Source organism: Ranitomeya imitator, chromosome 1 (assembly GCF_032444005.1).
Source record: "Ranitomeya imitator isolate aRanImi1 chromosome 1, aRanImi1.pri, whole genome shotgun sequence".
Taxonomy (NCBI): Eukaryota; Metazoa; Chordata; class Amphibia; order Anura; family Dendrobatidae; genus Ranitomeya; species Ranitomeya imitator.
Window position 1 is genome coordinate 240345527 of NC_091282.1, and position 288358 is coordinate 240633884.

The following is a 288358-nucleotide window of genomic DNA, read 5'->3' on the forward strand; positions in this document are numbered from 1 at the left end:
TGCTAATTCTTTGTTCGTGAAGGGATCAAAGTGTCTCTTCGGTGTGCAGAAAGTTTCATTTTTGGGGTTCATCTTTTCCCCTTCTACTATCGAGATGGATCCGGTTAAGGTCCAAGCCATCCAGGATTGGACTCAGCCGACATCTCTGAAAAGTCTGCAAAAGTTCCTGGGCTTTGCTAATTTTTATCGTCGCTTCATCTGTAATTTTTCTAGCATTGCCAAACCATTGACCGATTTGACCAAGAAGGGTGCTGATTTGGTTAATTGGTCTTCTGCTGCCGTGGAAGCTTTTCAGGAGTTGAAGCGTCGTTTTTGTTCTGCCCCTGTGTTGTGTCAACCAGATGTTTCTCTTCCGTTCCAGGTCGAGGTTGATGCTTCTGAGATTGGAGCAGGGGCGGTTTTGTCACAGAGATGTTCTGGTTGCTCAGTGTTGAAACCATGTGCTTTCTTTTCCAGGAAGTTTTCTGCTTCTGAGCGTAATTATGATGTGGGCAACCGAGAGTTGCTGGCCATGAAGTGGGCATTCGAGGAGTGGCGTCATTGGCTTGAAGGAGCTAAGCATCGCGTGGTGGTATTGACTGATCATAAGAACCTTACTTATCTCGAGTCTGCCAAGCGCTTGAATCCTAGACAGGCCCGTTGGTCGTTATTTTTTGCTCGCTTCGATTTTGTGATTTCGTACCTTCCGGGCTCTAAAAATGTGAAGGCGGATGCTCTGTCTAGGAGTTTTGTGCCCGACTCTCCGGGTTTATCTGAGCCGGCGAGTATCCTCAAGGAAGGAGTCATTGTGTCTGCCATCTCCCCTGATTTGCGGCGAGTGTTGCAAAAATTTCAGGCTAATAAACCTGATCGTTGTCCGGCCGAGAAACTGTTCGTCCCTGATAGGTGGACTAGTAAAGTTATCTCTGAACTTCATTGTTCGGTGTTGGCTGGTCATCCAGGAATCTTTGGTACCAGAGAGTTAGTGGCTAGATCCTTCTGGTGGCCATCTCTGTCACGGGATGTACGTACTTTTGTGCAGTCCTGTGGGATTTGTGCTAGGGCTAAGCCCTGCTGTTCACGTGCCAGTGGGTTGCTTTTGCCCTTGCCGGTCCCGAAGAGGCCTTGGACACATATTTCGATGGATTTCATTTCTGACCTTCCCGTTTCTCAAAAGATGTCAGTCATTTGGGTGGTCTGTGATCGCTTTTCTAAAATGGTCCATCTGGTGCCCTTGGTTAAATTGCCTTCCTCCTCTGATTTGGTGCCTTTGTTCTTCCAGCATGTGGTTCGTTTGCATGGCATTCCTGAGAATATTGTTTCTGACAGAGGTTCCCAGTTTGTTTCAAGGTTCTGGCGAGCCTTTTGTGGTAGGATGGGCATTGACCTATCTTTTTCCTCGGCTTTCCATCCTCAGACTAATGGCCAGACCGAACGAACCAATCAGACCTTGGAAACATATCTGAGATGTTTTGTTTCTGCAGACCAGGATGATTGGGTGTCCTTTTTGCCGTTGGCTGAGTTCGCCCTTAATAATCGGGCCAGCTCGGCTACCTTTGTCTCTCCATTTTTCTGCAATTCTGGGTTCCATCCTCGTTTCTCTTCAGGACAGGTTGAGTCTTCGGACTGTCCTGGTGTGGATTCTGTGGTGGACAGGTTGCAGCAGATCTGGACTCAGGTAGTGGACAATTTGACCTTGTCCCAGGAGAAGGCTCAACTTTTCGCTAATCGCAGATGCCGTGTGGGTCCCCGACTTCGTGTTGGGGATCTGGTTTGGTTATCTTCTCGTCATATTCCTATGAAGGTTTCCTCTCCTAAATTTAAACCTCGTTTTATTGGTCCATATAGGATTTCTGAGATTCTCAATCCTGTGTCCTTTCGTCTGACCCTCCCGGACTCCTTTTCCATACATAATGTATTCCATAGGTCGTTGTTGCGGAGATACGTGGCACCTATGGTTCCATCTGTTGAGCCTCCTGCCCCTGTTTTGGTGGAGGGGGAATTGGAGTATATTGTTGAGAAAATTTTGGATTCTCGTGTCTCTAGACGGAAACTCCAGTATCTGGTTAAATGGAAGGGTTACGCTCAGGAAGATAATTCCTGGGTTTTTGCCTCTGATGTCCATGCTCCAGATCTTGTTCGTGCCTTTCATGTGGCTCATCTTGGTCGGCCTGGGGGCTCTGGTGAGGGTTCGGTGACCCCTCCTCAAGGGGGGGGTACTGTTGTGAATTCTGTGGCTGAATTCACTCCTGTGGTCACAAGTGGTACTGCAGCTTCTGGGCTTCCTCCCTCAGGTGTTCTGGTGAGCTCGTTGGCTGCCTTGTTATTTAACTCCACCTGATTCTGTCTTCCTTGCTCCTTATCAATGTTCCAGTGTTGGATCTGAGCTTCTGGATCTTTCCTGTGGCCTGCTGCTCTGCTTAGATAAGTGCTTCTTTGCTTTTGTTGCTGTTTTTTCTGTCCAGCTTGTCTATTCGTTTTTGCTGGAAGCTCTGAGACGCAAAGGGTGTACCGCCGTGCCGTTAGTTCGGCACGGTGGGTCTTTTTGCCCCCTTTGCGTGGTTTTTTGCTTTAGGGTTTTTTGTAGACTGCAAAGTTCTCTTTGCTATCCTCGCTCTATCTAGAATATCGGGCCTCACTTTGCTGAATCTATTTCATCCCTACGTTTTGTCTTTTCATCTTGCTAACAGTCATTATATGTGGGGGGCTGCCTTTTCCTTTGGGGTATTTCTCTGAGGCAAGTCAGGCTTGTATTTCTATCTTCAGGCTAGTCAGTTCCTCAGGCTGTGCCGAGTTGCATAGGTAGTGTCAGGCGCAATCCACAGCTGCCTTTAGTTGTGTTTAGGATAGGTTCAGGTATTGCGGTCTACAGAGATTCCACGTCTCAGAGCTCGTTCTATTGTTTTTGGGTTATTGTCAGATCACAGTATGTGCTCTGATTACTGCACACTGTGTTACTGGATTGCCTTCATAACAGAAACCATGCGCCTTCTTTTCCAGGAAGTTTTTGCCTGCTGAGCGTAATTATGATGTTGGCAATCGAGAGTTGCTGGCCATGAAGTGGGCATTCGAGGAGTGGCGTCATTGGCTTGAAGGAGCTAAGCATCACGTGGTGGTCTTGACTGATCACAAGAACTTGACTTATCTCGAGTCTGCCAAACGGTTGAATCCTAGACAGGCTCGTTGGTCGCTGTTTTTCTCCCGTTTTGACTTTGTGGTTTCGGACCTTCCAGGCTCTAAAAATGTGAAGGCGGATGCCCTGTCTAGGAGTTTTGTGCCCAACTCTCCGGGTTTGTCTGAGCCGGCGGGTATTCTCAAAGAGGGGGTAATTTTGTCTGCCATCTCCCCTGATTTGCGGCGGGTGCTGCAAAAATTTCAGGCTAATAGACCTGACCGTTGCCCAGCGGAGAAACTGTTTGTCCCTGATAAATGGACGAGTAGAGTTATCTCTGAGGTTCATTGTTCGGTGTTGGCTGGTCATCCTGGAATCTTTGGTACCAGAGATTTGGTGGCTAGATCCTTTTGGTGGCCGGGATGTGTGTTCGTTTGTGCAGTCCTGTGGGATTTGTGCTCGGGCTAAGCCCTGTTGTTCTCGTGCCAGTGGGTTGCTTTTGCCCTTGCCAGTCCCGAAGAGGCCCTGGACACATATCTCTATGGATTTTATTTCGGATCTCTCCGTCTCTCAAAAAATGTCGGTCATTTGGTTTGTTTGTGATCGCTTCTCTAAGATGGTCCATTTGGTACCCTTGTCTAAATTGCCTTCCTCCTCTGATTTGGTGCCATTGTTCTTCCAGCATGTGGTTCGTTTACATGGCATTCTGGAGAACATCGTTTCTGACAGAGGTTCCCAGTTTGTTTCGAGGTTTTGGCGAGCCTTTTGTGCTAGGATGGGCATTGATTTGTCTTTTTGCTCGGCTTTCCATCCTCAGACAAATGGCCAGACTGAACGAACCAATCAGACCTTGGAAACATATCTGAGATGTTTTGTTTCTGCCGATCAGGATGATTGGGTGTCCTTTTTGCCTTTAGCTGAGTTCGCCCTTAATAATCGGGCCAGCTCGGCTACTTTGGTTTCGCCGTTTTTCTGCAATTCTGGTTTCCATCCTCGTTTCTCTTCAGGGCAGGATGAGTCTTCTGACTGTCCTGGTGTGGATACTGAGGTGGATAGGTTGCAGCAGATTTGGACTCATGTGGTGGACAATTTGACATTGTCTCAGGAGAAGGCTCAACGTTTCGCTAACCGCAGGCGCTGTGTGGGTCCCCGACTTCGTGTTGGGGATTTGGTTTGGTTGTCATCTCGTTATATTCCTATGAAAGTTTCCTCTCCTAAGTTTAAGCCTCGTTTCATTGGTCCGTATAGGATTTCTGAGGTTCTTAATCCTGTGACTTTTCGTTTGACCCTTCCAGCTTCTTTTTCCATCCATAACGTATTCCATAGGTCATTGTTGCGGAGATACGTGGCACCTGTGGTTCCATCCGTTGATCCTCCTGCCCCGGTTTTGGTTGAGGGGGAGTTGGAGTATATAGTGGAGAATATTTTGGATTCTCGTATTTCGAGACGGAAACTCCAGTACCTGTTTAAGTGGAAGGGTTATGGTCAGGAAGATAATTCCTGGGTCTTTGCCTCTGATGTTCATGCTGCCGATCTGGTTTGTGCCTTTCATTTGGCTCATCCTGGTCGGCCTGGGGGCTCTGGTGAGGGTTCGGTGACCCCTCCTCAAGGGGGGGGTACTGTTGTGAATTCTGTGGTCAAGCTCCCTCCTGTGGTCATGAGTGGTACTTCGGCTGGTTCTGTCTATGAGCTTCCTCTGGTGGATGTGAGTGGGGCTGCGGCTTCTGAGTTTCCTTCCTCAGGTGACGAGGTTAAGTCTTTAGGTGCTGCTCTATTTAACTCCACCTAGTTCTTTGTTCCTGGCCTCCAGTCAATGTTCCAGTATTGGTCTTGCTTTCTCCTGGATCGTTCTTGTGGCCTGTCTGCCCTGCATAAGCTAAGTTTTGCTTGTGTTACTTTTGTTTGCTATATTTTCTGTCCAGCTTGCTATATTGGTTTTTCTTGCTTGCTGGAAGCTCTGAGACGCAGAGGGAGCACCTCTGTACCGTTAGTCGGTGCGGAGGGTCTTTTTGCCCCCTCTGCGTGGTTGTTTGTAGGTTTTTGTGCTGACCGCAAAGCTATCTTTCCTATCCTCGGTCTATTCAGTAAGTCGGGCCTCACTTTGCTAAAATCTATTTCATCTCTGTGTTTGTATTTTCATCTTAACTCACAGTCATTATATGTGGGGGGCTGCCTTTTCCTTTGGGGAATTTCTCTGAGGCAAGGTAGGCTTATTTTTCTATCTTCAGGGCTAGCTAGTTTCTCAGGCTGTGCCGAGTTGCATAGAGAGCGTTAGGCGCAATCCACGGCTACCTCTAGTATGGTATGATAGGATTAGGGATTGCGGTCAGCAGAGTTCCCACGTCTCAGAGCTCGTCCTATGTTAGTAACTATCAGATCACTTTGTGTGCTCTTAACCACTAGGTCCATTGTGGTTCTGAATCACCTGTTCATAACACTGATGTACCTAAACAGTAGAAACCCCTCACAAGTGACCCCATATTGGAAACTAGACCCCCAAGGAACTTATGTAGATGTGTTGTGAGAACTTTGAACACCCAAGTGTTTCACTACAGTTTATAACGCAGAGCCGTGAAAATAAAAAATCCGTTTTTTTCCCCAAAAATTATTTTTTAGCCCCCAGTTTTGTATTTTCCCAAGGGTAACAGGAGAAATTGGACCCCAAAACTTGTTGTCCAATTTGTCCTGCATACACTGATACTCCATATGTTGGGGTAAACCCCTGTTTGGGCGCACGGGAGAGCTCAGAAGGGAAGGAGCACTGTTTTAGTTTTTCAACGCAGAATTGGCTGGAATTGAAATCAGATGCCATGTCAAGTTTGGAGAGCCCCTGATGTGCCTAAACAGTGGAAACCATCCAATTTTAACTGAAACCCTAACCCAAACACACCCCTAACTCTAATCCCAACCATAACCCTAACCACACCCCTAACCCTAATCCCAACCCTAATCCCAACCGTACATGTAATACAAACCCTAACTTTAGCCCCAAACCTAACCCCAACCCTAACCCTATCCCCAACCCTAACTTTAGCCCCAACCCTAACCCCAAACCTAACCGTAACCCCAACCCTAACCCTAACTTTAACCCCAACCCTAACCCCAACCCTAACCCTAACTTTAGCCCCAACCCTAACCCTAACCCCAACCCTAACCCCAACCCTAACTTTAGCCCCAACCCTAAAATGGAAATACATTTTTCAAAATTTTATCATTTTTCCCTAACTAAGGGGGTGATGAAGTGGGGTTTGATTTACTTTTATAGCTTTTTTTGACGGATTTTTATGATTGGCAGCAGTCACACACTAAAAGACGCTTCTTACTGCAAAAAATAGTTTTTGCATCACCACATTCTGAGAGCTATAATTTATCCATATTTTGGCCCACAGAGTCATGTGAGGTCTTGTTTTTTGCAGGACAAGTTGACTTTTTTTTATACCATTTTCGGGCACATGACATTTTTTGGTCGCTTTTTATTCCAATTTTTGGGAGGCCGAAATGAACAAAAACCAGCAATTCCTGAATTTCTTTTAGGGGGGGCGTTTATACCATTCCACGTGTGGTAAAATTGATAAAGCAGCTTTATTCTTCAGGTCAGTATGATTACAGCGATACCTCATTTACATTTTTTTATGTTTTGGTGCTTTTACACAATAAAAACTATTTTATATAAAAAGTAATTGTTTTTGCATCGCTTTATTCTGAAAGCTATAACTTTTTAATTTTTTTTTATTTTTCTGCTGATGATGCTGTACGGTGAGTTTTTTTTTGCAGGACAAGGTGACGTTTTCAGCGGTAACATACATAGTAACATAGTAACATAGTTAGTAAGGCCGAAAAAAGAAATTTGTCCATCCAGTTCAGCCTATATTCCATCATAATAAATCCCCAGATCTATGTCCTTCTACAGAACCTAATTGTATAATACAATATTGTTCTGCTCCAGGAAGACATCCAGGCCTCTCTTGAACCCCTCGAGTGAGTTCGCCATCACCACCTCCTCAGGCAAGCAATTCCAGATTCTCACTGCCCTAACAGTAAAGAATCCTCTTCTATGTTGGTGGAAAAACCTTCTCTCCTCCAGACGCAAAGAATGCCCCCTTGTGCCCGTCACCTTCCTTGATATAAACAGATCCTCAGCGAGATATTTGTATTGTCCCCTTATATACTTATACATGGTTATTAGATCGCCCCTCAGTCGTCTTTTTTCTAGACTAAATAATCCTAATTTCGCTAATCTATCTGGGTATTGTAGTTCTCCCATCCCCTTTATTAATTTTGTTGCCCTCCTTTGTACTCTCTCTAGTTCCATTATATCCTTCCTGAGCACCGGTGCCCAAAACTGGACACAGTACTCCATGTGCGGTCTAACTAGGGATTTGTACAGAGGCAGTATAATGCTCTCATCATGTGTATCCAGACCTCTTTTAATGCACCCCATGATCCTGTTTGCCTTGGCAGCTGCTGCCTGGCACTGGCTGCTCCAGGTAAGTTTATCATTAACTAGGATCCCCAAGTCCTTCTCCCTGTCAGATTTACCCAGTGGTTTCCCATTCAGTGTGTAATGGTGACATTGATTCCTTCTTCCCATGTGTATAACCTTACATTTATCATTGTTAAACCTCATCTGCCACCTTTCAGCCCAAGTTTCCAACTTATCCAGATCCATCTGTAGCAGAATACTATCTTCTCTTGTATTAACTGCTTTACATAGTTTTGTATCATCTGCAAATATCGATATTTTACTGTGTAAACCTTCTACCAGATCATTAATGAATATGTTGAAGAGAACAGGTCCCAATACTGACCCCTGCGGTACCCCACTGGTCACAGCGACCCAGTTAGAGACTATACCATTTATAACCACCCTCTGCTTTCTATCACTAAGCCAGTTACTAACCCATTTACACACAATTTCCCCCAGACCAAGCATTCTCATTTTGTGTACCAACCTCTTGTGCGGCACGGTATCAAACGCTTTGGAAAAATCGAGATATACCACGTCCAATGACTCACCGTGGTCCAGCCTATAGCTTACCTCTTCATAAAAACTGATTAGATTGGTTTGACAGGAGCGATTTCTCATAAACCCTTGCTGATATGGAGTTAAACAGTTATTCTCATTGAGATAATCCAGAATAACATCCCTCAGAAACCCTTCAAATATTTTACCAACAATAGAGGTTAGACTTACTGGCCTATAATTTCCAGGTTCACTTTTAGAGCCCTTTTTGAATATTGGCACCACATTTGCTATGCGCCAATCCTGCGGAACAGACCCTGTCGCTATAGAGTCCCTAAAAATAAGAAATAATGGTTTATCTATTACATTACTTAGTTCTCTTAGTACTCGTGAGTGTATGCCATCCGGACCCGGAGATTTATCTATTTTAATCTTATTTAGCCGGTTTCGCACCTCTTCTTGGGTTAGATTGGTGACCCTTAATATAGGGTTTTCATTGTTTCTTGGGATTTCACCTAGCATTTCATTTTCCACCGTGAATACCGTGGAGAAGAAGGTGTTTAATATGTTAGCCTTTTCCTCGTCATCTACAACCATTCTTTCCTCACTATTTTTTAAGGGGCCTACATTTTCAGTTTTTATTCTTTTACTATTGATATAGTTGAAGAACAGTTTGGGATTAGTTTTACTCTCCTTAGCAATGTGCTTCTCTGTTTCCTTTTTGGCAGCTTTAATTAGTTTTTTAGATAAAGTATTTTTCTCCCTATAGTTTTTTAGAACTTCAATGGTGCCATCCTGCTTTAGTAGTGCAAATGCTTTCTTTTTACTGTTAATTGCCTGTCTTACTTCTTTGTTTAGCCACATTGGGTTTTTCCTATTTCTAGTCCTTTTATTCCCACAAGGTATAAACTGCTTACACTGCCTATTTAGGATGTTCTTAAACATTTCCCATTTATTATCTGTATTCTTATTTCTGAGGATATTGTCCCAGTCTACCAGATTAAGGGCATCTCTAAGCTGGTCAAACTTTGCCTTCCTAAAGTTCAGTGTTTTTGTGACTCCCTGACAAGTTCCCCTAGTGAAAGACAGGTGAAACTGTACAATATTGTGGTCGCTATTTCCTAGATGCCCGACCACCTGCAGATTTGTTATTCTGTCAGGTCTATTAGATAGTATTAGGTCTAAAAGTGCTGCTCCTCTGGTTGGATTCTGCACCAATTGTGAAAGATAATTTTTCTTGGTTATTAGCAGAAACCTGTTGCCTTTATGGGTTTCACAGGTTTCTGTTTCCCAGTTAATATCCGGGTAGTTAAAGTCCCCCATAACCAGGACCTCATTATGGGTTGCAGCTTCATCTATCTGCTTTAGAAGTAGACTTTCCATGGTTTCTGTTATATTTGGGGGTTTGTAACAGACCCCAATGAGAATTTTGTTACCATTTTTCCCTCCATGAATTTCGACCCATATGGACTCGACATGCTCATTTCCTTCGCTAATATCCTCCCTTAAAGTGGACTTTAGACAAGACTTTACATAGAGACAAACCCCTCCTCCTCTCCGATTTTTACGATCCTTTCTAAACAGACTGTAACCCTGTAAGTTAACTGCCCAGTCATAGCTTTCATCTAACCATGTCTCGGTTATTCCCACTATGTCAAAGTTACCTGTAGACATTTCTGCTTCTAGTTCTTCCATCTTGTTTGTCAGGCTTCTGGCGTTTGCGAGCATGTAGTTTAGAGGATTTTGTTTTGTTCCAATCTCCTCGCTGTGGATTGTTTTAGAAATGTTCTTACCTCCCTTCTGAGTATGTTTTCCTGGATCTTCTTTGTTCAAGTCTAATGTTTTTCTTCCTGTCCCCTCTTCTTCTAGTTTAACGCCCTCCTGATGAGTGTAGCGAGTCTTCTGGCGAATGTGTGTTTCCCAGGTTTGTTGAGGTGTAGTCCGTCTCTGGCGAGGAGTCCATCGTACAAGTAATTCACACCGTGGTCCAGGAATCCGAATCCTTGTTGTCTGCACCATCGTCTTAGCCAGTTGTTTGCATCAAGGATCCTGTTCCATCTCCTGGTGCCATGCCCGTCTACTGGAAGGATAGAAGAAAAAACTACCTGTGCATCCAGTTCCTTTACTTTCTTCCCCAACTCTTCAAAGTCTTTGCAGATTGTCGGTAGGTCCTTCCTTGCCGTGTCATTGGTGCCAACATGTATCAGAAGAAATGGGTGGACGTCCTTGGAGTTGAAGAGCTTTGGTATCCTATCGGTCACATCCTTGATCATCGCACCTGGAAGGCAGCATACTTCTCTTGCAGTTATGTCCGGTCTGCAGATGGCTGCTTCTGTGCCTCTCAGTAGTGAGTCTCCCACCACCACCACTCTTCGTTGCTTCTTGGCTGTACTTTTTGCTGTCACTTGTTGCTGTGTGCCCTTTTCTTTTTTGCTTGCTGGTATTGCTTCATCCTTAGGTGTGCCATCTTCATCCTCTACAAAGATTTGATATCGGTTCTTCAGTTGTGTGGTTGGTGATTTCTCCATGGTCTTCTTGCTTCTTTTGGTCACATGCTTCCACTCATCTGCTTTTGGAGGTTCTCTGACACTTTTTTCACCTTCTGTGACCAGTAGAGATGCTTCTGTTCTGTCTAGAAAGTCTTCATTCTCTTTGATGAGTTTCAAAGTTGCTATTCTTTCTTCCAGACCCCGCACCTTTTCTTCTAAAAGGGCCACTAGTCTACACTTCTGACAGGTGAAATTTAATTCTTCTTCTGGTCGATCTGTGAACATGTAGCACATGCTGCAGCTCACCATGTAGGTTGTCACATCTGCCATGTTGCTCCTAGATCCTGCTGACTTGCTGTGTGTTTTCCTTCTTGTGTAATCTACTCAGCCAAGCTCTCTTGCAATAATGTCCTACAGGCAAAAATTCCCTCAAGCTTGAATCCCAGGTTTGGTGATTCTTTCCAAGCAGCTGGTCCCGGCTGTACCCAACGATCTTCTAGCTTAGGGAGACTCTTCGCTTTTCCCAGAAGGCACCTGGAATATGCAAATTAGCCTCCTCAAGCTTGAATCCCTGGTTTGGTGATTCTTTCCAAGCAGCTGGTCCCGGCTGTACCCAACGATCTTCTAGCTTAGGGAGACTCTTCGCTTTTCCCAGAAGGCACCTGGAATATGCAAATTAGCCTCCTCAAGCTTGAATCCCTGGTTTGGTGATTCTTTCCAAGCAGCTGGTCCCGGCTGTACCCAACGATCTTCTAGCTTAGGGAGACTCTTCGCTTTTCCCAGAAGGCACCTGGAATATGCAAATTAGCCTCCTCAAGCTTGAATCCCTGGTTTGGTGATTCTTTCCAAGCAGCTGGTCCCGGCTGTACCCAACGATCTTCTAGCTTAGGGAGACTCTTCGCTTTTCCCAGAAGGCACCTGGAATATGCAAATTAGCCTCCTCAAGCTTGAATCCCTGGTTTGGTGATTCTTTCCAAGCAGCTGGTCCCGGCTGTACCCAACGATCTTCTAGCTTAGGGAGACTCTTCGCTTTTCCCAGAAGGCACCTGGAATATGCAAATTAGCCTCCTCAAGCTTAAATCCCTGGTTTGGTGATTCTTTCCAAGCAGCTGGTCCCGGCTGTACCCAACGATCTTCTAGCTTAGGGAGACTCTTCGCTTTTCCCAGAAGGCACCTGGAATATGCAAATTAGCCACCTCAAGCTTGAATCCCTGGTTTGGTGATTCTTTCCAAGCAGTTGGTCCCGGCTGTACCCAACGATCTTCTAGCTTAGGGAGACTCTTCGCTTTCCCAGAAGGCACCTGGAATATGCAAATTAGCCTCCTCAAGCTTGAATCCCTGGTTTGGTGATTCTTTCCAAGCAGCTGGTCCCGGCTGTACCCAACGATCTTCTAGCTTAGGGAGACTCTTCGCTTTTCCCAGAAGGCACCTGGAATATGCAAATTAGCCTCCTCAAGCTTGTATCCCTGGTTTGGTGATTCTTTCCAAGCAGCTGGTCCCGGCTGTACCCAACGATCTTCTAGCTTAGGGAGACTCTTCGCTTTTCCCAGAAGGCACCTGGAATATGCAAATTAGCCTCCTCAAGCTTGAATCCCTGGTTTGGTGATTCTTTCCAAGCAGCTGGTCCCGGCTGTACCCAACGATCTTCTAGCTTAGGGAGACTCTTCGCTTTTCCCAGAAGGTACCATGTTTATTTATATCCGTCTTTTTGATTGCGTGTTTTTCCTCTTTTTGTTCGCCGGTATGATAATAAAGTGTTGTTTTTTGCCTCGTTTTTTATTTTTTATTTTTTGTGGTGTTCACTGAAGGGGTTAACTAGTGGGATAGTTTTATAGAGTGGGTCGTTACGGACACGGCAATACCAAATATGTGTACTTTTATTGTTTTTTTTTTATTTACATAAATAAATGGATTTATTGGTAAATATTTTTTTTCTTTATTTTGGGATTATTATTTTTTTTTTTACTTTCTATCATTGTCCCAGGGCAGGACATTACTATTTTAGATCTAATCGTTGATCTGACACTTTGCATAGCTGTGTGTCAGATCAATCAGCGATCTGACAGGCAGTGCTGGAGGCTTTCTGGAGCCTGCTCTGAGCAGGCGCCGGCAAGCCACCTCACTTCAGGACCTGGAAGGAACCCCGTGGCCATTTTGGATCCAGGGACTCCTTCAAGAACACCGGAACAACGCGGTGGGAGATCGCAGGGAGCCCTCGTCCCTGCGCGATGCCCCTCTATGTCGCTGTCACTAATGACAGCGGCATCAGAGGGGTTAAATGCCCATGATCAGCGCCAGCGCCGATCATGAGCATTGCTGCGGGGTGTCAGCTGTCATATACAGCTGACACCCGCACGCGATCAACCAGGCGCTCAACATGAGGCCGCACGATCGTGCCGCCATACTAGTACTGCGGTTTGCGGAAACTCAGTTCCCGCAGAGCTGTACTTGTTCGGCGCATGTCGGGAAGTGGTTAACTAAGTTATTCCTCTCTCCTTCACAAACCCGACATGATATGAGACATGGTTTACATACAGTAAACCATCTCATATCCCCTTTTTTTTGCATATTCCACACTACTTATGTTAGTAGTGTGTATGTGCAAAATTTGGGCGCTCTAGCTATTAAATTTAAGGGTTAAATCGCGGAAAAAATTTCATACAATTGGATTAATAATGGATAGGTGTCATAACTGACGCCTCTCCATTATTAATCTGGCTTAATGTCTGTTAGGGGTCGAGTTCCCGCTTCTGCACAGGGGGAATCTCGAGCCACTTCCGCTGCGGTCTCCCATTCTTGTCCAGCCGCAGTGGAGCCTGCTCAGCAAGGACGTCGGTCCCAGCGTCTTGCTCATTCTCACTCTGTTCTGAGAGTTAGTGCTGCTTCTCCAGTCTCTGCCATTAAAGTCAGTGCTGGTCAGCAGCGAGCGGACTTCTCTGGGACTAAGTCCTTGTCTGCATGTACTGAGCATGCCCAGCGTAAGGTCTCCCGTTGGAGATCGAGGGTCATGTGCTCAGGCTCTGCAGCACATTCCATTGGTCCTCTTGGCAGGTCCTAGAAGGGCAAAAGTGCTGTGGCCACTTCCTGTGCTGCTGTTATATAAACTGCGCATGACCGCACGGCCATGCGCTAGTATTGTCAAACAATTGTTGATGTGTGTATGTTGTGAGTGCAAGTCGTCCTTGGAATCCCCTTCCCTATTGAATGTCTGTTCGCGGAAGGTGTATGGCTGCTACCTAGCGCCCGACTTAGCCTACAGCACTAAAAACACATCTCAGCGTCCTGTAGCTGTGCCTGCCAGTACGGCGCCGTGCGCCTGTCTTGCGCTTTCCATACCCGAGTCTGGGTGGTTAGTGGCGTCCGTTAGTGCGGCATCGCTCGCACTCTTGTGCACTTATATTCCTTAAGGTTCTCTACACACCCAGTTGCGGTGTTACGCCAGCAAGGGTCTAATCGGGCTCTAATCCCTTCTGGGGTTAAGTCCGCTGACCACTTGCTCGCGCACTAGTGCGGTACTGCGGTCCTGTGGATTAACAGGATCGCTTTCTTCACGCTGGGTGAGGTTTAACCCACGCGTGTATCCTTTAGTGTACCGCCATATTGTCCGTCTTGCTAGCTGCAGGGTCTTTTACCTGCACGGTGGACCTCGGACTGCGAACGCACCTAGTTTCTTACCATCTATACATGGTGCGTTCCGCCAGTCCCTAACAGAATACTAGCGCCAAGGTCTTGCTAGTATGGCGGACATTCAGCAATCTTTGCGGTATATCCAGCAGTTGGAGGGTAGGTTGAAGGTTCTTGAGAACTCAACCTCAGCTGTGGATGTTACCGCAGTTGCTGTAAAGGCTGCTGGCGTGGCGGCAGCAACCTTGTCCACTGCCACCCCTGTTCCGACATTATCCCGCCTCCCGTTGCCAGAAAAATTTTCTGGAGATTGCAAAACTTGTAGGGGATTCGTGAGTCAGTGCTCTATCCACCTCGAGCTCCTGGCTGCACTTTTTTCCTACAGAGCGGGCTAAGGTGGGATTTATTGTCTCGCTGTTGTCGGACAGGGCGTTGGAGTGGGCTACGCCGCTGTGGGAGCGTGATGATCATGTGGTGCAGAGTGCTCCGTTGTTTCTGGGCACGCTGAAAAAGGTCTTTCTAGGACCTCAACTCACCCATGATACAGCGCTCCAACTACTGGCATTAACTCAGGGTGAGTCCTTGGTCAGCCATTTTTCTGTCCGATTCCGTACTTTAGCTTCCGAGCTGGAGTGGTCGGACAAAGCCCTTATCCCCATATTCTGGAGGGGCCTGGCTGACCATGTTAAGGACGCTCTGGCCACTAGGGAGATTCCTGCCACACTGGAGGAGTTAATATCTATTTCTACTCGTATAGACCTCCGTTTTAACGAGCGGAGGTTGGAACGAGCCCAGTGTAGGCAGAGGTTTCGGCTGGCTCCTAACTTCGCCAAACCTTTGGAATTCCCAGTCTAGGCATCTGAGTCACATGAGACCTTGGAGGTGACACGAGCGGGATCTAAGTCTCAGTCCGCTCGTGCACATAAGGTCCGTCATGTTTGCCAGCAGTCAGGACGTCTTGTCTCCAAGAGTCCTCAGCGGTCGGGGAAACGTCAGCGTCTAGTGGCAGTTGGAGGAGGTACACTGGACACGGCGACGTTTGCCTCAAAGTTGTCCTTCAAGGGGACAATTACCATAGGCCCATCCACTCTTACGGTCGAGCTTTGCTTGGATTCTGGGGCAGAGGGTAACTTTATGTCCTCCGCCTTTGCCCAGCGTCACGCAATACCCTTGGTGATGCTCGCCCAGCCAGTGACCGTTCGAGTGGTAAATGGGTCAACACTACCTTCACAGATTACCCACCAAACCATTCCTTTCATGCTGTCTGTGTCTCCATCACATCAGGAGATAATCTCCCTATTAGTCATTCCTGAGGGAATTGATGAGGTCCTGTTGGGGATGCCATGGCTTCGCTACCATTCTCCTCATATTGAGTGGTCCTCTGGGAGAATTTTGGGATGGAGTAAATCCTGTGAGGGTAGATGTCAGAGGGAGTGCGTTCAGGTTGCTACTACACAGGTACCCGCAGATCTTTCCTCTCTCCCCAAGCACTATTGGTCCCATGCAGACGTGTTCTCCAAAAGAGCTGCGGAGACTCTTCCGCCTCACCGTCCCTATGACTGTCCTATTGACCTCTTGCCTGGTGCTGAGCCTCCCCGGGGTCGAGTCTACCCGTTATCTCTCCCGGAGACGGAGGCAATGTCCCAGTATATTCAGGAGAATCTGGCAAGAGGATTCATTAGGAAGTCAGTGTCACCGGCAGGGGCTGGGTTCTTCTTCGTACAGAAGAAGACTGGAGACTTACGTCCATGCATAGACTACAGGGGTCTTAACGCCATTACCGTTAAGAACAAGTACCCATTACCCCTGATATCTGAGCTCTTTGATAGGCTACGGGGAGCAAAGGTATTTACAAAGTTAGATCTGCGGGGTGCTTACAACCTGATTCGCATCCGTGAGGGGGATGAATGGAAGACGGCTTTTAACACCAGGGATGGGCACTATGAATATCTAGTGATGCCCTTTGGGCTCTGTAATGCCCCAGCCGTTTTCCAAGACTTTGTGAACGACATCTTTCGGGATATGCTCACCACCTCGGTCGTAGTCTATCTGGATGACATTCTCATCTACTCTCCAGATATAGACTCCCATCGGAGAGATGTTCGCAAAGTCTTCGACCTCTTATGGGCAAACTCCCTCTACGCTAAGTTGGAGAAGTGTGTGTTTGAGCAGGAGTCCTTGCCTTTCCTTGGTTATATCATTTCTGCCCAGGGTTTGGCTATGGATCCTGCCAAGCTACAGGCAGTAATGGACTGGCAGGAACCCCATTCTCTTAAAGCGGTGCAGCGCTTTATGGGGTTCATTAATTACTATCGCCAGTTCATTCCACACTTCTCAACTTTGGTAGCTCCATTGGTCGCCCTCACCAAGAAGGGAGCAAATCCCAAGTTGTGGTCAGAGGAGGTCTCCAAGGCTTTTCTCTCGATTAAGTCACACTTCGCTAGCGCTCCCATCCTACATCGCCCCGATGTAGATAAACCGTTCATCTTGGAGGTGGATGCCTCATCCGTTGGTGCTGGAGCAGTCCTTTTCCAAAAGGATGCTCAAGGTCGGAAGCATCCTTGCTTCTTCTTCTCCAAAACTTTCACACCAGCGGAGAGGAATTATTCCATCGGGGACAGGGAGTTGCTAGCCATGAAGTTGGCTTTTTCAGAGTGGAGACACCTCTTGGAGGGAGCTCGCTTTCCTTTCCAAGTCTTCACTGATCACAAGAACTTGGTGTATATACAGACGGCCCAGCGGCTAAATTCTCGCCAGGCTAGATGGTCCCTGTTTTTCTCCCGATTCCATTTTACCCTCCATTTTCTCTCCGGGGAGAAGAACGTTCGTGCCGACGCTCTCTCCCGCTCCGTAGTGTCATCTGAGGAGGAGGAGCCTCGGCTTATTGTCCCGCCTGAGAGCTTGAGAACTGTAGCTCCGGTTTCGCTGGAGTCTGTGCCCCCGGGCAAGACTTTCGTGCCAGCTAACTTGCGACCGGAGGTTCTCTCTTGGGCTCACTCCTCCAGAGTGGGTGGGCATTTTGGGACCAAGAGGACATCTGAGCTTTTGGCGAGAACATATTGGTGGCCGCATATGGTCCGAGATGTCAAGGACTATATTCAGGCGTGCGTTTCTTGCGCCCAGAATCGGTCTCCTCGGCAACGGCCTGCTGGGTTGCTTTACCCTCTACCGGTGGCAGACAGGCCCTGGGAGATGGTCGGAATGGACTTTGTGGTGGGCTTACCCAAGTCGCGTGGCTGCTCCATTATTTGGGTAGTCACCGACCATTTCTCTAAGATGGTACATTTGGTACCGCTTCCTCGGTTACCCTCAGCACGGGCCTTGGCGGTGTTGTTCATGAAGCATGTTTTTCGATTGCATGGTATGCCTGATAAGATTGTCAGCGATCGGGGTCCCCAGTTCGCGTCTCGGTTTTGGAGAGAGCTCTGCCGTTTGCTCAGCATAGAGTTAAACCTCTCCTCTGCATATCATCCCGAGACGAATGGGTTGGTGGAGAGAACCAACCAGACTCTGGTGACGTATTTGCGACATTTCGTCTCCGCTAGGCAGGATGACTGGGCATCTTTGCTACCTTGGGCGGAATTTGCCTTGAACAACGCCGTAGCCGATTCCACTGGCCAAACTCCTTTTCTCCTTAATTACGGCCAGCATCCGCGTGTTCCTGTGCCCATGCCCGTGTCATCCACCGATTCTAGGGTGGCAGACTGGGCGGTGGAGGCACGGGACATCTGGGACCGCACACAGGATGCCATTCGGGCCTCCAAGGAGAGAATGAGGGTTTCGGCTGATACACACCGGCGTCCCGCTCCGGTCTTTGCTCCCGGCGACTTAGTGTGGCTCTCCGCCCGTAACATCAGGCTGCGAGTTGAGTCCACTAAGTTTGCTCCTCGCTACATTGGCCCGTTTAAAGTTCTGGAACAGGTCAACCCTGTGGTTTACCGTTTGGCCATTCCTCCACGCCTTGGTATCACCGATACCTTTCACGTTTCCCTCTTAAAGCCCGTTCGTTTGTCTCGGTTTTCTGAGTTATCTGCTGGGACATCGGGTTCATCCACGGATGAGTTTGAGGTGAATGCTATTGTGGGAAGCAAGGTGGTACGTGGCAAAAAATTTTATTTGGTGGATTGGAAGGGTCATGGTCCGGAGGATAGAACCTGGGAGCCTGTGGAGCACATTCGGGCTCCGCAGCTCATTGCTGCCTTCGAACGTAGTGAGGCCCAAGGAGGGGGGGGGCCCTAGGAGGGGGGGTAATGTTAGGGGTCGAGTTCCCGCTTCTGCACAGGGGGAATCTCGAGCCACTTCCGCTGCGGTCTCCCATTCTTGTCCAGCCGCAGTGGAGCCTGCTCAGCAAGGACGTCGGTCCCAGCGTCTTGCTCATTCTCACTCTGTTCTGAGAGTTAGTGCTGCTTCTCCAGTCTCTGCCATTAAAGTCAGTGCTGGTCAGCAGCGAGCGGACTTCTCTGGGACTAAGTCCTTGTCTGCATGTACTGAGCATGCCCAGCGTAAGGTCTCCCGTTGGAGATCGAGGGTCATGTGCTCAGGCTCTGCAGCACATTCCATTGGTCCTCTTGGCAGGTCCTAGAAGGGCAAAAGTGCTGTGGCCACTTCCTGTGCTGCTGTTATATAAACTGCGCATGACCGCACGGCCATGCGCTAGTATTGTCAAACAATTGTTGATGTGTGTATGTTGTGAGTGCAAGTCGTCCTTGGAATCCCCTTCCCTATTGAATGTCTGTTCGCGGAAGGTGTATGGCTGCTACCTAGCGCCCGACTTAGCCTACAGCACTAAAAACACATCTCAGCGTCCTGTAGCTGTGCCTGCCAGTACGGCGCCGTGCGCCTGTCTTGCGCTTTCCATACCCGAGTCTGGGTGGTTAGTGGCGTCCGTTAGTGCGGCATCGCTCGCACTCTTGTGCACTTATATTCCTTAAGGTTCTCTACACACCCAGTTGCGGTGTTACGCCAGCAAGGGTCTAATCGGGCTCTAATCCCTTCTGGGGTTAAGTCCGCTGACCACTTGCTCGCGCACTAGTGCGGTACTGCGGTCCTGTGGATTAACAGGATCGCTTTCTTCACGCTGGGTGAGGTTTAACCCACGCGTGTATCCTTTAGTGTACCGCCATATTGTCCGTCTTGCTAGCTGCAGGGTCTTTTACCTGCACGGTGGACCTCGGACTGCGAACGCACCTAGTTTCTTACCATCTATACATGGTGCGTTCCGCCAGTCCCTAACAATGTCACCTTACAATAGCAAGGTGACATTAACCCTTCATTACCCCATATCCCACTGCTACATGGGAATGGGAAGAGAGTGGTCAAGTGCCAGAATAGGCGCATCTTCCAGATGTGCCTTTTCTGGGGAGGCTGGGGGCAGATGTTTTTAGCCAGGGGGGGGGCAATAACCGTGGACCCTCTCCAGGCTATTAATATCTGCCCTCAGTCACTGGCTTTACTACTCTGGTGGAGAAAATTGCACGGGAGCCCACGCAAATTTTTTCCGCGATTTAACTGTTAAATATTATAGCTAGAGCGCCCAAATTTTGCACATACACACTACTAACATTAGTAGTGTGGAATATGAAAAAAAGGGACATGACATGGTTTACTGTATGTAAACCATGTCTCATATCATGTCGGGTTTGTGAAGGAGATAGCAAAAGCTGGCAATTGAATTACCAGCTTTTAAGCTATCTAGCGCTGCATTAAATATATATATATATATATATATATATATATATATATAGGTGTCTCCCTGACATATATATATGTATATATACCTATTCTATGTGTATATATCTACTCTAATCTAACCTGTCAGTGTGATTTTACTGTACACCGCGCTGAATTTCTGGCTTTTCAAAGGACACTGGTGCATAAAAATCGGTCAGCACTCGCACCCATTGACTTGCATTGGCGAGTCTCATCCGAGAATCGCAGCAATACGCAGCTTGCTGTGATTTTTTTCTCAGTCCGATTTCGGCTGAGAAAAAAATCGCAAATGGAATGTCACCTATTGAATAACATTGGTCCGAGTGCAATCCGATTTTTTATCGGAATGCACTCGTCCATTTTCCTCGCAAGTGGAAAAGAGGCCTTAACGGTGTAATATGTTAGCAATAGTTTTCTTGATGACTGTGGTCCCAGCTGCTTTGAGATCATTAACAAGTTTCCCCTGTGTAGTTTTAGGCTGATCTCTCACCTTCCTCATGATCAGGGATACCCCACAAGGTGAGAATTTGCATGATGCCCCAGATGAATGTCGAATGACAGTCTCACATAGCATCTTACTTATGGTTTAGTAGCCCATTCCAGCTTTGTGCAGGTCTATGATCTTGTCCCTGACATCCTTATAAAGGTCTTTGGTCTTTCCCATGTTGTAGAGGTTAGAGTCTGACTGAATAATTGAGTCTGCGGACAGGAGTCTTTTATAAAGGTGACTATGTAAGACAGCTGTCTTTATTGCAGGTAACGAGTTGATTAGAAGCGTCTAAATGGTCTGTAGGAGACAGAACTCTTAATTAGGGTTGAGCGACCTTGACCTTTTTAGAGTCGAGTCGTGTTTCGCGAAACCCGACTATCTTAGAAGTCGAGTCGAGTGGAATCGGCCGATTATGGCGAAAAGTCGGGTATCGCCCGAAACACGAAACCCAATGCAAGTCAATGGGGGAGCATAGTCGGCAGTGAGTGGAGGCCAGGAAAACACCTACACTGCCCATTTTAATGGCAAAAACATCCATTCTTGTTACAGAAGCTTGTCAATCGTAATTTAGCTTATAATAATTGGAAGGCATTTGAAATTGGGGGTCATTTGGCTAAAGTTGTGGGGGGTAGGGCTGGTTCAAGTAATTAGTGGGCCCAGTAAATCTGGACCACGTCACGGCAGTGGAGCAGGGAGAGGTAAGTATTTCAACTTTGCAAGTGCTGTGATCCTGAGCAAGCAGGGGGGGCCCACTCGTTGGCATTGGCACTGGGACAGGGCCTCTCAAAGTACAGCGGTGTGTTTGCACGGCGGGGGCGCCTCCCACCGGCAGCAACACTTTTGCGTACTATGAGAGGCCCTGTGCCAGTGACGTCGCCAACTAGTATTCCTCCCCCCACCTGATGAAGGAACCTGCACTTTCATCTGCACCTTCCTCTTTGTCCCCGTGTAAGGTGGTATGGTATGCGGGAAGAGGAACCTGACTTTCAGCAGGGTCACAATCTTGCTGTGTAGGGTGCACGGGGAATTTTGCGTTATGGGTCAATGTACCAGCAGACTCATCTATCACTGGCTGGGCAATGGGCAGGATGAGGAGGAAACACAGATATAGGCCCAAAGAATAAAGTTGGCTAAATGCAGTTCAAAATTGGTAACACAGGACTAACCAGGGGGCATTGCAGTGGAGGACAACTGGAATGAGAGGCTGACACAGAGAGTAGGCCCAAATCAGTAAGTAGTCGAAATGCAGTTCAAAATTGGCAACCGTAGTAAACAGGCGGCACAGCTTTGTTCAGTGGAGGAGAACAGCAAGGAGTGGCAGACACCGATAGTAGGCCCCAACCCAACTAGTAGGCCAAATGCAGTCTAACATTAACAACTACTTAACGAGAGCCTGAAAATGGAATTTCAGGACAGGAAACCAGGAGAACAGCAAGGAGTGGCAGACACCGATAGTAGGCCCCAACCCAACTAGTAGGCCAAATGCAGTCTAACATTAACAACTACTTAACGAGAGCCTGAAAATGGAATTTCAGGACAGGAAACCAGGAGAACAGCAAGGAGTGGCAGACACCGATAGTAGACCCCAAACCAACTAGTACGCCAAATGCAGTTGTTCCATTTAACCACAATTTAATGAGAGCCTGAAGATAGAAGTTCAGGAAAGGCAACCTGGAGAACACCTTGGAGTGTAACACACCATCTCTCTACACCCTATACCCAATTTGTAGGCCTAATGCAGCGTAGTTTCCAACAACTACTAAACGAGAGCCGGAAGATCGAAGCTCAGGAAAGGCAATCTGGAGAACACCTTGAAGTGGAACACACCATCTCTCTACACCCCATACCCAATTTGTAGGCCTAATGCAGTGTAGTTTCCAACAACTACTAAACGAGAGCATTAAGATTGAAGCATTGGCGAGGAAACCTGGGGAACACCTTGGAGTGGAACACACCATCTCTCTACACCCCATACCCAATTTGTAGGCCTAATGCAGTGTAGTTTCCAACAACTACTAAACGAGAGCATGAAGATCGAAGCATTGGCGAGGAAACCTGGGGAACACCTTGGAGTGGAACACACCATCTCTCTACACCCCATACCCAATTTGTAGGCCTAATGCAGCGTAGTTTCCAACAACTACTAAACGAGAGCCAGAAGATTGAAGCTCAGGAAAGGCAACCTGGAGAACACCTTGGAGTGGAACACACCATCTCTCTACACCCCATACCCAATTTGTAGGCCTAATGCAGTGTAGTTTCCAAGAACTACTAAACGAGAGCCGGAAGATCGAAGCTCAGGAAAGGCAACCTGGAGAATACCTTGGAGTGGAACACACCATCTCTCTACACCCCATACCCAATTTGTAGGCCTAATGCAGTGTAGTTTCCAACAACTACTAAACGAGAGCATGAAGATCGAAGCATTGGCGAGGAAACCTGGGGAACACCTTGGAGTGGAACACACCATCTCTCTACACCCCATACCCAATTTGTAGGCCTAATGCAGTGTAGTTTCCAACAACTACTAAACGAGAGCATGAAGATCGAAGCATTGGCGAGGAAACCAGGGGAACACCTTGGAGTGGAACACACCATCTCTCTACACCCCATACCCAATTTGTAGGCCTAATGCAGCGTAGTTTCCAACAACTACTAAACGAGAGCCAGAAGATTGAAGCTCAGGAAAGGCAACCTGGAGAACACCTTGGAGTGGAACACACCATCTCTCTACACCCCATACCCAATTTGTAGGCCTAATGCAGTGTAGTTTCCAAGAACTACTAAACGAGAGCCGGAAGATCGAAGCTCAGGAAAGGCAACCTGGAGAACACCTTGGAGTGGAACACACCATCTCTCTACACCCCATACCCAATTTGTAGGCCTAATGCAGCTTTGTTTCCAACAACTACTAAACGAGAGCCAGAAGATTGAAGCTCAGGAAAGGCAACCTGGAGAACACCTTGGAGTGGAACACACCATCTCTCTACACATCATACCCAATTTGTAGGCCTAATGCAGTGTAGTTTCCAAGAACAACTAAACGAGAGCCGGAAGATCGAAGCTCAGGAAAGGCAACCTGGAGAACACCTTGGAGTGGAACACACCATCTCTCTACACCCAATACCCAATTTGTAGGCCTAATGCAGTGTAGTTTCCAAGAACTACTAAACGAGAGCCGGAAGATCGAATCTCAGGAAAGGCAACCTGGAGAACACCTTGGAGTGGAACACACCATCTCTCTACACCCCATACCCAATTTGTAGGCCTAATGCAGCGTAGTTTCCAACAACTACTAAATGAGAGCCAGAAGATTGAAGCTCAGGAAAGGCAACCTGGAGAACACCTTGGAGTGGAACACACCATCTCTCTTCACCCCATACCCAATTTGTAGGCCTAATGCAGTGTAGTTTCCAAGAACTACTAAACGAGAGCCGGAAGATCGAAGCTCAGGAAAGGCAACCTGGAGAACACCTTGGAGTGGAACACACCATCTCTCTACACCCAATACCCAATTTGTAGGCCTAATGCAGTGTAGTTTCCAAGAACTACTAAACGAGAGCTGGAAGATCGATGCTCAGGAAAGGCAACCTGGAGTACACCTTGGAGTGGAACACACCATCTCTCTACACCCAATACCCAATTTGTAGGCCTAATGCAGTGTAGTTTCCAAGAACTACTAAACGAGAGCCGGAAGCTCGAAGCTCAGGAAAGGCAACCTGGAGAACACCTTGGAATGGAACACACCATCTCTCTACACCCAATACCCAATTTATAGGCCTAATGCAGTGTAGTTTCCAAGAACTACTAAACGAGAGCCGGAAGATCGAAGCTCAGGAAAGGCAACCTGGAGAACACCTTGGAGTGGAACACACCATCTCTCTACACCCCATACCCAATTTGTAGGCCTAATGCAGCGTAGTTTCCAACAACTACTAAACGAGAGCATGAAGATCGAAGCATTGGCGAGGAAACCTGGGGAACACCTTGGAGTGGAACACACCATCTCTCTACACCCCATACCCAATTTGTAGGCCTAATGCAGCGTAGTTTCCAACAACTACTAAACGAGAGCCAGAAGATTGAAGCTCAGGAAAGGCAACCTGGAGAACACCTTGGAGTGGAACACACCATCTCTCTACACCCCATACCCAATTTGTAGGCCTAATGCAGTGTAGTTTCCAAGAACTACTAAACGAGAGCCGGAAGATCGAAGCTCAGGAAAGGCAACCTCGAGAACACCTTGGAGTGGAACACACCATCTCTCTACACCCCATACCCAATTTGTAGGCCTAATGCAGTGTAGTTTCCAACAACTACTAAACGAGAGCATGAAGATCGAAGCATTGGCGAGGAAACCTGGGGAACACCTTGGAGTGGAACACACCATCTCTCTACACCCCATACCCAATTTGTAGGCCTAATGCAGTGTAGTTTCCAACAACTACTAAACGAGAGCATGAAGATCGAAGCATTGGCGAGGAAACCTGGGGAACACCTTGGAGTGGAACACACCATCTCTCTACACCCCATACCCAATTTGTAGGCCTAATGCAGCGTAGTTTCCAACAACTACTAAACGAGAGCCAGAAGATTGAAGCTCAGGAAAGGCAACCTGGAGAACACCTTGGAGTGGAACACACCATCTCTCTACACCCCATACCCAATTTGTAGGCCTAATGCAGTGTAGTTTCCAAGAACTACTAAACGAGAGCCGGAAGATCGAAGCTCAGGAAAGGCAACCTGGAGAACACCTTGGAGTGGAACACACCATCTCTCTACACCCCATACCCAATTTGTAGGCCTAATGCAGTGTAGTTTCCAACAACTACTAAACGAGAGCATGAAGATCGAAGCATTGGCGAGGAAACCTGGGGAACACCTTGGAGTGGAACACACCATCTCTCTACACCCCATACCCAATTTGTAGGCCTAATGCAGTGTAGTTTCCAACAACTACTAAACGAGAGCATGAAGATCGAAGCATTGGCGAGGAAACCAGGGGAACACCTTGGAGTGGAACACACCATCTCTCTACACCCCATACCCAATTTGTAGGCCTAATGCAGCGTAGTTTCCAACAACTACTAAACGAGAGCCAGAAGATTGAAGCTCAGGAAAGGCAACCTGGAGAACACCTTGGAGTGGAACACACCATCTCTCTACACCCCATACCCAATTTATAGGCCTAATGCAGTGTAGTTTCCAAGAACTACTAAACGAGAGCCGGAAGATCGAAGCTCAGGAAAGGCAACCTGGAGAACACCTTGGAGTGGAACACACCATCTCTCTACACCCCATACCCAATTTGTAGGCCTAATGCAGCTTTGTTTCCAACAACTACTAAACGAGAGCCAGAAGATTGAAGCTCAGGAAAGGCAACCTGGAGAACACCTTGGAGTGGAACACACCATCTCTCTACACATCATACCCAATTTGTAGGCCTAATGCAGTGTAGTTTCCAAGAACAACTAAACGAGAGCCGGAAGATCGAAGCTCAGGAAAGGCAACCTGGAGAACACCTTGGAGTGGAACACACCATCTCTCTACACCCAATACCCAATTTGTAGGCCTAATGCAGTGTAGTTTCCAAGAACTACTAAACGAGAGCCGGAAGATCGAATCTCAGGAAAGGCAACCTGGAGAACACCTTGGAGTGGAACACACCATCTCTCTACACCCCATACCCAATTTGTAGGCCTAATGCAGCGTAGTTTCCAACAACTACTAAATGAGAGCCAGAAGATTGAAGCTCAGGAAAGGCAACCTGGAGAACACCTTGGAGTGGAACACACCATCTCTCTTCACCCCATACCCAATTTGTAGGCCTAATGCAGTGTAGTTTCCAAGAACTACTAAACGAGAGCCGGAAGATCGAAGCTCAGGAAAGGCAACCTGGAGAACACCTTGGAGTGGAACACACCATCTCTCTACACCCCATACCCAATTTGTAGGCCTAATGCAGTGTAGTTTCCAAGAACTACTAAACGAGAGCCGGAAGATCGATGCTCAGGAAAGGCAACCTGGAGTACACCTTGGAGTGGAACACACCATCTCTCTACACCCAATACCCAATTTGTAGGCCTAATGCAGTGTAGTTTCCAAGAACTACTAAACGAGAGCCGGAAACTCGAAGCTCAGGAAAGGCAACCTGGAGAACACCTTGGAATGGAACACACCATCTCTCTACACCCAATACCCAATTTATAGGCCTAATGCAGTGTAGTTTCCAAGAACTACTAAACGAGAGCCGGAAGATCGAAGCTCAGGAAAGGCAACCTGGAGAACACCTTGGAGTGGAACACACCATCTCTCTACACCCCATACCCAATTTGTAGGCCTAATGCAGCGTAGTTTCCAACAACTACTAAACGAGAGCATGAAGATCGAAGCATTGGCGAGGAAACCTGGGGAACACCTTGGAGTGGAACACACCATCTCTCTACACCCCATACCCAATTTGTAGGCCTAATGCAGCGTAGTTTCCAACAACTACTAAACGAGAGCCAGAAGATTGAAGCTCAGGAAAGGCAACCTGGAGAACACCTTGGAGTGGAACACACCATCTCTCTACACCCCATACCCAATTTGTAGGCCTAATGCAGTGTAGTTTCCAAGAACTACTAAACGAGAGCCGGAAGATCGAAGCTCAGGAAAGGCAACCTGGAGAACACCTTGGAGTGGAACACACCATCTCTCTACACCCAATACCCAATTTGTAGGCCTAATGCAGTGTAGTTTCCAAGAACTACTAAACGAGAGCATTAAGATCGAAGCAATGGCGAGGAAACCTGGGGCACACCTTGGGGAGGCACACACCGTTAGTAGGCCCTACCAAAGTTGTACCCCCAATGCAGTTTTAAAATTCCTTGAGGCTGAAAACAAGACTATTGACGCTCAACTTTTTTCAAAGGAACACAGCTGAATTGAGTGGCACAGACAGACACAGGTAGTAGGACTTAACCCAAAAATGTGGCTCACTGCAGCTTAAAAAAGTTACAGGGGTACACAAGCAGCAGTGCTCTGGGCAGTGGAGGACAATTTCAATAGTGGACCGCAGACAGACTTTGTACGCCTACTATTATAAAAAGGATGCTCTATGCAATTAAAAATAGGTTCCAGGGGTCCACGGGCAGCAGTGGTGTGGTCAGTGGACGAGTATTGGAAGGAGGGACCGCAGACAGGCGTAGTAGGCCTAACATAACAAAATTAGGCTGTAGACACTGTAAAATTGGTTCCAGGGGTACACGGGCATCAGTGGTGTGGTCAGCGGAGGAAAATTGGAATTAGGGACTGCAGACAGACTTTGTAGGCTGTCCCCTGTGGACCATGCATCCAACACATTAACCCAGTGCGCCGTAATGGACACGTAACTTTTTGTGGACATGCCTACTGGTCCATGCGTCTCTTGTCAGGTGCACCTTTCTACTGTTTGATTGCCTGAGTGCTATGACAATGCAGACTTTTTCATGCCGGTGGAGGGCTGGGATGGCTTTTCTCGCAAAAGAAATGTCGACTGGGTAGCTTAAACCGTTGCACAGCGTAGTTCATCTGGGCTTTCTAAATATAAAACAAAGAAAAAAAGGAGGCTACATGCACTTTCAGCTGGGTTCCAGGGGTACACGGCCAGCATTGGTCTGGTCAGTGGAGAACTATTGGAAGGAAGGACCGCAGACACGCTTCGAAGGCCTAACATAATAACAGATGGCTGTAGGCAATTTTTAATTGGTTCCAGGGGTACACGGGCAGCAGTGGCCTGGTCAGTGTAGTAGTAGTAGTAGAAAGAACGGACTGCAGACAGGCATCGAAGGCCTAAAATAAAAAAATTGGGCTGGCTGTAGGCAATTTTAAATTGGTTCCAGGGGTACACGGCCAGCAGTGGTGTGGTCAGTGGAGGCCTAGTGGAAGGAGGGACCGCAGACAGGCATCGAAGGCCTAACATAATAACACATTGCTGTCGGCAATTTTAAATTGGTTCCAGGGGAACACGGGCAGCAGTGGCCTGGTCAGTGTAGTAGTAGTAGTAGAAAGAACGGACTGCAGACAGGCATCGAAGGCCTAAAATAAAAAAATTGGGCTGGCTGTAGGCAATTTTAAATTGGTTCCAGGGGTACACGGGCAGCAGTGGTGTGGTCAGTGGAGGCCTAGTGGAAGGAGTGACCGCAGACAGGCATCGAAGGCCTAACATAATAACACATGGCTGTAGGCAATTTAAAATTGTTTCCGTGGGTACACGGGCAGCAGTGGTGTGGTCAGTGGAGGCCTAGTGGAAGGAGTGACCGCAAACAGGCATCGAAGGCCTAACATAATAACACATTGCTGTTGGCAATTTTAAATTGGTTCCAGGGGAACACGGGCAGCAGTGGCCTGGTCAGTGTATTAGTAGTAGAAAGAACGGACCGCAGACAGGCATCGAAGGCCTAAAATAAAAAAATTGGGCTGGCTGTAGGCAATTTTAATTTGGTTCCAGGGGTACACGGGCAGCAGTGGTATGGTCAGTGGAGGCCTAGTGGAAGGAGTGACCGCAGACAGGCATCGAAGGCCTAACATAATGACACATTGCTGTTGGCAATTTTAAATTGGTTCCAGGGGAACACGGGCAGCAGTGGCCTGGTCAGTGTAGTAGTAGTAGAAAGAAGGGACCGCAGACAGGCTTCGAAGGCCTAAAATAAAAAAAATTGGGCTGGCTGTAGGCAATTTTAACTTGGTTCCAGGGGTACACGGGCAGCAGTGGTGTGGTCAGTGGAGGCCTAGTGGAAGGAGTGACCGCAGACAGGCATCGAAGGCCTAACATAATAACACATTGCTGTTGGCAATTTTAAATTGGTTCCAGGGGAACATGGGCAGCAGTGGCCTGGTCAGTGTATTAGTAGTAGAAAGAACGGACCGCAGACAGGCATCGAAGGCCTAAAATAAAAAAATTGGGCTGGCTGTAGGCAATTTTAACTTGGTTCCAGGGGTACACGGGCAGCAGTGGTGTGGTCAGTGGAGGCCTAGTGGAAGGAGTGACCGCAGACAGGCATCAAAGGCCTAACATAATAACACATGGCTGTAGGCAATTTTAAATTGGTTCCGTGGGTACACGGGCAGCAGTGGTGTGGTCAGTGGAGGCCTAGTGGAAGGAGGGACCGCAGACAGGCTTCGAAGGCCTAACATAAAAAATAGGGGTGTTGGCAATTTAAAATTGGTTCCAGGGGTACACGGGCAGCAGTGGTCTGGTCAGTGTAGTAGTAGTAGAAAGAAGGGACTGCAGACAGGCTTCGAAGGCCTAACATAACAAAATTGGGCTGTTGGCAATTTAAAATTGGTTCCAGGGGTACACGGGCAGCAGTACAATGGTCAGTGGAGGCCTAGTGAAAGGAGGGACCGCAGACAGGCTTCGAAGGCCTAACATAACAAAAATGTCAATACAATGGTATTGTCAGTGCCAGGCATTGAAGGATGTCAGCGCATAGACTAAACATTGGTGGAGCTGTGAGAGATAATTTTGCAAGTGGTAGAGCACTGTTTGAGCTGGGGGGGGGGGAACTGTCTTGTTGCCGGCGGTACAGGCCCAGGGCCCCTCATATTACAACGGTGTGTCTGACGTTGGGTGCGCACCACCACCGCCAGAGACACTTTATTGTACTATGAGGGACCCAGTGGCAGTGCCGTCGACCAAAAGCGGGCACACCCACCTCTTCAGAAAAAAAACAGCACTCTCACGGGCGCTGGCGCCAAGTGGCGATACCACGGCCCCGTGTGGGGAGTTTGGCCATTTAGGGAGGTGTAAACATGTCGTATGCTGGACAATCAGGTGCAGCAAATTACGATATTGGAAAAGTCATTCATAATAGTCCACAGGCAAGACCTTTTCATAGGAAAGCTAGGTGTCAGCCGGGCAAGGTGGGGCAAAAGATTTCGAAATCCAGTTGTGGTTCATTTTAATGAAGGTTAGATCATCTACATTTTGGGTAGCCAGACGAGTCCTTTTTTCTGTTAGTATTGAACCTGCAGCACTGAATACTCTTTCTGATAGGACACTAGCTGCCGGGCAAGCAAGCTCCTGCAATGCATATTCTGCCAATTCTGGCCAGGTGTCTAATTTGGATGCCCAGTAATCAAATGGGAATGACGGTTGAGGGAGAACGTCGATAAGGGATGAAAAATAGTTTGTAACCATACTGGACAAATGTTGTCTCCTGTCACTTTGAATTGATGCTGCAGTACCTGTCCTGTCTGCGGTCATAGCAAAATCACTCCACAACCTGGTCAGAAAACCCCTCTGGCCAACGCCACTTCTGATTTCTGCCCCTCTAACACCTCTGGTCTGCTGGCCCCTGCAGCTCGTGTGAGAACGATCACGGGCGCTGTGTGCAGGGAATGCCAGAAGCAAACGGTCAACAAGAGTTGATTGTTTGGTTGCTAATATTATTTCCAAGTTCTCATGTGGCTATATATTTTGCAATTTGCCTTTATAGCGAGGATCAAGGAGGCAGGCCAACCAGTAATCTCCATCGTTCATCATTTTAGTAATGCGTGTGTCCCTTTTGAGGATACGTAAGGCATAATCTGCCATGTGGGCCAAAGTTCCAGTTCTCAAATCTGCGGTTGTGATTGGTTGAGGGTCAGTTTCAGGCAAATCTACGTCACTTGTGTCCCTCCAAAAACCAGAACCCGGCCTTGCCGCGCCAACAATTTCCAGTGGCCCCGGAAAAGCTTCCTCATTAAAAATATAATCATCCCCATCATCCTCCTCGTCCTCTTCGCCCGCTACCTCGTCCTGTACACTGCCCTGGCCAGACAATGGCTGACTATCATCAAGGCTTTCCTCTTCCTCAGCTGCAGACGCCTGATCCTTTATGTGCGTCAAACTTTGCATCAGCAGACGCATTAGGGGGATGCTCATGCTTATTATGGCGTTGTCTGCACTAACCAGCCGTGTGCATTCCTCAAAATAATAATAATAATCTTTATTTTTATATAGCGCTAACATATTCCGCAGCGCTTTACATTTTGCACACATTATCATCACTGTCCCCGATGGGGCTCACAATCTAAATTCCCTATCAGTATGTCTTTGGAATGTGGGAGGAAACCGGAGTGCCCGGAGGAAACCCACGCAAACACGGAGAGAACATACAAACTCTTTGCAGATGGTTTCCTGGGTGGGGTTTGAACCCAGGACTCCAGCGCTGCAAGGCTGCAGTGCTAACCACTGTGCCACCGTGCCGCCCTGAAAACACTGAAGGACTTGACACATGTCTTGAATCTTCGACCACTGCACACCTGACAACTCCATGTCTGCCATCCTACTGCCTGCCCGTGTATGTGTATCCTCCCACAAAAACATAACAGCCCGCCTCTGTTCGCACAGTCTCTGAAGCATGTGCAGTGTTGAGTTCCACCTTGTTGCAACGTCTATGATTAGGCGATGCTGGGGAAGGTTCAAAGAACGCTGATAGGTCTGCATACGGCTGGAGTGTACGGGCGAACGGCGGATATGTGAGCAAAGTCCACGCACTTTGAGGAGCAGGTCGGATAACCCCGGATAACTTTTCAGGAAGCACTGCACCACCAGGTTTAAGGTGTGAGCCAGGCAAGGAATGTGTTTCAGTTGGGAAAGGGAGATGGCAGCCATGAAATTCCTTCCGTTATCACTCACTACCTTGCCTGCCTCAAGATCTACAGTGCCCAGCCACGACTGCGTTTCTTTCTGCAAGAACTCGGACAGAACTTCTGCGGTGTGTCTGTTGTCGCCCAAACACTTCATAGCCAATACAGCCTGCTGACGTTTGCCAGTAGCTGCCCCATAATGGGAGACCTGGTGTGCAACAGTGGCAGCTGCGGATGGAGTGGTTGTGCGACTGCGGTCTGTGGACGAGCTCTCGCTTCTGCAGGAGGACGAGGAGGAGGAGGAGGGGGTGGGAACGGCTACAGCCAACTGTTTCCTAGACCGTGGGCTAGGCAGAACTGTCCCAAAATTGCTGTCCCCTGTGGACCCTGCATTCACAACATTCACCCAGTGTGCCGTGATGGACACGTAACGTCCCTGGCCATGCCTACTGGTCCATGCATCTGTTGTCAGGTGCACCTTTGTGCTCACAGATTGCCTGAGTGCATGGACGATGCACTCTTTAACATGCTGGTGGAGGGCTGGTGGAGGGCTGGGATGGCTTTTCTGGAAAAAAAGTGTCGACTGGGTAGCTCGTAGCGTGGTACAGCGTAGTCCATCAGGGCTTTGAAAGCTTTGCTTTCAACTAACCGGTAGGGCATCATCTCTAACGAGATTAGTCTAGCTATGTGGGCGTTCAAACCCTGTGTACGCGGATGCGAGGCTAAGTACTTCCTTTTTCTAACCATAGTCTCATGTAGGGTGAGCTGGACTGGAGAGCTGGAGATCGTGGAACTAGCGGGGGTGCCGGTGGACATGGCAGACTGAGAGACGGTGGGAGATGGTATTGTTGCCGCCAGTGCCCTAGATGCAGTGTTTCCTACTACGAAACTGGTGATTCCCTGACCCTGACTGCTTTGGCCTGGCAAAGAAACCTGCACAGATACTGCAGGTGGTGCCGAAAATGGTGGCCCTACACTGCCGGAAGGGATGTTGCGTTGATGACTAGCTACATTGGCCGAGGGTGCTACAACCTTAAGGGACGTTTGGTAGTTAGTCCAAGCTTGCAAATGCATGGTGGTTAAATGTCTATGCATGCAACTTGTATTGAGACTTTTCAGATTCTGCCCTCTGCTTAAGGTAGTTGAACATTTTTGACAGATGACTTTGCGCTGATCAATTGGATGTTGTTTAAAAAAATGCCAGACTGCACTCTTTCTCGCATCGGATACCTTTTCAGGCATTGCAGACTGAGCTTTAACCGGATGGCCACGCTGACCTCCAACAGGTTTTGGCTTTGCCACGTGTTTTGGGCAAGATACGGGCCCGGCAGATGGAACCTGTTGCGATGTTGATGCCTGCTGCGGCCCCTCCTCCTCCGCTTCAGAACTGCTGCCGCCTGCACCCTGTTCCCCCAATGGCTGCCAATCGGGGTCAAGAACTGGGTCATCTATTACCTCTTCTTGTAGCTCGTGTGCAACTTCGTCTGTGTCACCGTGTCGGTCGGTGGTATAGCGTTCGTGATGGGGCAACATAGTCTCATCAGGGTCTGATTCTTGATTATTACCCTGCGAGGGCAATGTTGTGGTCTGAGTCAAAGGACCAGCATAGTAGTCTGGCTGTGGCTGTGCATCAGTGCACTCCATGTCAGATTCAACTTGTAATGGGCATGGACTGTTAACTGCTTCACTTTCTAAGCCAGGGACGGTATGTGTAAAGAGCTCCATGGAGTAACCCATTGTGTCGCCTGCTGCATTCTTCTCTGTTGTTGTTTTTGCTGAAGAGGACAAGGAAGCGACTTGTCCCTGACCGTGAACATCCACTAACGACGCGCTGCTTTTACATTTACCAGTTTCACGAGAGGAGGCAAAAGAGCTAGAGGCTGAGTCAGCAAGATAAGCCAAAACTTGCTCTTGCTGCTCCGGCTTTAAAAGCGGTTTTCCTACTCCCAGAAAAGGGAACGTTCGAGGCCTTGTGTAGCCAGACGATGAACCTGGCTCCACAGCTCCAGACTTAGGTGCAATAATTTTTTTCCCATGACCAGCTGATGCTCCACCACTACCACTACCCTCATTACCAGCTGACAATGAACGCCCCCGGCCACGACCTCTTCCACCAGACTTCCTCATTGTTTTAAAAACGTAAACAAACTAACGGTATTTGTTGCTGTCACACAACTTACACGGTGAGCTATAACTTCAGTATGATTTAGCTACCCCTTTACAGGTGGGTGAGACCGCAAGGAAAATCAGGCACAATGTTACACACTCTGTTTTTGGTGGCAACAAATGAGAGAGATGCCACACACGCAGGACTGTCACTGAAGCACAAATGTAAATATTAATCTCCCACTGATTTGTTTTTTTTTTTTTGTTTTTCAGGGAGACTTTAGAAAAAAAAAAAATAGAATAAAATGATTTTTTAAGGAAGAATTTAGAAACCAAATAAAATAAAATGATTTCTTCAGGGAGAATTTAGAAAACAAATAAAACAAAAAATAGGCTTTCTATGGCCCACTGAGTGAGAGATGACGCACACAGGAGTCAGGAGTGGCACACAAGCCCAGAGGCCAATATTGTTCTCCCAATGATTGATGTAGTGATTTTTTTCAGGTAGATTTTGGAACCCAAATCAAGCTAAAAAAATAATAGGCTTTCTATCCACAATTGGAGAGAGAGAGAGAGAGATGGCACACCCAGGAGTCAAGACTAGCACACAAGCAGAAAGGGCAATATTAATCTCCCACTGATTTGATTTTTTTTTTTTTTCAGGGAGACTTTAGAAAAAAAAAAATAATGAAAAAAAATGATTTTTTCCGGAAGAATTTAGAAACCAAATAAAATAAAATGATTTTTTCAGGGAGAATTTAGAAAACAAATAAAGCAAAAAATAGGCTTTCTATGGCCCACTGAGTGAGAGATGACGCACACAGGAGTCAGGAGTGGCACACAAGCCCAGAGGCCAATATTGTTCTCCCAATGATTGATGTAGTGATTTTTTCATGTAGATTTTGGAACCCAAATCAAGCAAAAAAATAAATAGGCTTTCTATGGCCCACTGAGTGAGAGATGACACACACAGGAGTCAGGAGTGGCACACAAGCCCTGAGGCCAATATTTTTCTTCCACTGATTAATGTAGTGATTTTTTCAGGTAGATTTTAGAACCCAAATCAAGCAAAAAAATAAATAGGCTTTCTATGGCCCACTGAGTGAGAGATGGCACAGACAGGGATGGCACTCTAGCAGAAAAGTCAATCTTAATCTCCCACAAAAAAAACTGTCCTTCAATTACTATCTCCCTGCAGTAATCTCAGCCAGGTATGGCAGGCAGCAATAAGGAGTGGACTGATGCACAAATTAAATAAAAAGTGTGGACAAACAAACAAGATAGCTGTGTAGAAAGGAAGGAACAAGAGGATTTGTGCTTTGAAAAAAGCAGTTGGTTTGCACAGCGGCGTACACACAGCAATGCAGCTATCAGGGAGCCTTCTAGGGCAGCCCAATGAGCTACAGCGCTGAGGAAAAAAAAAAAATGTAGCTTCCACTGTCCCTGCACACCGAAGGTGGTGTTGGACAGTGGAAATCGCTACAGCACAAGCGGTTTGGTGGTTAATGGACCCTGCCTAACGCTATCCCTGCTTCTGACGAAGCGGCAGCAACCTCTCCCTAAGCTCAGATCAGCAGCAGTAACATGGCGGTCGGCGGGAACGCCCCTTTATAGCCCCTGTGACGCCGCAGACAGCAAGCCAATCACTGCAATGCCCTTCTCTAAGATGGTGGGGACCAGGACCTATGTCATCACGCTGCCCACACTCTGCGTTTACCTTCATTGGCTGAGAAATGGCGCTTTTCGCGTCATTGAAACGCGACTTTGGCGCGAAAGTCGCGTACCGCATGGCCGACCCCGCACAGGGGTCGGATCGGGTTTCATGAAACCCGACTTTGCCAAAAGTCGGCGACTTTTGAAAATGAACGACCCGTTTCGCTCAACCCTACTCTTAATAGTTGGCAGGAGATCAAATTCTTATATCTCACTGCAAAATGCAAAGACATTTATATAATTTATACAATGTGATTTTCTGGATTATATTTTTGATATTCTATCTCTCAATGTTAAAATTAACCTACGCTTAAAATTATAGACTGTTCATGTTTTGGTCAGTGGGCAAACTTACAAAATCAGCAGGGGATCACATACTTCTTTCCCCCACTGTATGTATAGGATAGCGTCCTAAGAGACCTTGTAGTGTTCCTTTCAGAGCACTTGGTGGCATAGTAGTATTTGCGATTCATAGTAAATTGACCACAAATCAAATTTAAAAAAATATGGCAAAGTTAGTGAATTGAATTTCAAAAGATTTGCACATTTCTGTTCTCACTTATAAAACAGGTATGACAGATTAATTTTTCTCAATTATATTTTCTCATAAGTGATGCAGTGTGTTTATTTACTTTTCCATTGATACAGTATCTGGCATTTATATGAAGATCTAGCACATATTTCCTTCCTTGTTTCTGCTTGGATGGTGCTGAACTGGAAATCCTCACCAAATGCATATACTGATATTAATGAGGCTGTGTCTCTACTGACTGAAAATAGTGGCTCTACTGATAATGGATTTGGCAGTTCATTATTTTCTGCAGAAGATATGTTAGAAGATATGTTTGTTTTACTATTTGTAGTTCTTGTGATGTTCAATTTTCTTGACTGGTATAACAGTGTGGCATATTGTCAAGTAGATGAAATGTAATTGTGAAAATTAGATATTGTTTATTTAGAATAATTGTGTGATTCTGTGACATTTGTTATTTAATCTCTAAGAAGCTCATTTACCAAGCACAGGATTTCTTCGTTCCTTGTCAAAGTAGTATCTTCTTTTCACAAGGTCAGATTATCATCACTGATAACACCAACTTATTAACCAAACAACTTGCTATAACATTCTCATTGGAAGCAGAAGAACTAATCTACTGTATAACTGTCTAAGGGTCACTTCCGTCTGTCTGTCTGTCCTTCTGTCTGTCACGGATATTCATTGGTCGCGGCCTCTGTCTGTCATGGAAATCCAAGTCGCTGATTGGTCGCGGCAAAACAGCCACGACCAATCAGCGACGGGCACAGTCTGGAAGAAAATGGCTGCTCCTTCCTCCCCGCAGTCAGTGCCCGGAGTCCGCATACTCCCCTCCGGTCAGCGCTCACACAGGGTTAATGGCAGCGTTGACTGTGGTGTAACGCACTCGGTTAACGCTGTTATTAACCCTGTGTGATCAACTTTTTACTATTCATGCTGCCTATGCAGCATGAATAGTAAAAATATCTAATGTTAAAAATAATTAAAAAAAATTAAAAAGAGTTACATACTCACCATCCGGAGCCCCCGGATCGAAGCGGCTGGTTACTGATGCTCCTCGCGACGCCCCAGTGACCGCTCCATGCATTAGTGCATACTACGTGACTGGCCAATATACTACGTGACTGGGCAGTATACTACGTGTCTGTGCTGTATACTACGTGGCTCTGTGCTGTATACTATGTGGCTGGGCAATATACTATGTGGCTGGGCAATATACTACGTAGCTGGGCAATATACTACGTGTCTATGCTGTATACTACGTGACTGGGCAATATACTACGTGGCTGGGCAATATACTACGTAACTGGGTAATATACTACGTAACTGGGCAATATACTACGTGGCTGGGCAATATACTACATGACTGGGCAATATACTACGTGTCTGTGCTCTATACTACGTGACTGAGCAATATACTACGTGGCTGGGCAATATACTACGTAACTGGGCAATATACTACGTGTCTGTGCTCTATACTACATGACTGAGCAATATACTACGTGGCTGGGCAATATACTACGTAACTGGGCAATATACTACGTCACTGGGCAATATACTATGTGTCTGTGCTCTATACTACGTTACTGAGCAATATACTACGTGGCTGGGCAATATACTACGTAACTGGGCAATATACTACGTGGCTGGGCAATATACTACGTGACTGGGCAGTATACTATGTGTCTGTGCTCTATACTACGTGACTGAGCAATATTCTACGTGGCTGGGCAATATACTACGTAACTGGGCAATATACTACGTCACTGGGCAATATACTACGTGTCTGTGCTCTATACTACGTGACTGAGCAATATACTACATGGCTGGGCAATATACTACGTGACTGGGCAATATACTACGTGTCGGTGCTCTATACTACATGACTGAGCAATATACTACGTGACTGAGCAATATACTACGTGACTGGGCAATTTACTACGTGTCTGTGCTCTATACTACGTGACTGAGCAATATACTACGTGGCTGGGCACTATACTACGTGGCTCTGTGCTGTATACTATGTCACTGGGCAATATACTATGTGACTGGGCAATATACTACGTGGCTCTGTGCTGTATAGTATGTCACTGCGCAATATACTATGTGGCTGGGCAATATACTATGTGGCTGGGCAATATACTACGTGGCTGCGCAATATACTACATGGCTGGGCATTATACTACGTGAACATGCATATTCTAGAATACCCGATGCGTTAGAATCGGACCACCATCTAGTGTTTAATAATGATACAGCTGATGTGACTAAGAGTGCTGCTTAGTGTTGAGCATTCCGATACCGCAAGTATCGGGTATCGGCCGATATTTGCGGTATCGGAATTCCGATACCGAGTTCCGATATTTTTGTGATATCGGGAATCAGTATCGGGATTAAGATTCATGTGTAAAATAAAGAATAAAAATAAAAAATATTGATATACTTACCCTGGTTGTCACCACTGCAACCGCCATGCTTCCGTTCCTAAGAATGAGCGCGTTAAGGACCTTCGATGACGTTGCGGCTTGTGATTGGTCGCTGAGCAGTCATGTGACCGCTCAGGTGACCAATCACAAGCCGCGACGTCATCGAAGGTCATTAACGCGCTCATTCCTAAGAATCATTCCTTAACGCGCTCATTCCTAAGAATCATTCCTTAACGTGCTCATTCTTAGGAACGGAAGCATGGCGGTTGCAGCGGTGACAACCAGGGCGCGTCCGAGGGTAAGTATATCAATATTTTTTATTTTTATTCTTCATTTTACACATGAATATGGATCCCAGGGCCTGAAGGAGAGTTTCCTCTCCTTCAGACCCTGGTAACCATAGAGGATGCCTTCCGATATTTGTGTCCCATTGACTTGTATTGGTATCGGATATCGGTATCGGCGATATCCGATATTTTTCGGATATCGGCCGATACCATCCGATACCGATACTTTCAAATATCGGACAGAATCGCTCAACACTAGCGCTGCTATTCAAATAGAATTTTGTGTCACCATTGGATATAAAAAAGGAGTTGTCTGTTTCTGATGACCGCTTTATTGGTAAAATGGTTCCATATCATTAAATGATCACAAGAAGGTTTACTGCTTGTACTTTTACTAATCAGCTGTAATCTGTTGGCACCTAAATGAGAAATTTCTTCTACAGTGCCACCACAGCAGAGATTAGGCATTACATCAAGCCCACTGAAATCAGTAGTCTTTTCATGCATTGTACAGACATGCTGGGTCTTCCGAAGGCAGAGTAACGTTTCTGTTCTGGCTTCTACATAGTTGTTCATGAAGCTTTTGGACCACTAACATAAAAAATAAACATTTATTATAGATGAGCAATATGCAGATGGTATCGGGAGGTAACCAGCAGCCTTTTTAAATAAACACTGCAGTTTCAGACTTTGCAGGCTTCTTATATTGTTTAAATGGTACATACATTTTCCCTTTTTTGGGGAAAATTACTTCCTTGCTGGTTTTTATACATAAACAGTAGAAATGGAAGTAGCTGTATCTTTTTCACATTGGAAGTGCAAAAATTATTCCTGTTTAGAGAATACATAGAGTTTTGTTCTTTTCTAAACTAAGTAATGATTAGAGATGAGTGAACTTGTTCAGAAAACGTTTGCCAATCTCAAATTCGGCACGGACATTGAGCATTTAGATTCGTGTTTGGATTCCCTAGCTTTTTTCCTTAAAATAGGTAAAAGTTGGCCAAACTTCGCTAAATGACTGATTTCACTAAGGGCTTTTACAGACGTCAGTGTTTCCGGTAGCAGCATGAGCAGCAAAACGTCCTGCATACATGCACACTGATGACACACAGATGACATCCTTGTGTCATCTGTGACACGTACTGACAAAATAGATGCTTCTTTTCTGAGACTGCAGTGGGCTCCTATTTTTAGGCTGGGGGCCGATATCCATGGCCCATTTTCATCCTGATAAAAAACCAGTCCCCCCACTGTCAACTTTAGCTTGGCTGGTTGTCAAAAATGAAGGAACCCCATGTCATTTTATTTATTAGTTATTAAAATAGTTAAAAAATACAGTGTGGGAACCCCTCTATTCTTGATAACCAGCCTTGTTAACTCTGACAGCTGAGGATTGTTAACTCTGACAGCTGAGGATTGCAGCCCACAGTTGTCACTTTTGCCTGGCTGGCAATTAAAAATACAGGGGTACTCACGTCAATTTTTTTAAAACTATTTAATTATAGCACAATTGATGGGTCAATTTATGCCACTTTTCCTAGTGTGTGCCCCTAATTTTAGCTGTTTTGGCAGCTCTTTAGTCCCACTGAAGGTGTTGTCAATGCGTTTGATTTTGCCTCCCATTGAAGTTAATGGGGTTCAGGTATGTTCGGCGAACCGTTCGGTGAACATGTTCGATGATCATCGGTACATTAGCCGAACCGAACCTTGAAAGGTTCGCTAATCTCTAGTAACAATATCTTTTTCACAAATCACCCACTCATTATCCATTTATTTATAGAAACAAAACAGGTCCATTGTTTTTTATGTAAATTAGTAATGGCTTCTCTACATGGATTTGAAAATGTTTGGGATTAACAACAGGTTTGCTAATCAGAAAATGATTAAGAACTTGCAGGGGCTTTTTATCAAGCCATCCAACTGAAGGAGCAACAGCTTCTCATCAAAATTCCAAAAATTAGCCCTATTTGTGGGGCTGTTTCAGGTTTGTGTACTCTCAAAAGAGTACATTTCACATTAGCAGTTCAGGATACACTATACACTATAGTCTGGCAGGAGCAGAAGCCACAGTCACAGCCTCCAAGTCCTGTACACAGAGCGGTGACTGAACCAGAGCCGGTGACGCCCCCGTGACTGAAACCCAAAAGCTGTCGGGGGATTAATGTTCATTTTCTCCCCACAATGTCTAGCTAAATGCTGATGCCTTGCAGGTTAATAGTGTTTTTCTGCAGACAGGTTCCTTTTTAAAGATCAAAGAGCAGCAGACATTTTTGGAGAAAAGAACAATTATCATCCTTTTGCATAAAGCCACATATGTTGAGGTTGCTTTGATGTTGCCAAAGATATTTTTATGTTAAAGAGTTTGAAATTACTGAGATACATTCCTAGCAGATAACAGAGTGTTATACATGACTTTTCAGTGCAATTTGACTACTTGTGACTTGTAAATCAATTTGTCGCAAATTGGAGAAAATTGTTGAATTCAAATTTTAAAAGATTCACTCATCTCTAATTTTCTGTTAAATTATTTTAATTGTATATTTTTTGTGTATTTGTGGTGCACTAGTCTAACATACAGAAGACAAAATCATGCTACCCTTTTAAAAAACTTAGCTCATAGCTGTTTTGGGTGATAAAGTTACAGTGGACTTCTTGTTTACTCCTTTTTTTGTATTTACCTTGTGTTGCATCTCTTCTAATTAAGTCACACCCATGCAGTGTCAGCCCACATACAAATGACCCCTTTAAAATGTAGTCTTAAAGGGATTGTCCATTCACAAGATGCCGTTGACCTACACTACAGTTCAAAAGTTTAGGGTCACTTAGAAATTTCCTTATTTTTGAAAGAAAAGCACAGTTTTCTCCAATGACTCTAACATTAAATGATTCAGAAATACACTCTACATTGTTAATGTGGTGAATGACTATTCTAGCTGCAAACGTCTGATTTGTAATGCAATATCTTCATAGTTGTATAGAGGCCCATTTCCAGCAACCATCACTCAAGTGGTCTTATGGTACTTTGTGTTTGCTAACTGTGTAATGCTGGTGTCACATTTTCAGTTGTGTCTGCAGCGTTTCGGACGCATACATCTGCATGCATCTTGATTTCCTGTCTTTTACATTGTAGACGTAGGTGCATGCGTTTGCATGCGTTCGCCCACGTTTGCTTATGCATGCGAATTTTGGCTGTGTGCGGCTGGGCGTGGCTGACGCACCATGTTAGAATTTTTGTGGCAGCAAATTTCCGCCGCCATTTGCATGGGGACGCTTGTGTAAGGAGTGCATCAAATAAACTCATTACAGTCTATGGGAACGCATGCATACGTAATGACTTGCATTTGCTTGCGTTTGCGTGCGCATGCATTCTTCTGAGTAAACATGAAGAAGATCAACACAATGGAAGACCATAGAAAATCCCAGGCAGGGGAAGTATTAATCAAAATGTCTTTATTGATATAAGTGACAATGATATAAAAAGTAATTGATTAAAAGTGTGCACACAAAAAAAAATATTTTATGCCTCCCTTTATTTATTTGTCACTTTGGTTATTTATCCACCTTTGCCGTCTTAATTTGGCATTTTTTCATCCCTCCAGAATTATCCCCTTCTAATGATATGTACACATATCAACATTGAACCTTTTCTGAATCACTCACTTATTCGGTATAGCCTGTTTCTGTATCTTCTTACCGCTACTTTGCCCATGCTGCACTCAGGTAGTGCGCACGCGCGGTCATCTCCCTTATGTCTCTGTCTTCTGTGTTCATGTAACCTAGGTTACGCCGGGTACTCAGTCCCGGTCTGCGGACTGCGCGTGCGCCGCTCACACTGGAGGCGCATTCATCAGTAAATGAGAGCCAGTATAAATATAACCTCAACGGCGCATAATTTACTACCCCCTGACGAAGGAAAACATTTCCGAAATGCGCGTCGGTGTGCGCACACTTGAAAGACCGGACGGACCTTAAAGGTATATTCCTCTTATCAGATCATTCACTTTGATTTAACCCAGAACATCTATTGGTATATTTACCCCTATTGTGCACTAGGATATGCAACTTTTTCCCCCCTTTTTCCCCTCTTTCCTCCTGCATTTACTTCTATGGCATTGTTATATCTCACATTGCACTTTATTCCTATATGGAAATAATTAAATATTGCTGCACTTTTTTGCATTTTTGCACAATTATTTGGCATCTTAGTTTTCTACCCTATTTTTATACGGATAGAATTGTTTTTATTGGAGGCAATTTATTCCCTATTATATATTTAGCTTGGGTCTAGTCAATTATCTCTGGTCTTGAAATATATTATATTTGTTTTATCTTTTTATTCTCTGTCTGGCATAAAATATTTTTTTTTGTGTGCACACTTTTAATCAATTACTTTTTCTATCATTGTCACTTATATCAATAAATTATTACTTACACCGGGTGTGTTTATAAAATACTATACTTCATATATTCACCCCTATATATATATATATATATACCCCTTCATATTGTATAACTCTACCCCAGAAGGTGTTACTATTGTGTTCTGAGTAAACATGTCTAGAACCTTGTTTTGACTCCTTTACTCCCAAGGGTGGTTTGCACGTTAATGACTGGGCCAATTTTTACAATTCTGACCACTGTCCCTTTATGAGGTTATAACTCTGGAATGCTTGAACGGATCCTGATGATTCTGACATTGTTTTTTCATGACATATTGTACTTCATGACAGTGGTAAAATTTCTTTGATATTACCTGCATTTATTTGTGAAAAAAACAGAAATTTGGTGAAAATTTTGCAATTTTCCAAATTTGAATTTTTATGCCCTTAAATCACAGAGATATGTCACACAAAATACTTAATAAGTAACATTTCCCACATGTCTACTTTACATCAGCACAATTTTGGAACCAAAATTTTTTTTTATTAGGAAGTTATAAGGGTTAAAAGTTGACCAGCAATTTCTCATTTTTACAACACCATTTTTTTTTAGAGACAACACATGTCTATCTATCTAAATGATAGAAAATACCCAAGTGTGACACCATTCTAAAAACTGCACATCTGAAGGTGCTCAAAACCACATTCAAGAAATTTATTAACCCTTCAGGTGTTTTACAGGAATTTTTGGAATGTTTAAAAAAAATGAACTTTTAACTTTTTTTCACAAAAAATTTACTTCAGCTCCAATTTGTTTTATTTTACCAAGGGTAACAGGAGAAATTGGAAGTTGTTGTGCAATTTGTCCTGAGTATGCTGATACCCCATATGTGGTGGTAAACCACTGTTTGGGCACATGACAGAGCTCTGAAGGGAAGGAGCGGCGTTTGACTTTTCAATGCAAAATTGACTGGAATTGACATGGTACGCCATGTCACGTTTGAGAGCCCCTGATGTGCCTAAACATTGAAACCCCCCACAAGTGACACCATTTTGGAATGTAGACCCCCTAAGGAACTTATCTAGATGTGTGGTGAGCACTTTGACCCACCAAGTGCTTCACAGAAGTTTATAATGTAGAGCCGTAAGAATAAAAAATCATATTTTTTCACAAAAATGATCTTTTTGCCCCCAATTTTTTATTTTCCCAAGGGTAACAGAAGAAATTGGACCACAAAAGTTGTTGTGCAATTTGTCCTGAGTACGCTTATACTCCATATGTGGGGGTAAACCACTGTTTGGGCGCATAGCAGAGCTCGGAAGGGAAGGAGCGTCATTTGGCTTCAATGCAAAATTGACTGGAATTGAGATGGGAAGCCATATCGCGTTTGGAGAGCCCCTGATGTGCCTAAACATTGAAATCCCTCACAAGTGACACCATTTTGGAAAGGATCCCCCCTAAGGAACATATCTAGATATGTGGTGAGCACTTTGACCCACCAAGTGCTTCACAGAAATTTATAATGTAGAGCCGTAAAAATAAAAAATCATATTTTTTCACAAAATTGATCCTTTCGCCCCTAATTTTTTATTTTCCCAAGGGTAACAGAAGAAATTGGACCCCAAAAGTTGTTGGAAAATTTGTCCTGAGTATGCTGATACCCCATATGTGGGGATAAACCACTGTTTCGGCGCATGGCGGAGCTAGGAAGGAAAGGAGTGCCGTTTCACTTTTCAATGCAAAATTGACTGGAATTGATATAGGACACCATGTCGCATTTGGTGAGCCCCTGATGCGCCTAAACATTGAAACCCCCCACAAGTGACACCATTTTGGAAAGAAGACCCCCTAAGTAACTAATCTAGATGTGTTGTGAAAGCTTAGAACCTCCAAGTGTTTCACTACAGTTCAAAAAATGCAGAGCCGTGAAAATAAAAATTATTTTTTAGCCCACAGTTTTGTATTTTCTCAAGGGTAACAGGAGAAATTGGACCCAAAAAGTTGTTGTCCAATTTGTCCCGAGTACGCTGATACCACATATATGGGGGGAACCACCGTCTGGGCGCATTAGCTCGGAAGGAAAGGCGCGCCGTTAGATAGATTTGTCTGCTGGCATCATGTTGCATTTGGAGAGCCCCTGAAGTACCTAAACAGTAGAAACACCCCACAAGTGACCAATATTTGAAACTAGACCCCCCAAGGAACTTATCTAGATGTGTTGTGAGAACTTTGAACATCCAAGTGTTTCACTACAGTTTATAAAACAGAGCCGTGAAAATAAAAAATCTTTTTTTTTTCCACAAAAAAAATTTTTTAGTCCCCGGTTTTGCATTATCCCAAGGATAACCAGAGAAATTGGACGCCAAAACTTGTCCAATTTGTCCTGAGTACGCTGATACCCCATATGTTGGGGTAAACCCATGTTTGTGCGCACAGGAGAACTCGGAAAGGAAGGAGCACTGTTTTACTTTTTCAACGTAGAATTGGCTGGAATTGAGATCTGACGCCATGTCACGTTTGGAGAGCCCCTGATGTGCCTAAACAGTGGAAACCCCCCAATTCTAACTGAAACCATAACCCAAACAGACCCCTATCCCTAATCCCAACCATAACCCTAACCACACCCCTAACACTTTTTCCATATTTTGGTCCACAGAGTTATTTGAGGTCTTGTTTTTTGCAGTATGAGTTGACGTTTTTATTGGTACCATTTTCGGGCAAGTGACGTTTTTTGATCCCCTTTTATTCCAATTTTTGTGAGGTAGAATGAACAAAAAACAGCTATTCATGAATTTCTTTTGGATGGGGCGTTTATACTGTTCCACCTTTGGTAAAATTGATAAAGCAGTTTTTTTCTTCGGGTCAGAACGATTGCAGCGAAACCTCATTTATATAATTTTTTTATGTTTTGGCGCTTTTATACGATAAAAACTATTTTATATAAAAAATAATTATTTTTGCATCGCTTTATTCTGAGGACTATAACTTTTTTATTTTTTTGTTGATGACACTGTATGGCAGCTCTTTTCTTGCGGGACAAGATGATGTTTTCAGCGGTACCATGGTTATTATATCCGTCTTTTGATCGCGTGTTATTCCACTTTTTGTTTGGCGGTATGATAATAAAGCGCCGTTTTTTGCCTCGTTTTTTTTTACAGTATTCACTGAAGGGGTTAACTAGTGGGACAGTTTTATAGGTCGGGTTGTTACGGACGCGGCGATACTAAATATGTATACTTTTATTTTTTTTTTTATTTAGATAAAGAAATGTATTTATTGGAACAATGTTTTTTTTTCTTTATTTAGGTTTTCTTTTTGTTTTTTACACATGTAAATATTATTTTTGTAAACTTTTTTACATTGCCCCAGGGGGGACATCACATTATAGTGACAGAACGCTGATCTGACACTTTGCAGTGCACTGTGTCAGATCAGCGATCACACAGGCACTGCAGGGAGGCTTCCCGGCACCTGCTCTGAGGAGGTGCATGAAAGCCACCTCCCTGCAGGACCCGGAAGGCCCCCGTGGCCATTTTGGATCCGGGTCTGCAGGAAGGAGGAGGTAGGAGACCCTCGGAGAAATGCGATCCCTGCGAGATGCTTCCCTATGCCGCTAGAACACTGCGATCATGTTTTATCGCAGTGTTCTGGGGGTTAATGTGCCAGGAGCCATCCGTGACCACTCCTGGCACATAGTGCTGGATGTCAGCTGTGATAGTCAGCTGACACCCGGCCGCGATCGGCCGCGCTCCCCCGTGAGCGCGGCTGATCGCGTTAGATGTACTATCCTGTCAGTGGTCATACGGACCCATACCACCTCGATGGGATAGTATGTCTAATGTCAGAAAGGGGTTAAGCCACCCCCCCATCAAACCTTATAAAAGTAGATGTGGGCAGTGGAAGTCCATTACTCTCAAGACTCTGGAAGCGAGAAAAGCATTGCAGCACCTCAAGTTTGGAAGACTCTATCAAAATATAAGTATACAAGCTATATGTCTGCCTGTCTGTTATTCTCCCTGCAGTCTGTAATCATTTCTTTGTCTCTTGCAGCATTCCTCATCATGTCCTCCACGGAAGATCAGAGCTCACACAGTGGACAGGAGACTGAAGTGAGTACATTTGCTGCTGATTGGTAAGTATTCACTGTCACTATTACACATGTGGCAAAATATTTATTTTTATTTTTACAGAACCCTTCCAGTGCAGATGAACAGGATCAGCAGACTCAGGCCCAAGCTCCAGTGGCAAGATGGCATGTAAGTATTCTTGACCGGTTTTATTTATTCTTGACTGTTGTTGGTACTCTTGCCTTTTTTAATTTATTCTTGACTGTTTTTAGGATGCTTGACTTTTTATTTTTTATTTTTGACTGTTTTTGCTTTAAGGGCAGAGACTCACTGCCGTATTTCTTGTGCGATAATTACATCCACTGCATGGACTGGCCAACACCTCTCCTGACCCAAGCATGACAGCATGATGGATTACTATGCAGCTGTCAAGATCAGGTCAGGAGAGCCCACAGCCAGTGCGAGTTTACAATTCGATTCTCGCACGAGAAATATGGCAGTGTGTCTCTGCCCTAGTGTTTTATCTTTCCAACATTAATGTCTTTTTTCATTTCTAGGTCCCACAACAGGAGGAGGATTTCATTGGTAATGACCTACTCATCACCCTGCTGCAGGAGCAAGTTCCGTTGTCGTACACCCGGGAGCAGCAGCACTCGGACATTGTGGTGATTCGGCAGCTGTGGAATGAAGTGGCCCAAGCGCTGATGGATGAGTGGGACAATGCCATGTCATGTGTTTGAAAGGCTTTTCGTAAGTATTGCAGTGTGGTCTGATGCAGCAGTGAACCTGAAGGCTGGGATCACACAACCGTGTGTGATACGATAAACTCTTGCGAGTTTCTCGCATCACACATGGTTGTGTGATCCCGGCCTAAAGTGCATTGTTTAACAATTTTTCTTTTTCCTATTCACAGCGATCAAAGTCAAAACCTGTTGGCGTTCGATGAAGGATCGCTTCAACAAGGACCTGAGACAGGAGATCCAAGCTCACAGTGGTGCTGCAGCAAGGATAGGAAATTACAACTACCTCCGGCTGCTGGCTTTCCTTAGGCCTGTCCTTGCTCAGAGAACGTAAGTATTTTTGTGTTGTATTCATTGTGTTGTATTCACTAATCTAAATTTTTGTATTCCACAGGAGTTGACACTTTTACAATTGTTATTTTTTGGTAGTAATGTTTTACCTTTGTTTTCACAGAACCTGTAGCAGCACCCTCAAACCTGTATCGTCCTCTGGAGCGGTCCTTCATTGAACTGCCACGGACCAGTCCCAGCCATCCACCAGCGAAGCAGCAAGTGGGCCTGCATCACAGGCTGGAGATCAGGCAACTGGTCCTTAAGGTGTTCCCCTGTCCCAGTCCTCTGCCTCTTTTTTGGGGGGCTCTTCGCGCCAGTGGCAGAAGGCCTCGCACAGGTCACTCATGCCTGATTTTATTCACTTGAACTAGGTCTTCCAGAATGGCTTAAAGGCACTGGGAGAAAGACTGGAATGTGGTCTGACCCATATTAACACACTTTTCCAGGATGTCAACCAGCCCCTTAACCGTCTGGAAGATGACCTCCAGAGACCAGGACACCATTTTTTAACAAGATAGAGCAGGGCATGTCGGAAATCCTTACGCCTGAACTCCAGCTCAACGTGATGCAGGCCTGCAACTCTGCTTACGTTCAGGCTATGCAGCAGACCCAGTACTTCCACCAGGCACAGGTGGTATTTCCACCTGTGCCACCAATTACACACTTAACAGCAATACCAAGTTCTGCTCCACACCAATGTACGGCCACCACCATGCCCAGTCCTGCCGCATACCTCTACATTGCCACCACAATGCCGGGTGCTGCTACAATCCACTTCACCCCAACTATGCCGAGTCCTACTCCTGCAAAGCTGACCACCGCCAACATCGCTAGGTTGCCTGAAGTACATGCACAGCTGCCCACCACCACCACCAGTAGGTCGCCTGTAGTACCTGTGCGGCTGCCCACTGCCACCACCAGCAGGCCGCATGAAATACCTGCATGGCTGTCCACTGCCACCACCAAGATGGGTCGAGTTTATACACACCCTGCCAACCCCACCACTCCCACCCTCCCAAGGAGAAACAAAAAAGGAGGACGTCACAGAAAAGTGGACATAAATGAAAAAGGACTAAAGGCAGCAGAAGTGTTGTTCTACCTCCACCCTCCCCTCCCAATGTGTCTGTGTTGTCCAGTTTTTCTCTCCCTTCCAATGTGTCTCTCCCATCCCATGCTTCCACTTCTAATGTGTCTACTTCCATCCTTGACCTCCCAGACCCAACAACATTAGTTACCCCTTCCCCTGAAACCCCTTCATTGTCCACCCATAGCCAATCCTCCCAGCTCCACACCCCAAGGTCCATAACATTTCCCCCTCATCGGTTCGTAAAAGTAATTTTTTTTTTTGGAAATAAATTTTTGTTGTTTTCCCCCAATCACTACTTGATCTTTGTCTCTTTCATCGCCGGCAACACACACCATGCGCCGTCAACACACATGTCGTGAATGTATGTGAACTATATAAAAACTGTAGTTGTGAACCGGTGATCACCTTATTAAACTTTAAAAATTATTATTCTAATATAGAGTACACTTGAAACAGATGTTTAAATATACAGTAAGTGTTTTATTGACAGCAAACATTAAAGTAAATTTAAATAATTACAGGTACATAACATTGCAGAACATTATAAGAACACTAAACCATGTCATCTTGCAAGGACAGACGTCCACTCTCAGAAACAAAGTGGAACGCAAATGTATCCCTCAATTGGGCAACTTCAATGGTTGTCCTGTAAGAGTGATGATGGTAATCTGGCAATGGGTTAGAAACAGGTTCATCAAGTTCAATATTGGGTCACTCTTTTGTCATTATGTAGTTGTGCAGAACCACACACGACTTGGCCACCTCATCAACTGTCTCAATTTTGAGATTAATGGCTGTCTCTATAATGCGCCATTTTGAGGCAAGGATACCAATGGCACACTCAACAGTTCTTCTTGCCCTGATCAGTCTGTAATTAAAAATCCATTTTGTGTGGTTCAAGTCCCAACTGGAGTATGGTTTCAGGAGGTTTCCACACATCTGAAAGGCCTAATTCCCAACCACAACAAATGGCATTGGCGGGCCTTGAGTGTTGGGAAGAGGTTGTGGCAGGGGAAAATTAAGATGATTTCCATATAACCTTTGGCCCATGTCCGAGTTTTTAAATGTCTGGGAGTCATTACCACAACCAAAAGATCTAATGTCCACAGAGACAAACATACAGTCCACAGTTGCAATCGCCATGTGCACTATGGAAAAATATTTTTTATAATTAAAGTACTCGGACCTAGTTCCAGCCGGTTTGGTAATCCTAATATGTTTTCCATCCACTGCTCCCAAACAGTTGATGAAATCACAAACTTCAAAAAATTGATCTGCAGTTTGCTGCCAGATTTCCGTGGTGGGTAGGGGGATAAATTCCACACGGAGAACATCCCACAAAGCCCAGCAGGTGTTGGTGATAATCTCAGAGAGTGTGGAAATTCCTATCTAGATTTGGAAATGGAGCAATGATAGGCTCTCTCTGGTAGCTAGGAATCTGCTGAAAAGAGAAAGAAAAAAATTAGAACAATACTTTTTATGACTGCAATAAAGAGAAAGAAAGAAGAAAAAAAGAGAAATGGCTTTTATAACAATAATATTTAGGACAATATTTAAGCTAAACAAAAAAGGGAAAAATATTAAGTACATTGTAGAACAATAATAATTATGACAGGCGCTAATATTTAAATATTACGTACCTTAGTGTCACCAGCAGATGTTTCTCAGCAGGAATTGCTCTACGGAGCAGGGTGTCCTGCCTCCTGATGGCTACTTGTACACGGTCCAGCGATTCCATAAAGCTGTCTTGAGACATCCTTCTGTACTCGAACTATTTCTGTGGGTTTTCACAGATCTCAATGAATAAGGAGTGGTAGGCTGCAAGGCTCTGTCGTAGTTCAAGAATTGGGTGCTGCCAAAAGCGCAGATGTCGTCTTCTCTGTTTTTCTCTTTTCCGTTCTTGGTCACAATCAAATGCAAAGGAAAGAAACAAAAAGTTGACATCCAAATCCAGATTCCGATAGAAACTCTCCATGCGAAGATCCATCTTAACACAGGATACAGGAGCAAAATGTGAGGATTTCATCTGTACAAGGGTATAAATAGAGAAATCCCAAGAGACATGCCCATTGGTGTGGATTGTTTCAAGGAAATTTTTCTTGAAACAATTTTTTCCTATCAAACACATGCGCATAAAAAACGTGAGCGCATGCAAAAACGCATGCAATTGCTTGCAAACGTTGCATTTTTTAATCCATCATGCGTAAGTTGATGCGCTTAAAAAACACATTATCATGCGTTTGCATGCATTTTGCAATGCCTTTGTGATTGCGGACGAGACGCTGCGGACTGAACCGCAAATGTGAACCTATCCAAAGAAAGCTAATGGATGGTTAGAATATCCTTGAAAACACTTGTGCAAGTATGTTAGCACAGCTGAAAACAGTTTGACTGATTATAGAACCTATAAACCTGACCTTCCTTTGAGCTAGTTGAGAATCTGGAGCATTACATTTGTTGGTTTCATTAAACTCTCAAAATAGCCAGGAAAAAAGAACTTTCATGTGAAATTCGACACTCTATTTTTGCTCTAAGAAATGTAGGTTATTCCAGGCGAGAAATTGCCAAGAAACTGAAGATGTCCTACAACGGTGTGTACTACTCCCATCAAAGGAGAGCACAAACAATCTCTAACCAGAGTAGAAAGAGAAGTGGGAGGCCCCGCTGCACCACTGAGCAACAAGACAAGTACATTAGAGTCTGTAGTTTCAGAAATCAACGCCTCACAGGTCCTTAACTGGCAGCTTCATTAAATAATACACGCAAAATGCCAATGTCTACGTCTACAGTGAAGAAGTGACTCCGGGATGCTGGCCTTCAGGGCAGAGTGGCAAAGAAAAAGTCATATCTGAGACTGGCTAATAAAAGAAAAAGATTAATATGGACAAAAGGACACAGACATTGGAAAGAGGAAAATTGGAAAAAAGTGTTATGGACAGACGAATCCAAGTTTGAGGTGTTTGGATCACCCAGAAGAACATTTGTGACATGCAGAACAACTGAAAAGATGCTGGAAGAGCATCTGACGCCATCTGTCAAGCATGGTGTGGGTAATGGGATGGTCTGGAGTTGCTTTGGTGCTGGTAAAGTCAGAGATTTGTACAAGGTAAAAGGGATATTGAATAAGGAAGGCTATCACTCCATTTTGCAATGCCATGCCATACTCTGTGGGCAGCGCTTCTTTGGAGCCAATTTCATCCTACAACAGGACAATGACCCATAGCGCACCTCCAAATTATGCAAGAACTATTTAGGGAAGAAGCAGGCAGCTGTTATTCTATCTGTAATGGAGTGGCCAGCGCAGTCACCAGATCTCAATCCCATTGAGCTGTTGTGGGAGCAGCTTGACCGTATGTTGAACAAAAAGTGTCCATCAAGCCAAACCAACTTGTGCTAGGGTCTTCTGGAAGAATGGGGTGAAATTTACAAATTACATTTGAATAAATAAAGTATATATGGATTCTAGACTCCCGATTCTTTAGAATCGGGCTGCCATCTAGTTTCAAATAAAAATCTTTTTTTCGAACCTTGTCAAGGTCTGGACTAAATTTTAAATTCATTTAGCAACTCATTTGATTAATAGTGTTGAGTGATACCTTCCGATATTCGGAAATATCGTTATTGGATTGGATCGGCCGATATCCAAAAAATATCGGATATCGTCGATACCGATATCCGATACCAATGCAAGTCAATGGGACAAAAATATCGGAATTAAAATAAACCCTTTCTTTCCTGGTAGGTGAATTCTACATGAAGGAAAACAGCTAAGAATAATGTAGGATGTATTGTGGGAGGTGGAGGAGACATTAAAGGCATAGAAGTTTAGCCCAATCAAATGGAATAGCAGGAATTAATTTTTTTTTTAAGACGTTTGGAGTTACAAAGATATTGACTATGTTAAGATTTTTATATTTTCTCAGATATTTATGTTTCACTACTTCCATCCTCTTCACCTTCTTTTTTACTTCTCCTACACTTTCTTCTTCATCATGCAAAGCAGCAGTATCTTTTTCACCAACTTCTCCTTCACCTTCTTCTTCTTCTTCTTCACCTTCTTCCTAAAAGTTTGAAGATTACACCTTCCGTTCTGCCTGTCACAAAAGATTTACAACAGGATTTGTCCGCTTTCAGTTTTGCCTGCAGCAGCAGGTTTTTTCCAGGGGCACCACGAGGAGGAACGGACTCACCCCCATACACTGCTTAATCTTCTTCTGCTTATAATTTTTAATAATGTCTTTTGCTCTGATTTTTAGTCTTACGCTTAATATTCTTCTGCTTTTTGTTCTGCAGCTTCTTGTTCTTCTGCTTCTTGGTCTTCAGGGTTGTCGTCTCCAGGGTCATCAGCTCCAGGGTCGTCGTCTTCTTCGGGGTGGTCTTCAGGGTCGTCATCTTTAGGGTCGTCATCAGGGAGATCCAGAGTGATTAGCAAAAACCATTTCCAAAAGCTTGAACTTGGAAATGTAGCAGAAGGTACAAGAAGACTGAGGAACTGCCGAGAACCAGCTGACGGTACTGGAACCCGGATGGCTACCCGAAAGTACAAAAGCCATTGGAACTACGGAGGACCAGCTGACGGTACTGGAACCCGGTTACTAAGCAGGAGGTACCTGTGCCAGAAAGCAGTACCAAGGACCACCAGACGTTGGTGGAACTCGGATACCCAGAAGGAAGCACCTAAGCCAAAGGCTCTGCCTGGAACCAGCTAACCATACTGGAACCAGGATGGGGAGCAGAAGGTACAAGAGCAAAAAACACTGCCAAGAACCAGCTGATGGTACTGGAACCCGGATGTGTAGCAGAAGGTACAAGAGCCAATGGAACTACCGAGGACCAGCTGACGGTACTGGAACCCGGTTACTAAGCAGGAGGTACCCGTGCCAGAAAGCACTACCAAGGACCACCAGATGTTGGTGGAACTCAGATACCCAGAAGGAGGCCCCTAAGCCAAAGGCTTTGCCTGGAATCAGCTGCCGGAACTGGAACCAGGGGGACCTATTCAAGATTGTGTTCCAAAGAACCTGCTGCTCACACAACCGCTCCAACATATGTAATGTTGAATTCCACCTGGTGAGTAGGTCACATATGATGCGATGTTCCGGAAGGGGTAATCGGCGCTGCAGAGCTGCAATGCGCGATCTTGCCATGCTGGAACGCCGCAAGTGAGCACACTCTAGGCGGACCTTGTGCAGCAGTGCATCAAGATCTGGATAGTCCCTCAAAAAACTCTGCACGACAAAGTTGAGCACATATGCCAGACATGGGATGTGAGTGAAGTTGCCTAGACCCAGAGCTGCCACCAGATTACGGCTGTTGTCACACACTACCATGCCTGGTTGGAGATTCGCTGGCACAAACCACACGTCGCTCTCCTGCTTGATGGCATTCCAGAGCTTCTGCGCTGTGTGGCTTTGATTCCCCAAAGAAATTTATTTCAATACGGCCTGTTGATGTTTGGCCACGGCTGTGCTCATATCAGTCGTAACAGGTAAGCATTCACAGGTCCATGTGAAGGTAGACTGTGACGGCTCCTGCAGCGATGATTCAGAGTAACTGGAGTATGAGGAGGAGTCAATGTGTACAGACTATATTCCTGCAATCTTTGGAGTTGGCAGAACACGTACAGCGCCACTCTCAAGATCTGTACCCGGCTCCACAACATTTACCCAATGGGCAGTGAGGGAAAGGTATCGTTCCTGTCCATGCTTACTGGTCCACGCATCGGTGGTCAGGTGGACCTTGCTACTGACGGCGTTTAGTAGCGCATGTTTAATGTTTTCCTCCACATGCTTTTGCAGGGCAGGGATGGCTTGCCTTCTGAAATAAAAGTGGCTGGGCACGTTGTATTGTGGGACTGCCAATGCCATCAAGTTACGGAAGGTGTCAGTGTCCACCAGCCTGAATGACAGCATTTCAAGGTATAGCAGTTTTGCAATGCCAGCATTCAGAGCCTGTGCTCGGGGGTGGTTTTCTGAGAATGGCCGCCTTTTCTCCCATGCCTGGGCTGTAGACTGGGCTGGGAGAGTGAGGATGACAGGGAACGTGGTGCTGTGGGTGGAATTACTCTGGGTCTCTGTACAACAGTGCCAGAGGTTCTTCCATGGCCATCCTGTGAGGAAGCCGAACCAGCTGTGTGTGAGCTATAAGAAGAGGCTGCAAAATGAGCTGAAGAGGTAGTAGGTGCCGCTGTAGGTTGGCCTAGGTCTTCAGTTTGTTTTTGTAACTCCACCATGTGCTTGGTCCGCACATGTTTCCACATATTTGTGGTATTGAGGTTGCTGACACTTTTCCCTCTTTTGACTTTCTGATTACATAGCTTGCATTTGACAATGCAAATCTCATCTGCAACTGTGTCAAAAAAGGACCAGGCACTGCAAGTCTTGGGAGTGCCCGTTTTGGGTTTTGGAAGAGGCATGCTCCTAATGAGTGCCAAAGTGGAGGCTACAGGCAACGCAGTCTTCCCCCTCCCTCTTTGGGCCATTCGGGGAATCTCTTCCTCAGAGCTGCTCCCACCACCTTCCTGTACCTCACGCCATAATGGGTCAAGGACCTCCTCATCTACACTACCCTCTTCCAATAACTGCTTCTCCTGGGTTGTCTCGGCAGCACAGTACGCCCAGAAAGTGGCACCTGAGTCTCATCATCAGATGCATACTGAGGTGTGCTGACCGTGGGCACTGGCCCGCCCGCGTCTTCAGATTCAGAGAGACAATGCTGTTGCGCATCACTGCATACTACCTCTTCAGATTCTAGAATGCTGCTTGGCTGGCCCCCTCTTCCCAAGCAAAGAGATTCAGAGAACAGAAGTAGAGATAGCTCCTTTCCTGGGCTCTTTGACTGCCTGAGCAATTTGGCAGGTGGTGAAGAGACAGATGGGTGCTCTTCAGTGCTCTGTGCTTGAGACGATGTGGGACTAATTGAAGTCGATGCGTTAGCTGCCATCCATCCGATAATGGCTCCAATTTGTTCATCTCGTAGCAGTGTGGTACGGCGATTTCCTACAAAGCTGCGCATGAAGGACTGTTCCCTGCTAAAACTGGGGGATGATGAGTCACCGATGCCCGCAGCAGGCACAGAATCCCCCACGTCCTCTCCCTGCAGAAACTCCACACCCACGACCACATGCCTTACTCACTGCCTTCTTCATCTTGGTAGACTGATAAACATAGGCAGAAAAGTACTAAGGGCTTAGTGTGCTTATTCCTGAACAGCTGCTAACAGGTATAAGAAACACTAATTTTATAAAGTGTGGACTAGACTTTAATATGAGCTAGTGTGGCCTACACAACTGTAAACTGTAGTGTTTGGTGAACTTTATTAACTTTTTGTTTTTTTCGCAGAACAGATTACAGCGTGAGCTGAACTCACACAGAGACCTTGCAGACAGCCGTGAATGGCACTGCAAGGCCAAAAAAAGCTCCTCTATGTATATAGTGTTTTTCCACAATCTAGCAGGATACGGATGGAAACCCACTGTTAGGTCTCGAGTTCCCGCTTCTGCACAGGGGGAATCTCGAGCCATCTCCGCTGCGGTCTCCCATTCTTATCCAGCCGCAGTGGAGTCTGCTCAGCACGGACGTCGGTCCCAGCGTCTTGCTCAGTCTCACTCTGTACAGAGAGTTACTGCTGCTTCTTCAGCTTCTGCCATTAAAGCCAGTGCTGGTCAGCAGCGAGCGGACTTCTCTGGGACTAAGTCCTTGTCTGCACACACTCAGCATGCCCAGGGCAAGATCTCCCGTTGGAGATCGAGGGTCATGTGCTCAGGCTCTGCAGCACATTCCATTGGTCCTCTTGGCAGGTCTTGGAAGGGCAAAGTTTCTGTGGCCACTTCCTGTGCTGCAACTATATAAACTGCGCATGACCGCACGGCCATGCGCTAGTGTACAATTGTTAATGTGTGTATGTTGTGAGTGAAAGTCGCTCTTTAAATAACCCTCCCTATTGAATGTCTGTTCGCGGAAGGTGTATGTTTGCTGTCTAGCGCCCAACTTATCCTACAGCACTTATCACACATTACAGCGTCCAGTTGCTGTGACCGCCAGTACGGCGCCGTGCACTTCCTCTGTGCTTTCCTTACCCAAGCCTGGGTGGTTAGTGGCATTCGTCAGTGCGGCACTGCATGCACTCTTGTGCTTTAATATTATTATTTAGTTTCCTTACACACCCAGTTGCGGTGTTGTGCCAGCAAGTGTCTAATCGGACTTCAATCCTAGTTGGGGTTGAGTTCGCTGACTACTTGCTCGCGCTCTATGTGCGGTACCGCGGTCCTGTGATGCAACAGGATCGCTTCCTTCACGCTGGGTGAAGTTTAACCCACATGTGTATACCTATGAGTACCGCCATATAGTCCGTCATTACTTGGCAGCAGGTTCCATCTCTGCACGGTGGACCCCGGGCTGCGAACGCACCATACTCTATCTGTCTTATTATTTGGTGCGTTCCGCTAGCCCTAACACCCACTAATAGGATATTTCAGGAAAAATGTGAAGCAGGCAGCACTAATTGAAAAAAGGACAATGGAACAGTTTGAGGCAGTGACGCACGCTGAGCTGACTACAACCAGCTGTGGCTGCAGAATAGACTACAGCGTGAGCTGAACTCACACAGAGACCTTGCAGACTGCCATGAACGGCGGCGCAAGGCCAAAAAAAGCTCCTCTATGTACTCCTATATAGTGTTTTTCCACAATCTAGCAGGATACGGATGCAAAGCCACTAATAGAATAAATCAGGACAAAATGTGCAGCAGTCAGCACTAATTGAAAAAACGACAATGGAACAGTATGAGGCAGTGATGCACGCTGAGCTGACTACAATCAGCTGTGGCTGCAGAACAGACTACAGAGTGAGCTGCACTCACACAGATACCTTGCAGACTGCCATGAACGGCGGTGCAAGGCCAAAAAAGCTCCTCTATGTACTCCTATATAGTGTTTTTCCACAATCTAGCAGGATACAGATGGAAACTCACTAATAGGATAAATCAGGACAAAATGTGCAGCAGGCAGCACTAATTGAAAAAAGGACAATGGAACAGAATGAGGCAGTGACGCACACTGAGCTGTCTACTATCGGCTGTGGCTGCAGAACAGACTACAGAGTGAGCTGACCTTACACAGAGACCTTGCAGACAGCCATGAACAGCGCTGTAAGGCAAAAACAAGGTTCTCACACAGCGGTTGCTAAATTAGCCTTTGTAAAGCACAATGAAGCAAATTACTATCTCAAACAGGCCCTCAGTCAGAACACAGCGTCCTGTCCCTAACTGAATTCACAGCAGAGTGAACCCAAAATGGCTGCAGCGACTTTTATAGTGCATCATGACATCATTTCAGCAGCCAATCACAGCCATGCCAGTAGTTACATGACTAACATGCATAACAGGATGTGCCCACACTTCTTAGGATTCCTCATTGGCTGAATTAAATCAAACTGGCTCATTGAATTATGGGAACTTCCGATTCCGGTATCCGATATTGAGAAAGTATCGGAACTCAGTATCGGAATTCCGATACCGCGAATATCAGCCGATACCCGATATTTGCAGTATCTGAATGCTCCACACTATTGATTAACCCCTTAGCGACCGCCGATACGCCTTTTAACGGCGGACGCTAAGGGTACTTAAACACAGCGCCGTTAATTAATGGCGCTGTGGAAAAAGTGTATAGCGCCCCCCAGAGGCCTAATTTCTCCGGGGTCTCGGCTGCCGGGGGTAGCCGAGACCCCAGAGAACATGATTCGGGGTTTTTTTTACCCACCCCGCATTTGCGATCGCCGGTAATTAACCGTTTACCGGCGATCGCAAAAAAAAAAAAAAACGCGATTTGCGTTGTGTTTCTCTCCCCTCTAATGTGATCGGACATTAGAGGGGAGAGAAATAGGGTCCCCCGAGCCCCCCACGGTACCTAATGTACCGGTGAAGGTGCCCCCCGGTCCCCAACCCTCCTCCTTCCGGTGCGGGCTCTAAAATGGCGGGCGCAAGCGCAGATGCGCCCGCCAAAACCTAGCTTCCCCCGGTGTATTGGGGTTGGTTTTTACCGACCCCTGGAGCGATCGCAATCCAGGGGGTCTTTACAGACCCCCGGGGTTGCAATCGCTGCAAATAGTTTGTGAAAAAAAAAAAATGTTTTGCATTTCTCTCCCCTCTGATGTGATCGCACATCAGAAGGGAGAGAAATAGAGCCCCCGAGCCCCCCACCATACCGCCTGCTCCTGTCCCCGGTCCCCGGTCCTCAGTCCGTGGTCCCCGGTCCTCAGCCCATGGCTCCTGGCCCCCCTTCTTCTTCTCTGCTGGAAGAAAATGGCGGGCGCATGCGCAGTGCGCCTGCCATGATCTGCCAGCAGAGACCCAGCAACCTATGAGAATTTTCTCATTGGCTGCTGGGTTTTGATTACTGTAATATGTCCAATTACAGTGATCAAAACCCCTAATATTTGATAAACATGGCAGCACTTGGGCTGTACCTTTCTCTTCTCTCCTTGTAGTTGTTCTAGGAGAGAAGAGAGAGACTACAGTTCAAGTGCTGCCCTGTCAGTTACAAAAAACATAATATCTGCCTCCGCCAGCATCCAATTTACCCACCCCCGTTCTCCGTAATCCCTGCATCATCAGCAGAGGATTATAAAAAAAAAAAGAAAAAAAAAAATTATAATTTTTTTTTTTTAATTTTTTTTAGGGTTAGGGTTAGGGGAGGAATTAGATAAAATGGCCCGCAGAACTTTTAGCGCGGAGCAAGCTTACAGCCTGCTTTGCTCCGGCAGCTTCGGCAGCGAGGCAGGTTCTGCCCCTGAAGTTGAGCAGTTTTCAGACAGTGATGACGACTCTTCCTCCACGGGATCCCCCAGCCCGGTGGTAGCGGAGTCGGTCGTCACTGCTGAAGCTTCAGAGGCAGGACCAAGTACCGCAGTCCCCCCACCGCTGTGGTATAATGACACCTCATTTTCCCCTCAAATTCCCCCTTTTTCTGCAGTCCCTGGAATAAAAGTAGATGTCGCCAATTATACCCCATTGATTTTTTTGAAATTTTCATTAGCCCCGAAGTCCTGCAATTAATCGTCCACCAAACAAATCTATATGCCCGGCAATATATTTCCCAAAAACCCACTGCCTTTCATTCCCGTTCCTGGATCCCCACAAATGTCCCTGAAATAAAAAAATTCTTAGGCCTCACCCTGAATATGGGTATAGTAAAAAAAACCACTCTCCGCTCTTACTGGGCAACAAAAGCTGTCCACTGCACCCCTGTATTTGCAGCCATCATGTCCCGAGCCCGTTACGAAGCCCTGATGAGATTCCTCCACTTCAGTGACAATTCCCAAGCTCTCCCAAGAACTGACCCCAACTACGATCGGCTAAATAAATTAAGACCCCTAATTTCCCTCCTAAAAACTTCCTTTCTAAATTCCTATACCCCAGAGCAAAATATGGCAGTCGATGAGTCCTTGATGAGCTACAAGGGCCGTCTGTTATTCCGCCAATTTATTCCCTCCAAGAGAGCCAAATACGGCGTAAAATTATATAAAGCTTGCGAGAGCTCATCAGGGTACACGTCCACCTTCCTAATTTATGAAGGTAGGGACCGCCAAATAAACCCCCCAAACTGCCCCCAGACAATTGGTATCCCAGGCAAAATTGTCTGGGAGCTAATGACGCCCTTTCTCAATCAAGGGTACCACGTGTATACCGATAACTATTACACGAGTATCCCCCTATACAAATCCCTCCATGCTGCAAATACAGGGGCCTGTGGGACAGTGAGGAAAAACAGAGTGGGGTGTCCGTCACAGTTGGTGTCCAGACGTTTGGAGAGGGGGGCGTCATTTTCACTTGCAAGCGACCAACTTCTTGCAGTGAAGTGAAAAGACAGGAAGGACGTCTATATGCTTTCCACACTGCATACGGACACCACTGTGACGGTCAGAGAGAGGGGTGCCACCAGGGACAAAGAAAAACCAGTCTGCGTCACAGACTATAACATACATATGGGTGGCGTAGACCTGTCAGACCAGGTTCTGCAACCATACCTGGTCAAGAGGAAGACCAGGGCGTGGTATAAAAAGGTGGGAATCTATCTAATTCAGACTGCCACCTACAACAGCTTTGTCCTATATAAAAAATCTCAAGGACCGCTAACTTTCCTGCACTTTCAGGAAAAAGTAGTAGAGAGCCTCATATTTGAGTCCATGGCACCGGGGGAAGCCTTCGACTCTGAGGATTCCCGGAGACTGTCAGAACGCCATTTTCCTCACCCTGTCCCTGTCACTCCCACCCAAAGGTATCCTCAAAAAAGGTGCCGAGTTTGCAGAAAGCATGGCAGGCGGAGTGATTCCTGATTTTATTGCCCCACATGCCCATCCCAACCAGGCCTTTGTATCTCCCCCTGTTTTGAGACCTACCACACCACCTACAATTATTAGTTTGCTTTTTTTCAATAATTTTTATTTTCTGCTTAGTGGCCCCAGTAGTACAATTTGGAACAATTGATAAATAATATTTTAAATTAGTAGATCCCATTTTACCCCATTTCACAATTAATTCCAGAACTTGATCAATCCCATACCAAACTACTATCCCAACAAATTCTCGTCCACGTACCCACGTCTGTACGCTCTAGAGTGTGTGCCCCACAAATGTTCTTGCAAAGTCATGTCATCTGAAAATTCTACGACTCGATCAATCCTATACCAAACTACTATCCCAACAAATTCTCATCCACTTACCCACGTCTGTACGCTCTAGAGTGTGGACCCCACAAATGTTCTTGCAAAGTCAGGTCATCTGAAAATTCTACGACTCGATCAATCCCATACCAAACTACTATTCCAACAAATTCTCGTCCACATACCTATGTCAATAAGCGTTAGAATGTGGACCCCAGAAATGATCTTGAAAAGTGAAATCATCTGAAAATGAATTCTAGGACTTGATTACTCACAAACATTTTTGACCATTTGTCTAACTTTGACTGCTTTATGACTCTTGCTACACAAAACTTTGGTTTCCATTTATATTACTTATATTTATGTTGATGATACGGGCATGATCATTTTATTGTAGGATTTCTAAAAAAATTAGGAAGTTCCGTACTTATACACTATGGGCTTTACTTTATGGTTCTTGCCGAACCTCTGGTACCAGACAATACTTTCTATAGAGAACTGGTTGTTTTGTGCATATAGCGGTTCTGACCTTGGCGGGTGGGAGCTTGCTATGGTGTACCACGTCTATTGGCACATTCGTCTCTCATATAGGGATTGATGGAGCTAAAAGGACGTTGTACGACCAGTCTCTGAAAGTGTCTGCCATTCTAGCCCTGATGGTGTTCTTTCATCTTTGGAACAAACTCCGCTTTGCCACATAGTTGGCTGCATTTTCCTACACATTTTGCCCTTCATTCCAGTACAGTTTATTCTTCCTGCTACAATATACGCAAATGCGGGACAACTGTTTTGTTAGCAAGACCAATTTTATAGTCAGCCATTGTGTTTTAGGAGCATGCCTCCCTCTGTGAGTAATAATTCCTGGAAGGATTTTCTTTTTTGCTCAATGTCTCTAGAAGCTTTGAATGGGTCCTGGATCTTCAATTTCAAATAAAGCCAAATTTGTCACATTGTGCCCCTTTCTGTCCAAGCCCTGCCATTTGTCCAAACAGAACTTTTTGACTACATATGGGATATCGCTGCGCTCATAATAAAGTGGGTAACGAATTGTGGGGTCCACTTTTTGATGTTATTTCTGAAAAAGTGAGACATTCAGGTCTAAAACAAGATTCTCGTGGAAAAAAATGAATTTTTTCAATATGAGGACCTAATGTTATCAAACTCTGTGTCATACATATGGGTTCAAATTGCTCAATATACCCCTGATTAAAATCTTTGAGGGGTGTAGTTTCCAAAACGGGGTCAGTTGTGGGGGGTTTCTGCTGTTAGGCACATCTACAAACCCAAAATGGCGTCCGCTCTCACAATTAAGAGATTAAAAATTCAAACGGCGCTCCTTCCCTTCCAAGCTCCGCAGTGCTCCCAAACAGAGGTTTACCCCCACATACGGGGTATCGACATACTCAGGACAAATTGCACAACAACTTTTGGGGTCCAATTTGTCTTGCTACCCTTGGGAAAATAAAAAATTGGGGGTGAAAAGATCATTTTTGTGAAAAAAAAAAGATTTTTAATTTTTTTGGCTCTACGTTATAAACTTGTGTGAAGCACTTGGGTGTTCAAAGTGTTGACCACACACCTAGATAAGTTCCTTAGGGGGTCTAGTTTCCAAAATGGTGTCACTTGTGGGGGGTTTCCACTGTTTAGGCACATCAGCGGCTTTCCAAACGCGACATGGTGTCCGATCTCAATTCCAGAGAATTCTATGTTGAAAAAGTCAAATGGCGCTCCTTCCCTTCGGAGCTCTACTGTGCACTCAAACAGAGGTTTACCCCCACATACGGGGTATCGACATACTCAGGACAAATTGCACAACAACTTTTGGGGTCCAACTTGTCTTGCTACCCTTGGGAAAATAAAAAATTGGGGGTGAAAAGATCATTTTTGTGAAAAAAAATTGATTTTTAATTTTTTCGGCTCTACGTTATAAACTTGTGTGAAGCACTTGGGTGTTCAAAGTGTTGACCACATACCTATATAAGTTCCTTAGGGGGTCTAGTTTCCAAAATGGTGTCACTTGTGGGGGGTTTCCACTGTTTAGGCACATCAGCGGCTCTCCAAACGTGACATGGTGTCCGATCTCAATTCCAGAGAATTCTATGTTGAAAAAGTCAAATGGCGCTCCTTCCCTTCGGAGCTCTACTGTGCACCCAAACAGAGGTTTACCCCCACATACGGGGTATCGACATACTCAGGACAAATTGCACAACAACTTTTGGGGTCCAACTTGTCTTGCTACCCTTGGGAAAATAAAAAATTGGGGGTGAAAAGATCATTTTTGTGAAAAAAAAAAGATTTTTAATTTTTTCGGCTCTACGTTATAAACTTGTGTGAAGCACTTGGGTGTTCAAAGTGTTGACCACATACCTAGATAAGTTCCTTAGGGGGTCTAGTTTCCAAAATGGTGTCACTTGTGGGGGGTTTCCACTGTTTAGGCACATCAGCGGCTCTCCAAACGCGACATGGTGTCCGATCTCAATTCCAGAGAATTCTATGTTGAAAAAGTCAAATGGCGCTCCTTCCCTTCGGAGCTCTACTGTGCACCCAAACAGAGGTTTACCCCCACATACGGGGTATCGACATACTCAGGACAAATTGCACAACAACTTTTGGGGTCCAACTTGTCTTGCTACCCTTGGGAAAATAAAAAATTGGGGGTGAAAAGATCATTTTTGTGAAAAAAAAAAGATTTTTAATTTTTTCGGCTCTACGTTATAAACTTGTGTGAAGCACTTGGGTGTTCAAAGTGTTGACCACACACCTAGATAAGTTCCTTAGGGGGTCTAGTTTCCAAAATGGTGTCACTTGTGGGGGGTTTCCACTGTTTAGGCACATCAGCGGCTTTCCAAACGCGACATGGTGTCCGATCTCAATTCCAGAGAATTCTATGTTGAAAAAGTCAAATGGCGCTCCTTCCCTTCGGAGCTCTACTGTGCACTCAAACAGAGGTTTACCCCCACATACGGGGTATCGACATACTCAGGACAAATTGCACAACAACTTTTGGGGTCCAACTTGTCTTGCTACCCTTGGGAAAATAAAAAATTGGGGGTGAAAAGATCATTTTTGTGAAAAAAAAATGATTTTAAATATTTTCGGCTCTACGTTATAAACTTGTGTGAAGCACTTGGGTGTTCAAAGTGTTGACCACACACCTAGATAAGTTCCTTAGGGGATCTAGTTTCCAAAATGGTGTCACTTGTGGGGGGTTTCCACTGTTTAGGCACATCAGCGGCTCTCCAAACGCGACATGGTGTCCGATCTCAATTCCAGAGAATTCTATGTTGAAAAAGTCAAATGGCGCTCCTTCCCTTCGGAGCTCTACTGTGCACCCAAACAGAGGTTTACCCCCACATACGGGGTATCGACATACTCAGGACAAATTGCACAACAACTTTTGGGGTCCAACTTGTCTTGCTACCCTTGGGAAAATAAAAAATTGGGGGTGAAAAGATCATTTTTGTGAAAAAAAAAAGATTTTTAATTTTTTTGGCTCTACGTTATAAACTTGTGTGAAGCACTTGGGTGTTCAAAGTGTTGACCACACACCTAGATAAGTTCCTTAGGGGGTCTAGTTTCCAAAATGGTGTCACTTGTGGGGGGTTTCCACTGTTTAGGCACATCAGCGGCTTTCCAAACGCGACATGGTGTCCGATCTCAATTCCAGAGAATTCTATGTTGAAAAAGTCAAATGGCGCTCCTTCCCTTCGGAGCTCTACTGTGCACTCAAACAGAGGTTTACCCCCACATACGGGGTATCGACATACTCAGGACAAATTGCACAACAACTTTTGGGGTCCAACTTGTCTTGCTACCCTTGGGAAAATAAAAAATTGGGGGTGAAAAGATCATTTTTGTGAAAAAAAAATGATTTTAAATTTTTTCGGCACTACGTTATAAACTTGTGTGAAGCACTTGGGTGTTCAAAGTGTTGACCACACACCTAGATAAGTTCCTTAGGGGGTCTAGTTTCCAAAATGGTGTCACTTGTGGGGGGTTTCCACTGTTTAGGCACATCAGCGGCTCTCCAAACGCGACATGGTGTCCGATCTCAATTCCAGAGAATTCTATGTTGAAAAAGTCAAATGGCGCTCCTTACCTTCTGAGCTCTACTGTGCACCCAAACAGAGGTTTACCCCCACATACAGGGTATCGACATACTCAGGACAAATTGCACAACAACTTTTGGGGTCCAATTTGTCTTGCTACCCTTGGGAAAATAAAAAATTGGGGGTGAAAAGATCATTTTTGTGAAAAAAAAATGATTTTTAATTTTTTTGGCTCTACGTTATAAACTTGTGTGAAGCACTTGGGTGTTCAAAGTGTTGACCACACACCTAGATAAGTTCCTTAGGGGGTCTAGTTTCCAAAATGGTGTCACTTGTGGGGGGTTTCCACTGTTTAGGCACATCAGCGGCTCTCCAAACGCGACATGGTGTCCGATCTCAATTCCAGAGAATTCTATGTTGAAAAAGTCAAATGGCGCTCCTTCCCTTCTGAGCTCTACTGTGCACCCTAACAAAGGTTTACCCCCACATCCGGGGTATCAACATACTCAGGACAAATTGCACAACAACTTTTGGGGTCCAACTTGTCTTGCTACCCTTGGGAAAATAAAAAATTGGGGGTGAAAAGATCATTTTTGTGAAAAAAAAAAGATTTTTAATTTTTTCGGCTCTACGTTATAAACTTGTGTGAAGCACTTGGGTGTTCAAAGTGTTGACCACACACCTAGATAAGTTCCTTAGGGGGTCTAGTTTCCAAAATGGTGTCACTTGTGGGGGGTTTCTACTGTTTAGGCACATCAGCGGCTCTCCAAACGCGACATGGTGTCCGATCTCAATTCCATGGAATTCTATGTTGAAAAAGCCAAATGGAGCTCCTTCCCTTCTGAGCTCTACTGTGCACCCTAACAAAGGTTTACCCCCACATCCGGGGTATCAACATACTCAGGACAAATTGCACAACAACTTTTGGGGTCCAATTTGTCTTGCTACCCTTGGGAAAATAAAAAATTGGGGGTGAAAAGATCATTTTTGTGAAAAAAAAATGATTTTTAATTTTTTCGGCTCTACGTTATAAACTTGTGTGAAGCACTTGGGTGTTCAAAGTGTTGACCACACACCTAGATAAGTTCCTTAGGGGGTCTAGTTTCCAAAATGGTGTCACTTGTGGGGGGTTTCTACTGTTTAGGCACATCAGCGGCTCTCCAAACGCGACATGGTGTCCGATCTCAATTCCATGGAATTCTATGTTGAAAAAGCCAAATGGAGCTCCTTCCCTTCTGAGCTCTACTGTGCACCCAAACAGTGGTCCTTCCCCACATATGGGGTATCGGCATTCTCCGGACAAATTGCACAACAAATTATGTGGTTCATTTTCTTTTTTTACACTTGTGAAAATAAAAAAAATTGGTTCTGAAGTAAAATGTTTGTGAAAAAAAGTAAAATGTTCATTTTTTCATTCCACATTGCTTCAGTTCCTGTGCAGCAACTGAAGGGTTAATAAACTTCTTGAATGTGGTTTTGCGCACCTTGAGGGGTGCAGTTTTTAGAATGGTGTCAATTTTGGGCATTTTCTGCCACATAGACCCCTCAAACTGACTTCAAATGTGAGGTGGTCCCTAAAAAAAATGGTTTTGTAAATATTGCTGTAAAAATAAAAAATTGCTGGTCAAATTTTAACCCTTATAACTCCCTAATAAAAAAAAATTTTTATTCCAAAATTGTGCTGATGTAAAGTAGACATATGGGAAATGTTATTTATTGACTATTTTGTGTGACATATCTCTTTGATGTAAGGGAATAAAAATTCAAATTTTGAAAATTGCTAAATTTTCAAAATTTTCGCCATATTTCCGTTTTTTTTATAAATAATCGCAAGTAATATCGAAGAAATGTTACCACTAACATGAAGTACAATATGTCACGAAAAAACAATCTCAGAATCAGCGGGATCCGTTGAAGCGTTCCAGAGTTATAACCTCATAAAGTGATAGTGGTCAGAATTGCAAAAATCGGCTTGGTCATTAAGTACCAAATTGGCTCTGTCACTAAGGGGTTAATAAAAGTATGAGTTTTCATGGAAAACACCAAATTGTCTGGGTGACCCTAAACTTTTGAACGGTACTTTGCACTTTTGGGATAGGTCATCAATATCAGATTGTTGGTGTTCAATACCCAACATCCCCACTGATTAACTGTTATCTGCTCATTCACAGATATATTTCATTGCTAGAATTAGCTGTATTATTATTATTATTATTATTATCACTAGTGAAGTCTTTTTAAATCAAACATATATTTTTTTTGCTTAAAAAAAGCATATTATGTAGTGCTATGGTGAAAAAGATGGCAATTATTCCTGATACAATTTTACCATAAATTAGTTCAAGCTTAAAATTGAAAATGTCAGTGGTGTCAAGGGGGGGAAATCGGATAGTTTCTCATATAGTAAGTTCATACCAGAAAGTGTCACTCTGAGTTATTAGTCATAAAGTATGCATTTTTATCTTACAGAATATTTTTTCAGAACCAGGGCTCCTTGAGCTTAAAATGATTGGATTTTAATAACTTAGAAGTAAAATGAATATTCAAATAAAAATGCTCCTAACCTGCCAATAACAGTGTATATGTACTGTAGACTGGAATATTGCTACACTTTAAAAAAAAATACATTCATGCATGTACAAAAATGTTCCTGTACCTAAAGATGATCAAATATTTTGAATCTTGAATTTGCCAGCGTCTACTAATTTTTCCCCCAAAATTTGATTTTCTACAAATTGATTTGCAGTGAATCGAAGCCTAAGCCAATAACTGCCACATAAAACATGTTTTACATTCTGAGGACTCCTAGGATTTTGGACTAGAATTGAATTGAATCATTTTAAGCTCTTTAATGCAAACACAAGTTTAGAAGTGTCCAAATGACCTCAACATATCTGGCTATGGGAAAATAGTTGGTAACTGGTGGTAACCAGGAGCCTGTTTAATAACAGACAGCACAGAGAGCATTTTTATGCTTTTCAAAATGATAAAACTGTCCAAAAATGATACCTGCTAGTCTTTTGTGATGAGGCTTAACATTCAGAAAATGACTGAAATTTACTGGATCTGGTCCAACTCAAAATTCACCTTTCTTGGTATGTTGTTTACCGCCATCGCTGATTTAGCAACCATTTTTATCAATAATTCCCGATTGGTCCCAGACTTCATGATGACCATCCAGTCTTCTGGCAATGAGACTGTGTTTTTGTGTCCTGACTCCTGACAACTTTGGGTTGCACATTCCATGGATAATATAGTGCACAGGCCATGAGACACAGACATTCAGCATTTTATTCCATAAGTTATCACCCTCTCCATCCATGTGACAACAAATGGCACATTATTGAAAAAACATTTTTGGAGAATTGTGATGTTGTATCGTAACTGAAAAAACAGTGATAGATACACCATAAAGAGAAGAATTAGACATTATTAATGTTAAATAAATTCTGTTGAACTGAAAATGCTTAGAGCAGTCATGCCTTCTCAACAGTAGCGTTGCCACCGGGGGGGGGGCACAGGGGGCCATCGCCCCAGGCCCGGTGCTCAGAGGGGGTCCACCTGGATCTACTCTACTATAACTGTATACAGTTACATTCTGTGGCAAAGCAGGGAGAATCGATCTCTCTGCTCTGCCGCTATGGGGCCCCTGAGCAGGCGGGGGGCCGGTGCCAGCAGTGAGCACCCCACCGTCATCGCAAGGTCAACCATTTCATCATTTAGCCGATACAGCTGGCCTCATTCATGAGGGAAGGAGCGCAACGACACTGACAGCGGGCATGATAACATCATTACCCGGCGCCTGCTGTCAGGAGATGAGCAGGAGCTCGGAGCACTGCGGGAACAAGGAAGAAGAGAGGTGAGAATTTATTTACTGTTTTTTTATGAGGGCTGTCTTATACTACAGGGTCTGCCTATGGGGTGCTGCCTTATACTACAGAACCTGCCTATGGGGTGCTGCCTTATACTACAGGGTATGCCTAAGGGGGGTGCTGCCTTATACTACAGGGTCTGCCTATGTGGGTTCTGCCTTATACTACAGGGTCTGCCTATGGGGTGCTGCCTTATACTACAGGGTATGCCTATGGGGGTGCTGCCTTATACTACAGGGTCTGCAAATGGGGGTGCTGCCTTATACTACAGGGTATGCCTATGGGGTGCTGCCTTATACTACAGCATCTGAATATGAGGGTGTTGCCTTATACTACAGGGTCTGCCTATGTGGGTGCTGCCTTATACTACAGGGTCTGTCTATGGGGGTGCTGCCTTATACTATAGGGTCTGCCTATGGGGGGGCTGCCTTATACTAAAGAATATGCCTATGGGGGGTGCTGCCTTATACTACAAGGTCTGCCTATGGGGGTGCTGCCTTTTACTACAGGGTCTGCCAATGGGGGTGCTGCCTTACACTACAGGGTCTGCCTATGGGGGTGCTGCTTATACTACAGGGTCTGCCTATGGGGGTGCTGCCTTATACTACAGAATCTGCCTATGGGGGTACTGCCTTATGTTACAGGGTCTGCCTATGGGGGTGCTGCCTTTTCTACAGGTTCTGCCTATATGGTGCTGCCTTATACTACAGGGTCTGCCTATGGAGGTGCTTCCTTACTCTACAGGGTCTGCCTATGGGGTTGCTGCCTTATACTACAGGATCTGCCTATGGGGTGCTGTCTTATACTACAGAATCTGCCTATGGGGTACTGCCTTATGTTACAGGGTTTGCCTATGGGGGTGCTGCCTTATACTACAGGTTCTGCCTATGGGGGTGCTGCCTTATACTACAGGGTCTGCCTAAGAGGGGTGCTGCCTTATACTACAGGGTCTGCCTATGTGGGTTCTGCCTTATAATACAGGGTCTGCCTATGGGGTGCTGCCTTATACTACAGGGTCTGCCTATGGGGGTGCAGCCTTATACTACAGGGTCTGCCTATGGGGGTGCTGCCTTATACTACAGGGTCTGCCTATATGGTGCTGCCTTATACTACAGAATCTGCCTATGGGGTGCTGCCTTATACTACACGGTCTGCCTATGGGGGGCTGCCTTGTACTAAAGAATTTGCCTATGGGGGACTGCCTTATACTTCAGGGTATGCCTATGGGGGTGCTGCCTTATACTACAGGGTCTGCAAATGGGGGTGCTGCCTTATACTACAGGGTATGCCTATGGGGTGCTACCTTATACTACAGCATCTGAATATGAGGGTGTTGCATTATACTACAGGGTCTGCCTATGTGGGTGCTGCCTTATACTACAGGGTCTGTCTATGGGGGTGCTGCCTTATACTACAGGGTCTGCCTATGGGGGGGCTGCCTTATACTACAGAATATGCCTATGGGGGATGCTGCCTTATACTACAAGGTCTGCCTATGGGGGTGCTGCCTTTTACTACAGGGTCTGCCAATGGGGGTGCTGCCTTATACTACAGGGTCTGCCTATGGGGGTGCTGCTTATACTACAGGGTCTGCCTATGGGGGTGCTGCCTTATACTACAGAATCTGCCTATGGGGGTACTGCCTTATGTTACAGGGTCTGCCTATGGGGGTGCTGCCTTTTCTACAGGTTCTGCCTATATGGTGCTGCCTTATACTACAGGGTCTGCCTATGGAGGTGCTTCCTTACGCTACAGGGTCTGCCTATGGGGTTGCTGCCTTATACTACAGGATCTGCCTATGGGGTGCTGTCTTATACTACAGAATCTGCCTATGGGGGTACTGCATTATGTTACAGGGTTTGCCTATGGGGTGCTGCCTTATACTACAGGTTCTGCCTATGGGGGTGCTGCCTTATACTACAGGGTCTGCCTAAGGGGGGTGCTGCCTTATACTACAGGGTCTGCCTATGTGGGTTCTGCCTTATACTACAGGGTCTGCCTATGGGGTGCTGCCTTATACTACTGGGTCTGCCTATGGGGGTGCAGCCTTATACTACAGGGTCTGCCTATGGGGGTGCTGCCTTATACTACAGGGTCTGCCTATATGATGCTGCCTTATACTACAGAATCTGCCTATGGGGTGCTGCCTTATACTACAGGGTATGCCTATGGGGTGCTGCCTTATACTACACGGTCTGCCTATGGGGTGCTGCCTTATACTACAGGGTCTGCCAATGGGGGTGCTGCCTTATACTACAGGGTCTGCCTATGGGGGTGCTGCTTATACTACAGGGTCTGCCTATGGAGGTGCTTACTTACGTTACAGGGTCTGCCTATGGGGTTGCTGCCTTATACTACAGGATCTGCCTATGGGGTGCTGTCTTATACTACAGAATCTGCCTATGGGGGTACTGCCTTATGTTACAGGGTTTGCCTATGGGGCTGCTGCCTTATGCTACAGGTTCTGCCTATGGGGGTGCTGCCTTATACTACAGGGTCTGCCTATATGGTGCTGCCGTATACTACAGAATCTGCCTATGGGGTGCTGCCTTATACTACAGGGTATGCCTATGGGGTGCTGCCTTATACTACACGGTCTGCCTATGGGGGGCTGCCTGATACTAAAGAATTTGCCTATGGGGGACTGCCTTATACTTCAGGGAATGTCTATGGGGGTGCTGCCTTATACTACAGGGTCTGCAAATGGGGGTTCTGCCTTATACTACAGGGTCTGCCTATGGGGTGCTGCCTTATACTACAGGGTCTGCCAATGGGGGTGCTGCCTTATACTACAGGGTCTGCCTATGGGGGTGCTGCTTATACTACAGGGTCTGCCTATGGGGGTGCTGCCTTATACTACAGAATCTGCCTATGGGGGTACTGCCTTATGTTACAGGGTCTGCCTATGTGGGTGCTGCCTTTTCTACAGGTTCTGCCTATATGGTGCTGCCTTACACTACAGGGTCTGCCTATGGAGGTGCTTCCTTACGCTACAGGGTCTGCCTATGGGGTTGCTGCCTTATACTACAGGATCTGCCTATGGGGTGCTGTCTTATACTACAGAATCTGCCTATGGAGGTGCTTCCTTACGCTACAGGGTCTGCCTATGGGGTTGCTGCCTTATACTACAGGATCTGCCTATATGGTGCTGCCTTATACTACAGAATCTGCCTATGGGGTGCTGCCTTACACTACAGGGTATGCCTATGGGGTTGCTGCCTTATACTACAGGGTCTGCCTGTGGGGGAGCTGCCTTATACTACAGAATCTGCCTATGGGCTACTGCCTTATACTACAGGGTATGCCTATGGGGGTGCTGCCTTATACTACAGGGTCTGCAAAGGGGGGTGCTGCCTTATACTACAGGGTATGCCTATGGGGTGCTGCCTTATACTGCAGGGTTTGCCTATGGGGGAGCTGCTTTATACTACAGGATCTGAAAATGAGGGTGTTGCCTTATACTACAGGGTCTGCCTATGTGGGTGCTGCCTTATACTACAGGGTCTGTCTAAGGGGGTGCTGCCTTATACTACATGGTTTGCCTATGGGGGTTGTAACGGGGTCTAACAAGCTGGGGTAACTCTTTCAGTACCACCCCATGTTTCAGGAGGTCCACTCTGCTTTTGCTGGATTCTGAATGAAGGACGCTAGCTGGACTTCCTTGGTTACATGAGAGCATATAAAAGCTGACTGCTACCCCACGTATTTCCAGTCTAAAAGAACTCACTTTATTTACAGCACACAGAATATATAACACAAATACACAGGGCAGGCCAATAGAGAAAACAGGCTAGACATACATTACAATAGCCGCAGGGGGCCAGAGCCTGCTGATATTTACTGGGGGAATTACAAAGGTGGGGGAGGACAGAAGGGGGATATCTTGTCCTCTCTGCCCAGGGGCGCAGCCTGTGGACTGATGCATTTCACATGGAACCTATTATACATAATATATACTGCATAACATATTCTTGGTGCTGGGGGTTCTGTAACACGGCTCCCCTTTTCAGCGACGCGATTGGCATACACAGTCTGATCCTTAACGGATCGGTTTGGGGATGACCGAAGTTTATGGGGTTGGTACAAGTTCCGTTTGTCGACTTAGTCCATCGGCATTACTGTTTTGTTTGCCGGGTCTGTAGTGGATGGTGAAGTCCAGAGGTTGTAGCGCTAAACTCCACCGCAGTAATCTGGTATTGTCTCCGGAGACCCGATTAAGCCAGACTAGGGGGTTATGGTCCGTTAGGAGGGAAAACTGTCGTCCATACAAATATGGTTGTAACTTTTTGAGTGCCCATACTATTGCCAGGCACTCCTTCTCGATGGCCGCATAGCTCACTTCACGGGGCAGTAGTTTCCGTCTCAGGTAAGCTACCGGGTGCTCTTGGCCATTTTGCCCGACTTGGCTTAGTACTGCCCCTAATCCAAACATAGAAGCGTCTGTGTGAACAAGGAAACGTTTAGTTGGATTGGGTGCGTCCAATACAGGGGTATTGGTGAGGGCGTCCTTTAGCTGGCGGAAGGCTTCCTCACACTCTGGGGTCCAGGTTACCTGGCGGGGTTGGTTCTTACGGGTCAGATCAGTGAGGGGCTTGGCCACGCTGCTGTAATTGGGAACGAATTTCCTGTAATACCCCGCTGTCCCTAGAAATGCCATGACCTGGGTTTCAGTGCGTTGGGTGGGCCATTTGGCTATGGCCTCAATCTTGGCTGGTTCTGGTCGCTGTTTCCCACTTCCCACCCAATGCCCTAAATACTGAACCTCTGCTTTTCCCACGTGACACTTGTTTGGGTTCAGGGTGATTCCAGCCTTGTGGATCCTGTCTAATACTGTCTCTAGGTGGCTTAGATGCTCTTCCCATGTCGCGCTGTAGATGGCGATGTCATCCAGGTAGGCACACGCATAGTCCTGGAGACCATCCAGAAGCCGGTCAGCCATCCTCTAGAAGGTTGCCGGGGCAGTCTTCATCCAGAATGGCATAACTCGAAACTGGAATAAGCCAAACGGGGTGACAAATGCCGACTTGGGAATAGCATCAGGACTAAGGGGAATCTGCCAGTAGCCTTTGCATAGATCGATGGTGGTCAAATACTTTGCCCCTGCCAGCCGGTCTAACATGTCATCCACACGCGGCATGGGATACGCATCTGTCACTGTTTTCTCATTGAGCTTACGATAGTCTACACAAAACCGTGTACTCCCATCCTTCTTGGGCACTAACACTACGGGGGATGCCCAGGGACTATCTGACTCTTCAATGACCCCTAAACGCAACATCTCTTGTATCTCTTGTCGCATCCCTTCTTGTACAGACTCAGGGACGCGGAAGGGTGGTTGTCGCAGGGGGGTCTGATCCTGGGTCTCAACCTTGTGTTGTGCCAGGTGAATGTACCCAGGTTTCCCCGGAAACATCCTCTGTCGCTGCCTCAACAACTCCTCCGCCTGCTGTCTCTCCCGGGAACCTAAGTCTTCACCCCAGTGTACCTGGTCCCATGTTTTAGACTGAGTCCTCTCCCCTAAGACATCAGGCAAGGGAAGTCCGGCTAAATCCTCTGCTTCAGGTGCACAGATGGCCACTACCTCTTCAGGGCGCTCCAGATAGGGCTTCAGCATATTCACGTGGAACATGCGGATAATCCTGGGGTCGTCACAATCGGCGACATTATAGGTGGTGTCGGCTATTTTCCCCACTACCTGGTAGGGCCCCTGCCATGCAGCTTGGAACTTGTTCTGCCTAGTGGGCTCTAACACCAGGACCTTCTGCCCTATTTCCAAGGTGCGCTCTCTGGCCGTCCAATCGTACCATACGCGCTGGCGCCGCTGGGCCACCTGCATGTTCCCACGTACAGCCTGGGTCAGCTCCTGTAGGCGGTCCCGGAATTCCAGCACATAGGGTACAATAGGCACCCCTTCTATGATGCCCTCCCCTTCCCAGTGTTCTAGCACTAAGTCTAGGGGTCCCCTTACCCGTCTCCCGTATACCAGTTCGAATGGGGAGAACCCCGTGGATTCTTGGGGCACCTCTCGATAGGCAAACAGGAGGTGAGGCAAGAATTTCTCCCAGTCCCTGTAGGTCCTGGTAAAAGTCCCATTGAGTTGTTTTAACGTCCCGTTAAAGCGTTCACACAACCCATTGTTTTGCGGGTGGTACGGGGCACTTCTAATGGACTTTACGCCGCACAGCTTCCACAGTTGGTTGGTCACCTCTGCTGTAAACTGGGTACCCTGGTCTGAGATAATCTCCTGGGAAAATCCAACCCGTGAGAAAACCTGGAGCAGGGCAGCCGCCACTGTCTCTGCCAGTATGTTAGGTAACGCAACCGCCTCTGGATACAGTGTGGCATAATCTACCACTGTCAATATATACCTTTTCCCTGACGGACTGGGTTTGGCTAACGGCCCTATCAGATCAACCGCTACTCGGCTAAATGGTTCCTCCACAATGGGGAGGGCGCGTAATTTGGCCTTGCATCGATCTCCCCTCTTGCCAATGCGCTGGCAACTGTCACAGGTCTGGCAGAATTGACGAACATCATAGGTTACCCCCGGCCAAAAGAAGTTTTGCGTCAGACGATGCCTGGTGCGACTGACGCCGAAGTGCCCGGCCAAGGGTATGTCATGAGAGATTCGCAGTAACTCCTGCCTATACTTCTTGGGAACTACCAGCTGTCGTTTTATAGTGGGGCTTGTCCCTGTGTTGCTGCTCTGTGATCCGGTAGAGGAGTCCCTGCTTCCATATAAACTGTTCCCCTTCCAGCACCCCTCTCCCCTCCTGTGCCTTCCCACGATATCCCTCCAATGAAGGATCCTCAAGTAACTCCCTCTTAAATTCATCTGGGGTCGCCCAAGAAATGTGTCTGGCTATGGGAATACGTGTAGGGCTGGGATGTCTTACCTGGGCCTCCTCTGAGTGTGATTCCGCCTCCGCAGCTCGAGCTTGTCTCCGGGTGGTCACAGGATATGTCTCAGCCAGAGGGGCAACTGAGAAGGCAGACAACATGGGCCGAAAGTTATTTCCCAGCAAAACGTCTGCAGGCAAATCCTCCATCAAGCCAACCTCAACAAGTCCATCCCCAACTCCCCAGTTCAGGTGAATCCTGGCAGTGGGCAGTCGATGTATGGCTCCCCCTGCTACACGGACTGCCACTGTCCGGTCCGTCTTCTCTTGGTCCCAGACGAGATGAGGCTTCACAAGGGTCAAAGTTGCTCCGGAATATCTTAGTCCCTGCATGCGTTTCCCATTAACCCATATGACCTGTCGATGCTGTTGTCGATTATCTGCCCGGGCTGCCTGCACGGGGTCTACTTCATGCAGCACTTCCTCCATGTCTTCCACCCCTTGGTTAGTTGTAGCCCCCAATGCCGGTTCAGCTTCGCATTGGTAGCAGTGTACAGCGGCCCGGCGGAAGGTAGCTGTTCCCCCCTTTGGCCACTGGGTATGCTGAGTCCGGTTGGGACATTGTCTTTGCAGGTGGCCCAGCTGACGGCAGGTGTGGCATCGCGCCCCAGGGGAAATGTGGTAGGCGGGTTTCTAGCTGGTCCCCCTACAATCTTCGGTGGTTTGGGGCCCTCCAGGTCCATGGGCGGACCCCTAGTGACCATCTTTGATCCTGACAACTGAGGCCTCCTGGCGTCATGATGTTCATCGGCCAGACGAGCGGCTTCCTCAAGAGTCATTGGCCGCCTGTCCCGAAGCCATTCCTGTGTCTCGGGGTTTAGTCCATTAAAGAATCGTTCTTACAAGAAGAGCTGGAGGACGTCCTCCTTAGTGGTTGCTTGGCTCCCTTGTACCCACTGTAGCAGTGACCGCCGTAATTTACATGCCCATTCAGCGTGGGTATCGGTTACTCATTTTATAAGTCCGCTGAACTTTTGGCGGTATGCCTCAGGTGTCAGCGCATACCGGGCCAAGATCACTTCTTTGATCCGCTCATAGTCCATACAGTCCTCATCAGGTACCGTGCGATAGGCGTCCGCTGCCCGGCCTGTCAGCTTGCTGGCCAGAATCTGAACCCATTACTCAGGCTTCACTTGATGAAGGGCACACTGCCACTCAAAGTCTTGCAGAAAGCCATCAATGTCTCCCTCTGCCTCCCCCAACTGTCGGAAGGCATTATACTGGATCTTTTTGTGGCTTACTGTTGAAGGTACCTGGGCGGAAGCCAGAGCTCCCCCTGCTCGCTGACTCTCCTCTCTCCGCTCTGCCATCTCCATCTTGGCTAGCTCTATCCTGGTCCGCTCGGCCATCTTTTCCTTCAGATCAGTACGCACATCAGCCATCACCTCTCGTATGATCTCTACTGCAGGGTTTGGGCCATAGAACGCCAGTCTGTTCTTTACCTCCCTCTGGAATTCAGTCTCCTCCACGTTCACATTGGGGGGCGCTGCACTGTCATGTTCCATGATGGCTGCTATCAAATCCGCTTTTGTTTTGTTGCTGGCGATTAACCCTCGGGCTTCCACCAGATCTTTTAATGTAGTCCTCTTTAACTTCTGGTAGTTGTCTTCCATTCATTCCTTTCCTCCTGTAGAAGGGGTATCAGATCCCGCTGTCTGCCACCAGTGTAACGGGGTCTAACAAGCTGGGGTACCACTTTCAGTACCACTCCGTGTTTCAGGAGGTCCACTCTGCTTTTGCTGGATTCTGAATGAAGCACGCTGGCTGGAATTCCTTGGTTACGTGAGAGCATATAAAAGCTGACTGCTACCCCACGTATTTCCAGTCTAAAAGAACTCACTTTATTTACAGCACACAGAATATATAACACAGATACACAGGGCAGGCCAATAGAAAAAACAGGCCAGACATACATTACAATAGCCGCAGGGGGCCGAAGCCTGCTGATATTTACTGGGGGAATTACAAAGGTGGGGGAGGACAGAAGGGGGATATCTTGTCCTCTCTGCCCAGGAGCGCAGCCTGTGGACTGATGCATTTCACATGGAACCTATTATACATAATACATACTGCATAACATATTCTTGGTGCTGGGGGTTCTGTAACAGGGGTGCTTCCTTATACTACAGAATATGCCTATGGGGGTGCTGCCTTATACTACAAGGTCTGCCTATGGGGGTGCTGCCTTATACTACAGGGTCTGCCAATGGGGGTGCTGCCTTATACTACAGGGTCTGCCTATGGTGGTGCTGCTTATACTACAGCGTCTGCCTATGGGGGTGCTGCCTTATACTACAGAATCTGCCTATGGGGTGCTGCCTTATACTACAGGGTATGCCTATGGGGGTGCTGCCCTATGCTGCAATATCTGCCTGTGGGGGTGTTGCCTTATACTACAGGGTCTGCCTATGGGGGTGCTGCCTTATACTACAGGTTCTGCCTATGGGGGTGCTGCCTTATACTACACGGTCTGCCTATGGGGTGCTGCCTTATAATGCAGAATCTGCCTATGGGGTACTGCCTTATGTTACAGGGTCTGCCTATGGGGGTGCTGCCTTATACTACAGGTTCTGCCTATATGGTGCTGCCTTATACTACAGGGTCTGCCTATGGAGGTGCTTCCTTACACTACAGGGTCTGCCTATGGGGTTGCTGCCTTATACTACAGGATCTGCCTATGGGGTTCTGTCTTATACTACAAGGTCTGCCTATGGGGGTGCTGCCTTATACTACAGGGTTTGCCTATGGGTGCTGCCTTGTGCTATTGTCTGCCTATGGGATTGCTGCCCTATACTACAAGGTCTGCCTAGGGGGGTGTTGCCTTATACTACAGGGTCTGCCTATGGGGTGCTGCCTTTTACTTCAGGGTCTGCCTATGTGATGCCTACCGTTGAAAACCTGCAATGCTGGCAAGCAGGTAATCCAGACTGTGTGTGTTTGGCTCCTGAGTGACCCTGAATATTGGACTCTACAAGTGTGTATGGTCACAGTCCTGATGGAGCAGAGCCATGTTGTAAACACTGTTACTTTTTTTTGCCAGATCTGAAGGCTGTTACTTTGTGTGTGTGCCGCTGGGGATTATGGCAGGGGTGTCAAACTGCATTCCTCGAGGGCTGCAAACAGGTCATGTTTTCAGGATTTCCTTGTACTGTACAGGTGATAATTTAATCACCAACTCATTATTTGTGTAGGTGATTAAATTATCACCTGTGCAGTACAAGGAAATCCTGAAAACATGACCTGTTTGCAGCCCTCGAAGAATGCAGTTTGACACCCCTGGTTTATGGAATAATAAACCCAGTTGAACTTTGAAAGAAAACACGGTTTGGCTGTGTGTTATATTGCTGCCAAGCGAGAATTCCCCAACCCGCTAGTGATCGCATCATCACTATATATATATATACTAGATTGTGGCCCGATTCTAACGCATCGGGTATTCTAGAATATGCATGTCCCCGTAGTATATGGACAATGATGATTCCAGAATTCGCGGCAGACTGTGCCCGTCGCTGATTGGTCGAGGCAACCTTTATGACATCGTCGCCATGGCAACCATTATGACATCTACGTCGATACTGTGCCTGTCGCTGAATCAAAAACGTGGGATTTCTACGTCCTTTATGACATCATCATCACTGTGCCCGTCGCTGATTGGTCGAGGCCTGGCGGCTCGACCAATCAGAGACGTGGGATTTCTACGACGATACTGTGCCAGTCGCTGATTGGTCGAGGCCTTGCGGCCTCGACCAATCAGAGACGCGGGATTTCCAGGACAGACAGACAGACAGACAGACGGAAAAACCCTTAGACAATTATATACAGTGGGGCAAAAAAGTATTTAGTCAGTCAGCAATAGTGCAAGTTCCACCACTTAAAAAGATGAGAGGCGTCTGTAATTTACATCATAGTTAGACCTCAACTATGGGAGACAAACTGAGAAAAAAAAATCCAGAAAATCACATTGTCTGTTTTTTTAACATTTTATTTGCATATTATGGTGGAAAATAAGTATTTGGTCAGAAACAAAATTTCATCTCAATACTTTGTAATATATCCTTTGTTGGCAATGACAGAGGTCAAACGTTTTCTGTAAGTCTTCACAAGGTTGCCACACACTGTTGTTGGTATGTTGGCCCATTCCTCCATGCAGATCTCCTCTAGAGCAGTGATGTTTTTGGCTTTTCGCTTGGCAACACGGACTTTCAACTCCCTCCAAAGGTTTTCTATAGGGTTGAGATCTGGAGACTGGCTAGGCCACTCCAGGACCTTGAAATGCTTCTTACGAAGCCACTCCTTCGTTGCCCTGGCGGTGTGCTTTGGATCATTGTCATGTTGAAAGACCCAGCCACGTTTCATCTTCAATTCCCTTGCTGATGGAAGGAGGTTTGCACTCAAAATCTCACGATACATGGCCCCATTCATTCTTTCATGTACCCGGATCAGTCGTCCTGGCCCCTTTGCAGAGAAACAGCCCCAAAGCATGATGTTTCCACCACCATGCTTTACAGTAGGTATGGTGTTTGATGGATGCAACTCAGTATTCTTTTTCCTCCAAACACGACAAGTTGTGTTTCTACCAAACAGTTCCAGTTTGGTTTCATCAGACCATAGGACATTCTCCCAAAACTCCTCTGGATCATCCAAATGCTCTCTAGCAAACTTCAGACGGGCCCGGACATGTACTGGCTTAAGCAGTGGGACACGTCTGGCACTGCAGGATCTGAGTCCATGGTGGCGTAGTGTGTTACTTATGGTAAGCCTTGTTACATTGGTCCCAGCTCTCTGCAGTTCATTCACTAGGTCCCCCCGCGTGGTTCTGGGATTTTTGCTCACCGTTCTTGTGATCATTCTGACCCCACGGGGTGGGATTTTGCATGGAGCCCCAGATCGAGGGAGATTATCAGTGGTCTTGTATGTCTTCCATTTTCTAATTATTGCTCCCACTGTTGATTTCTTCACTCCAAGCTGGTTGGCTATTGCAGATTCAGTCTTCCCAGCCTGGTGCAGGGCTACAATTTTGTTTCTGGTGTCCTTTGACAGCTCTTTGGTCTTCACCATAGTGGAGTTTGGAGTCAGACTGTTTGAGGGTGTGCACAGGTGTCTTTTTATACTGATAACAAGTTTAAACAGGTGCCATTACTACAGGTAATGAGTGGAGGAAAGAGGAGACTCTTAAAGAAGAAGTTACAGGTCTGTGAGAGCCAGAAATCTTGATTGTTTGTTTCTGACCAAATACTTATTTTCCACCATAATATGCAAATAAAATGTTAAAAAAACAGACAATGTGATTTTCTGGATTTTTTTTTCTCAGTTTGTCTCCCATAGTTGAGGTCTACCTATGATGTAAATTACAGACGCCTCTCATCTTTTTAAGTGGTGGAACTTGCACTATTGCTGACTGACTAAATACTTTTTTGCCCCACTGTATATAGATAGATATATATATATATATATATATCTATATCTATATATATATATATATATATACAGCTCTGGCAAAAATTTTCAGTTTCTCTGATTTTTCTCTTTATAGGAATATTTTTGAATAAAACATAAATTGTTCTTTCATTCTATAAACTACTGACTACATGTCTCCGAAGTTCCAAGCAATAAATTTTGTGTTTATTTTCTGAAAATGAGAAATAGTCAAAATGATAAAAAAATGCATTGCTTGCAGACCGCAAATAATGCAAAAAAAAAACAAAACAAGTTCATAATAATTTAGAAACAACAATACTAATGTTTTAACTCAGGAAGAGTTCAGAAATCAATATTTTGTGGAATATCCATGATTTTTAATCACATCTTTCATGCTTATTGGCATGCTTTCCACCAATCTTTCACAATGCTTTTTGCTGACCTTATGTCACTCCTAGGTACAAAAATTTAAGCAGGTCTTCTTTGTTTGATGGCTTGTGACTAGTGATGAGAGAACATGCTCGCCACTACTCGTTAATCGCCCGAGTATCGTTATGCTCGGCGAGCAGCAAGCATTTCCGGTATTATTCGGTGGTAACTGCAGTCTCCACCCAGCAGTTTAGGTGGACTTCAGAGACCCAATAACGATGCAGGGGTTGTCTGCCAGGCCATGAAACGCGACAGCCATCTTTGTTATGGTCGTGCAGTGATTGGCTGGGCCGTACAGCATCATCTCGAGTATAAGAGACCTGGCGCCGCCCTGCTCGCCGCATTGTGTTCCTGTTTCAGCGAGAGTTGGGAGAGCTGCTGCCGAGATAGGGTCAGAATCGTGGTTTAGAGTTTTTCAGCCGCCCTTGCCGTGCTTCAGCAGTGTTTTTAGCTTCCAGCTCACTGACTGTTGTGTGATGTCCCCACGCGCTGGAACTCTATGCTGCATATGTTGGAAAGGATTTGTGAGCAGAAGAGGGCAGTTGTTGACTTGCAACATCATCAAGGCCGTCGACTTTCAGGTCAGATTCCACACATAAGACCTCAGGAGTGGACATGGATGTCCAAAACTTTGAGGACTGCATCAAGATGGTGAGCTGCGATGACGCCACAATTAGCATCACCATCCCACTTTTGGATGCATTGCAGGCAGAGCACGAGGACATGGAGCAAGGAAACATACAGGGAGACTACACTTAGCCCAGCCTCATGTATTCTCAACATGGATTGGTAGGCAATGAGGAGGAGGAGGAGGAGGAAGAACAGGATCTACTTTCATGCGCTATAGACGGTACTACAAACACATCTGTATTAGCTTCTGTTCAGTGGGGATGGCCTGAGGACCGGAAAGAGAAGGATGAGGATGAGGAGGAGGACAAAATTGTCAGTTGTCCTGTTAATGAGGACATGGAAGTCTTGCCTGTTAGCAGTTTGGCACACATGGCTGACTTTATGTTGCGTTGCATTTCACGTGATCCTAGGATTATCAAAATTTTGGGTGACACTCATTACTGGTTGGTGACACGTCTAGACCCACGCTCCAAGGAGAACTTTCAATCTCTTCTGCCTGAGGCAGAGAAGTGTACTAAAATGTTGCAGTACCACAGGGCCCTTGCAGCGGAATTACTTAGAAAATTCCCACGAGAGAACGCTGGCAGCAGATGTCAGAATTTGTTCTACAACCAAGGACTCCAAGCGAGAGAGACAGAAGTACAATCCAGCTCAGGCAGGGGAAAAATGGCCAAGTTCTGGGACAGTTTTCTCAGACCTTCCCATTGTGGTGGAACAGAGGCAAGGGGTGCTGTCACAAGGAGTGCAATGTTTGGGAAGATGGTGAGATGGCCTGCTTTGCTGCTAGCGTTTCTGTCAGAGCGGGTTTTTAGTGCCACTGGTGGAATTATCACAGATAAGCGCATTTAACTCCCTGCAGCCACTTTTACTACACAATAAGATGACTGATATGAAGGTGGAGGTGGGAATGAGAAATTGGATAACTGATTACCTATCAGATCGGCCACAGTTTGTACAGATGGGAGCAGTTGTGTCAAGCAGATTACTGAGCAGTGTTGGTGCCCCCCAGGGAACGGTGCTTGTGCCCTTTCTTTTCACTCTGTATACTTCAGACTTTCAGTATAAATCTGAACTTTGCCACCTTCAAAAATTTTCGGATGACTCCGTGGTTGTGGGATGCATTAGGAGAGATCAGGGGGATGAGGAATACAGAAGGGTGGTATCGAATTTCGTGGATTGGTGCAATGGTAACTATCTACAACTAAATGTTAAGAAAACTAAGGAGTTGGTGGCCAACTGTAGCAGGATAAAGATGGAATGCTTACTGATCACTATTGCTGGTCAGGAGGTAGAGCAGGTGGAGAGTTACAAATATTTGGGGGTCCATTTGGATAGCAAACTGGACTGGAGATGCCACTCAGAGTTTGTCTACAAGAAGGGGATGAGCAGACTGTATTTCCTAAGGAAACTGAGGTCTTTTAACGTGTGTAGCAAAATGTTAGAAATGTTCTACCAATCTGTAGTGGCAAGTGCCATCTTTTTTGCAATCACATGCTGGGGTAGTAGTGTGTGGGCCTCTGATGCTAATAAGCTGAATTAGATTATTAAGAAGGCAAGTTCTGCTGTGGGCTGTAATCTGGACTCTTTTGGGGAGGTAGTGGAGAAAAGAACTCTGAAAAAGTGTATGGCAATTATGAACAATAATGCACATCCACTATATGAGCTATTCATGAGACAGAAGAGCACCTTCAGTAACCGGCTAATACTTCTGAGGTGTAAGAAGGAAAAATATAAAAATATAGGAAATCGTTTGTGCAAACTACCATGGGAATGTACAACAATAACATTAGGGTTAAACCACCAAGGTGAATGTCTACTTATTTCTCTACATTTCAGTTCACTAGTTGTGTATGTCCTATTCTAATGTATAATGTATAATGTTCTTCTGTTAACTCCACTGTCATGTCAACTATGTAATTCTTTTATGATTTTTATGATTTAAGTTGTGCTGCTGTGATACCATAATTTCCCACGGGATCAATAAAGTGTATCGTATTGTATCGTATCGTATCGTATCTGCCTGTCAACTGAAAATGCTGACAGGCTGACACTTATAAAAATGAACAAGGCCTGGATTGGGAAAGACTTCTGTACAACTCCAAGTGAAACCAGCGAAACATAACCTCAAATGCATTCTCTCTTTTAGGGTGGTGTATTCTCATGCACCTCTTCACAACCACACATGGGTATATGCTTCCACATTTGGTCTGTTTGTTGTTCTCCTCCTCCTTATCCTCATCCTTATTGTGACGCCCAGGAGACCGGGATACCCAGCACCGGACCAATGGAGTCTGTCTCTTGAGGGGGATGTCACGGGTGGCTTGACCCGGTGCTGTGGCCTCAGGCAATGCACAGTGTAAGGGGTATCATGAGGGGACAGGCACTTACTTGATCAGCAGCAGGTTCTCCCAGCGGTGACGATCCCGATCCTGGATAGATGGCTATTGTCCAAATGAAAGACTGAGGCACTGAAACGTTTAACCAGTTTACTTTAACATAAAAGGATTTACAACCAGTCCTGTCACTGGAGTCTGTATGGGAACTCTGAGTTACTTTGACCCTGCCGGGGTCTTCGCCTCTTATTGTGCGCAATTTCTGTGTGGCCCTGCTGCTGTATGTGAACTGGCTGCCGGCCCAATCTGTCCCCTCCGGGTCCTGGTTCGACGGGCAACCCGAGTCCTTTTATCGGTTTACCCCCTCTGGGAGTACCGCTGAACTCTGTGTCTGTTGCTGCGTCCGGCCCTAGTGAAGCTGATATCACCTCACGTTTTTCCGGTTGCTGTATTATATATAATGAATACAGCCACGGATCCGGTATCCGTCTTTGCGCCTGTTCTGGGTAGTGATTAATGCTACCCGGTTCTCACAATGTCCTTTTTCTCTATCCCTCTTCTCCTCAGGCCGGTGATTTAGGCCTGGTAACAGTCACAGGGCTGTTAGAGATTCAACTGTATGACCTCTCACTTTCAGCTCCTTAGCCCAACTGCCATTTCTTCTCTCAGACCAGAATGGATCAAGGGGAGTCTCTGGAGCTCCCCCTTCTGGCCGGAGGTGGTAGTGCAGTCTTGCTATTTTAGTATTTGTACTTACTGTCAGTAACTATTTTTGTGGCAAATACCCCTAGGGGTGCCACATTATCATCCAGAACCACTAGATGACCAAGGTGAACATGCTCTGTACTGTTATAGGCCGGTGATTTTTGGGCACGGGGGCTGTGAAGGCACTATTTTATTTTTGTAAAAACAAGACCCCACATTGGGGAATTGGGCATTACTTTACATTGGGCCTACTTCTTAAGTCTGTCTCCTGCAATGTGTCCTTTAACTGCCACTAGATGACCAGGATGCACGTACAGTACTGTTATAGGCTGGTGAATTTTGGGCAAGTGGACTGTGATGGAACTATATTTTTAAGTCCAAAAAGGACAACACATTGGGGAATTGGGCATGACATTTCTTTGGGCCTACGTCTTAACTCGGTCTCCTGCAATCTGTCCTGTACCTGCCACTAGATCACCAGGGTGAACTTGCTGTGTACAGTGCATTTTGGCCAAGGGGGCTGTCATGCCACTCTTTTATTAAAAAAAAAAGGATTTTACATTGGGGAATTGGGCATGACATTTCATTGGGCCTACTTCTTAACTCGTTCTCCTGCAATCTGTCCTGTACCTACCACTAGATCACCAGGGTGAACGTGCTCTGTACGTTGCCTTTTGGCTAAGGGGGCTGTCATGCCACTCTTTTATTTTAAAAAGAAGGATTTTACATTGGGGAACTGGGCATGACATTACTTTGGGCAAACTTCTTAACTCCGTCTCCTGCAATCTGTCCTGTTCCTGCCCGTAGATCACCAGGGTAAAAGTGGTCTGTACGGTGCATTTTTGCCAAGGGGGCTGTCATGCCACTCTTTTATTTTAAAAAGAAGGATTTTACATTGGGGAATTGGGCATGACATTACTTTGGGCAAACTTCTTAACTCAGTCTCCTGCAATCTGTCCTGTTCCTGCCCGTTGATCACCATGGTAAAAGTGGTCTGTACGGTGCATTTTGGCCAAGGGGGCTGTGATGGCACTCTTTTATTTTAAAAAGAAGGATTTTACATTGGGGAATTGGGCATGACATTACTTTGGGCAAACTTCTTAACTCCGTCTCCTGCAATCTGTCCTGTTCCTGCCCGTAGATCACCAGGGTAAAAGTGGTCTGTACGGTGCATTTTGGCCAAGGGGGCTGTGATGGCACTCTTTTATTTTTTTAAAAAAGGATCCCATAATGGGGAATTGGGCATGACATTACATTGGGCCTACTACTTAACTCGGTCTCCTGCAATCTGTTCTGTACCTGCTAGTAGATCACAAGGGTGAACGTGCTCTGTAAGGTGCATTTTGGCCAAAGTGGCTGTGATGTCACTCTTTTCCTTTTTTAAAAAAAAGACAACACATTGGGAAATTGGGCATGTCATTACATTGGGCCTACTTCTTAACTCGGTCTCCTGCAATCTGTCCTGTTCCTGCCCGTAGATCACCAGGGTGAACGTGCTCTGTACGGTGCATTTTGGCCAAGGGGGCTGTCATGCCACTCTTTAATAAAAAAAAAAAGGATTTTACATTGGAGAATTGGGCATGACATTACATTGGGCCTACTTCTTAACTCGGTCTCCTGCAATCTGTCCTGTACCTGCTAGTAGATCACAAGGGTGAACGTGCTCTGTAAGGTACATTTTGGCCAAAGTGGCTGCGATGTCACTCTTTTACTTTTTTTAAAAAAAGACAACACATTGGGGAATTGGGCATGTCATTACATTGGGCCTACTTCTTAACTCGGTCTCCTGCAATCTGTCCTGTACCTGCCAGCAGATCACCAGGGAGAACGGGCTCAGTACTGTTATAGGCTGGTGAATTTTGGGCAAGTGGACTGTGATGGCACTATATTTTTAAGTCCAAAAAGGACAACACATTATGGAATTGGGCATGACATTTCTTTGGGCCTACTTCTTAACTCAGTCTCCTGCAATCTGTCCTGTACCTGCCAATAGATCAACAGGGTCAACATGCTCTGTACGGTGCATTTTGGCTAAGGGGGCTGTGATGGCACTCTTTTCTTTTTGTAAAAAAGGATCTCACATGGGGGAATTGGGAATGACATTCCATTGGGCCTATTTCTTAACTCGGTCTCCTGCAATCTGTCCTGTACCTGCCACTATATCACCAGGGTAAACGTGGTCTATACAGTGCATTTTGGCCAAGGGGGCTGTCATGCCACTCTTTTATTTTGAAAAAAGGATTTTACATTGGGGAATTTGTCATGACATTATTTTGGCCCTACTTCTTAACTCGGTCTCCTGCAATCTGTCCTGTTCCTGCCAGTAGATCACTAGGGTGGACTTGCTCTGTATGGTGAATTTTGGCTAAGGGGGCTGTCATGCCACTCTTTAATTAAAAAAAAAAGAAAGGATTTTACATTGGGGAATTGAGCATTACATTACATTGGGCCTACTTCTTAACTCTGTCTCCTGCAATCTGTCCTGTACCTGCCAGTAGATCACCAGGGTGAACATCCTCTGTACGGTGCATTTTGGCCAAGGGGGCTGTGATGTCACTCTTTTTCTTTTTTAAAAAAAGGACAACACATTGGGGAATTGGGCATGACATTACATTGGGCCTACTTCTTAACTCGGTCTCCTGCAATCTGTCCTGTTCCTGCCCGTAGATCACCAGGGTGAACGTGCTCTGTACGGTGCATTTTGGCCAAGGGGGCTGTCATGCCACTCTTTAATAAAAAAAAAGGATTTTACATTGGAGAATTGGGCATGACATTACATTGGGCCTACTTCTTAACTCGGTCTCCTGCAATCTGTCCTGTACCTGCTAGTAGATCACAAGGGTGAACGTGCTCTGTAAGGTACATTTTGGCCAAAGTGGCTGCAATGTCACTCTTTTACTTTTTTTAAAAAAAGACAACACATTGGGGAATTGGGCATGTCATTACATTGGGCCTACTTCTTAACTCGGTCTCCTGCAATCTGTCCTGTACCTGCCAGCAGATCACCAGGGAGAACGGGCTCAGTACTGTTATAGGCTGGTGAATTTTGGGCAAGTGGACTGTGATGGCACTATATTTTTAAGTCCAAAAAGGACAACACATTATGGAATTGGGCATGACATTTCTTTGGGCCTACTTCTTAACTCAGTCTCCTGCAATCTGTCCTGTACCTGCCAATAGATCAACAGGGTCAACATGCTCTGTACGGTGCATTTTGGCTAAGGGGGCTGTGATGGCACTCTTTTCTTTTTGTAAAAAAGGACAACACATTGGGGAATTGGGCATGACATTACATTGGGCCTACTTCTTAACTCGGTCTCCTGCAATCTGTCCTGTTCCTGCCCGTAGATCACCAGGGTGAACGTGCTCTGTACGGTGCATTTTGGCCAAGGGGGCTGTCATGCCACTCTTTAATAGAAAAAAAAGGATTTTACATTGGAGAATTGGGCATGACATTACATTGGGCCTACTTCTTAACTCGGTCTCCTGCAATCTGTCCTGTTCCTGCCAGTAGATCACCAGGGTGAACGTGCTCTGTACTGTGCATTTTGGCCAAGGGGGCTGTGATGTCACTCTTTAACTTTTTTTAAAAAAAGTACAACACATTGGGGAATTGGGCTTGACATTACATTGGGTCTACTTTTTAACTCGGTCTCCTGCAATCTGTCCTGTACCTGCCAGTAGATCACCAGGGTGAACTTGCTCTGTACTGTTATAGTCCAGTGAATTTTGGGCAAGGGGGCTGTGATGCCACTGTTTTTGAAGTCCAAAAAGGATAACTCATTGGGGAATTGGGCATGAAATTACATTTGGCACACTTATTAACTGCAATCTGTCCTGTACCTGCCAGTAGATCACCAGTTTCAAAGTGCTCTGTACGGTGCATTTTGGCCAAAGGGGCTGTGATGGCACTCTTTTATTTTAAAAAAATGATTTTACATTGGGGAATTGGGCATGACATTCCATTGGGCTGACTTCTTAACTCGGTCTCCTGCAATCTAAAATGTACCTGCCACTAGATCACCAGGGTGAACGTTCTCAGTATTGTCACAGGCCGTTGAAGTTTGGGCTAGGGGCATGCAATGGCACTAGTGTATTTTTAAAAAAGATGCCCCCATTGGGGAATTGTTTGGCAGATCGTGCACTGCATTACAAATCTCAGAGACCCACACAACTACATTGGCTTTAATTCTTAACTCTGTCTCCTACAATATCTCTTCCTTATCTCCGACGACATGACCTGGGTCAACATGCTTTGTACTGTTATAGGTCCGTGAAGTTTGGGCAAAGGGGGCTGTGATGGCAATAGAATATTTTTAAAAAAGGTACCCCGCATTGGTGAAACCACATCCTTGATGGCAAACACTGCACATTTGTGTACCTTAAAGAGCTCACTTGAAAAGCTCCTTTTTTTGTTGCCTGGTTGCTCAAATTGGACACAATACACTTCATATAAATTTGATAAAGCAATGCTGCTAGTTTGGCTTAGTAGTTCATTAAAATATAGCCACTATGTAGTTCATTAAAAATGTCCACTATATTAGTTCCTCTCCTTGAGAGCCATAACTTTAGCTGCCTCAAATGTACAAATGGCGAATATACAAATGACGATTTGTAAACAGGAATGAAATACTGTACACCAAATACATTCAGACAATCACGTAGCTGCATGTCTTGTAAAACATTTATAGATGTGACAGACAATGCTCATAGTGACACAATCTTGATAAATGTTTGTTTACTCACTTCACAAACAGTTCAAAGCCTCTATATGCTTGCTGTTTGTCATTGTAACTCAATAAGGTTTATTGAAACTATGCCGGTGGTGGTTTGATCTAAATCCTTGCGGCTTTTATTTTCTAGGGGTTTATGGCCCCTCGTCTGATGAGTCCATGATATCTCAGTTTCATCCAACCTTGAAAAGTGGCCACTTGAAGGTCTGAGTGAAACAAGAGTTACTACATAGTGTAAATCACTATATAAGACCAGAGAAACATGACTAAGACAAATGCCAAAACTGGGGTACCTTTACAGGTACAGTGTGCTTATATCTGCATAATTGGGGACACCCATCCAGTGTATGTAATCTCCCAGGGATTCTCTGTCTTGGTGTTGCTTCTCGGAAATTCCAGACTGATGATATTTAAAAGCCTCTTGGTGATGATCTAAGTAGACTGTATGAAGTTAATCTTCATATATACGTAATCTGTATATTTATGTAATCCTTGTATGAACTTATTAACCTTTGTATGTTATTGTTAACATATACAAAAATGTACGCACTCACACTATTCAATCTTAATATTCCTTGAATTTTGTAGTTTGCAATGATATTGCTTTGTATTGCAAGGATTAGCCTTTTTTAAAGCCGCACCTGAACCTTAGTGTTAAAAACATGGCAAACACAATTGCCAAAATCTCCTGTAAATAATTCTGCCAAGAAGGAACCATTAAAAAAAACTAATGGATTTCCATGGGCCCATCCAGTATGTGGGTTCCAGGGCATAATGGGGTGCATATGACTGACTATGCAGCAGGGCTCGCCTTGCTGGCAATGTGTAAAACCAAGGTGTATGGCAGTACAAAATGCATGTTGTGAAGTGGATTTTCATGGGCACATCCACTATGTGGGTTCCAAGGCCTAATGGGGTGCATATGGCTATGCAGCAGGGCTGGCCTTGCCGCCAATGTGTAAAATCAAGGAGTTTGGGAGTACAAAATGCATATTGTGAAGTGGATTTTCCTGGGCCCATCCAGTATGTGGGTTCCAAGGCCTAATGGGGTGCATATAACTGGCTATGCAGCAGGGCTTGCCTTGCTACCAATGTGTAAAACAAAGGAGTACGGAGTACAAAATGCATATTGTGAAGTGGATTTTAATGGGCCCATCCAGTATGTGGCTTCCAAGGCCTAATGGGGTGCATATGACTGACTATGCAGCAGGGCAGGCCTTGCTGGCAATGTGTAAAACCAAGGAGTACAGGAGTACAAAATGCATATTGTGAAGTGGATTTTCATGGGCCCATCTACTATGTGGGTTCCGAGGCCTAATGGGGTACATATGACTGTGCAGCAGGGCTCGCCTTCCTGCCAATGTATAAAACAAAGGCGTATGGAGCATAAAATGCATATTGTGAATTGGATTTTCCTGGGCCCATCCAGTATGTGGCCTCAAAGGCCTAATGGGGTGCATGTGACTGACTATGCAGCAGGGCAGGCCTTGCTGGCAATGTGTAAAACCAAGGAGTACGGGAGTACAAAATGCATATTGTGAAGTGGATTTTCATGGGCACATCCATCATGTGGGTTCCAAGGCCTAATGGGGTGCATATGACTGACTATGCAGCAGGGCTCGCCTTCCTGTCAATGTGTAAAACAAAGGAGTACAGGAGTACAAAAAGCATATTATGAGGTGGATTTTCATGTGCACATCCACTATGTGGGTTTCAAGGCCTAAAGGGGTGCATATGACTATGCACCAGGGCTGGTCTTTCCGCCAATGTGTAAAACCAAGGAGTACAGGAGTACAAAATGCATATTGTGAAGTGGATTTTCATGGGCCCATCTACTATGTGGGTTCCGAGGCCTAATGGGGTACATATGACTGTGCAGCAGGGCTCGCCTTCCTGCCAATGTATAAAACAAAGGCGTATGGAGCACAAAATGCATATTGTGAATTGGATTTTCCTGGGCCCATCCAGTATGTGGCCTCAAAGGCCTAATGGGGTGCATATGACTGACTCTGCAGCAGGGCTGGTCTTGCTGACAATATGTAAAAAAAAAGGAGTACAGGAGTACAAAATGCATATTGTGAAGTGGATTTTAATGGGCCCATCCAGTATGTGGGTTCCAAACCCTAATGGGACGCATATGACTGACTATGCAGCAAGGCTGGCCTTGTTGGCAATGTGGAAAACCAAGGAGCACGGGAGTACAAAATGCATATTGTGAAGTGGATTTTCATGGGCCCATCCAGTATGTGGGTTCCAAGTCCTAATGGGGTGCATATGACTGTGCAGCAGGGTTTGCCTTGCCGCCAATGTGTAAAACCAAGGAGTATGGAGCACAAAATGCATATTGTGAAGTGGATTTTTTTCATGGGCACATCCAGTATGTGGGTTCCTAATCCCAATGGGGTGCATATGACTGACTATGCAGCAGGGCTGGCCTTGCCGCCAATGTGTAAAACAAAGGAGTACGGAGTACAAAATGCATATTGTGAAGTGGATTTTCATGGGCCCATCCACTATGTGGGTTCAAAGGCTTATTGGGGTGCATATGAGTTGGTAGCAGGGCAGGCCTTGAATTCAATGCAACACTTTTTCACCAACTAGACATCTTATGACAGGGGTATTGTGGTGCGTCGTAATTCTTGGCAGCCCATCCACTCACAGCATAGGCTACAACAGCTTAGAAGACCCACTGTTTCATAATGGCCCTTTAAGAAGACTAATGCTGTCTGATGCACCAATAAAAATAGGCGCTGTGACTTTAAGAGTCCCTCATTCGTAAATGAAACAAGATGGGTCTGCTTATGTGTCACACACCATATGGCCAGCTAGGGGTGTTAAATGTTACAATGACATTTCCCAGTGAATGCATTTGTAGTGGTTGAAAGCAACGTTAAAGTTGAAAAACGCTTCAAAAACACTGCGTCTGAACTAAGCCTAAATGGGTGAGGAAATTTTTGGTCTGGGGTTAAATATTTGGTCTTACAGGCAAGTCATTAACCTGCAAAGGATGTACCTTGACATATTTCAAAGCAAAACCCGTTTTGGTTTCGTTTTCATGTGTTTTTTTGTGGCACCGGGAAAAATGGCATGAATCTCTGAAAAAAATTATTAAAGCTGTGAACTAGGAGTCAGGAATACTTCCAGGGGCGATCCCCATGAAGTAACTGTGTCATTTGAGCAGTGTTTCCATCATTTTCAGACGTTTTTAGACCCTAAATGACCCCCGGGGGAATCGCGGTAAAAATACTTGGGTCTCCCATAGACTTACATTGGGCTCATTGTTCTGGCCGAGTACCCGAGTATTCCAATTTTCTCGACCCGAGCAATGAGCACCCGAGCATTTTAGTGCTCGCCCATCATTACTTTTGACTATCCATCTTTCTTTTGATTACATTCCAGAGGTTATCAATGGGGTTCAGGTCTGGAGATTGGACTGACCGTGACAGGGCTTTGATGTAGTGGTCCTTCATCCATACCTTGATTGACCTTGCTGTGTGGCATGGCGCATTGTCCTGCTGGAAAATCCAGTCCTCAGAATTTGAGGAACATTGCCTGAGCAGAAGGAATCACCTGTTTTTCAAGGATAACCTTGTATGTGGCTTGATTCATAAGTCCTTCCCAAAGATTAACTTGCCCAATCCCAGCCTTGCAGAAGCATCCCAAGATCAATACCTGGTCGTCTAATGGTTAGACGGAGACCTGGAGAGACACCCACTGTGAAATTTGTTGGAGGATCATTGATGATGCAGTTCATCCAGAGTGATCATGGGCCTCTTGGCTGCATCTCTGATCAGTCTTCTTGTTTGAGATGAAAGTTTAGAGGGACGGCCGAGTCTTGGTAGATTTGCAGTGGTATGATACTCCTTTTATTTCAATATGATCACTTGCACAGTGCTCCTTGGGATGTTTAAAGTTTTGGAAATCATTTTGTATCCAAATCCGGCTTTAAACTTCTCCACAACAGTATCACGGACCTGCCTGTTGTGTTCCTTGGTCTTCATGATGCCCTCTGTGCTTCAAACAGAACCCTGAGACTATCACAGAGCAGGTGCATTTATACGGAGACTTGATTACACACAGGTGGATTATATTTATTATCATTAGGCATATAGAACAACATTAGATCATTCAGAGATCCACAATGTACTTCTGGAGTGAATTTGCTGCACTGAAAGTAAAGGGGCCGAATAATATTACACGCCCCACTTTCCAGTTTTTGATTTTCCACAAAAATTTTAAATAACCAATAAATTTTGTTCAGCTTCACAATTGTGTTCCACTTATTGTTGATTATTCACCAAAAATTTACATTTGGTATCTTTATGTTTGAAGCATGATATGATGGAAAAGGATGAAAAGTTCCAGGGAGCCGAATACTTTTGCAAAGCACTGTATATATATATATATATATATATATATATATATATTGTTAGGACTGGCGGAACGCACCAAGACAGATGGTATAGATGTGTTCGCAGTCCGGGGTCCACCGTGCAGGTGAAAACCTGCTGCTAGCAATTAGCAGACTATATGGCGGTACACTAAAGTATACACGCGTGGGTTAACCTTACCCAGCGTGAAAGAAGCAATCCTGTTAAGGCACAGGACCGCGGTACCGCACCTAAAGCGCGAGCAAGTAGTCAGCGAACTCAACCCCAACAGGAATTGAAGTCCGATTAGACCCTTGCTGGCACAATACCGCAACTGGGTGTGTAAGGAAACTAAAGAGCAATATTAAGGCACAAGAGTGCATGCAGTGCCGCACTGACGAACGCCACTAACCACCCAGGCGTGGGTAAGGAAAGCACAGAGGAAGTGCACGGCGCCGTACTGGCGGTCACAGCAACTGGACGCTATAATGTGTGACTAGTGCTGTAGGATAAGTCGGGCGCTAGGTAGCAGCCATACACCTTCCGCGAACAGTCATTCAATAGGGTAGGGGTATCCAAGGACGACTTGCACTCACAACATACACACATTAGCAATTGTAAGACAATACTAGCGCATGGCCGTGCGGTCATGCGCAGTTTATATAGCTGCAGCACAGGAAGTGGCCACAGCACCTTTGCCCTTCCAAGACCTGCCAAGAGGACCAATGGAATGTGCTGCAGAGCCTGAGCACATGACCCTCGATCTCCAACGGGAGATCTTACCCTGGGCATGCTCAGTACGTGCAGATAAGGACTTAGTCCCAGAGAAGTCCGCTCGCTGCTGACCAGCACTGACTTTAATGGCAGAGACTGGAGAAGCAGCAGTAACTCTCAGAACAGAGTGAGAATGAGCAAGACGCTGGGACCGACGTCCTTGCTGAGCAGGCTCCACTGCGGCTGGACAAGAATGGGACACCGCAGCGGAGGTGGCTCGAGATTCCCCCTGTGCAGAAGCGGGAACTCGACCCCTAACATTACCCCCCCTCCTTGGGCCTCGCTACGTTCGAAGGCAGCAATGAGCTGCGGAGCCCGAATGTGCTCAACAGGCTCCCAGGACCTGTCCTCGGGGCCATAACCCTTCCAGTCCACCAAATAAAATTTTTTACCACGCACCACCTTGCATCCCAAAATAGCGTTCACCTCATAATCGTCCGTAGACGAACCCGATGTCCCAGCAGATGACTCGGAAAACCGGGACATATACACGGGTTTCAAGAGGGACACATGAAAGGTGTCGGTGATACCCAGGCGTGGCGGAAGGGCCAAACGATAGACCACAGGATTAACCTGCTCGAGGACCTTGAATGGACCCAAGTAGCGAGGAGCAAATTTAGTGGACTCAACTCGCAGCCTGATGTTACGGGCGGAGAGCCACACCAAGTCACCAGGAGCAAAGGTCGGAGCGGGGTGCCGATGAGCATCAGCGGAGGACCTCATTCTCTCCTTAGAGGCCCGAATGGCATCCTGAGTGCGGTCCCAAATATCCCGTGCCTCCACAGCCCAGTCTGCCACCCTGGAGTCGGCGGAAGACACGGGCATAGGTACAGGTACCCGTGGATGCTGACCATAGTTGAGGAGGAATGGGGTTTGTCCAGTGGAGTCGGCTACAGCGTTGTTCAGCGCAAACTCTGCCCATGATAGCAAGGATGCCCAGTCATCCTGCCTGGCTGAAACAAAATGTCGCAGGTATGTGACCAAGGTCTGGTTGGCCCTCTCTACCAACCCATTCGTCTCGGGATGATAAGCGGAAGAGAGATTCAACTCAATACTGAGAAGACGACAGAGCTCTCTCCAGAACCGAGACGCAAACTGGGGACCCCGGTCACTGACAATTTTGTCTGGCATACCATGTAGGCGGAAGATATGTCTAATGAACAACGCTGCCAAGGCCCGTGCAGAAGGTAACCGCGGCAGCGGCACCAAATGCACCATTTTTGAGAAATGATCGGTGATGACCCAAATGATGGTACAGCCGCGAGACTTGGGCAAACCCACAACAAAGTCCATCCCGACCATCTCCCAGGGCCTATCTGCCACCGGCAAGGGATAGAGCAAACCAGCTGGCCTTTGACGCGGAGATTTACTTTTGGCGCAGGAGACACACGCCAGAACATAATCCCTGACATCCCGGATCATATGCGGCCACCAGTACGTCCTCGCCAGTAGCTCAGATGTCCTCTTTGTCCCAAAGTGTCCACCCACCCTGGACGAATGAGCCCAAGAGAGAACCTCCGGTCGCAAATTAATGGGCACAAAAGTCTTGCCCGGAGGCACAGACTCTAGCGAAACCGGCGCCACGGTTCTCAGGCTCTCGGAAGAGACAATAAGCCGAGGCTCCTCTTCCTCCTCCTCAGTTGACATAAGGGAGCGAGAGAGAGCGTCAGCACGGATATTCTTCTCCCCAGCGAGATAATGAAGGGAAAAGTGGAACCGGGAGAAGAACAGGGACCATCTGGCCTGGCGAGAATTTAGCCGCTGAGCTGTCTGCAAACAGACCAAATTTTTGTGGTCCGTGTAAACTTGGAAGGGAAACCGCGCACCTTCCAGAAGGTGTCTCCACTCCGAAAAGGCCAACTTCATTGCTAGCAACTCCCTGTCCCCAATGGAGTAGTTCCTCTCCGCTGGCGTGAAGGTCTTGGAGAAGAAGAAACATGGATGCTTCCGACCTTGAGCATCCTTTTGGTAGAGGACTGCTCCAGCACCAACGGACGAGGCATCCACCTCCAGTAGGAATGGCTTATCCACATCGGGACGATGTAAGATGGGAGCGCTAGCAAAGTGGGACTTAATAGAAGTGAAGGCCTTGGAGACTTCTTCCGACCACAATTTGGGATTCGCTCCCTTCTTGGTGAGGGCTACCAAGGGAGCTACCAGAGTTGAGAAGTGGGGAATGAACTGGCGGTAATAGTTTATGAACCCCATAAAGCGCTGCACCGCTTTAAGAGAATGGGGCTCTTGCCAGTCCATCACAGCCTGTAGTTTGGCAGGATCCATAGCCAATCCCTGGGCGGAGATGATATAGCCCAGGAAAGGTAAGGACTCCTGCTCAAACACACACTTCTCCAACTTTGCGTAAAGAGAGTTTGCCCGTAGGAGGTCGAAGACTCTGCCAACATCTCTCCGGTGGGAGTCAATATCTGGAGAAAAGATGAGAATATCATCCAGATAGACTACAACCGAGGTGGAAAGCATATCCCGGAAGATGTCGTTGACAAAGTCTTGAAAAACGGCAGGTGCATTACAGAGCCCGAAGGGCATCACCAGATACTCATAGTGCCCATCTCTGGTGTTAAATGCCGTTTTCCACTCGTCCCCCTCACGGATGCGAATCAAGTTATAAGCACCCCGCAGATCTAGTTTAGTAAACACTCTAGCTCCCCGAAGCCTATCGAAAAGCTCAGATATCAACGGCAAAGGGTACTTGTTCTTAACTGTGATAGCATTAAGACCCCTGTAGTCTATGCATGGACGTAGTTCTCCATTCTTCTTCTGCACGAAGAAGAACCCTGCCCCAGCAGGTGACACTGACTTCCTGATGAACCCTCTTGCCAGATTCTCTTGTATGTACTGAGACATTGCCTCCGTTTCCGGGAGAGATAATGGATAGACTCGACCCCGGGGAGGCTCAGCACCAGGCAAGAGATCAATAGGACAGTCATAGGGGCGATGGGGCGGAAGAGTCTCCGCTGCCTTTTTGGAGAATACGTCTGCATAAGACCAATATTGCTTGGGGAGAAAGGAGAGATCTGCGGGTACCTCAGTAGTAGCAACCTGAACGCACTCTCGGTGACACCTACCCCCACATGATTCACCCCATCCCAGAATTCTGCCTGAGGACCACTCGATGTGAGGAGAGTGGTACCGTAGCCAAGGTATCCCCAACAGGACCTCATCAATACCCTCAGGAATGATGAGCAGAGAAATAATCTCCTGATGGGATGGCGACATGGACAGAGTAACAGGGATGGTCTGATGTGTTATCTGTGCGGGGAGTGTCGACCCGTTCACCACTCGTACCGTTACTGGTTGAGATAGCATAACCAGGGGTATTGCGTGACGTTGGGCGAAAGCAGAAGACATAAAATTGCCTTCCGCCCCAGAATCCACGCAGAGGTCTACCGAGTGGGAAGATGAGCCAAAGGTAATTGTCCCCTTAAAGGACAATTTGGAGGCAAACGTCGCAGTGTCAAGTGCACCTCCACCTACTACCACTAGACGCTGACGTTTCCTCGACCGCTGATGACATCTGGTGGCAAGATGTCCTGACTGTTGGCATACATGGCAACCCTGGAGTGCACGAGCGGTCTGGGACTTAGATCCCGCTCGTGACACCACCTTAGGTTCCAGGAACTCAGGGCCTGGACTGGAGATTCCAAAGGTTTGGCGAAGGTGGGAGCCAGCCGAAACCTCTGCCTACACTGGGCTCGCTCTAACCTCCGCTCGTGAAAACGGAGGTCAATGCGAGTAGATACTGTTATTAACTCTTCCAGTGTGGCGGGAATCTCCCTAGTGGCCAGAGCATCCTTAACGTGGTCAGCCAGCCCCCTCCAAAATATAGGGATAAGGGCTATATCCGACCACTCCAGCTCAGATGCTAGAGTGCGGAAATGGACGGCAAAAAGGCTGACCAAGGACGAGCCCTGAGTCAGTGCCAACAGTTGGAGCGCCGTGTCATGGGTGACACGAGGTCCTAGAAAGACCTGTTTCAGAGTGCTCAGGAATAACGGAGCACTCTGCACCACATGATCGCCACGCTCCCACAGCAGCGTAGCCCACTGCAACGCCCTGTCCGACAATAAGGAAATTATAAAGCCCACCTTAGCCCGCTCTGTAGGGAAACGAGAAGCCAGAAGCTCGAGATGTATTGAGCACTGACTCACGAAACCTCTACAGGACTTACTGTCACCAGAAAATTTCTCTGGTAGCGGGAGGCGAGATAGCGTCGGTACAGGGGCGGCAGTGGACAAGGTAGCTGCAGCCACACTTGCAGCCTGAACAGCGACAGCAGTAACATCCACAGCTGAGGTTGAACGCTCAAGAGCCGCCAACCTTCCCTCCAGCTGCTGGATGTACTGCTGTAAACGCTGGTTGTCCGCCATTTTACTAGCCAGACCCTGGCGCTAGTATTCTGTTAGGACTGGCGGAACGCACCAAGACAGATGGTATAGATGCGTTCGCAGTCTGGGGTCCACCGTGCAGGTGAAAACCTGCTGCTAGCAATTAGCAGACTATATGGCGGTACACTAAAGCAGGGGTCCCCAACTCCAGTCCTCAAGGCCCACCAACAGGTCATGTTTTCAGGATTTCCTTTGCATTGCACAGGTGATGCAATTATTACCTGGGCAATACTAAGGAAATCCTGAAAACATGACATGTTGGTGGGCCTTGAGGACTGGAGTTGGGGACCCCTGCACTAAAGTATACACGCGTGGGTTAACCTCACCCAGCGTGAAAGAAGCAATCCTGTTAAGGCACAGGACCGCGGTACCGCACCTAAAGCGCGAGCAAGTAGTCAGCGAACTCAACCCCAACAGGAATTGAAGTCCGATTAGACCCTTGCTGGCACAACACCGCAACTGGGTGTGTAAGGAAACTAAAGAGCAATATTAAGGCACAAGAGTGCATGCAGTGCCGCACTGACGAATGCCACTAACCACCCAGGCGTGGGTAAGGAAAGCACAGAGGAAGTGCACGGCGCCGTACTGGCGGTCACAGCAACTGGACGCTATAATGTGTGACTAGTGCTGTAGGATAAGTCGGGCGCTAGGTAGCAGCCATACACCTTCCGCGAACAGTCATTCAATAGGGTAGGGGTATCCAAGGACGACTTGCACTCACAACATACACACATTAGCAATTGTAAGACAATACTAGCGCATGGCCGTGCGGTCATGTGCAGTTTATATAGCTGCAGCACAGGAAGTGGCCACAGCACCTTTGCCCTTCCAAGACCTGCCAAAAGGACCAATGGAATGTGCTGCAGAGCCTGAGCACATGACCCTCGATCTCCAACGGGAGATCTTACCCTGGGCATGCTCAGTACGTGCAGACAAGGACTTAGTCCCAGAGAAGTCCGCTCGCTGCTGACCAGCACTGACTTTAATGGCAGAGACTGGAGAAGCAGCAGTAACTCTCAGAACAGAGTGAGAATGAGCAAGACGCTGGGACTGACATCCTTGGTGAGCAGGCTCCACTGCGGCTGAGCAAGAATGGGAGACTGCAGCGGAGGTGGCTCGAGATTCCCCCTGTGCAGAAGCGGGAACTCGACCTCTAACATATATATATATATATATATATATATATATACCCTGTATTTAGCAGATGAGAAAATTAGGAATTTTTTTTTTTTATAAAATGGTGGTGCTTCTTACAATCCCATGCATCTTATTGCTTATCAGGGGGTGGCTGCGGTGAAGCAGGGACCCAGGGTCGCTGCTGGAGCAGGCAGGAGTGGAGCATTTCTGCAGGCCACAGACTGGGATGAGGGTGTGTTCGGATGTGCACTGCTGCAGTTGTTCGGTGGTTCAGCAGCTCTGTCAACATTTTATGAAAGCCCAGAGCCCCTGCACTTACGTGATTTACTATGCGGTGGACTCTGGGGAGGGAAAATGGCTGCCAGGGGTGGCGCATGCACAGATGGAGATCTTGGCGCTGAGATTTCATCTCTCGAGATCTTGATGCCGAGATCTCCATCTGCACATGCACCGCCCCCGGCAGCCATTTTCCCAGAGTCCACCGCATAGTAAACCACGTAAGTAGGGGGCTCTGGGCTTGAACTGTGGTGACCTCGGTGACATCCCCTCTAGCACTGTGAGAAACACTCTCAGCTGTCAGCTTTTGCAAGGTTGTTTGTCAAAAATGGAGGGGACCCCATGCCGTTTTTTAAAATTATTTATTTAAATAATTTAAAAAAACAGCTTGGGGATTTCTCTATTCTTGATAACTAGCCTTGCTGAAGATGGCAACTGAGGGGTGCAGCCCCCAGCTGTGAGTTTTGCCTGGCTGGTTAGCAAAAATTCAGAGGAACCCACACCATTTAAAAAAAAATTTTTTTTACAGTGCGGGTGCGGCTAAAGAATACTCCCACCCTCCGCTTCTGCGCTCGCTGTTATTAGCGGCAGCAATTATCAGCTGATGGGAGCTGTAGTCCCATCACCTGACACCAGTGACCAGAGGTAAAGTTTATACCTTCGATCACAGCTGAATGCTCCTGCTGTCATTTGACAGCATGGGAACCTTGGCTTTCTGACTGACGGGGATGATTTCCCCGCAGATCAGAAGCGGTATTTGCCGCACGCTGATGCACATGACAGCGTGCTAAGCACCCAGTGTTCAGTCAACTGAACCCTAACAGTAACATGGACTTCCTGTTGAAGTCCGTGTTTGGTGTCCATGCCCGAAGAGTAGGTGTTCGGTACGGACGCATAACTTTACTGTTCGGGTTTGCCCATCTCTAATTTTAAGCATAAAATTGTTTAATGTGACACAAATAGTGTTGAGCATTCCGATACTGCAAGTATCGGGTATCGACCAATACTTGCTGTATCGGAATTCCGATACCGAGTTCCGATATTTTTGTGATATCGGAAATCGGTATCGGAGTGTGCGGTGCGTATGGTTCCAAGGGTCTGGAGGAGAGGAAACTCTCCTTCAGGCCCTGGAATCCATATTAATGTAAAAAATAAAGAATAAAAATAAAAAATATGGCTATACTCACCCCTCCGAAGAACCCTGGCTGTCACCGCTGCAAGCGTCCGCCTCCGTTCCTGAGAATGTAGTGAGTGAAGGACCTTTGATGACGTCGCGGTCAGGTGAGCGGTCACGTGAGCGGTCAGGTGACCTGACCGCGATGTCATCGAAGGTCCTTCACTCTTTGCAAGTCTCAGGAACGCTTGCAGCGGTGACAGCCAGGGTCCTTAGGAGGGGTGAGCATAGCCATATTTTTTATTTTTATTCTTTATTTTTTACATTAATATGGATCCCAGGGCCTGATTCGATATTTTGCCGGTACCGGCCGATACCATCCGATACCGATACTTTCAAATATCGGAAGGTTTCGCTCAACACTAGACACAAACCAAAAATAAGTCATAATTGTGCTCTAGCATTGCAATGTTGCCATGAAGTAGCTCTCTCAAGTGTCATAAAATAATTAGCAAACAAATTCATGGACTGTGAGTCCCGAAGAGGCTATTCTATTTGGCTGCCCATTCTGGGGATTGGTTAGAGTTTGGAACACATCAGTAACATCATTCACATTCACTGATATACAGTGGGGAAAAAAGTGTTTAGTCAGCCACCAATTGTGCAACTTCTCCCACTTAAAAATATAAGAGAGACCTGTAATTGACATCATAGGTAGACCACAACTATGAGAATCAAAATGAGGAAACAAATCCAGAAAATCATCTTGTCTGGTTTGGCAAGATTACTTTTGCAAACTATGATGGAAAATAGGTATTTGCTCACCTAAAAACAAGCAAGATTTCTGGCTCTCACAGACCTGTAACTTCTTCTTCTTTAAGAGACTCCTCTGTCCTCCCCTCATTATCTGTAGTAATTATTATTTTATTATTATTATTATTATACATTTTTATAGCGCCATTTATTCCATGGCGCTTTACATGTTAATACGGGGCAAATATAGACAAATACATTAAACATGAGCAGATAATAAGGCACACGAGTACATAAGGAGGGAGGACCCTGCCCGCGAGGGCTCACAGTCTGCAGGGGGTGGGTGAGGATACACTAGGAGAGGGAAGAGCTGGCTGTACGGCTGTTCAGTAGGTTGAGGATCACTGCAGGCTGTAGGCTTGTCGGAAGAGATGAGTCTTCAGGTTCTTTTTGAAGGTTTCTATGGTAGGCGCAAGTCTGATGTGTTGGGGTAGAGAGTTCCAGAGTATGGGGGAAGCACGGGAGAAGTCTTGGATGCGGTTATGGGAAGAAGAGATGAGAGGGGAGTAGAGAAGGAGGTCTTGGGAGGATCGGAGGTCGCGTGTAGGTAGGTACCGGGAGACCATGTCACAGATGTATGGAGGAGACAGGTTGTGGATGGCTTTGTATGTCAGTGTGAGGGTTTTGAACTGGAGTCTCTGGGCGATAGGAAGCCAGTGAAGGGCTTGACACAGGGGAGAGGCTGGGGAATAGCGGGGGGACAGGTGGATTAGTCGGGCAGCAGAGTGTAGGATGGATTGGAGTGGTGCCAGAGTGCTAGAGGGGAGTCCAGAGAGTAGGAGGTTGCAGTAGTCGAGGAGGGAGATGATAAGGGCATGCACTAGCGTTTTTGCAGTGTTGCGGTCAAGGAAAGCACGGATCCGGGAAATATTTTTGAGTTTGAGACGACAGGAGGAGGCAAGGGCTTGGATATGTGGCTTGAAAGAGAGGGCAGAGTCGAGGATCACCCCGAGGCACCGGGCGTGTGGGACTGGGGATAGTGAGCAGCCATTGACATTGATGGATAGGTCTGGTGGAGGGGTAGAGTGAGATGGGGGAAAGATGATGAATTCTGTTTTGTCCATGTTCAGTTGTAGAAAGCGAGCAGAAAAGAAGGCTGAAATGGCAGACAGACAGTGCGGGATTTTGGTAAGCAAGGAGGAGAGGTCAGGTCCGGAGAGGTAGATCTGCGTGTCGTCAGCGTAGAGATGGTACTGCATACCGTGGGATTCTATGAGCTGTCCCAGGCCGAAAGTGTAGATGGAGAAGAGTAGGGGTCCTAGAACAGAGCCTTGAGGAACACCGACTGACAAGGGGCGAAGTGAGGAGGTGGTGTGGGGGAGGGAGACACTGAATGTTCGGTCTGTCAGATATGACGAGATCCAGGAAAGGGCCAAGTCTGTGATGCCAAGGGATGAGAGGATTTGTAGCAAAAGGGAGTGGTCTACAGTGTCAAAGGCAGAAGACAAGTCCAGGAGAAGGAGGACAGAGTAGTGTCGCTTGCTCCTGGCAGTTAGTAGGTCATTGGTGACTTTAGTTAGGGCAGTTTCAGTTGAGTGATGGGAACGGAAGCCTGATTGTAACCGATCAAAGAGGGAGCAGGAGGAGAAGTGGGAGGACAGTTCAAGATGGACGTGTTGCTCCAGCAATTTGGAGGCATAATGGAGAAGAGATATTGGGCGATAGCTAGACACAGAGGATGGGTCGAGGGAGGGCTTTTTGAGGATGGGTGTGATCTTGGCATGCTTGAAGGATGAGGGAAAGACACCTGTTGTGAGTGAGAGGTTGAAGAGGTGTGTTAGGGTTGGGATGAAGACCGTGGAAAGGTTAGGGATGAGGTGGGATGGGAGCGGGTCAAGCGTGCAGGTGGTGAGGTGTGATCTTGACAGGAGGGTGGAGAGCTGATCTTCTGTCATGGTGGAGAAGCTGGTTTTGGAGGAGCAGGGTTGAGCAGCTAAGAGGGGCAGTGGGCGCTGTGGGCCAAAGCTTTCTCTGATCGTATCGATCTTCTGTTTAAAGAAAGAGGCGAAGTCATCAGCAGAAATGAGGGGGGAGGGAGGAGGTGCGGGGGGACGGAGTAGAGAATTGAAAGTGTTGAAAAGCTGTTTAGGGTTGTGGGACAGGGAGGATATGAGGGATGAGAAGTAAGTTTGTTGTAGTAATGGCACCTGTTTGAACTTGCTATCAGTATAAAAGACATCTGTCCACAATCTCAAGCAGTCACTGTTAGGGACTGGCGGAACGCACCAAGTATAAGAAGATATGAAACTAGGTGCGTTCGCAGTCCGAGGTCCACCGTGCAGGTAAAAACCCTGCTGCTAGTATAGACGGACGATATGGCGGTACTATAAGAATACACACATGGGTTAACCTCACCCTGCGTGAAGGAAGCGACCCTGTTGCATCACAGGACCGCGGTACTGCACATAGAGCGCAAGCAAGAAGTCCGCGAACACAACCCCAAGACTCAGGATTGAAGTCCGATTAGACCACTTGCTGGCACAACACCGCAACTGGGTGTATAAGGTAACTATAATAAATAACATAAACGCACAAGAGTGCGTGCGGTGCCGCACTGACGGACGCCACTAACCACCCAGACTTGGGTCAGGAAAGCGCAGAGCAAGCGCACGGCGCCGTACTGGCGGACACAGCAACTGGTAGCTGTAATGTGTGTTACGTGCTGTTGGATAAGTCGGGCGCTAGATAGCAAACATACACCTTCCGCGAACAGTCATCCAGTAGGGAGGGTTATTTAAAGAGCGACTTTCACTCACAACACACACACATATTTACAAGACAATACTAGCGCATGGCCGTGTGGTCATGCGCAGTTTATATAGTTGCAGCACAGGAAGCTGCTACTGAAGTTTTGCCCTTTCAGGATCTTCCTGGAGGACCAATGGAATGTGCTGCAGTACCTGAGCATGTGACCCTCGATCTCCAACGGGAGATCTTGCCCTGGGCATGCTCAGTGTGTGCAAATAAGGACTTAGTCCCAGAGAAGCCCGCTCGCCGCAGATCAGTGCAGGGTACAACAGGAGAGCGAGAAAAGGGCAACAATAACCCTTTGCACAGAATCAGTCCCAGCAAGACACTGGGAGCGACGCCTCCGCTGAGCAGGCCCCACCGCGGCCGGTACAGAATGGGAGACCGCAGCAGACAGGGATCGAGATTCCCCCTGTACAGCAGAGGAAACTCGACTCCTAACAGTCACACTCCAAACTCCACTATGGTGAAGACCAAAGAGCTGTCGAAGGACATCAGAAACAAAATTGTAGCCCTGCACCAGGCTGAGAAGACTGAATCTGCAATAGTCAAGCAGCTTGGTGTGATGAAATCAACTGTGGGAGCAATGATAATAAAATGAAAGACATACAAGAACACTGATAATCTCCCTCGATCTGGGGCTCCATGCAAGATCACACCCTGTGGGGTCAAAATTATCACAAGAACGGTGAGCAAAAATCCCAGAACCACACGAGAGGACCTAGTGAATGACCTGCATAAAACGGGACCACTGTAACAAAGGTTACCATCAGTAACACACTATGCCACAAGGAATTCAGATCCTGCAGTGCCAAACGTGTCCCTCTGCTTAAGCCATTACCTGTCCGGGCCTGTCTCAAGTTTGCTACAAAGCATTTGGATTATCCAGAAAAGTATTTGCAGAATGTCACATGTTCTGATGAAACCAAAGTAGAACTGTTTGGTAGAAAAAAAACTAATCGTGTTTGGAGGAGACAGAATGCTGAGTTGCATCCAAAGAACACCATACCTACTGTGAAGCATGGGAGTGGCAACATCATGCTTTGGGGATGTTTCTCTGCAATGGGACCAGGATGACTGATCCATGTACATGAAAGAATGAATGGGGCCATGTATCGTGAGATTTTAAGTGCAAACCTCTTTCAATCAGCAATGGCATTGAAGATTAAACTTAGATTGATCTTTATTGCATGATAATGATCCCAAGAACACCGCCAGGAGTGGCTTCGCAAGAGGCATATGAAGGTCCTGAGTGGCCTAGCCAGTCTCCAGATCTCAACCCCATTTAAAACATTTGGAGGGAGTTGAAAGTCTGTGCTGCCCAGTGACAGGCCCAAAGCATCACTGCTCTAGAGGAGATCTGAATGGAGGAATGGGCCAACATACCACCAACAGTGTGTGCCAACCTTGTGAAGACTTACAGAAAACGTTTGACCTCTGTCATTGCCACAAAGGATATATAACAAAATACTGAGATGAACTTTTGTTAATGACCAAATACTGATTTACCACCACAATTTGCAAAATAAATCTTGCCAAATCAGACAAGGTGATTTTTTTGGATTTGTTTTTTCATTTTGACTCTCATAGTTGTGGTCTACCTATGATGTCAATTACAGGCCTCTTTCATCTTTTAATGGGATAACTTGCACAATTGGTGGAGGATTACCGTATTTTTCGCTTTGTAAGACGCTCCGGATTATAAGACGCACCCCAAATTTTGAGGAGAAAAATAGGAAAAAACTATTTTTTAATAAATTGGTGGGGCGTCTTATAATCCATGCGTCTTATTACTTACCGGGGGTTGTGGTTGTGGTGGATCAGGGTCCCAGGCTTGTTGCCGGAGGCAGGAGTGGAGCATTGCTGCAGGCTGGGATGAGGGGGTCTGCAGGGGGCTCCTGTGCTGCAGGGGGGCTCCTGTGCTGCAGGCTGGGATGAGGGGTCTGCAGGGGGCTCCTTTGCTGCAGGCTGGGATGAGGGGTCTGCAGGGGGCTCCTTTGCTGCAGGCTGGGATGAGGGGTCTGCAGGGGGCTCCTGTGCTGTAGGGCTGTCTCCGGTGCTGCGGGGGGCTCTGGCGACATTTTGTGAAAGACCAGAGCCCCCCGGCAGTTCTTCCATGCGTTCCAGTATGACTAATTCCGGGAAAATGGCCGCCGGAATCTCGAGAGATGAGATCTCAGCGCTGAAATCTCATCTCCCGAGATTCCGGCGGCCATTTTCCCGGAGTCAGTCATACTGGAACTAACTCCGGGAAAATGGCCGCCGGAATCTCGAGAGATGAGATCTCAGCGCTGAAATCTCATCTCCCGAGATTCCGGCGGCCATTTTCCCGGAATTAGTCATACTGGAACGCATGGAAGAACTGCCGGGGGGCTCTGGTCTTTCACAATATGTCGCCAGAGCCCCCCGCAGCACCGGAGCCTTCAGCATCACCCGGGGCAGCAGCGGACAACCCCGGCAGTGGCGGCGGACGACAGCAGCGGCAGGCGGTAGCGGCGGCGGACACCCCCTCCTCCCAGCCTGTAATGGTAAGCGGTATATCCGCTTTGTTAGACGCACCCACATTTCCCCCCCAAATTTGGGGGAAATAAAGTGCGTCTTACAAAGCGGAAAATACGGTAAATCCTTTTTTTTCTCAACTGTATCACAAATGTGTTTTTAGTTGTGGTGAATTACACAAGCTTTAATTAACAAATTAACATATGCCTCACTTTTTTGATTGCCACTCATGAGTAGAGATGGGCAGACCCCTGGATGTTTGAGTCCGGTGGGTTCAGCCAAATAGTTAAAAAAAAAGTTTGATTTCTGGTACCAGAGCAGTACCGGGACCCTATTCATTTGAATGGGGGTTCCAAACATCCAGTGTTTACCACACTGTCATGTGCTGACAGCGCAGAAAATGCTGCTTCTGATCGGCGGTAAAATCATTACCGCCTATCAGACAGTCGCGGTTCCCACACTGTCAAGTGACAGCGTGATCGGATGTATAAAGTTTACCTCCAGTCACTGGCGTCGGCTGATGAGACTACTGCTCCCATCAGTCTAAGCCTGCTACCGCTAATAGCAGTGTGAGCAGGCGGTGGCTGATGGGTGTATGTGTTCGGTATGGAAACCCAACTTTACTATTTGGGTTCACCCATCTCTATTCATAAGTTCTCTCCATATTGCACACAATATTCCAAATCTTCATGCAATCAATCTGCAGGCCCTGGATATGCAATTGAAAATGAGATGGCGGTCATCCAGGCTACTTCATGTGTATATTCAAGTTAATCTCTAGGTTTTTACTTCAGGTTTTAATGTTGGTTTCTCCCTTTTACTTGAGCTGGACATTACGTTTACATAACTCCCCATGGCCTGGTGTCCATTAGTCAGAGTCTTGGTCTTGCTCGACCTTTATTCACATTTACATAATTTGACACATGGTAAAGTGTTAATACTAGATATTAGGACCATCCCAAATAGTGTCACCTTGACTCAGTGGGATGGCTTTTATGTTTTTTTTCTATCAAAATCACGTTAAATATATACCCTATGTTATTTTCATGCACTATTGCGATTTATGTAATTGTTTATTGCACTGTATTTGTTCATTTTGTTTTTATCTTAGTTTGGCCATACAACTTTTTGGTAAGTCCAAAGTCCTCATCTGCTACCATGACAAATGGCATAGGTTTCTCAATGGAGCCAGGCACGATCCATGGTTCTTGAACTCATATCTGATTCCTGATGAGCTAATGACCCATGCTAGAAGAATTAAAAATTCTGAAATATCCACTGCTTCCATGAGCCCTGATATCTACAAATATAAACTTGTAGTTCTTGTTGACCAAGGCCAAAATCAATATGGAAAAGTACCGCTTATAATTATAGTAATTGGACCCTTATTCTTAACATGAAGAGTTTGTTATCCAGGGCCCCAATACAGTTGGAAACTGAAAATGTTTTAAAAAAATCACTGGAAATCTGCAGCCAATGTTGTAACGTAGGCTCCGTCATCACTGATTGTTGCAGATTATCCCTGATGAAATCACAGGTTGACTTCACAATCAGCAAAATTGTTGACTTCCCCAACAAAAAATCCAAATACAACAATTAAAATTAATTTACAATTGTAAGATACATTTGAACAAAACAAAAGGACATATAAATTTAATGGTAAATTTATCCTAATAATATAATATTTAAAAATGTACACTACAGATCCACTTCTGTTCTTATGAACACAGTGTCAGGTTCTATAACTCACAATTTTTGGGGGATGATGGCTGTTTGTGATTTTGCCAAGATGTACCAATGTATGTTATAAAATCATGATGAATGGAAAAACAGCAAGTGGTATGCAGACACATGAGAATAATATGGGTCTGGTAATCTCAAGATATCATTTAGGAAAGGGAAAGTCCATACATGTATGTGTCATTAAAGCATTGCCAACTTACAAACACTCCAAATGTATTTAGCCACAGGTAGACATGGGCACTGGAAATAATCAGATAGAAGCAGAAGTAAAGGCGCACTATTCTCCTTAAATTTAGAGGGCCAAACAGAGTTGATTGTGAGCCATACCTCATTATTTTGAGGAACTAAGTACAAACAACCAAGGCAAGCTTGTGAGGATAGCACTCTGAAAAGGAAGGGTTATCGCACCTTTTTTATGAAATGTGCCCCAGCAGAATGCAAAACATTACAGACTGGTTTAATTATTGAGGCTGGTTATGAAACAGAACATGAAGAGCAAACTCACCAAAACTTGTCAAATGACAAATGCACTCACAGGGTGCAGCAGGCCCCTGATAATAAATGCTAAAGCAGCACAGGTGCAAGCTACTGATGAGAGCAACCACCCACTCGCCCAAACATTAGAGGGGTTGGCTGTCTAGTAGAAAAAATGCACACAGGTAAGGCTTGCATAAGAAACTATTCACACAGATAAATGTGATGCACAGTGTCTGTACAACCTATTGATCACGGACATAGTATTAGCAGGCGGGCTATCCAGCACTATATGTATTCATGCAACACACAAGGAACAACATAAAGGGGCACTGCTGCACCCTGCAAAAAAGATGATAAAAAGTGCAAAAAAGATGAAAAATTAAATAATGTATATAATACATTAGATGAGGGCCTGCTGCACCCTGCTAGTGCATTTGTTATTTGACAAGTTTTGGTGAGTTTGCTCTTCATTTTGTGTTTTTTTTTTTTCTATGTTAGCTGTTTTTGATATTAGAGTAGGACTCGCAAGTTTATGAGGACCCTTGATGTTGTTTTGCGGGCTTATCCATTTTGGCCAAAATTGTAACTAATACCTCATCTAATGTATTATATACATTAGTTAATTTTTCATCTTTTTTGCACTTTTTATCATCTTTTTGCAGGGTGCAGCAGTGACCTTTTATGTTGTTTCTTGTGTGTTGCATGTATATATAGTGCTGGACAGCCTGCCTGCTAATACTATGGGCGTAATCAATAGGTTGTCCAGACACTGTGCATCACATTTATCTGTGTGAATAGTGTCTTATGCAAGCCTTACCTGTGTGCATTTTTTTCTACTAGGCAGCCAACCCCTCTAATTTTGGGCGAGTGGGTGGTTGCTCTCATCAGTAGCTTGCACCTTTGCTGCTTTAGCATTTATTATCTGGGGCCTGCTGCACCCTGCGAGTGCATTTGTCATTTGACAAGTTTTGGGGAGTTTGCTCTTCATGTTGTGTTTTTTTGAATTTTTCTATTTTAGCTGGTTATGAAATAGGTTGAACTATTAACCCCTTTGAGACCCAGCCTGTTTTCACCTTTCTGACCCGGCCAATTTTTACAATTCTGACAACTGTCCCTTTATGAGGTGATAACTCTGGAACGCTTCAACAGATCCGACTGATTCAGACATTGTTTTCTCGTGACATATTGTACTTTATGATAACAGTAAAATTTCCTTAATATTACTTGCATTTTTTCTCGGAAAAAAATGGAAATTTGGCGAAAATTTTAAAAATTTAGCAATTTTCCAAATTTTAATTTTTATGCCCTTAAATCAGAGAGTGATATCACACAAAATAGTTAATAAATAACATTTCCCATATGTCTTCTTTACATCAGCATAATTTTGGAAACAACATTTTTTTGTTAGGAAGTTATAAGGGTTTAAAGTTGACCAGCGATTTCTCATTTTTTCAACAAATTTTACAAAACCATTTTTTTGGAGATTTTGAGGGGTCTATGTGATAGAAAATACCCAAAAGGGACACCATTCTAAAAACCGCACCCCTCAAGGTACTCAAAACCACATTCAAAATGTTTATTAACCCTTCAGGTGCTTCACAGGAATTTTTGGCATGTTTAAAAAAAATAAACATTTAACTTTTCTTCCCAAAAAATTTATTTACTTCAGATCTACTTTGTTTTATTTTACCCAGGGTAACATAAGAAATTGGACCCCAAACGTTGTGGTGCAATTTGTCCTGAGTATGCTTATACCCTATATGTGGGGGTAAACCACTGTTTGAGTGCATAGCATAGCAAGGGAAGGAGAGCCAGTTGACTTTCCAATGCAAAATTGTCTGGAATTGAGATTGGACGCCATGTCGCATTTGGAGAGCACCTGATGTGCCTAAACAGTGAAAAAAAAACAGAAGTGACACCATTTTGGAAAGTAGACCCCCTAAGAAACTTATCCAGATGTGTGGTGAGCACTTTTAACCCTCAAGTGCTTCAAAGTTTATAATGTAGAGCCATAAAGATAAAAAATCATATTTTTTTCACAAAAATTATTTTTTCACACCCAATTTTTTATTTTCCTAAGGGTAACAGGTGAAAATTGGACCACAAAAGTTGTTGTGCAATTTGTCCTGTGTACACTGATACCCCATAGTGCAGGCAGAGATTTGGGTGCATGGCAGAGATTAAATGGGAAGGAGCACCATTTGACTTTTTCAACTAAGAATTGGCTGGAATTGAGATCGGACACCATGTTGCATTTGGAGAGCCCCTGATGTGCCTAAAGAGTGGAAACCCTCCAATTCTAACTTTAACCCCAACCCCAACACACCCCTAACCCTAATCCCAATCCTAACCATAATCCTAACCACACCCCTAATAAGAACACACCCCTAACTATATTCCCAACCCTAACCACAACCCTAACCGCAACACACCCCTAACCCTAATCCCAACCCTTACCATAACCCAAACAACACCCCTAACCCAAGCCACACCCCTAACCCTTAGACACTCCCAACCCTAACCCTAATCCCAACCCTAACTCTAATCCCAACCGTAAACGTAATCCAAACCCTAACCCCAACTCTAGCCCCAACCCTAACCCTAAGCCTAATGGGAAGATTGAAATAAATACATTTTTTATTTTATTATTTTTCCCTAACTAACGGGGTGATAAAGGGGGTTTGATTTACTATTTATAGCAGGTTTTTATGTTTGGCTGCTGTCACACACTAAAAGATGCTTTTTATTGCAAAAAATAGTTTTTGCATCACCACATTTTGAGAGCCATAGTTTTTCCATATTTTAGCCCACAGAGTCATGTGAGGTTTTGTTTTTTTGCGGGACGAGTTGACGTTTTTATTGGTACCATTTTCTGGCACATGACATTTTTTGATCGCTATTATTCCGATTTTTTTGAGACAGAATGGACAAAAAACAGCAATTCATGAATTTATTTTTTGGGGGAGGAGAGTTTACATGTTCCACGTATGGTACAATTGATAAAGCAGTTTTATTCTTCGGGTCAGTACAATTACAGTGATCCCTCATTTATATCATTTTTTTATGTTTTGCACTTTTATACAATAAAAACTATTTTATAGAAAAAATAAATATTTTGGCATTGCTTTATTCTGAGAGCTATAACTTTATAACTTTGTTATGCGATGGAGCTATATCATAGCTTTTTTTTTGCAGGACAAGATGATGTTTTCAGTGGTACCAGGTATATTTATATCCGTCTTTTTGATCATGTGTTATTCCACTTTTTGTTTGGTGGTATGTTGATAAAGCACTGTTTTTTGCCTTGTTTTGTTTTTTTTTTGTTTTTTTTTTAATGGTGCTCACTAAAGAGGTTAACTAGTGGAACAGTTTTATAGGTCTACAATCGATAGAGAGAAAATGTGACCGGCACTGAAAAGCTGTGTATCAAAGCAATTTTACATGTGATCTTACATGGAGTGGACGCTACTGGCCTCTGATGAGATCCAGGTGGTGCTCTGCATACAGAATCCAGGAATCAAAGTGAGCAGGTATAAGAAAGAAATGCGGCACTCACCGTCTGTCTTCAGCTAAAAATGTCCTTTATTGAGCACTTAAGCCTTCACAAACATGATGAGGCATCGGCAGGAGTATACGAGGGAGCGGGGGAGTGACAGGGGAGGACAGCGGCCATTTCGCGCACAGGCGCTTCTACGGGTCCATGTGTGACACCCACTCCCTCGTATACTCCTGCCGATGCCGCATCATGTTTGTGAAGGCTTAAGTGCTAAATAAAGGACATTTTTAGCTGAAGACAGATGGTGAGTGCTGCATTTCTTTCTTATACCTGCTCAGTTTTATAGGTCTGATTGTTACGGGCGCGGCAATGCCAAATATGTGCACTTTTATTGTTCTTTTTTTAATTATTTACATCAAAGGGGTTAAATGCCCGCGATCAGTGCTAGCACGAATTGTGGGCATTACTGTGGGGTGTCAGCTGTCATATACAGCTGACACCCGCACCCTGTCACCACTGCACTCAGCGTGAGGCCGCGGTGATCATGCTGCCGTACCTGTACTGCTCCGGGCAGAAATGCAGTTCCTGTAGAGCAGTACTAGTACGGCAAAGGTCGTGAAGAGGTTATTCTGCTAATTAACTTTTTTCCTTTCTTCAACCTGGAGCTTTCAGTCATTGAGGCACAGCTTGCTCAGTCAGATTTAGTCACCCCTCAGTATATAGTGAGCAGCGGCTGTAATCATGCTTCTGACACTGACTGAAAGCCGGCTCTATACTGATGCACCACTGAGCCGGCTGTCAGTCAGTACCGGGCCATGGTTATTGCAGCCACTCACTAAGTACAGAGCAGTGGTGGCATCTTAATAATTGAAAGCTGCTGGCTGTCAAAAGGAATGAAGTTGATTTCCACCCAGGACCTGACCTTTCAGTCAGTGGTCACATAGCTTCAGAACTCTATTAACCTGCAGATTAACCTCATATCTGCAGGTTGACGGCATTTTTTGACATAACAGGTTCCCTTGGCATACGAACAACACAATCGCACATATAGATTACACACGGATTGCATACTGGTGGCCATCATACAGATTTAAATTATCTGTTTTTTTCAGGGTGAAACTCTGAACAATGTATAACATGCTTGTGTGAACCTACCATTATGAGAAGTACAGTATATGGAGAAATCGCAGCAGATACTCTCTAATCACTGGTTTAGAGAGAAATGAAAATTAAACAAAGCCAATAGAGGGGATAACTTAATAAACTAAAGATACTACTTATTAATTGGCTGAAAATAGAATCATTCCTCATGTACACACATGATTTTTCTGAAAAGTTACCTGAAATAACAAGTACACTTTAAATGTATCATATTTATTATTCAGCAATAGTAACCACAGTGCTATTTTCTGTATCCGCATTAAAAAGTGATTTAGTGACAATAAACCTCCTGTATCTCAGCATCTGCAATTTAAGGTCAGATTTATAATTGCATGCCAATCTATATTCTGCTGAAAAGGGAGATGGAAGAACAATAGCGGAGATTAGAAAATCCAGAGTTATTTAGAGATGATACAAAAATTTGAAAAAAAAATCATGAATTTAATTAGCAACTACTGTCCTTTGAGGATGAATAATGTATGAAGGCCCAGGACAATAGGGAAGTCGAAAGTACTTCATTCTTTTGTATGAACATTTTTATATGGAATCCAACATTTCTAAACAGGTGATTTTCCCACTGTAATGCAATTCAAATTCACTGAAAACAGAACGGTAAAGATGCTTCATTTTAGTGCATTAATAATGGATTTTCCAATTACAGAAAAAATTACATCAAAATACAAGAGTAGCTGTGCTGTGATGCAGCCATTCTATAAAGAATTTATAAGTCAATACGTAATTTTTCAACAAGGAAAGTTTATTCTATTATTGTTTGGCTTTTCTGTGAATTCAGTTTGATTTTTTTTACTCTAAGTTCAATGCATGTTATGTATTGTGATGTTATTCAATTATACTGTACTAAGGTTTTTGACTATAAACCCGACTTGGACATGTTCCAGCCTAAGATATTTGAGAGACATATCAATAATTATATCATAATAAGAAAAGACAATACATATATAAAACTTGTGATATAATAATACCTAAGATATAAACAAAATGATCAAATACCCTATAGTAAGTAAATAAACAGTAATAATAGTACATGTAAATAACATAGTGTACTATGTTTTCACCGTTTGGCACAAAAAAAGCGTAAAAACCATCCCACCACAACAAGGTGTACCCAATCAGGATAGTTTTATCTCTGGAATTAAATTTTTCCATGTGTCAGCAGACCTTAATATAAATGGGGAAGGGCAGAACCCAGGTCCAACTGTTCAGACACCTGCCCATGGAAAGCCATATAGACAAAATGCCCAAAATGGGTTCAAAGTACAAAAAACTGAAGCAAAACCAAAAACTTGAGCTGGAATACAGTATATGTTGGCATAACTGCAGTGTGTAGGTGTACATTCACACCATGGCCATTAAATAGATAAAACCTATGATAAAAAACTAAATCATCAAATACCCTGTAGGAAGTAAATAAATAAATCTTAATAGTACCTGTATATAACATAGAGTACTTAATTGACACTTTTTATTAACGAAACGTGTAAGCCATCCATACAACACACATGGATGGTGTGTGATTACACTGCTTTTATGCTAAGCGGCATTTTGGAAATGATGCTACTCCCCAAAGGCCCAGTGGATCACCAACATGGCACAATAGTAATATTGTAGTTTCTCTTGACATAAGATATTTCCACGAAAAGTAGGCGCACGGACAGAGCTGAATAAGATCTTGTGCACCTTTAGATAACATTGCTCCAACTATAACTGCTGAGACCTCAGCCTCCATTACATTCTGTAATTAGATGAAAATTGAGTTGATGCTTTTTCCTGCATATGACCAAGAAAGCAATGGTCAAATAGAAAGTGTTAATCAGACCCTCATATTGTCTTCGGAGTTAGGTTTCCTCATGCTAAGTTTGAGAACCTGGCGAATCTTCAGTTGGCTGAGTTTGCAATTAAAAATTAGTATCAATAATCCATCAAAATGTTTTTTTTACTGTAATCTTTGGTATCACTCTCATTTTACATCTTCTTCAAGATCCCAGTTGGACACTTTGGTGCCTAACAAATCTGTGGATAGGTTAAAGGTTATCTTGTTTTAGATTAGATAGAACTTGAGTGAAACATAGAGTCGCCAGAACTCATCTACTAAAAGGAAATATACGAGTGGCCTTATCTTTAGAGATGCGGACAATGTTTGGTTCTCAATCTTGTAGCTTTCCATCTGAAATTCCCATATTTTCAGGTACTTAATGTTTTCTCTATTCAAAATGTATTTTTTGTCTGTATACCCTGTAAGAGATTTTCCTCCTTTTGTTATGATCAGAGACAACTTGGAATGTGAAGTGCAAAAATGTCCTGGTTCTCATACAAGGGGAGGGCCCTACTTTATCTAGTTCACTGAATAGGCTATTGTTGAGAGGAGAAATTTAGGATTTTGGATAGTAACATCGATGCGGATAGGGTTGAGCGAAACGGATTGGTCATTTTCATAAGTCGCCGACTTTTGGCAAAGTCGGGTTTCATGAAACCCGACCCGATCCCTGTGTGGGGTCGGCCATGCGGTACGCGACTTTCACGCCAAAGTCGCGTTTCAATGACGTGAAAAGCGCCATTTCTCAGCCAATGAAGGTGGACGCAGAGTGTGGGCAGCGTGATGACATAGGTCTCAGTCCCCACCATCTTAGAGAAGGGCATTGCAGTGATTGGCTTGCTTTCTGCGGCGTCACAGGGGCTATAAAGGGGTGTTCCCACTGACCGCCATGTTACTGCTGCTGATCTGGGCATAGGGAGAGGTTGCTGCTGCTTCGTCAGAAGCAGGGATAGCGTTAGGCAGGGTACATTAACCCCCAAACCGCTTGTGCTGTAGCGATTTCCACTGTCCAACACCACTTTTTGTTTGCAGGGACAGTGGAGGCTACATTTTTTTTCCCTCAGCGCTGTAGCTCATTGGGCTGCCCTAGAAAGCTCCCTGATAGCTGCATTGCTGTTTGTACACCGCTGTGCAAACCAACTGCTTTTTTGAAAGCACAAATCCTGTTGCTCCTTCCTTTCTGCACAGCTATCTTGTTTGTTTGTCCACACTTTTGACTTTTTGTGCAGCAGTCCACTCCTTGTTATTGCTGCCTGCCATACTTTGCCGAGATTACTGCAGGGAGATAGTAATTGTAGGACAGTCCCTTTTTTTTTTGTTTCGTTATATCTCTTCAAGCCACTTTCTGCCACAGAAAATATACTCTAATACAGTGGCCCAGATTTATTCACTAGTCTCCCTGAAGAAAAAAAAAAAAAAAGGGTGCAGATTAAAATTGGCAAATCTGTATCAGTGGCAGTCCTGTGTGTGGCATCTGTGTCTCATTTTCTGGCCCAGAAAACATACAGTCTAACAGTGGGCCTGATCTCTTGCCAATTCTCCCATAAATAAAAAAAAAATAGTGGGAGATTAAGATTGGCAATTTTGCCTCAGTGCCAGTGCTGTGTGTGGCATCTGTCTCTAATTTTGTGCCACATTAAACCCAGTGTGTAATACTGGGCCAGATTTCTTTTAAATTCTCCCTGAAAAAAAAAAACAGTGGGAGATTAAGATTGGCATTTCTGCTTCAGTGCCAGTCCTGTGTGTGCCACCTGTCTCAAATTTTGTGCCACATTAAACCTAGTGTGTAATACTTGGCCAGATTTCTTTTAAATTCTCCCTGAAAAAATAAAAATAGTGGGAGATTAAGATTGGCATTTCTGCTTCAGTGCCACTCCTGTGTGTGCCACCTGTCTCAAATTTTGTGCCACATTAAACCTAGTGTGTAATACTGGGCCAGATTTCTTTTAAATTCTCCTTGAAAAAATAAAAATAGTGGGAGATTAAGATTGGCATTTCTGCTTTAGTGCCAGTCCTGTGTGCCACCTGTCTCAAATTTTGTGCCACATTAAACCTAGTGTGTAATACTGGGCCAAATTTCTTTTCAATTCTCCCTGAAAAAAAAAATTGTGGGAGATTAAGATTGGCATTTCTGCTTCAGTGTCACTCCTGTGTGTGCCACCTGTCTCAAATTTTGTGCCACATTAAACCTAGTGTGTAATACTGGGCCAGATTTCTTTTCAATTCTCCCTGAAAAAAAATAGTGGGAGATTAAGATTGGCAATTCTGCCTCATTGCCCGTGCTGTGTGTGGCATCTGTCTCTAATTTTGTGCCACAGAACATATACTGTATAAGAGTGGGCCACATTTCTTCAATATTCTCCCAGAAAAAATTAAAAGGGGGAGATTTTTATTGGTAGTGTCTGCATCAGCGTCAGTCCTGTTAGTGGCATATCTATCTGCCACTGAAGCTGTGTACTGTTATACATTGGGCCTGATTGTCCCCGCAGTCTCACCCACATATAAAGGGAAATATAAATCCAACAGAAGTTTGAGTTCACCTTGTAACTGGTTTTACAGTAACAAATACCGTTAGTTTGGTTACGTTTTTCAAACAATGAGGAAGCCTGGTGGAAGAGGTCGTGGCCGTGGGCGGTCATTGCCAGCTGGAAATGATGGTAGTGGTGGTGGAGCATCAGGTGGTCGTGGGAAAAGCAATATAGCACCTAAGTCTCGAGTTGTTGAGCCAGGTTCGTCATCTGGCTACACAAGGCCTCGAATGCTCCCTTTTCTGGGAGTAGGAAAACCGCTTTTAAAGCCGGAGCAGCAAGAACAAGTTTTGGCTTTCCTTGCTGACTCAGCCTCTAGCTCTTTTGCCTCCTCTTCTGAAACTGCTAAATGTAAAAGCAGAGCGTCGTTAGTGGATGTTCACGGTCAGGGACAAGTCGCTTCCTTGTCTTCTTCACCAAGAACAACAGAGAATGATGCATCAGGCGACACAACGGGTTACTCCATGGAGCTCTTTATACATACTGTTCCTGGGTTAGAAAGTGAAACAGTTAACAGGCCATGCCCATTACAAGTTGAATCGGACATGGAGTGCACAGATGCACAGCCACAGCCAGGTTACTATGCTGTTCCTTTGACTCAGACCAGAACATTGCCCTCGCAGTGTACTGATCCAGAATCAGACCCTGATGAGACTATGGTGCCCTGTCACGAACGCTATACCACAGGCTTACACGGTGACACAGACGAAGTTGCACACGAGATAGAAGAGGGAGTCATAGATAACCCAATTGTTGACCCCGATTGGCAGCCATTGGGGGAACAGGGTGCAGGTGGCAGTAGCTCTAAAGCGGAAGAGGAGGAGCCGCAGCAGGCATCAACCTCGCAACAGGTTCCATCTGCCAGGCCCGTATCTGGCAAAAAACGCGTGGCAAAACCAGTTGTAGGACAGCGTGGCCATCCGGTTAAAGAAGCTCAGTCTGCAATGCCTGAAAAGGTATCCGATAGTAGAAAGAGTGCAGTCTGGCATTTTTTAAACAACATCCAAATGATCAGCGCAAAGTCATCTGTCAAAAATGTTCAACTACCTTAAGCAGAGGTCAGAATCTTAAAAGTCTAAATACAAGTTGCATGCGTAGACATTTAACCACCATGCATTTGCAAGCCTGGACTAACTACCAAGCGTCCCTTAAGGTTGTAGCACCCTCGGCCAATGAAGCTAGTCAGCAATGCTACATCCCTTCCCCCACTGTAAGCCCACCATTTCCCGCACCACCAGCTGTAAATGTAGAGGTTTCGTCACCAGGCCAAAGCAGTCAGGGAATCACCAGTTTCGTAGTAGGAAACACTGCATGTAGGGCACCAGCAAGAATACCATCTCCAACCCTCTCTCAGTCTGCCATGTCCACCGGCACCCCCGCTAGTTCCACGATCTGCAGCTCTCCAGTCCAGCTCACACTACATGAGACTCTCGTTAGGAAAAGGAAGTACTCATCCTCGCATCCGCGTACACAGGGTTTGAACTCCCACATTGCTAGTCTAATCTCATTAGACATGATGCCCTACCGGTTAGTTGAAAGCAAAGCTTTCAAAGCCCTGATGGACTACGCTGTACCACGCTACGAGCTACCCAGTCGACACTTCTTTTCGAGAAAAGCCAGCCCTCCACCAGCATGTAAATGACCGCATCGTCCATGCACTCAGGCAATCTGTGAGTACAAAGGTGCACGTGACAACAGATGCATGGACCAGTAGGCATGGCCAGGGACGTTACATGTCCATCTCGGCACACTGGGTTAATGTGGTGGATGCAGGGTCCACAGGGGACAGCAATATTGGGACAGTTCTGCCTAGCCCACGGTCTAGGAAACAGTTGGCTGTAGGCGTTCGCCCCCCTCCTCCTCCTCCTCGTCCTCCTGCAGAAGCGAGAGCTCGTCCACAGACCGCAGTCACACAACCACTCCATCCCCAGCTGCTACTGTTGCACACGAGGTGTCCCATTATGGGACAGCTAGTGGCAAGCGTCAGCAGGCTGTATTGGCAATGAAGTGTTTGGGCGACAACAGACACACCGCGGAAGTTCTGTCCGAGTTCTTGCAGAAAGAAACCCAGTCATGGCTGGGCACTGTACATCTTGTGGCAGACAAGGTAGTGAGTGATAACGGAAGGAATTTTATGGCTGCCATAGCCCTTTTCCAACTGAAACACATTCCTTGCCTGGCTCACACCTTAAACCTGGTGGTGCAGTGCTTCCTGAAAAGTTATCCGGGGTTACCCGACCTGCTCCTCAAAGTTCGCAGACTTTGCACGCATATCCGCCATTCGCCAGTACACTCCAGCTGTATGCAGAACCATCAGCGGTCTTTGAACCTTCCCCAGCATCGCCTAATCATCGACGTTGCAACAATAGGATACACATACATGGGCAGCCAGTTGGATGGCAGACATGGAGTTGTCAGGTGTGCAGTGGTCAAAGTTACAAGACCTGTGTCAAGTCCTTCAGTGTTTTAAGGAATGCACACGGCTGGTTAGCGCAGACAATGCCATAATAAGCATGAGCATCCCCCTAATACGTCTGCTGATGCAAAGTTTGACGCACATAAAGGAGCAGGCGTCTGCAGCCGAGGAAGAGGATAGCCTTGATGACAGTCAGCCATTGTCTGGTCAGGGCAATCTACAGGACGAGGTAGGGGGCGAAGAGGAGGAGGTGGACGAGGAGGATGATGGGGATGAGTATTTTTTTGAATGAGGAATCTTCTCCGGGGCCAATAGAAACTGGTGGCGTTGCAAGGCCGGGTTCAGGTTTTTTGAGGGAGACAAGTGACGTAGATTTGCCTGAAACTGCCCCTCAACCCAGTACAACCGCAGATTTGACAACTGGAACTTTGGCCCACATGGCGGATTATGCCTTACGTATCCTCAAAAGGGACCCACGCATTATTAAAATGATGACCGATGACTAGGGTTGAGCGAAACGGATCGGTCATTTTCAGAAGTCGCCGACTTTTGGCAAAGTCAGGTTTCATGAAACCCGACCCGATCCCTGTGTGGGGTCGTCCATGAGGTGGGCGATCTTCTTATCGGGTATCGGAATTCCGATACCGAGTTCCAATATTTTTGCGATATCGGGAATCGGTATCGGGGTCCATATTTATGTGTAAAATTAAGAATAAACATAAAAAAAATTGATATACTCACCCTCAGACGCGCCCTGGTTCTAACCGGCAGTCTCCCTGTTGTGAATTCTGCTCCTGGGCTCCCTCCGGTGGTTATGAGTGGTAGTGCTGCTGTCTTTGGATCGCAGCATTTATCAGTGTGCCCACTTTTTGCAATTTGGACTGGGCTATTTAGTCTTGCTTTATCCTTTAGTCTGTGCCAGTTGTCCATTGTTTTTGGAGGATTCACATCCATACCTGGTCTCTCCTGTTTGCTGTTCTTTTCTACAAAGATAAGTTCTGGCTTTGTTTTTGCTGTCCACAGGCTGTGGACCTTATAGTTCAGTGCATTTTCATGTTTTGTCTTGTCCAGCTTTGTCTGTGAAGGAATTTTGCAGCCAAGCTGTGCCTCTGGAGATGCAGATTTACCCTCCATGTCTTTAGTCAGATGTGGAGTTTTGTATTTTCTGTGGTGGATATTTTCTAGTGTTTTAATACTGACCGCATAGTACTCTGCCCTATTCTTTCTTTTTAGCTAGTATGGCCTCCTGTGCTTAATCCTGATTTCAGTTTGCGTATGTCTTTTCCCTCTCCTCTCACAGTCAATATTTGTGGGGGGCTGACTATTCTTTGGGGATTTTCTCTGAGGCAAGATAGTTTTCCCTTTCTATATCTAGGGTTAATTAGTCCTCCGGCTGTGTTGAGATGTCTAGGGAGTGTTAGGTACAACCCACGGCTACTTCTAATTGCGGTGCTAAGTTCAGGGTCTGCGGTCAGTACAGGTACAACCTTCTCCAGAGTACATCTCATGCTGCTCCTAGGCCACCAGATTATAACATCTCCCCTCCTAAGAATGAGCGAGTGAAGGACCTGCGGTGACGTCGCGGCTTGTGATTGGTCGTGTGAGCGGTCACATGAGCGGTCACGCGACCAATCACAAGCCGCGACGTCATCGAAGGTCCTTCACTTGCTCATTCTTAGGAAGGAAGGCTGCCGGCTAGAACCAGGGCACGTCCGAGGGTGAGCATATCCCTATTTTTTATTTTTATTCTTTATTTTACACATTAATATGGATCCCAGGGCCTGAAGGAGAGTGTTCTCTCCTTCAGACCCTGGGAACCATTAGTATCCCATTGCACTGCATTCTGTTTCGTGTTTCGGCCGACCCCGACTTTTCTATAGGAATCGGCCGATTTCACTCGACCCGACTTTTGAGAAACCCGACTCGACCCTATAAAAATAAAAGTCGCTCAACCCTACCGATGACGATTACTGGTTGGCCTGCCTCCTTGATCCTCGCTATAAAGGCAAATGGCAAAATATCATGCCACATGAGAACCTCGAACAAATATTAGCAACCAAACAAGCAACTCTTGTAGACCATTTGATTCAGGCATTCCCAGCACACAGCGCCGGTGATGGTTCTCAAACGAGCTGCAGGGGGCAACAGGGCAGAGGTGTTAGAGTTGCACAAATCAGAAGTGGCGTTGGACAGAGGGGTTTTCTGACCAGGTTGTGGAGTGATTTCGCAATGACCGCAGACAGGACAGGTACTGCAGCATCCCTTATCGATGTTCTCCCTCAACCGTCATTCCCATTTGATTACTGGGCATCCAAAATAGACACCTGGCCTGAACTGGCAGAATATGCATTGCAGGAGCTTGCTTGTCCAGCAGCTAGTGTGCTATCAGAAAGAGTATTCAGTGCTGCTGGTTCAATATTGACCGAAAAAAGGACTCGTCTGGCTACCCAAAATGTTGATGATCTAACCTTCATTAAAATGAACCACTCATGGATTTTGAATTATTTTGCCCCACCTTTCCCGGCTGACACCTAGCTTTCCTATAAAAAGGTCTCGCTTGTGGACTGGTCTTACTGACTGTTCCAATCTCTTAATTTGCAGCAGCTGTTTATCCAGCATACGACATGTTTACACCTCCCTAAATGGGCTAACTCCCCCCACGGGGCCGTGGTCTCGCCACTTGGCGCAAGCACCCGTGAGAGTGCCGTTTGTCTGAAGAGGTGGGTGTGCCCGCTTTTGGTCGACAGCACTGCCACTGGGTCCCTCATAGTACAATAAAGTGTCTCTGGCGGTGGTGGCGTGCAACCAACGTCAGACACACCGTTGTAACATGAGGGGCCCTGGGCCTGTACCGCCGGCCACAAGAGAGTTTCCCCCCCAGCTCAAACACTATTCTACCACTTGCAAAATTATCTCTCACAGCTCCACAAATGTTTAGTCTATGCGTTGACATCCTTCAATGCCTGGCACTGACCAATTTGTTGACATGTATGATGCTAGTTAAAATAGTCAGGGTCAGTGTCCTATAAGGACACCAGTAAATACTTAGCGACAAATTACTATGTCTGAAACTCAGCAGAGGAGCCCACCCCTGTACCTAAGTATGCCACCCTTTTGTTTTTTGGTTTTGTTGTTTTGCGAGACATTAACATCTATTTATTTTTTGGGAGTACTAACTGTGTCAGACACTCCTTCCAATCATCCTCAGCTGACCACACCAATGCTGCCTGTGTACCCCTGCAAGATAATTCAAACTGCATTGAGCCTAATTTTTTTTTATTTTGGGCCTACTAAGTCTGTCTGCGGTCCCTCCTTCCAATTGTCCTCCTCTGACCACACCAATGCTGCCTGTGTACCCCTGCAAGATAATTCAAACTGCTTTGAGCCTATTTTTTAAAATTTTAGGCCTACTAAGTCTGTCTGCGGTCCCTCCTTCCATTTGTCCTCCGCTGAGCACACCAATGCCGACCGTGTACCCATGTAACTTTTTTTCATCCTGCAGTGAGCCTACTTTGTGGTGTAAGGCCTACTAGCAGTGTCTGTCTGCGCCACTTAATACAGCTGTCCTCCTCTAAGAAAAAAAAAAAGGCTGATTTTCAGCTTGTCAGAATTATAAAACTGCATTGGGGCCACAAGTTTCGTTGTGGTCTGCAAACTGAGTCTTCCGCTCCAAGGTGTTCTCTCTGTTGCCTCTCCATCGGTTCTATCTTGAAGCTCTTGTTAAGTAGTTGTTGAAACAACACTGCATTAGGCCTACAAGTTGGGTCTGGGTTGTAGAGACGGTGTCTGCTGCTCCAAGGTGTTCTCCTGGTTGCCTTTCCTGAGCTTCAATCTTCAGGCTTTTGTTAAATAGTTTTTTAATCGAACAACTGCAGTGGGGCTACAAGTTTGGTTAGGGCCTACTAACGGTGTATGCCGCTCCGTGCTGTTCCCCAGGTTTCCTGTCCTGAAATTCCATTTTCAGACTCTCGTTAAGTAGTTGTTGAAACAACACTGCATTAGGCCTACAAGTTGGGTCTGGGTTGTAGAGACGGTGTCTGCCGCTCCAAGGTGTTCTCCTGGTTGCCTTTCCTGAGCATCAATCTTCAGGCTCTTGTTAAATAGTTTTTTAATTGAACAACTGCAGTGGGGCTACTAGTTTGGTTGGGGCCTACTAACGGTGTATGCCACTCCGTGCTGTTCTCCAGGTTTCCTGTCCTGAAATTCCATTTTCAGACTCTCGTTAAGTAGTTGTTGAAACAACACTGCATTAGGCCTACAAGTTGGGTCTGGGTTGTAGAGACGGTGTCTGCCGCTCCAAGGTGTTCTCCTGGTTGCCTTTCCTGAGCTTCAATCTTCAGGCTCTTGTAAAATAGTTTTTAAATCGAACAACTGCAGTGGGGCTATTAGTTTGGTTGGGGACTACTAACAGTGTCTGCCGCTCCAAGGTGTTCTCCTGGTTGCCTTTCCTGAGCTTCAATCTTCAGGCTCTTGTTAAATAGTTTTTTAATCAAACAACTGCAGTGGGGCTACTAGTTTGGTTGGGGCCTACTAACAGTGTCTGCCGCTCCAAGGTGTTCTCCTGGTTGCCTTTCCTGAGCTTCAATCTTCAGGCTCTTGTTAAATAGTTTTTTAATCAAACAACTGCAGTGGGGCTACTAGTTTGGTTGGGGACTACTAACAGTGTCTGCCGCTCCAAGGTGTTCTCCTGGTTGCCTTTCCTGAGCTTCAATCTTCAGGCTCTTGTTAAATAGTTTTTTAATCGAACAACTGCAGTGGAGCTACTAGTTTGGTTGGGGCCTACTAACAGTGTATGCCGCTCCATGCTGTTCTCCAGGTTTCCTGTCCTGAAATTCCATTTTCAGGCTCTCGTTAAGTAGTTGTTGAAACAACACTGCATTAGGCCTATAAGTTGGGTCTGGGTTGTAGAGACGGTGTCTGCCGCTCCAAGGTGTTCTCCTGGTTGTCTTTCCTGAGCTTCAATCTTCAGGCTCTTGTTAAATAGTTTTTTAATCAAACAACTGCAGTGGGGCTACTAGTTTGGTTGGGGCCTACTAACAGTGTCTGCCGCTCCAAGGTGTTCTCCTGGTTGCCTTTCCTGAGCTTCAATCTTCAGGCTCTTGTTAAATAGTTTTTTAATCGAGCAACTGCAGTGGGGCTACTAGTTTGGTTGATGCCTACTAACAGTGTCTGCCGCTCCAAGGTGTTCTCCTGGTTGCCTTTCCTGAGCTTCAATCTTCAGGCTCTTGTTGAATAGTTTTTTAATCTAACAACTGCAGTGGGGCTACTAGTTTGGTTGGGGCCTACTAACAGTGTCTGCCGCTCCAAGGTGTTCCCCTGGTTGCTTCAAGCTTCAATCTTCAGGCTCTTGTTAAATAGTTTTTTAGTCGAACAACTGCAGTGGGGCTACTAGTTTGGTTGTGGCCTACTAACGGTGTATGCCGCTCCGTGCTGTTCTCCAGGTTTCCTGTCCTGAAATTCCATTTTCAGGCTTTCGTTAAGTAGTTGTTGAAACAACACTGCATTAGGCCTACAAGTTGGGTCTGGGTTGTAGAGACGGTGTCTGCCGCTCCAAGGTGTTCTCCAGGGTGCCTCTTCCTAGCTTCTATCTTCAAGCCCTTGTTAAGTAGTTGTTGAAACAACACTGCATTTGGCCTACAAGTTGGGTCTGGGTTGTAGGGACGGTGTCTGCCGCTCCAAGGTGTTCTCCAGGTTGCCTTTCCCTAGCTTCTATCTTCAGGCTCTTGTTAAATTGTTTTTAATATAACACTGCATTTGGCCTACTTGTTTTGTTGGCCCTACTAACGGTGTCTGCCGCTCCTTGATGTTCTCCTACACTGAACAAACCAGTGCCGCCTGTTTACTTCTGTTACCAATTTTGAACTGCATTTAGCCTACTTACTAATTTGAGCCTACTCACTGTGTCAGCCTCTCTTTACAGTTGTACTCCACTGAACACAGCAATGCCCCCTGGTTAGTCCTGTTACCAATTTTGAACTGCATTTAGCCCACTTTATTATTTGGGCCTATGTCTGTGTTTTCTCCTCATCCTGCCCACTGCCCAGCCAGTGATAGATGAGTCTGCTGGTACATTGACCCAGAACGCTACATTCCCTGTGCACGCTACACAGCCAGAATGTGACCCTGCTGAAAGTCAGGTTCCCCTTCCCGCATACCATACCACCTTACACGGGGACAAAGAGGAAGGTGCAGATGAAAGTGCAGGTTCCTTCATCAGGTGGTGGGGGAATACTCGTTGGCAACGTCACTGACACAGGGCCCCTCATAGTACGCAAAAGTGTTGCTGCCGGTGGGAGGCGCCCCAGCCGTGCAAACACACCGCCGTACTTTGAGGGGTTCTGTGCCAGTGCCAATGCCAACGAGTGGGCCCCCCCTGCTTGCCCAGGATCACAGCACTTGCAAAGTTTAAATACTTACCTCTCCCTGCTCCACTGCCGTGACGTGTTCCAGATTTCCTGGGCCCACTAAATGCTTGAACCAGCCCTACCCCCCACAACTTTAGCCAAATGACCCCCAATTTCCAATGCCTTACTATTATTATAAGGTAACATAGTAACATAGTAACATAGTTAGTAAGGCCGAAAAAAGACATTTGTCCATCCAATTCAGCCTATATTCCATCATAATAAATCCCCAGATCTACGCCCTTCTACAGAACCTAATAATTGTATGATACAATATTGTGCTGCTCCAGGAAGACATCCAGGCCTCTCTTGAACCCCTCGACTGAGTTCGCCATCACCACCTCCTCAGGCAAGCAATTCCAGATTCTCACTGCCCTAACAGTAAAGAATCCTCTTCTATGTTGGTGGAAAAACCTTCTCTCCTCCAGACGCAAAGAATGCCCCCTTGTGCCCGTCACCTTCCTTGGTATCAACAGATCCTCAGCGAGATATTTGTATTGTCCCCTTATATACTTATACATGGTTATTAGATCGCCCCTCAGTCGTCTTTTTTCTAGACTAAATAATCCTAATTTCGCTAATCTATCTGGGTATTGTAGTTCTCCCATCCGCTTTATTAATTTTGTTGCCCTCCTTTGTACTCTCTCTAGTTCCATTATATCCTTCCAGAGCACCGGTGCCCAAAACTGGACACAGGTAAATTAAGATTGACAAGCTTCAGTAACAAGAATGGATGTATTTGCCATTAAAATGGGCACTGTAGGTGTTTTCCTGGCCTCCACTCACTGCCGACTATGCTCCCCCATTGACTTGCATTGGCTTTCGTGTTTCTGTCGATCCCCGACTTTTCGCGATAATCGGCCGATTCCACTCGACTCGACTTTTGAGATAGTCGGGTTTCGCGAAACCCGACTCGACCCTAAAAAACTAAAAGTCGCTCAACCCTACCCACCATCATTGCCTATCACACCATCATTGCCTCGCCTCACCATCATTGCCCATCACCTCCATCATTGCCTCCCCTCACCATCATTGCCCATCACTTCCATCATTGCCTCCCCCACCACCATTACCCATCACCTCCATTATTGTCTCCCCACCGCCATCATTGCATATCACCTCCATCATTACCTCCCCTCTCCATCATTGCCCATCACTTCCATCATTGCCTCCCCTCACCATCATTGCCCATCACTAGGGTTGAGCGAAACGGGTCGTTCATTTTCAAAAGTCGCCGACTTTTGGCAAAGTCGGGTTCCATGAAACCCGATCCGACCCCTGTGCGGGGTCGGCCATGCGGTACGCGACTTTCGCGCCAAAGTCGCGTTTCAATGACGTGAAAAGCGCCATTTCTCAGCCAATGAAGGTAAACGCAGAGTGTGGGCAGCGTGATGACATAGGTCCTGGTCCCCACCATCTTAGAGAAGGGCATTGCAGTGATTGGCTTGCTGTCTGCGGCGTCACAGGGGCTATAAAGGGGCGTTCCCGCCGACCGCCATGTTACTGCTGCTGATCTGAGCTTAGGGAGAGGTTGCTGCTGCTTCGTCAGAAGCAGGGATAGCGTTAGGCAGGGTCCATTAACCACCAAACCGCTTGTGCTGTAGCGATTTGCACTGTCCAACACCACCTTCGGTGTGCAGGGACAGTGGAAGCTACTTTTTTTTTTTTTTTCCTCAGCGCTGTAGCTCATTGGGCTGCCCTAGAAGGCTCCCTGATAGCTGCATTGCTGTGTGTACGCTGCTGTGCAACCCAACTGCTTTTTTCAAAGCACAAATCCTCTTGTTCCTTCCTTTCTGCACAGCTATCTTGTTTGTTTGTCCACACTTTTTATTTAATTTGTGCATCAGTCCACTCCTTATTGCTGCCTGCCATACCTGGCTGAGATAACTGCAGGGAGATAGTAATTGAAGGACAGTTCCTTTTTTTTTTTTTTGTGGGAGATTAAGATTGGCATTTCTGCTAGAGTGCCATCCCTGTCTGTGCCATCTCTCACTCAGTGGGCCATAGAAAGCCTATTTATTTTTTTGCTTGATTTGGGTTCCAAAATCTACCTGAAAAAATCACTACATCAATCAGTGGGAGAAAAATATTGGCCTCAGGGCTTGTATGCCACTCCTGACTCCTGTGTGCATCATCACTCACTCAGTGGGCCATAGAAAGCCTTTTTTTTTTTACTTTATTTGGGTTCTAAATTCTACCTGAAAAAAATCAATAAATCAATCAGTGGGAGATTAATATTGGCCTTTGGGCTTGTGTGCCAGTCCTAAGCGTGCCATCTCTCTCTCTCAGATAGTGGGCCATAGAAAGCCTATTTATTATTTTTTTTATTGGGTTTATAAATTTTCCCTGAAAAAAAAAAAAAAAGTGGGAGATTAATATTGGCCTCTGGGCTTGTGTGCCAGTCCTGAGCGTGCCATCTCTCTCACAAATAGTGGGCCATAGAAAGCCTATTTATTTATTTTTTTTGGTTTTATAAATTCTCCCTGAAAAAAGGGAGATTAATATTGGCCTTTGGGCTTGTGTGCCAGTCCTAAGCGTGCCATCTCTCTCTCTCAGATAGTGGGCCATAGAAAGCCTATTTATTATTTTTTTTATTGGGTTTATAAATTTTCCCTGAAAAAAGAAAAAAAAAGTGGGAGATTAATATTGGCCTCTGGGCTTTTGTGCCAGTCCTGAGCGTGCCATCTTTCTCTCAAATAGTGGGCCATAGAAAGCCTATTTATTTTTTTGGTTGATTTGGTTTCTAAATTCTACCTGAAAAAATCAATAAATCAATCAGTGGGAGATAAATATTGGCCTCTGGGCTTGTGTGCCACTCCTGACTCCTGTGTGCGTCATCTCTCACTCAGTGGGCCATAGAAAGCCTATTTTTTGTTTTATTTGTTTTCTAAATTCTCCCTGAAAAAATCATTTTATTTTATTTGGTTTCTAAATTCTTCCTGAAAAAATCATTTTTTTTATTATTTTTTTTTTCTAAAGTCTCCCTGAAAAAAAAAAAAAATCAAATCAGTGGGAGATTAATATTGCCCTTTCTGCTTGTGTGCCAGTCTTGACTCCTGGGTGTGCCATCTCTCTCTCTCTCTCCAATTGTGGGCCATAGAAAGCCTATTATTTTTTTGAGCTTGATTTGGGTTCCAAAATCTACCTGAAAAAATCACTACATCAATCATTGGGAGAACAATTTTGGCCTCTGGGCTTGTGTGCCACTCCTGACTCCTGTGTGCGTCATCTCTCACTCAGTGGGCCATAGAAAGCCTATTTTTTGTTTTATTTGTTTTCTAAATTCTCCCTGAAGAAATCATTTTATTTTATTTGGTTTCTAAATTCTTCCTGAAAAAATCATTTTATTCTATTATTTTTTTTTCTAAAGTCTCCCTGAAAAAAAAAAAAAAAATCAAATCAGTGGGAGATTAATATTTACATTTGTGCTTCAGTGACAGTCCTGCGTGTGTGGCATCTCTCTCATTTGTTGCCACCAAAAACAGAGTGTGTAACATTGTGCCTGATTTTCGTTGTGGTCTCACCCACCAGTAAAGGGGTAGCTAAATCATACTGAAGTTATAGCTCACCGTGTAAGTTGTGTGACAGCAACAAATACCGTTAGTTTGGTTAAGTTTTTAAAACAATGAGGAAGTCTGGTGGAAGAGGTCGTGGCCGGGGGCGTTCATTGTCAGCTGGTAATGAGGGTAGTGGTAGTGGTGGAGCATCAGGTGGTCGTGGGAAAAAAATATTGCACCTAAGTCTGGAGCTGTGGAGCCAGGTTCGTCGTCTGGCTACACAAGGCCTTGAACGCTCCCTTTTCTGGGAGTAGGAAAACCGCTTTCAAAGCCGGAGCAGCAAGAGCAAGTTTTGGCTTATCTTGCTGACTCAGCCTCTAGCTCTTTTGCCTCCTCTCGTGAAACTGGTAAATGTAAAAGCAGCGCGTCGTTAGTGGATGTTCACGGTCAGGGACAAGTCGCTTCCTTGTCCTCTTCAGCAAAAACAACAACAGAGAAGAATGCAGCAGGCGACACAACGGGTTACTCAATGGAGCTCTTTACACATACCGTCCCTGGTTTAGAAAGTGAAGCAGTTAACAGTCCATGCCCATTACAAGTTGAATCTGACATGGAGTGCACTGATGCACAGCCACAGCCAGACTACTATGCTGGTCCTTTAACTCAGACCACAACATTGCCCTCGCAGGGTAATGATCAAGAATCAGACCCTGATGAGACTATGTTGCCCCATCACGAACGCTATACCACCGACCGACACGGTGACACAGACGAAGTTGCACACGAGCTACAAGAAGAGGTAATAGATGACCCAGTTCTTGACCCCGATTGGCAGCCATTGGGGGAACAGGGTGCAGGCGGCAGCAGTTCTGAAGCGGAGGAGGAGGGGCCGCAGCAGGCATCAACATCGCAACAGGTTCCATCTGCCGGGCCCATATCTTGCCCAAAACGCGTGGCAAAGCCAAAACCTGTTGGAGGACAGCGTGGCCATCCGGTTAAAGCTCAGTCTGCAATGCCTGAAAAGGTATCCGATGCTAGAAAGAGTGCAGTCTGGCAATTTTTTAAACAACATCCAATTGATCAGCGCAAAGTCATCTGTCAAAAATGTTCAACTACCTTAAGCAGAGGGCAGAATCTGAAAAGTCTCAATACAAGTTGCATGCATAGACATTTAACCACCATGTATTTGCAAGCTTGGATTAACTACCAAACGTCCCTTAAGGTTGTAGCACCCTCGGCCAATGAAGCTAGTCATCAACGCAACATCCCTTCCGGCAGTGTAGGGCCACCATTTTCCGCACCACCTGCAGTATCTGTGTAGGTTTCTTTGCCAGGCCAAAGCAGTCAGGGTCAGGGAATCACCAGTTTCGTAGTAGGAAACACTGCATCTAGGGCACCGGCGGCAACAATACCATCTCCCACCGTCTCTCAGTCTGCCATGTCCACCGGCACCCCCGCTAGTTCCACGATCTCCAGCTCTCCAGTCCAGCTCACCCTACATGAGACTATGGTTAGAAAAAGGAAGTACTTAGCCTCGCATCCGCGTACACAGGGTTTGAACGCCCACATAGCTAGACTAATCTCGTTAGAGATGATGCCCTACCGGTTAGTTGAAAGCGAAGCTTTCAAAGCCCTGATGGACTACGCTGTACCACGCTACGAGCTACCCAGTCGACACTTTTTTCCAGAAAAGCCATCCCAGCCCTCCACCAGCATGTTAAAGAGCGCATCGTCCATTCACTCAGGCAATCTGTGAGCACAAAGGTGCACCTGACAACAGATGCATGGACCAGTAGGCATGGCCAGGGACGTTACGTGTCCATCACGGCACACTGGGTGAATGTTGTGGATGCAGGGTCCACAGGGGACAGCAAGTTTGGGACAGTTCTGCCTAGCCCACGGTCTAGGAAACAGTTGGCTGTAGCCGTTCGCACCCCCTCCTCCTCCTCCTCGTCCTCCTGCAGAAGCGAGAGCTCGTCCACAGACCGCAGTCGCACAACCACTCCATCCGCAGCTGCCACTGTTGCACACCAGGTCTCCCATTATGGGGCAGCTACTGGCAAACGTCAGCAGGCTGTATTGGCTATGAAGTGTTTGGGCGACAACAGACACACCGCGGAAGTTCTGTCCGAGTTCTTGCAGAAAGAAACGCAGTCGTGGCTGGGCACTGTAGATCTTGAGTGATAACGGAAGGAATTTCATGGCTGCCATCTCCCTTTCCCAACTGAAACACATTCCTTGCCTGGCTCACACCTTAAACCTGGTGGTGCAGTGCTTCCTGAAAAGTTATGCGGGGTTATCCGACCTGCTCCTCAAAGTGCGTGGACTTTGCTCACATATCCGCCGTTCGCCCGTACACTCCAGCCGTATGCAGACCTATCAGCGTTCTTTGAACCTTCCCCAGCATCACCTAATCATAGACGTTGCAACAAGGTGGAACTCAACACTGCACATGCTTCAGAGACTGTGCGAACAGAGGCGGGCTGTTATGTTTTTGTGGGAGGATACACATACACGGGCAGGCAGTAGGATGGCAGACATGGAGTTGTCAGGTGTGCAGTGGTCGAAGATTCAAGACATGTGTCAAGTCCTTCAGTGTTTTGAGGAATGCACACGGCTGGTTAGTGCAGACAACGCCATAATAAGCATGAGCATCCCCCTAATGCGTCTGCTGATGCAAAGTTTGACGCACATAAAGGATCAGGCGTCTGCAGCTGAGGAAGAGGAAAGCCTTGATGACAGTCAGCCATTGTCTGGCCAGGGCAGTGTACAGGATGAGGTAGCGGGCGAAGAGGAGGAGGAGGACGAGGAGGATGATGGGGATGATTATATTTTTAATGAGGAAGCTTTTCCGGGGCCACTGGAAATTGTTGGCGCGGCAAGGCCGGGTTCTGGTTTTTGGAGGGACACAAGTGACGTGGATTTGCCTGAAACTGCCCCTCAACCAAGCACAACCGCAGATTTGAGAACTGGAACTTTGGCCCACATGGCGGATTATGCCTTACGTATCCTCAAAAGGGACACACGCATTACTAAAATGATGAACGATGACGATTACTGGTTGGCCTGCCTCCTTGATCCTCGCTATAAAGGCAAATTGCAAAATATAATGCCACATGACAACTTGGAAATAATATTAGCAACCAAACAATCAACTCTTGTTGACCGTTTGCTTCTGGCATTCCCTGCACACAGCGCCCGTGATCGTTCTCACGCTGCAGGGGCCAGCAGACCAGAGGTGTTAGAGGGGCAGAAATCAGAAGTGGCGTTGGCCAGAGGGGTTTCCTGACCAGGTTGTGGAGTGATTTTGCTATGACCGCAGACAGGACAGGTACTGCAGCATCAATTCAAAGTGACAGGAGACAACATTTGTCCAGTATGGTTACAAACTATTTTTCATCCCTTATCGACGTTCTCCCTCAACCGTCATTCCCATTTGATTACTGGGCATCCAAATTGGACACCTGGCCAGAATTGGCAGAATATGCATTGCAGGAGCTTGCTTGCCCGGCAGCTAGTGTCCTATCAGAAAGAGTATTCAGTGCTGCAGGTTCAATACTAACAGAAAAAAGGACTCGTCTGGCTACCCAAAATGTAGATGATCTAACCTTCATTAAAATGAACCACAACTGGATTTCGAAATCTTTTGCCCCACCTTGCCCGGCTGACACCTAGCTTTCCTATGAAAAGGTCTTGCCTGTGGACTATTCTGAATGACTTTTCCAATCTCGTAATTTTCTGCACCTGATTGTCCAGCATACGACATGTTTACACCTCACTAAATGGCCAAACTCCCCACACGGGGCCGTGGTATCGCCACTTGGCGCCAGCACCCGTGAGAGTGCTGTTTGTCTGAAGAAGTGGGTGTGCCCGCTTTTGGTCGACGGCACTGCCACTGGGTCCCTCATAGTACAATAAAGTGTCTCTGGCGGTGGTGGTGCGCACCCAACGTCAGACACACCGTTGTAATATGAGGGGCCCTGGGCCTGTACCGCCGGCAACAAGATAGTTCCCCCCCCCCAGCTCAAACAGTGCTCTACCACTTGCAAAATTATCTCTCACAGCTCCACCAATGTTTAGTCTATGCGCTGACATCCTTCAATGCCTGGCACTGACAATACCATTGTATTGACATTTTTGTTATGTTAGGCCTTCGAAGCCTGTCTGCGGTCCCTCCTTCCACTAGGCCTCCACTGACCATTGTACTGCTGCCCGTGTACCCCTGGAACCAATTTTAAATTGCCAACAGCCCTGTTTTTTTATGTTATGCCTTCGAAGCCTGTCTGCGGTCCCTCCTTCCACTAGGCCTCCACTGACCATTGTACTGCTGCCCTTGTACCACTGGAACCAATTTTAAATTGCCAACAGCCCTATTTTTTTATGTTAGGCCTTCGAAGCCTGTCTGCGGCCCCTCCTTCCACTAGGCCTCCACTGACCATTGTACTGCTGCCCGTGTACCCCTGGAACCAATTTTAAATTGCCAACAGCCCTATTTTGTTACGTTAGGCCTTCGAAGCCTGTCTGCGGTCCCTCCTTCCACTAAGCCTCCACTGACCACACCACTGCTGCCCGTGTACCCCTGGAACCAATTTAAAATTGCCTACAGCCATCTGTTATTATGTTAGGCCTTCGATGCCTGTCTGCGGTCCCTCCTTCCACTAGGCCTCCACTGACCACACCACTGCTGCCCGTGTACCCCTGGAACCAATTTAAAATTGGCTACAGCCAGCCCAATTTTTTTATTTTAGGCCTTCGATGCCTGTTTGCGGTCACTCCTTTCACTAGGCCTCCACTGACCACACCACTGCTGCCCGTGTACCCACGGAACCAATTTAAAATTGCCTACAGCCATGTGTTATTATGTTAGGCCTTCGATGCCTGTCTGCGGTCACTCCTTCCACTAGGCCTCCATTGACCACACCACTGCTGCCCGTGTACCCCTGGAACCAATTTAAAATTGCCTACAGCCAGCCCAATTTTTTTATTTTAGGCCTTCGATGCCTGTCTGCGGTCCGTTCTTTCTACTACTACTACACTGACCAGGCCACTGCTGCCCGTGTTCCCCTAGAACCAATTTAAAATTGCCAACAGCCATGTGTTATTATGTTAGGCCTTCGATGCCTGTCTGCGGTCACTCCTTCCACTAGGCCTCCACTGACCACACCACTGCTGCCCGTGTACCCACGGAACCAATTTAAAATTGCCTACAGCCAGCCCAATTTTTTTATTTTAGGCCTTCGATGCCTGTTTGCGGTCACTCCTTCCACTAGGCCTCCACTGACCACACCACTGCTGCCCGTGTACCCACGGAACCAATTTAAAATTGCCTACAGCCATGTGTTATTATGTTAGGCCTTCGATGCCTGTCTGCGGTCACTCCTTCCACTAGGCCTCCACTGACCACACCACTGCTGCCCGTGTACCCACGGAACCAATTTAAAATTGCCTACAGCCATGTGTTATTATGTTAGGCCTTCGATGCCTGTCTGCGGTCACTCCTTCCACTAGGCCTCCACTGACCACACCACTGCTGCCCGTGTACCCCTGGAACCAATTTAAAATTGCCTACAGCCAGCCCAATTTTTTTATTTTAGGCCTTCGATGCCTGTTTGCGGTCACTCCTTCCACTAGGCCTCCACTGACCACACCACTGCTGCCCGTGTACCCACGGAACCAATTTAAAATTGCCTACAGCCATGTGTTATTATGTTAGGCCTTCGATGCCTGTCTGTGGTCACTCCTTCCACTAGGCCTCTACTGACCACACCACTGCTGCCCGTGTACCCCTGGAACCAATTTAAAATTGCCTACAGCCAGCCCAATTTTTTTATTTTAGGCCTTCGATGCCTGTCTGCGGTCCGTTCTTTCTACTACTACTATACTGACCAGGCCACTGCTGCCCGTGTTCCCCTGGAACCAATTTAAAATTGCCAACAGCCATGTGTTATTATGTTAGGCCTTCGATGCCTGTCTGCGGTCACTCCTTCCACTAGGCCTCCACTGACCACACCACTGCTGCCCGTGTACCCCTGGAACCAATTTAAAATTGCCTACAGCCATCTGTTATTATATTAGGCCTTCGAAGCCTGTCTGCGGTCCTTCCTTCCAATAGTTCTCCACTGACCAGACCAATGCTGGCCGTGTACCCCTGGAACCCAGCTGAAAGTACATGTAGCCTCCTTTTTTTCTTTGTTTTATATTTAGAAAGCCCAGATGAACTACGCTGTGCAACGGTTCAAGCTACCCAGTCGACATTTCTTTTGCGAGAAAAGCCAACCCAGCCCTCCACCGGCATGAAAAAGTCTGCATTGTCATAGCACTCAGGCAATCAAACAGTAGAAAGGTGCACCTGACAAGAGACGCATGGACCAGTAGGCATGTCCACAAAAAGTTACGTGTCCATTACGGCGCACTGGGTTAATGTGTTGGATGCATGGTCCACAGGGGACAGCCTACAAAGTCTGTCTGCAGTCCCTAATTCCAATTTTCCTCCGCTGACCACACCACTGCTGCCCGTGTACCCCAGGAACCAATTTTACAGTGTCTACAGCCTAATTTTGTTATGTTAGGCCTACTACGCCTGTCTGCGGTCCCTCCTTCCAATACTCGTCCACTGACCACACCACTGCTGCCCGTGGACCCCTGGAACATATTTTTAATTGCATAGAGCATCCTTTTTTTAATAGTAGGCGTACAAAGTCTGTCTGCGGTCCACTATTGAAATTGTCCTCCACTGCCCAGAGCACTGCTGCTTGTGTACCCCTGTAACTTTTTTAAGCTGCAGTGAGCCACATTTTTGGTTTAAGTCCTACTACCTGTGTCTGTCTGCGCCACTCAATTCAGCTGTGTTCCTTTGAAAAAAGCTGAGCGTCAATAGTCTTGTTTTCAGCCTCTAGGAATTTTAAAACTGCATTGGGGGTACAACTTTGGTAGGGCCTACTAACGGTGTCTGCCTCCCCAAGGTGTGCCCCAGGTTTCCTCGCCATTGCTTCGATCTTAATGCTCTTGTTTAGTAGTTGTTGGAAACTACACTGCATTAGGCCTACAAATTGGGTATGGGGTGTAGAGAGATGGTGTGTTCCACTCCGAGGTGTTCTCCAGGTTACCTCTCCTGAGCTTCGATCTTCCGGCTCTCGTTTAGTAGTTGTTGGAAACTACACTGCATTAGGCCTACAAATTGGGTATGGGGTGTAGAGAGATGGTGTGTTCCACTCCAAGGTGTTCCCCAGGTTTCCTCGCCATTGCTGCGATCTTAATGCTCTCGTTTAGTAGTTGTTGGAAACTACACTGCATTAGGCCTACAAATTGGGTATGGGGTGTAGAGAGACGGTGTGTTACACTCCAAGGTGTTCCCCAGGTTTCCTCTCCATTGCTTCGATCTTCTGGCTCTCGTTTAGTAGTTGTTGGAAACTACACTGCATTAGGCCTACAAATTGGGTATGGGGTGTAGAGAGATGGTGTGTTCCACTCCAAGGTGTTCCCCAGGTTTCCTCGCCATTGCTGCGATCTTAATGCTCTCGTTTAGTAGTTGTTGGAAACTACACTGCATTAGGCCTACAAATTGGGTATGGGGTGTAGAGAGACGGTGTGTTACACTCCAAGGTGTTCCCCAGGTTTCCTCTCCATTGCTTCGATCTTCTGGCTCTCGTTTAGTAGTTGTTGGAAACTACACTGCATTAGGCCTACAAATTGGGTATGGAGTGTAGAGAGATGGTGTGTTCCACTCCAAGGTGTTCCCCAGGTTTCCTCGCCATTGCTACGATCTTAATGCTCTCGTTTAGTAGTTGTTGGAAACTACACTGCATTAGACCTACAAATTGGGTATGGGGTGTAGAGAGACAGTGTGTTACACTCCAAGGTGTTCCCCAGGTTTCCTCTCCATTGCTTCGATCTTCTGGCTCTCGTTTAGTAGTTGTTGGAAACTACACTGCATTAGGCCTACAAATTGGGTATGGGGTGTAGAGAGATGGTGTGTTCCACTCCAAGGTGTTCTCCAGGTTGCCTTTCCTGAGCTTCGATCTTCCGGCTCTCGTTTAGTAGTTGTTGGAAACTACGCTGCATTAGGTCTACAAATTGGGTATGGGGTGTAGAGAGATGGTGTGTTCCACTCCAAGGTGTTCCCCAGGTTTCCTCGCCAATGCTTCGATCTTCATGCTCTCGTTTAGTAGTTATTGGAAACTACACTGCATTAGGCCTACAAATTGGGTATGGGGTGTAGAGAGATGGTGTGTTCCACTCCAAGGTGTTCTCCAGGATGCCTTTCCTGAGCTTCGATCTTCCGGCTCTCGTTTAGTAGTTGTTGGAAACTACACTGCATTAGGCCTACAAATTGGGTATGGGGTGTAGAGAGATGGTGTGTTCCACTCCAAGGTGTTCCCTAGGTTTCGTCCACATTGCTTCGGTCTTCCGACTCTCGTTTAGTAGTTGTAGAAAACTACACTGCATTAGGCCTACAAATTGGGTATGGGGTGTAGAGAGTTGGTGTGTTCCACTCCAAGGTGTTCCCCAGGTTTCCTCTCCATTGCTTCGATCTTCATGCTCTCGTTTACTAGTTGTTGGAAACTACACTGCATTAGGCCTACAAATTGGGTATGGGGTGTAGAGAGATGGTGTGTTCCACTCCAAGGTGTTCCCCAGGTTTCGTCCACATTGCTTCGGTCTTCCGACTCTAGTTTAGTAGTTGTTGGAAACTACACTGCATTAGGCCTACAAATTGGGTATGGGGTGTAGAGAGATGGTGTGTTCCACTCCAAGGTGTTCTCCAGGTTGCCTTTCCTGAGCTTCGATCTTCCGGCTGTCGTTTAGTAGATGTTGGAAACTACGCTGCATTAGGCCTACAAATTGGGTATGGGGTGTAGAGAGATGGTGTGTTCCACTCCAAGGTGTTCCCCAGGTTTCCTCGCCAATGCTTCGATCTTCATGCTCTCGTTTAGTAGTTGTTGGAAACTACACTGCATTAGGCCTACAAATTGGGTATGGGGTGTAGAGAGATGGTGTGTTCCACTCCAAGGTGTTCCCCAGGTTTCCTCGCCATTGCTGCGATCTTAATGCTCTCGTTTAGTAGTTGTTGGAAACTACACTGCATTAGGCCTACAAATTGGGTATGGGGTGTAGAGAGACGGTGTGTTACACTCCAAGGTGTTCCCCAGGTTTCCTCTCCATTGCTTCGATCTTCATGCTCTCGTTTAGTAGTTGTTGGAAACTACACTGCATTAGGCCTACAAATTGGGTATGGGGTGTAGAGAGATGGTGTGTTTCACTCCAAGATGTTCTCCAGGTTGCCTTTCCTGAGCTTCTATCTTCAGGCTCTCGTTTAGTAGTTGTTGGAAACTACACTGCATTAGGCCTACAAAATGGGTATGGGGTGTAGAGAGATGGCGTGTTCCACTCCAAGGTGTTCCCCAGGCTTCCTCGCCATTGCTTCCATCTTAATGCTCTCGTTTAGTAGTTGTTGGAAACTACGCTGCATTAGGCCTACAAATTGGATATGGGGTGTAGAGAGATGGTGTGTTCCACTCCAAGGTGTTCTCCAGGTTGCCTTTCCTGAGCTTCGATCTTCCAGCTCTCGTTTAGTATTTGTTGGAAACTACACTGCATTAGGCCTACAAATTGGGTATGGGGTGTAGAGAGATGGTGTGTTCCACTCCAAGGTGTTCCCCAGGTTTCGTCCACATTGCTTCGGTCTTCCGACTCTCGTTTAGTAGTTGTAGAAAACTACACTGCATTAGGCCTACAAATTGGGTATGGGGTGTAGAGAGATGGTGTGTTCCACTCCAAGGTGTTCCCCAGGTTTCCTCTCCATTGCTTCGATCTTCATGCTCTCGTTTAGTAGTTGTTGGAAACTACACTGCATTAGGCCTACAAATTGGGTATGGGGTGTAGAGAGATAGTGTGTTCCACTCCAAGGTGTTCTCCAGGTTGCCTTTCCTGAGCTTCGATCTTCCGGCTCTCATTTAGTAGTTGTTGGAAACTACGCTGCATTAGGCCTACAAATTGGGTATGGGGTGTAGAGAGATGGTGTGTTCCACTCCAAGGTGTTCCCCAGGTTTCCTCGCCAATGCTTCGATCTTCATGCTCTCGTTTAGTAGTTGTTGGAAACTACACTGCATTAGGCCTACAAATTGGGTATGGGGTGTAGAGAGATGGTGTGTTCCACTCCAAGGTGTTCTCCAGGTTGCCTTTCCTGAGCTTTGATCTTCCGGCTCTCGTTTAGTAGTTGTTGTAAACTACACTGCATTAGGCCTACAAATTGGGTATGGGGTGTAGAGAGATGGTGTGTTCCACTCCAAGGTGTTCCCCAGGTTTCGTCCACATTGCTTCGGTCTTCCGACTCTCGTTTAGTAGTTGTAGAAAACTACACTGCATTAGGCCTACAAATTGGGTATGGGGTGTAGAGAGATGGTGTGTTCCACTCCAAGGTGTTCTCCAGGTTGCCTTTCCTGAGCTTCGATCTTCCGGCTCTCGTTTAGTAGTTGTTGGAAACTACGCTGCATTAGGCCTACAAATTGGGTATGGGGTGTAGAGAGATGGTGTGTTCCACTCCAAGGAGTTCCCCAGATTTCCTCGCCAATGCTTCGATCTTCATGCTCTCGTTTAGTAGTTGTTGGAAACTACACTGCATTAGGCCTACAAATTGGGTATGGGGTGTAGAGAGATGGTGTGTTCCACTCCAAGGTGTTCTCCAGGTTGCCTTTCCTGAGCTTCGATCTTCCGGCTGTCGTTTAGTAGATGTTGGAAACTACGCTGCATTAGGCCTACAAATTGGGTATGGGGTGTAGAGAGATGGTGTGTTCCACTCCAAGGTGTTCCCCAGGTTTCCTCGCCAATGCTTCGATCTTCATGCTCTCGTTTAGTAGTTGTTGGAAACTACACTGCATTAGGCCTACAAATTGGGTATGGGGTGTAGAGAGATGGTGTGTTCCACTCCAAGGTGTTCCCCAGGTTTCCTCGCCATTGCTGCGATCTTAATGCTCTCGTTTAGTAGTTGTTGGAAACTACACTGCATTAGGCCTACAAATTGGGTATGGGGTGTAGAGAGACGGTGTGTTACACTCCAAGGTGTTCCCCAGGTTTCCTCTCCATTGCTTCGATCTTCATGCTCTCGTTTAGTAGTTGTTGGAAACTACACTGCATTAGGCCTACAAATTGGGTATGGGGTGTAGAGAGATGGTGTGTTTCACTCCAAGATGTTCTCCAGGTTGCCTTTCCTGAGCTTCTATCTTCAGGCTCTCGTTTAGTAGTTTTTGGAAACTACACTGCATTAGGCCTACAAAATGGGTATGGGGTGTAGAGAGATGGCGTGTTCCACTCCAAGGTGTTCCCCAGGCTTCCTCGCCATTGCTTCCATCTTAATGCTCTCGTTTAGTAGTTGTTGGAAACTACGCTGCATTAGGCCTACAAATTGGATATGGGGTGTAGAGAGATGGTGTGTTCCACTCCAAGGTGTTCTCCAGGTTGCCTTTCCTGAGCTTCGATCTTCCAGCTCTCGTTTAGTATTTGTTGGAAACTACACTGCATTAGGCCTACAAATTGGGTATGGGGTGTAGAGAGATGGTGTGTTCCACTCCAAGGTGTTCCCCAGGTTTCGTCCACATTGCTTCGGTCTTCCGACTCTCGTTTAGTAGTTGTAGAAAACTACACTGCATTAGGCCTACAAATTGGGTATGGGGTGTAGAGAGATGGTGTGTTCCACTCCAAGGTGTTCCCCAGGTTTCCTCTCCATTGCTTCGATCTTCATGCTCTCGTTTAGTAGTTGTTGGAAACTACACTGCATTAGGCCTACAAATTGGGTATGGGGTGTAGAGAGATAGTGTGTTCCACTCCAAGGTGTTCTCCAGGTTGCCTTTCCTGAGCTTCGATCTTCCGGCTCTCATTTAGTAGTTGTTGGAAACTACGCTGCATTAGGCCTACAAATTGGGTATGGGGTGTAGAGAGATGGTGTGTTCCACTCCAAGGTGTTCCCCAGGTTTCCTCGCCAATGCTTCGATCTTCATGCTCTCGTTTAGTAGTTGTTGGAAACTACACTGCATTAGGCCTACAAATTGGGTATGGGGTGTAGAGAGATGGTGTGTTCCACTCCAAGGTGTTCTCCAGGTTGCCTTTCCTGAGCTTTGATCTTCCGGCTCTCGTTTAGTAGTTGTTGTAAACTACACTGCATTAGGCCTACAAATTGGGTATGGGGTGTAGAGAGATGGTGTGTTCCACTCCAAGGTGTTCCCCAGGTTTCGTCCACATTGCTTCGGTCTTCCGACTCTCGTTTAGTAGTTGTAGAAAACTACACTGCATTAGGCCTACAAATTGGGTATGGGGTGTAGAGAGATGGTGTGTTCCACTCCAAGGTGTTCTCCAGGTTGCCTTTCCTGAGCTTCGATCTTCCGGCTCTCGTTTAGTAGTTGTTGGAAACTACGCTGCATTAGGCCTACAAATTGGGTATGGGGTGTAGAGAGATGGTGTGTTCCACTCCAAGGAGTTCCCCAGATTTCCTCGCCAATGCTTCGATCTTCATGCTCTCGTTTAGTAGTTGTTGGAAACTACACTGCATTAGGCCTACAAATTGGGTATGGGGTGTAGAGAGATGGTGTGTTCCACTCCAAGGTGTTCTCCAGGTTGCCTTTCCTGAGCTTCGATCTTCCAGCTCTCGTTTAGTAGTTGTTGGAAACTACACTGCATTAGGCCTACAAATTGGGTATGGGGTGTAGAGAGATGGTGTGTTCCACTCCAAGGTGTTCCCCAGGTTTCGTCCACATTGCTTCGGTCTTCCGACTCTCGTTTAGTAGTTGTAGAAAACTACACTGCATTAGGCCTACAAATTGGGTATAGGGTGTAGAGAGATGGTGTGTTCCACTCCAAGGTGTTCCCCAGGTTTCCTCTCCATTGCTTCGATCTTCATGCTCTCGTTTAGTAGTTGTTGGAAACTCCACTGCATTAGGCCTACAAATTGGGTATGGGGTGTAGAGAGATGGTGTGTTCCACTCCAAGGTGTTCCCCAGGTTTCGTCCACATTGCTTCGGTCTTCCAGCTCTCGTTTAGTAGTTGTAGAAAACTACACTGCATTAGGCCTACAAATTGGGTATGGGGTGTAGAGAGATGGTGTGTTCCACTCCAAGGTGTTCCCCAGGTTTCGTCCACATTGCTTCGGTCTTCCAGCTCTCGTTTAGTAGTTGTAGAAAACTACGCTGCATTAGGCCTACAAATTGGGTATGGGGTGAAGAGAGATGGTGTGTTACACTCCAAGGTGTTCTCCAGGTTGCCTTTCCTGAACTTCTATCTTCAGGCTCTCATTAAATTGTGGTTAAATGGAACAAAAGCATTTGGCGTACTAGTTGGTTTGGGGCCTACTATCGGTGTCTGCCACTCCTTGCTGTTCTCCTGGTTTCCTGTCCTGAAATTCCATTTTCAGGCTCTCGTTAAGTAGTTGTTAATGTTAGACTGCATTTGGCCTACTAGTTGGGTTGGGGCCTACTATCGGTGTCTGCCACTCCTTGCTGTTCTCCTCCACTGAACAAAGCTGTGCCGCCTGTTTAATACGGTAGCCAATTTTGAACTGCATTTCGACTACTTACTGATTTGGGCCTACTCTCTGTGTCAGCCTCTCATTCCAGTTGTCCTCCACTGCAATGCCCCCTGGTTAGTCCTGTGTTACCAATTTTGAACTGCATTTAGCCAACGTTATTCTTTGGGCCTATATCTGTGTTTCCTCCTCATCCTGCCCATTGCCCAGCCAGTGATAGATGAGTCTGCTGGTACATTGACCCATAACGCAAAATTCCCCGTGCACGCTACACAGCAAGATTGTGACCCTGCTGAAAGTCAGGTTCCTCTTCCCGCATACCATACCACCTTACACGGGGACAAAGAGGAAGGTGCAGATGAAAGTGCAGGTTCCTTCATCAGGTGGGGGGAGGAAAACTAGTTGGCGACGTCACTGGCACAGGGCCTCTCATAGTACGCAAAAGTGTTGCTGCCGGTGGGAGGCGCCCCCGCCGTGCAAACACACCGCTGTACTTTGAGGGGCCCTGTGCCAGTGCCAATGCCAACGAGTGGGCCCCCCCTGCTTGCTCAGGATCACAGCACTTGCAAAGTTGAAATACTTACCTCTCCCTGCTCCACTGCCGTGACGTGGTCCAGATTTACTGGGCCCACTAATTACTTGAACCAGCCCTACCCCCCACAACTTTAGCCAAATGACCCCCAATTTCAAATGCCTTCCAATTATTATAAGCTAAATTACGATTGACAAGCTTCTGTAACAAGAATGGATGTTTTTGCCATTAAAATGGGCAGTGTAGGTGTTTTCCTGGCCTCCACTCACTGCCGACTATGCTCCCCCATTGACTTGCATTGGGTTTCGTGTTTCGGGCGATACCCGACTTTTCGCGATAATCGGCCGATTCCACTCGACTCGACTTCTAAGATAGTCGGGTTTCGCAAAACACGACTCGACTCTAAAAAGGTCAAGGTCGCTCAACCCTAGTCAGCAGGCTGTGTTAGAAATGAAGTGTTTGGGTGACAACAGACACACCGCGGAAGTTCTGGCCGAGTACTTGCATCAACAAACTCAGTCAAAGCTGGGCAGTGTACATCTTGAGGCAGGCAATGTAGTCAGTGATAACGGAAAGAATTTTATGGCTGCCATAGCCCTTTCAGAACTTAAACACATATATCTTGCCTGGCTCACACCTTGAACCTGGTGGTGCAGTGCTTCCTCAAAAATTATCCAGAGTTACCAGCCTTGCTCCTGAATGTGCAAAGACTTTTCTCGCACAGCTGCCGGTCACCCGTACACTCCAGCCGTATGCTGAACCATCAGCGATCGCTGAATCTTCCCCAGCACCGCCTAATAATCGACGTTGCAACAAGGTGGAACTCCACACTGCACATGGTTCAGAGGCTCTGCGAACAGAGGCGTGCTGTGATTAATTTGTGGGAGGATACACATACACAGGCAGGGAGTTGGATGGCAGACATGGAGTTGTCTGGTGTGCAGTGGTCGAAGCTCCAAGACTTCTGTCAAGTCCTTCTGTGTTTTGAGGAATGCACATGGCTGGTAAGTGCAGACGACGCCATCATAAGCATAAGCATCCCACTAATGCGTCTGCTGATGCAAAGTTTTACGCACATTAAGGAGCTGGCATCTGCAGCCGAGGGGAGGGAAGACTTGATGACAGTCAGCCATTGTCTGCTCAGGGAACTCTCCTGGACGAGGTGGCGGATGAAGAGGAGGAGGAGGATGGGGATGAATATTTATGGGAGAAGGATGCTTCTCAGGGGGCAATAGAAATTGGTGGCGTTGCAAGGTCAGGTACAGGGTTTTTGCTGGACACAAGTGATGTTAATTTGCAAGAAAGTGCTCCTCAACCCAGCACAAGCAGTGAATTGACACCCAAAACATTGGCCCACATGGCTGAGTATGCCTTGTGTATCCTAAATAGGGACCCCCGCATTATCAAAATGATGACCGATGACGATTACTGGTTGGCCTGCCTCCTGGATCCATGAAATAAAAGAAAGTTGCAAAATAACATGCCAAATGAGAACCTTGAGCAAATATTGGCTACCAAACAAGCAACTCTTGCTGACCGTTTGGTTCAGGCATTCCCAGCACACAGCGGCGGTGATGGTTCTCACACGAGCCGTAGGGGGCAACATGGCAGAGGTGTTAGAGGTGCACAAATCCAAAGTGGCGTTGGACAGAGGGGTTTTATGACCAGGTTGTTGAGTGATTTCACAATGACCACTGACACGACAGGTAGTGCTGCATCGATTCAAAGTGACAGGAGACAGCATTTGTCCAGTATGGTTACGAACTACTTTTCCTCCCTTATCGATGTTCTCCCTCACAGGTCATTCCCCTTTGATTACTGGGCATCTAAAATAGACACCTGGCCTGAATTGGCAGAATATGCATTACAGGAACTCGCTTGCCCTGCTTCTAGTGTGCTATCAGAAAGAGTCTTCTGTGCTGCTGTTTCATTACTGACCAAAAAAAGGACACGTCTGGCTACCCACAATGTTGATGATCTAACCTTCATTAAAATAAACCAATCATGGATTTCAAATTATTTTGCCCCACCTTCTCCTGTTGACACGTAGCTTGCCTGAAAAATGTCTTGCTTTTGGCCTCCTCTTACTGACTTCTCCAATTCCTCCATTTGCAGCTACTGAATGTCCACCATAGGGCATTTTTATACCTCCCTAAATGGGCTGACTCCCCCCACAGGGCTGTGGTCACCACCTGGCACAAGCACCCATGCGAGTGCTGTTTGCCTGGACAGGTAGGTGCGCCCACTCTTGGGTGCCGGCACTGGCACAGGGTCCCTCATAGTACAATGAAGTGTCTCTGATGGTGGTGGTGCACGACTAACGTCAGACACACGTAATATAAGGGGCCCTGTGCCAGTATCGCCGCCCACGAGAGAGTGTTCCCCCCAGCTCGAACAGTGCTCTACCACTTGCAAAACTTACCTCTCCCTGCTCCACCACTGTGTAGTCTGTGCTGTTAAATCCTTCAATTGCACTGCCAATACAAATTTGTTGAAATGATAGATGATAGTTAAAATATACAGGGGCCCTGGCCTCCATTTAGACCAGTTAATATTTTTCGCCTACTACCACAGTCTGCTACTCAGCAGAGGAGCCCACCCCAGTACCTAGCTATGCCGCCTATGTCCTCCACTGAACAAAGCAATGCCACCTGATTAGTCCTGTTACCAATTTTGAACTGCATTTAGCCTACTTTATTATTTGGGCCTACTAACTGTGTCTGCGCCACTCATTACAGTTGTCCTCCACTGAACAAAGCTAGGCCGCCTGTTTAGTCCTGTTACCAAGTTTTAACTGCTTTTAGCCTACTTTTGTTTTTTTGGCCTACTACCTGTGTCTGCGCCACTCATTACAATTGTCTTCCACTGAACAAAGCTATGCCGCCTGTTTAGTCCTTTTACCATTTTTGAACTGCATTTAGCCTACTTTTTTATTTTGGGCCTACTAATAGTGTTGAGCATTCCGATACCGCAAGTATCGGCCGATACTTGCGGTATCGGAATTCCGATACCGAGATCCGATACTTTTGTGGTATCGGGAATCGGTACCGGATCCATAGTGAGGTGTAAAATAAAGAATTAAAATAAAAAATATTGATATATTCACCTCTCCGGCGGCCCCTGGACATCACCGCGCATAACCGGCAGGCTTCTTTGTTTAAAATGAGCGCGTCTAAACTCCTCATTCTAGGAATTTAGGACCTGAGGAATGACGTCGCGGCTTCTGATTGGTCGCGTGGCGGTCACATGGGCGGCACGCGACCAATCAGAAGCCGCGACATCATTCCTCAGGTCCTAAACGCGCTCATTTTAAACAAAGAAGCCTGCCGGTTACCCGCAGTGATGTCCAGGGGCCGCCGGAGAGGTGAATATATCAATATTTTTTATTTTAATTCTTTATTTTACACATTAATATGGATCCCAGGGCCTGAAGGAGAGTTTCCTCTCCTTCAGACCCTGGGAACCATCAGGATACCTTCCGATACTTGGTGTCCCATTGACTTGTATTGGTATCGGATATCCGTATCGGCGATATCCGATACTTTTCGGGTATCGGCCGATACTATCCGATACCGATACTTTCAAGTATCGGACGGTATCGCTCAACACTACCTACTAACTGTGTCTGCGCCACTCATTACAAGTGTCCTCCACTTAACAAAGCTATGCCGCATGTTTAGTCCTGTTACTAATTTTGAACTGCTTTTAGCCTACTTTTTTATTTTGGGCCTATATCTGTGTTTCCTCCTCATCTTGCCCATTGCCCAGCCACTGCTAGATGAGTCTGCTGGTACATTGGCCCAGACCACTACATTCCTCTTGCACTCTCCACGGCCAGAATCTGACCCTGCTGAAAGTCAGGTTCCCCTTCCCGCATACTATACCACCTTACACGGGCACAAAGAGGAAGGTGCAGATGAAAGTGCAGGTTCCTTCATCAGGTGGGGGGGCATACTCGTTGGCACTGGCACATGGCCCCTCATAGTACGCAAAAGTGTCTCTGGCAGTGGGAGTCGCCACCCGCCGTCAAACACACTGCCGAACTATGAGGGACCCTGTCCCAGTGCCAACTAGTGGGCCCCCCCTGCTTGCTCAGGATCACAGCACTTGCAAAGTTGAAATACTTACCTCTCCCTGCTCCACTGCCGTGTCGTATTCCGCATTTCCTGGGCCTACGAAAATCTTGAGCCAGCCCTACCCCCCCACAACTTTAGCCAAATGACCCCCTGTTTTCAATGCCTAACTATTATTATAAAGTAAATTAAGATTGACAAGCTTCAGTAATACGAATTGATGTTTTTGGCATTAAAATGGGCACTGTAGGTGTTTTCCTGTCCTCCACTCACTGCCGACTTTGATTCCCCATTGACTTGCATTGGGCTTCGTGTTTCGGTCGGCCCCTGACTTTGCGCAGTAATCGGCCGATTTCACGCGAAACCCGACTTGATCCTAAAAATGTCAAAGTCGCTAAACTCTATTTACCAGTAGCTGCTGCATTTCCCACCTCAGGCTCATACTCGATTCAATAAGTTTTCCCAGTTTATAGTGGCAAGATTAGGGGTCGCGGCTTATACTTTGGTCGGCTTATACTCGAGTATATATATATATATATATATATATATATATATATATAGTACAGACCAAAAGTTTGGACACACCTTGTCATTTAAAGATTATTCTGTATTTTCATGACTATGAAAATTGTACATTCACAGTGAAGGCATCAAAACTATGAATTAACACATGTGGAATTGTATACTTAACAAAAAAGTGTAAAACAACTGAAATTATGTCTTATATTCTAGGTTCTTCAAAGTAGCCACCTTTTGCTGTGATGACTGCTTTGCACACTCTTGGCATTCTCTTGATGAGCTTCAAGAGGTAGTCACCGGGAATGGTTTTCACTTCACAGGTGTGCCCTGTCAGGTTTAATAAGTGGGATTTCTTGCCCTAAAAATGGGGTTGGGACCATCAGTTGTGTTGTGCAGAAGTCTGGTGGATACACAGCTGATAGTCTTACTGAATAGACTGTTAGAATTTGTATTATGCAAAGGATAAAGCAGCTAAGTAAAGAAAAATGAGTGGCCATCATTACTTTAAGAAATGAAGGTCAGTCAGTCCAAAAAATTGGGAAAACTTTGATAGTGTCCCCAAGTGCAGTGACAAAAACCATCAAGTGCTACAAAGAAACTGTCTCACATGAGGACCGCCCCAGGAAAGGAAGACCAAGAGTCACCTCTGCTTCTGAGGATAAGTTTATGTGAGTCACCAGCCTAAGAAATTGCAGGTTAACAGCAGCTCATATAAGAGACCAGGTCAATGCCACACAGAGTTCTAGCAGAAGACACATCTCTAAAACAACTGTTAAGAGGAGACTTTGTGCAGCAGGCCTTCATGGTAAAATAGCTGCTAGGAATCCACTGCTAAGGACAGGCAACAAGCAGAAGAGACTTGTTTGGGCTAAAGAACACAAGGAATGGACATTAGACCAGTGGAAATCTGTGCTTTGGTCTGATGAGTCCAAATTTGAGATCTTTGGTTCCAACCACCGTGTCTTTGTGCGATGCAGAAAAGGTGAACGGGTGGACTCTGCATGCCTGGTTCCCATTGTGAAGCATGGAGGAGGAGGTGTGATGGTGTGGGGGTGCTTTGCTGGTGACACTGTTAGGGATTTGTTCAAAATTGAAGGCATACTGAACCAGCATGGCTACCACAGCATCTTGCAGTGGCATGCTATTCCATCCGGTTTGCGTTTAGTTGGACCATCATTGATTTTTCAACAGGACAATGATCCCAAACACACCTCCAGGGTGTGTAAGGGCTATTTGACCAAGAAGGAGAGTGATGGGGTGCTACGCCAGATGACCTGGCCTCCACATTCACCAGACCTGAACCCAATCGAGATGGTTTGGGGTGAGCTGGACCGCAGAGTGAAGACAAAAGGGCCAACAAGTGCTAAGCATCTCTGGGAACTCCTTCAAGATAGTTGGAAGACCATTCCCGGTGACTACCTCTTGAAGCTCATCAAGAGAATGGCAAGAGTGTGCAAAGCATTCATTAAAGCAAAAGGTGGCTACTTTGAAGAACATAGAATGTGAGACATAATTTCAGTTGTTTCACACTTTTTTGTTAAGTATATAATTCCATATGTGTTAATTCATAGTTTTGATGCCTACAGTGTGAATGTACAATTTTCACAGTCATGATAATACAGAAAAATCTTTAAATGAGAAGGTGTGTCCAAACTTTTGGTCTGTACTGTATATATATCCCCTTACCCCCAAGGGTGGTTTGCACGTTAATGACCAGGCCAATTTTTACAATTCTGACCACTGTCCCTTTATGAGGTTATAACTCTGGAACACTTCAATGGATGTTTTCTAGTGACATACTGTACTTCATGATAGTGATAAAATTTATTTGATATTACCTGCGTTTATTTGTGAAAAAAAATGGAAATTTGGCGAAAATTTAGAAAATTTTGCAATTTTCCAAATTTGAATTTTTATGCCCTTAAATCACAGAGATATGTCACACAAAATACTTAATAAGTAACATTTCCCACATGTCTACTTTATATCAGCACAATTTTGGAGCCAACATTTTTTTTGTTAGGGAGTTATAAGGGTTAAAATTTGACCAGCAACTTCTCATTTTTACCATTTTTTTAGGGACCACATAACATTTGAAGTCATTTTGAGGGGTCTGTATGATAGAAAATAACTAAGTGTGACACCATTCTAAAATCTGTACCCCTGAAGGTGCTCAAAATCACATTCAAGAAGTTTGTTATCCCTTCAGGTGTTTCACAGGAATTTTTGGAATGTTTAAAAAAAAATGAACCTTTAACTTTTTTTTCACAAAAATGTACTTCAGCTCCAATTTGTTTTATTTTACCAAGGGTAACAGGAGAAATTGGACCACGAAAATTGTTGTACAATTTGTCCTGAGTACGCTGATACCCCATACGTGGGGGTAAACCACTGTTTGGGTGCATGGCAGAGCTCGGAAGGGAAGGAGCGCCATTTGACTTTTTCAATGCAAAATTGACTGGAATTGAGATGGGACGCCATGTTGCGTTTGGAAAGCCCCTGATGTGCCTAAACATTGAAACCCCCAACAAGTGACACCATTTTGGAAACTAGACCCCTAAGGAACTTATCTAGATGTGTGGTGAGTACTTTCACCCACCAAGTGCTTCACAGAAGTTTATAATGCAGAGCGGGTAAAAATGAAATATCATATTTTTTAACAAAAAGTATCTTTTTGCCCCCAATTTTTTAATTTCCCAAGGGTATGAGAAGAAATTGGACCCCAGAAGTTGTTGTGCAATTTGTCCTGAGTACACTGATACCCCTTATGTGGGGGTAAACCACTGTTTGGGCGCATGGCAGAGCTCAGAAGTAGAGTTGAGCAACTTTTACATTTTTAGGATCGAGTCAGGTTTCGCGAAACCCGACTTTGTCAAAAGTCGGGTCGGGTGAAATCGGCCTATTATTTCGAAAAGTCAGGGGCCGACCGAAACACGAAACCCAATGCAAGTCAATGGGGAATCAAAGTCGGCAGTGAGTGGAGGACAGGAAAACACCTACAGTGCTGTTGTGAATTCTGCTCTTGGGCTCCCTCCGGTGGTTATGAGTGGTAGTGCTGCTGTCTTGGATCGCAGCATTTATCAGGTGTGTTCACTTTTTGCAATTTGGACTCAGCTATTTAGTCCTGCTTGATCCTTTAGTCAGTGCCAGTTGTCCATTGTTTTTGGAGGATTCACATCCCTTACTGGTCTCTCCTGTTTGCTGTGCTTTTCAACAAAGATAAGTCCTGGCTTGGTTTTTGCTGTCCACATGCTGTGGGCCTTATAGTTCAGTGCATTTTCATGTTTTGTCTTGTCCAGCTTTGTCTGTGAAGGATTTTTTGCAGCCAAGCTGTGTCTCTGGAGATGCAGATATACCCTCCATGTCTTTAGTCAGATGTGGTGATTTGTATTTTCTGTGGTGGATATTTTCTAGTGTTTTAATACTGACCGCATAGTACTCTGTCCTATTCTTTCTTTTTAGCTAGTATGGCCTCCTATGCTAAATCCTGATTTCATTTCTGCGTATGTTATTTCCCTCTCCTCTCACAGTCAATATTTGTGGGGGGCTGTCTATCCTTTGGGGATTTTCTCTGAGGCAAGATAATTTTCCTGTTTCTGTCTTTAGGGGAAGTTAGTTCTTAGGCTGTGTCGAGGGGTCTAGGGAGTGTTAGGTACCCCCCACGGCTACTTCTAGTTGCGCTGCTAAGTTCAGGGTTTGCGGTCAGTACAGGTACCACCTTCTCCAGAGTACATCTCATGCTGCTCCTAGGCCACCAGATCATAACACAGTGCCCATTTTAATGCCAAAAACATCAATTCTTATTTCTTAAGCTTGCCAATCTTAATTTACTTTATAATAATAGTTAGGCATTGAAAACAGGGGGTCATTTGGCTAAAGTTGTGGGGAGGTAGGGCTGGCTCAAGATTTTTGTGGGCCCAGGAAACGCGAAATACGTCACGGCGGTGGAGCAGGGAGAGGTAAGTATTTCAACTTTGCAAGTGCTGTGATCCTGAGCAAGCAGTGGGGGGCCCACTAGTCCCTCATAGTACGGCGGTGTGTTTGATGGCGGGTGGCGCCTCCCACTGCCAGAGACACTTTTGCGTACTATGAGAGGCCCTGTGCCAGTGCCAACGAGTATGCCCCCCCTACTTGATGAAGGAATCTGCACTTTCATCTGCATCTTCCTCTTTGTCCCCGTGTAAGGTGGTATAGTATGCGGGAAGGGGAACCTGACTTTCAGCAGGGTCAGACTCTGGCTGTGTAGAGTGCAAAGGGAATGTAGTGGTCTGGGTCAATGTACCAGCAGACTCATTTAGCAGTGGCTGGGCAATGGGCAGGATGAGGAGGAAACACAGATATAGGCCCAAAATAAAAAAGTAGGCTGAAAGCAGTTCAAAATTGGTAACAGGACTAAACAGGCTGCATTGCTTTGTTCAGTGGAGGACAACTGTCCAACTACCTAACTGACTGTCGGGAACTACAGATGGATGAGTCTGCAGTGCCTTTCACATCTTCTTTTCCATGGACATCAGAGGTCTGCTCCAAAGATTCAAAGAATCAAGAGGAGGAAAGAATCTGCACAAATGCCCACATTTTTTACAGTTGGATTGGAGGTCGGACGAAGTAAGGTCCAAGCAGAATCCAGACCCTCACCACCATTAATCCCCAGGTGTGGAGGTGATCCTGATGAGACTTAGATACCTGAGACGCACGAGGATTGTACTGTGCTGTCAGGGCGGAAAGAGGATGAGGGTGACTCTCAGTGTGAGGAGTGGGAGAACAGGGAGAATGATGATAAATTTGTAGATCCCACTTGGTGTGAACCCAGAGGCACTCAGGTGAGTAGCTCAGCAGGGGGTGTGGGGGAATAGGAAAACAAGGAGGTTATGTTGCAGCTTCCCGCACAGACACAACCAGCACAAGCACAGCATCCTCAGCCATAACTCTGGATGTGGCCAGCAATGGTCACGAGTCTGCAATTTGCAGGAGTGGCAAGGGTTGTCTAGCCTGGGCCTTTTTTTTGAGACTATAAAGGATGACTTTAAGAGTGGTTTTCTCAAAGACAGAATTAAGTCACACAGTGTGCATTGCAGTTATAGACTTTCAATCCCGAAAACATTGAGTTGTTAGCTCAAAAACATTAGCAGCAGCAGTGTAAGTGTCATAAGCAATTACTATGAGTCATTTCACATTTCACATATTTTTATACCAGACTGTGCAGAAGAGAGTACAAGTCTGACATGTTGTGAACAACTTAAGTGGTGTGTAGCATTAACTTTTGGAAATGTGGAGGCTTCAAGTTGGGTCTCCATCTGGTCTGGTGGGTTGCCTGTAGTGGAAGAGGTGTCAGAGCCACATTATACTATTTCTACTCTAGGAAAATGTATGCACTTTAGTGGTGTGTGGCAATAACTTTTGGAGTGGAGACTCCAAGTCACAGACCGACAGGCCTGCACTTACTTTCAGTCAACTACCTGTGTTACTATCTTTAAATGTTTTTAACAATATCAGTCCACGAAGCTGATATTTGTGCCAGCTGAGTGTGGCTGAGCAGAAAAGCAGTTTGATATGTTGCATGAGATATCAAGGCTCCCAGCATAGCAGGCTTTCACCAATCCCTCAGACACCTCATCTTAATTTAAGCTTAAATTCAAAGCTCTGAATGCTGGCCCAGACCCCGATACCTCATGCATGGCCCATGGCTGACTGCTGCTATTTCATTATCAAATTTCTACTGTGGGTGAATTGATCATAAGTCAACTACCTGTGCTATTATCCTTAAATTTTTCTAACAATAGTAGCCTACAAACTGATATTTGTGGCAACTGAGTGTGGCTGAGCAGAAAAGCAGTTTGAGCTGTTGCATCAGATATCAGGGCTCCCAGCACAGCAGGCCTACACCAGTTCCTCACCCACCTCCTCTTAATTTAAACTTAAATGAAAAGCTGTAAATGCTGCCCCAGACCATAATATCTCAGGCATGTCCCATGGCTGAATACAGCTGAGACATTATCAAATTTATTTTCCTGGTGTCTGCCCCTAATTTTGGAAATGTTTGGACTCCATGTTTGGTCTCCTTCATGTGTTTTGCCTGTAGCAGTAAGGCTCCCACAATCCCAGACTACAGGCAGGGCTATATTTGCCACTAGGCACTCGAGGGCACGTGCCTAGGGTGGTAACTTTGCTGGGAATGGCACCTGAGCAAGGTTTTTTTTTTTTAAAGTCCTGGGTCACAAACCCGACCGACCGCCCCGCTCCCCCGCCTCCGAGTCCCACCCACCCTCCTTGAAGACGATACCCTGCTCCAGCGATGCCTGGTCTCAGCGTCTGTAGCGCGTCCTGAGTGAGCGGTCACGTGTTACCGCTCATTAAGGTCATGAATATGTGCATATTCATGACCTTAATTAGCGGTACCACATGACCGCTCACTCAGGAAGAAGGCGCTGCGCCGGGAGTCAGGACAGAACCAGAGGGATGTCAGCGCGGCCGCGCGGTGTGGGACAGCTGACAGGTGAGTATGAGGGACAGGTGACGGGGGATGAAGGAGGAAGGTAAGCCGCCCACGCCATGCAAGATGGGAGAAGGAGCGGGAGAAGGAGCGGGGGAGGGGTGGAGATATGAGCCATGCATACAGGGGGGAATTATGAGCCATTCATACGGGGGAATATGAGCCATCAGCCATGCATACAGGGGGGGAATATGAGCCATCAGCAATGCTTACAGGGGGGAATTATGAGCCATGCATACGGGGAATATGAGCCATCAGCCATGCATACGGGGGGGTTATTATGAGCCATGCATACGGTGGAATATGAACTATCAGCCATGCATACGGGGGGGAATTATGAGCCATGCATACGGGGGAATATGAGCCATCAGCCATGCATACAGAGGGGGAAATTATGAGCCATGCATACTGGGGAATATGAGCCATCAGCCATGCATACAGGGGGGGAATTATGAGCCATGCATACGGGGGAAAATGAACCATTAGCCATGCATACAGGGGGGGGAATTATGAACCATGCATATGGGGGAATATGAGCCATCAGCCATGCATACGGGGGGGGGGAATTATGAGCCATCAGCCATACATGCAGGGGGGGGAGAATTATAAGCCATGCATACGGGGGAATATGAGCCATCAGTCATGCATACTGGGGAGGGAATTATGAGCCATGCATATGGGGGAATATGAGCTATGCATACGGGGGGGGGATTATGAGCCATGCATACAGGAGGAGGGGGGGATATGAGCCATGCATATGGGATGGGAAAGAGATGAGCTATGCATACAAGATGGGAGGGGGCATTATACACTATTGAGCATCATGTGGTGTCATTATACAGTATGGAGCATCATGTGTGGTCATTATACAGTATGGAGAATCATGTGTGGCCATTATAAAGTATGGAGCATCATGTGTGGCCATTATACAGTATTGAGCATCATGTGTGGCCACTATACAGTATTGAGCATCATGTGAGGTCATTATACAGTATGGAGCATCATGTGTGGCCATTATACAGTATGGAGCATCATGTGTGGCCATTATACAGTATTGAGCATCATGTGTGGCCCTTATACAGTATGGAGCATCATGTGTGGCCATTATACAGTATTGAGCATCATGTGTGGCCCTTATACAGTATGGAGCATCATGTGCGGCCATTATACAGTATTGCAGCAAAACCAAAGAACTTGGGCGCACTGCTGTATACCATATAGGAAAATCCTGAGGGTGCAATCACAGTAATAAAAAACTGAACTAATAAACCAGAAGAGAAAGCATTACTGCAAAAAAATCGCACACCATCAAATGAATAAATGTATAAAATAACACAGGCTGATTTCATTAACAGATCAAAAAACACACAACATAGACAATAAAAACATAATTAAAAACATATACGCGCCATCAAGAACACACAGGAAACATATATAATGACTCAGTGTAATAAAGTGACCCAAGAAAAACCTAGTGGCTCATGGGGTGTTACGCAAAAATATGATAGCAATAGGACAGTGCCAAGATGACTCGCAAGGCCGCAACCACGGCACCAAGCAAGCAAACGGTGACAAGCACAAAAAACTGTCCAAAGGAGAATAAACAGCAACGAGCCAAAAGGCAAACTGATAGGTGTTAGGGGTCGAGTTCCCGCTTCTGCACAGGGGGAATCTCGAGCCACTTCCGCTGTGGTCTCCCATTCTTGTCCAGCCGCAGTGGAGCCTGCTCAGCAAGGACGTCGGTCCCAGCGTCTTGCTCATTCTCACTCTGTTCTGAGAGTTAGTGCTGCTTCTCCAGTCTCTGCCATTAAAGTCAGTGCTGGTCAGCAGCGAGCGGACTTCTCTGGGACTAAGTCCTTGTCTGCATGTACTGAGCATGCCCAGCGTAAGGTCTCCCGTTGGAGATCGAGGGTCATGTGCTCAGGCTCTGCAGCACATTCCTTGGCAGGTCCTAGAAGGGCAAAAGTGCTGTGGCCACTTCCTGTGCTGCTGCTATATAAACTGCGCATGACCGCACGGCCATGCGCTAGTATTGTCAAACAATTGCTAATGTGTGTATGTTGTGAGTGCAAGTCGTCCTTGGAAACCCCTACCCTATTGAATGTCTGTTCGCGGAAGGTGTATGGCTGCTACCTAGCGCCCGACTTAGCCTACAGCACTAAACACACATCTCAGCGTCCTGTAGCTGTGCCTGCCAGTACGGCGCCGTGCGCCTGCCTTGCGCTTTCCATACCCGAGTCTGGGTGGTTAGTGGCGTCCGTTAGTGCGGCATTGCTCGCACTCTTGTGCACTTATATTTCTTAAGGTTCTCTACACACCCAGTTGCGGTGTTACGCCAGCAAGGGTCTAATCGGGCTCCAATCCCTTCTGGGGTTAAGTCCGCTGACCACTTGCTCGCGCACTAGTGCGGTACTGCGGTCCTGTGAATTAACAGGATCGCTTTCTTCACGCTGGGTGAGGTTTAACCCACGCGTGTATCCTTTAGTGTACCGCCATATTGTCCGTCTTGCTAGCTGCAGGGTCTTTTACCTGCACGGTGGACCTCGGACTGCGAACGCACCTAGTTTCTTACCATCTATACTTGGTGCGTTCCTCCAGTCCTTAACAATAGGTCACCTATACATAATAATGTCACTGGGTTGCAAGACATAAACAGGAGACACCTACCATACAAGTACAACCTGGTGACGTGATGCCCCACGCGTATCGCCCGGCGAACCAGGCTTCGTCAGGGGAGATGTGTGCTGAACCGTTCACCAACCTTAAGTACTGTAAGCCAAATCGCAAATGGAGTACCGGTGTGTGCAGTCAGTAGCAGACCGGAAGGCAGTGCAGGGCAATAATAGGTCCGTACGCTGTAGTGGCCCAGCGCAGACATGCGCAGAAGGACAAACAAGCAGCGGCGGACCGGAAGAACAGAAAGAGCAGGTACCTGTGAGAAGTAGGTACGTGGTGTCACAACTAGGGTTGAGCGACCTTGACCTTTTTAGAGTCGAGTCATGTTTCGCGAAACCCGACTATCTTAGAAGTCGAGTCGAGTGGAATCGGCCGATTATGGCGAAAACTCGGGTATCGCCCGAAACACGAAACCCAATGCAAGTCAATGGGGGAGCATAGTCGGCAGTGAGTGGAGGCCAGGAAAACACCTACACTGCCCATTTTAATGGCAAAAACATCCATTCTTGTTACAGAAGCTTGTCAATCGTAATTTAGCTTATAATAATTGGACGGCATTTGAAATTGGGGGTCATTTGGCTAAAGTTGTGGGGGGTAGGGCTGGTTCAAGTAATTAGTGGGCCCAGTAAATCTGGACCATGTCACGGCAGTGGAGCAGGGAGAGGTAAGTATTTCAACTTTGCAAGTGCTGTGATCTTGAGCAAGCAGTGGGGGCCCACTCGTTGGCATTGGCACTGGCACAGGGCCCCTCAAAGTACAGCGGTGTGTTTACACGGCGGGGGCGCCTCCCACCGGCAGCAACACTTTTGCGTACTATGAAAGGCCCTGTGCCAGTGACGTCGCCAACTAGTATTCCTCCCCCCACCTGATGAAGGAACCTGCACTTTCATCTGCACCTTCCTCTTTGTCCCCGTGTAAGGTGGTATGGTATGCGGGAAGAGGAACCTGACTTTCAGCAGGGTCACAATCTTGCTGTGTAGCGTGCACGGGGAATTTTGCGTTATGGGTCTATGTACCAGCAGACTCATCTATCACTGGCTGGGCAATGGGCAGGATGAGGAGGAAACACAGATATAGGCCCAAAGAATAAAGTTGGCTAAATGCAGTTCAAAATTGGTAACACAGGACTAACCAGGGGGCATTGCAGTGGAGGACAACTGGAATGAGAGGCTGACACAGAGAGTAGGCCCAAATCAGTAAGTAGTCGAAATGCAGTTCAAAATTGGCAACCGTAGTAAACAGGCGGCACAGCTTTGTTCAGTGGAGGAGAACAGCAAGGAGTGGCAGACACCGATAGTAGGCCCCAACCCAACTAGTAGGCCAAATGCAGTCTAACATTAACAACTACTTAACGAGAGCCTGAAAATGGAATTTCAGGACAGGAAACCAGGAGAACAGCAAGGAGTGGCAGACACCGATAGTAGGCCCCAAACCAACTAGTACGCCAAATGCAGTTGTTCCATTTAACCACAATTTAATGAGAGCCTGAAGATAGAAGTTCAGGAAAGGCAACCTGGAGAACACCTTGGAGTTTAACACACCATCTCTCTACACCCCATACCCAATTTGTAGGCCTAATGCAGCGTAGTTTCCAACAACTACTAAACGAGAGCTGGAAGATCGAAGCTCAGGAAAGGCAACCTGGAGAACACCTTGGAGTGGAACACACCATCTCTCTACACCCCATACCCAATTTGTAGGCCTAATGCAGTGTAGTTTCCAACAACTACTAAACGAGAGCATGAAGATCGAAGCATTGGCGAGGAAACCTGGGGAACACCTTGGAGTGGAACACACCATCTCTCTACACCCCATACCCAATTTGTAGGCCTAATGCAGTGTAGTTTCCAACAACTACTAAACGAGAGCATGAAGATCGAAGCATTGGCGAGGAAACCTGGGGAACACCTTGGAGTGGAACACACCATCTCTCTACACCCCATACCCAATTTGTAGGCCTAATGCAGCGTAGTTTCCAACAACTACTAAACGAGAGCATGAAGATTGAAGCTCAGGAAAGGCAACCTGGAGAACACCTTGGAGTGGAACACACCATCTCTCTAGACCGCATACCCAATTTGTAGGCCTAATGCAGTGTAGTTTCCAAGAACTACTAAACGAGAGCCGGAAGATCGAAGCTCAGGAAAGGCAACCTGGAGAACATCTTGGAGTGGAACACACCATCTCTCTACACCCCATACCCAATTTGTAGGCCTAATGCAGCGTAGTTTCCAACAACTACTAAACGAGAGCCAGAAGACTGAAGCTCAGGAAAGGCAACCTGGAGAACACCTTGGAGTGGAACACACCATCTCTCTACACCCCATACCCAATTTGTAGGTCTAATGCAGTGTAGTTTCCAAGAACTACTAAACGAGAGCCGGAAGATCGAAGCTCAGGAAAGGCAACCTGGAGAACACCTTGGAGTGGAACACACCATCTCTCTACACCCAATACCCAATTTGTAGGCCTAATGCAGTGTAGTTTCCAAGAACTACTAAACGAGAGCATTAAGATCGAAGCAATGGCGAGGAAACCTGGGGCACACCTTGGGGAGGCAGACACCGTTAGTAGGCCCTACCAAAGTTGTACCCCCAATGCAGTTTTAAAATTCCTAGAGGCTGAAAACAAGACTATTGACGCTCAGCTTTTTTCAAAGGAACACAGCTGAATTGAGTGGCGCAGACAGACACAGGTAGTAGGACTTAACCCAAAAATGTGGCTCACTGCAGCTTAAAAAAGTTACAGGGGTACACAAGCAGCAGTGCTCTGGGCAGTGGAGGACAATTTCAATAGTGGACCGCAGACAGACTTTGTATGCCTACTATTAAAAAAAGGATGCTCTATGCAATTAAAAATAGGTTCCAGGGGTCCACGGGCAGCAGTGGTGTGGTCAGCGGAGGAAAATTGGAATTAGCAGACAGACTTTGTAGGCTGTCCCCTGTGGACCATGCATCCAACACATTAACCCAGTGCGCCGTAATGGACACGTAACTTTTTGTGGACATGCCTACTGGTCCATGCGTCTCTTGTCAGGTGCACCTTTCTACTGTTTGATTGCCTGAGTGCTATGACAATGCAGACTTTTTCATGCCGGTGGAGGGCTGGGATGGCTTTTCTCGCAAAAGAAATGTCGACTGGGTAGCTTGAACCGTTGCACAGCGTAGTTCATCTGGGCTTTCTAAATATAAAACAAAGAAAAAAAGGAGGCTACATGCACTTTCAGCTGGGTTCCAGGGGTACACGGCCAGCATTGGTCTGGTCAGTGGAGAACTATTGGAAGGAAGGACCGCAGACACGCTTCGAAGGCCTAACATAATAACAGATGGCTGTAGGCAATTTTAAATTGGTTCCAGGGGTACACGGGCAGCAGTGGTGTGGTCAGTGGAGGCCTAGTGGAAGGAGGGACCGCAGACAGGCATCGAAGGCCTAACATAATAACACATTGCTGTTGGCAATTTTAAATTGGTTCCAGGGGAACACGGGCAGCAGTGGCCTGGTCAGTGTAGTAGTAGTAGAAAGAACGGACCGCAGACAGGCATCGAAGGCCTAAAATAAAAAAATTGGGCTGGCTGTAGGCAATTTTAAATTGGTTCCAGGGGTACACGGGCAGCAGTGGTGTGGTCAGTGGAGGCCTAGTGGAAGGAGTGACCGCAGACAGGCATCGAAGGCCTAACATAATAACACATGGCTGTAGGCAATTTAAAATTGGTTCCGTGGGTACACGGGCAGCAGTGGTGTGGTCAGTGGAGGCCTAGTGGAAGGAGTGACCGCAGACAGGCATCGAAGGCCTAACATAATAACACATGGCTGTAGGCAATTTAAAATTGGTTCCGTGGGTACACGGGCAGCAGTGGTGTGGTCAGTGGAGGCCTAGTGGAAGGAGTGACCGCAAACAGGCATCGAAGGCCTAACATAAAAACACATTGCTGTTGGCAATTTTAAATTGGTTCCAGGGGAACATGGGCAGCAGTGGCCTGGTCAGTGTGGTAGTAGTAGAAAGAACGGACCGCAGACAGGCATCGAAGGCCTAAAATAAAAAAATTGGGCTGGCTGTAGGCAATTTTAAATTGGTTCCAGGGGTACACGGGCAGCAGTGGTGTGGTCAGTGGAGGCCTAGTGGAAGGAGTGACCGCAGACAGGCATCGAAGGCCTAACATAATAACACATTGCTGTTGGCAATTTTAAATTGGTTCCAGGGGAACACGGGCAGCAGTGGCCTGGTCAGTGTAGTAGTAGCAGAAAGAACGGACCGCAGACAGGCATCAAAGGCCTAAAATAAATAAATTGGGCTGGCTGTAGGCAATTTTAAATTGGTTCCAGGGGTACACGGGCAGCAGTGGTGTGGTCAGTGGAGGCCTAGTGGAAGGAGTGACCGCAGACAGGCATCGAAGGCCTAACATAATAACACATGGCTGTAGGCAATTTTAAATTGGTTCCGTGGGTACACGGGCAGCAGTGGTGTGGTCAGTGGAGGCCTAGTGGAAGGAGGGACCGCAGACAGGCTTCGAAGGCCTAACATAAAAAAATAGGGCTGTTGGCAATTTAAAATTGGTTCCAGGGGTACACGGGCAGCAGTGGTCTGGTCAGTGTAGTAGTAGTAGAAAGAAGGGACTGCAGACAGGCTTTGAAGGCCTAACATAACAAAATTGGGCTGTTGGCAATTTAAAATTGGTTCCAGGGGTACACGGGCAGCAGTACAATGGTCAGTGGAGGCCTAGTGGAAGGAGGGACCGCAGACAGGCTTCGAAGGCCTAACATAACAAAAATGTCAATACAATGGTATTGTCAGTGCCAGGCATTGAAGGATGTCAGCGCATAGACTAAACATTGGTGGAGCTGTGAGAGATAATTTTGCAAGTGGTAGAGCACTGTTTGAGCTGGGGGGGGAAACTGTCTTGTGGCCGGCAGTACAGGCCCAGGGCCCCTCATATTACAACGGTGTGTCTGACGTTGGGTGCGCACCACCACCGCCAGAGACACTTTATTGTACTATGAGGGACCCAGTGGCAGTGCCGCCGACCAAATGCGGGCACACCCACTTCTTCAGAAAAAAAACAGCACTCTCACGGGTGCTGGCGCCAAGTGGCGATACCACGGCCCCGTGTGGGGAGTTTGGCCATTTAGGGAGGTGTAAACATGTCGTATGCTGGACAATCAGGTGCAGCAAATTACGATATTGGAAAAGTCATTCAGAATAGTCCACAGGCAAGACCTTTTCATAGGAAAGCTAGGTGTCAGCCGGGCAAGGTGGGGCAAAAGATTTCGAAATCCAGTTGTGGTTCATTTTAATGAAGGTTAGATCATCTACATTTTGGGTAGCCAGACGAGTCCTTTTTTCTGTTAGTATTGAACCTGCAGCACTGAATACTCTTTCTGATAGGACACTAGCTGCCGGGCAAGCAAGCTCCTGCAATGCATATTCTGCCAATTCTGGCCAGGTGTCTAATTTGGATGCCCAGTAATCAAATAGGAATGACGGTTGAGGGAGAACGTCGATAAGGGATGAAAAATAGTTTGTAACCATACTGGACAAATGTTGTCTCCTGTCACTTTGAATTGATGCTGCAGTACCTGTCCTGTCTGCGGTCATAGCAAAATCACTCCACAACCTGGTCAGGAAACCCCTGTGGCCAATGCCACTTCTGATTTCTGCCCCTCTAACACCTTCGGTCTGCTGGCCCCTGCAGCTCGTGTGAGAACGATCACGGGCGCTGTGTGCAGGGAATGCCAGAAGCAAACGGTCAACAAGAGTTGATTGTTTGGTTGCTAATATTATTTCCAAGTTGTCATGTGGCATTATATTTTGCAATTTGCCTTTATAGCGAGGATCAAGGAGGCAGGCCAACCAGTAATCGTCATCGTTCATCATTTTAGTAATGCGTGTGTCCCTTTTGAGGATACGTAAGGCATAATCCGCCATGTGGGCCAAAGTTCCAGTTCTCAAATCTGCAGTTGTGCTTGGTTGAGGGGCAGTTTCAGGCAAATCCACGTCACTTGTGTCCCTCCAAAAACCAGAACCCGGCCTTGCCGCGCCAACAATTTCCAGTGGCCCCGGAAAAGCTTCCTCATTAAAAATATAATCATCCCCATCATCCTCCTCGTCCTCCTCCTCCTCTTCACCCACTACCTCGTCCTGTACACTGCCCTGGCCAGACAATGGCTGACTGTCATCAAGGCTTTCCTCTTCCTCAGCTGCAGACGCCTGATCCTTTATGTGCGTCAAACTTTGCATCAGCAGACGCATTAGGGGGATGCTCATGCTTATTATGGCGTTGTCTGCACTAACCAGCCGTGTGCATTCCTCAAAACACTGAAGGACTTGACACATGTCTTGAATCTTCGACCACTGCACACCTGACAACTCCATGTCTGCCATCCTACTGCCTGCCCGTGTATGTGTATCCTCCCACAAAAACATAACAGCCCGCCTCTGTTCGCACAGTCTCTGAAGCATGTGCAGTGTTGAGTTCCACCTTGTTGCAACGTCTATGATTAGGCGATGCTGGGGAAGGTTCAAAGAACGCTGATAGGTCTGCATACGGCTGGAGTGTACGGGCACACGGCGGATATGTGAGCAAAGTCCACGCACTTTGAGGAGCAGGTCGGATAACCCCGGATAACTTTTCAGGAAGCACTGCACCACCAGGTTTAAGGTGTGAGCCAGGCAAGGAATGTGTTTCAGTTGGGAAAGGGAGATGGCAGCCATGAAATTCCTTCCGTTATCACTCACTACCTTGCCTGCCTCAAGATCTACAGTGCCCAGCCACGACTGCGTTTCATTCTGCAAGAACTCGGACAGAACTTCCGCGGTGTGTCTGTTGTCGCCCAAACACTTCATAGCCAATACAGCCTGCTGACGTTTGCCAGTAGCTGCCCCATAATGGGAGACCTGGTGTGCAACAGTGGCAGCTGCGGATGGAGTGGTTGTGCGACTGCGGTCTGTGGACGAGCTCTCGCTTCTGCAGGAGGACGAGGAGGAGGAGGAGGGGGTGCGAACGGCTACAGCCAACTGTTTCCTAGACCGTGGGCTAGGCAGAACTGTCCCAAAATTGCTGTCCCCTTTGGACCCTGCATCCACAACATTCACCCAGTGTGCCGTGATGGACACGTAACGTCCCTGGCCATGCCTACTGGTCCATGCATCTGTTGTCAGGTGCACCTTTGTGCTCACAGATTGCCTGAGTGCATGGACGATGCGCTCTTTAACATGCTGGTGGAGGGCTGGGATGGCTTTTCTGGAAAAAAAGTGTCGACTGGGTAGCTCATAGCGTGGTACAGCGTAGTCCACCAGGGCTTTGAAAGCTTCGCTTTCAACTAACCGGTAGGGCATCATCTCTAACGAGATTAGTCTAGCTATGTGGGCGTTCAAACCCTGTGTACGCGGATGCGAGGCTAAGTACTTCCTTTTTCTAACCATAGTCTCATGTAGGGTGAGCTGGACTGGAGAGCTGGAGATCGTGGAACTAGCGGGGGTGCCGGTGGACATGGCAGACTGAGAGACGGTGGGAGATGGTATTGTTGCCGCCGGTGCCCTAGATGCAGTGTTTCCTACTACGAAACTAATGATTCCCTGACCCTGACTGCTTTGGCCTGGCAAAGAAACCTGCACAGATACTGCAGGTGGTGCGGAAAATGGTGGCCCTACACTGCCGGAAGGGATGTTGCGTTGATGACTAGCTTCATTGGCCGAGGGTGCTACAACCTTAAGGGACGTTTGGTAGTTAGTCCAAGCTTGCAAATGCATGGTGCTTAAATGTCTATGCATGCAACTTGTATTGAGACTTTTCAGATTCTGCCCTCTGCTTAAGGTAGTTGAACATTTTTGACAGATGACTTTGCGCTGATCAATTGGATGTTGTTTAAAAAAATGCCAGACTGCACTCTTTCTAGCATCGGATACCTTTTCAGGCATTGCAGACTGAGCTTTAACCGGATGGCCACGCTGTCCTCCAACAGGTTTTGGCTTTGCCACGCGTTTTGGGCAAGATATGGGCCCGGCAGATGGAACCTGTTGCGATGTTGATGCCTGCTGAGGCCCCTCCTCCTCCGCTTCAGAACTGCTGCCGCCTGCACCCTGTTCCCCCAATGGCTGCCAATCGGGGTCAAGAACTGGGTCATCTATTACCTCTTCTTGTAGCTCGTGTGCAACTTCGTCTGTGTCACCGTGTCGGTCGGTGGTATAGCGTTCGTGATGGGGCAACATAGTCTCATCAGGGTCTGATTCTTGATCATTACCCTGCGAGGGCAATGTTGTGGTCTGAGTCAAAGGACCAGCATAGTAGTCTGGCTGTGGCTGTGCATCGGTGCACTCCATGTCAGATTCAACTTGTAATGGGCATGGACTGTTAACTGCTTCACTTTCTAAGCCAGGGACGGTATGTGTAAAGAGCTCCATGGAGTAACCCATTGTGTCGCCTGCTGCATTCTTCTCTGTTGTTTTTGCTGAAGAGGACAAGGAAGCGACTTGTCCCTGACCGTGAACATCCACTAACGACACGCTGCTTTTACATTTACCAGTTTCACGAGAGGAGGCAAAAGAGCTAGAGGCTGAGTCAGCAAGATAAGCCAAAACTTGCTCTTGCTGCTCCGGCTTTGAAAGCGGTTTTCCTACTCCCAGAAAAGGGAGCGTTCAAGGCCTTGTGTAGCCAGACGACGAACCTGGCTCCACAGCTCCAGACTTAGGTGCAATATTTTTTTTCCCACGACCACCTGATGCTCCACCACTACCACTACCCTCATTACCAGCTGACAATGAACGCCCCCCGGCCACAACCTCTTCCACCAGACTTCCTCATTGTTTTAAAAACGTAACCAAACTAACGGTATTTGTTGCTGTCACACAACTTACACGGTGAGCTATAACTTCAGTATGATTTAGCTACCCCTTTACAGGTGGGTGAGACCGCAAGGAAAATCAGGCACAATGTTACACACTCTGTTTTTGGTGGCAACAAATGAGAGAGATGCCACACACGCAGGACTGTCACTGAAGCACAAATGTAAATATTAATCTCCCACTGATTTGTTTTTTTTTGTTTTTTCAGGGAGACTTTAGAAAAAAAAATAATAGAATAAAATGATTTTTTAAGGAAGAATTTAGTAACCAAATAAAATAAAACGATTTTTTCAGGGAGAATTTAGAAAACAAATAAAACAAAAAATAGGCTTTCTATGGCCCACTGAGTGAGAGATGACGCACACAGGAGTCAGGAGTGGCACACAAGCCCAGATGCCAATATTTATCTCCCACTGATTGATTTAGTGATTTTTTCAGGTAGATTTTGGAACCCAAATCAAGCAAAAAAAATAATAGGCTTTCTATGGCCCACAATTGGAGAGAGAGAGAGAGAGATGGCACACCCAGGAGTCAAGACTGGCACACAAGCAGAAAGGGCAATATTAATCTCCCACTGATTTTTTTTTTTTTCAGGGAGACTTTAGAAAAAAAAAATTATAAAAAAAATGATTTTTTCAGGAAGAATTTAGAAACCAAATAAAATAAAATGATTTTTTCAGGGAGAATTTAGAAAACAAATAAAACAAAAAATAGGCTTTCTATGGCCCACTGAGTGAGAGATGACGCACACAGGAGTCAGGAGTGGCACACAAGCCCAGAGGCCAATATTGTTCTCCCAATGATTGATGTAGTGATTTTTTCAGGTAGATTTTGGAACCCAAATCAAGCTAAAAAAAATAATAGGCTTTCTATGGCCCACAATTGGAGAGAGAGAGAGAGATAGCACACCCAGGAGTCAAGACTGGCACACAAGCAGAAAGGGCAATATTAATCTCCCACTGATTTGATTTTTTTTTTTTTTTCAGGGAGACTTTAGAAAAAAAAAATAATAAAAAAAATGATTTTTTCAGGAAGAATTTAGAAACCAAATAAAATAAAATGATTTTTTCAGGGAGAATTTAGAAAACAAATAAAACAAAAAATAGGCTTTCTATGGCCCACTGAGTGAGAGATGACGCACACAGGAGTCAGGAGTGGCACACAAGCCCAGAGGCCAATATTGTTCTCCCAATGATTGATGTAGTGATTTTTTCAGGTAGATTTTGGAACCCAAATCAAGCTAAAAAAATAATAGGCTTTCTATGGCCCACAATTGGAGAGAGAGAGAGAGATGGCACACCCAGGAGTCAAGACTGGCACACAAGCAGAAAGGGCAATATTAATCTCCCACTGATTTGATTTTTTTTTTTTTTTCAGGGAGACTTTAGAAAAAAAAAATAATAAAAAAAAATGATTTTTTCAGGAAGAATTTAGAAACCAAATAAAATAAAACGATTTTTTCAGGGAGAATTTAGAAAACAAATAAAACAAAAAATAAGCTTTCTATGGCCCACTGAGTGAGAGATGACGCACACAGGAGTCAGGAGTGGCACACAAGCCCAGAGGCCAATATTTTTCTCCCACTGATTGATTTATTGATTTTTTCAGGTAGAATTTAGAACCCAAATCAACCAAAAAAATAAATAGGCTTTCTATGGCCCACTATTTGGCCGGCGTCACACACAGCGTAAAACAATACGGTCCGTATATTACGGCCGTAATACGCTGAAAAGTCCCGAAAAAAGTGGTCCGTAGCTCCTCCGTAGGCAGGGTGTGTCAGCGTTTTTTGCGCATGGCATCCTCCGTATGTAATCCGTATGGCAGCCGTACTGCGTGGTTTTCTCGCAGGCTAGCAAAACCAACATACCGCTATAGAAGTGATCCATGTGTCCCAAAAAGAAAAGAAAATATATATATACTGTCTATATATATATATATATATATATATATATGTCAGTAGACACATATATTAGAGAGAAAAGCCGGTAATTCAGTGCGGTGTACAGTAAAATCACACTGACAGCTTACAGTAGAATAGGTAGAATAAATGTGTACACATAGAATAGGTATATATATATATATATATGTCAGTGAGACACATATATGTATATATATTAATATTTATTCCAGCGCTATACAGCTTGAAAGCCGGTAATTCAATTACCGGCTTTTTCTTTCTCCTTCCTAAAACCCGACATGATTTGAGACATGGTTTACATACAGTAAACCATGTCTTCTCTCCATTTTTTTTGCAGATTCCACACTACTAATGTCAGTAGTGTGTATCTGCAAAATTTGGCCGTTCTAGCTCTTAAAATAAAGGGTTAAATGGCGGAAAAAATTGGCGTGGGCTCCCGCACAATTTTCTCCGCCAGAGTAGTAAAGCCAGTGACTGAGGGCAGATATTAATAGCCTGGAGAGGGTCCACGGTTATTGGCCCCCCCCTGGCTAAAAATATCTGCCCCCAGCCACCCCAGAAAAGGCACATCTGGAAGATGCGCCTATTCTGGCACTTGGCCACTCTCTTCCCATTCCCGTGTAGCGGTGGGATATGGGGTAATGAAGGGTTAATGCCACCTTGCTATTGTAAGGTGACATTAAGCCTAATTAATAATGGAGAGGCGTCAATTATGACACCTATCCATTATTAATCCAATTGTAGTGAAGGGTTAAATAAAACACAAACACATTATTTAAAATTATTTTAATGAAATAAAAACAATGGTTGTTGCAGTATTTTATTCAACGCCCAATCCAGTCACTGAAGACCCTCGTTCTGTGAGTAAAAAAACATAATAAACCAACAATATACTTACCCTCCGCAGATCTGTAACGTCCAACGATGTAAATCCTTCTGAAGGGGTTAAAACATTTTGCAGCAAGGAGCTGTGCTAATGCAGGCTGCTCCTCGCTGCAAAACCCCAGGGAATGAGGCTAAAAATAGATCAATGATCTATATTTAGCTTCATTTGCGGTGAGGCGCCCTCTGCTGGCTGTTCATAGATCGTGGGAAATTACTTAGAAAGCTCCCAGGCTTTCTAGGTAATTTCCCACGATCTATGAACAGCCAGCAGAGGGCGCCTCACCGCAAATGAAGCTAAATATAGATCATTGATCTATTTTTAGCCTCATTCCCTGGGGTTTTGCAGCGAGGAGCAGCCTGCATTAGCACAGCTCCTTGCTGCAAAATGTTTTAACCCCTTCAGAAGGATTTACATCGTTGGACGTTACAGATCTGCGGAGGGTAAGTATATTGTTGGTTTATTATGTTTTTTTACTCACAGAACGAGGGTCTTCAGTGACTGGATTGGGCGTTGAATAAAATACTGCAACAACCATTGTTTTTATTTCATTAAAATAATTTTAAATAATGTGTTTGTGTTTTATTTAACCCTTCACTACAATTGGATTAATAATGGATAGGTGTCATAATTGACGCCTCTCCATTATTAATTAGGCTTAATGTCACCTTACAATAGCAAGGTGGCATTAACCCTTCATTACCCCATATCCCACCGCTACACGGGAATGGGAAGAGAGTGGCCAAGTGCCAGAATAGGCGCATCTTCCAGATGTGCCTTTTCTGGGGTGGCTGGGGGCAGATATTTTTAGCCAGGGGGGGGCCAATAACCGTGGACCCTCTCCAGGCTATTAATATCTGCCCTCAGTCACTGGCTTTACTACTCTGGCGGAGAAAATTGTGCGGGAGCCCACGCCAATTTTTTCCGCCATTTAACCCTTTATTTTAAGAGCTAGAACGGCCAAATTTTGCAGATACACACTACTGACATTAGTAGTGTGGAATCTGCAAAAAAAATGGAGAGAAGACATGGTTTACTGTATGTAAACCATGTCTCAAATCATGTCGGGTTTTAGGAAGGAGAAAGAAAAAGCCGGTAATTGAATTACCGGCTTTCAAGCTGTATAGCGCTGGAATAAATATTAATATATATACATATATGTGTCTCACTGACATATATATATATATATATATACCTATTCTATGTGTACACATTTATTCTACCTATTCTACTGTAAGCTGTCAGTGTGATTTTACTGTACACCGCACTGAATTACCGGCTTTTCTCTCTAACAGCGCTGCGTATTTCTCGCAAGTCACACTGCTTGTCCGTGTGTAATCCGTATTTTTCACGCTTCCATAGACTTTCATTGGCGTATTTCTTGCGCAGTACGGTGACAAACGCAGCATGCTGCGATTTTGTACGGCCGCAGAAAGCCGTATAATACTGATCAGTAAAATACGGCAAATAGGAGCAGGGGCATAGAGAATAATTGTGCCGTATTTTTTGCGAGTTTTACGGACGTAGATTCTGCGCTCTTACGTCCGTAAAACTCGCATGTGTGACGGCGGCCTTTGTGAGAGAGATGGCACGCTCAGGACTGGCACACAAGCCCAGAGGCCAATATTAATCTCCCACTTTTTTTTTTTTTTTTTCAGGGAAAATTTATAAACCCAATAAAATAAATAATAAATAGGCTTTCTATGGCCCACTATCTGAGAGAGAGAGATGGCACGCTTAGGACTGGCACACAAGCCCAAAGGCCAATATTAATCTCCCTTTTTTTTTTCAGGGAGAATTTATAAAACAAAAAAAAAAATAAATAAATAGGCTTTCTATGGCCCACTATTTGTGAGAGAGATGGCACGCTCAGGACTGGCACACAAGCCCAGAGGCCAATAAAGGAAGTAACAAGAGGATTTGTGCTTTGAAAAAAGCAGTTGGTTTGCACAGCGGCGTACACACAGCAATGCAGCTATCAGGGAGCCTTCTAGGGCAGCCCAATGAGCTACAGTGCTGAGAAAAAAAAAATGTAGCTTCCACTATCCCTGCACACCGAAGGTGGTGTTGGACAGTGCAAATCGCTACAGGACAAGCGGTTTGGTGGTTAATGGACCCTGCCTAACGCTATCCCTGCTTCTGACGAAGCGGCAGCAACCTCTCCCTAAGCTCAGATCAGCAGCAGTAACATGGCGGTCGGCGGGAACGCCCCTTTATAGCCCCTGTGACGCCGCAGACAGCAAGCCAATCACTGCAATGCCCTTCTCTAAGATGGTGGGGACCAGGACCTATGTCATCACGCTGCCCACACTCTGCGTTTACCTTCATTGGCTGAGAAATGGCGCTTTTCGCGTCATTGAAACGCGACTTTGGCGCGAAAGTCGCGTACCGCATGGCCGACCCCGCACAGGGGTCGGATCGGGTTTCATGAAACCCGACTTTGCCAAAAGTCGGCGACTTTTGAAAATGAACGACCCGTTTCGCTCAACCCTAGTCACAACGATGTAACGCATACATGTGCAGAAGAAGTAAACCAGCAGCGGCATACCGGGCGATACGCGTGGGGCATCACGTCACCAGGTTGTACTTGTATGGGAGGTTTCTCCCGTTTATGTCTTGCGACCCAGTGATATTATTATGTATAGGTGACCTATCAGTTTGCCTTTTGGCTCGTTGCTGTTTATTGTCCTTTGGACAGTTTTTTGTGCTTGTCACCGTTTGCTTGCTTGGTGCCGTGGTTGCGGCCTTGCGAGTCATCTTGGCACTGTCCTATTGCTATCATATTTTTGCGTAACACCCCATGAGCCACTAGGTTTTTCTTGGGTCACTTTATTACACTGAGTCATTATATATGTTTCCTGTGTGTTCTTGATTGCGCATATATGTTTTTAATTATGTTTTTATTGTCTATGTTGTGTGTTTTTTGATCTGCTAATAAAATCAGCCTGTGTTATTTTATACATTTACTCATTTGATGGTGTGCGATTTTTTTGCAGTAATGCTTTCTCTTCTGGTTTATTAGTTCAGTTTTTTATTACTGTGATTGCACCCTTAGGATTTTCCTATATGGTATACAGCAGTGCGCCCAAGTTCTTTTGTTTTGCTGCAATTTCTATACTCACCTTATGGTGGGTGTTCTTTTTGGGCTGCACGCGTTCTATTTAGAATATATTTATGATTTTGTCGTGCAGGTTCATATATTGATTGCACGCGTTCTTTATTATTATTTTTTCTAGTTACTGGTTGTGGCCAGTCAGTGCCGTTGGTCATGGACTGGGAGGCTCGTGAAGCCGCAGGGTCAAACTTAAGGAGGGTCTGGACAAGTATGATCGTGAGGTCATGTCCAAGAAGAAGTCCAAATTTTTTAGAGATCGCAATGACTTCGACTCCAAAAGGGCATTTAAATGGAGACACCAGGGGAATAGGAGACAGGGCTTTCAGCCACCAAAAGCTGTGGATACTAAACAAATTGCTGTGACAGGAACAGCCGGCACGTCGGAGAGCGATTTTTTATCATCAGTAGAAAGCGATCCCGACACCGGACTCGAAGGGGGCGGAGGCGCCGTATTCCTGCCTCCACGGACCACGAGGTACGGGGGTCGCCGACCAACGTTCCAGAGGCCCTACAAGGCCCAATGCAATTAATGACCTCAGGATCTCGAATGGATTCTCCTACCCCCACTCAGGTACCTTCAGACACGTTACAGGTTGTTAACCTATTGTACCATGTTTTGTCTCCTAGTGAACTATCTGTACTACAACGGGGTTTAACTTTCTCCCCGGTTCATGAGCTTGATAAGTTTACGGTAGTTAAGGACCTATATTTATTTTGCAGACGTCTTCTATTACAGGTATTGCACAATAGACCACACATGGCTGAGGGACTTCAACAGACCGACCAGCAAGTATTCCGTGATCTCCTATAACTCCTGCAGAAAAACAGCCCTGACGATGGTAAGGACTCTCGCCTATTTAGAAATAAGTCTAAGGTAGCCCCACCGTTTTCCCTAGTCCCCGCTATTAGGGTGTTTTTTGAACTCACCAAACGAGAAATTGTTGCATTACGGCCCTGTACATCTGTTCTGGTCAATCTTAGTGGGAAAGAGAGGCAAGCCCTTAGAGACCTTAGGTCTAACAAAACCTTCCTAATAAAAGAAGCAGATAAAGGGGGTAATGTGGTCCTTTGGCCACACTCCCTTTATTTAGAAGAAGCACATCGTCAGCTTGCGAATGGTCGGTTCTACAGGAAACTTCCGTCAGACCCTACGGCTGTATTCGCAGGAAATGTTAGACATCTTTTGGAGAGGGCGAGCGATCTTGGAATCATCAGTCATCATGAGTTTGAATTCATGTGGGTGGAGGTCCCTATTACGGCAACTTTCTACATGCTGCCGAAGATCCATAAAGATCCACAGAGACCGCCTGGCCGACCCATTGTGGCCGGCATTGGCGGTCTCTGTGAAAAAGCATGCATGTATGTGGATCATTTCTTGCAGCCTCTGACCAGAAGTTTACCTTCATTTGTCCAAGATACATCACACTTCATCCGTATATGTCGGGAAGTGTCCTTACCTCCCAATTTTCTATTGGTTACGTGCGACATCGAGTCGCTCTATTCCAATATTAGCCATGATGATGGAATTACTGCCACCTTGCATTTTCTCGACCAATTGGGGCATTCGGATAGAATGCATGATTCCCTAGTGGTCGATCTGTTGGAGTTTATCATGAAGCACAGTTTCTTCCTGTTTGATAGGACTTACTACCTCCAGATCTCAGGGGTGGCCATGGGGGCGTGTTGTGCCCCGGCCGTCGCCAATCTCTTCCTAGGTTGGTGGGAGGCCACCATGGTTTACCCCTTGGAGGAGTTTAAGCGTCATGTCTGCCATTGGAGTCGATATATCGACGATATATTTTTCATTTGGACTGGCAGCATTGAGGAGTGTCATAATTTCATCAATTCTCTCAACAGGAATTCTCATAATATTGTGTTAACTTACTCTTTTTCTCCCACTGTAGTGACCTTCTTGGACCTGCAGGTTATGGTTAGAGATGGTTCTCTTTACACTAAATTATTTCGGAAGCCAACTGCAGCCAATAGTCTCCTGGATTATAGGAGTTTTCATCCTATGCATACCAGGAATGGGGTTCCTGTTGGACAGTTCCTGAGAACCAGAAGAAACTGTACTTCGGACGAAGACTTCCTTCAAGAAGCTCTCAGATTGACAAATCGTTTTCGACAAAGACATTATCCACAGAGAAGCATTTCTACAGCCTTCCAGCGGGCCAATGCACACACAGGAGTCGTTGCTGGTGCCTCATAACAAGGTACGGGACAATAAGCCGAGATTTGTTACCAACTTTAACAACAATTGGTCACAAATTAGAACCATTCTTCAAAAGCATTGGGGTATTCTTACCACTGACCTGTCTACCTCTAGGGTGGTGGGTGACCAACCACAACTCACAGCCAGAAGAGCGCCTAATTTTAGAGATCTCTTGACAAGTAACCATTACAAACGACAAACCATCAGGCTTAATCGGGGTACTGACCTTCATGGGTCGTTTGCATGTGGGAACTGCAACATCTGTCCACATATGTGTCCCACTAGAGGTCATTTTGTGAACCCCACCAATCAGAGTAGACATAGGTTATGTTCATATATCAATTGTAGAACGACCTTTGTTGTCTATGCCCTTATCTGCCCTTGCCAACGTGTTTACGTTGGCCAGACATCTCAGGAGTTACGGCGCAGAATACAGAAACACTTCTCTACCATCAATTTGGCACGCAGTGACTCCTTGAAGGGCAAAGTACTTACTCCGGTAGCATCCCATTTTTTGACCCAACATGATGGCCAGATCTCGGGTACCAAAGTCATCGGGTTGGACAGAGTACGTACATCTAGTAGGGGTGGTGCTTATAGACAATTACTCCTGCGTATGGAGGCGAGATGGATTTTTAACCTTGGTTCCATTACTCCCGTAGGTTTAAATGAAGAGTTGTTATTTACGGGATTCCTCGGATAAACACCCTTCCATGTGTTGGTCTACTGTTGATGGGCCTGGAAGAAGATGTACCTTCTATAACTCGGTTGATTATGGAAAACTGCCTCATTCCATCTTCCATTTGGAATCTGGTGTACACATCATCATCTTTTTGTCTGGACTATGGACTTTGTAGGCCTATTGGTTATTCTATTGGGGGCAGCCTCCCATGTGTAATTGTCCTATTTGGCGTTCTTGGAATTTCACCCTATGTATGGCATTTGCCTGATTTCATTCTGGATTCATCCAGGTCCCCATTCATCTTTAGTCCAGAGTGGCACTTTTACTCTATTCGCACAATATACTAGCTCAAGGGGTGCAACAGTGAAATATAATAACACAAAATATGGGTTTTGGATCATGGGGAGTGCTGTTTTTCAGCACTGCGCATATTTGGCCTTAATGGTCTTTCTCTTCCCCATTATCTTCACAGGTCATATGAGTCTTTGTATATTTCTTGACTAGTGCATAACTTTGCTAAGTATTAACTATTTATATGTCATGTTGTTTATTTACTATATCTATTATATCTTCTAATAAAGTTATGCTTTGGTACCATGGAGAATGCCTTATTACCTTTACTCATTATTTGGTATGAGAGCCCCCTATTTCAAGTGCATGTATGAATGCCCCCGGGGGATGTCTGGCTTTGTATAACTGGGTATATGTGCGTGTGTCTCTATTTTGGTACCATTATTTATATCTGTGTCTGAGATCTCAGGCAGGTCCTTATAAGCCTTTCCCAGTCCTACCAATTATATGCTTTCTTACATATGGTCAGACTTATATCGGTATAAATTGCAATACTGGGGCGGCTTCTGCCTTCCCCTGTCTTTTAGGTACTTGCAGTGAGGAATATATTTTGCTCCTCAGTGCATATACTTATCAGTGCATATACTTATCTTTTGCTACTCTAATGGTATAAGGCTCCTCTTGCAGCTATCTTTGCCCTTTGGGCTATGTGTCCCGGCCCCTGTGCATTGGGCTCCTTACATAGCACTTATGTACTTTCTCTTAGTTACTTTTGCCCCTTGTGCTATGGGCACCGGTCCCTGCGCACGCGCCTGGTCCCTTCCTTCATTGGCCATTATCGGCGCTTGCGCGGTATGCCGCTGCTGGTTTACTTCTTCTGCGCATGTATGCGCTACATGGTTGTGACACCATGGACCTACTTCTCACAGGTACCTGCTCCTTCTGTTCTTCCGGTCCGCCGCTGCTTGTTTGTCCTTCTGCGCATGTCTGCGCTGGGCCACTACAGCGTACGGACCTATTATTGCCCTGCACTGCCTTCCGCCGGTCTGCTACTGACTGCACACACCGGTACTCCATTAGCGATTTGGCTTACAGTACTTAAGGTTGGTGAATGGTTCAGCACACATCTCCCCTGACGAAGCCTGGTTCGCCGGGCGATACGCGTGGGGCATCACGTCACCAGATTGTACTTGTATGGGAGGTTTCTCCCGTTTATGTTTTGCGACCCAGTGATATTATTATGTATAGGTGACCTATCAGTTTGCCTTTTGGCTCGTTGCTGTTTATTCTCCTTTGGACAGTTTTTTGTGCTTGTCACCGTTTGCTTGCTTGGTGCCGTGGTTGTGGCCTTGCGAGTCATCTTGTCACTGTCCTATTGCTATCATATTTTTGCGTAACACCCCATGAGCCACTAGGTTTTTCTTGGGTCACTTTATTACACTGAGTCATTATATATGTTTCCTGTGTGTTCTTGATGGCGCATATATGTTTTTAATTATGTTTATATTGTCTATGTTGTGTGTTTTTTGATCTGATAATAAAATCAGCCTGTGTTATTTTATACATTTATTCATTTGATGGTGTGCGATTTTTTTGCAGTAATGCTTTCTCTTCTGGTTTATTAGTTCATTATACAGTATTGAGCATCATGTGGGGTCATTATACACTATGGAGCATCATGTGTGACCATTATACAGTATGGAGCATCATGTGTGGCCATTATACAGTATTGATCATCATGTGGGGTCATTATACAGTATGGAGCATCATGTGTGGCCAATGGCCATTATACAGTATTGAGCATCATGCATGACCCTTACACCGTATTGAGCATCATGTGTGGCCATTATACAGTATGGAGCACTGTGTGGCCATTATACAGTATGGAGCATCATGTGTGGCCATTATACAGTATGGAGCACTGTGTGGCCATTATACAGTATGGAACATCATATAGGGCCATTATACAGTATGTGGAGAACTGCGTAGCCATTATACAGTATGGAGCATCATGTGTGGCCATTATACAGTATTGAGCATCATGTGTGGGCATTATACAGTATGGAGCACTGTGTGGCCATATTTTTGGGGGGTTTTAATTATTGTATATGAAACAGTGTGATCAGCAGTGCTAAATGGATGTGGTTGGGACTTGGATATGGGTGTGACTAGTTGTGAAATGGGTGTGGTCAGAGGCGTGGCCTAAAATTTGCTGCGGCGCACGTAGTGCACCGCAACCTTTATACCTTTTTCCCTTCTTCAAAAGTTGGGAGGTATGGCACCGCATTTCCCAGATCACAGCAAGTACCGCAAATCCCATAGGGAATAAATGAAACCAAACGCAGTGTTGCCGTAAGTGATCCGTTACGTGGAAGATGCAGGAAAACTGCCCGATCTGCTGCAAAAGGCTACTTTCACAACAGCGATTCTTGCCAAAGTCACTGCCGATAGTGTCATACTCACCAAAGGGGGAGGCAGCACTAAAAGTGCCTAGGGCAGCAGAAACTCTAAATACGGCCCACAGGCCTGCACTTACTTTCAGTTATCTACCTGTTACTATCTTTAAATGTTTCTAACAATAGTAGTCTACAAAGCTGATATATGTGCCACCTGAGTATGGTTGAGCAGAAAAGCAGTTTGATATGTTGCTTAAGGTATCAGGATTTCCAGCATAGCAGGTTTACACCATTTCCTCACCCTCCTTGTTAAGGTTGGCGGAACGCACCGAGTATAAATATATGTAATAATAGATGCATTTGCAACCCGGGGTCCACTGTGCAGGAGAGGAACCTGCTGCTAGTAATTGGCGGCGCTATATGGCGGCATTAGCAAACTCTGTTACTTCCCAGAAGCACTAAGATAGGGAAACGCTGTGCTCTGTTAACTTCACAGAGGAACACGGCTACCAAACAGAGCAAAACTGTGGTCATGCAGTCAGCATAGCACACAAACAACTCCTCACCGGAGGTGCTGGAATTCTAGGGGCTTATTTCAGCCAACCCTGACCTCAAGCAAACATGACCACACAGTAGCAAGGCTCAAAACAATGGTTGATACTAGCGCATGGCCGTGCAGCCATGCAAACCTTTTATAGCTGTAGCAGACAACGAGTTTCATGGTGGTCCAATAGGAGTTGCTACAGGACCTGAGCATGTGACCCCAGACCTTTGATGGGAGGTCATCCCGTGGGCATGCTCAGTATGGGAAAAGCGGGACTTAGTCCCAGAAAGACCTGCTCACTGCTGAACATTGCTGGCTACAATGACAGATCCTGGATGGGCAGTAGTAAACAGTTGTCCAGTATCAGCCTGAGCTAGACGCTGGGACCGACGTCTCCGCTGAGCAGGCTCCACTGCGACTGGAGGAGAATGGGAGACCGCAGCAGACATGGTTCGAGATTTCCCCCGTGCAGCGGCAGGAATTCAACACCTAACACCTCCTCATCTTAGTTAAAAGGTACCTTCACACATAACGATATCGTTGCAACGTCACGCTTTTTGTGATGTAGCAACAATCCCGCTATCTCGTTATGTGTGACAGCGACCAACGATCAGGCCCCTGCTGGGAGATCGTTGGTCGTTGGGAAATGATCAGGACCTATTTTTGGTCGCTGATCACCCGCTTTCATCGCTGGATCGGCGTGTGTGACGCCGATCCAGCGATGTGTTCACTTGTAACCAGGGTAAATATCGGGTTACTAAGTGCAGGGCCGCGCTTAGTAACCCGATATTTATCCTGGTTACCATTGTAAAAGTAAAAAAAAAAACAGTACATACTCACATTCCGATGTCTGTCACGTCCCCCGCCATCAGCTTCCCTGCACTGACTGTCAGCGCCGGCCGTAAAGCAGAGCACAGCGGTGACGTCACCGCTGTGCTCTGCTTTACGGCCGACGCTGACACAGTCAGTGCAGGAAGCTGACGGTGGGGGACGTGACAGACATCGGAATGTGAGTATGTACTGTTTTTTTTTTACTTTTACCATGGTAACCAGGATAAATATCGGGTTACTAAGCACGGCCATGCACTTAGTGACCCGATGTTTACCCTGGTTACCCGGGGACTTCGGCATCGTTGAAGACAGTTTCAATGATGCCGAAGTCGTTCCCCTGATCGTTGGTCGCTGGAGAGAGCTGTCTGTGTGACAGCTCCCCAGCGACCACACAACGACTTACCAACGATCACGGCCAGGTGGTATCGCTGGTCGTGATCGTTGGTAAGTCATTTAGTGTAACGGTACCTTAAGCTTAAACTCAAAGCTGTGAATGCTGACCCAGACCTTGATACCTCATGCATAGCCAATGGCTGACTGCTGCTGTTCCATTATCAAAGTTCTTCTGTGAATCAATTGATGCCACTTGACCTGGTGTCTGCCCTTAATTTTTGGAAATGTTTGAACTCCAAGTTGGATCTCCTTCATAGATGTTGTCTGAACTTGGCAGGGCTCTGAGAGCACTTGACCTACACCTGTCTCTCATCCACCTGTTACTGATCAATTTTTAAGCTAGAAATGCTGGTCCAAGCCTTGTCCCAGGCACTGCCCCATGCATCCATGCTGCGCAATTATACTTTTTGTACTCTGGGTCAATTGATGCCACTTTTCCTGGTGTCTGCCCCTAATTTGAGCTGATTAGATAGCATTTTGTCCCCCCCTGAAGGTATTGACTATGCACATGATTTTGCATCCCATTGAATTCAATGGGGTTTGGATATGTTCAGTGAACATCGTGATGTTGGCTGAACTGAACCTTGAAAGGTTCGCTCATTTCTACTAAGCAGTGACTGAAGCGGTGCTGAAGCAATGCCAGCTGTGCATCTATGATTGTAAGCCCGAGGCTGCCGGCAGGAATAAAATCCATTCTGTCACAGTGCTACCGCAACTGAGAGGAGCCAGAAGAATGCAGAGTCTGCTTGCTCCTACTCCTGCTCTGAAAAGAAGCACTTCACCTTCTTTTTAAATGGTGTTTATTTCTTTTGGCAGAACAGAGGTTAATCAGCCATGTTGCAAGCTCTGGGAGTCTAAGCTCTCAGCTGAGATTGGTTAGCCACTCCTATCAATCCCTTATATACTCTGGGTCCTGAATCTAACCTCTATTGGAAGGCCAGAGTTTGTAGTCATATCAGTACAACCTATATTTGAGACGTGTATTCCATCTATATGTACATTATTATATTATTACCCTGTTATGGGTGTACATTTCAAGTTTACTTTTAATTGCTTTTAATGCATTTTTTGGCTTTTGAATATTTCAATAAATATTGTTATTTACACGGTGGTCCCTCAGTTATGGCATTTTTCTTTTCCTCTTTTTTCACTATGGTCACACAGAATCCTATATATTGGAACTATCTGACTACTTGCAGCAGCAGGAGCAGCCTATCTGCGCTGTTACACTGACAAAATGGCCAAAAAGCAACATATCCACTTTTTATATGGAGAGGAACATTTGACTTCGGTAGCCAATGACAGAAGCCCTTGTGTCTGGATGTTGTGGATGGTTTTTGCACACTGATTGGCTTCTGGAATCTCCAAACATTAAATTAATTAAAAAAAAATACAGTCTGCCACTACTCTGACCTCTCCCCATCGCCCATCTCATCAAACATGTCCCCCAACTCATCATACAGCACTACTATCCTAGCTTTAGTCCTAACAAAAGCATTAGTGGAAACTCGATCATTTACCGAACTTTGGCTGAATTTTGCCAATTTTGAGGAAAATGCTCGGGTATCCAAACATGAATTCAAGTGTGCAACATATGGGCTGAATTTGAGATTGTCAAACATTTGCTTAACAAGTTCGCTCATCTCTACTGCTCAGTACATAGTAACATTAATACTGAATTGACTGTCAGTCCCTGTGATTAGTAGGCTATAGTGGAAGAGATGTTGATCCCTATTATACTATTTCTAGTCTACTTTTGTGAAATCGATGCCACTTCAGTTGTGTCAACCCCTAATATTTTGAAATTTGAACACTCCTGGTTTGGTGTCCATGTGATGAGTAGGCTGTAGTGAAAGAGATGTCGATCCCTATTATACTATTTCTAGTCTACTTTTGTGAAATTGATGCCACTTTGGTGGTGTCTGCCAATAATTTCTGGAAATGTGGAGAGTCCTGACTGGGTCTCTCCTTCTGCTAGGTTGGCTGTAGTGAAAGAGATTTTGTTCTCTATTATCCTATTTCTACTCTGGTGAAATTGATGCCACTTTAGTCTTGTCAGGCCATAATTTTTGGAAATTTGAACACTCCTGGTTGGGTATCCATGTGATCGGTTGGCTGTAGTGGAAGAGATGTCGATCCCTATTATACTATTTCTACTCTTGTGAAATTGATGCCACTTTGGTGTTGTCTCCATCTAATTGTTTGAAATGTGAACACACCTGATTGGATCTCTCCATATGCTGGGTTGGCTGTACTGGATGAGATGTCGATCCCTATTATACTATTTTTACTCTTATGAAAATGATGCCACTTTGTTGGTGTCTCTCACGAATTTTTGTAAATGTGTAGACTCCTGGTTGAGTCTCTTTCATGCTTGTTGCCTGTAGAAATAAGCTTCCAAAACCATCAGGCTTCCATTTCCTTTAAGTCAACTACCCTATTTACTATCCTTAGATATTTTTGACAATAGTAGTCTACAAAAATGACATTTGTGCCACCTGAGTGTGGTTGAGCACGAAAACAGGATGAGGTGTTGCATGTGGTGTCAGGGGTCTCAGCACAGCAAGCCTACACTGATCCTTCACCCATCTCATTTTAGTTTGAAGTTCAATTCAAAACTTTAAATGCTGGTCCAGACCCCGATACCTCACGCAAGGCTGATTGCTTCCGTGCCATGCTACAATTTGTACTGTGGGTGATTTGAGGCCACTATCCTGGTCTCTCTTCCTAATTTGATGTGTTTTGGCAGCTTTTGTGCCCATTTAAAGGTTTTGTGCATGTGTTTGGTTTTGCCTTCCATTGAATTGAAAGGTGTTCGGTTATGTTTAGCGAATGTTCGACAAATAAATCAACAAATATTGCAAATTCGGAGATCATAATCTGAACCAATCATTGAAATATTCGCTCATCTCTGATTGACTCTCTCCATCTGCTGGGCTGGCTGTAGTGGAAGATGTATCAGTCCCTATTATAGTATTTTTAGTCTGGCGAAATTGATGTCACTTCAGTCGTGTCAGGACCTAATCTTTCGAAATGGGAACACTGCTGGTTGGATGTCCATGTGATAGTTTGGAAGAGATGTTGTTCCGTATTATACTATTTCTACTCTTGTGATATTGATGCCACTTTGGTGGTGTCTGCCAATAATTTCTGGAAATGTGGAGAGTCTTGATTGGGTCTCTCCATCTGCTGGGTTGGCTGTAGTGAAAGAGATATCGTTCTCTATTATACTATTTTCACTCTGCTGAAATTGATGCCACTTCAGTGGTATCAGCCCCTAATTCTTGGAAATTTGAACACTCCTAGTTGGGTGTCCATATGATGGGTTGGCTGTAGTGGAACAGATGTCGATCCCTATTATACCATTTCTACCATTGTGAAATTGATGCCACTTTGGTGGCATCTGAAAAGAACTTCTGGAAATGTAGAGAGTTCTGGTTGGGTCTCCTTCATGCATGTAGCCTATAGCATTAGGCCTCCAAGACCATCAGGCCTCACCCCCATTGACGTCAACTACCCATATTACTATCCTCGTATTTGTCTGACAATAGTAATCTACGAAACTGATATTTGTGCCACCTGAGTGTGGCTGAGCATGAAAGCTGATTGAGCTGTTGCATGTGGTATTAGGGCTCCCAGCACAGTAGGCCTACACTGATCCCTCACCCACCTCATCTTAGTTTGACTTTCAATTCAAAGCTGTAAATGCTGACCCAGACCCCAATACCTTATTCCTGGCTGATTGCTGCCGTGCCATGCTACAATTTGTATTGTGGGTGAACTGAGGCCACTTTCCTGGTGTCTGTCCCTCATTTGATGTGTTTTGGCACTTTTGGGCTAGTTTGAAGGTGTTGTGCATGCGTTTGTTTTTGCCTCCCATTGACTTGAATGGCATTCGGTTATGTTTACGGCGAATATTCTACAAATAAATTGGTGAATATTGCAAATCATAATCCAAACCGGTTATTGAAATATTCGCTCATTCTAGTCCTGACCATAGGCTCATATTTCCTGGATGACCCATTCAAAGGTTGCATTCTGTGAATGGATGATGAACTAAGCTGTTGCATTTTAAATAACTTGTGTCTTCCCCTCTCCATTCCTTCCTCTCCATATACATACAATAGAAATTTTTTCCTTATAGTTACCCACTATCTGCCAGCTCTTTGAAGATGCCATTTTTGACACAACTAGCATGCTGCCAAGATGCTGTAAGATGCGCCAATTATGGTACTTGGCCTCTCTCTCCCATTTCCCTGTAGCAGTGGCATATGGGGTAATAAGGGGTTAATGTCACCTTGCTATTATAAAGTGACATTAAGCCCAGTTAATAATGGAGAGGTGTCAATAAGACACCTATCCATTATTAATCCAATAGTATGAAAGGGTTAAAAAAAATACACATTAAGAATAAAGTCTTTTAATGAAATAACTAAGCACACAGGTTTTCCATCTTTATTACACTCCCAACCCAAGCAAAGCCCTCGTTCTCCTGTAAAAAATCCAAAATAAAAAAGCAACAATATCCCATACCTATCTGCTGTACAGTCAAGTCCCATACTGCAATCCATCTCAAGGGGTTAAAAAAATTTACAACCGGGAGCGTTGCTAATGCTACAGCCCTGTTGTAAACCACTGTGTAATGAATAAAAAGCTGCCTGTGCAGCCTCCCCGCCTGATTGGAAATGAACTCTGTAGCATGGGAACATTTCTGAACTTTTTCCCACGCTGCTGTGTTCACTTCAGGTCAGGCTGTGAGTCTGCGCATGCTCAGTGGTGTCAGCGGTAGTGAATGAGGCTGCGCAGCAACCCCGCGTGACCTGAGGTGCGATTGATGAGATTGATGTGAACTATTTCAGCTCTGATGTAATAGATTGAAAATAAAATTACACTTACTGGTAAATTGGTTTCTAAGAACCCTCCAGGACAGCACCACAGGAGGTTGCCTCCCCATCCTAATTAGGGACAGGAAACACAAGAGGTTTAAACAGCTCCACCCTTCACTCCATCCTCAGTGTTTTCCTAAAGGACCACACACACTATAAATGCTCTAAATATTTATTAACACCAAGGAGTCAAATAATTGTAAAAACAAAAATAGGAGGGGAACTATCCGTGCTGTCATGGAGGGTTCCTAAAAAACTGAATTAACGGTAAATGTATTTCCATTTCTCTAATCTTCTCCATGACAGCACCACAGGAGAAATACCAAAAAATAACCTTCGGGAGGTACAATAGCCTGGACGACTTTCCTGCCAAAGGCTAAATCTTTTATAGACATTAAATCTAATCTACAGTATAGTGTTTGATAAAGGTATGAACTTAGGACCAGGTGGCAGTTCTGCAGATTTGCTTAATGGGTGCACTAGCACTTTTGGCCCAGGACACAGACATAGCTCTGGAGGAATGAGCTTTCAACGATTCAGGAGGAGACAGGTCTTGGCTTTTATATGACTCTATGATCTCTTTCTTGATCCAATTTGACAGGGAACTTTTACAAGCTTTTTTCCCTTTATTTTGTCTTCAATACTGAACAAAAAGGTTCTGCTCCTTCCTCTAAGATTCCATTTGTTTCAAATAGTAGAGGATAGTTCTCCGAACAGCTAAATAATTAAATTCCATTTCTCTAATGTCTGTTGTCTGAAGGAAGGAATATTTCTTGAGACATATGGAAATCAGTTGTCACTTTTCATAGGAAGGAAAGGTCTAGTGGGAGTACTACCCTGCCTTCCCAGATCCTCAGATAGGATTCCGCAATTGATAGTGACTGGATCTCACCTACTCTCCTCGTTGCTGTTATGGCTACCAGGAAAGCCACTTCCCAGATTTAGTTAGACACTTTAGTGCCGTTGTCAGCTCCCAAGATGGAATTACATTAGATTTCCTTGGGCGTACTCTAAAAGCTGCTTTCATAAACCTCTTTAATTTATCCATCAGTGATTTGCCAAGTTTTGCTTAAAGAAGGAATTTAGGGCTGACACCTGGACTTTTAGGGTACTAGGCTTTAACCCTTTTGATAGACTTTCCTGAAAAAGGCCAATATCATGGCTATGTCATGACTAAATGGATCAAGGGGATTAAAGTCACACCATGATATAAAGGTTTCCATATCTTACCATAGATGGCATTTGTGATGTTTGCTGCTTTTTTGCAGGACATGAATGACTATCTAAGAGATCTATAGATTTCAGAATTGAGGCTCCAGAAGCAAGCCTGTCAGGCATAAGCTCTGGGGGCCTGGATGATATATCAGATCTTAATGCAGAAGGTCATGGTTTTGAGGAAGGATAAAAGGATCTTCTGCTTACAGAATGTTTAATGCTTCAAATCAGCTACATCTTAGCCACAGAGTAGTGATCAGAATATTTTTGACTCTCTTTGTTTTGATCTTTTGCAATGTCGTTGGTAGCAAGGGAATCGGAGGGAATGCATAGGTCAACCTAAACTTCCAAGTATGGGAAAATGCATCTACCTTTGACAGAGCCTCGTTTGGATTTAGGGAGAAGTAACAATCCATGCCCCAGGATTTACATCAGTTCTGCTTCAGAAGTCTGCCTGAATATTATCAGATCCCTTTAGGTGAAGGGTCAACCAGGACAAGAGGTGATGTTCTGCCCAACAGAAAATTATTGCAGTGACTTCTCACAGGTTCCCATATTTTGTGCTCCCTTGATGCCGCAGGTGAGACACCATAGTCATATTGTCTGAATAAAATCTGACATGTGTTTACTGTGGCATAGATTTTGCTGATCTGAGAGCTTCTACCACAGCTCTTAATTTTCGGTAATTTGAGATCTGTCCATCCTTGTCTTTTGGGTCTGCCCATCCTTGTCTTTTGGCCAGACACCTTGGAAGGTGACCTGAGATATAACTGCTCCCCAAACCGTCTTTCCAGCATCTGTTGCTACTGATGAAATGGGTTGCTAAATCCATGATATTCCTTTCACCATATTCTCTGGGTTGAGCCATAAACTGAATGATGCTTTTACACGATAAGGTTAGTGTATTCTTCTACAGAGTGAACTTGGAGTTCTGTCCGAGTGAGAATGAAGTTTTGTAGAACTTTTGTATGAGCCTTAGCCAAGGGAACTGCTTGGATGCATGCTGTCATAGACCCCAGGACTGACATTGTGAATCTTATAGACACTGTCTTTTGTTTCCTTAGGATGCAAATTTCTGATTTTACATACAGCTTTTTGGTTACCGGAAGAGAGGAGATCTGATCCTGACAATTTAGGAGGATCTCTAAGAAGACTTTCTTGATAGAAGGAGTCAGGTCTGATTTTACTTGATTTTGACCCAACCTAAGGATGGCAGGCCACAGCCCTCCCAGGAAATCTCTTCAGCCCTATGGACAGGAAAAAACTGAGGATGGAGAGAAGGGTTGGGCTATTTAAATCTCTGGTGTTTCCTATCTCTGGTAAGGATGGAGAGGCAACCTCCTGTGGTGATGTTGTGGAGAGGATTAGAGAAAATAAGTATGATAGTGTCAGTCTGTGTGTACTAATTGAAATATTCAAGTGGCAATACAGCTACAACAGTTCCCTATTTATCACTTGAATATTTCAAGATAAGGTTAGGAAAAACAAAAAATGTACAGTTTACAAGCACGCCGTGCCTCTGAGCTCTGCAAACCTACTCGCCTCATCAAACTTTTGCCAAACGCTCATGAATTACCACCATTATTGTTACAATAGTGCTGAAAATACTTTTGTGGTAACGTAAATATTTTCCAGCACTTTTTAATGAATGTTACAGATTTTTCCCAATTTTATAATATTTTGCCCGTGTTTCCTATCATGAATCCAAATGTGCCATATTCGTGCCGAATTTATGTTTGGCGATCGTCTTCCGAACAAATTCACTCATCACTACTGGTGACATCACTACAGAATAGGGCGGCAGTTTTTGAATTGTCCGAGGCTTCATCCAGCGTGACTGGCTGGAATACTGAGCACTAATACCACCACATACTTTGGCTTGATCTACACACGTCTCCCAACATAGAGGTATTACACTCACAAATTGGAGCGGGACTCTTTGGACTTACACCTTCAGGTCTGATAGCAGCCTTTATTTTACTTATATCACCTCGACACTTTAGCACATATCCTCTGATCTATATACACTGCACAAAAAAATAAAGGGAACACTTAAACAACAAAATATAACTCCAAGTAAATCAAACTTCTGTGAAATCAAACTGTTCACTTAGGAAGCAGCACTGTTTGACAATCAATTTCACATGCTGTTGTGCAAATATAATAGACAGCGGATGGAAATTATTGACAATTATCAAGACACACTCAATGAAGGAGTGGTTCTGCAGGTGGGGACCACAGACCCCATCTCAGTACCAATGCTTTCTGGCTGATGTTTTGGTCTTTTTTGAATGTTAGTTGTGCTTTCACACTCATGGTGGCATGAGACGGACTCTACAACCCACACAAGTGGCTCAGGTAGTGCAGCTAATCCAGGATGGCACATCAATGCGAGCTGTGGCATTGACAGGTCAGTGACCCGTAGAAGCGCCAGGAGGGCGCGAAACGGCCATCGTCAGGCCTGCCGCACTCTTTACACCTGTACCCCCGGCTGTGAAGATTTTTAACATGAATCAATAAAGATACCTGTCTTGGAAGGATCGGTGAGTGCTGCTTTTCTATATCTTCATTGGATGGACTAAATTATAGGCCCCACGGAGATCCAGTTTAGAAAAAATCTTGGCATGCCGTACTCTCTCCAATAACTCAGGGATCAATGCCAATGGATAACGGTTTCTAATAGTGACCTTATTGATTTTCCGATAATCTATGCAGGGTCTAAGAGATCCATCTTTTTTCTTCACAAAGAAGATGGGTGCACCTGCAGGAGATGAAGAGTGGCGTATGAAGCCCTTGGCTAGATTTTCGTCAATATAGTCCTTCAAAGCCTTAAGTTCGGGTCCTGCCAGAGGATAGATCTTACCAAAGGGTATTCCCGCTCCGGTCAATAATTCAATTGGACAGTCGTACGGACGGTGAGGGGGAAGCTGATCTGCATTCTTCTTATCACATACATCCGCATACTCCCTGTATATGGCTGGTAGTTCAGAGACTGACGTGGGTCTCTTAGGAACCGAACAAGCTGAAACTACTGGACCCATCAGTTTCTCTGGAAAGTGCAGCTCCTTGGTCTCCCAGTTAATCGTAGGGTTCTGAGCCTGCAGCCACGGTAGCCCTAGAATAATGGGGAAGTGGGGAGAAGAGATGAGCATAAAAGACAGCCTCTCCTGATGATCTTTACCCATAAGGACCTTCAAAGGCTCTGTTTCCTGATCCACTGGTCCAGAGCTTAGCAGGGAACCATCCACAGTCTCCATCTGTATTGGAGTAGCCTTCTTCACTGAACATATCCCATGTTTCTGAGCAAAGAAGATGTCCATAAAATTACCACTTGCCCCTGAGTCAATCATAGCAGAGCTAGACACCCAGACCAAGCCTACCCAGAGTTTGATGGGAAGAAAGCATTGAGAGTTGTTCTTCTTATGGCTCAGCTGGGACACTGCTGAGGAAACTTGAAAAACTGCCGCATTTACACAGTCATCAGAATCAGAAATAACACAGTTTAAGTCTGAGAAATCAACATCTATCACTGCAGATCTTTCTGGGGCCTGAGGTTCGGATATGACTGATCTCCTTTTGCAACACTCACAGTGAATGACTGCTGCAGTAGTCTTACGAGAACGGCTGGAGCAGTTTATTATGAAATGTCCTAACTTACCGAAATAGAAACATAGATTTTCTTTTAGGCGATGTTCTTTGCGTGCATCACTTACTCGTCTCTGTAAAGAGTCCACCTGCATGGGTTCAGGTTCTAGTTCCCATGTGATCTTGCTCAAAGGTTCCCTAGCTAGGGAGGAAGGTAGGAAATGGTTAATTCGATTACTTTCAGACCATCTCTCCTGTCTACGTTCAGTAAGGCTACGTTCACACTAGCGTTGTGCGCCGCTACGTCGGCGACGCAACGCACAACGCACGCAAAAACGCAGCAAAACGCACGCAAAAACGCTGCGTTTTGCGACGCATGCATCGCAGAACGCAACAAAAAAAAACGCATGGGTCCCCCATGTTAAATATAGGGGCGTATGACGCATGCGTCGCCGCTGCGTCGCCCGACGCAAACTAGCATAACGCTAGCGTGAACGCCGCCTAAGACGGGCATCAATACGAATTCAGTAGTTAATAATGTCTCCTAATGCAGTGGGAGGGTCAGCATGAGCAAATTCATCCTTAATCATGGGAGACAACCCTTTCCGGAAAATAGATTTTTTTGGCAGAACTGTCCCAAGTGGTATCGAAGGCCCATCTCTTGAAATCCAGGGCATATTCGGCTACTGAGCGCTTACCCTGGTGCAACGTCAACATGGCTGCTTCAGCTGTTGCACCTCGGTTAGGGTCATCAAACACCTGCCCCATGGCTGAAATGAAAGCATCAAGATTATTCAAACATTCATCCTCAGTCTCAATCAGAGGGTTTGCCCACATTAGAGCTTTGTTAGAGAGCAGCATGAATATAGTAAGCACTTTGGATCGTTCTGAGGTAAATTGTGAAGCATGTGCAGAGAAAAACAGTTTGCATTGGTTAATAAACCCTCTGAATTTTTCACGTTCGCCACCAAAACGTAAAGGAGGTAACTTGGGAATCCCAGAACCTGGGGGTAGGGATGGTGCCTGGACTCATTCCTCCAGAGCCTCAATCCTGGCTCGTAAATCCTGAGTATTTTGTCCGAAGACTTGCAGATTGTGATTGTTAAGATCCTGTAGACTTGCAAAGCGGGTCTTTAAAGCCTGTATATCTGCAAGGATTGTATCGGTGACTTCACACAATTCCTTTACGCGAGCCTCCTCTTCCATCCTTTAAGGCAGAAGTGCTGGAAAAGGAAAAAGGCACAAAATAGGGTTTACCCGTGGTAACACACCTGACTGGAAAGAAGGGAATGTGCTCACCTGAATTGGTTGTGAGAAGTCACAACCATTGTCATCACAGAATGTATAAATTAATATCTTCCTAGATCCTCTATGGCAGAAATGCTGGAAGAGAAACAAGTGCGCACAATAGTGTTTACCTGCGGTAAAAAACCTGGCTGAAAAAGAAGGGAATGCGCTCACCTGGAATGGTTGTGAGAAGTCACAACTAGGGTTGAGCGACTTTTACTTTTTTAGGGTCGAGTCGGGTTTTGCGAAACCCGACTATCTCAAAAGTCGAGTCGAGTGAAATCGGCCGATTATTGCGTAAAGTCGGGGTCGGGATCGACCGAAACACGAAACCCAATGCAAGTCAATGGGAGAGCATAGTCGGCAGTGAGTGGAGGCCAGGAAAACACCTACAGTGCCCATTTTAATGGCAAAAATATCCATTCTTGGTACTGAAGCTTGTCAATCTTAATTTACCTTATAATAATATTTAGGCATTGGACATTGGGGGTCATTTGGCTAAAGTTGTGGGGGGGTATGGTGGTATTTAGTGGGCCCAGGACACGTGGACCATGTCACGGCAGTGGAGCAGAGAGAGGTAAGTATTTCAACTTTGCAGGTGCTGTGATCCTGAGCAAGCAGGGGGTCCCACTTGTTCGCATTGGCACTGGCACAGGGCCCCTCAAAATACGGCGGTGTGTTTGCACGGCGGGGGCGCCTCCTACTGGCAGCGACACTTTTGCGTACTATGAGCGGCCCTTTGCCAGTGACGTCGCCAACGAGTATCCCCCCCCACCTGATGAAGGAACCTGCACTTTCATCTGCACCTTCCTCTTTGTCCCCGTGTAAGGTGGTATAGTATGCTGGAAGGGGAACCTCACTTTTAGGAGGGTCAGAATCTGGCTGTGTAGCGTGCAAGGGGAATGTAGCAGTCTGGGTCAATGTACCAGCAGAGTCATGTAGCACTGGCTGGGCAATGGGCAGGATGAGGAGGAAACACAGATATAGTCCAAAATACAAAAGTAGGCTAAAAGCAGTTCAAAATTGTTAACCGGACTAAACAGGCGGCATTGCTTTGTTCAGTGGAGGACAACTGCAATGAGAGGCTGACACAGTGAGTAGGCCCAAATCAGTAAGTAGTCTAAATGCAGTTCAAAATTGGTAACAGTAGTAAACAGGCGGCACTGCTTTGTTCAGTGGAGGAGAAAAGCAAGGAGCGGCAGACACCGTTAGTAGGCCCCAACCCAACTAGTAGGCCAAATGCAGTGTAATATTAACAACTACTTAATGAGAGCCTGAAAATGGAAGTTCAGGAAAGGAAACCAGGAGAACAGCAAGGAGCGGCAGACACCGTTAGTAGGCCCCAACCAAACTAGTAGCCCCAGTGCAGTTGTTCCATTTAACAAATATTTAACAAGAGCCTGAAGATAGAAGCTCAGGAAAGGCAACCAGGAGAACACCTTGGAGCGGCAGACACTGTTAGTAGACCCCAACCAAGCTAGTAGCCCCACTGCAGTTTTAAAATTGCGATAGGCTGAAAACCTGATAATTGCAGGTCCTTTTTTTTAAGAGGACAGCTGTATTGAGTGGCGCAGCCAGACACTGCTAGTAGGCCTTACACCACAAAATTGGCTCGATGCAGGTTTAAAAAAGGTTACATGGGTACACGGTCAGCATTGGTGTGGTCAGTGGAGGACAATTGGAAGGAGGGACCGCAGACAGACTTAGTAGGCCAAAAATAAAAAAAGGTGGCTCTATGCACTTTTAAATAGGATCCAGGGGTACACAGGCAGCATTGGTGTGGTCAGTGGAGGACTATTGGAAGGAGGGACCGCAGACAGAGTTAGTAGGCCTAACATAAAAAAAGGTGGCTCAATGCAGTTTTAATTATCTTGCAGGAGTACACAGGCAGCATTGGTGTTGTCAGTGGAGGACTATTGGAAGGAGGGACTGCAGACAGACTTAGTAGGCCTAAAATAAAAAAGGTGGCTCTATGCACTTTTAAATAGCATCCAGGGGTACACAGGCAGCATTGGTGTGGTCAGTGGAGGACTATTGGAAGGAGGGACCGCAGACAGACTTAGTAGGCCTAAAATAAAAAAAAAGGTGGCTCAATGCAGTTTCAATTTTCTTTCAGGGGTACACAGGCAGCATTGGTGTGGTCAGCGGAGGACTATTGGAAGGAGTGACTGACACAGTTAGTACTCCAAAAGAATACATGTTAATGTCTCGCAAAAAACCAAACCCCCCCAAAAAGGGTGGCATACTTAGGTACAGGGGTGGGCTCCTCTGCTGACTTTCAGACATTGTTATTTGGCGCAAAGTATTTACTGGTGTAAATGTAGGACAGGGCCACTGAATATTTTAAGTAGCATCATACATGTCAACAAATTGGTATTGTCAGTGCCAGGCATTGAAGGATTTCACTGCATAGACTAAACAGCGGTGGAGAAGTGACAGATAATTTTGCAAGTGGTAGAGCACAGTTTGAGCTTGGGGGTTGGGGGGCACTCTCTCGTGCCCGGCGGTACTGGCCAAAGGCCCCTCATGTTACAAAGGTGTGTCTGACGTTGGGTGCGCGCCACCACCGCCAGAGACACTTCATTGTACTATGAGGGACCCGGTGACAGTGCCGTCGACCAAAAGTGGGCACACCCACCTCTTCAGAAAAAAAAGGCACTCTCACGGGTGCTTTTGCCAAGTGGCGAGACCACGGCCCCATGGGGGGACTCAGCCCATTTAGGGAGGTGTAAAAGTGTCGTATGCTGGACATACAGCAGCTGCAAATGGCAAAATTGGAACACTCAGTAAGACCAGTCCAAAAGCAAGACCTTTTAAAGGAAAGCTAGGTGTCAGCCGGGAAAGGTGGGGCAAAATAATTAGAAATCCATGAGTGGTTCATTTTAATGAAGGCTAGATCATCAACATTTTGGGTAGCCAGACAAGTCCTTTTTTCAGTCAGTATTGAACCAGCAGCACTGAATACTCTTTCTGATAGCACACTAGCTGCTGGGCAAGCGAGCTCCTGCAATGCATATTCGGACAATTCAGGCCAGGTGTCTATTTTGGATGCCCAGTAATCAAATTGGAATGATGGGTGAGGGAGAACATCGATAGGGGAGGAAAAATAGTTAGTAACCATACTGGACAAATGTTGTCTTCTGTCACTTTGAATTGATGCTGCAGTACATGTCCTGTCTGCGGTCATTGCGAAATCACTCCACAACCTGGTCAGAAAACCCCTCTGTCCAACGCCACTTCTGATTTGTGCACCTCAAACATCTCTGCCCTGTTGCCCCCTGCAGCTCGTGTGAGAACCATCAACGGCGCTGTGTGCTGGGAATGCCTGAATCAAATGGTCAGCAAGAGTTGTTTGTTAGGTTGGCAATATTTGTTCAAGGTTCTCATGTGGCATGATGTTTTGCAGTTTACCCTTATAGCGTGGATCTAGGAGGCAGGCCAACCAGTAATCATCATCGGTCATCATTTTTATAATGCGGTGGTCCCCTTTTAGGATACGCAAGTCATAATCCGCCATGTGGGCCAATGTTCCAGTTGTCAATTCACTGCTTGTGCTGGGTTGAGGAACACTTTCGGGCAAATCAACGTCACTTGCCTCCCTCAAAAACCCTGAACCTGGCCTTGCAATGCCACCAGTTTATATTGCCCCCTGAGAAGCTTCCTCATCCAAAAAAATACTCATCCCCATCATCCTCCTCGTCCTCCTCCTCTTCGCCTGCCACCTCGTCCAGTAGACTTCCCTGACCAGACAATGGCTGACTGTCATCATGGCTTCCCTCGTCCTCGGCTGCAGACGCCTGCTCCTTTATGTGCGTCAAACTTTGCATCAGCAGACGCATTAGGGGGATGCTCATGCTTATTATGGCGTTGTCTGCACTAACCAGCCATGTGCATTCCTCAAAACACTGAAGGACTTGACAGAGGTCTTGTAGCTTCGGCCACTGCACACCTGACAACTCCATGTCTGCCATCCAACTGCCTGCCCGTGTATGTGTATCCTCCCACAAATACATAACAGCACGCCTCTGTTCGCACAGTCTCTGAAGCATGTGCAGTGTTGAGTTCCCCCTTGTTGCAACGTTGATGATTAGGCGATGCTGTGGAAGCTTCAAAGATTGCTGATGGTTCTGCATACGGCTGGAGTGTACGGGCGAACGGCGGATGTGCGAGCAAAGTCTGTGCACCTTCAGGAGCAGGTCGAGTAACCCCGGATAACTTTTCAGGAAGCACTGCACCACCAGGTTTAAGGTGTGAGCCAGGCAAGGAATGTGTTTCAGTTGTGAAAGGGCTATGGCAGCCATAAAATTCCTTCCGTTATCACTCACAAACTTGCTTGCTTCAAGGTGTACACTGCCCAGCCATGACTGAGTTTCTTACTGCAAGAACTTGGACAGAACTTCCGCGGTGTGTCTGTTGTCGCCCAAACACTTCATTGCCAATACAGTCTGCTGATGCTTACCACTAGCTGTTCCATAATGGGACACCTCGTGTGCAACAGTGGCAGCTGCGGATGGAGTGGTCGTGCGACTGCGGTCTGTGGACGAGCTGTCGCTTCTGCTGGAGGACGAGGAGGAGGAGGAGGAATGGGGCCAACGCCTACAGCCAACTGTTTCCTAGACCACGGGCTAGGCACAACTGTCCCAATAATGCTGTCCCCTGTGGACCTGGCATCCACCACATTAACCCAGTGTGCAGTGATGGACACGTAACGCCCCTGGCCATGCCTACTGGTTCATGCATCTGTTGTCAGGTGCACCTTTCTACTCACAGATTGCCTAAGTGCATGGACAATGTGGTCTTTTACGTGCTGGTGGTGGGCTGGGATGTCTTTTCTCGAAAAGAAGTGTCGACTGGGTAGCTCGTAGCGTGGTACAGCATAGTCCATCAGGGCTTTGAAAGCTTTGCTTTCAACTATCCGGTAGGGCATCATCTCTAACGAGATTAGTCTAGCAATGTGGGCGTTCAAACCCTGTGTACGTGGATGAGAGCATGAGTACTTCCTTTTCCTAACGAGAGTCTCTTGTAGGGTGAGCTGGACTGGAGAGCTGCATATGGTGGTACTAGTGGGGGTGCCGGTGGACATGGCAGACTGAGAGAGGGTTGGTGATGGTATTCTTGCTGTTGGCCTACATACAGTGTTTCCTACCAAGAACCTGGTGATTCCCTGACTGCTTTGGCCTTGAGACAAAACCTCCACATTTGCTGCAGGTGGTGTGGTAAACGTTGGGCTTACAGTGAGGGAAGGGATCTAGCGTTGCTGACTAGCTTCATTGTGAGGGGGTGCAACAACGGTAAGGGACGTTTGGTAGTTAGTCCAGGCTTGCAAGTGCATGATGTTTAAATGTCTACCCATGCAACTTGTATTTAGACTTTTAACATTCTGACCTCTGCTGAAGGTCCTTGAGCATTTCTTAGAGATGACTTTGCACTGATTATTTGGATGTTGGTTAAAAAAATGCCAGACTGCACTCTTCCTACTATTGGATACCTTTTCAGGCATAGCACACTGAGCTACTTTAGCTGGATGGTCACGCTGTCCTACAACTGGTTTTGGTTTAGCCACACGTTTTTGGCCAGATACGGCCCTGCCAGATGGAACCTGTTGTGATGTTGATGCCTACTGCGGCTCCTCCTCCTCCGCTTCAGAGCTACTGCCGGCTGCACCCTGTTCCCCCAATAGCTGCCAATCAGTGTCAAGAACTGGGTCATCTATGACCTCCTCTTCTATGTCCTGTGCACCTTCCTCTGTGTCACCATGTAAGCCGGTGCTATAGCATTCGTGACGGGGCTCCATAGTCTCATCTGGGTCAGATTCTGGATCAGTACACTGCGAGGGCAATGTTGTGATCTGAGTCAAAGGAACAGCATAAGAATCTGGCTGTGGCTGTGCATCTGTGCACTCCATGTCCTGTTAACAATTTCCCTTTCTAACCCAGGAACGGTATGTGTAAAGAGCTCCATGGAGTAACCCGTTGTGTCGCCTGACGCATCCTTCTCTGTTGTTCTGGGTGAAGAATGCAAGGAAGCGACTTGTCCCTGACCGGGAACATCCACTGATGACACGCTGCTTTTACATTTTGCAGTTTCCGAAGAGGAGGCAAAAGAGCTAGAGACAGAGTCAGCAACGGAAGCCAAAACTTGTTCCTGCTGCTCCGGCTTTAAAAGCGGTTTTCCTACTCCCAGAAAAGGGAGCGTTCGAGGCCTTGTGTTGCCAGATGATGACGGTAGCTGAACAACTCGAGACTTAGGTGCTATATTGCTTTTCCCACGACCACCTGATGCTCCACCACTAGGGTTGAGCGACCTTGACCTTTTTAGAGTCGAGTCGTGTTTCGCGAAACCCGACTATCTTAGAAGTCGAGTCGAGTGGAATCGGCCGATTATGGCGAAAAGTCGGGTATCGCCCGAAACACGAAACCCAATGCAAGTCAATGGGGGAGCATAGTCGGCAGTGAGTGGAGGCCAGGAAAACACCTACACTGCCCATTTTAATGGCAAAAACATCCATTCTTGTTACAGAAGCTTGTCAATCGTAATTTAGCTTATAATAATTGGAAGGCATTTGAAATTGGGGGTCATTTGGCTAAAGTTGTGGGGGGTAGGGCTGGTTCAAGTAATTAGTGGGCCCAGTAAATCTGGACCACGTCACGGCAGTGGAGCAGGGAGAGGTAAGTATTTCAACTTTGCAAGTGCTGTGATCCTGAGCAAGCAGGGGGGGCCCACTCGTTGGCATTGGCACTGGCACAGGGCCCCTCAAAGTACAGCGGTGTGTTTGCACGGCGGGGGCGCCTCCCACCGGCAGCAACACTTTTGCGTACTATGAGAGGCCCTGTGCCAGTGACGTCGCCAACTAGTATTCCTCCCCCCACCTGATGAAGGAACCTGCACTTTCATCTGCACCTTCCTCTTTGTCCCCGTGTAAGGTGGTATGGTATGCGGGAAGAGGAACCTGACTTTCAGCAGGGTCACAATCTTGCTGTGTAGCGTGCACGGGGAATTTTGCGTTATGGGTCAATGTACCAGCAGACTCATCTATCACTGGCTGGGCAATGGGCAGGATGAGGAGGAAACACAGATATAGGCCCAAAGAATAAAGTTGGCTAAATGCAGTTCAAAATTGGTAACACAGGACTAACCAGGGGGCATTGCAGTGGAGGACAACTGGAATGAGAGGCTGACACAGAGAGTAGGCCCAAATCAGTAAGTAGTCGAAATGCAGTTCAAAATTGGCAACCGTAGTAAACAGGCGGCACAGCTTTGTTCAGTGGAGGAGAACAGCAAGGAGTGGCAGACACCGATAGTAGGCCCCAACCCAACTAGTAGGCCAAATGCAGTTGTTCCATTTAACCACAATTTAATGAGAGCCTGAAGATAGAAGCTCAAGAAAGGCAACCTGGAGAACACCTTGGAGTGGAACACACCATCTCTCTACACCCCATACCCAATTTGTAGGCCTAATGCAGCGTAGTTTCCAACAACTACTAAACGAGAGCATGAAGATCGAAGCAATGGAGAGGAAACCTGGGGAACACCTTGGAGTGGAACACACCATCTCTCTACACCCCATACCCAATTTGTAGGCCTAATGCAGCGTAGTTTCCAACAACTACTAAACGAGAGCATGAAGATCGAAGCAATGGAGAGGAAACCTGGGGAACACCTTGGAGTGGAACACACCATCTCTCTACACCCCATACCCAATTTGTAGGCCTAATGCAGTGTAGTTTTCTACAACTACTAAACGAGAGTCGGAAGACCGAAGCAATGTGGACGAAACCTGGAGAACACCTTGGAGTGTAACACACCATCTCTCTACACCTCATACCCAATTTATAGGCCTAATGCAGTGTAGTTTCCAACAACTACTAAACGAGAGCATGAAGATCGAAGCAATGGAGAGGAAACCTGGGGAACACCTTGGAGTGGAACACACCATCTCTCTACACCCCATACCCAATTTGTAGGCCTAATGCAGTGTAGTTTCCAACAACTACTAAACGAGAGCCAGAAGATCGAAGCAATGGAGAGGAAACCTGGGGAACACCTTGGAGTGGAACACACCATCTCTCTACACCCCATACCCAATTTGTAGGCCTAATGCAGTGTAGTTTCCAACAACTACTAAACGAGAGCCAGAAGATCGAAGCACAGGAAAGGCAACCTGGAGAACACCTTGGAGTGGAACACACCATCTCTCTACACCCCATACCCAATTTGTAGGCCTAATGCAGTGTAGTTTCCAACAACTACTAAACGAGAGCATGAAGATCGAAGCAATGGAGAGGAAACCTGGGGAACACCTTGGAGTGGAACACACCATCTCTCTACACCCCATACCCAATTTGTAGGCCTAATGCAGTGTAGTTTCCAACAACTACTAAACGAGAGCCAGAAGATCGAAGCTCAGGAAAGGCAACCTGGAGAACACCTTGGAGTGGAACACACCATCTCTCTACACCCCATACCCAATTTGTAGGCCTAATGCAGTGTAGTTTCCAACAACTACTAAACGAGAGCCAGAAGATCGAAGCTCAGGAAAGGCAACCTGGAGAACACCTTGGAGTGGAACACACCATCTCTCTACACCCCATACCCAATTTGTAGGCCTAATGCAGTGTAGTTTCCAACAACTACTAAACGAGAGCATGAAGATCGAAGCAATGGAGAGGAAACCTGGGGAACACCTTGGAGTGGAACACACCATCTCTCTACACCCCATACCCAATTTGTAGGCCTAATGCAGCGTAGTTTCCAACAACTACTAAACGAGAGCATGAAGATCGAAGCAATGGAGAGGAAACCTGGGGAACACCTTGGAGTGGAACACACCATCTCTCTACACCCCATACCCAATTTGTAGGCCTAATGCAGTGTAGTTTCCAACAACTACTAAACGAGAGCATGAAGATCGAAGCATTGGCGAGGAAACCTGGGGAACACCTTGGAGTGGAACACACCATCTCTCTACACCCCATACCCAATTTGTAGGCCTAATGCAGCGTAGTTTCCAACAACTACTAAACGAGAGCATGAAGATCGAAGCAATGGAGAGGAAACCTGGGGAACACCTTGGAGTGGAACACACCATCTCTCTACACCCCATACCCAATTTGTAGGCCTAATGCAGTGTAGTTTTCTACAACTACTAAACGAGAGTCGGAAGACCGAAGCAATGTGGACGAAACCTGGAGAACACCTTGGAGTGTAACACACCATCTCTCTACACCCCATACCCAATTTATAGGCCTAATGCAGTGTAGTTTCCAACAACTACTAAACGAGAGCATGAAGATCGAAGCAATGGAGAGGAAACCTGGGGAACACCTTGGAGTGGAACACACCATCTCTCTACACCCCATACCCAATTTGTAGGCCTAATGCAGTGTAGTTTCCAACAACTACTAAACGAGAGCCAGAAGATCGAAGCAATGGAGAGGAAACCTGGGGAACACCTTGGAGTGGAACACACCATCTCTCTACACCCCATACCCAATTTGTAGGCCTAATGCAGTGTAGTTTCCAACAACTACTAAACGAGAGCCAGAAGATCGAAGCACAGGAAAGGCAACCTGGAGAACACCTTGGAGTGGAACACACCATCTCTCTACACCCCATACCCAATTTGTAGGCCTAATGCAGTGTAGTTTCCAACAACTACTAAACGAGAGCATGAAGATCGAAGCAATGGAGAGGAAACCTGGGGAACACCTTGGAGTGGAACACACCATCTCTCTACACCCCATACCCAATTTGTAGGCCTAATGCAGTGTAGTTTCCAACAACTACTAAACGAGAGCCAGAAGATCGAAGCTCAGGAAAGGCAACCTGGAGAACACCTTGGAGTGGAACACACCATCTCTCTACACCCCATACCCAATTTGTAGGCCTAATGCAGTGTAGTTTCCAACAACTACTAAACGAGAGCATGAAGATCGAAGTAATGGAGAGGAAACCTGGGGAACACCTTGGAGTGGAACACACCATCTCTCTACACCCCATACCCAATTTGTAGGCCTAATGCAGCGTAGTTTCCAACAACTACTAAACGAGAGCATGAAGATCCAAGGAATGGAGAGGAAACCTGGGGAACACCTTGGAGTGGAACACACCATCTCTCTACACCCCATACCCAATTTGTAGGCCTAATGCAGTGTAGTTTCCAACAACTACTAAACGAGAGCATGAAGATCGAAGCATTGGCGAGGAAACCTGGGGAACACCTTGGAGTGGAACACACCATCTCTCTACACCCCATACCCAATTTGTAGGCCTAATGCAGCGTAGTTTCCAACAACTACTAAACGAGAGCATGAAGATCGAAGCAATGGAGAGGAAACCTGGGGAACACCTTGGAGTGGAACACACCATCTCTCTACACCCCATACCCAATTTGTAGGCCTAATGCAGTGTAGTTTCCAACAACTACTAAACGAGAGCATGAAGATCGAAGCATTGGCGAGGAAACCTGGGGAACACCTTGGAGTGGAACACACCATCTCTCTACACCCCATACCCAATTTGTAGGCCTAATGCAGCGTAGTTTCCAACAACTACTAAACGAGAGCATGAAGATCGAAGCAATGGAGAGGAAACCTGGGGAACACCTTGGAGTGGAACACACCATCTCTCTACACCCCATACCCAATTTGTAGGCCTAATGCAGTGTAGTTTTCTACAACTACTAAACGAGAGTCGGAAGACTGAAGCAATGTGGACGAAACCTGGGGAACACCTTGGAGTGTAACACACCATCTCTCTACACTCCATACCCAATTTGTAGGCCCAATGCAGCGTAGTTTCCAACAACTACTAAACGAGAGCATGAAGATCGAAGCAATGGAGAGGAAACCTGGAGAACACCTTGGAGTGGAACACACCATCTCTCTACACCCCATACCCAATTTGTAGGCCTAATGCAGCGTAGTTTCCAACAACTACTAAACGAGAGCATTAAAATCGAAGCAATGGCGAGGAAACCTGGGGCACACCTTGGGGAGGCAGACACTGTTAGTAGGCCCTACCAAAGTTGTACCCCCAATGCAGTTTTAAAATTCCTAGAGGCTGAAAACAAGACTATTGACGCTCAGCTTTTTTCAAAGGAACACAGTTGAATTGAGTGGCGCAGACAGACACAGGTAGTAGGACTTAAACCAAAAATGTGGCTCACTGCAGCTTAAAAAAGTTACAGGGGTACACAAGCAGCAGTGCTCTGGGCAGTGGAGGACAATTTCAATAGTGGACCGCAGACAGACTTTGTACGCCTACTATTAAAAAAAGGATGCTCTATGCAATTAAAAATATGTTCCAGGGGTCCACGGGCAGCAGTGGTGTGGTCAGTGGACGAGTACTGGAAGGAGGGACCGCAGACAGGCGTAGTAGGCCTAACATAACAAAATTAGGCTGTAGACACTGTAAAATTGGTTCCAGGGGTACACGGGCAGCAGTGGTGTGGTCAGCGGTGCCCTAGATGCAGTGTTTCCTACTACGAAACTGGTGATTACAAGACCCTGACTGCTTTGGCCTGGCAAAGAAACCTGCACAGATACTGCAGGTGGTGCGGAAAATGGTGGCCCTACACTGCCGGAAGGGATTTTGCGTTGATGACTAGCTTCATTGGCCGAGGGTGCAACAACCTTAAGGGACGTTTGGTAGTTAGTCCAAGCTTGCAAATGCATGGTGGTTAAATGTCTATGCAACTTGTATTGAGACTTTTCAGATTCTGCCCTCTGCTTAAGGTAGTTGAACATTTTTGACAGATGACTTTGCGCTGATCAATTGGATGTTGTTTAAAAAAATGCCAGACTGCACTCTTTCTAGCATCGGATACCTTTTCAGGCATTGCAGACTGAGCTTTAACCGGATGGCCACGCTGTCCTCCAACAGGTTTTGGCTTTGCCACGCGTTTTGGGCAAGATACAGGCCCGGCAGATGGAACCTGTTGCGATGTTGATGCCTGCTGCGGCCCCTCCTCCTCCGCTTCAGAACTGCTGCCGCCTGCACCCTGTTCCCCCAATGGCTGCCAATCGGGGTCAAGAACTGGGTCATCTATTACCTCTTCTTGTAGCTCGTGTGCAACTTCGTCTGTGTCACCGTGTCGGTCGGTGGTATAGCGTTCGTGATGGGGCAACATAATCTCATCAGCGCCTGATTCTTGATCATTACCCTGCGAGGGCAATGTTGTGATCTGAGTCAAAGGACCAGCATAGTAGTCTGGCTGTGGCTGTGCATCAGTGCACTCCATGTCAGATTCAACTTGTAATGGGCATGGACTGTTAACTGCTTCACTTTCTAAGCCAGGGACGGTATGTGTAAAGAGCTCCATGGAGTAACCCGTTGTGTCGCCTGCTGCATTCTTCTCTGTTGTTGTTTTTGCTGAAGAGGACAAGGAAGCGACTTGTCCCTGACCGTGAACATCCACTAACGACGCGCAGCTTTTACATTTACCAGTTTCACGAGAGGAGGCAAAAGAGCTAGAGGCTGAGTCAGCAAGATAAGCCAAAACTTGCTCTTGCTGCTCCGGCTTTAAAAGCGGTTTTCCTACTCCCAGAAAAGGGAGCGTTCGAGGCCTTGTGTAGCCAGACGACGAACCTGGCTCCACAGCTCCAGACTTAGGTGCAATATTTTTTTTCCCACGACCACCTGATGCTCCACCACTACCACTACCCTCATTACCAGCTGACAATGAACGCCCCCGGCCACGACCTCTTCCACCAGACTTCCTCATTGTTTTAAAAACGTAACCAAACTAACGGTATTTGTTGCTGTCACACAACTTACACGGTGAGCTATAACTTCAGTATGATTTAGCTACCCCTTTACAGGTGGGTGAGACCACAACGAAAATCAGGCACAATGTTACACACTCTGTGTTTGGTGGCACCAAATGAGAGAGATGCCACACACGCAGGACTGTCACTGAAGCACAAATGTAAATATTAATCTCCCACTGTTTTTTTTTTTTTTTCAGGGAGACTTTAGAAACAAAATAAAATAAAATGACTTTTTCTGGAAGAATTTAGAAACCAAATAACATAAAATAATTTTTCCAATGACAATTTAGAAACCAAATTAAAAAAAAAAAAAAAAAAAAGGCTTTCTATGCCCCACTGAGTGAGAGATGCCACACACAGGAGTCCGGAGTGGCACACAAGCCCAGAGGCCAATATTTTTCTCCCACTGATTGACTTAGTGATTTTTTCAGGTAGATTTTGGAACCCAAATCAAGCTAAAAAAATAATAGGCATTCTATGGCCCACAATTGGAGAGAGAGAGAGAGATGGCACACCCAGGAGTCAAGACTGGCACACACGCAGAAAGGGCAATATTAATCTCCCACTGATTTTTTTTTTTTCTTCAGGGAGACTTTAGAAAAAAAAAATAGAATAAAATGATTTTTTCAGGAAGAATTTAGAAACCAAATAAAATAAAATGATTTTTTCAGGGAGAATTTAGAAAACAAATAAAACAAAAAATAGGCTTTCTATGGCCCACTGAGTGAGAGATGACGCACACAGGAGTCAGGAGTGGCACACAAGCCCAGAGGCCAATATTTATCTCCCACTGATTGATTTAGTGATTTTTTCAGGTAGATTTTGGAACCCAAATCAAGCTAAAAAAATAATAGGCTTTCTATGGCCCACAATTGGAGAGAGAGAGAGAGATGGCACACCCAGGAGTCAAGACTGGCACACAAGCAGAAAGGGCAATATTAATCTCCCACTGATTTTTTTTTTTTTTTTCAGGGAGACTTTAGAAAAAAAAAATAATAAAAAAAAATGATTTTTTCAGGAAGAATTTAGAAACCAAATAAAATAAAATGATTTTTTCAGGGAGAATTTATAAAACCAAAAAAAATAAAATAAATAGGCTTTCTATGGCCCACTATTTGTGAGAGAGATGGCACGCTCAGGACTGGCACACAAGCCCAGAGGCCAATATTAATCTCCCACTTTTTTTTTTTTTTTTCAGGGAAAATTTATAAACCCAATAAATGAAATAATAAATAGGCTTTCTATGGCCCACTATCTGAGAGAGAGAGATGGCACGCTTAGGACTGGCACACAAGCCCAAAGGCCAATATTAATCTCCCTTTTTTTTTTCAGGGAGAATTTATAAAACCAAAAAATAAAAAATAAATAGGCTTTCTATGTCCCACTATTTGTGAGAGAGATGGCACGCTCAGGACTGGCACACAAGCCCAGAGGCCAATATTAATCTCCCACTTTTTTTTTTTTTTTTCAGGGAAAATTTATAAACCCAATAAAAAAAATAATAAATAGGCTTTCTATGGCCCACTATCTGAGAGAGAGAGATGGCACGCTTAGGACTGGCACACAAGCCCAAAGGCCAATATTAATCTCCCTTTTTTTTTTCAGGGAGAATTTAGAACCCAAATAAAGCAAAAAAATAAATAGGCATTCTATGGCCCACTGACTGAGAGATGGCACACACAGGAGTCAGGAGTGGCACACAAGCCCTGAGGCCAATATTTTTCTCTCACTGATTGATGTAGTGATTTTTTCAGGTAGATTTTAGAACCCAAATCAAGCAAAAAAATAAATAGGCATTCTATGGCCCACTGAGTGAGAGATGGCACAGACAGGGGTGGCACTCTAGCAGAAATGCCAATCTTAATCTCCCACAAAAAAAAAAAAAAAAAGGAACTGTCCTTCAATTACTATCTCCCTGCAGTAATCTCAGCCAGGTATGGCAGGCAGCAATAAGGAGTGGACTGATGCACAAATTAAATAAAAAGTGTGGACAAACAAACAAGATAGCTGTGCAGAAAGGAAGGAACAAGAGGATTTGTGCTTTGAAAAAAGCAGTTGGTTTGCACAGCGGCGTACACACAGCAATGCAGCTATCAGGGAGCCTTCTAGGGCAGCCCAATGAGCTACAGCGCTGAGGAAAAAAAAAAATGTAGCTTCCACTGTCCCTGCACACCGAAGGTGGTGTTGGACAGTGCAAATCGCTGCAGCACAAGCGGTTTGGTGGTTAATGGACCCTGCCTAACGCTATCCCTGCTTCTGACGAAGCGGCAGCAACCTCTCCCTAAGCTCAGATCAGCAGCAGTAAGATGGCGGTCGGCAGGAACGCCCCTTTATAGCCCCTGTGACGCCGCAGACAGCAAGCCAATCACTGCAATGCCCTTCTCTAAGATGATGGGGACCAGGACCTATGTTATCACGCTGCCCACACTCTGCGTTTACCTTCATTGGCTGAGAAATGGCGCTTTTCGCGTCATTGAAACGCGACTTTGGCGCGAAAGTCGCGTACCGCATGGCCGACCCCGCACAGGGGTCGGATCGGGTTTCATGAAACCTGACTTTGCCAAAAGTCGGCGACTTTTGAAAATGAACGACCCGTTTCGCTCAACCCTATCCACCACCACTACCATCATTACCAGCTGGCAATGACCGCCCATGGCCACGACCTTTTCCACCAGACTTCCTCATTCTTGGAAATATGAAACCAAACTTACAAACGTTATTTGGTATTGTAAAACCTGTTACAAGGTGGACGCAAAATTGTTGTGAATTTAAATCTCCCTTTATAGGTTTGTGAGAGTGCAGGGAAAATCAGGCCCACTGTATTACAGTACACAGTTTCAGTGGCACACAGTGGCTGACAGATATGCCACTAACAGGACTGACGCAGATGCACAGATTTGCAAATATTAATCTCCCCTTCTTTTTTGGGGGGGATGGGAGACTAGTGAATCAATCCTGCCCACAGTTTTACAGTAGTGTTTCAGTGGCAGACAGTGGCTGACAGATATGCCACTAACAGGACTGACGCAGATGCACAGATTTGCCAATATTAATCTCCCCTTCTTTTTTGGGGGGGATGGGAGACTAGTGAATCAATCTGGCTCACAGTTTTACAGTAGTGTTTCAGTGGCAGACAGTGGCTGACAGATACGCCACTAACAGGACTGACACAGGTGCATAGATTTGCCAATATTAATGTCCCCTTCATTTTTGGGGGGATGGGAGACTAGTGAATCAATCTGGCCCACAGTTTTACAGTAGTGTTTCAGTGGCAGACAGTGGCTTACAGATATGCCATTAACAGGACTGACGCAGATGCACAGATTTGCCAATATTAATCTCCCCTTCTTTTTTGGGGGGGATGGGAGACTAGTGAATCAATCTGGCCCACAGTTTTACAGTAGTGTTTCAGTGGCAGACAGAATGACAGACCGATACCACAGACTGGACTGGCACAGATGCACAGATTTGGGAATATTAATCTCCCCTTTTTGTTTTTATATGGAAGACTAGTGAATAAATCTCGCCCACTGTTTTACAGTATTGTTTCTGTGGCAGAAAATGACTGACAGATACAACAGACTGGACTGGCACAGATGCACTGATTGGCAATATAAATCTCCCTTTTTAGGTGTGGGACAGTGCAGAAAAATACAGGCCCACTGTTTCACACTACACAGTTTCAGGGGCAGAAAGTGGCTTGAAGATATATATATATATATATATATATATATATATATATATATATAAAAGGGACCGTACTACAATTACTATCTCCCTACAGTAATCTCAGAAAAGTATGGCAGGCAGCAATAAAAAGGACTGCTGCACACAAATGTGTGGACAAACAAACAAGATAGCTGTGCAGAAAGAAAGGAACAACAGGACTTGTGCTTTGAAAAAAGCAGTTGGCTTGCACAGCCGCGTACAAACAGCAATGCAGCTATCAGGGAGCCTTATAAGGCAGCCTAATAAGCTACCGAGCTGATGAACTGAAATCTAGCCTCCACTGTCCCTGCAAGGAAAAGGTGGTGTTGGACAGTGGAAATCGCTACAGCACAAGCGGTTTGGGGGTTTATATTCCCTGCCTAACGCTATCCCTGCTTCTGACGAAGCGGCAGCAACCTCTCCCTATGCTCAGATCAGCAGCAGTAAGATGACGGTCGGCGTGCACGACCCTTTATAGCCCCTGTGACGCCGCAGAAAGCAAGCCAATCACTGCCATGCCCTTCTCTAAGATGGTGGGGACCGAGAACCATGTCATCACTCTGCGTCCTCTTTCATTGGCTGAGAAATGGCGCTGAACGCGTCATATGAAACGCGACTTTGGCGCGAAGGTCGCGTACCGCATGGCCGACCCCACACAGGGATCGGGTCGGGTTTCATGAAACCCGACTTTGCCAAAAGTCGGCGACTTATAAAAATGACCAATCCGTTTCGCTCAACCCTAGTCACAACCACTGTCATCACAGAAGGTATAAACAGATACACGGTCCACAGCAGACTCGGCGTCCTCAGACCCAGCAGACACTAAAGTAGGCTTCTGAATCTTGTAATGTTTTGTACACATTTATTTAGAGTTTGTAAATACACATGTACACATTACACATATTTAGAGTCTTGTGCTTGGGTGTGAGGAAGACACAGGAGACACAGGTTTAGTTCGGACTTGCTTGTATTACTTCATACAAGTATGCCACAGAGAAACAGGTTTTACATCATTACAGGTACAGAGGCAGGAGACACTGCGGGCAACACAGCAGACCAGAGTAAACCTTAAGTTCAGCAATAAGACAAAGCAGGTTCAGAGTCTCTCTGTTACTTCCCTGGTAAATGTTGTTTAGCATGCAGCAGAGTTTCAGTGTCCACAAGTGTCCCAGAGATCCACAGTAGGAGATGGCTGGATTACTAAGTCCAAGACTTCCATGAGCAGATAACAGGCTGACTGCAGAAATGATTCAGAAGCACTGATTGAACAGCTGAGGCTGCTTAAAAAGGCAAGAGGCAGGGAACAGGACGGAAACATAGAAGCTAGAAACTCCATAATGACTCAGGGCAAAGTAGCTGCAGCAAGACAAAGCAAAATGGCTGACGGAAAAGCCAGGTTACAAAAACAGAAAATCACAGCAGATATAGCAAAGAGACTGAGAACCTTACAATGCCAGACCTCATGTGGCTGGAGCGTGTGAGCAGTTCCTGCAAGATGAAGGCATTGAAGCTATGGACTGGCCAGCCCATTCCCCAGATCTGAATCCGATTGAACACATCTGGGACATGATGTCTTGCAACATCCATCAACGTCACATTGCACCACAGACTGTCCAGGAGTTGGCAGATACTTTAGTCCAGGTCTGGGAGGAGATCCCTCAGAAGACCATCCGCTGCCTCATCAGGAGCATGCCCAGGCATTGTATGGAGGTCATGCAGGCATGTGGAGGCCACATACACTGCTGAGCATCATTTTCTTGTCTTGAGGCATTTCCACTGAAGTTGGATCAGCCTGTAACTTCATTTTCCACTTTGATTTTGTGCATCATTCCAACTCCAGACCTCCGTGGGATATTAGTTGTGATTTACATTGATAATTTTTAGGTTTTATTGTTCTCAACAGATTTCAATATGTAATTAATAAAGATTTACAACTCGAATATTTCATTCAGTGAAATCTAGGATGTGGGATTTTAGTCTTCCCTTTATTTTTTTTAGCAGTGTAGTTTGGTTACTCTATTCAGCACCTAGGCAGTCCGTCTTTTTGGTATATGCTGCTTTTGTAGTCCATGTATCTATGTACTTTAATGGAAGCACAGGTATACACACCTTTTATGTAATTTCCCAACTTGTTATTGCTGGTCCTCTCTTTTTTTATTTGTCATTTGAGATTATTCACAAGGTAAATATGAAATAGTATAAATTGTGTACACACACAGCACTATTAATATGTACTGCACACATACTTTTTTGCCACTGTTAAAAACGCATCATTAAGTGTTAGAAAAATTGCAAATTTTTCAAAATCACTGACCAGAAATAACAAAAAAGCAAATTACAAAATCTAGACAGTAATATTGTAAAATAGATCTATTTTCTTTATCTCTTCGCTTCACCAATGTCTTTGGTAAAACTGCTTGGAGTTAATGCAGTTTATGACCCCAGAAAGCCTTCAAAATAGCATAATTTAAATGCTAAAGTTTTTTAGTGAGCATTAAGCATATTCAATGCAACACTAAAAGGCTTTGCTATTATTGAAAACCAGCTCAGTCATAATTCCTTTTACTTAGAAAAGTGAGAACTGCTCGTCTGCCTCACAGGGAATAAACTTTACTCAGAAGAACAATACCTTAACAGATTAAAGAGCCTCATAAATATGGATGTCTTCACTTTCTGTGTGTTTCCTACTTCAGATAAATCTGCCTTTTTATTCTTGCACCAAGGATATTTGTGCTCCATTCAGTTACTTCACCTGGTGGTAACCCTTTGTACACCTTTGGGATTCCATATCAACATGTTGTCAGTCACTGTAACATGTACTCTTGCTTAGGCACTTCTACATATATCAAGAGTTGCAAGTTCCTAAATGTGGCTCACAAGACAAAGCATATGGAATTCATTAGTATTACTTTATAGTCTTTTGAGCACATCCTCTAATTCACACTGGTTTACTCCTTGTCAAAGTTTAATTTGTAATTGCCTTCAGTTTCCTAGCTTTACCTTGCTGATTCTCTTTTGTCATATAGTTTTGTAGGAACACACTTTTTATGCCACCATTTGTTTTTTCAGTTAAAGTAGTACAAGGCACAATCACATCTCTAGTGACACGTATACATTACTGGAAAATAAGTTTTTATTTGTATACATGTTGTAATTCAGCATTGGATTGTTACTTTTGTTAATTGGCAACGGTACATACTAAATTTACTTAACTACTGATGTTAAACCCTTCCCGACATTTGTAGTATATGCACGTCATTGTCCTGAAGGACTTCCCGACCAATGCAGCATATATATGTCATGGCGATCACCCACGCACAGGGGGCATATCTAAGAAATGTTACCACTATCATAAAGCACAGTATGTCAGGAAAAAAACAGTCTCAGAATCAGTGGGATCTGTTGAAGCGTTACATAGTTATTACCGTATAAAATGGCATTGGTCATAATTTTAAAATTTGGCCTAGTCATGAAGGTGAAAACAGGCTCGGGGGTTAAAGAGGTTGTCCGATCCCGAAATGCATTTTTTTTTAAAGTTAATCTGTGATGTATTATGACATGCAACACACTATATACGTTTTATTTTTTGTTTCTGCCTTTTGTTCCTACTGAATTTTACTTCATTCCCTGCACCCACTTTGTTTACCTGCAGCACTACCAAACCTGACACACTGTGCTTTATTATCTAACCTCACAGCCAGAGCAGGCACCAACTGGCCTCAGTCTCCTGCTCTCTGCACACTCATTGGCTCAGTAATCTGCACCTGTGCTGACTAGTGATGAGCGACCACTAAAATGCTCCAGTGCTCGTTGCTCGGGTCGAACAGATTGGAATACTCGGGTACTCAGCCAGAACGAGCCCAATATAAGTCTATGGGATACCCAAGAATTTTTACTGCAATCCCCCCAGGGGTTTGTTAAAGGTCTAAAAACATCTGAAAATGATGGAAATACTGCTCAAATGAGACAGGGACATCATGGAGATCGCCCCTGGAAGTATTCCTGACTCCTAGTTCACAGCTTTAATAAATTTTTTCTGAGATTAATGCCATTATTCCCGGTGCCACAAAAAATACATTAAAACGAAACCAAAATGGATTTTGCTTGGAAATATGTCAAGGTACATCCGTTGCAGATTAATGACTTGCCTGTAAGGAAAATATTTAACCCCAGACCGAAAATTTCCTCCCCCACTTAGGCTTAGTTCAGATGCAGCATTTTTGAAGCGTTTTTCAACTTTAACTTTGCTTTCAACCACTACAAATGCATTCACTGGGAAATGTCATTTTAACATTTAGCAACCCTAGCTGGCCATGTGGTGTGTGACACATAAGCAGACCCATCTTGTTTCATTTATGAAGGAGGGACTCTTAATGTCACAGAGCCAATTTTTACAGGTGCATCAGGCGGCATTAATCTTCTTAAAGGGCCATTATGAAACAGTGGGTCTCCTAAGCTGTTGTAGCCTATGCTGAGAGTGGATGGGCTGCCAAGAATTACAATGCACCACAATACCCCTGTCATAAGATGTTCATGGGGTACTCCTGAAAAAGTGTTGCATTGAATTCAAGGCCTGCCCTGCTACCAATTCATATGAACCCCAATAATCCTTTGAACCCACATACTGGATGGGCCCATGAAAATCCACTTCACAATATGCATTTTGTACTCCCGTACTCCTTTGTTTGACACATTGGCAGCAAAGCCAGCCCTGCTGCATAGTCAGTCATATGCACCCCATTACACCTTGGAACCCACATATTGGATGGGCCCATGAAAATCCACTTCACAATATGCATTTTGTACTCTGTACTCCTTTGTTTTACACATTGCCAGCAAGGCCAGCCCTGCTGCATAGTCAGTCATATGCACCCCATTACGCCTTTGAACCCACATACTGGATGGGCCCATGAAAATTCACTCGTATTTTTTAATGGTATGATGGTTCCCTCTTTGCACAATTATTTACAGGAGAATTTGACAATTTTATTTGCCATGTTTTTAAAACTAAGGTTCAGACACAGCTTGCATTACAAGGCAATTTTAATGCAAACTACAAAATTCAAGGAAAAGTATGATTGAATAGTGTGAGTGCGTACACTTTTGTATATGTTAACATACTCAGGTTATTAAGTACATATAAGGATTAAATAAGGTTATTAAGTACATATAAGGATTAAATAAATAAAGTGATTACGTATATATGAAGATTAACTACATACAGTATACTTAGATCATCACCAAGAGGCTTTTAAACATCATCCATCTGGAATATCAGAGAAGCAACACAAAGACAGAGAACCCCTGGGAGATTACTAACACTGCATTGGCATCCCCAATTATGCAGGTATCAGCACACTGTACATGTACAGGTACCCCAGTTTTGGCATCTGTGTTAGTCATCTTTCTATGGTCTTATATAGTGATTTACAAATTAAATTAGTGCCATCACAGCCCCCTTGCCCAAAATGCACCAAACAGAGCATGTTCACCCTGATGATCTAGTGGCAGGTAAAGGACACAATGCAGGAGACAAAGTTAAGAAGTAGGCCCAATGTAGTTGTGTGTGTCTCTGAAACTTGTAATGCAGTGTATGAGCTGCGAAACAATTCCCCAATGGAGTACCTTTTTTAAAAAATAGACTAGTGCCTTCACAGCCCCCTTGCCCAAAATGCACCGTACAGAGAATGTTCACCCTGGTGATCTAGTGGCAGTTGTAGGACACACTGCAGGAGACAGAGTTAAGAAGTAGGCCCACTGTAATGTAGTGGCCAATTCCACATTGTGGGGTCCTTTCTTTACAAATTAAAATAGTGCCATCACAGCCCCCTTGCCCAAAATGCACCGAACCGAGCACATCCACCGTGGTGATTTAGTGGCAGGTGACGGACACACTGCAGGAGACAGAGATAAGGAGTAGACCCAATGTAGTGGTGAGTGTCTCTGAAACTTGTAATGCAGTGTATGAGCTGAGAAACAATTCCCCAATGGAATACCTTTTTAAAAATAGACTAGTGCCATCATAGCCTTCTTGCCCAAAATGTACCGTACAGAGCATGTTCACCCTGGTGATCTAGTGGCAGGTGAAGGACACACTGCAGGAGACAGAGTTAAGAAGTAGGCCCAATGTAATGTAGTGGCCAATTCCCCATTGTGGGGTCCTTTCTTTACAAATTAAAATAGTGCCATCACAGCCCCCTTGCCCAAAATGCACCGTACAGAGCACATCCACCCTGGTGATCTAGTGGCTGGTGAAAGACACACTGCAGGAGACAGAGTTAAGAAGATGGCCCAATGTAATGTAGTGGCCAATTCCCCAATAAAGGGTCCTTTCTTTACAAATTAAAAAAATGCCATCACAGCCCCCTTGCCCAAAATGCACCGTACAGATCATGTGCACCCTGGTGATCTAGTGGCAGGTGTAGGACACACTGCAGGAGACAGAGTTAAGAAGAAAGCCCAATGTAATATAGTGGCCAACTCCAAAATGTGGGGTCCTTTCTGTTAGGGCTAGTGGAATGCACCGAGTAAATATAGATGTTTTTATTGTTATAGATGTGTTCGCTTCCTGGGGTCTACCGTGCAGGAGAACCTGCTGCTAGCAAACGGCGGCACTATATGGTGGTATGGACTAACTCAGTTAATTTACCGAGTAGCCGAGAAAGCAAAGCACTGTGCCGTGTTAGACTTCACAGAGGCACAGGCTAACTGGCCAAACAGAGAGCAGTCAGTGGTCACGCATGCACACAAAACTCCTCGCCGGAGGTGCCAGCATTCTAGGGGCTTATTTCAGTCAGGTCCCTGAATACATACAAACACAATCTCCTCGCCAGAGGTGCCAGCATTCTAGGGGCTTATTTCAGCCGGGTCCCTGAACACACTCTTATGTGACCACACTGGCGCAAAGCACATAACAAAGAACAATACTAGCGCATGGCCCTGCGGCCATGCAAGCCTTAAATAGTTGCAGCACGTACAGGACCTTCCTAGAAGGACCAATGAGAGGCTGCCACAAAGCGTGAGCATCTACAGGACCTTCCTAAAAGGACCAATGGCCTTAGGTGCAGAAACTGATCATGTGACCCTCGATCTCCACTGAGAGATCTTACTCTGGGCAAGCTCAGAACGAGAAAAGCAGGACTTAGTCCCAGAAGCGTCTGCTCGCCGCTGCCCAGCACTGACTCCAATGGCAGAAGCAGGAAAAGCAGCAGTAACTCTTTGTACAGAGTCAGACTGAGCGAAATGCTGGGACCGACGTCTCCACTGAGCAGGCTCCACTGCGGCAGGAGAAGAATCGGAGACCGCAGCGGAGATGGCCCGAGATTCCCCCTGTGCAGAGGCGGGAACTCGACCCCTAACACTTTCTTTTCAAATTAAAATAGTACCATCACAGTCCCCTTGCCCAAAATGCACCGTAACGAGCACATTCACCCTGGTGATCTAGTGGCAGGTAAAGGACCCAATGCAGCAGACAGAGTTAAGAAGTAAGCCCGATATAGTGGTGTGTGTCTCTGGCAGCTCATACACTGCTTTTCAAGTTTCAAACAGTTCCCCAATGGGGGTATCTTTTTTAAAAATAGACTAGTGCCATCACAGCCCCCTTGTCCAAAATGCGCCGTACAGAGAATATTCACCCTGGTGATCTAGTGGCAGGTGAAGGACACACTACAGGAGACAGAGTTAAGGAGTAGGCCCAAAGTAATGTAATGCCCAATTCCCCCACATGGGGTCCTTTCTTTACAAATTAAAATAGTGCCATCACAGCCCCCTTGCCCAAAATGCACTGTACAGAGCACGTTCAACCTGGTGATCTAATAGCAAGTAAAGGACACAATGCAGGAGACAGAGTTAAGAAGAAGGTCCAATGTAATGTAGTGGCCAATTCCCTAATGTGGGGTCCTTTCTATACAAACTAAAATAGTGCCATCACAGCCCCCTTGCACCGTAAAGAGCACGTTCACCCTCGTGATCTAGTGGCAGGTAATGGATACAATACACAAGACAGAGTTAAGAAGTAGGCACAACGTAGTGGTGTGTGTCTCTGAAATTTTTAATGCGGTGTATGAGCTGCAAAACAATTCCCCAATGGAGAACCTTTTTTAAAAATAGACTAGTGCCATCACAGCCCCCTTGCCCAAAATGCACCGTACAGAGCATGTTCACCATGGTGATCTAGTGTCAGGTGTATGACACACTGCAGGAGACAGAGTTAAGAAGTAGGCCCAATGTAGTGGTGTGTGTCTCTGAAACTTTTAATGCGGTGTATGAGCTGCGAAACAATTCCCCAATGGAGAACTTTTTTAAAAAATAGACTAGTGCCATCACAGCCCCCTTGCCCAAAATGCAACGTACAGAGCATGTTCACCATGGTGATCTAGTGGCAGGTGTATGACACACTGCAGGAGACAGAGTTAAGAAGTAGGCCCAATATAATGTAGTGGCCAACTCCACATTGTGGGGTCCTTTCTTTTCAAATTAAAATAGTGCCATCACAGCCCCCTTACCCAAAATGCATCGTACAGAGCACGTCCACCCTGGTGATCTAGTGGCAGGTGTATGACACACTGCAGGAGACAAAATTAAGAAGTAGGCCCAATGTAATGTATTGGCCAATTCCCGAATGTGGGGTCCTTTCTTTACAAACTAAAATAATGCCATCACAGTCCCCTTGCCCAAAATGCACCCTAAAGAGTACGTTCACCCTGGTGATCTAGTGGCAGGTAAAGGACCCAATGCAGCAGACAGAGTTAAGAAGTGGGCCCAATGTAGTGGTGTGTGTCTCTGAAACTTGTAATGCAGTGTATAAGCTGCCAAACAATTCCCCAATGGGGGTACCTTTTTTAAAAATAGACTAGTGCCATCACAGCCCCCTTGCCCAAAATGCACCGTACAGAGCATGTTCACCCTGGTGATCTAGTGGTAGGTGAAGGACACTCTGCAGGAGACAGAGTTAAGGAGTAGGCTCAATGTAATGTAATGCCCAATTCCCCAATGTGGGATCCTTTATTTACTCATTAAAAGAGTGCCATCACAGCCCCCTTGCCCAAAATGCACTGAACAAAGCACATCCACCAGGGTGATCTAGTGGCATGTAAAGGAAACACTGGAGAAGACAGGGTTAAAAAGTAGGCCCAATGTAATGTAGTGGCCAATTCCCCAATGTGTGGTCCTTTCTTTACAAATTAAAATAGTGCCATCACAGCCCCTTTGGCCCAAAATGCGCTGTACAGAGCACGTTCACCCTGGTGATATAGTGGCAGGCAAAGGACACAATGCAGGAGACAGAGTTAAGAAGTAGGCCCAATGAAGTGGTGCGTGTCTCTGAGACTTATAATGCAGTGCATGAGCTGGCAAACAATTCCCCAATGGGGGTACCTCTTTTAAAAATAGACTAGTGCCATCACAGCCCCCCTTGCGCAAACTTCACCAGCCTATAACAGTACTGAGCACGTTCACTCTGGTCATCTAGTGGCAGTTAAAGGACACATTGCAGACTTAAGAAATAGGCCTAATGTAATGTAATGCCCAATTCCCCAATGTGGGGTCCTGTTTTTACTAAATAAAATAGTGCCTTCACAGCCCCCGTGCCCAAAATTCACCGGCTTATAACAGTACAGAGCACATTCACTCAGGTCATCTAGTGGTTCTGGATGATGAGGATGAGGATAAGGAGGAGGATAACAACAAACAGACCAAATGTGGAAGCGTATACCCATGTTTAGTTTTGAAGAGGCGCATGAGAATACACCTCCCCAAAAGAGAGAATGTATTTGAGGTTATGTTCGCTGTTTTCACTTGGTGGTGTTCAAAAGTCTTTCCCAATCATTTTTATAATAGTCAGCCTGTCAGCATTTTCAGTTGACAGGCGGATGCGCTTATCTGTTATAATTCCACCAGCGGCACTAAAAACCCACTCTGACAGAATGCTAGCAGCAGGGCAGGCCAGAACCTCCAAGGCGTAGAGAGCCATTTCATGCCACGTCTCCAGCTTGGATACCCAATAATTAAGAGGCACAGAAAAATCACAGAGGACATTTGTACGATCTGCAAGGTACTCCCTCACCATCTTCACAAAGATTGCAATTCTTGTGACAGCACCCCTTGCCTCTGTGCCGTCACGATGGGAGGGTCTGAGAAAACTGTCCCAGAACTTTGCCATTGTTCCCCTGCCTGAGCTGGATTGCACTTCTGTCTCTCTCCTTTGGACTCCTTTGTTGTACAACAAACTGACGTCTGCTGCCAGCGTTCTCACATGGGAATTTTCTAAGTAATTCCGCTACAAAGGCCCTCTGGTACTGCAACATTTTAGTACACCTCTCTGCCTCTGGTAGAAGAGATTGAAAGTTCTCCTTGTAGAGTGGGTCTAGAAGTGTCACCAACCAGTAATGAGTGTCACCCAAAATTTTTATAATGTGAGGGTCACTTGAAACGCAGCGCAACATAAAGACAGCCATGCGTGCCAGACTGCTAACAGGCAAGACTTCCGTGTCCTCACCAACAGGACGACAGACCATGCTGTCCTCCTCCTCCTCATCCTCCCCTTCCTGTTCTTAGGCCATCCTTGCTGAACAGACGGTATGAAGCTGTGTTTGTAGTACCATCTATAGCGCATGAAAGTAGCTCCTTTTCTTCTTCCTCCTCCTCACTGACTACCAATCCATGATGAGAAGACATGAGGCTGGGCTGAGTGTAATCTCCCTGTATGGTTCCTTGCTCCATGTCCTTGTGCTCTGCCTGCAATGCATCCTCTTTCATTGTGAGCAGAGAGGTTTTCAGAATGCTGAGAAGCGGGATGGTGATGCTAATTATGGCATCATCGCCGCTCACCATCTTGGTGCAGTCCTCAAAGTTTTGGAGGATGGTACATATGTCTGACATCCATGTCCACTCCTGAGGTCTTATGTGTGGAGTCTGAACTGAATATCGACGGCCTTGTTGATGTTGGTAGTCAAAAACTGCCCTCTTCTGCTCATAAAGCCTTTGCAACATAAAGCAGCATAGAGTTCCAGCACATGGGGACATCACACACCAGCCGGTGAGCTGGAAGCTGCAAACGCTGCTGAAGCACGGCAAGCTGAAGCAGTAGCTGACTTTCTAAAATGGGCAGACAGATGGCATACTTTCACTAGCAGATCCGGCAGCTCCGGAGAGCTTTTCTGAAAATGTTGAACCACGAGGTTAAGCACATGGGCCAAGCAAGGTACGTGTGTGAGCTCACCTTGCCTCAGAGCTGCCACCAGGTTATTGCCACTGTCACACATGACCATGCCTGGCTGTAGGTTCAGCGGTGTCATCCAAACATCTGACTGTTCTTTCAGCGCCGTCCACAACTCTTCTGCATTGTGCGGTTTGTCACCTATGCAGATTAGCTTCAGCACAGCCTGTTGCCGCTTGGCTGAGGCAGTGCTGCAGTGCTTCCAGCTTCTGACTGATGTGTTGATTTCAGAGATGGAGGATGAAGAGGAGGAAGTGCAGGAGCGGTACACTGTGTGGGCAACCCTGATTGATGTAGGGCCAGCAATCCTCGGCGTGGGGAGGGTGTGTTCCACCCTAAGGTCCAACTGGGTCCCAGCTTCCACTATGTTAACCCAGTGTGCCGTCAATGAGATGTACCGTCCCTGCCCGAAAGCACTTGTCCACATGTCCGTGGTTAGGTGGACTTTCCCTGTAACAGCATTGTTGAGGGCACGGGTAATGTTGTTGGACACATTCTGGTGTAATGCCAGTACGGCACACCAGGAGAGATAGTGGCGACTGGGGACCGAGTACCTAGAGACGGCCGCCGCCATCAGGTTGCAGAAAGCTTTCATCTCAATGAGCCTAAAAGGCAGCACTTCTATCGCAAGCAGAAGAGAAATATTAGAATTTAGGACTGTGGCTTGTGGGGCGTGGGTGGAGTATTTCCGCTTGCATTCCAAAGACTGGGTTATAGACAACTGAAGGCTGTGCTGGGACAAGGACCTGAACGGGCTTGATGATGGTGCTGCTTGACTGTGGGCCACAACCGGTGCAGGGCTAGAGGCATCTTCACATGCACGGTGTACTGGGGATTGGTTTCTCCACAAAACAGTTGAAGAAGCAGTGGTGTGCTGTGTACTGGGGATTGGTTTCTCCACAAAACAGTTGAAGAAGCAGTGGTGTGACCTGCAGGCAGTGGTCCTGGAGCCTAGGGTTCAGCCCCCAAAGTCGGGTGCTTCGCTGCCATGTGCCTGTGTTGCAGAGTGCGTCTTCTTGCAGTCACCGCTGTACTTAGGAGAGCTTAAATCAGCAAGATATCTTGAGTAAACAGTATTTACTTCATACTGGATAAACATGAGATACAATTCAGTGTCACACAGTCCATGCACTGAAGACAACACATTCATGAAGAAAAGCAAAACCGAAAGTAAAAAAACAACCAACCACTGAGAGCTTCCCTCCCCACATTACAGCAAGTATATTACTTTACACACTATCGCCATCTGCTGTCTGGTTAGTATAAAGTCCTCCTTTCACTTATAATAAGTCCTAATCTGTTGCATATGCCAACAGCCTGATCATGCTGGTGGTGGTCAGGCTGGTTGTTTTGCTACCCCTACTAATGCGCACATGGCATTTGCTGCAAATGGCCTGTTTGGGGTTATCGGCAGAGTCTTTAAAAAATAATCAGACTCGGGAAGATCTAACAGTTGGAATGGCAACTTCCCTCATGTTGGTGTTATGGGGAATGGATGCACGCCTTCTGTCTCTGGCCACCACACTGCTTCTTCCTGGCTGTTGTGGTGATATGCCTCCTTCCCCATGTGTGCTGCTGTCCTCGCTCTGCATGTCCTTCTATCAGGTTGGGTCAGTCACTATGTCATCCACCACTTCGTCTTCCACATCCACGTAGATATAGGTGGGCTGTCACGGAAATACCGCTCTGGCAAATATGTGGCCTTTTTTTATATGCAAAATAGTGCTGTTTAGAATTAAAGTATCAGACAGCAAAAAAAGGGGTCCACCGGTCTACAATGACCAAACTTGGAGCACGCAGATATACGAGGGCTGTCACGGAAATACCACTCTGGCAAATATGTGGCCTTTTTTATGTGCAAAATAGTGCTGTTTAGAATTAGAGTATCAGACAGCAAAAAAAGGGTCCACCGGCCTACAATGACCAAACTTGGAGCACGCAGATATATGAGGGCTGTCACGGAAATACCACACTGGCAAAAATGTGGCCTGTTTTTTTTTTAAATTCAAAATAATGCTGTATAGAATTAGAGTAGCAGACAGCAAAAAAAGAGGTACACCGGCCTACAATGACCAAACTTGGAGCACACAGATATATGAGGGCTGTCACAGATATACCAAACTGGCAAAAATGTGGCCTGTTTATTTTTAAAAAATGCAAAATAGTGCTGCATAGAATTAGAGTAACAGACAGCCAAAATAGTGGTCCACTGGCCTACAATGACTAAACTTGGAACACGCAGATATGTGAGGGCTGTCATGGAAATACCATACTGGCAAATATGTGTCCTCTTTGTAATTTTGGAAGTTAAATTGTGCTGTATAGAATTAGAGTCTCAGACATCAAAAAAAGGGGTCCAATGGCCTACAATGCTCAAAGTTGGAGCATGCAAATATATGAAGCCTTTTTAGGTGAATTTAAACCACAAGCAAAAAAAAGTGGCACAAGGCTACCACACACAACTATGCTATGTATGCCTGACAAACTATGATTTTTCAACAGGCCTCAGTCTGACAGAACAGACTGTATATTTTTTGTATTTTGGGGGTGAATTTTTGGAAAAAAAATCCAATTAGGTATATAGTAAAGAAGCTGCAGCAGCAGACAGTTATGGAGCTTTGGGAGGGATGCAGTGGGAGCAATGGACGCACATACAGTGCCTGCAGGCCTTGCACTGATGTCGATATGCTGTGCCCTGCCTACCTAGCGCTGCAATATTGGGAGACACGAATTAGCCCTAAAAAGGCCTTTTGGTTTGAGTTGTGGATTTAAGAGTTGCAGACCTACACTGTCTCTAAAAACCACGATTCTGACCCTATCTCGGCACCAGCTCTCCCTACTCTCGCTGAATCATGAAGAAATGCGGTGAGCAGGGCGGCGCCAGGTCTCTTATACTCGGGATGATGCTGTGCGGCCAAGCCAATCACTGCGCAACCACAGCAAAGATGGCTGTGGCGTTTCATGGCCTGGCAGACAATCCCTGCACCGTGATTGGGTCTCTAATGTCCGCCAAAAATGCTGAGTGGAGACACCAGTTACCCCCGACTTATTCTGTAAATGCTCGCCGAATACACCGTGCACACTGATACTCGGGCAAGTAACGAGAAGTGGTGAGCACGTTTGCTCATCACTAGTGCTGACCTCTGTCATCACTCCAGTATTGGTAATAACAGACCTGTGTCCTGTGTCTGTGGAAAAAAGCAAAATCACTCCACAGTACATCCACAGAGGTGATAGAGCGTCACACGTCCCCAAGTTACATCCACAGTGGTGATACAGCATCACATGTCTCCACATCACATCCACAGTGGTGATAGAGCATTGCATGTCCCCACATCACATCCACAGTGGTGATAGAGCATCTGAGCCTAGCTTTGTTCAGTGGAGGACAACTGTAATGAGTGGCGCAGAAACGGTTAGTAGGCCCAAATACAAAAGTAGGCTTAAAGCAGTTCAAAATTGGTTACAGGACTAAACAGGCGGCATAGCTAGGTACTGGGGTGGGCTCCTCTGCTGAGTAGCAGACAGTGGTAGTAGGCGCAATGTATTAACTGGCCAAAATGGAGGCCAGGGCCTCTGTATATTTTAACTATCAACTATCATTTCAACAAATTTGTATTGGCAGTGCCATTGAAGGATTTAACAGCACAGACTACACAGTGGTGGAGCAGGGAGAGGTAAGTATTGCACGTGGTAGAACACTGTTCGAGCTGGAGGGAACACTCTCTCTTGGGCAGCGGTACTGGCACAGGGTCCCTCATATTATGACGGTGTGTCTGACATTGGTTGTGCACCACCACCGCCAGAGACACTTCATTGTACTATGAGGGACCCTGTGCCAATGCCGTCGCCCAAGAGTGGGCGCACCCACCTGTCCCGGCAAACAGCACTCGCATGGGTGCTTGCGCCAGGTGGTGACCACGGCCCTGTGGGGGGAGTCAGCCCATTTAGGGAGGTATAAAAATGGCATTGGGTGGACATTCAGCAGCTGCAAATGGCGGAATTGGAGAAGTCAGTAAGAGGAGGCCAAAAGCAAGACATTTTTCAGGCAAGCAACGTGTCAGCAGAAGAAGGTGGGGCAAAATAATTTGAAACCCATGATCGGTTCATTTTAATGAAGGTTAGATCATCAACATTCTGGGTAGCCAGACGTGTCCTTTCTTCGGTCAGTATTGAACCAGCAGCACTGAACACTCTTTCTGATAGCACACTAGAAGCAGGGCAAGCGAGCTTCTGTAATGCATATTCTGCCAATTCAGGCCAGGTGTCTATTTTAGATGCCCAGTAATCAAAGGGGAATGACCTGTGAGGGAGAACATCGATAAGGGAGGAAAAGTAGTTTGTAACCATACTGGACAAATGCTGTCTCCTGTCACTTTAAATCGATGCAGCACTACCTGTCTAGTCAGCGGTCATTGCGAAATCACTCCACGACCTGGTCATAAAATCCCTCTGTCCAACGCCACTTCGGATTTGTGCACCTCTAACACCTCTGCCATGTTGCTCCATACAGCTCGTGTGAGAACCATTGCCGCTGCGTGCTGGGAATGCCTGAAAAAAACGGTCTCCAAGAGTTGCTTGTTTGGTAGCCAATATTTGCTCAAGGTTCTCATGTGGCATGATATTTTGTAATTTTCCTTTGTATCGTGGATCCAGGAGGCAGGCCAACCAGTAATCGTCAACGGTCATCATTTTGATAATGCGGGGGTCCCTTTTAAGGATACACAAGGCATACTCAGCCATGTGGGCCAATGTTCCAGGTGTCAATTCACTGCTTGTGCTGGGTTGAGGAACACTTTTTTGCAAATTAACATCACTTGTGTCCCGCAAAAACCCTGTACCTGACCTTGCAACGCCAGCAGTTTCTATTTGCCCCGGTGAAGTATCTTCCTCCCATAAATATTCATCCCCATCATCGTCCTCCTCCTCCTCCTCGTCCGCCACCTTGTCCAGGAGAGTTCCCTGAGCAGACAGTGGCTGACTGTTATCAAGACTTTCCTCCTCCTCGGCTGCAGACGCCAGCTCCTTAATGTGCATCAAACTTTGCATCAGCAGATGCATTAGTGGGATGCTCATGCTTATGATGGCGTTGTATGCACTTACCAGCCATGTGCATTCCTCAAAACATTGAAGCACTTGACAGAGGTCTTGGAGCTTTGACCACTGCACACCAGACAACTCCATGTCTGCCATCCAACTGCCTGCCCGTGTATGTGTATCCTCCACAAATTAATTACAACATGCCTCTGTTCGTACAGCCTTTGAACCATGTGCAGTGTGGAGTTCCACCTTGTTGCAACGTCGATTATTAGGCGGTGCTGGGGAAGATTCAGCGATCGCTGATGGTTCAGCATACGGCTGGAGTGTACGGGCGACTGGCGGATGTGCGAGCAAAGTCTTCGCACCTTCAGGAGCAGGGCTGGTAACTCTGGATAATTTTTGAGGGAGCACTGAACCACCAGGTTCAAGGTGTGAGCCAGGCAAGGTATGTGTTTAAGTTCTGAAAGGGCTATGGCAGCCATAAAATTCCTTCCGTTATCACTGACTACCTTGCCTGCCTCAAGATGTACACTGCCCAGCCATGACTGAGTTTGTTGCAGCAAGTACTCGGCCAGTATTTCCGCGGTGTGTCTGTTGTCGCCCAAACACTTCATTTCTAACACAACCTGCTAACGCTTACCACTAGCTGTTCGATAATGGGACACCTCGTGTGCAACATTGGCAGCTGCGGATGGAGTGGTCGTTCGACTGCGCTCTGTGGACGAGCTTTTGCTTCTGGAGGAGGAGGAGGAAGGGTGGCGAATGCCTAAAGCCAACTGTATCCTAGACCATGGGCTAGGCAGAACTATCCCACTATGGCTGTCCCCTGTGGACCCTGCATCCACCACATTAACCCAGTGCGCCGTGATGGACACATAACGTAGGGACGTGTCTACTGGTCCATGCATCTGTTGTGAGGTGCACCTTTCTACTGACTGATTGCCTCAGTGCATGGACAATGCGGTCTTTGACATGCTGGTGGAGGGCTGGGATGGCTTTTCTCGCAAAGAAGTGTCGACTGGGTAGGTCATAGCGTGGTACTGCATAGGCCATCAGGGCTTTGAAAGCATCGCTTTCAACCAACCGGTAGGGCATAATCTCTAACGAGATTAGTCTAGCAATGTGGGCGTTCAAACCTGTGTACGCGGATGACAGGATGAGTAGTGGTAAGTTTTGGTTCAGTCTCCCAAAAAAAAGGGAGATTCTAATTCTCACAAAGTGGATATACTTCAGTCCTGTTAGTTTGTCGTATATCAGCCAGCCACTTTTAGCCACTTACATTGTGTTGTTTTTTGCACAGGGCCTGCTTTTTTGTTCAGCCCCCCCCCAAAAAAGGGAGATTTAAACCTTGTGATTAACCTTGTGATTCCCTGACTGCTTTTGCCTTGCGAGCATACCTCCATATTTGCTGCTGGTGGTGTCCTAACCGCTGGGCTTACAGTGAGGGAAGCAATGTAGCGTTGCTGACTACCTTCATTCTGAGCACGTGCACCAACGGTACGGAACGTTTGGTAGATAGTCCAGGCTTGCAAGTGCATGCTGGTTAAATGTCTAAGCATGCACGTTGGATTTAAATTTTGAAGATTCTTCCCTCTGCTAAAGATCTTTGAGCATTTCCTACAGATAACTTTTGACTGATCATTCGGATCTTGGTTAAAAAATTGCCACACTACACTCTTCCTACTATGGAATACCTTTTCAGGCATTGCACGCTGTGCTACTTTCACCGGATGGCCACGCTGTCCTAAAACTGTTTTTGTTTTTGACAAACGTTTTTGGCCTGATATGGGCCTGCCAGATTACAGCTGTTGCGATGTAGATGGCTGCTGCAGATCATCCTCCTCCGCTTCTGAGCTACTGGCAGCGGCACCCTCTTTGCACAGTGTACAAAGATTTCAAAAAATTACCCCAGGGGATCTGTATCAGACCAGATGAAGGCCATGTGCACACGTTCTGTATTTTTCGTTTTTTTTTTGCGTTTTTTCGCTATAAAAACACGAAAAAAAATGCTTACATATGCCTCCTATTATTTAAAGTGTATTCCGCATTTCTTGTGCAAATGTTGCTTTTTTTTCCGCGAAAAAATCGCATTGCGGAAAAAAAAGCAACATGTTCATTAAATTTGCGGAATTGCAGGGATTCCGCACACCTAGGAATGCATTGATCTGCTTACATTCCGCATGGGACTGTGCACACCATGCGGTAAGTAAGCAGATTATGTGCGGTTGGTACCCAGGGTGGAGGAGAGGAGACTCTCCTCCACGGACTAGGCACCATACAACTGAAAAAAAAAAGAATTAAAATAAAAAATAGTCATATACTCACCCTCTGATGGCCCCGGAGTCCTCCCGCCTCTCATCGGTGCATGCTCTCTCTTCCATTCCTATAGATGCTCTGTGTGAAGGACCTGCGATGACGTCGCCGTCTTGTGATTGGTCGCGTGACCGCTCATGTGACCGCTCACGTGACCGCGACGTCATCGAAGGTCCTGCACACACACACCATCTATAGGAACGGACGCCGCTGAGGAGATCGGCTGTCTGCAGGTAAGTATAACCATTTTTTTAATTTTTTTTGTATTATTTCTAAACATTCTATCTTTTACTATTGATGCTGCATAGGCAGCATCTATAGTAAAAAGTTGGTCACACTTGTCAAACACTATGTTTGACAAGTGTGACCAACCTGTCAGTCAGTTTTCCAAGCGATGCTACAGATCGCTTGGAAAACTTTAGCATTCTGCAAGCTAATTTCGCTTGCAAAATGCTAAAAAAAACGCAAAAAAAAAACGGGAAAAAAACGCCAAAAAAAATGCGGATTTCTTGCAGAAAATTTCCGGTTTTCTTCAGGAAATTTCTGCAAGAAATCCTGACGTGTGCACATACCCGAAAGACGCCGTGATGGGGACATCACAGTACACTTAGCAGTTATTACAATAGGTAGAGATAGAGAGTACAATGTTTACCATTGAACAATGTGCAAAGGTTTAAAAAAATTAGCCAAGGGGTCTCTCTCAGACCAGCTGAAAGATGCCATGATGGGGACATCACAATGCACTTTGCAGTTATTACATGAGGCAGATATATTAGACTGCCCTATAAGGCTCCCTGATAGCTGCATTGCTGTTTGCACGCTGCTGGGCAAACCAACTGCTTTTTTAAAAGCAAAAATCCTGTTGCTCCTTTCTGCACAGTTATCTTGTTTATTTGTCCACACTTTTGTGTGCAGCAGTCCTTTTTATTGCTGCCATACTTTTCCTGAGATCATTGTAGGGAGATTGAATTTGTACTACAGTCCTTGAATTTTTTCATATATCTTCCAACCACTTTCTTCCACTTACATTGTGTTGTTTTATACACTGGGCCTAAGTTTTGGTTCAGTCTCCCCCCAAAAAAGTGAGATTCAAATTCTCACAAAGTGGATATACTTCAGTCCTGTTAGTTTGTCGTATGTCAGCCAGCCACTGTCTGCCACTTAGATTGCGTTGTTTTATACACTGGGCTTAAGTTTTGGTTTAGTCTCCCCCCAAAAAAGTGAGATTCAAATTCTCACAAAGTGGATATACTTCAGTCCTGTTAGTTTGTCGTATATCAGCCAGCCACTTTCTGCCACTTACATTGTGTTGTTTTATGCACTGGGCCTGAGTTTTGGTTCAGTCTCCCCAAAAAAGTGAGATTCAAATTCTCACAAAGTGGATATACTTTAATCCTGTAAGTTTGTCGTATATCAGCTAGCCACTTTCTGCCACTTACATGGTGTTGTTTTATGCACAGGGCCTGAGTTTTGGTTCAGTTCAGTTAATGAAGGTCATTCCCCTTTGATTACTGAACACCTAAAAGAGACATCTGGCCTGAATTGGCAGAATATGCATTACAGGAGCTCGCTTGCCCTGCTTCTAGTGTGCTATCAGAAAGAGTCTTCAGTGCTGCTGGTTCAATACTGATCGAAAAAAGGACACGTCTGGCTACTCAGAATGTTGATGATCTAACCTTCATTAAAATGAACCAATCATGGATTTTAAATTATTTTGCCCCACCTTCCGCTGCTGACACATAGCTTGCCGGAAAAATGTCTTGCTTTTGGCCTCCTCTTACTGACTTCTCCAATTCCTCCATTTGCAGCTGCTGAGTGTCCACCATAGGCCATTTTTATAGGTCCCTAAAGGGCTGACTCCCCCCACAGGGCTGTGGTCACCACCTGGCGCAAGCACCCGTGCAAGTGCCGTTTGCCTGGAGAGGTGGGTGGGCCCACTCTTGGGCGACGGCACTGGCACAGGGTCCCTCATAGTACAATGAAGTGTCTCTGACGGTGGTGGTGCACAACCAATGTCAGACACACCGTCGTAATATGAGGGGACCTGAGCCAGTACCACTGCCCACGAGAGAGTGTTCCCCCCAGCTCGAACAGTGCTCTACCACTTGCAATACTTACCTCTCCCTGCTCCACCACTGTGTAGTCTGTGCTGTTAAATCCTTCAATGGCACTGCCAATACAAATTTGTTGAAATGATAGATGATATTTAAAATATACAGGGGCCCTGGCCTCCATTTAGACCAGTTAATACTTTGCGTCTACTACCACTGTCTGCTACTCAGCAGAGGAGCACACCCCTGTACCTAACTATGCCACCTGTTCAGTCCTGTTACCAATTTTGAACTGCATTTGGCCTACTTTATTATTTGGGCCTACTAACTGTGTCTGCCACTCATTACATTTGTCCTCCACTGAACAAAGCAATGCTGCCTGTTTAGTCCTGTTACCAATTTTGAACTGCATTTAGCCTACTTTATTATTTGGACCTACTAACTGTGTCTGCCACTCATTACAGTTGTCCTCCACTGAACAAAGCAATGCCACCTGTTTAGTCCTGTTATCAATTTTGATCTGCATTTAGCCTACTTATTTATTTGGGCCTACTAACTGTGTCTGCGCCACTCGTTAGATATTTAATAAGGAAGGGGGAAACATGCAGCCAAAGATAATAGGGTATATACAATATAGCTACTTGGAGACCAGGAGAGAGGCAACTCCCCACTTACAAGAGGTAGAGATTGAGAGTAGAAATTTGACCATTGCACAGTGTACAACGGTTTCCAAAATTTACCCCAAGGGGGTCTGTATCATGCACGCTGAAAGACATCATGATGGCAACATCACAATTACACTTTGCAGCTATTACAAGCGGTAAAGATAGAGAGTACAAGTTTCAGCACTGCACAATGTGCAAAGGTTTCAAAAAATACAAAACATTACCCACATGGGGTATACATAGATGAACACTAAGTAGTTGTTGCAGAAGCAGGAGGAGGAGGAGGAGGTGATTTCATGAACAAAATGGCTTTGGATGGTAATGGATGGAAGTTAAGACAACTTCTGAAAAAAAAACATTTAGCCTGCATTTGCATAACATTGCTGTCATCCATAGGGCCTACAAAGTGAGAGGAAATCCAGCCATTGTTCAATTTTAGAAGAGTCAGTCTGTCTGCATTTACAGTTATCAAGCGTATACGCACCTACTGAAGTAAAAACCAGCTCAGACAACACACTCATGGCAGGGCATGGCAGCACCTCCAAGGCATACAAAGAGAGGTCAGGCCAAGTGTGCAGCTTGGACAAACAATAGTTAAAGGGCAATGAAGAATCAGGAAGGATACTGGTATGGTCACTTAAGTAGTCGTTCACCATCTTGGTCAACTTCTCCCTCCTCATCATAGTTACACCCACAGATAGCTTGTTGATGGGACAGTCTCATGAAAATGACCCAGTTGGTGGACATCTCTCACTGAATTGCACCTAGTGTGCGTGGCCTTCCCTTGTTATCCTTGTTGTTGAAAAGAGCTGGTAACTCTGCCAGCAGCATTGTCTGAGGGTAATGTTTTTAGCAAGTCTTCCACTATGGCCCTCTGGCATACATGCACTGAAAATGGCATGTCTGCCTCTGACATTAGAGAAGCAAATTTCTACTTGTACCGTGTTGTCAAGAAAGGTGCACAGCTAGTGTTTCATGGTGGACAAAATGTCCACCATGTCTGCCACTGTCCAATCTTGCTCCATAGCCACCTGCTCGGCATTCAAAGCTTCCTCTTTGAGATTCTGCAGCAATTGTTTTAATAGACAGAGCAGCAGAATGGTTATGCTGAAAATAGCATCATTAGCACTCACCTTCTTGGTACAGTACTCAAAGTTTTGAAGAAACTCACATCCACACCCACTCAGCAGTTGTTATGTGTGGGTGCTGATTGTTACTCTGACGGGCATCGAGAAACTAGAATTCAGACACTGCCCTCTGCTTCTCACTAAGCCTTGACAACATATGGAAGGTCAAATTCCAATGCATGGGCAGCTCACAAATCAGTCAGTGATGAGGCAAATTAAAGCGCTGCTGCAGCGAAACTAGATTGGCGAAAGCCTGAGATGACTTTCGAAAATGTGTGCTAATATGGCTTACCTTGGCAAGTAGTTCAGGCAAGTCAGGGTATGCTTTTAAAAACTGCTGTACAACCAAGTTCAGCATGTGAGCCATGCATGGAACATGTACCAGCTTGCCGAGCTTTAAAGACTCCACCAAGTTACACCCATTTTCAACCAGACCTGGTTATAGGTTCAGTGGAGAGAGATAATGATTGGTCTGTTCTTTTGTCCCTTTCAACAGCTCAGCTCTGTTATAAGCTTTATCAAATAAACAGATGAGTTTCAGCAGATCGTGCTGCTGCTTCACCAAGGCAGTGCTTCAGATTTCGCAGTGATGTGGGAGTGATGTGAAAGCTAGTTCTGCTGAGGAGGAGAGACAGTAACTGTAATATGAGGAGACTGTAACCCTGATGGAAGTTGGGTCAGCTATTCTTATTGTGGGTAACACGTGTGATGTCCCAGCCTCTGATTCTGTCAAAGACTTCACCAGGTCAACCCAGTGTGCAATCAGGGAAATGCATCATCCCTGTTCAAAGAACTTGTCTGTGTGTCTGTGGTTAGGTGGACCTTCCCTGTGACTGCATTGCTCAGAGCACGGCTGATATTTGTAACACATGCTAATGTAATGCGTGAACCAGGGATTCAAGCTGAACCAGGGATTCAAGCTTCAGGAGGCTAATTTGCATATTCCAGGTGCCTTCTGGGAGAAGCGAAGTCTCCCTAAGCTAGAAGATCGTTGGGTACAGCCGGGACCAGCTGCTTCGAAAGCATCACCAAACCAGGGATTCAAGCTTCAGGAGGCTAATTTGCATATTCCAGGTGCCTTCTGGGAGAAGCGAAGTCTCCCTAAGCTAGAAGATCGTTGGGTACAGCCGGGACCAGCTGCTTCAAAAGCATCACCAAACCAGGGATTCAAGCTTCAGGAGGCTAATTTGCATATTCCAGGTGCCTTCTGGGAGAAGCGAAGTCTCCCTAAGCTAGAAGATCGTTGGGTACAGCCGGGACCAGCTGCTTCGAAAGCATCACCAAACCAGGGATTCAAGCTTCAGGAGGCTAATTTGCATATTCCAGGTGCCTTCTGGGAGAAGCGAAGTCTCCCTAAGCTAGAAGATCGTTGGGTACAGCCGGGACCAGCTGCTTCGAAAGCATCACCAAACCAGGGATTCAAGCTTCAGGAGGCTAATTTGCATATTCCAGGTGCCTTCTGGGAGAAGCGAAGTCTCCCTAAGCTAGAAGATCGTTGGGTACAGCCGGGACCAGCTGCTTCGAAAGCATCACCAAACCGCGCGCCTTAGGGCGCGCGAATTTTTGCCTGTAGGACATTATTGCAAGAGAGCTTGGCTGAGTAGATTACACAAGAAGGAAAACACACAGCAAGTCAGCAGGATCTAGGAGCAACATGGCAGATGTGACAACCTACATGGTGAGCTGCAGCATGTGCTACATGTTCACAGATCGACCAGAAGAAGAATCAAATTTCACCTGTCAGAAGTGTAGACTAGTGGCCCTTTTAGAAGAAAAGGTGCGGGGTCTGGAAGAAAGAATAGCAACTTCGAAACTCATCAAAGAGAATGAAGACTTTCTAGACAGAACAGAAGCATCTCTACTGGTCACAGAAGGTGCAAAAAGTGTCAGAGAACCTCCAAAAGCAGATGAGTGGAAGCATGTGACCAAAAGAAGCAAGAAGACCATGGAGAAATCACCAACCACACAACTGAAGAACCGATATCAAATCTTTGTAGAGGATGAAGATGGCACACCTAAGAATGAAGCAATACCAGCAAGCAAAAAAGAAAAGGGCACACAGCAACAAGTGACAGCAAAAAGTACAGCCAAGAAGCAACGAAGAGTGGTGGTGGTGGGAGACTCACTACTGAGAGGCACCGAAGCAGCCATCTGCAGACCGGACATAACTGCAAGAGAAGTATGCTGCCTTCCAGGTGCGATGATCAAGGATGTGACCGATAGGATACCAAAGCTCTTCAGCTCCAAGGACGTCCACCCATTTCTTCTGATACATGTTGGCACCAATGACACGGCAAGGAAGGACCTACCGACAATCTGCAAGGACTTTGAAGAGTTGGGGAAGAAAGTAAAGGAACTGGATGCACAGGTAGTTTTTTCTTCTATCCTTCCAGTAGACGGGCATGGCACCAGGAGATGGAACAGGATCCTTGATGCAAACAACTGGCTAAAACGATGGTGCAGACAACAAGGATTTGGATTCCTGGACCACGGTGTGAATTACTGGTATGATGGACTCCTCGCCAGAGACGGACTACACCTCAACAAACCTGGGAAACACACATTCGCCAGAAGACTCGCTACACTCATCAGGAGGGCGTTAAACTAGAAGAAGAGGGGACGGGAAGAAAAACATTAGACTCGAACAAAGACGACCCAGGAAAACATACTCAGAAGGGAGGTAAGAACATTTCTAAAACAAACCACAGTGAGGAGATTGGAACAAAACAAAATCCTCTAAACTGCATGCTCGCAAACGCCAGAAGCCTGACAAACAAGATGGAAGAACTAGAAGCAGAAATATCTACAGGTAACTTTGACATAGTGGGAATAACCGAGACATGGTTAGATGAAAGCTATGACTGGGCAGTTAACTTACAGGGTTACAGTCTGTTTAGAAAGGATCGTAAAAATCGGAGAGGAGGAGGGGTTTGTCTCTATGTAAAGTCTTGTCTAAAGTCCACTTTAAGGGAGGATATTAGCGAAGGGAATGAGGATGTCGAGTCCATATGGGTTGAAATTCATGGAGGGAAAAATGGTAACAAAATTCTCATTGGGGTCTGTTACAAACCCCCAAATATAACAGAAAGCATGGAAAGTCTACTTCTAAAGCAGATAGATGAAGCTGCAACCCATAATGAGGTCCTGGTTATGGGGGACTTTAACTACCCGGATATTAACTGGGAAACAGAAACCTGTGAAACCCATAAAGGCAACAGGTTTCTGCTAATAACCAAGAAAAATTATCTTTCACAATTGGTGCAGAATCCAACCAGAGGAGCAGCACTTTTAGACCTAATACTATCTAATAGACCTGACAGAATAACAAATCTGCAGGTGGTTGGGCATTTAGGAAATAGCGACCACAATATTGTGCAGTTTCACCTGTCTTTCACTAGGGGGACTTGTCAGGGAGTCACAAAAACATTGAACTTTAGGAAGGCAAAGTTTGAACAGCTTAGAGATGCCCTTAATCTGGTAGACTGGGACAATATCCTCAGAAATGAGAATACAGATAATAAATGGGAAATGTTTAAGAACATCCTAAATAGGCAGTGTAAGCGGTTTATACCTTGTGGGAATAAAAGGACTAGAAATAGGAAAAACCCAATGTGGCTAAACAAAGAAGTAAGACAGGCAATTAACAGTAAAAAGAAAGCATTTGCACTACTAAAGCAGGATGGCACCATTGAAGCTCTAAAAAACTATAGGGAGAAAAATACTTTATCTAAAAAACTAATTAAAGCTGCCAAAAAGGAAACAGAGAAGCACATTGCTAAGGAGAGTAAAACTAATCCCAAACTGTTCTTCAACTATATCAATAGTAAAAGAATAAAAACTGAAAATGTAGGCCCCTTAAAAAATAGTGAGGAAAGAATGGTTGTAGATGACGAGGAAAAAGCTAACATATTAAACACCTTCTTCTCCACGGTATTCACGGTGGAAAATGAAATGCTAGGTGAAATCCCAAGAAACAATGAAAACCCTATATTAAGGGTCACCAATCTAACCCAAGAAGAGGTGCGAAACCGGCTAAATAAGATTAAAATAGATAAATCTCCGGGTCCGGATGGCATACACCCACGAGTACTAAGAGAACTAAGTAATGTAATAGATAAACCATTATTTCTTATTTTTAGTGACTCTATAGCGACAGGGTCTGTTCCGCAGGACTGGCGCATAGCAAATGTGGTGCCAATATTCAAAAAGGGCTCTAAAAGTGAACCTGGAAATTATAGGCCAGTAAGTCTAACCTCTATTGTTGGTAAAATATTTGAAGGGTTTCTGAGGGATGTTATTCTGGATTATCTCAATGAGAATAACTGTTTAACTCCATATCAGCATGGGTTTATGAGAAATCGCTCCTGTCAAACCAATCTAATCAGTTTTTATGAAGAGGTAAGCTATAGACTGGACCACGGTGAGTCATTGGACGTGGTATATCTCGATTTTTCCAAAGCGTTTGATACCGTGCCGCACAAGAGGTTGGTACACAAAATGAGAATGCTTGGTCTGGGGGAAAATGTGTGTAAATGGGTTAGTAACTGGCTTAGTGATAGAAAGCAGAGGGTGGTTATAAATGGTATAGTCTCTAACTGGGTCGCTGTGACCAGTGGGGTACCGCAGGGGTCAGTATTGGGACCTGTTCTCTTCAACATATTCATTAATGATCTGGTAGAAGGTTTACACAGTAAAATATCGATATTTGCAGATGATACAAAACTATGTAAAGCAGTTAATACAAGAGAAGATAGTATTCTGCTACAGATGGATCTGGATAAGTTGGAAACTTGGGCTGAAAGGTGGCAGATGAGGTTTAACAATGATAAATGTAAGGTTATACACATGGGAAGAGGGAATCAATATCACCATTACACACTGAACGGGAAACCACTGGGTAAATCTGACAGGGAGAAGGACTTGGGGATCCTAGTTAATGATAAACTTACCTGGAGCAGCCAGTGCCAGGCAGCAGCTGCCAAGGCAAACAGGATCATGGGGTGCATTAAAAGAGGTCTGGATACACATGATGAGAGCATTATACTGCCTCTGTACAAATCCCTAGTTAGACCGCACATGGAGTACTGTGTCCAGTTTTGGGCACCGGTGCTCAGGAAGGATATAATGGAACTAGAGAGAGTACAAAGGAGGGCAACAAAATTAATAAAGGGGATGGGAGAACTACAATACCCAGATAGATTAGCGAAATTAGGATTATTTAGTCTAGAAAAAAGACGACTGAGGGGCGATCTAATAACCATGTATAAGTATATAAGGGGACAATACAAATATCTCGCTGAGGATCTGTTTATACCAAGGAAGGTGACGGGCACAAGGGGGCATTCTTTGCGTCTGGAGGAGAGAAGGTTTTTCCACCAACATAGAAGAGGATTCTTTACTGTTAGGGCAGTGAGAATCTGGAATTGCTTGCCTGAGGAGGTGGTGATGGCGAACTCAGTCGAGGGGTTCAAGAGAGGCCTGGATGTCTTCCTGGAGCAGAACAATATTGTATCATACAATTATTAGGTTCTGTAGAAGGACGTAGATCTGGGTATTTATTATGATGGAATATAGGCTGAACTGGATGGACAAATGTCTTTTTTCGGCCTTACTAACTATGTTACTATGTTACTATGTTACTATGTTACTAATGTCACACCGGGAAAAATAGTAGCGGCTGGGAATTGAGTACCCTGGCGCAGCAACCACCAAGAGGTCGGGGAAAGACTCAGTTCCCACAAACGAAAATGGCAACATTTCCAGGGCTAGCAATCTGGCAATATGGGTGTTTAGCATTTGGGCCTGTGGGTAGTTGGCTGGATATTTCTGCTTTCTGGTAGACGTCTGGGTCAGGGACAACTGAACACTGCACTGAGACAACAAACTGGATGTGGTTGCTGACTGTTGTGTCTGTGCAAAGGCAGGTTGTGGGCAGGAGGCATCAGTGCCTGCTTCATGAACAGCAGATTAGGAAGGCTGTAACACAGGGGAAGGGGCAGTGGTTTCACCCTCAGATTCAGATTTTGAACCCAGGCGTTCCACCCACTTATTAGAGTACTTGGCTGCTATGTGCTTTTGCATGCTGGTAGTGCTCAGATTGGCAGTTTTCTTGCCTCTTCTTAGCTTGGCTTGGCAGATACTGCAAATTACATTTGTTTTGTCTGAAGAAATTTCAGAAAAAAACTGCAATACAGGGGAACAACGCACCCTTGGCCTGTTATCTAACCGAGCGGGAGGGCTCTGTCGAACAGTTGACCGATTTCTCCCTCTTGTTAAACCACTACTTCTTCTTGCCTGTTTTCATGCTACAGATCCATCTCTCTCTGTTTTGCTGTGCTTGCTAGGCATGCTACCATGCACAGAGAGAGAGAATTTTAGTCTAGGAAGAGGTTTCACATGTACCCATTCAGATGGAGACGTTTATTCTCAGCGAGGTAAGGCAAGTGTAGGACCTGGTATAAGAGAGATGCCGTAAAGGGGCTACCAGGTACACATAAAATTGGCCATTTTTATGCGCTAAACGCTCTCATTTTTCATATTTCTAGTGCAGTAATGCAGTTCAAATTTCGTATTTCAAGTTTGCATGTTCTAGCGCTGCAGTGTGCTGCCTTATTTACTTAACCATGCCAGGTTGGATCAGTGGCCTCATAAATTCATCAATCTGGTCCTCCATCTGAGTTGCAATTTTAGGCTGACCTGATGGCAACTGTGCATCATGATTATCCTCCACCTCTTCACACATGAATTGACCTTCCCCAATGTGGCTTTCTCCTGATTGTGGGTGCCTAAATGTTTGGGCATCACTGCACTCCACCTCCTCATGACCCTCTTTAATGGTGCAGGTTGAGAGGCCTGAAAAATTACAAGGGAAATTAAACAGTTCCTCAGAGTAGCCATTGATGTGGTCATATGTCTCCTGGGTCTCTTGATGCTGTGAGGAAGGAGGACCAGGTTGAGGATTCAGAGACCCAGCCTCTTGGATACTGATAATGGACCGTGTGAAAGACTTTGTGGTGCTGCTTGTCAACACATTGATGCCTTTGTCTGCCATCAAACCCATAACATCCTCACACTTGTCTGGGTTCATCAGTGGTATAGCGCCCTGACCAAATTTTAACAGGATGCTAGAATGAGATACAGTCACCTCTGATCTGTCACATGGCCTTGGTGGGCACCACCACTTTCACGTCCCTTAAGGTCACCCTTTCCTCATATTGAATGCATTATGCTTCTGAAAAAAAACATCCTGGCTTTATTTTTCACAATTACACTCACAGAGGTGTTATGTACAAATTCACTGTATCTAGCAATGTGAGGCTATTTCTTTAGGTATCAGCTTTATTACACACAGCAACAGAAGACTCATAAAAATTACAAGTAAATAGTCACGTTTGCGTATCTCAGCAGGCTTTGAGCCAGTCACATCACTGCAAGACAAAGATACACTATTTACTAAAGCAATAGAAAATCAGTATTTTTTATATTGGCTTGCTGACACACTGCAACAGCGGACTCATGAAAATTATTGCCACTGGTAAATTGTGACATTTTCTTATCTCTGCACAGATTGTGCCATTTGCACAATTGCTAGATAATGATATGCATTTTATTGAACCAATATAAAATTTGTATTTTTATATCTCCCTGCTGACACACTGCAACAGCAGACTAATGAAAATTATTGCCACTGGTAAATTGTTACATTTGCTTATCTCTGCATGGTTTGCGCAAGTAGCAAAACTGCTAGATAAAAAATATGCTATTTATTTAACAAATAGAATTTTGGGGGGATTTTTTAGATTGCCTTCATGAGACACACCAACATCATTCTCAGGGAAGTTACTGATAAATAGAGTTGTCACTGTAGCTCAGCAGGTTTTGAGCCAGTCGCACAACTGCTAGATAAATATTAACTATTTAAGCAATAGGCGTGGAATATTTTTTAGCAATTAGCTTTTAAAAAGGATGTTACTATATGCCGTCACTGAGAAATATTATATAGCTGTAAAAAAAGTTTTATATGCTGCTACGCAGGAGTAATATGTAGATCCATAATGAAATGGTTTTATATATGCTGGTGCTAACTAATAATATTTTCCTCTAAAAAGAGCTGATTTGTACATTATGGTAGTGGATGAAACCCTGCCTATCTCTCTCTAATCCCACAGTCTGTTCCTAATCCTAAACTATACAACACAATGCTAAGTAGCAGAGATCTGCAGCATGTACTTGCAATGATGATATGATAACACCCACGTGTCTGCCTTTCACTCTCCCTCCTATTAAATCTCTCCCCATGCTATTTTCAAATAACAAAGAACTAATCTTCACCCTCATGAGCACTTAGGAATGCTTTTAGGAATCACAAATACATCCTATACTCTCCTTTCACTCTCCCTTCGCTGACATTACTCTCTCCCTATGCTGATTCTGGCTGCCATGTGCGCAAGATGTTGCCGACAGGGATTAAATATACCCTATGACACTGTAAGGCCAGCCAGTCACAGTAATGCCACACCAAGGATGCCACCGGCATTACTGTAATTGGCACGCCAGCCCAGCATGTTCATTGGCTGCAAATAAAGGGCCAAACATGTTGGGCGGATCACTCAAATATACCAAGGCAAATACCAAAGTACTCGCCTAGTAACGAATAGCCCGAATAGCATGCTATTCTTGCGAGTAACGAATAGTCATCACTAGTCATCATTACCTTTGACATGAACGCTTTGCCTTGGTATGTAAGAATTTCCTTTGCAATCTGCTTCAGAGAGAACATAAAAAATAACTCACGGACGATACTTTTAGATGTGATATTTCTTAAGGTAACCACATCAGCACAGTGTGTGGTGTAATCTATTATGACAAGGTTATATTGGTGCCCTAGAGCTGATTTTACAATTGGTCCAATCAGATTTATCCCTATTCACTCAAGGGGTATTTTAATGATGGGGAGGAGTACTAGCAGACTGTTAACATGGGTAATGGATACAGTTATTTGGCATATCAGACAGGATTTACAATAATCCCCAATCTTCTTGTATATGCCGATCCAGAAGAATGTCTGGAGAATTCTCTCCTTGGTGTTTTTGGTCTCCAAGTGTCCCAGTAGAACATGACTATGAGCCATATCAAGCACCCTGCGCCAAAAGGACTTACAGACCAGTAACTACTTAACGAATTCCAGATCATTCTTGTTCACTCTATACAAGAGATCATTATTCATAGCAATGTTGTGAAACTATTGATCAGCTCCCAGATATTGGAAAACACCATTGACAATGATGGCATTCTCCCTTGCATGTCTAAGGGCGTCATCCTTTAGTTGAGCCTTTCTAAACTTATCTCATGTTTCCTCTACCTTCAGTAGCACTGGGGAATCAGGGAGAATTTTGTCTTCTGCAGTGAAGACCCACAAAGGAGAAATCTCACCTAGTTTCCTTGGGTCAGTACTGAGACTACCAAAATTGCATTATGCAAAACAGCTTTTATCACCCACACTTGATAGTCCACTATCCAATATGATGTCTCTATTTTTGCAAGAGTTAAAGGATACATTCCGGTATCACCATGGATACAAACTACTCTTATGAACATGTCAGGTGTATGACTCCGGGGTATGAGGCTGTCATTTACTGGTATCACGAGACTACCTGAGTCTAGTAGGGAGATGAAAGGACAACCATTTAGCCTGATTTTACACACTTGTGGCTCAGTCTCAAGTCCAGGTGTGGCCACACAGGAGACAGCTGCAAACAGTGACTTGCGCAGCACCGTGTCACATTCCATAGGCTACAGGCATAATGGGCACTGAACTATGACATGACCGAACTCATGACAACTCTAAGACTAGACCAGCCCGGGCTTTCTAAACATCATTTATGAAGACTGTTATTAGTGATGAGCAAATATTAAACTGATTGGGTGCTTGGTACTTGAAGCGAGCACTTTGGAAAGCTTGGGTGCTTGATTCGAGTATCGAGCATAGTGTATGTAAAATAAGTAGTCGAGCATTTTTTCAACAGACTTTTTCTCAACAGCGAAGGTGGGAGGAAAGAAAGAGAGAGAGAAAGAGAGAAAGAAACCTGACTTAGGTGCGGAGAATTCCAGTGTTGCGTCGCTCAATGACTTGGATACTTGGCACTGCTCAGTCGAGCACCGAAATGCTCGATTGAATTTTGAGAAGTGGTGAGTAGAGTTGAGCGACCTTGACCTTTTTAGAGTCGAGCCGGGTTTCGCGAAACCCGACTATCTCAAAAGTCGGGTCGAGTGAAATCGGCCGATTATGACGTAAAGTCGGGATCGACCGAAACACGAAACCCAATGCAAGTCAATGGGGCAGCATAGTCGGCAGTGAGTGGGGGCCAGGAAAACACCTAGAGTGCCCATTTTAATGTCAAAACCATCCATTCTTCTTAATGAAGCTTGTCAAGCGTAATTTACCTTATAATAATTGGAAGGCATTTGAAATTGGGGGTCATTTGGCTAAAGTTGTGTGGGGTAGGGCTGGTTCAAGTAATTAGTGGGCCCAGGAAATCTGGACCACGTCACGGCAGTGGAGCAGGGAGAGGTAAGTATTTCAACTTTGCAAGTGCTGTGATCCTGAGCAAGCAGGGGGGGCCCACTTGTTGGCATTGGCACTGGCACAGGGCCCCTCAAAGTACAGCGGTGTGTTTGCACAGCGGGGGCGCCTCCCACCGGCAGCAACACTTTTGCGTACTATGAGAGGCCCTGTGCCAGTGACGTCGCCAACTAGTATTCCTCCCCCCACCTGATGAAGGAACCTGCACTTTCATCTGCACCTTCCTCTTTGTCCCCGTGTAAGGTGGTATGGTATGCGGGAAGAGCAACCTGACTTTCAGCAGGGTCACAATGTTGTTGTGTAGCATGCACGGGGAATGTTGCGTTATGGGTCAATGTACCAGCAGACTCATCTATCACTGGCTGGGCAATGGGCACGATGAAGTGGAAACACAGATATAGGCCCAAAGAATAAAGTGGGCTAAATGCAGTTCAAAATTGGTAACACAGGAATAACCAGGGGGCATTGCAGTGGAGGACAACTGGAATGAGAGGCTGACACAGAGAGTAGGGCCAAATCAGTAAGTAGTCGAAATGCAGTTCAAAATTGGCAACCGTAGTAAACAGGCGGCACAGCTTTGTTCAGTGGAGGAGAACAGCAAGGAGTGGCAGACACCGATAGTAGGCCCCAACCCAACTAGTAGGCCAAATGCAGTCTAACATTAACAACTACTTAACGAGAGCCTGAAAATGGAATTTCAGGACAGGAAACCAGGAGAACAGCAAGGAGTGGCAGACACCGATAGTAGGCCCCAAACCAACTAGTACGCCAAATGCAGTTGTTCCATTTAACCACAATTTAATGAGAGCCTGAAGATAGAAGCTCAGGAAAGGCAACCTGGGGAACACCTTGGAGTGTAACACACCATCTCTCTCCACCCCATACCCATTTTGTAGGCCTAATGCAGTGTACTTTTCTACAACTACTGAACGAGAGTCGGAAGACCGAAGCAATGGCAAGGAAACCTGGGGAACACCTTGGAGTGTAACACACCATCTCTCTCCACCCCATACCCAATTTGTAGGCCTAATGCAGTGTAGTTTCCAAGAACTACTAAACGAGAGCCGGAAGATCGAAGCTCAGGAAAGGCAACCTGGGGAACACCTTGGAGTGTAACACACCCTCTCTCTACACCCCATATCCAATTTGAAGGCCTAATGCAGTGTAGTTTCCAAGAACTACTAAACGAGAGCCGGAAGATCGAAGCTCAGGAAAGGCAACCTGGGGAACACCTTGGAGTGTAACACACCCTCTCGCTACACCCCATACCCAATTTGAAGGCCTAATGCAGCGTAGTTTCCAACAACTACTAAACGAGAGCCGGAAGATCGAAGCTCAGGAAAGGCAACCTGGGGAACACCTTGGAGTGTAACAAACCCTCTCTCTACACCCCATACCCAATTTGTAGGCCTAATGCAGCGTAGTTTCCGACAACTACTAAACGAGAGCATGAAGATCGAAGCTCAGGAAAGGCAACCTGGGGAACACCTTGGAGTGGAACACACCATCTCTCTACACCCCATACCCAATTTGAAGGCCTAATGCAGCGTAGTTTCCAACAACTACTAAACGAGAGCCGGAAGATCGAAGCTCAGGAAAGGCAACCTGGTGAACACCTTGGAGTGTAACACAACGTCTCTCTACACCACAGAAGGGCTGATTCTTAGGAAGGAAGGCTGTTGGAAATAAGCATTGCGCGTCCGAGGGTGATTATATTCTTATTAGGTATATACTCACCCTCGGACGCGCCCTGCTTCTTTATTTGGAATGAATGTTTATTTGCAATGTGGTGTTGACTTTCTCTATTATTTTGGTAATTAATGATTTTATTATTTTCATTGTTTTGCATCTTCTCGGCAATAATATAAAGAAGACGCGACAGGACAACACTCGGTGGATGCCATATGTGTGTTTTCAATTTAAAAAACCTTTCAGTTAACTACTTGCAGGAGAAAGTAATTGTAGCTGGTGGCCATTTTTAGTACTGTACCAGATTTTAGTTGTGTGTTTGTTTTTAATGTTAAAATGTCTGCATTTGATATCTCACCATCACCAGTATTTTCTTTTTTATAAGCAAAATACTTTTTTTTTTATTTTATGATGTTGGTTCAAGGGGTACACGGGCAGCAGTAGACAGGTCAGTGGAGGCCTAGTGGAAGGAGGGACCGCAGACAGGCTTCGAAGCCCTAACATAATAAATTGGGCTGCCTGTAGGCAATTTAAAATTGGTTCCAGGGGAACACGGGCAGCAGTAGACAGGTCAGTGGAGGCCTAGAGGAAGGAGGGACCGCAGATGCGCCAATGTTTCCCCCATACCAAATTTGTAGGCCTAATGCAGTGTAGTTTCCAACAACTACTAAACGAGAGCCGGAATATCGAAGCTCAGGAAAGGCAACCTGGGGAACACCTTGGAGTGTAACACACCCTCTCTCTACACCCCATACCCAATTTGAAGGCCTAATGCAGCGTAGTTTCCAACAACTACTAAACGAGAGCCGGAAGATCGAAGCTCAGGAAAGGCAACCTGGGGAACACCTTGGAGTGTAACAAACCCTCTCTCTACACCCCATACCCAATTTGTAGGCCTAATGCAGCGTAGTTTCCGACAACTACTAAACGAGAGCATGAAGATCGAAGCTCAGGAAAGGCAACCTGGGGAACACCTTGGAGTGTAACACACCCTCTCTCTACACCCCATACCCAATTTGAAGGCCTAATGCAGTGTAGTTTCCAAGAACTACTAAACGAGAGCCGGAAGATCGAAGCTCAGGAAAGGCAACCTGGGGAACACCTTGGAGTGGAACACACCATCTCTCTACACCCCATACCCAATTTGAAGGCCTAATGCAGCGTAGTTTCCAACAACTACTAAACGAGAGCCGGAAGATCGAAGCTCAGGAAAGGCAACCTGGGGAACACCTTGGAGTGTAACACAACGTCTCTCTACACCACGGAAGGGCTGATTCTTAGGAAGGAAGGCTGTTGGAAATAAGCATTGCGCGTCAGAGGGTGATTATATTCTTATTAGGTATATACTCACCCTCGGACGCGCCCTGCTTCTTTATTTGGAATGAATGTTTATTTGCAATGTGGTGTTGACTTTCTCTATTATTTTGGTAATTAATGATTTTATTATTTTCATTGTTTTGCATCTTCTCGGCAATAATATAAAGAAGACGCGACAGGACAACACTCGGTGGATGCCATATCTGTGTTTTCAATTTAAAAAACCTTTCAGTTAACTACTTGCAGGAGAAAGTAATTGTAGCTGGTGGCCATTTTTAGTACTGTACCAGATTTTAGTTGTGTGTTTGTTTTTAATGTTAAAATGTCTGCATTTGATATCTCTCCAGTATTTTCTTTTTTGTAAGCAAAATACTTATTTTTATATTTTCTGATGTTGGTTCCAGGGGTACACGGGCAGCAGTGCCCTGGTCAGTGTAGTAGTAGTTGAAAGAATGGACCGCAGACAGGCATCGAAGGCCTAAAATAAAAAAATTGGGCTGGCTGTAGGCAATTTTAAATTGGTTCCAGGGGTACACGGGCAGCAGTGGTGTGGTCAGTGGAGGCCTAGTGCAAGGAGTGACCGCAGATAGGCATCGAAGGCCTAAAATAATAACACATGGCTGTATGCAATTTTAAATTGGTTCCAGGGGTACACGGGCAGCAGTGGTGTGGTCATTGGAGGCCTAGTGGAAGGAGTGACCGCAGACAGGCATCGAAGGCCTAAAATAATAACACATGGCTGTAGGCAATTTTAAATTGGTTCCAGGGGTACACGGGCAGCAGTGGTGTGGTCAGTGGAGGCCTAGTGGAAGGAGTGACCGCAGACAGGCATCGAAGGCCTAAAATAATAACACATGGCTGTAGGCAATTTTAAATTGGTTCCAGGGGTACACGGGCAGCAGTGGTGTGGTCAGTGGAGGCCTAGTGGAAGGAGTGACCGCAGACAGGCATCGAAGGCCTAAAATAATAACACATGGCTGTAGGCAATTTTAAATTGGTTCCAGGGGTACACGGGCAGCAGTGCCCTGGTCAGTGTAGTAGTAGTTGAAAGAATGGACCGCAGACAGGCATCGAAGGCCTAAAATAATAACACATGGCTGTAGGCAATTTTAAATTGGTTCCAGGGGTACACGGGCAGCAGTGGTGTGGTCAGTGGAGGCCTAGTGGAAGGAGTGACCGCAGACAGGCATCGAAGGCCTAAAATAATAACACATGGCTGTAGGCAATTTTAAATTGGTTCCAGGGGTACACGGGCAGCAGTGCCCTGGTCAGTGTAGTAGTAGTTGAAAGAATGGACCGCAGACAGGCATCGAAGGCCTAAAATAATAACACATGGCTGTAGGCAATTTTAAATTGGTTCCAGGGGTACACGGGCAGCAGTGGTGTGGTCAGTGGAGGCCTAGTGGAAGGAGTGACCGCAGACAGGCATCGAAGGCCTAAAATAATAACACATGGCTGTAGGCAATTTTAAATTGGTTCCAGGGGTACACGGGCAGCAGTGCCCTGGTCAGTGTAGTAGTAGTTGAAAGAATGGACCGCAGACAGGCATCGAAGGCCTAAAATAATAACACATGGCTGTAGGCAATTTTAAATTGGTTCCAGGGGTACACGGACAGCAGTGGTGTGGTCAGTGGAGGCCTAGTGGAAGGAGTGACCGCAGACAGGCATCGAAGGCCTAAAATAATAACACATGGCTGTAGGCAATTTTAAATTGGTTCCAGGGGTACACGGGCAGCAGTGGTGTGGTCAGTGGAGGCCTAGTGGAAGGAGTGACCGCAGACAGGCATCGAAGGCCTAAAATAATAACACATGGCTGTAGGCAATTTTAAATTGGTTCCAGGGGTACACGGGCAGCAGTGCCCTGGTCAGTGTAGTAGTAGTTGAAAGAATGGACCGCAGACAGGCATCGAAGGCCTAAAATAATAACACATGGCTGTAGGCAATTTTAAATTGGTTCCAGGGGTACACGGACAGCAGTGGTGTGGTCAGTGGAGGCCTAGTGGAAGGAGTGACCGCAGACAGGCATCGAAGGCCTAAAATAATAACACATGGCTGTAGGCAATTTTAAATTGGTTCCAGGGGTACACGGGCAGCAGTGGTGTGGTCAGTGGAGGCCTAGTGGAAGGAGTGACCGCAGACAGGCATCGAAGGCCTAAAATAATAACACATGGCTGTAGGCAATTTTAAATTGGTTCCAGGGGTACACGGGCAGCAGTGCCCTGGTCAGTGTAGTAGTAGTTGAAAGAATGGACCGCAGACAGGCATCGAAGGCCTAAAATAATAACACATGGCTGTAGGCAATTTGAAATTGGTTCCAGGGGTACACGGACAGCAGTGGTGTGGTCAGTGGAGGCCTAGTGGAAGGAGTGACCGCAGACAGGCATCGAAAGCCTAAAATAATAACACATGGCTGTAGGCAATTTTAAATTGGTTCCAGGGGTACACGGGCAGCAGTGGTGTGGTCAGTGGAGGCCTAGTGGAAGGAGTGACCACAGACAGGCATCGAAGGCCTAACATAACAAAAATGTCAATACAATGGTATTGTCAGTGGCAGGCATAGACTAAACATTGGTGGAGCTGTGAGATAATTTTGCAAGTGGTAGAGCACTGTTTGAGCTGGGGTGGGGGGAAACTGTCTTGTGGCCGGCGGTACAGGCCCAGGGCCCCTCATATTACAACGGTGTGTCTGACGTTGGGTGCGCACCACCACCGCCAGAGACACTTTATTGTACTAGGAGGGGCCCAGTGGCAGTGCCGTCGACCAAAAGCGGGCTCACCCACCTCTTCAGACAAACTGCACTCTCACGGGTGCTGTCGCCAAGTGTCGATACCACGGCCCCGTGTGGGGAGTTTGGCCATTTAGTGAGGTGTAAACATGTCATATGCTGGACAATCTGGTGCTGAAAATTACGAGATTGGAAAAGGCATTCAGAATAGTCCACAGGCAAGACCTTTTCATAGGAAAGCTAGGTGTCAGCCGGGCAAGGTGGGGCAAAAGATTTCGAAATCCAGTTGTGGTTCATTTTAATGAAGGTTAGATCATCTACATTTTGGGTAGCCAGACGAGTCCTTTTTTCTGTTAGTATTGAACCTGCAGCACTGAATACTCTTTCTGATAGGACACTAGCTGCCGGGCAAGCAAGCTCCTGCAATGCATATTCTGCCAATTCTGGCCAGGTGTCTAATTTTGATGCCCAGTAATCAAATGGGAATGACGGTTGAGGGAGAACATCGATAAGGGATGAAAAATAGTTTGTAACCATACTGGACAAATGTTGTCTCCTGTCACTTTGAATTGATGCTGCAGTACCTGTCCTGTCTGCGGTCATAGCAAAATCACTCCACAACCTGGTCAGAAAACCCCTCTGGCCAACGCCACTTCTGATTTCTGCCCCTCTAACTCCTCTGGTCTGCTGGCCCCTGCAGCTCGTGTGAGAACGATCACGGGCGCTGTGTGCAGGGAATGCCAGAAGCAAACGGTCAACAAGAGTTGATTGTTTGGTTGCTAATATTAGTTCCAAGTTCTCATGTGGCATTATATTTTGCAATTTGCCTTTATAGCGAGGATCAAGGAGGCAGGCCAACCAGTAATCGTCATCATTCATCATTTTAGTTATGCGTGTGTCCCTTTTGAGGATACGTAAGGCATAATCCGCCATGTGGGCCAAAGTTCCAGTTCTCAAATCTGCGGTTGTGCTTGGTTGAGGGGCAGTTTCAGGCAAATCCACGTCACTTGTGTCCCTCAAAAAACCAGAACCCGGCCTTGCCGCGCCACCAATTTCCAGTGGCCCCGGAAAAGCTTCCTCATTAAAAATATAATCATCCCCATCATCCTCCTCGTCCTCCTCCTCCTCTTCGCCCGCTACCTCGTCCTGAACACTGCCCTGGCCAGACAATGGCTGACTGTCATCAAGGCTTTCCTCTTCCTCAGCTGCAGACGCCTGATCCTTTATGTGCGTCAAACTTTGCATCAGCAGACGCATTAGGGGGATGCTCATGCTTATTATGGCGTTGTCTGCACTAACCAGCCGTGTGCATTCCTCAAAACACTGAAGGACTTGACACATGTCTTGAATCTTCGACCACTGCACACCTGACAACTCCATGTCTGCCATCCTACTGCCTGCCCGTGTATGTGTATCCTCCCACAAAAACATAACAGCCCGCCTCTGTTCACACAGTCTCTGAAGCATGTGCAGTGTTGAGTTCCACCTTGTTGCAACGTCTATGATTAGGCGATGCTGGGGAAGGTTCAAAGAACGCTGATAGGTCTGCATACGGCTGGAGTGTACGGGCGAACGGCGGATATGTGAGCAAAGTCCACGCACTTTGAGGAGCAGGTCGGATAACCCCGGATAACTTTTCAGGAAGCACTGCACCACCAGGTTTAAGGTGTGAGCCAGGCAAGGAATGTGTTTCAGTTGGGAAAGGGAGATGGCAGCCATGAAATTCCTTCCGTTATCACTCACTACCTTGCCTGCCTCAAGATCTACAGTGCCCAGCCACGACTGCGTTTCTTTCTGCAAGAACTCGGACAGAACTTCAGCGGTGTGTCTGTTGTCGCCCAAACACTTCATAGCCAATACAGCCTGCTGACGTTTGCCAGTAGCTGCCCCATAATGGGAGACCTGGTGTGCAACAGTGGCAGCTGCGGATGGAGTGGTTGTGCGACTGCGGTCTGTGGACGAGCTCTCGCTTCTGCAGGAGGATGAAGAGGAGGAGGAGGGGGTGCGAACGGCTACAGCCAATTGTTTCCTAGACCGTGGGCTAGGCAGAACTGTCCCAAACTTGCTGTCCCCTGTGGACCCTGCATCCACCACATTTACCCAGTGTGCCGTGATGGACACGTAACGTCCCTGGCCATGCCTACTGGTCCATGCATCTGTTGTCAGGTGCACCTTTGTGCTCACAGATTGCCTGAGTGCATGGACGATGCGCTCTTTAACATGCTGGTGGAGGGCTGGGATGGCTTTTCTGGAAAAAAAGTGTCGACTGGGTAGCTCGTAGCGTGGTACAGCGTAGTCCATCAGGGCTTTGAAAGCTTCGCTTTCAACTAACCGGTAGGGCATCATCTCTAACGAGATTAGTCTAGCTATGTGTGCGTTCAAACCCTGTGTACGCGGATGCGAGGCTAAGTACTTCCTTTTTCTAACCATAGTCTCATGTAGGGTGAGCTGGACTGGAGAGCTGGAGATCGTGGAACTAGCGGGGGTGCCGGTGGACATGGCAGACTGAGAAACGGTGGGAGATGGTATTGTTGCCACCGGTGCCCTAGATGCAGTGTTTCCTACTACGAAACTGGTGATTCCCTGACCCTGACGGCTTTGGCCTGGCAAAGAAACCTGCACAGATACTGCAGGTGGTGCGGAAAATGGTGGCCCTACACTGCCGGAAGGGATGTTGCGTTGCTGACTAGCTTCATTGGCCGAGGGTGCTACAACCTTAAGGGACGTTTGGTAGTTAGTCCAGGCTTGCAAATGCATGGTGGTTAAATGTCTATGCATGCAACTTGTATTGAGACTTTTCAGATTCTGTCCTCTGCTTAAGGTAGTTGAACATTTTTGACAGATGACTTTGCGCTGATCAATTGGATGTTGTTTAAAAAAATGCCAGACTGCACTCTTTCTAGCATCGGATACCTTTTCAGGCATTGCAGACTGAGCTTTAACCGGATGGCCACGCTGTCCTCCAACAGGTTTTAGCTTTGCCACGCGTTTTGGGCAAGATACGGGCCCGGCAGATGGAACCTGTTGCGATGTTGATGCCTGCTGCGGCCCCTCCTCCTCCGCTTCAGAACTGCTGCCGCCTGCACCCTGTTCCCCCAATGGCTGCCAATCGGGGTCAAGAACTGGGTCATCTATTACCTCTTCTTGTAGCTCGTGTGCAACTTCGTCTGTGTCACCGTGTCGGTCGGTGGTATAGCGTTCGTGATGGGGCAACATAGTCTCATCAGGGTCTGATTCTTGATCAGCACCCTGCGATGGCAATGTTGTGGTCTGAGTCAAAGGACCAGGATAGTAGTCTGGCTGTGGCTGTGCATCAGTGCACTCCATGTCAGATTCAACTTGTAATGGGCATGGACTGTTAACTGCTTCACTTTCTAAGCCAGGGACGGTATGTGTAAAGAGCTCCATGGAGTAACCCGTTGTGTCGCCTGCTGCATTCTTCTCTGTTGTTGTTTTTGCTGAAGAGGACAAGGAAGCGACTTGTCCCTGACCGTGAACATCCACTAACGACGCGCTGCTTTGACATTTACCAGTTTCACGAGAGGAGGCAAAAGAGCTAGAGGCTGAGTCAGCAAGATAAGCCAAAACTTGCTCTTGCTGCTCCGGCTTTAAAAGCGGTTTTCCTACTCCCAGAAAAGGGAGCGTTCGAGGCCTTGTGTAGCCAGACGACGAACCTGGCTCCACAGCTCCAGACTTAGGTGCAATTTTTTTTTTCCCACGACCAGCTGATGCTCCACCACTACCACTACCCTGATTACCAGCTGACAATGAACGCCCCCGGCCACGACCTCTTCCACCAGACTTCCTCATTGTTTTAAAAACGTTACCAAACGAACGGTATTTGTTGCTGTCACACAACTTACACGGTGAGCTATAACTTCAGTATGATTTAGCTACCCCTTTACAGGTGGGTGAGACCACAACGAAAATCAGCCACAATGTTACACACTCTGTTGTTGTTGGCAACAAATGAGATGGCACACACGCAGGACTGTCACTGAAGCGCAAATGTAAATATTTATCTCCCACTGATTTGTGTTTTTTTTTTTTAAAGGGAGACTTCAGAAAAAAAAAAAATTCTGTAAAAAATTATTTTTTACAGAAGAATTTATAAAACAAATAAAATGAAATGATTGTTTCAGGGAGAATTTAGGAAAAAAAAAAAAAGGCTTTGTAGGGCCCACTGAGTGAGAGAGGACGCACACAGGAGTCAGGAGTGGCACACAAGCCCAGAGGCCAATATTAATCTCCCACCGATTGATTTAGTTATTTTTTTTGGTAGATTTTGTAACCCAAATCAAGCAAAAAAATTAATAGGCTTTCTATGGCCCACAATTGGGGAGAGAGAGAGAGATGGCACACCCAGGAGTCAAGACTGGCACACAAGCAGAAGGGGCAATATGAATCTCCCACAGATTTTTTTTTTTTTTTTTTTTTCAGGGAGACTTGAGAGAAAAAAAAAATACAAAAAAAATGATTTTTTTCAGGAATAATTTAGAAACCAAAGAAAATAAAATGATTGTTTCAGGGAGAATTTAGAAAACAAATAAAACAAAAAATAGGCTTTCTAGGGCCCACTGAGTGACAGATGACGCACACAGGAGTCAGGAGTGGCACACAAGCCCAGAGGCCAATATTAATCTCCCACTGATTGATTTAGTGATTCTTTTTGGTAGATTTTGGAACCCAAATCAAGCAAAAAAATTAATAGGCTTTCTATGGCCCACAATTGGGGAGAGAGAGAGAGATGGCACACCCAGGAGTCAAGACTGGCACACAAGCAGAAGGGGCAATATGAATCTCCCACAGATTTTTTTTTTTTTTTTCAGGGAGACTTGAGAGAAAAAAAAATACAAAAAAAATGATTTTTTTCAGGAATAATTTAGAAACCAAAGAAAATAAAATGATTGTTTCAGGGAGAATTTAGAAAACAAATGAAACAAAAAATAGGCTTTCTAGGGCCCACTGAGTGACAGATGACGCACACAGGAGTCAGGAGTGGCACACAAGCCCAGAGGCCAATATTAATCTCCCACTGATTGATTTAGTGATTTTTTTTGGTAGATTTTGGAACCCAAATCAAGCAAAAAAATTAATAGGCTTTCTATGGCCCACTATTTGTGAGAGAGATGGCACGCTCAGGACTGGCACACAAGCCCAGAGGCCAATATTAATCTCCCATTTTTTTTTTTTTTCCAGGGAAAATTTATAAACCCAATAAAAAAAAAATAATAAATAGGCTTTCTATGGCCCACTATCTGAGAGAGAGAGATGGCACGCTTAGGACTGGCACACAAGCCTAAAGCCCAATATTAATCTCCCACTGATTGATTTAATGATTTTTTCAGGTAGAATTTAGAACCCAAATCAAGCAAAAAAATTAATAGGCTTTCTATGGCCCACTGAGTGAGAGATGGCACACACAGGAGTAAGGAGTGGCACACAAGCCCTGAGGCCAATATTTTTCTCCCACTGATTGATTGATTGATTTTTTCAGGTAGAATTAGGAACCCAAATCAACCCAAAAAATAAATAGGCTTTCTATGGCCCACTATTTGTGAGAGAGATGGCACGCTCAGGACTGGCACACAAGCCCAGAGGCCAATATTAATCTCCCACTTTTTTTTTTTTTTCCAGGGAAAATTTATAAACCCAATAAAATAATAAAAAAATAGGCTTTCTATGGCCCACTATCTGAGAGAGAGAGAGATGGCACGCTTAGGACTGGCACACAAGCCCAAAGGCCAATATTAATCTCCCACTGATTGATTTATTGATTTTTTCAGGTAGAATTTAGAACCCAAATAAAGCAAAAAAAAAAAAAAAATGGGCTTTCTATGGCCCACTGAGTGAGTGATGATGCACACAGGAGTCAGGAGTGGCACACAAACCCTGAGGCCAATATTTTTCTCCCACTGATTGATGTAGTGATTTTTTCAGGTAGATTTTAGAACCCAAATCAAGCAAAAAAATAAATAGGCTTTCTATGGCCCACTGAGTGAGAGATGACACAGACAGGGATGGCACTCTAGCAGAAATGTCAATCTTAATCTCCCACAAAAAAACAAAAAAAAACAGGGAGTGTCCTTCAATTACTATCTCCCTGCAGTAATCTCAGCCAGGTATGGCAGGCAGCAATAAGGAGTGGACTGATGCACAAATTAAATAAAAAGTGTGGACAAACAAAAAAGATAGCTGTGCAGAAAGGAAGGAACAAGAGGATTTGTGCTTTGAAAAAAGCAGTTGGTTTGCACAGCGGCGTACACACAGCAATGCAGCTATCAGGGAGCCTTCTAGGGCAGCCCAATGAGCTACAGCGCTGAGGAAAAAAAAAAAAAAAGGAGCTTCCACTGTCCCTGCACACCGAAGGTGGTGTTGGGCAGTGGAAATCGCTACAGCACAAGCGGTTTTGTGGTTAATGGACCCTGCCTAACGCTATCCCTGCTTCTGACGAAGCGGCAGCAACCTCTCCCTAAGCTCAGATCAGCAGCAGTAACATGGCGGTCGGCGGGAACTCCCCTTTATAGCCCCTGTGACGCCGCAGACAGCAAGCCAATCACTGCAATGCCCTTCTCTAAGATGGTGGGGACCAGGACCTATGTCATCACGCTGCCCACACTCTGCGTTTACCTTCATTGGCTGAGAAATGGCGCTTTTCGCGTCATTGAAACGCGACTTTGGCGCGAAAGTCGCGTACCGCATGGCCGACCACGCACAGGGGTCGGATCGGGTTTCATGAAACTCGACTTCGCCAAAAGTCGGCGACTTTTGAAAATGTTCGACCCGTTTCGCTCAACCCTAGTGGTGAGCATGCTCACAAATCACTGGTTGTTATCTGAGGTGTTGCCAGTTTGAATTTTATGAGGCAGGTAACTTTGATGACCTTATCCACTGTAGCAGACATCATTTTTTGTTTTCCATTCCTGGGATAGTCATTATGATAGCCAGTTTAATTATGATAATCGATGATTTTCATGACTGCACTTGAGGATACCTTTAAGGTTCTGGACATTTTGACAGTTCATTGTGTCATAAAGCGGTGGTCACATGTCCAAAACATATTTTAACTAATAGATCAGAACATGTGTTATCTGGGAAAGTAACAACTGCATGTCATTGCTGTGTCATCTATACAGTAAATTATCAAAAGTGACTTACGTTTCCTCCTCTGGCCTTGAGCTGCTGTATGCCCCGATTATCATCTAGAGCAGCTCTACATGATGAAACACAGCAAATTAAACACTACATAGCAGAGGCACATATATCTCAGCACATAAACATTTAGTTTAACATATCCACTTGTGGATCTTATTATTATTCCATGATCATACTTTGTCCATGGGACAAAGCCTTTTTGGACTGTAATTTTGTAATTGCAATTGCGGACTTTATTTAGTTGGGTGGTTGTTGCCATACTCTAGCTTAGAATAGTTGTGGAATAGGACCCAACACTGTGTGGAACTGTGTGCCAATACTGTCTCTGCAAAACACACCTGATGAACAGAAATACTTTCTGAAGGCTGGTGATTACACAAATTAACTGTTGACGAAGCATTGGAAACCATTCCCAGTAGCTACCTGATTAAGCTGTTTGAGAGAATGACAAGGGTGTGTAAAACAAATTGATCATGAAGAGGAAGTCCAGGCAGCAGCTGATCCTTCTTCGTGTTCAATTTGTCAAAAGGTGTGGACAATCATGCCAGCACTGATTGGGCACCGTCGTCATGTGTCACAACTGCCGACACTTCGTGAGCAGCATCTGCACGGGAGGTGAATATAAGCTTTATTATTTTATGAGGGCAAAGGGAAGTGTATGGCAAGAAGTTGTCCAAGTAGTGGACAGCGTCTTTAAGCAAGAAGCACCACTAACCAAATAACACAATGAAGACAAATGAGATTTCCAATCAAGTTGTGAGAAGTACAAGTCAGGGTTGTGTTATAAATAAATATCCTAATCTCTTTTGATTCCCCAGACCACCATCAATTGCATCAAATGGAAAGAACATGGTACCATAACAAATCTGCCAAGAGAGAGACACCCACAATAAGTCTCGGCCATGGAAAGGAGGAAATTAATCAGAGAATCAGCACAGTGACCAAACGTAACCTTGAAGGAGCAACTGAGTTCCAAAGCAGAGACCGGGTTATCTGTCTATGCGATCACAATAAGCTGTACACTGCATAGAAGTAGCCTTCATAGAAAAGTGGGCAGAAAAAAAAGCCTTTACTTACACACAAAAATTGCAAGGCTTGTTTTAAGCCACAAAAAACATGTGGGAGACTCCCCAAAGTTATGAAGGAATCTACTATGGTTAGATGAGACCCAAATTGATCTTTTTGGTCACCAAGATAACACTATGTCTAGCATCAAACCAACTCAGTTCATCACCCCAAGAACATCATCCCCACAGGAAAACATGGTGGCGGCAGCATCATGCTGTGGGGATGTTTTTCTGCAGCGGCACAGGGAAAATATTCCTAGTCAAGGGGAAGATGGATGGTGCAAAATACAGGGATATTCTTGAGCAAAACCTTTTTCATTGAAATATACCATATATGTTTTATACTCTAAATTGACAGAGCATAACCTTAACATAATCAACTGTACTACATATTGTACAAATATACTGTACATTTTCAATCATTTCCAGAGAATGCATAGAGAATAACATATTTATATTAAAAAACTGGCACACATACAAATGTCACTTTTGAAAGCATAGTTCTCCTTACTCAGATTTTTTTTCAATCTCAGAAGACATATACAGAAAAAATGCTGCAAATCATAATTTTTATTATACTTTATATAGCCTTTCAAGCCATTCACCTCTTCTTATATTATTTATAAGTCACAACCTCTTTATCCTCTAGCATTCCCGCCCTGTAGAGAATCCTTACAATATTGTCATAAATCTCTAGTAAATCCTGGTATTCTGCTGTTAGCATTATAACATTTTATTTAATCTTGCATCATTAGAGGAAATGATTATTTTCAAAGAGGCAAAAGAGAAGCCTTGCAGTTATTTCCTTTCTCACTTGATTGTTTTTGTGTAAAGTGCTGAAAGAGTAATACAATGCATTGGCTCCTTAAATTATTATTATTGTCCAGCAGTATCAAGCCAAAGAGTTTATTATATGGCCGATATACTGTATGGAATACTGGTGTATATTTTGGTCACCACAGCTAAGGATACATTTTTCAACCTTTGCTCTCTTATCACTGAATGCTGTATAATACTATTGAAAGAAATATTCCTCTACCAATTACTCTCTTTGCGAGTTGTTACAGTTTATCCTTTGCGATAATTAGATTTAGACTTTCAGTATAATCAATAGATTTTCATCTGGGTTCGACCAAGTCAGTCATGACCAGTAATTTACAGCTCGGGTTCCCCCAAAATCAATACAGATTTGTGCTTCATTGAGACGACTGTAAAACAAGGGTGGCAGTAAGCTCACTAAGCAGTTGACATGAGAGCTGGTGTTGCATCAAAGCCAGAATGCAATTAGACAGGAACCATGGTGCAATGGCTAAAGGAAATGATGTAGACATCCACACTTGATTGAATATAAGCTGGAAGAACAGATATGGCTACGATTCTTAGTATTCTTTGTATTGATTTGCAACATCTATAGTGTTTGTGTGTCTGGAGTAAACATTCTTTGCTAAAGGAAAAGAAGCATTGGCCATTGTTAAAATGACCCAATGCCTCAATTAATCAGACAGGATCCTTGTGAGAGGTATTGTATTTCTACTTCTACGTCTAATAAACATTCCAGAAACGGAATACAAATCAATGTAAGTATGTAATGCACCTCTTCATCTTCTTACCAGATATACCTGTCAGAGGTTTCAATTACTAGTCATTATCCAATTGCAAAACTCTGGCCTTGAAGAAAATGAAAGAAAAATGACAGCCAAGAGTAATATCCAGTTCTCATCCTTTTGAAAGTTGCCGTTTGTGACCCCAATTTGATTATTAGCATTTTAGATAGTTAGGAACAGTGAATTTTAAATTTTCACAACTGTGTTGTATAATAAGTACTAAAAACTTTATTGTCACTTTATCTTAGCCCATTGTGAAATGCACTATTAGGGGTCGAGTTCCCGCCTCTGCACAGGGGGAATCTCAGGCCATCTCTGCTGCGGTCTCCCATTCTTCTGCTGCCGCAGGGGAGTCTGCTCAGCGGAGACGTCGGTCCCAATGTCTCACTCAGTCTAACTGTGTGCAAAGGGTTACTGCTGCCTTTCCAGCTTCTGTCATTGTAGCCAGTACTGGGTACCGGCGAGCAGACGTTTTTGGGATTAAGTCCTGCTTTTCCCCTTCTGAGCATGCCCAGGGTAAGATCTCTCTTTGGAGATCAAGGGTCACATGCTTAGATACTGCAGCTAATCCCATTGGTCCTCTAGGAAGGTCCTGAAGGTGCTCAACTTCTGTGGCAGCCTCCCATTGGTCCTTCTGGAAAGGTCCTGTACTTGCTGCAGTTATAAAAGGTTCGCATGACCGCACGGCCATGCACTAGTATCAATCCAAGTTATGTGCTTTGCGCCAGTGTGGTTATGTGTGATTGTAAAAATAGAAAAAGTAGGCGCGCACTTACCCTGTTGCGGTGAATATCACTTTATTAGGACATATAAACAAACGGATAGCAGGGAGGGATAGAGTCAGCCACGGACAACGATCGTTTCATGCTCTACGGCACTTCAACGGGTCCTAACGCTGAGTGGAACAGGAAGGAGTTTTATAGACCCATCCGGATCCCAGACTCCTCCCCCTGGACTCCAAACATAAACAGTGTTACATTTAAAACAAAATGATGTTAAAAACAACAATGATAAAATAGCACATGCTGAGAACTACAAATAAACCGAATATAGCTTTTAGAAACAAAGATTGAGACACTTTTATAAGAAAACCGACATGTCGTTCAAACCAGATGGTCCTGCTGCGTCTGCGCGCAGGATCCATCTGGCTTCCCTGCGCAGCAGGAGGCGGCACAAATCCCCTCCCCCCTCAGGCAATGAAACCCGCTCCAAACCCGCAAATCTTAGTACTTGGGCATCTCCTGCATGGTAAGTGTGTAGATGGTCTATTAACCTCGGAGCTCCTTTCCCTGTTCTAATGGAATAAAAATGCTCCCTAAATCGAACAAATAGCGGGCGAAATGTTTTGCCAATGTAGAAGCGTCTACACGGACAAAAAAGAACGTAGACGACATGGGTAGTCCTGCAAGAAATAAAGTCCCGTACAGTATGCTGGATATGACCTACTCTAATTCTATTACCTGTATGATGGTACTTGCAAAAATTGCAACCCCCACATGTGAATTTGCCTTTAGGGACACTATCCGTGAGCCACCGCTCATTAACGCGCTCATTCCTAAGAATGAGCGCGTTAAGGACCTTTGATGACGTCGCGGCTTGTGATTGGTTGCGTGAGCGGTCACATGACCGCTCAGCGACCAATCACAAGCCGCGACGTCATCGAAGGCCCTTAACGCGCTCATTCTTCGGAACGAAAGCAAGGCGGTTGCAGCGGTGACGACCAGGGCGCGTCAGAGGGTGAGTATATCAATATTTTTTATTTTTATTCTTTATTTTACACATGAATATGGATCCCAGGGCCTGAAGGAGAGTTTCCTCTCCTTCAGACCCTGGGATCCATTACAGGATACCTTCCGATATTTGTGTCCCATTGACTTGTATTGGTATCGGATATCGGTATCGGCGATATCCGATATTTTTCGGATATCGGCCGATACCATCCGATACCGATACTTTCAAATATCGGACGGTATCACTCAACACTACTGTTGAACAATGAAAAAAGAAATGTGACTGTGATTTTAATATTCCATTAACATCTACTAAAAAGCCAAATGTTTATAACTCATTAATTTGATTTGGTTCTCTGCATCTACTTTTAGGATTTCGATGAAAAACTGATGTAGTTTTAGGTGAAATTCAGGTAGAAATATGTAAAATTGTAAAGCGTTTACAATTTTCAAGCACCGCTTTGCAGTCTTTTTTTATCATTACTGTTTAAATCAAAAATATCTGTAGATTTATTCTTTTTTCCTCTCTAGTAATATACACTTTGTATAACTACATTGATTTTAATATACTGTAAGAAAGCAGGGGTAAAGTATTTGATGTCAGGTATGTGTTATTGAGATGGTTTTTATGTTTGGGTCCAGGAATTTGGGTCCAGGATTTATGAGCGACCGAATAAGCTTGGGTGGGAAAAATCCCTCCCATGCCCCACTAAGGGTCTTACAGGGCCTAATAACTGGCTGCTGGGAATAGCTCAGTAGAATGTGTTGTGTTAGAGCTGGAGAAAGACAGTTCATCGTGGATAATCTATGCTAAAGACTAAGAGGTGCTTGTTGGAGAGATTATATAATTAACTTTGCCTTACCCAGAGAAAGGACTTGTTTTGCTGGCCATTTGTGCCAAAGAAAGGGTGTTCTTATTTTTGGGGCTGTAAAGTTTTAAATGGTCAATAAATTGATTCTGTTTTGATATTAAAACTTTGTGCCTGTGCGTATCCAAGCCAAAATCCCTAGACTACATACATTTGTAGACATGTCAGTTCTATACAATAATTCCATAGGCAATCAGGCTATATTTTTTAAATTATCAAATCTTAAAACTAAGATGTCATAGATTCATTTATTCAGGGTACAGTGCTGCATCTTTTTCCTGCCTTGAACTCTGCAAGTAGTGGGTTCTCATAATGGGATGAGATGCTGGGCAACAGATATTTAAGAAATGCTGAAATTTGTCCAATCAAAATTAAAAATACTTATTTTGTCCTTCATAATCTTTCATGATATAGCTGAAATATTTGAGTCTGAACTTCTTTGTGATTTTGTAGACCTACACAGTACAAAATTCTGCTTCGGGCTAACCTCCATTACCCAACTCCCTGGCTTGTTTTCACTGTTCTTATAAATAATTAATAAATTATTTATTGTTCTTCTATGCCTAGCTTACAGGGGGTTGTTTAAGACTTTAATATTAATGACCTATCCCTATAGATCACATTCACTTCAGTAAGAGTTGACCTGCAGTACCCAAGAACAGCCACTACATAGTGTATGGAGCTGGGCTATTTGGGCTCTACACTATAAACATATGGCCATAGTGGAATCTGCAAGCAGCTGATCGCTAGGGATGCTGGGTGTCACATCCTCATTGTTCTGTAATTGGGGAAACCTAAAGGTAGGTAATTAATGTACAAGTCCTAGACAACCCCTTTAACTAATACATTCTTTTAATGATACTGTTAACATTGCTTATAGCAACCATAACTCCAGTACATTCTCATTGACGTTGGTTACCTATCTGCTAGATATTAACCATAGAAACTGACAAATAAAGGCATCTAAGCTTGGAAGACAGATGAGAACCTCAGTCCATACTGCAGTCTTTGAAAAGTCCCGTAATCTATGTCTGGGGTAAATAGTTTTCAACTTGGATGATGCCAAGATGTAACCGTCCAGGCTGAAAACCACTGAGGAATGAGCTGCTGCAAGCTCAGCTTCAGTGACTAGCGGCGACGTCATTGAGGTTACCACTGGTCACTGAGGCTGCAATCCCAGATGGGCCCCTGAACTGCGGTGATCTCAGCACCATGAGAATAAGTCAGTGAGTTCACCGTGAAACTCTGAGCTGCGGTAGCACATACTTCTCAGTGTCACTGCTAGATGGCAGATTGTATAATCACATTATACAACAATGCAGATCACCATCTACATGTAGGATTATTATCTTTTAAACTGTAAAGCGCTGTGGAATATGTTGGCGCTATATAAATAAAGATTATTATTATTATTATTCTTGGCAGACAGATAAGGAATATTGTTTATTATTTTAATTGTGTTACAGGAGACACTGGCTTCTGTGTCATTCTATCAAGTAAAGGACTTTATACTTGCTGTGTGTTTATTTACAATACAGCTATGGGATTAGTAATAGATTGGCATCTTATATTATTACTAAGGGTACCGTCACACAGTGGCATTTTGATCGCTACGACGGCACAATCCGTGACGCTCCAGCATCGTAACAATATCGCTCCAGCGTCGTAGACTGCGGTCACACTTTGCAATGTATGACGCTGGAGCGATAATTTCATGACGTATGTGCGATGTAGAAGCCGTTGGTTACTATGCGCACATCGTATACAATATCGTGCACACCTTTGTTACACCATGCGATCATGCCGCCACAGCGGGACACTAGACGACGAAAGAAAGTTTCAAACAATCTGCTACGACGTACGATTCTCAGTGGGGTCCCTGATCGCAGGAGCGTGTCAGACACAACGAGATCGCTGGAACGTCACGGATATATCGCTGGAACGTCACAAATCGTGCCGTCGTAGCGATCAAAATGCCACTGTGTGACGGTACCCTAAGACATGGGCTTGATGTTGTCAGACAATACAAAGGTGACATCAACCCCAAAAATATGAAACCCTCTTGCACCCCAAAGGGCAAGTGGGAAGAACTGGGCAAAGCGTCAGAATTGGCTCAACTAATAAATGCTTCATTTCTTGGCAGCTGCGGGCTGCTATGTTTAGGCTGGTTGAGGGGCAATATCCAAGGCCCCTTACCAGCCTGAGAATACCAGCCCCCAGCTGTCAGCTTTAGCTTGGCTGGTTGGCAAAAATGGGGGGACTCTCCGTATTTTAAAATTATGTATTTAATTAATTGCAAAACACAGCATGGGGACCCCCTCTATTCTTGATAACCAGCCTTGTTAACGCTGACAGCTGAGGGTTGCAGCGCGCAGCTGTCAGCTTTGCCTGGCTTATTATCAATAATACGGGGGAACCAACGTCAATTTTTTAAAATTATTTATAGTGCAATTAATGGGTCAATATATGCCACTTCTCATGATGTCTGCCTCTAATTTGAGCTGTTTTTACAGCTTTTTTGCCCCCCTGATGGTATTGTCTATGCATTTGCTTTTTTCTCCCATTGAATACAATGGGGTTCGGATATGTTCTTTGAACCAATCGCTGAACATGTTCGACAAGCATCAGGACAATTGTCAAGCCAAACCAAAGTTTGAAAGGTTCACTAATCTCTAGTAATAAGGAGTATTAAAGGGAACCTGTCACCCCCAGGCATTTGTAACTAAAAGATCCACCTTGTGCTGCACTAATGCTGCATTCTGACAAGGTGGCTCTTTTAGTTCGGGTCCCTGGCACTGCTGCAATAATCGCTTTTGAAATTTGTCCCTCATACCTGTGAAATCGCCAGGGGGACATGCCCTAATCCAGACGCCTCCCAGCCATGACTCATTGCCTCTGCGCGCCGGGCGCCGCTTCTTCCTTCATTAGCGTCCCCGGCGCCAGCGCAGTTATTTTTTTTGGGGGGCATGCGCAGTTGCGCTGCCCTTCAAACTTACAGCGCAGATGCCGGGGACGCTAATGAAGGAAGAGGAGGCAGCGACCGATGCGCAGAGGTAATTAGTGACGGCTGTGAGGCGTCTGGATTAGGGGGGAAAGACCTGCCCCCCTGGCGATTTCACAGGTATGAGGGACAAATTTCAAAAGCGATTATTGCAGCAGTGCCATGGACTCGAACTAAGAGAGCCACCTTGTCAGAATGCAGCATTAGTGCAGCTCAAGGTGGCTCTTTTAGCTACAAACACCTGGGGGAATTACAGGTTCCCTTTAAGCTGTTTTGTTGACTCTATTCTTTTGTATCAGAGTAATCAAATTGTTAGGGGTTTTTTTTCACATATAATCAATTTGTTGTGAATTTTCTGTCCAGATTTTTGGAATGAAGATCTACACCGGTATATTGTAGCAGCAAGGTAATAAATATAATCTTTGCACTGAGGAAACTCAGTCTACAGCATTGAAAATATCACACAACCCCCAGATATTGTGGACTTTATGCAATTCCTGCACACACACTTTTCTCAAAGCTTGTAACAAAAAAAGACCAGACTCTGCACAACATGGCCAACTGCAGACACATCTTTTCTAATGTGATAGATACAGCCAGTAACAGGCTGCAGAAATCACCTGTTGCAACACGGTATCCCAGGAAGTGAGCAAAATTATAACAAAAGATGCACAAAACATTTTTGTTTGCACAACAGCAAAACTATAGACCTGTTTACATAATACAAATATTAATCAGATGTGAATAATGAAAGGCAACTTGTCAGGACATTTCTCAAGAAACATCCGGAGCAAGGCCGCCCCCCTCACCCACGGCCTGGGCGGAGGCCAGCATGACAGTGGTTTGGAGGTTGGGTATATAGGGTAATTAAGGGGAGGGTTCCCGTGGGGGGGTGGTATTAAAAGGTCAGGTTGGGGGAGGGGCCCGCTAGTTCCTGCCCTCCGAACCCCTGGAATCGTCCGACTTACCATGTCTGCGGTGGATAGGGTTCTGGAGTGCCTCAGGGCTGCGGCTGCTCTGCACCCCGATGGCTGGCTAGAAGCGCAAGTGTCCGGGATCCTGGGAGGAAGTGCGGGGACAGCAGCACTAGCTTCACTGCCGGAGTAGCATTCCGTCGGTCCAGGCCCCCTGAGCAGTTGTCGCCGGACATGGCTTCCCGGGCCCCCCGCAGGCGCAGGAGGCCCTCCAGGGACCATCCAGGCCAGGCGCCAGTGAGTTCCAGTGCCAGCAGGCCCCGGCCTAGGAGGAATCCTACAGCCAGGCAGGGCCCGTCGGAGGCTGCTAGGCCTCCGCCGCGTGTTAAAAAGGGGGAAGAGCTGGCATGCGCCGGGCAGCATACAGGGCCCAGCAGGTCGGGAGGCTGCAGCGGCGATGTTCCTGTCACGTGGCCTGCCCCTTCATCCCGGAGCAGTGTGGGAGTCGGCATCGCTAATGGAGTGGACGATTGTGGGCAGGATTGCGCCGGGTCGGTCCACTCTCCTCTGGCAGGGAGCTATCCTGTGCTTAGGAATCCCAGCAGCAGTTCGTCCTCGTCGCTTGGGATGGCAGCTGGCAACGGGCCTCCGGTTGGTGTTTTAGCGACAGCGGTGCTGCCATCGGCTCCGGTTTCCATTTCTGTACAGACAGAAAAGGAGAAGGAATTCAGGGTGCATCTGGATGATTGGGCACATGGGGAGGTCTATGTCTGTTTTGAAGGTCCTTTGGAGGCCCATCTTAAAAAGGAGGTCAAAGAGAAGATTTTTAAAGATGAATACGTTGAGATATTTTCGTTGCTTCCTCTGGAGAAATTTCATTTGGACCAGGGCAAAAAGGAGGATAGCAAAAAAGAGGATGAAGAGAAGCAGAGGTGGCGTTTGATCCCGTAGACGTTTACCAATTGGCTTCAAGTGTTTGCTATTTTAGCCAGTGTGATTGTGGAAAAGGCACCGGAGAACTGCGCTAGGTTATTTAGTTACATGGACTCCATCAGCGAGGCCCACGAGGTTTACGGGGGGCAGGCGTGGCTTCGGTACAATGAACAATTTAGACAGCGAAAAGCTATTCGGCCTGCTATCAGATGGGATCAAAAAGACATTGGGCTATGGTTGAGGGTTATGGCGCGGCGCAGTTTAAGTTCGGGCATTCCTTTCACGGGGGATCCGGATCTTCCAGTCAGGCTAACCAACCCAGTGGGTCAGGTTCCTCAGGTCAATCGGCAAATTCAGGAGGGCATAAACCGGGTTTATGCTGGCAGTTCAATGATGGTTAATGCAAGTTTGGGGCCAACTGCAAATTTAAGCATCTTTGCTCCCATTGCAGTGGCTCCTATCATGGGGCCACAAAATGTTTTAAAAAAGCCAAGTCTAAGACAGGGGCCGGTAATACCCAGGGGGGTGACACCGGTGAAGTTGGAAAAGATGGCCCCTTATCTAAGTAGATACCCCGATAAGGAAAAGGCGGAATTGTTGTTTTCTGGTTTTCAAGACGGTTTCGTCATACCGGCCCCTAACTTTGTTGTGCCGCAGGTTAAAAATTTGCATTCAGCTGTATTGCACAGTGCAGTGGTTATGGAAAAATTAGGCAAAGAAGTAGTGTTGGGTCGCATGGCGGGCCCATTCGCGGTGCCACCATTTGCTGACTTAGTGGTTTCACCGTTAGGGGTAGTGCCCAAGAAAGAATCGGGAAAATTTTGTTTGATTCATCATTTGTCCTATCCACGGGGGTTGTCCGTTAATGATGGTATTGCCCCAGAGCTTTGTTCCGTGGTGTATGTGTCAATTGATGAAGCCATGTTTTGGGTTCGTAGGTCCGGCAGGGGGGCGGTCTTTGCTAAGATGGATATTGAGTTGGCGTTTCATTTGTTGCCCGTCCACCCAACCAGTGTTAGACTGTTGGGTTGTTTTTGGAATGGAGGGTTCTTTGTTGATAGGTCTCCGAACCCCTGGAATCGTCCCGCCCTCCTGCCCTCTTTTTTGCCAAGATATAGGGTGAAGTTAGGTGGGTTATTGTTGTTTGATTTAAGCGTTTTTGCCGGGTCATTGCGGCCGAGGCAGCTGGGAGGAGTCCTTGGAGTTGGTGGAAATTGGTTTGGGGGATCCATTGGCATATGGGTCCCCTGTTTTTCAGAGTTCAACAGGTTTCGGATCTGGTGAATTGTGGAGGGGATTTTCGTCTGGGGTGGTCGAATCCCCGAGAAGTTTGTCGTGAACAGTTAAACCTTTGAGTTTCTTCGTGCTCCCGAGCCAGGGTGGTAACGGCTGGGAGTAAATCGGTGTTACTGTTATGTTCAGGATTATGTTTTTGGGTATTCGCCAGATTCTTTGTAGCTTCAAGGACTCCTCCTAGTATAAGAGTTAATATATATTGTGTGTAATTATTTATTTGATGTGTTAAAATAAAAGGCTGCTGTGGCCAAGTTATTCCAAAGAAATTATTGCCATGTATTCCTTGTGTGAGTGGGAATATGGGTATTGGGCAATGGTTGGGTAGGGGGGAGGTTACAGGGGTTGGTTGGGGGTAAGGGGGCCCCTGGTATGCCCAAGGACTCGACAATGCCAGTGTCATCTATAAATATATGTGTGGTCAGTATAGAGGACTTGCACATGACAATCCCTGCATGTGTTGCGACTGTCGAACAGCCGCAAGACATACAGCTACGGCGACTCGAGCATATTTTTCGAGTACTCTGAAAATACTTGATTAGGACATGAACATGCTTGGATAACACCTTATCCGAGCACGTTCGCTCATCACTAGGACACAGGGATCTTCCTTGTATAATGTCAGCACCTTGTTCAAACAGTTTCAGTATATCTTCTTATAGAACAATAGGAAGCAGCAAGTCAGAAATCATAAAGATGAGCACCTCAGTGGAAATATAGCCTCAGTGTTTTTATTATGGGCGAATTTTCTGCTGTTCAGCTCATAAATATAACCACTGTAGCCAGTGATTGGCTGCAGCATTCATGTTATATTATAAAATGGTTAACCATATTAAGTAAAGTAACATTTAGTTAAAAATCAGCTTCATTAAGGCAATGAAAATTTAATTATAGCATACACCTAATTGTTTCTCAAAAGTTGTTTATACTTAGTGAATGGATGCCATTTACACAAAACAAACAGATAATTATGTAAAAATTGTATTTAAACTTCCTAATAAAAGACCGCACAATACCATTGCATTGAAACAGAATATTTAATTGGCTGTATTTGAAATATGGCTGCAGCTTGTATGGCCAAGAGTGTATTTATGAATACAAGATGATGATGCCAGGAAGAAAATATGTAAATATGTACTTGATACCGGAGTGGATTCATTTCTCACTAACAGCTTGTCTTGTATTCATAAATACACTCTTCTGAGGCAATACAAAAAGCTCAGCGCAAGATCTGAGAGCGCTGCTCTTGGAGGATTGTGCCAATCACAATAGGAACCCTCTGATCCTATACCAAACGAGTATTTGTGAAGAACTGATTAACAAATATGAATGACACACAATCTACAGGATCCAGATAAGCCAAGCTGTATGCGTAACTTCTCCAATATGGATTTTATATAAGTACATGAATCCAGTAAAAATATTGAGGTGTACTCCAGAATAACTATTCATCAAATTAAATAGTTTTTTTTTAATTATTACTTTTCTCTTTTTTTTAAATCAGAGTTTCCATCATTTCCAGGTACAGCAATCACTGCGCTACTGTTACATTCTATATGTACAGGTTGCAGTGGTAACATAAAGACCACTAAACAATATCACCACCAAGCGATTTATTATTCTCAGCAGCTTGTAACTTACCCCTCCGATAGAAGTGTAGAGCCCTGAGATTGCCTCATATCAGAGGCATCATACAAGCACATATCGTACATCACACAAGCACAACATAAATATCAGTCACATCAAGCAAGCACACCGTACACATTTCAAAAGAATTGAGCATGTATTCTGCATGTCACATATGTAAAGCACACGAATCGTACATGTCACGGAAACAGAATGTACACAAGTACAATGTATACATTGGACACGTCACACTAACACAGCGCACTTCGCACAAGTACAGGTCATGCACATATACATAAGACAAGCACAAACATATGCAACATGAGCAATATCACTGCACACAGCACACCATAAAAATATCAGACACATAGATATGAGCAGATTTGGGAAAATTAAAATTCACCAAGTCACATGGATTTAACCAGAACAGTCGATTAGTGGGAAGTTATTTTCTGCAAATTGAATGATCCTTGTTATGCTTTGGATTCTCTTTTACTCACCTCCATAATCTCCTACTGCTTCTTCTGTATGCTATGTGCTGCCCTTTGTTAGTCCACACCTACTTTTCCTCCGTCCTTGCATACCGTGTCACTGAGACAGACAACGTAATGTCAGGACATACGTCACAACTAGAGATGAGCAGATTAATGGAAAATTAAAATTCAAAAGAAATGTAAAAAAATTTGCGCTGGTATATCCTGTGTATATCTTCAAACTAGAAAAGTCACTGAGAGTAATAAGATTTTGCCAAATGGGCATATTAAATATCGTAACAGGTAATCACCACAGGTGTGTAAAATGAATACTACAATCTCCCGCTGTGTCTATAGTAATTGAAATAGAAAATTCTAGGTACACAAAGTCAGTTCATATGAGTTCATATGAGGACATGACAATACTCCCATAGAAAACTGGGCCAGTTTCTTCTCAGTACTTTAATTTGTTGACCAAGAAATCCAAAGGATCAGGATTCAAGGTATTTGGTATCTGTTTGCTGAAGTGAACCAGGTTATAAACCGTAAAAACCCACACACAGCCCTGTACATACAGTATGAGCCCCTACATAACCCCCTGTGTATAGTATGACCCCCACATAGACCCCTCTGTACACAGAAAGAGCCCCCACACAGCCCACTATATACAGTATGAGTTCCCACATAGCCTGGTAATATACAATACAAGCCTTCACATAGCCTCTATATACAGTATGAGCCCTCATATTGCTTCCTATAAACAGTATGAGCCCGCACATAGCTTTCTATATAGTGTGAATCCCCACATAGTCCTCTAAACAAGTAAAAAAGTTTCAGCTCATTGCAATATGCTGTGTATTTACATTCAAGACTGTTGCCTCTAAAAGAAACTATGAAACTTTCAAGCTTGTTGTCTTCCAATGAATGAAAACTTCTTGAACAATTTCAGCTGTCTATCTGCATTCTTTTTTCCATCCCTGAGTGAGAAACTACTCTGTTCATTAAATGGCATTATATCCTTACTTGATAAAGAGGCTCAACACACACAATACATTCCCTTACATGTCACAACTATGCACTACATATTTGCATGAAAATGCATGTTTCCAGCTAAACATATCAACAGTAGGGATGAGCGAACCCCAAGGATGTTTGGGTTCGGACAATATGTAGTTCAAAGTTAGGTATTCAAACTTGCCACTGAACTTGACCCTAAACCAAATAGAAGTCAATGGCGACCAGAACTTCGATGCTTTAAAATGGCAGTAAAATGGTCATAGTAAGGGCTAGGGTATGCAAAAGTAGGCAAAAAATGGGTAAGAGCAGAGCAATTAACATAAAATCCTCCTCCAAAAAAGAAGTCCTGAGGTGGAAGCAGGACTAAGTCTGACAGATGCAATGCATAAGTGTCACGCACAGTGTGAGAAGAATAAGTGCAGCACTTTGGGAAAAGAGGAAGGAAGCCCAAATGCTAGGAAAAGGGGAGTGGAGACCCCTATTCATCTTTAATAGCACGCTGCCTCCCCTACCTACCCCTATATTGGTTCCACACCAATTGCCAAGAAGGAACCTAAGCCCTGAATATCCCTAGAGCTATGTCCTAAATAGGGAAGGGGAGATTAGCATTGGTCAGTCACCACTGTACACTAAAGAAAAGAAGGGAGACAAAAAAGGGGGATGCAACTCAGCTTGAGCAGACTCAGAGAGGTAACACAAAATGTCCTCCAAAAGATTATGCGAAGGAACTGGAGTCACTCTCAGCCATCCAATCTAACACCTTTGTAACATCTTGTGGCTTCATCATTCGTACAACTGTATTCGGGCCTACAGAAGGACGCAAACATCCTGTCGCCTGTGTGCACCAAAGGAAGGTGTTGTAATTGTGCATTTAGCAGGTGCAGAATGACCACGTCCTGTCCCAGCTTCAGCTACACCACCACCAGCATCAGCAGTTGATTTTATACACCATATTCGCAAAGTGATGACGAAAGAGTAGATTTTTAGTTGCAACAATACTAAAAAAAACACAGCGGCCCTGAAAACATATGTCTTTGACCTAAAAATGGAAAGTAGCAGATGCCAATTAGTAATTTCCCAGACTAATAAAAAGTACACACAAGGCCTGAAAAATCAGAAGAGATATATTGCTTTACAAAGCACTAGAAAATACATACCAGGCCTGAAAAAGTGTTTCGGGGATATATTGATATGCAAAACTACTATAAAACACCAGGGCTGAAAAAGCATTTTTGGGGCTTAGAAATAGCAATGAGAAGGCTGATGCGATATATTGATTTACAAAAGTACTACAAAACACACCCCAAGGCCTGAAAAAATGTTTTTGATGCCGACAAAGTCAAACAAGATGACTGATGCGATATATTGATTTGAAAGATACTAGAAAAAAAGACACAAGGCCTGAAAAAGTATTTTTGGGGCCTAGAAATAACAGTGAGAAGGCTGATGATACCTACAAAGACAAACAAGATGGCTGATGCAATATATTGATTTGAAAAACTACTAGAAATAGCAATGAGAAGGCTGATGCGATATATTGATTTACAAAAGTACTACAAAACACACCCCAAGGCCTGAAAAAATGTTTTTGATACCTACAAAGACAAACAAGATGACTGATGCGATATATTGATTTGAAAGATACTAGAAAACACACACCAGGCCTGAAAAAGTATTTTTAGGGCCTTGAAATAGCAACGAGAAGGTTGATGCGATATATTGATTTACAAAAGTACTACAAAATATGCATCAGGTCTGAAAAAGTGTTTTTGGGGCCTACAAAGGACAGTGAGATGGCTGATGTGATATATTGATTTGCAAAACTACTAGAATACACACACCAGGCCTGAAGAATTATTTAGCAATAAGATGACTGATGCCAATTATTAATTTCTCAGAATAATAGAAAGCACACAGCTGCTACAAGGACAGTACTCCGACAGGTAGAGGGTGCTGAGTACACACAGCAGCTTCAATGACAGTATTCCCACAGGCGAGGGATGCAGAGTACACACAGAGGCTTTTACCACAGAAATAGCACATACAGGGGTTGCAGAGTACACACAGCATTGTGTTTGCAGAGTGCGCAGTCAGAATCTATCCCTCACTCCAGCTACATCCTATCTATACCCTAACAAGAGCAAAATGGCAGCAGCAATCGTGATCCAGCCTTTATACAGGATCCAGAAGTGCCCACTGTCTAAAACCTTGTTGATTGGCTGACCTGTAGCCCTTCAACAAGCTTTACTAGACTGGACAACACAAACAGGAAACAGGGCAAAATGTAAAATGCTTATGTTCGGTAGCGGAAACTAGGTGTGCAGTACGAACCCCAAACTTTCCGGTTCGGCTTCGCTCATCCCTACGCATTAACTGTGTGACAGTGCTTGTTTTATCACTATATTTGCATACAGAGGAATCAGTGTTTTTGAACAAGCACCAACTCAAGTGAGCAAGAAATATGGGTAACTGATCTGTAAACTGTCATTGGTGAGGAATGTCCATAATGATTTTGAAGGACTAATAAATGCAGCTCTGGATCAGGAGATGAGCAGTTGCTAGATTTCAGCCACTAATTGATATATAAAATTCAATGGGTTGGAGAGAGCCGACTGGTATATCAGGTGTTAACTACTCAGTGAATGCAGCTACTGTGCATACTCTACTAGTGTCTGCTGGTCAATCTCCTAGGCATGAAGCTGGAAAATATTTAAGACAACAGTTCTCATAGTAAGAAGATGCCAACAGATAGAAAAATTAAAAAAGTAAAAAAAAGTCAATTGCAAAAATGCTTATTTTTATACTCTATAACGAATTATTCATATTTCATAACATGAGAATACCTCTTTAATTAATGCAATTATTAGTTAGAGAGAAATTTTGAGGACTGGTGATTTTTTTTATTGATGTCACATTAGAGGGCCTAGCTCAGGTATCCAGCTTTTACAGTCATCTAATGAGAAATTTTAACCTGATGAAAGAAAAAATTACTACAGTTATGAGGGGTAATATACGGTACTTGATATAGATGAAGAGTACCGCATATTTGATCACTCTGATTCTCCGTTTGTCAATGCTTGGAATAGGCTAATAAACGTTAAGAGTTTTCATCTTTAGATTTTGTAGATTGTGAGCCCTCGCGGGCAGGGTCCTCTCTCCTCCTGTACCAGTTGTGACTTGTATTTTTCAAGATTATTGTACTTGTTTTATTATGTATACCCCTCCTCACATGTAAAGCGCCATGGAATAAATGGCGCTATAATAATAAATAATAATAATAATAATAATAATAATCTTTAAACAAACTTAACCATACAGACTTTGTTACCTGTAAAAAAAAATCATAAACTGGGCTTTACTTACTCTCTCTGCTATGCCTCCACAACTGACTCAATCTCTGTTATTTAGCTGCAGTGGAGGCATCACATTGATAGTGCTGCAGACTATCACTGAAGTAAAAACTATGCTGATATAAATGGCACAAGCTAATGAGCTTAAAGATTAGCTGCAGCATTGCTCATGTTTATTCATCATTGCAACCAAACAGCAGAGACTGGGAAAATGGGGAGAAAAAGTGCTTAACCCAGGTAGGATAAGTAAAGATCTGGGTTTTTTTTACTCTCAACTGAGCCTTTGGGTAGACGGTTTTTTTTAAGAGAACAACCCCTTTAAAGGGAATCTGTCACCACATTTGACCTATCTAAACTATTAATATGGGCATACAGGTTATAGACTGCTTGGGAGAGTGATCCCTGTGTGTCTCATATCAGATGTCTTGTTGTGGATAATCATCTTTTATCACTTTATCTAAATTACATTTTCCAGGCCTTGGGGTGGAGGCTCTGCCTGGAAGATAACTCTGCCTCCAGAGATTACTTTATATAGAAGGGGGAGTTATAAGTGTGATGTGTAATGGCCGCTCTCTGCTCTCCTGACCTCACTGCAGAGCCGTGTGTGATTTTACCTGATACATCCGCAGGTTCCTCTCAGCTTCAGCTTCCATCTCACAGGAAGGCATGGCTGCAATATTGTTACAATGCAACAGAGCTCAGAGAGAACCAAAAAATGTGTTTGCAAGAAGACAAATGTAAATTCTCCTGTCTGGGTTAGTTACTTGTCTCATACTGGTAACTCTCCTTTTATTTAATTTAATCTCTGGAGGCAGAGTTATCTTCCAGCTAGCGTGCGCATTGTTGCCTGAATGAGGATATTTATGTACAGTGATGAAAGATGATTTCTCAACAACAAGACATCTGATATGAGACATACAGGTAGGACTTTTTTCACCAGTCTATAACCTGTATACCCTTATTAATAGTTTAGATTGCTCCAATATGGTGACAAATTCCCTTTAAGTTTTCCCATAGCCCATAGGACTTATTATACTTCCTCATGGTTGTATAAAATGGGCAAGTTGGGGTCGTTGAAATTTTCAAAATGTTTACTAAATTTTGGAATTATATTGTACATGTTTTTGGAGTCCAGGATACTCCTAAACAATTGGTGGGTTATTTTGGAATTTATGGAGACCCACGTAGGTACTTGCTACTTCAAGAATTATGTATATATCTGATTTATATGATGTTTTGGCACTAAACTCATTGCTGCACTGAACTGTTGTTGCACCCCTCCCCTCTTTTTTCATTCAAACTGTTTGTTTATATTTTGTTAGGCCCTGTTGGGGTAGTCTAAAAAATACCACTATAAGAGCAAAGTATTTCGTAATGTTTGTCTGATGTGAGATTTCTTAAAAGAATGAGAGACAGACCCAGGTGGGTATGAATAATGTATATTATAGCATTATTTATATACTACAAACACATTTTTTTCTGATGTATACAAGCTAGTCTTTTTTTGTATCCATTCATGCTCTTATTATTTTTGTATAACTCGCACAATAAAGCGTTCCAAAATCAAATGGGAAGAAGGGATACTTGTTGGTGTGTTGTGTGGCTGACGATCTAGTCCTCCTAACTCTCCCATAAAGATGAATTTTCAGAGAGAAGGATTAGGAGGTTGGAGGTTGGATTTCACCAAGTTGGATTCTTGTCTTTTAGGATAGATAACCCGCCATTTGGCAGAGAGCTTTCTGATATGTATGGCATGATTTAATGATTTGTCCTTTGTATACTGAACTGTGTGAGATGTTTTAATAATTGTATTATGCTCAGCGAATAACTACAAGTTAAGCCAATAAATATTTAAAATACAAAAATAATGTTTCCCAATCACAATGTGGTCTTATCATTATGAAAGGACATCTAAAATGCTGCTATACAGTATATGCAAGTTTAAAATTTTGCATTTATATACAAAGTCATTTTGCAAATATTTTGTCTTCTAATAATGATTAGTTGTGCCAAGCAGTTTATTCCATTAGTTTATAGAGCTACTTTCTAAATTCTGCATTTTTTCCTTGGTAACAACCCTCAGTTTCACTCATTACTACTCTCTGAGTGCAAGAAACCAGCAGAAATCCATATTTAGCTTTTTCAGCTTATATAAATTAAATTTAATGGCAGAGGTTAATGGTCTGACATAACAATTTGGCAGCTTGGCAGCTTGGAGCAGTGTTAGGCCCCTTTCACACATCAATTTTTTTCTATCAGTTGCAATCCGTCGAATCTTGAAAAAAATGAATCCGGTGACGGATTCCGCAGCATCCGTTTTTTTTCTCATAGACAAGTATTAGCGACGGATTGCGATGGATGACCTCACGTTTCATCCATTGTTCGCCGGATCTATTGAAAATTGTTTGTCTAGCGCACAAATTAACGTTTTTTGTGTAAGTCTAAAAATCGGACAGTGACGGATCCGTCACCATCCGTCGTTTGCTCGAATGGAAGCCTATGGGCGGTGGATCCGTCAAATGATGGAATCCAACGACGGATTCCGTTTTTTTAACTGAGCATGCTCCGATTTATTTAGGATCCAATTAGTCAGATCCACTAGTCAGATCCATCGAAAAAACGAATCCATCGCATCAGGTTTTCACAAGCTGCGACGGATTCATCGATCCGTAGAGCCAGCGGATTGTGACTGACTGCAAAAAACTGATGTGTGAAAGGGGCCTTAGCAGTAACTTCCTGTGCGACTTACATACAGTATATGCTGGAACAAGTGATTTGAGTATCTCAATTTTAAGTATTTACAATTTAACATCAAATTTCTGCTGAGAAATATTGAAAATTGATGTTGATGTGCTCATCAGTAGAGATGAGCGAACCTTTTAAGGTTCGGTTCGGTTAGGAGTGGGTGGCGTTGATGATGTAGTAGTGTGACTGGTAATGAATTGGGGAAAAGAGCACAGGTTCAAATTAATTTATATATTTATTGGGTGGGAAAAGTGGCTATTTATAGTTAGTAGGAGCACAGTGGTGGATTACAATTTATATTTGTAATGGTGGGTTGCATAGTAACTGATTATATATTAACGGTGGGAGCATGTCTGTATTATGCTGCATAGTGTAGAAGTTGGGGAAAAAGTGGAGAATGTTCTCTGGAAGTGGTGCTCTAGATAACTGTGTGCTATTTTCTGCAGAGACGAGTCCTGACTGGAAGAAGTGATGGCGGTCTGCTATGTATGAAGAAGAACAGTGAATATGAAGAACTTCAACTAGAGAGGTCACCGGTGAGTCAGAGTATTATATGTACACATACACTGTGCACTGTATACTATGTACAGAGCTTCTGTGTATAATGTTACTGGTGATCACTGTATTATCTGTACAGTAATACTGTATACAAAGCTCCTATGTATAATGTCACTGGTGATCACTGTATTACCTGTACACTGACACTATATACAGATCACCTGGGTATCATAGCACTGGCAATCATTTTATTACCTGTACACTGACACTATATTCAGAGATCCTGTATAAAATGGCACTGGTGATGAGTGACTGTATTACATGTACACTATACACTACATACAGAGCTCCTGAGTGTAATGTCTCTGGTGATCACTGTATTTCCTGTACACTGACACTATATACAAAGCTCCTGTGCATAACAGCACTGGTGATCCCTGTATTACCTGTGGACTATACATTAAATACAGAGCTCCTGTGTATAATGAAACTTATGGTAATATTAGTATTGTGGGTTTTTTTGTTAATGATCAGCATTGTAGTATTCGGTTACTGTGTGGTGGTAATATGTGGTCTTGTCCTGATGTTTAAAAAAAAAAAAACGCATAAAACTCTCAGTTGCAAACAAGTAGAAGTCTCACATTTGCCAATATGTATATGCAGTACATTCAGCAATACCCGTGTAGCTGGTAATTCTAAGCTTTGAGCTTGGATGACTTAGAATTTGTATATACATACATTCTATCTATCAGACTGACAAGGTGCTCATGAATTTCTCAATTATCTGTGTACTTCATCAACCCTAATTTAAATGATCCAGAAATCCCTTGTAGTTATCTATCAAGTTTTTGGCAGTTGTGATTTCCATCCATCTATTCTCTTTTTGTCTGGCATAATTTGCCCTTTTCTATGGAACTTGTCCGTCGCTAATGGTTCTCGGCATAGCTCAACGTTTAATTTATAATGTAATCTCTATGTAACACATTGGCACAACAAGCGGAATTGAGAACAGTTCATCAACCATGAGTACATGGAAGCTTTACAAGTGTCTTCTGCTGTAACCAAATAAATAGTTCGGTGATACTAGTTGTCAGAAGAAGAATAGTAGTGAACTGTAATAAGATATTCTAATCATATTCTGCATATTTAGAAAAATGCCATTTTGCTTGCGAAAGCATTTATGATGATTATTAGAATGATCATTTTTATAACGATCATTCTTTATCTAAAGAACCAATATTTCCAAGGAAAATAATATATTAGAAAGAAAATACAAAAACACTCAAGCGCTACCTGACCATGCAGCAAAAAACCACCACTAGAATCCCCTCAGCTGCTAAGGTCAATAAGGGATAGTTGTCACCCTTATAGAAAAATAGACAATTGTTAAATAGACTGACCGCGCTTCAGGGGAGAATATCACAGAGCAAACTAAGTGGGTCCAATAAACAAAGAATATATAGAGACTGGTAGCCGTCCAATAAGACAAATACTAGCCCCAGATGGCACTCGAAGGGAGAATAGAAAAAAAAAAGAAGCTAAATAGATTTGATGAACAAAAAATGTATATAGTAATCTAGTAGCTGTCCAGTAAACAAATAATTAGATAACTAGCCCCAGATGGTGACAACAATATAAGCACACAGATCCCCTTTATAATAAGACAGGCAGTGAAGCCCTTATTGGACGGCTACCAGTCTCTATACATTCTTTGTTTATTGGACCCACTTAGTTTGCTCTGTGATATTTGTTATGATCTGGTAATTCAGTACCACAATGGACATAGAAGTCAGAGCACATACAGTGACCTGACAATAACCCAAAAACATAGAACGAGCTCTGAGACGTGGGAACTCTGCTGACCGCAATCCCTAATCCTCTCCAACCACACTAGAGGCAGCCGTGGATTGCGCCTAACGCTCCCTATGCAACTCGGCACAGCCTGAGAAACTAGCTTGCCTGAAGATAGAAAATAAGCCTACCTTGCCTCAGAGAAATACCCCAAAGGAAAAGGCAGCCCCCACATATAATGACTGTGAGTTAAGATGAAAAGACAAACGTAGAGATGAAATAGATTTAGCAAAGTGAGGCCGGACTTTCTGAACAGAGCGAGGATAGGAAAGGTAACTTTGCGGTCAACACAAAACCCTACAAACAACCACGCAAAGGGGGCAAAAAGACCCTCCGTACCGAACTAACGGCACGGAGGTACACCCTCTGCGTCCCAGAGCTTCCAGCAAGCAAGAAAAAAACAAAAAGCAAGCTGGACAGAAAAAAACAGCAAACAAATAGCAAAAGCGGAACTTAGCTATGCAGAGCAGCAGGCCACAGGAACGATCCAGGAGGAAACAGGTCCAATACTAGAACATTGACTGGAGGCCAGGATCAAAGCACTAGGTGGAGTTAAATAGAGCAGCACCTAACGACTTCACCACATCACCTGAGGAAGGAAACTCAGAAGCCGCAGTACCACTCTCCTCCACCAACGGAAGCTCACAGAGAGAATCAGCCGAAGTACCACTTGTGACCACAGGAGGGAGCTCTGCCACAGAATTCACAACAGATATTCTCCCCTGAAGTGCCGTCAGTCTATTTAACAATATATAAGAAAGCTTTAAAGAGACCTGGTCAACACTAGACAGGTGAGGTGTTGGGGTGTTTAAAACTAGAAGTCCCAGAGAGGGGTCATTTAACATTTCTACCTTTGGAACCCAGAGATGGGTTGAATGACCTGAAGGATTTTAGCTAACATCCTCTAATCACCGTCGTTTATACTGTAATTAAGGCCATTACTGTCGCACCACAGGAGGTTGTTGTTTTCCATTAAGTTTAGCCATTTAGTTTCTAGTTAGTTATATTCAGTTTATTGTATTTGATAACATAAAGACGATACATATTGTATTTAGTTTAGTTTTATTTGAGCAAAAAAGCACTGAAACAATGAATAATTTTTTATATATTTTAAATAGAGAATTAGAAATTTTAGAGCAAGGTACAGCTGTGAGTAATGACCAGAAGCATTTGTGTCTAAGGCCTCAAGCACACTAGTGAAAAAAAATCGCGCGAAAATCGCACAAGAGGACTGAAATTTCAGTGTGAAAAATATACAAAAGAACAACTGTTATTTTTTTCCATGCTTTTTATTTTTCTTATAAAAAATTTAAAAAAAATACAAGGAATAAAACAATTCCACACATATTTACAATAGGCTGCAATGGGGGGCTGCATGTGTGTGTGAGTGGCATGTCCTTCTTGTGTAACTAGCATTTCAGCACTCACTCAGCAGTCTGTCTGCACTGTCGACACATACCTGGCACTCCCTGGGTATGTCCCTGGTACATTTGCCACACGTGTAATTGTAGCAGTCAACACATCTCTCAGTTGCACAATTGTTCGTGCATCGATGGTTGACCTGACACTTTGCCCTTTTGCCAGGGCTAGGCGTGGAAGGTTGTTGCCGAAGGAGTTTTTCCTTGCGTGCCTTCTTTTCAGTCACATGAGAGCCACCTAACTCTTTTGCAAGCTCAACCAGGAAGTCCACCTGTCTCTCCTGCACCCCAGTGCATGCCTGATAAAGAACATGAGCATTCAGTGCTGCCATGTCAATCATGTTGTAGAACACGACGACTGGCCATCTCCGTGTTCCTGCATGCACGCTGTACTCCCGCACCATTTGGTCCATTACATCCACACCGCACTTTGTGTGGTTGTATTGTGTGACCGTGTTTGGCTTCCTTTTGTTGGTATCCTCAGTCTCAACCATGCTGTGCATGCTGCTGAGAATGTAGACGGCCTTCTTTCATTTGGGTGCATACACTGTCAGTGTGGCACCAGTGGTTGAAAGCACCTGAGTGGTGAATTCAGTGCGGGCCATCTGTCTAGTGGATTGAGGAATTTCCCGGCGACTCTTGTTGACTGTGCCGAGGATAATGGTTTTCCGGCTAAGCAGTTGGTGTGCAAGTGACAATGATGTAAAGAAATTGTCCATGGTTACAGTTCTGCTCTTGTCCATGAATGGTTCCATCAGCCTCATCACTACAGTTTTGGAAAGTCTCTCCCCGCTGGGATGACGGGGGTCCTTGCCAAGATATGGGGGGACATTACAGATGTACTTCGATTTCAAGTCGCAAGCCACCCAAAACTTGATGCCAAACGTGTCTGGTTTTGTTGCAATGCATTGCAGAAAGCAGAAGCGAGTCTTTGATGGGAAAAGCTGTTCATCAATAGTGATGTGTCGCCAGGGTTGCAGGATGCGATGCAGTTGGTGACAAACGATCTCCACACATCGGAGATTGCAGCAAACTTATCGATTTCCACTCGCTCACTGCGTGTGAACATGTCATCAAAGCGTAGGTGTTGCATGATGTCTTGGAAGTGGTTTTGGGTCACAGTTGCATTGATCCTTGGGTTTGCCAGGTTTGCTGACCAGCTGTCACGTAGTGATGGAACCTTGGTCACCCCCATAAGATAATGACTGAAATAAATGCCACTAGTTCCGGGAGACCCATGAACCAATCCACCTGCTCCGTGTGACGTGCATGTTGAGTAGTCCATTCTTGAATGCTACGAAGCATGTCAAGAGTGATAAAACAGAGGAAGCTCTGAAGGCGACTCCGGACACTTCATCTGGCCTTAGCACTTGGCTCTCCATCTGTAGGGTACAGTTCTATTGGGGTGAAATGGAGACGTTTCCCCACTTGTACTTCACACCACACTGTGCCATCTTCTGCGGTCTCTGTCGGCTCACTTGTCAACCGAGCTCTCTTTTTTGGTAGAGGAGGAGTCCCCTCATCTGCAAGATAAATAATTTCAAATTAACATTTTGTTTTGGTTCTTAATAAGGCTAAGTTCACATTTGAAAGAATTTCAGTTCCCTGTGAATCCAGCAGGGAACTTAGAAATTTTCTCCGCCTCCGCATGTTCCCCGCATGTGGGAGAGCGGAGAACGCGGTCCCTAGCAACCCGCTGTGTTTACTGATTACCAGCTACACAGCAGGCTGCAGGGAGTGCGATTCTCACCCCCGCATCCCCCCGCACAGAGAACTCCTCAAGATGCGTTCCCTGGGGAGGGGGGATGCGGGGGTGCGAATCGCACTCCCCGCAGCCCGCTGTGTAGCTGGATTCGCAGGGAACTGAAATTCTCTCAAATGTGAACCTAGCAAAAAGATAGGAAATAAAAATAGGTAATTTGAAAAATCTAACCTGAAGACAGCTCAGAGTCCGAATCCGGTTGAAGGACTATGTCTTCTCCATCTGAGTCAGAAGGGTTGGTGTTGCTCAGGATCAGTTCCAATGCCTGTTGAATGGTGTGCCTTCTCTGCATTTTGTTTCTTGTGAGCAAAATAGGTGAAGCAGTCACCTATTTATCCCCCACAGCACAAAAGGCTGCATGCAAATTTGCTATGGTGGGGGCTGGGAGTGGGCAGACACACTCAGGAGCAGGTTACATTCTTTTGTTTACACTCTCTTACAAGACCTTTGATGAGGTGGATCAACACAATTGCCCCTGCAGATTCCTCAGGCAATGGCCACATTTGCAAATGAAAGGATGCTAATTGGAGCCGTCAGAGTTGTCAGTTTGGAATAAGGGTCATTTGACCCTCTGTCGGGACTTCAGGGGGGAGCTCGAAATTTCTGGGACTTCTAGTGTTAAATTTATCTTTTTGTACATTTTTACCAGCACCATGAATTTGTAAAAACTAGTTTTTCCAGTGCTTGATGTTTTCCCAAGTTCTCTGAAAGAATTCTCTAATTCTAAAGTGGTCCATTACCCATCTCCACTGCTCTTGTTTGATGACTGTAGTGGAGTCCTGGTTAGATGCTACTTAGGGAACACAAGAGCAGAGAGAAGAGACTGTGAAGTCCTAGATGCCAAGAGCTAAGTGCATTTTGGCCTTAAGGATCGCCTTCGGAGCACTAATAGGATTCTAATTAGTCTCACTACATGGTCTTGGGGAAGTTGCATACGTAGTACATAATCATCATATAACAGCAATTCTAATAACTTAAAGAGAATCTGTTACCCTCAAAATCGAGGGTGAGGTAAGCCCACCGGCATCAGGGGTTTATCTACAGCATCTTCTAATGCTGTAGATAAGCTCCCGATGTATCCTAAAAGATGAGATAAAAAGGTTAGATTATACTCACCTGGGCGGGCCGTCCAATCCGATGGGTGTTGCGGTCCGGTCTGGGGCCTCCCATCTTCCTACGATAATGTCCCCTTCTGGTCTTCATGCTGCAGCTCCGGCGCAGGCGTACTTTGTCTGCCCTGTTCAGGGCAGTGCAAAGTACTGCAGTGTGCAGGCAGGAAAGCGCCTGCGCACTCCAGTACTTTGCTCTGCCCTCAACAGGGCAGACAAAGTATGCCTGTGCCGGAGCCGCAGCCTGAAGACAAGAAGAGGACATCATCTGATGAAGATAGAAGGCCCCGGACTGGACCAGCAGCGGGACTGCCCCTGGGTGAGTATAATCTAACCTCTTTTTCTCATCTTTTAGGATACATTGGGGGCTTATCTACAGCATTACAGAATGAAAAGCACATGCACAGTGTGGGAGGTCCTGGGAGTAGGACCGGATCCCTGAGCAGCACACAATGAACTTGGGGAATCTACCGTCCTTCGGTGGGTCTGGACTGACAAAGGTGTGCTGCTGAGGCAAGTTGGTGATCCCCGTGAGGCAGTTTCCCAGGAGAGTGGACTGACAAGGAGTCAGCAGGTGGAGCAGGAGCTCCCATAAGGTACCATTGATTTTTGGTGCTTCTTATATGAACTGTGTGGTAACCCACGGCAACTGGTCAGAGGAGGACCAGCGTGATTAGTTGCTGCAACCATAGTGTCGTATGTTGGTGCCTGTTGTGCTCCATGGACATTAGTGAATTGTATGGCGTCCAGTCACCCACGATAACTGAACACAAAGGTTCGGCGTGTTTAGTAACCGTGTTTTAACAGTCATGTACTATGATGTAAGACTGTTTTTCGTTTGTTCATCTTTCCATGGTTTATGGAGAGAATAAACCAAACAGACTGCTTTAAGTGAAAATTTGTGCCCGTGTGCTTGAATCCCGTGCCAAGCGAGTAACTCCCTACCTGTTAGTGAGTGCAATCTTAAAGCAGACACCAACAAAGTAACATCAATTTCACCACAATACAAATAGTATAAAAGGAACCGACAAATCTTCCACTACAGCTAACCCAGCAGATGGACACCCAACCCGGATTGTTCACATTTCAAAAATTAGTGGCAGACACCAACAAAGTGGCATCAATTTCACCACAGTAGAAATAATATAATAGGTAGGGCCGGCATTATCGGCAGTCAGACTAGGCAGCTGCCTAGGGCCCCGCTCCCCCAGGAGCCCCCAGCCAGTCGCCTGCCACTAGCGCTGACTCACCCCCTCGCCAGCGCCAACGCATACAACTATACCGGTGTCTATGACGCTGGTACAGTTCAATGCAATGATGGAGGAGAGAGCATCAGCTGACGCTCCCTCTCCCATCATTCCCCTCTGCCTTTGACCCTGTGGGTGTGTGATGATGTCACATCATCGCATACCTGCTGTGTGACCGGGCAGACTGCAGCTGCTGAGAGCGGAGCCTGGAGCAGCAGGGAGCATGAGGAGAGGTGAGGATTGTGTTTTTTTTTAATATATCAATGAGTACTGGACTGTGAGGCTATGGGGGGGCTGTATTATATTCTATGGGGGTTGAATTATATTCTATGAGGGAGGATTGCATCATACTCTTATGGGGCTACATTATATTCTATGAAGAGGTGGGCTGTATTATTTTCTATGGAGCTACATTATATTCTATGGAGGGGCTGTAATTATATTCTATGGGGGCTGTACTATATTCTATGGAGGGGTATTATATTCTATGGGGGCCTACATTATATTCTATTGGGGGCTGTATTATATTTTATGGGGGCTTACCTTATTTTCTATGGAGGGGCTGTATTATATTCTATGGGGGCTGTATTATATTCTATGGGGGCCTACATTATATTCTATAGAGGGGCTGTATTATATTCTATGGGGAGCTGTATTATATTGAAAGGGGGACTGTATTATATTCTATGGGGGGCTGTATTATATTCTATGGGGGTGTATTGCATCAAACTCTTTGATAGGGCTACATTATGTTCTATGGGGAGGTGGGCTGTATTATATTCTCTGGGCAGCTACATTATATTCTATGGGGGGCTGTATTATATTCTATGAGGGAGGATTGCATCATACTCTTTGATGGGGCTACATTATATTCTATGTTAGTGTGGGCTGTATTATATTCTATGAAGACTACATTATATTCTATGTATTAAATTTATTATACTCTATGAGGGGGCTACGTAGTATTCTATGGGGGCTGCATCATAGTCTATTGGTGGCTAGATTATATTGTATGGGGGGCTTCATTATACTTTGAGGGGGCTACATTGTATTCTATGGAGGGGCTACACTATATTCCATGGGGGGCTGCATTATATTTTATGGGGAGCTGCATTATACTCTATGAGGCGGCTACCATATATTTTATGGAGGGGCTGCATTATACTATGTGAGGGTGCTGCATTATATTCTCTGAGGTGTTACATTATATTGTATGACAGGGCTGCATTATACTCAGGGGCTACATTATATTCTGTGGGGTGGCTGCATTATAGTCAGTGGGGTGGCAGCATTATACTCTGTGGGGTGGCAGCATTATACTATATGTGGCTGTGTTATACTGTATCGAGGACTATGGGGAATGCATTATACTATATGAAGAACTATGGAGCACATTATACTATGGGAAGTGAATTGTACTACATAGATAACTATGGCTGTTAAGGTTGGCGGAACGCACCAAATAAAATATAAAGATAAGGTGCTTTCGCAACCAGGGGGCCTCCGTGCATATATGGTAACTGCTGCTCAGTTATGGCATACAGTATATGGCGGTACAACAGCACACACCCGCGGGTTAAACCATCACCCGGTGTGAACTACAGCGAACACTGTTGCCTCACAGAGCTGCTATAAATTAATATAAGAGCACCATACCCTGTTAGCTGTCACAGGGCACAGCAGATTAGTCGCAAGTGAAGTCATTAGACTCAGCCCCTAGGACATGGGGGTAAGAGTCTGTCTAGACCCACTATGTGTGTGGCATCGCACTGGCGAACGCCATTAACAGATGCTAACTGCAGAGATTTCGTGCAACAAGTGTGCGCGGCATCGCACTGGTGAACGCCACGAACAAATGCTAGCGATGGGATTTGGTGCAAAGTGTGCACACGGCGACGCTAAAGCGAAGCCACAACGCGGCACTGTCTTTACTCCAGACTCCAAAACACAGTAACAAAGGGTAGGGGATCATTAGGACCTAGCACCAGACACATACTCGCCTGCACTCACACCACAATTTCAGAATATACAAGCCGTGCGATCAGGGGTGGATTAAGGGTAGCCAGGGCCCCGGGCTGTTCAGACACTGTGGGCCCCCCCCGGTCATGTGACGGGGGTCATGTGATGGGGGTCATGTGACGGGGGTCATGTGACGGGGGTCATGATATACCCGAACCAGATTATTCCAGAAAAATGGCCGGGCCCTACTCTACTGTAACCTATTAAATATTTGTTAGAATCTGCAATACAATTTAGGTATATTTTGACCAATAATATCACATACAAGGAACAAATACCACCGCACCATGACCAGACCACAAATTACATCCACAGTGATCGAATAATATCACATACAAGGAACAAATACCACCGCGCCATGACCAGACCACAAATTACAACCACAGTGATTGAATAATATCACATACAAGGAACAAATACCACCGCACCATGTCAAGACCACATATTACCACCACTTGATGACCAAATATCACATACAAGGGACAAATACCACAACACCATTTCCAGACCACATATTACCACCACATAGTGACTGAATACTTCTTTCATCCAGCACAGACCGCCATCATTTCTTCCAGCCAGGACTCGTTTCTGCAGGAAATAACACAGTTATCTCGAGCTCCGCTTGCAGAACACATTACTTAATTTTTCACAACTTCTACATTACACCACATGAAGAAAAAAAGGCGACATAGTGTCACTCTGCACAGTAACAGGACCGACCCCCATTTAAAACAGTATACTCAAAAAATAAAATAAATAAATCACTGCAGTAATACTATCCCTTAATTAACCCCTATGGTAATAATATTCCACATCCTGGCCCCGTGTGTCTCATTCCTGGCTCCAGCCATATGTTCTCGCATCCTGCCCTCATGAGTATCCATTCTACCCAATATGATCTCCACATCCTGCCCCATATGTCTCCATCATATCCATCCTGCCCCATGATCCAATCCTGCCCCATGTCTTCATTCTGCCCCGTGTCTCCAATCATGCCCCGTGTCTACATTCTGCCCATGCCTCCAGTCCTGCCCCCAGTGTGTCCAGCAATCTGCCCCAGTATGTCCAGCATATTGCCCCAGTGTCCAGCAATCTGCCCCAGTGTCTCCAGCATATTGCCCCCAGTGTGTCCAGCATTGCCCCCAGACAATGTGTCCAGCAATCTGCCCCAGTGTGTCCAGCAATCTGCCCCAGTTTGTCCAGCATATTACCCCCAGTGTGTCCAGCAATCTGCCCCAGTATGTCCAGTATATTGCCCCAGTGTGTCCAGCATATTGCCCCCAGACAGTGTGTCCAGCAATCTGCCGCAGTGCGTCCAGCATTGCCCCCAGACAGTGTGTCCAGAATATTACCACCAGTGTGTCCAGCAATCTGCCCCAGTATGTCCAGCATTTCCCCCAGTGTCTCCAGCATTGCCCCAGTGTCTCCAGCAATCTGCCCCAGTGTCTCCAGCAATCTGCCCCAATGTCTCCAGCAATCTGCCCCAGTGTCTCCAGCAATCTGCCCCAGTGTCCTCCAGCATTGCCCCAGTGTCCTCCAGCA